This window comes from Artemia franciscana, chromosome 4 (genome assembly GCF_032884065.1).
Source record: "Artemia franciscana chromosome 4, ASM3288406v1, whole genome shotgun sequence".
In the NCBI taxonomy this organism is placed as follows: Eukaryota; Metazoa; Arthropoda; class Branchiopoda; order Anostraca; family Artemiidae; genus Artemia; species Artemia franciscana.
Window position 1 is genome coordinate 13,691,720 of NC_088866.1, and position 288,358 is coordinate 13,980,077.

The 288,358-nt window shown below is 35.3% G+C and overlaps 4 protein-coding genes across 4 annotated transcripts; 3 read left to right on the top strand and 1 right to left on the bottom strand.

Moving 5' to 3' along the window:
* The first annotated feature begins 17,883 nt into the window (after positions 1–17,883).
* LOC136026025 (uncharacterized) lies at positions 17,884–86,221 on the top strand. Its single transcript, XM_065702182.1, has 4 exons — positions 17,884–17,983; positions 37,553–37,718; positions 41,855–42,582; positions 83,850–86,221. Exons 2-4 carry the CDS (start codon positions 37,579–37,581, stop codon positions 84,806–84,808), a joined length of 1,827 nt encoding a protein of 608 aa, XP_065558254.1. The 5' UTR covers positions 17,884–17,983; positions 37,553–37,578; the 3' UTR covers positions 84,809–86,221.
* Positions 86,222–88,657: 2,436 nt separating this feature from the next.
* LOC136026026 (ribosome maturation protein SBDS-like) lies at positions 88,658–113,129 on the bottom strand. Its single transcript, XM_065702183.1, has 5 exons — positions 112,964–113,129; positions 98,656–98,876; positions 92,266–92,375; positions 90,869–91,030; positions 88,658–88,801 (listed from the first exon to the last, which is right to left on the bottom strand). Exons 1-5 carry the CDS (start codon positions 113,095–113,097, stop codon positions 88,673–88,675), a joined length of 756 nt encoding a protein of 251 aa, XP_065558255.1. The 5' UTR covers positions 113,098–113,129; the 3' UTR covers positions 88,658–88,672.
* A 5,441-nt stretch (positions 113,130–118,570) lies between these two features.
* On the top strand, positions 118,571–148,126 carry LOC136026027 (KRR1 small subunit processome component homolog). The gene is made up of 3 exons (XM_065702184.1): positions 118,571–118,678; positions 140,825–141,173; positions 147,449–148,126. The coding sequence occupies exons 2-3, from the start codon at positions 140,832–140,834 to the stop codon at positions 148,109–148,111; spliced, it is 1,005 nt and encodes a 334-aa protein (XP_065558256.1). The 5' UTR covers positions 118,571–118,678; positions 140,825–140,831; the 3' UTR covers positions 148,112–148,126.
* Positions 148,127–185,326: 37,200 nt separating this feature from the next.
* Positions 185,327–232,510, top strand: LOC136026028 (T-box transcription factor TBX1-like). The gene is made up of 8 exons (XM_065702185.1): positions 185,327–185,602; positions 193,464–193,737; positions 200,847–200,963; positions 204,029–204,185; positions 214,209–214,361; positions 215,320–215,387; positions 223,021–223,154; positions 231,420–232,510. The coding sequence occupies exons 1-8, from the start codon at positions 185,512–185,514 to the stop codon at positions 231,710–231,712; spliced, it is 1,287 nt and encodes a 428-aa protein (XP_065558257.1). The 5' UTR covers positions 185,327–185,511; the 3' UTR covers positions 231,713–232,510.
* The last annotated feature ends 55,848 nt before the right edge of the window (positions 232,511–288,358 follow it).

Below are 288,358 nucleotides of genomic sequence, written 5' to 3' on the forward strand. Positions count from 1 at the left end.
CAACCAAGTTTCATCCCAATCCCTCCAATCTAAGCGTTTTCCATCATTTTAGGTTTCCCCACCCCAAACTTCCCCCAATGTCACCAGATCCGGTCAGGATTTAAAATAAGAGGTTTGAGACACGATATCCTTCTAAATATCAAATTTCATGGAGATCCAATCACCCGTTCGTAAGTTAAAAATACCTCATTTTTTCTAATTTTTCAGAATTAACCCCCCCCCCCAAATACCCCGAAGATAGTGGATCCGTTCTGGTTATGTCAATCATTTATCTAGGACTCGTGTTTTTTTCCCACCAAGTTTCATCCCGATCCCTCCACTCTAAGTGTTTTCCAAGTTTTAGGTTTCCCCTCCCAACTCCCTCCCCAATGTCACCAGATCCGGTCCGGTTTAAAAGAAGAGCTCTTAGCCAGAATATCCTTCTAAATATTAAATTTCATTGAGATCCGATCACCCGTTCGTAAGTTAAAAATACCTCATTTTTTAATTTTTCAGAAATACCCCCCCCCCCAACTACCCCAAAGAGAGCGGATCCGTTCCGTTTATGTCAATCATCTATCTAGGACTTGTGTTTATTTTTCCCACCATGTTTCATCCCGATCCCTCCACTCTAAGTGTTTTCCAAGTTTTAGGTTTCCCCCTCCCAACTCCCTGCCCCCGTCAACAGATCCGGTCGGGATTTAAAATAAGAGCTCTAAGACACGATACCTTTCGAAACATCAAAATTCATTGAGATCCGATCACCCGTTCGTAAGTTGAAAATACCACATTTTTTCTAATTTTTAAGAATTACTCCCCCCCAACTACCCCGAAGAGAGCGAATCAGTTCCGATTATGTCAATCACGTATCTGGGACTTGCGCTTATTTTTCCCATCAAGTTTCATCCCGATCCCTCCACTCTAAGTGTTTTCCAAGATGTTAGGTTTCCCCCCTCCAACTCCCCCCAATGTCATCAGGTCCGGTCGAGATTTAAAATAAGAGCTCTGAGACACAATATCCTTCCAAACATCAAATTTCATTAAGATCCAATCACCCGCTCATAAGTTAAAAATACTTCATTTTTTCTATTGTCCGAATTAACCGGCCCCCCACTCCCCCCTCCAGATGTTCAAATCGGGAAAACGACTATTTCTAATTTAATTTGGTTCGGTCCCTGATACGCTTGCTAAATTTCATCGTCCTAGCTTACCTGGAAGTGCCTAAAGTAGCAAAACCGGGACTTTAGGTTTCCCCCCTCCAACTCCCCCCAATGTCATCAGATCTGGTCGGGATTTAAAATAAGAGCTCTGAGACACAATATCATTCTAAACATCAAATTTTATTAAGATCCAATCACCCACTCATAAGTTAAAAATACTTATTTTTTTCTATTTTTCGCGAATTAAACGGCACCCCCCCCCGCCCCGATGGTCAAATTGGGAAAACGACTATTTCCAATTTAATTTGGTCCGGTCCCTGATACGCTTGCCAAATTTCATCGTCCTAGCTTACCTGGAAGTGCCTAAAATAGCAAAACCGGGACCGACAGACCGACAGACAGACCGACAGAAAGACAGACCGACAGAATTGGCGATTGCTATATGTCACTTGGTTAATACCAAGTGCCATAAAAAAAAATAAAGTGCGACAGCTGAAAAAAGAGGGAAGTTTGCAGGGGAGTTGAACTGTCATAATTGGGAGCCCGTTCTTGAAAATGAAGGTGATGCGTCACAGGCTTTCGATACAATGAGTGCTATTGTCCATCTGATTTTTGATAAAGCATGCCCAGTTAGAACAGTGACGCTGAAAAAACAAGAACAACGTAAACCATGGATACATGAAAATATTTTAAATGAGATATAAAAAGCAAGAAATAAAGTGAACTATCTGAGAAGGAAAGCTAGGAAACTGTAGCAAAAATTACTTGAGATTCAAGGTAACATCAAAAGAACATGGGGAGTTATTAACGAGATTATGGGAAGTAAGAAAGATTCTGAACTTCATGCACTTCAAATTGATGGTTTGGAAATTACAGACAAACATGCAATTGCAGATCAGTTTGGTAAGTATTTTTCAAAGGTTTGGGACACTATACAGCAAGTAGGTAGAGTACCTAAAGATCAGTTCCAGAAGGAGGAAATTTGTGACAATCGAGGAGAGGGCCTGAATTTTCAGTTTGAACCATGTACTAATGACGAATTAGAAAAGGTGATCAAGTTAATCAAATCTAATTCAGCTGGCATTGACGGATTGAATCTTGTGCATTCAGTGCAGTTATGACTTACCTTCTACCCTGTTCGCTTCATATCATAAACGTCTCATTACCAACAGAAACATTCCCGGGAGCTTTAAAAGAAGCGAAAATAATCCCACTGCATAAAAGAGGTGTGAAGTCGAACATATAGAACTGGAGACCTATTTCAATCATTTCATTATACTCTAAAATAATAGAAAAAATTGTGCACCGTCGTTTGTATGATTTTTTGACATCGCTGAACAAAATGGATATCTCAAAATTTTGATTGGCTGTGTTTGGGAAAATAGTGGGCGTTGGAAGGGGTTAGTTGCCCTTCACTCACTTTCGACGATTGAAAAGCCCACTAGCCCTTTCAGTGTCCTATCGAATGAGCCTTTTCTGAAGTTGTTATGACAACTAATGGCCGTCTCAAAATTTCTATCAGATGCATTTTGGAGAAATATGAGGTTTGGGAGGTATCCACCCTCCCATCACTCTGAGTCTCAAAAAGGACACTAAAACTTCTGATTAGCGATTCAATGTGCCCCCTCCGAAGTTTATACGACCACCCTTTCTATATTATCCTTATATGCCTCCAGGGAATAACTTATAACCCTCGCCCTGAGGGATGTAGGGGGGTTGTCATCCTCAAACATACGATTTTTGGACCTTTCAACTATGTTGAACAAAATTACCATCTCAAAATTTTGATTGAATGTGTCTGGAGAAGTGGCGGGCGTAGTCGGAGGTGGAGGGGCTAGTTGCCCTCCAGTTTCCTTCGACTTTTCCTTTTCGACTTCGACTAAAAAGGATTCTAGTCGTTTCAATTTCCAATCAAATGAGCCTTTTTCGAAGTTTCTACGACCACTCCTTCGATGCGAACTACCCTATTCTAACGCCAAGAAACAATAACAAAATAAAATAATTAATATATTGTGCCCGCGTCGCACTTTACTTAAACAGTGCTGTTGCGCTGCCTATGATACTACCTATGTAAGGGAATTGGCTGAGATATCATAGTGGCTGAGATTTTGTAATGGACTAAAGGCATTTGGTGATTCAAGCACTTCTTAATTATCCATCTAAGAGTGACATTTTGGTCGAAGCATCTTCTACCCTTCCTAAAATCGCACTGTTCTTCTCTTAAGACTTTATCTACAGCACCTTATCATACTAAGTACAGTCATCTTATACAACTAGATACCTGTATCCTTATATACTACACGTATACGTGTATAATTTACGACTTTATACTATATACCTATACGTATTATACCTTTTCAAAATAGTCGTATTATAATTAAGAGCATATTAAGGAAAATTAAGATTCTGACAACAGAATATATTTTTGGGTGATAATCATCATGTTTTCTTAGATTTAGAGAAGGGTGGCATGACAAATCACGGAAATGCTGAATTAAAATGCAGTTCCAAGCTGCATACAACTGAGCTTGGTAGCCATTTTAAGGCTTGATTAATATTTTTGCACTTATTTTTCCTAAACTTATTAATAGTCGTTATATCTAGCGAAAAAAGTTGCATTTGTTTTCAAGTCTGTCTTTAATAAAGCATTGCATCTATAATTTTATATTTTTTTTATCAGTTTGGTAGATATAATAAAATGCTTACAACCTCTTATTTCTTCTGTAATTAAGAAATACCAATATTTGACTTAGCTAACTTTTATATAAAATTCACTTCTAACGAAAACGCTATATTCCTCCTTTTCAAGGACAAAGAGCCTCCTTCTTAAATGACTTATTTGGCCATTCAGGAACTTCTGAAATTTGGCATGTTTTGGTGCAGATTAGTGAAAGTAACTAATTGAAATGACATCAAGTCATTTCTAACCAGTTATCTTTGACAATTGATCGTTTGGCTTCTAAGAAAGTCACAGTCGTGTGGTTTTTATCTGTTTAGAAAAATGCAATGGGTACAACCATCCCATGTAACCTAATAACGTCGATCTAATAACGTCGATCGTCGATGTGGACTTTCAAAAAGGTGACAAAGCAATATCTGAAGAACAACCTAGATTATTAATTTAGACCTTTAAGGGTAAGTTCTGGGGGATTTTGGATTAGCCAGAAGGCTTTTACCCTTTAAAAAGGTAAGCCAAAAAAATAAAAGCCTGAAGGCTTTTATTTTTAATACCACTAACTGGACACTTTTATATAAAATTCACTTCTAACGAAAACGCTATATTCCTCCTTTTCAAGGACAAAGAGCCTCCTTCTTAAATGACTTATTTGGCCATTCAGGAACTTCTGAAATTTGGCATGTTTTGGTGCAGATTAGTGAAAGTAACTAATTGAAATGACATCAAGTCATTTCTAACCAGTTATCTTTGACAATTGATCGTTTGGCTATTTATCCAAAGTGCCTTTCATCAGTTGAGTGATTTTAGTGATTTGTTCCTTCGATCAGAACAAAATCTGAAAACCATCTGTTCTTTTTCTGAGCCGTTTAATCAGTTTAAAATCGGTTCAATACCCTATTAAAAACTTAAACACTGCCTTACCTATACATAACTTTATATATTTCCATCTTAAAAAAAGACCGAGAGAAGGCAGAGTAGTTACGTGGATACCACTCTCATCAAATTGATATTTTTAAATGGTGACGCTATTTTCTGACTTAGAAACATCGAAGTTATTTATTAGAATTTTTTTTAGATATTTTGCGAGAGATTGAGTTGTATTTTAAATAACTGCACACACATGGATAAAACACATTAACTGGACCCGTAGTCAACCTGCGTGTGTTCCCCAGCGAGAACCTCCGACAGGTACGAGACTCTATTTCGGCATTTGTGAAGGGACACACATGCACGGAAAGGTGTAGCATAAATGGCAGACAGTAACAACGGCAATCAAAGGGATAAAATTAACCCTTGACTGATTTTTTTTTTACTGATTTTTTTTTTAGTCTGTTTCTGGGTGCTTTTCTGGAAAATTTGTGGCGACCCTAATAAAAGAGACAGCAATAATTCATAACCTTGGGATGTATCATATGAAAGTTTATGTTAAGTTTCTTAATATATAACAGTTTCAATAGAATTTAACATTTATATAACATTTATATTACACTTATGTAGCATATATTACACTTAAAAATAATAAAATTTTCAGTTCAAGCGTTTTAAGAGGCCATCAGTAAGTAAAAATTCAAATTATCAATTAACTATACTCAGCTAGATTTATAAATGCTTGTAGCATAATATAATAAAAGTTTAGCATAAAGAGTGGAGTGTCGATGAGGAGACAGCGTTTGTCTTACACACAATAATTTCTGTTCGTTTGAAATCTTAATATTAATTGTTCTTTAATTTCAGTTGATAAGCTCATTTTTTATTAATTTCTGTTAGGTTTAAATAATATGACAAGGGTTATCTTGAGCGGGAAGGGCTACCCACCCCTCGAGACCAACTTTTCAAACTCAAATTTATCTTCTACAGAATGATTCTTCCCTACCAATGGGAAAGTCTCCCCATAAAAATCCATCCCGCCCCCGCCTGAAAAATGTCTGTATATTTCCCAAAATAAATACTATATGTAAACAATGGGCAAATTTCTTAATTTGCAGCCCTTACTCCGGGGTGTGTTGGGGGCCATTTTATTACCAAAGGTATAGATACTGTACCTTTCGACTATACTGAACAAAATGGCTATCTCAAAATTTTTATCAGACTTTAGGGACTTTTTTTGGTCGCTTAAAAAGGACACTGGAGATTTGAATATTTATTTGAATGAATTCATTCGAACTCTTTTTAAAATATACGGCTAAGGACTATGGATGTTGACTTACACATTCCTCCTTCTTCTGAAAAAATAGGAGTTCTCATACTTCATAGATATTGGCTTTAGGGTTCTCATACGTGTTGGACTTGATTTGATAAATGCCCATATTTTAATCAAAATTTCGCGATATGAATCTGAGGCAGATATTAATCCCCTCCATCAGCCCTATGTTTTGAATTTACGTTTCTTTTTACATTTATATGAAATACTTTGAGAATAATAATCATCTTCGAAAAATTGTACTCCTCCTATTGTTTCTCAGGAGAACCGTACGGGAGTCTAAACCATGAAAAAACTAATTAAGGGTCATCTTTTACGATTTTCAAGATTAGTTCTTAAAAAAGAACTCACTTATAGGGATGTTCTCCATGGAAGCCGGAAGGTGGTAAGAGGCAATGCTCCTCCCTTTAGAAAAAAGAAGACACCAACAACTACGAGTAAATGTAAAGAATAGAGATATTTCCAGTAAAATATCAGTGAAAAGACATCTCTTAATAGCACTTGCCCCCACCCCTTAGATTTTCTGGTTTCATTTACGATGCTACCTCACCCTCCCAGACTTTTGTACAGGTAAGTATTAAGCATCGGTGCTGTTTTTATTTTTATTTCTGTTTCTTCCTAACCTGTTTCTGTTTCCAAAAAGCGGAACAGAAAAGATAAACAGGACATCTGTTTTTGACGGAACTGTTTCTGTTGGTGTGGATGACCCTGGCAAGTTGGATGAAGAAAGTGTATGTGATTAGTGGGCTGAAACTACATCTAACTCTGGAGGCAGCACTAGAGACCTAGTTTTCATTTTATTTTATTTAGGTTGCTTTTGTAATTAATGCTTTTTCGGCTAAGAAGAAGCTCTAGTCGAACTACAAGACATCCTCCGGAAATAGAGAACCAGTAGCACAATATTAGCTTTAAAGCTGGTACAGAACAGAGCCAGAAGCTTGCAGCACTTTTATCTTAGATCTTAGAACAAAATACGTACAGTCGGGCAATCTGCAAAAAGGTGGGAAGGGCTTTATTGTACAAGCCAGTGGAAAAGGTGGCTCTAGTGATGTATCAGTGTTTGTATTCAAGGAATTTTAGACACCATAGATGCATCAGTAGCTGCAACCTAGTAAAGAGAAAATCTCGGCTTATACTACTACTACTACTTCCAACAACTGACCGCAACATTAAGTCGCCTGAGGACAACACAGGTACGCAAATTCCTCCTCCATTCAAATCTATTCAAAGCCTCCCTCTTTGCACCCTCCCTGGAAAGTTCCCATTTCCTTTGAATCTTTCTTTATGACATCCTCCCACCCCAACCAAAGACGAACTACTTTCCGTTTAGCCCTAGACGGTTGGCTTAAAAGGACAATCTTTGGCAATCTGTCATCCTTTATCCGCAGAACGTGCCCTAGCCATCTCAACTTTCTCTCAGTATAACCCTAGAAAGCGAGATTGAACCAAACATTTCGTACAGCATGCTGTTTGAAACACAAGTCGGTCAGCTGGGTACCCAGAACACTCCGTAGGCAATTTCTCTGTGAAAAATCTAGTAAAATTTCATCCGCTTTTCGGAGCACCCATACTCGGAGCCGTACGTGACCACTGTCATCCCTGTAGCTTCCAATATTATAACCTTGGTTTGCAGACCTATCTTCCTATTCTTCCAAACTCTTCTTAATTGTAAAAAAAAACACCCTGAGCCTTGGCTATTCTATTTTTAACATTTACTGCTCCCACTGTCCTTACTAATAATAATACCAAGATAAATGAAGATGCCTACCTGATCAATCTTTTCGTTACCCAACATAAGCTTTTCATCTCCACTTATTCCTAGACTTAGTAACTTAGTCTTCTTATTCATTAATTTTCAAACCTATTCTAGCACCCTGAACTCTCAGAACCTTTAAAATTTCATTCATTTTGTTGACACTTTCGTCTAAGACAGTTAAATCATCAGCATAATATAAGTCCAGGAGAATTTTTCCTCTCCATTTGATTCCGTGGTCTTCCAATGCCTTTCATGTGCACCTTAAGACGAAGTCCGTCAAAATGACCCGTATAAAGGGGGGTAGAACACAACCCTGCTTAACTCCTGATTTAACATGAAACAAGCTGCTAACCTCATTTACTACCTTAACCGCAGCAGTGTTATTTTCGTACACAGCGCTAATCACTTTAATGTATTTGTCTGGTATACAATACACGGATAAGACCTTCGCTAAAGTTATGCTGTCAACAGAATCGAACGCTTGCTCCTATTCTATAAAACTGAGGACCAAAGGTATTTGATAGCTCGGGCACTTCTCAGTTATCAAACAGTTCGTGGTAACGAATTGTAGTAAGGAGCAACCCGGCTCAATAGTAAACGAAACTCTAAAAAACGGAATTTTGACACTAAAAAAGGCCTTATACTCATACTAATAAATTATAATTATCCCACCGTTTTGAATTCAATTTATTCAATTCAATTTATTCAAATAAAACTAGAATATAACACCAATAACAATAAAGATCCTGGTAGCGAACTTGTTGAGGACCATAACCACAAAAAATTGAAAATGAAGAAGAGAGAAAAAAAAAGAAAAGAGAAAACATGGGTAACTAAAGTAAATTGAATAAGTAGTAAAGGAAATTCAACACACATTTCCTTTTTATCTGCTGAGTGATCTACAAAACTAAAAAAAAGGGAAGGGCCTCACAAGCGGAGTAGCCCTAATTCCCTCGGGTTCATACTCATCTAAACCTGACCCTAATAGTTGCGTTTACACTGCATTAAATAAAAGTTGTGACTCATTTTTTTAACTTGGTTTAATGGAAAAGCAGTATGGTCTAAAAATCAATTGTTTGCAGAAATTTATAGTTATATTAAAAATGTAGTGCAGGTTGTAAAATCACGAGATGAAATTAAGTGAAATAATACTTTTTATTCCTTATGACAATTGCTTCCAAATTATTAAAATAAGTAAAGCGATAATTTTCAGTGGCTTAATGTTTATATGCTACTTTTTGTAAGCAAAATGGGTTCAGTGACTTCTTTGAGAGAAATTTTCAAAATAGGATTTTCAGCTGTTAGAAACTAGATGCATATTTCAAGTAACCGTACGTAATTATAAATTAATAAAGCCAGCAGATGCGAATAAGACTTCACCGTTATATAAATAATACATTGACTGTTAAACAAATAAATACACTTATATGATCAACTCTCTGTTGGGTTTTCATGTAATCTTTGACAATTTTAGTTCAATGACACTTGGAAATGATTTATTGTCTCTTTAAACAAATGTATTTGGGCAAATTTGCACTTCTATTTTTCTTGCTCTTTATAAAACGAAGCAGGGGATAAAAACCTCAGAAACGTAATTGCATTTTGTGATGTGGTCGAGCTAGAAAAATATTTTTATGAATGAGAATTTTTGAATAATGAAATTTGAATAATAAATAACGAAAAGAATGAATAATTTATTTGAATAATGAATAATATTTTTTTAAATTTTGAATAATTAATAACGAAAAAATAATTTTTTTTATGATCATGACAAAATTCGATGCCGTTCTTGTAAATCAACGACAACTAGAAATTTTTTCAAGCTCGAATAACTGTCGTTTACTTGCAATCCGGTTCCGATTTGGCAAATCGGTGCCAAAAAAAGCTATGTGTGGCGGACCCTTTAAACAATTTCTCTGGGAAACACCTAGCAGATCTTCCTCAGTCTTCATAAAAACTAATAAAAACTACATAATTATAAATGTACATTAGCTGAAAACGGCATAAGCTTCCAAACTTATAATTTTGTTACAATGCTTAAAGAATAAATTTGCTCAGGTCCGCCACGTTGACAGCTTGTATCAAAAGGGACATAATATTTCGGAGACGGGAACAAAAAATTTGTGAAAACAACATAAACATACCAATAATACGTGAATTATAAGGCAATTGTTAGAAATTGAAAGATAAGTCGTGTTAAACACCGATATTTCGAGGGGATAATGACGTGTAACTTCGACATGCATTTTAATGGTACCTATAGGTGAGGTGAGGCTAAAAATAATTTTATTTCGCTGATGGGTTTGGCTCGGACAACCAAACTGGAAATGTTCCAATCATGTACTTGCCATGGGCGTAGGTAAGGGGGAGGGGCAGGGGTTATCTGCCCCCCAAGAACTTCAAAATTACGCTAGATATTAATGAGAACTTTTCGTGAGTTAGAATTTCATGAAATTTGATTGGATGTTCACTGGTAGATGGCTGAAAATCTTGAAATGAACAGAAATTTCCAAACACTGTTTCCGATATTGATATTCCATTGATATTCCAAAATTCCGAAATTGATATTCCATTTCGATATTCAATATTAATTTTTGGTCCGATATAAAGGCATATCAATTTTGATATTTAATTTCGTCTAACTTTAACCCTTTACTGGCAAGGAGAAAAAAAGTGACACTAACTGCAAGATGGGGTCTGCGAAACTCCAATTTTTGAAAATTTGAGAAAAATACAGTTGCAAATTTATCCCGATTTCGCTTACTAAATATTCAGATATGTCAGTTAGAAATGCTAAAACACAAACAACATTCCACTATTTGGATTTGGGGCAGAGGAACCTGGTATATTTCATAAATACATTTTTTTGGCACGAACTGAACGTGTATTTAGATTTTCTGTCCTTGCTTAGGGAGCAAATGACACAACAAACGTTTTGGTCGTTGGAACCTGAAGAAAATACATGGGGGACGTTCTCATCTCAAAATCATGTATCTTTCTTGATCAGATTACGCAGTGCTCGTTGGATTCTTTGCTCTGATTCTAATTTGCCGGTCGATGAAGGATCGTCCTAGCTCTATCAACATTTTTACTTCGGGTAAAGTCCTTTCTTGGGGTGTTGAGTGGCTCAGAATGACATTGGGATTGACTCACCTATTTCTATAACCGTATGCCACACCTCTTTGGACCATCTTCTCGTGCAACAGCTAGTCGGGTAAGTGGACCACTTTTGGTCTAGAGAGTCCGCTCCATTTTTTCTGCGTTGTAGGTCATGATGATCTTTGGTTTAGCGCTCTCATGTTCAATTGCTGCTGAAAAGTAGATTGACGAAGCAAGAATAACTGCTTTTTTTCTTTGGAACATACGACACGAGGTTCAGGTGGTCTCTAAATCCGAAGATGGACGAGTTGATTTCCCTTGTATGACTAGCAAGGAAAAAGTGTGGATCTCTCTTTCGTTCTTTTTTCTCGTGTTTACGTATGTCATTCTCAAGGGTCTGAGCATTTGAATGAGCTATATGGATGTGAAATAGTTGCCGGCTGTGATGATGGTGTTCCAACTCTTCAAGAAGTCAACAAGGGTAATTTTCACGTTGGAACTGAAGCATTGTGGATTCCAACTATTGGTGTTTAATCAAGTGTAGATAAAGACATTAGATAGATAAAATGTGTTCGACCTCTAAACATTAAACTTTGAATCAAAACTTCTTCGTTTTCGAACAAATTTACTTCTTGAATCTGCACCGTCCTCTAAATGCAACTAGCATTTCATCAATCGCCAAATACTCGCATGGTGAGAAATTTGCCTTGCAATTTGCGATGAGGAGATCAAAAACCTCTTTTATGTGAGATACAGATCCACCTCTGTCGTGATACATGTGAATATCATCGAACCGAAGACAGTTTTCCAGATACTAGAATTGCGTTAGCATCATCGTAGCGTGGAAAATGTCCCGGCCAGTTCTTTCAGGTGCAAAGAAACCTTCGCAATCTTCACTGCCCGACTTGAATACTCTAGAGAGATACAGAATGTCTAAAAAGGCTAGCATCTCTATAACCTCGACTGGTTTCAAGTACGCTTGCTTATCTACAATCCACAAGTTATAATGCAGGTGGTACTCGTCAGTCTTGTCTTGACATTGGTGTGAAGGATGATCTTCTCAAGGATCTCGGTTGTGATGAAAAGGTCCCATGCCTTTTCAGGGATTTATTAGGTCTTTGTGTCCTTTGAGACCTGAAAGGCGTATAAAAAGATTACAGGCTGTCGTGTCTGCTCTTTAAAACTTATCTGGCTTGTTCGTAGAAATGCTTTGGATTGTCATTACTTTCATAGGAAACCATATCCTAGCTATAAATGAAATCCAGCTCTGAAAGCCAATGAAAATTAGAATTACCCAACGAAACAAACTAAAAAGGGTCTAGTAAGAACGAAAATCTTTTCCTTCCGAACGTAGGACACTTACATAAATGAAGATAAAACAAACTGGTCTCTAAAAAGCTCGTAAAAACTAAAGTTGATCTTTTGGCTAAGCCACAATAAAGTTACACAAAGTGCAGGGTGGGGTCTGTCAGATACAGAACCCTGTATCTAAGTATCTGTAAGTGATTTCAAGATGTTATTTTACCGAGGTTTAGTACACAACTGCTCCGAAGAATACACGAGATATCAGCCTCTTAGCATAACCCAGTAGCACGTAATGGACAAAAAACTTACCACTGGTGCCTGAGAGACCCCACCCTGCCAGTTAAGGGTCAAACTCTTTTAAATTGAATTCTTAGGACACGAAACTCTTATCTAGCTGTAGTCATGTGACTTAGGATTTTGAAAATAAGTAGAGGGACTAACAAAAAGCAAGGGCTGCCTTTTTGACATAGTCGTTTTGAAAGATTGGAACAAAGTTTGGTGTAACCAGGACCGCCTTTTTGCCGTGTTCGTTTTGACAGATTGGCCTTAAGCTTGAAAAATAAAACAACAAGTCTTTTTTTAGCGAAAAGTAAGGAGCGAAATTAAAACTTAAAACGAACAGAAATTACTTCGTATATAAAAGGGGCTGCTTCCTCATCAACGCCCCGCTCTTTTCGCTAAAGTTCGACTCTTTCTCTTAACTCTATTTTTTAAAACAGTAAAAAACTTTAGCGTGAAGAGCGGGGCGTTGATGAGGAAGCAGCCCCTTTCATATACAAAGTAATTTCTGTTCGTTTTAAGTTTTGATATCGCTTCTTACTTTCCGTTAAAAAACTTGCTTTTTATTTAATTTCTGAACGTTTTTGAATCAATGCATGTTTTGATTTTGGCTCTCCACAGATGAATAATTAAAACGAAATTTGCATATTTATTTTTTTGGCTAAATGGCTTTCTCATAGTTTTGATCGAATGGTGTTGAGAAAAAGGAGCGGGGGAGGCGGCCTAGGTGCCCACCGATTTTTTGGCTAATTAAAAAGGCAACTAGAACATTTGATTTCTTACGAATGTTTTTATCAGTAAAAGATATATACATAACTTACCAATTAGCTTACGTAACGAACTTCTGTATTCTCATGTTTTTATTACGTATATGAGGGGGTTCACCTCCTCGTCAGTACCTCGCTTTTTACGCTAAAGCTTAAATTGTGTCCCAATTTCTTAGGAATGACCCCTGAATCACAAAAACCACAGAATAAATAGTTGAAACTACTAAAAATACTTTAGCGTAAAGAGCGAGGTATTAGGAGGAGGTGAGCCCGTCAAATGCGTAATAATTTCTGTTCGTTTTTTCATATTTATTTGTTCATTGTTTTTTTTAATAATGCTAGAAAATCCTGCGCTCCCTTCATGAAAATTTTCTTCCCCCATGATAAATTCCTCCAAGGAAAGTTCCCCCAAAATATCCCCCTCTTCTCACCCCCAACCTAAAAATCCCCCTAAAAACGTCTGTACACTTCCAAATAACCATTACTATATGTAAGCACTGGTCAAAGTTTGTAACTTGTAGCCCCTCCCACGGGAACTGTGGGGGAGTAAGTCGTCCCCAAAGACATAGTTATAAGGTTTTTCGACTACGGTTAATAAAACGGCTATCTTAGAATTTTGATCCGGTTACTTTGGAAAAATAATTTGCGTGGGAGGGGTCCTAGGTGCCCTCCGATTTTTTTGGTCACTTAAAAAGGGCACTAGAACATTTCATTTCCGTTAGAATGAGACCTCTCGCAAGATTCTAGGACCACTGGGTCGATACGATCACCCCTGGAAAAAAGAAAAAACAACAACAAACAAACAAACAAATAAACACGCATCCGTGATCTGGCTTCTGGCAAAAAATACTAAATTCCACATTTTGTAGATAGGAGCTTGAAACTTCTACAACAGGATTGTCTGATACGCTGAATCTGATGGTGTAATTTTCGTTAAGATTCTGTGACTTTTAGGGGCTGTTTCCCCTATTTTCTAAAATAAGGCAAATTTTTTCAGGCTCGTAACTTTTGATGGGTAAGACTAAACTTGATGAAACTTATATATTTAAAATCAGCATTAAAATTAGATTCTTTTGATGTAGCTATTCGTATAAAACTTCCATTTTTTAGAGTTTTGGTTACTATTGAGCCGGGTCGCTCCTTACTACAGTTCGTTACCACGGACTGTTTGATAACCAGGCATAAAAGATTAAAATGTTGACCAATCCATGTACACTTAAACAGACGGAACGCGTGTCGTGGTGCAAGCCACGGCGCGTGTATTGTTTTTTTCTTGCTGAAGCACTGAAAGTCACTGTGTAGCGAGTAAAATTGGGCAGGGGTGGGTTAAACCCAATAGCCTACCCCCCCCCTTGACATGGTCTTGAACAGGAGTTACGGAAAGTTAACTATTGTTCGAGGGCAAAACAGTTCGAATTGCTTTAGCCATAGAGGGTAAGACGCTTGAAGTTGATTGTAATCCAACTAAAGTCGAAGGTTCGAGCACACTCATTGGCATATGCTTATCGTATGTGGGGAATGGAGGAAATGGCCCAATCTCAGATCACAAAGTTTTTCTGTCAGAGATCCAATTAAGGCTGGAAGATCAAGAAATTCAGAAATGGTGGAACGACCTTAGCCAGTCCGAAAGCTTAAGCTCTTGCTATAAGGTGAAAAAAACTATGGTGAAGAGCTTTATTTTAAATTTGGATTCCGAAAGAATCCCTGAGGTCATGGATGCAAGTGCGAGCAAACTGTCTCCCTCTTTATAGTGTTTGGAAAAAACGGTGTTACCCGGAAATGCGGTATACTTACCCGATTTACGGTGATTTTGATGGCCTGGACCATTTTCTTTTCAGGTGTCAGGGGCTAAAAGAGTTTAAGAGGGAGCTTTCTTGGGCTGGGTGGTCGTGAGCTCCTTCTTGGAACTTTGAAGTCGATGTCGAAAGTAAATATAGTAGCAGCGGGAAATTTTGTCCGGAATGGTCTTATTATTCGTAAGTCGAGTGTTACATGATTTAGTTTGTTTGTTGTTGTATATATATCTATACGGCCTGAAAAATGGCTTTAACTACAGTCGTTCATTCATTCATATACAAGTGTGTGTGTGTAATTTGTATTGTTGTTTAATTTCCTTGCTTGTTTGTTATTTATTTATACTTTTGTGTGTATATGGCCCATGGACTTTTGAAATACACTTATCTATCTATCTATATATCTATGCTTATACTAACAGGCTTTGGAACATTAGGAGAAACTCCTTCTATAATCTTAGTATGAGCCAATGCTCGGAAGGTGTTCCTCGTCTGTCCATTATAACATCAATAATAGGTGAAGTATAAGGCAATTGTTAGAAATTGAAAGAGAACATGTGCTAAACACCGATACTTTGAGGGAAGATCGACGTATAAATTCAAAAGTATTAATTTTTTAATGCCATCTACAGGGGGAGATGAGGCTAAAAAATGATTTTGCTGGCAAGGTTACTTGGAAAACCAATGGAAGCGTTCCAATTGTGTACTTGCGAGCCTCATAGTTGCTATTAATTTTTTTTTCCATTTTGACTTTTTTCTCGTAATAAAAAAATGCTAACAAGTTTCTGACAGTTTTTTTTTATATTTTAGTTTACTGACAAAATGAAAAGTCACCCCTGGTCAGCGAAACTATGGACAGCGCCATTGAGGCGTATCAACAAAGAAGGAACGTTGAAACAATTGGAGAAAACATTGGTATAAAAAATATCTATGCTTCTTGCTTGCGTCGAATGCTCAATGTCGTTAACAAAAGAAGCTTCCTAAAGTGGCAAAAGCCTGGGTTCAAAAAGCCTAATGTTCAAAAGCCACTCTCTGTCAACTTCCAGACAAAAGTAAAACATAATAGGAAAATCTATGACTATGAATACAAGAAAAAACCGATGAACTGAAAAGTAGACATCAAAAGAAACTCAGAATTTCACTTATTCTTACGCTACTGAACACAACAATCCTGTTCCAGAAAGTTGGACAGAAAATAAAAAGTGTCGAAGGACTTTATTCTTGGATTCATTAAATGGAATCAAGATATTCTGCGAGGAAGCCTGAATCTACAAGTCAAAAAAGAGCCTCAGGCTTCAACAAAACTTGATTCAAGACGTCCTGTGATAAATTTCTTGATGTTTATTGAAGGTTTGGAGACAAAATATCTCTTGATCGTATCCAGAACGAGGTTGTCACAAGTGTACCTATGGCAATTCCACTGCCTAAGTCATAACACCAACTTCTAAAAAAAGAAGCTTGATCAGAATGAATCTGCAGAAATATATTAAACCGTAACTATTCTTATCTGCAAGCACATCTGAAGAAACTTTCCCTTGGGTTTTCGTTTTCTCACGAGTGAACTTTCGTCCTAGACAACGAACAATGTTCCCCCTAGTTGCACGAAACTTATGTATCAAAGCAGATGGGTCAACAGTAACTTATTTTTGAAAGCAGTGAAACATTATACACGAAAAACAAACTGGGTGAATAGACTTCCATCCGTCACCTGATGGACAACCACAACATCTGTCTCGAGGTCAAGGTGATATTACATTCCAAGAAAATCTTGTGACGCTTTTGGCATTCCCACCTTACTATACCCATAAACTGCAACCTCTTTGCATAGTGTTCTTTCTCTTTTGAGGGATAGTCTAAAGGGGTTCCTAAATGAGGTGCTATAGTTGCATCCCAATCACCGTGTTTCTATCTGCACAGAAAAGACACTCATCAGAGTAACGTTCCCAGGGAAGTTTAGTGCTTCAAACATATTTTCTGCTTTTTGAGCCATTGGGGTCCTTTTTTCTCGATTGATGCATTTTTCTAGAGGAAGCTCTTGCACCGTTTTGCCGACTCTTTCACTGCAATTTAGGACCAAGTCCAGTGGCGTAATTTTCGTCAAAATCCCGGGGGGGGGGTCAAAGCTGGGGCTAATTAGCCCAAATCAATTTAAAATGAGTGTGATTCATATATTACCATAAAGGCAAAGATATACAAAAGAAAACAAACCTGTTTCTCTGGATACTCTAATTATGCGTTAGACATTATATTTATTTTTGACAAAACTAAATCATATTTAGTTTTGACAAGGTTTTTTTGCAGAAATTAAATTGAAGGTAGCGGGCGCAAACTGAGGTCGAGGGGGGGGAAACCTGAGTCTGGAAGGTGCAGTTGTACCCCCCCCCTACCCCAAAGAAAATTTGACCCGTAATTTTTACCCGATTTCAAATTTTTTTTTTGTGCATTTGAATATTAAGAAAGTGGCGTTCATCAAAAATTAAATAGTTTTTTTTTACCTCAAGACCAAATCGTTATTAACAGGACTACATGAAAATACCTTTAAACAGCTATACTAAAAATAGAGAAGTTTATAAATATTGCATTTGCTTTATTTTACAGCACCAAGGTACATTGTTTAAGATTTTATTCTTTCAAAGACGTCAAAAGCCCTTTTCGTTGGGATTTTTGACACTTTTGTCAATAAAACTTTGATAGATACACAAGCCCAACAAAAGTTGGTTCTAAAATATAATAACGAAGAAATATTACCATATAATCTAGAATTTTACGTAGTTTTAAATTTACCATATAGCTTGAATACGGATTCTTGTCCTTGGTATATGTAATATAGCGCAACCCGGCTGGGTTGCACTGCCCGTTAGATATTTTGCAAACTCTAGACATTTTAGTTATAATTGTGTCTTAAATGAATTGACTTTTGGATTATATTATCGATTTTATTTTACGCCTACAGTGATTTATTCTTTTGGTGAGCAACTTTATCTAATTGTTCAGTTCTAGGTAAAGTTCTATTTCAGCGGTTTCTTGCTATCATGGAAAGTAGCGGAGCTAGGCGAATACAATTTCAGGAATGAATCCAGATTCTAAAATATATCTCGAGAAAGTATAAGCAAGCAACTATCTGAACCCTTTCCTTATTTCTAGCGCTTAGAAGACGACATAGACGGCAGGCATCCTATACCTATTTAGATTTTAACATAAACATTTTACTTCATCTTGGGTTTTCGGTCTATTTTCCAGTGGCTCTAGTTCTGAAAATACGATTCCAATTTTTTTTACCAGGATTTTAAGCCATATTAGGGTTTTCCCACTCTAAATTAAAAAAAGCTTTACATTTTTTTTTTAAACTGTAGAAATCAGGACTGAGCCAAGGTATGAGGCTGAGAGAGAGAGGGAGAGAGAAAGATGGGTTTATTAATATAAATAACATAACAAAACAAGCAAATGGCCCGAAGCAAAGCTTGTTTGGGCTTATAACCCCAATACACATACAAATAAAAACAATATGAAAAATAAAAAAAAAATAAAAAAGAAAAGACAAGGAAAAGAAAAAAGAAAAGAAAAGAAGAAGAAAAAAAATCAATTACCCTGCATTTCAATCGTAACGGAATTACACTTCAAAAGAGACAAAACAAAAAGAAACTAAAACCGCTTGACCAGTATCGCCAAAAACAAAACCAACATCTTTGCTCCACTTGAGGTCCACTCAACTATCAAAACCATAAATATTAAGGCAAAACAGCTTTAATTCCCGCCGAAATTCAAGAAAACTATCCATGTTTCTCAAAGTCGTAGGTAAACAATTCCATGCATGGGGTCCTAGATGCCGAATAGAAAATTGAGATCTACGGGTAATAGCAAGCGGACGACGAATTATATCGGACTGTCTCGTAAAATGGGTATGAATATCACTTCCTAATTCAAACATACTTTTAAAACATATTGGTAAACAATTTTGAAAATATTTATATATAAACAGGCTTCGATAAAAAGTAATAAGTCCTGCTAAAGGCAAGATTTTGCATTAAACACTTTTCTGAAAACACTTTTCGCGTGACTTTTTGAAGCAGTAGATCTTATTCTCAAAGTGTTAGTAATATTAACCAAGATGTTATAAAAAGTCATAAAAGGTCAGTACCCACTGGAGGGGGGAGCACTGGGGGTAGATACTTCAAAATTTCTTCCTGGGAGACTATTGAAGCTCTCGAGGTAAACGTATCACAGTTCATATTATTGGCTTACCAATAAAGTGAATATACCACTCGATGCCTTTTTTATGCTCTTTACGAATATAATGATCACTTCGGTTGCAAATTCAAATATAAGCACTTTTTGACCTAACCTAACTATAAATAATTTTGGCACTGAGAAAATGTTGTATTATTTTGTCGAAAACGACCGGTAACTCATACTCAAAAAGTGCTTAAATCTGAATTTGCGATAGAAGCGTTTATTATATTCGTAAAGAGAAGGTATCGAGCGGTATATTCACTTTATTGGTAAGTCAATAATATGAACTGTGATACATTTACCGCTCTCGATTTATTCCAGAAAGTTTCATTCACCTTCCTCACCTTCCTCAGCGAATGGCGCAATAGATTTTAGAAGCTATATTGCTAGGAGAGCGGATTTACCAAACTCCTGTGTTTAGTAGTTTCTGTTGGTTTTATGTTTGACTTGAGTGATACATTTTAATTTTTACTCCTGTTGGAATTTAATCTAACATCGATTATCATTGCCCATTACCTTTATGTTTATGTGATTTTTTTATTTTGATTTCTGGTCGTTTTAAGATACTTCAAAATCTCTTCCTGGGAGGCCATTAAAGCTCTCGATTCATTCCTGAAAGTTTCATTCACCTTCCTCATCTTCCTCAGCAAATGGCTCAATAGATTTTAGAAGCTGTATGGCTAGCAGAGCGGACTTACCAAACTCCTGTGTGCAGTAGTTTCTGTTGGTTTTATGTTTGACTTGAGTGATACATTTTAATTTTTACTCCTGTTGGAATTTAATCTAACATCGATTATCATTGCCCATTACCTTTATGTTTATGTGATTTTTTTATTTTGATTTCTGGTCGTTTTAAGATACTTCAAAGTCTCTTCCTGGGAGGCCATTAAAGCTCTCGATTCATTCCTGAAAGTTTCATTCACCTTCCTCATCTTCCTCAGCAAATGGCTCAATAGATTTTAGAAGCTGTATGGCTAGCAGAGCGGACTTACCAAACTCCTGTGTGCAGTAGTTTCTGTTGGTTTTATGTTTGACTTGAGTGATACATTTTAATTTTTACTCCTGTTGGAATTTAATCTAACATCGATTATCATTGCCCATTACCTTTATGTTTATGTGATTTTTTTATTTTGATTTCTGGTCGTTTTAAGATACTTCAAAATCTCTTCCTGGGAGGCCATTAAAGCTCTCGATTCATTCCTGAAAGTTTCATTCACCTTCCTCATCTTCCTCAGCAAATGGCTCAATAGATTTTAGAAGCTGTATGGCTAGCAGAGCGGACTTACCAAACTCCTGTGTGCAGTAGTTTCTGTTGGTTTTATGTTTCACTTGAGTGATACATTTTAATTTTTACTCCTGTTGGAATTTAATCTAACATCGATTATCATTGCCCATTACCTTTATGTTTATGTGATTTTTTTATTTTGATTCCTGGTCGTTTTAAGATACTTCAAAATCTCTTCCTGGGAGGCCATTGAAGCTCTCGATTGATTCCTGAAAGTTTCATTCACCTTCCTCAGCTTTCCAAGATAGGCTAGACAAAAGCCCCTCAACCAGAATTTTTTTAATTTTGTCGATGTTTGGAAAAATTCGCTAGCTAAAATTGAACATACGAATTGATGCAACTTTTAATGTAATTTTTAAATATACTAATCCTTACCTTTTTTGATTGTTTGTGGAAGTGGAACTAAAAGTAACATTCTTCTGCATGCTTCTTCTGAAGCAAACAGTAAGCACAGGAGTGTGACTTCCCATATAACTGTCTAGGGGTACGGGGCTGGGTGCCCCCTGAATCCATTACTGGTAGGCCTCACTCATGAAAATTCCATTCCGTAACAGATTCTTCTTTTGCATTTTATACAGCTGGGGTTCACAGGAAATAATTGCATTTTATGACCTCTTAATAACAGTCATAAAATTGACGGAATAATCTAGCAAATATTAGACGAAGAAGATTAGCAGTAACGATAGTATTAAAATGAAGTGAAATTGTAAAAATGCTTAAAGTTCATTATATCTATTTTCCGTTTAGTCACAAATCGAAAGGCAATTTGGTCTAAGAAATTATTTAGTAAAAACAAATTCATTAACTCATTAAAATTCATTAATCATTAATAAAATTCATTATATAAAATCTTTATTAATTTATTTCATTAATAAAATTCATTAACGGGTGTTTTTATGCTTGAAGACCTGCGACACATCGTTTGTAGTAATCTTCGCTATAAGATAAAGGAGCAAAAAGAAGAAAAAAAATTATCTAATGTATCTACAAAAGTCAGATCAGGTGAATTATGGAATATGTCTTTTGCAAACAAACTATTTCTGTAAAAATATAGAACTAGCATTTTAAAAAAGGAAAAAAAACGCAGCTGAAGTATTTATTTTTAATAATTAAAGTTTAGTATTTAAGATTACTTTTTTTTATAATTAACTAGGTAAGGCGCTTGTGCTTCTGGGGAGGGAGGGAAGAACCTGATAGTTAAGGTGATAATAAGTAATTGTGGAGAAGCGTATGGTTTTGAAGGTCTTGGAAGTGAAATGAGAGCCTTTCTGCGTGATAGTGATGAATCTTTATATTTATGGGTCTCAACGTCGAATGTGTGACAGAGTAGTCTTTTATTTTATTTTATTAGTCGGAGATAATGTCTATATTAGTTGAGGGTAATGTCTATATTAGTTGAGGGTAATGTCTATATTAGTCTGGGGTAATGTCTATATAAGTCAGGGGTAATGTCTTTATTAGTCGGGGGTAATGTCTATATTAGTCGGGGGTAATGTATATATTAGACAGGGTAATGTCTATATTAGTCGGAGGTAATGTCTATTAGTCGGGGGTAATGTCTATATAAGTGGGGGGTAATGTCTATATTAGTCGGGGGCTCAACGTAAAATGTGTGACAGAGCAGAGTCGTTTATGTTATTTTATTTCGTTTCCTTTTTAAAATAAAACCCGATTGAATTGAAAAAGAAAAATTCTCTCTGTATTAGCTTAGGCTGTATAGTTACATGTCTAACGATTGGAGTGGACTTAAACCTTTTGTTGATAATTTATGTACAGCATTTTCAAAGACAAAAATGCAATTAGGTTTGCGATTAATTGCGCAAATGAGCCATTTTATTTAGGCTGCAGTAGTCAGTGAGCTGAAGACTAATTCATTGAATTGCAGTTATTGTACGGAAAGGCAAATTAAAGTCAACATATGTTGTTTTGGTTTTGTCAAGTTAGATTTAATCAAAACGGTGGTATTGCTCTGTACAATATCAGTACAAGCGTAAATATATCTTTCTTCGGTACTTGTCGTTTACTGGAAACGCGCCTAAGAAGTGAAGTTAGGTTAATCCTAATGAATAACAAAAAAATGACGATAAAATAATATTTTAGATACAAAATTATGGAACCTAATCCAACCTAACGCAAACTAACCTAACCCCCACTCCCTATTCGAGAAAATTCTTCAAAAAAAGGCGAAGAGCCATGTTCAAATTTAAGACGAACAAAAATGGAGTTTTACAATATTTCAAACTCAAAATGGACATAAATTATTGAAAGTATAAATGAAACCCAAAACAAACAGAATTTAAACTGAATAATCACAACAAACTCAATTATCACATCAAAATCAACACATATTACCAGCCACGCACATAATATTTTTTTGCGGCCAATAGTAGAGGAACATATTTAATTTGATAATTTTAATAACAAATAATCATTAGGATGGTTAGGGGCAGGCACGTACGCAGAATTTTTTTTTCGGGGGGCCCAAAATCTTCGAAACAGCAGATATAAAGTAGCACTTTTTTATTTAGTAATGCAAAAAGCACGTATATCGGAAAATACAGATTAACTTTAATCTGTAGTATTGTATCGGATGGGGGGGAAGAAGACTGAAGCCTCAAAAGTGCGTTTTAGGCTCAGGTTACGTTTATAGCGATTTAGAACCAGTGATTAATCTATTATATCCCACTGAAAGGGAAATTTTAGGGTTAACAGTGCAATAAGGGTGCTGTGAGGGGTAGTTCTTCTATTGCAAAAACGTAGATTCTAATGAAGAATTATAGTTTTCAAAATTGATCCACTAAAAGCTGTACTGTATCCTGAAAAGGGGGGATAAATGCCCTAATACCAAGGATAATTCTATTTTGCTGTGGAAAGCAAACTCTCTTTACACCAAAAATAACAGTACAATTGCTAATTACTTCAAAGAGGGTAAAAAGTTAGACAGAAAATGGGTTAATAATTTGGCAGCGACTTGACCGGGTAATTGCATGCTGTAAAATCCACCAAAAAAGGCTTCACACATGTATCTAGATTCTAGATAAATATCCTACTTTTGCCAGAAATCCCATGAAACCATGGGGAAATTAAACATTTCACAAAATTTCGGGGGGGGGGGCCAAAGGCCCCCCCTTCTGCGTACGTGCCAGGTTAGGGGACTTGGGCTCTGAGGCTCCTCCCTCTCTTGCGTGCGTCCATGAATGCTACTATAAGTGAGTAGACAGAACCTGAAAAGAGCAGGCATTAAAAACGATGGTCAGGTCAAGCTTAAAAAACAGAGAAATTATCAAAAATAAGATTCTGATTACGACCACCTTAAACCCTCTAAGGCGAGAGCACTATTTTCACTTTACTAAAAACTCTCGAGCATATCGTTTTATACTCCTATCAATAACAGCAACGCGATAACAAAATAAATCCCAAAGCTAATCAAGTGCTACAAATACTGGCTGCTACAAATAAAAGTATGGCTATCGTTTTTTTTTCTCTTGCAGGGTTTATCTGACTCAGGAACTTATAACTGCAATTTTTAAACCAAATGATCTGGGCGTCACGAATCATTTAGTCTTTTATTCTGGGTTGATGAAAAATATTAAACATCTATTTTAAACTGAGCTGAGCAAAAACCGCGGAGAAAAATATTTTATGTCTTTCTCCTACTTTAATTCAAAATACATTAACTCTTTTTATTCTGGGCTGAGCAAAAAACTTGGTAACACATTTTATAGCCCTCTCCTCCCTTCCCTCAACCATAGGGCTGAAGTATCTTTGCCCTCCCTTTACCCAAAACTCCATGTTGGTCTTCAATCCCTCAAGCAATTTTCGAGATATTACAGAGATATTTTTTCACAAGTCATAACTTAAATTTGCCTCCCTCAGCGTTCCCTGAGAGCTTCAAATCGATCCCAGAGCATTTCCTAAATCATGTAAATAGTCTATTTTGATAACATGGTTACACATTGTGTTTTCTGATGTACCTTGCTACTGCACCGAAAATATATAACGCAGGTACTTAATTTGCAAAAAATTTAGGTAGATCGAAGACACAAAAATTTTGCTCCCCTTGTAATTCTAAACTCAAAACTCAAGGTCACCGAGCCCCTCCCAACACACTGATAGTTCCAAGATGATTTCATTAACCCTTCTTGAAGTATTGCTGATATACAATTCTGAGAACCGGCTGAGTAAAATTGGTATCTTTTGATTAACCACTGCTGTATCTCGCTAACTTAAAATGCCAAGTTCAATTGACCCCTTAACACTCCATTAATGTTACAAATTGATCCCCCAATCTGTTCTTTGACATTGCTGATTCGTCATTTTCATAAACTGGATACATATATTGTATTTAAATTTGCCTCACTACTCCATCGTGAATAGATTTTAAGTTCCTTGGGAAGATCAGAAATGCAAGCTTTTTACACCAATCATCTCCCCTTCCTTAAAAATTAAACTTGACGTTCTATTGTCCCTTTGATCAAATACTCTGTAAATTTCAACTTGATCTCCTCAGGCCGTACCTGATTTAGTCTTTTAATGTTCCTCCGCCATCTCATTTAAGTAGAATTCGAGGTCCAACTGGCCCCCTAAAGCATCCAAAAGTTTCAAATCGATCAACCAAGGCGCTCATGAGGTTTTCCAGGTACGCATAATGCCTTTAAGTTTACATTGCTATTTCACCGTGAATAGATTCTTGTGGCATAGAGGCTTATAATCTAAAAACTTATAAGTGGATTTAAAACAAATATATTTAGCCCCCATCCATTTTCCTTCCCCAAGCCACAATTACAGGTCAAACTTCTCCAAGACTCCTTTTGATCCCCCAAGTCGGCCCTAGATATTACAAATAAGCTATTTTGATAACCTGGCAACGCATAGTGTCTTTTGATGCACTTCGCTACTTAGTTCATAAACCCTAAACGCGATAAGGGGTTGGTAGCCAAAGAAACCTATTTAGGTGGTTCAGATACAACTTGTTTTTAGCCCGCACTTCCTAGTATAAAATTTGATGTTGTCTCCCCCTCCTGCAACACTCCCTGAAAGTATTGGTTTGATCCCCAGCTGTTCCTAAGATATAGCCGAGAATGTGTTTCGAAAATTTCGATGAACAAAAGGGTTTTTATTTATTCATGCCCGCGCGTTATTCCAGGACTATACCGTTGTGGAACTCTGGGAAATATCGCCCTTCCAAACAATCCCTGAGAGTTCCAAGCCGATCAGACAACCTTCTCAGTCTATACTTTTCAATTAACCCCTATATGGGAAAAACCAATACTTTACATAATTCCAGAGCCATTGTCTCTAGGGCTGCAGCGTCCACTTTCAATCTCCGACTGGACAAGCCTCCTCGCAAGTCTCTATGACCGTGTCTTTCATCTAAAATAAAAAAAACTAATTTTTTTTTATGAAAGTAAGGAGCAACATTAAAACTTAAAACGAACAGAAATTACTCCTTATATGAAATGGGTTGTCCCCTCGCAATCCCTCGCTCTTTGCGCTAAAGCTTTTAATTGTTTTAAAAAGTAGAATTGTGGCAAAAAGTCAAACTTTAGCGTAAAGAGCGAGGGATTGCGAGGGGACAACCCATTTCATATACGGAGTAATTTCTGTTCGTTTTAAGTTTTAATGTCGCTCCTTACTTTCAGCTAAAAAAAATTAGTTTTTTTTATTTAATTTCTGAACGTTTTTGAATTAATGCATGTTTGGTTTTGGCTCTCCGCACAAAAAATTATTAAAATGAAATTTGCATATTAATTCCTTTTTTGGCTAAATGGCTTTCTCTTAGTTTTGATCAGACGATTTTGAGAAATATGGGGTGAGGAAGGAGGCCTAGTTGCCCTGTAATTTTTCGGTTACTTAAAAAGGCAACTAGAATTTCTAATTTTAAAGAACGTTTTTATTAGTAAAAAATATGCGTAGCTTAGGAATTAACTAACTTTCATAACCTTATATTTTTATTATGTATACGAGGGGGTTTGTACCCTCGTTAATACCTCGCTCTTTACACTAAATCGTAAGTTTTGTCCCAATTCTTTAAGAATGACCCCTGAATCAGAAAGGCCGTAGAATAAATAGTTGAAATTACTAAAAATACTTTAGCATAAAGAGCAAGGTATTTATCTCCTCCTAAATACCTCGCTCTTTATGCTAAAGTATTTTTAGAACCACTCATATGCGTAATAATCTCTGTTCGTTTTAAGTTTCAATGCTACTTCTTCCTTTCATTTGAAAAAACGTTTTCATGTTTATTATGGCACTTGGTATTAACCAAGTGACATATAGCAGTCGCCAATTCTGTCGGTCTGTCTGTCTGTCTGTCGGTCTGTCGGTCTGTCTGTCCCGGTTTTGCTACTTTAGGCACTTCCAGGTAAGCTAGGACGATGAAATTTGGCGAGCGTATCAGGGACCGCACCAGATTAAATTAGAAATAGTCGTTTTCCCGATTTGACCATCTGGGGGGGGGAGTGGGGGCCCGGTTAATTCGCAAAAAAATAGAAAAAATGAAGTATTTTTAACTTATCAGCGGGTATTTGGATCTTAATGAAATTTGATGTTTGGAATGATATTGTGTCTTAGAGCTCTTATTTTAAATCCCGACCGGATCTGATGACATTGGGGGGAGTTGGAGGGGGAAAACCTAAAGTCCCGGTTTTGCTACTTTAGGCACTTCCAGGTAAGCTAGGACGATGAAATTTGGCAAGCGTATCAGGGACCGGACCAGATTAAATTAGAAATAGTCGTTTTCCCGATTTGACCATCTGGGGGGGGGAGAAGGGGCCGGTTAATTCGGAAAAATAGAAAAAATGAAGTATTTTTAACTTATGAGCGGGTGATTGGATCTTAATGAAATTTGATGTTTGGAATGATATTGTGTCTCAGAGCTCTTATTTTAAATCCCGACTGGGTCTGATGACATTGGGGGGAGTTGGAGGGGGGAAACCTAAAATCTTGGAAAACACTTAGAGTAGAGGGATCGGGATGAAACTTGATGGGAAAAATAAGCGCAAGTCCCAGATACATGATTGACATAATCGGAACTTATTTGCTCTCTTTGGGGTAGTTGGGAGGGGGGGGGGAGTAAGTCTTAAAAATTAGAAAAATGAGGTATTTTCAACTTACGAACGGGTGATCGGATCTCAATGAAATTTGACGTTTAGAAGGATATCGTGTCTTAGAGCTCTTATTTTAAATCCCGACCGGATCTGGTGATGGAGGCGGGGAGTTGGGAGGGGGAAACCTAAAACTTGGAAAACACTTAGAGTGGAGGGATCGGGATGAAACATGGTGGGAAAAATAAACACAAGTCCTAGATAGATGATTGACATAAACGGAACGGATCCGCTCTCTTTTGGGTAGTTGGGGGGGGGGGTTAATTCTGAAAAATTAGAAAAAATGAGGTATTTTTAACTTACGAACGGGTGATTGGATCTCCATGAAATTTGATTTTTAGAAGGATATCGTGGCTCAAAGCTCTTATTTTAAATCCTGACCGGATCTGGTGACATTGGGGGAAGTTTGGGGTGGGGAGACCTAAAATGATGGGAAACGCTTAGATTGGAGGGATTGGGATGAAACTTGGTTGGAAAAATAAGCAAAAGTCTTGCATACGTAATTTACATAATTGGAACGGATCCGCTCAATTGCGGGGGGGGGTAATTCTGAAAAATAAGAAAAATAACGTATTTTTAACTTACGAAGGAGTGATCGGATCTTCATGAAACTTCATATTTAGAAGGACCTCGTAACTCCGATATCTTATTTTAAATCTCAACCGGATCAAACGTAATTGGGGGGGGCAGTTGGGGGGACCGGAAATCTTAGAAAATACTTAAAGCGGTGAGATCAGGATGAAACTGGATGGGAAGAATAGGAACCTGTCTAAGATACGTGACTGACATAACTGGACCGGATCTGCTCTCTTTGGTGGAATTGGGAGGGGGGAGGTAATTTTGAAAATCATTGTTTCTTATAGTAATGCTAGAGAATCCTGCGCCCTTTTCATTGAATTTTTCTTCACCCATGACAGATTCCTCCAAGGAAAGATCCTCCAACATAGCCCCCTCTCCTCAGCCCCACCCCCAAACAAAATAAAATCCCCCTGAAAACGTCTGTACACTTCCCAATAACCATTACTATATGTAAACACTGGTCAAAGTTTGTAACTTGCAGCCCCTCCCCCAGGGATTGTGGGGGAGTAAGTCATCCCCAAAGACATAGTTATTATGGTTTTCGACTATGCTGAACAAAATGGCTATCTCAAAATTTTGATCCGTTGACTTTGGGAAAAAAAATGAGCGTGGGAGGGGGCCTAGATGCCATCCAATTTTTTTGGTCACTTAAAAAGGGCACTAGAACTTTTCATTTCCGTTAGAATGAGCCCTCTTGCGACATTCTAGGACCACTTGGTCGATACGATGACCCCTGGGAAAAAAAAACAAAAAAAAACAAACAAATAAACACGCACCCGTGATTTGTCTTCTGGCAAAAAATACAAAATTCCACATTTTTGTAGATACGAGCTTCAAACTTCTACAGTATGGTTCTCTGATACGCTGAATATGATGGTGTCATTTTCGTTAAGATCCTACGACTTTTAGGGGGTGTTTCCCCCTATTTTCCTAAATAAGGCAAATTTTCTCAGGCTCGTAACTTTTGATGGGTAAGACTAAACTTGATGAAACTTATATATTTAAAATCAGCATTAAAATGCGATTCTTTTGATGTAGCTATTGATATCAAAATTCAATTTTTTAGAGTTTTGGTTACTATTGAGCCGGGTCGCTCCTTACTGCAGTTCGTTACCACGAACTGTTTGATATTGCGTGACCTGGGAGCAAAATTGTCCTACGTTGTGAGAGGCTAATTTTTAGGGAGTTTCTACCAATTATTATAAATTCTTTCGCGCTTTTATAAGTTTTGTCCTAATCGACACGTCCTAAAGGTACTGGTACGACACTTCCCAAAGGGAAATTATCCTAGGATAGCTACATTATCCAATCCCGCCTATTTATTTTCAGTATTAAAAAAACTGATTTGATTTTACTAACTGGGCTAGGTTCTGAAAAGCACCGTTCTAAATCTTTAATCACATGTGGGATATATGCTTGTCTTCAATTTTTTGTCCCCCCCGCCGCGTAAATTTTGCAAAATACTGTTTTTGATATGTTCACTTAACAAGTTTTTTGTAATTTTCATTGAAATAATTGAAAAAAATTACCAACTCTAAATTTTGAAAGTAAATCCCCTCCCTGCATTTTCCAGAGTTGACACCATTGTCTCCAAACGACTTAAAATAGCCACAAAAAGGATGCTCGGTTCAAAGATTGGTTAGATAAAATAGGATGGTTATTACAATTGTAAATAAAAAACAAAAAAAAAAAAACTAAAAAACTAATATAGCGGCTAAAGCCGACCCTCAACTTTTAAGTCAATGCTTCAAAAAATCAGGGTTATTATTAGTTATTTTGTTTCGAGTGGCTTGGGTTTTTTCCCAACCCAATCGCTTGAATTTCTTTCGTGTAGCTTTTTCTATGTTATTTAATTGTTTGTTGTGTCATCTTCCGTATTTATTAAAAACCATATATATATAATCAAAAAGTCATCCGAACTCATTAACTTCTGTTTGACAGAAATATAAAAATTACTAGCCTAGCATAGAATATGTAAATTGCGTTTGATAGTTTGAAGGCCAATAATAGATAATATGAAGGCAGATATACAAATAGTCCTTGGGAAAACGCCTCAAAATTTGCTACATGTCACTGAACTTATCAGCAGATGTCTACCCTTTTTTATTCATCAAACATTTTCAGAGCCTTCATTGTTGCTTTATAGTTGGATGATTTTTTAAAATGTGTGAAAAGGACTTAATTGTTCAACTGTTTTATTGAAAACAAAATTACTGGAGTTATTTTGTTTACCAAGGTTAAACTTATACTTTATTTAGTATAATTTTGAGATACATCCAGATCTACTAATTTCTTTTTCGATCTACGACATATCTTGTCATAAAGCCAAATTGATTATACCTGAAGGTATCGTGTACCTTTAATTGATTTGTTTCCAACGGAGAAACAAGTTCTGAGTGGAACAAAAAAAAAATGCTATATTATTTGTCTTCCAGAATTTGTATTCAAAATACGGTACTTATCGGTTATGTAGTAAACACTCGGGAAATGAAGTTCGATTAATGCTAATGAAATCAAACTAAATATAATGAAAATATACTCGTTTAGAAACAAATTTGGGCTATATATTTGAACATTGGGGAGAAGGGGTTTAAAGCATAGCATATATTAAATTCTAATCTAACCAAAATACCAACTAAATACTTAAATAAGATATAGCTACAATTTATTTTCCAACCAAGCCAAAGCTAATTGTGTGGTATAAAGAAGTTGCTTGACCATTTTCTTGTGTCATTTTCGCATCATCCGCGACAGAAATTCTATAGTGTTTATTACATAACCAATAGGACCATAGGTCTCTTCTCCTCGTGATGAAGTGAATCTATTCAAAGATGATAGCCGATTAAAAATACGTTTTAACAATATACCATAGCACATCACACGCAGACATGTGCACAAGTTCTTGGTTTTTGGAAGGGATTAAATAAAAAAAAATAGTTTTTTAACTGAAAGTAAGGAGCGACATTAAAACTTAAAACGAACAGAAATTACTCCGTATATGAAATGGGTTGTCCCCTCCGCAGTCCCACGCTCTTTACGCTAAAGTTTGACTCTTTGCCACAATTCTACTTTTTAAAACAACTAAAACTTTAGCGTAAAGAGCGTGGGACTGCGGAGGGGACAACCCATTTCATATACGGAGTAATTTCTGTTCGTTTTAAGTTTTAATGTCGCTCCTTACTTTCAGTTAAAAAACTAGTTTTTTTTATTTAATTTCTGAACGTTTTTGAATTAATGCATGTTTGATTTTGGCTCTCCGCACATAAATTATTGAAATGAAATTAGTATATTAATTTTTTTTTGGCTAAATGGCTTTCTCTTAGTTTTGATCAGACTATTTTTAGAAATAAGGGGTGGGGAAGGAGGCCTAGCTGCCCTCCAATTTTTCGGTTACTTAAAAAGGCTACTATAACTTTTAATATTCAATGAACGTTTTTATTAGTAAAAAATATACGTAACTTAAGAATTAACTTACGTAACAAACTTTTATATTCTTATATTTTTATTATGTGTACGAGGGGGTTTGTACCCTCGTTAATACCTCGCTCTTTACACTAAATCGTAAGTTTTGTTCCAATTCTTTAAGAATGACCCCTGAATCAAATAGGCCGTTGAATAAATAGTTGAAATCACTAAAAATATTTTAGCATAAAGAGCGAGGTATTTATCTCCTCCTAAATACCTCGCTCTTTATGCAAAAGTATTTTTAGAGCCCTTCATATGCGTAATAATCTCTGTTTGTTTTAAATTTCAATGCTATTCCTTACTTTCATTTGAAAAAACGTTTTCATGTTTATTTTTTCATTGTTTTTTTTTTATAGTAATGCTAGAAAATCCTGCGCCCTTTTCATTGAATTTTTTTCAACCATGGCATATTTCTCCAAGGAAAGATCCTCCCACATAGCCCCCTCCCTCAACCCTACCCCCAAAACCAAAAAAATCCCCCTGAAAACGTCTGTACACTTCCCAATAACCATTATTATATGTAAACACTGGTTGAAGTTTGTAACTTGCAACCCCTCCCCCAGGGACTGTGGGGGAGTAAGTCATCCCCAAAAACATAGTTATTAAGATTTTCGACTATGCCAAACAAAATGGCTATCTCAAAATTTTGATCCGTTGACTTTGGGAAAAAAATGAGCGTGGGAGGGGCCCTCGATGCCCTCCAATTTTTTTGGTCACTTAAAAAGGGCACTAGAACTTTTCATTTCCGTTAGAATGAGCCCTCTTGCGACATTCTAGGACCACTTGGTCGATACGATGACCCCTGGGAAAAAAAAAAAAAAAAACAAAAAAACAAAAAAACAAAAAAACAAACAAATAAACACGCACCCTTGATTTGTCTTCTGGCAAAAAATGCAAAATTCCACATTTTTGTAGATAGGAGCTTGAAACTTCTACAGTAGGGTTCTCTGATACGCTGAATCTGATGGTGTCATTTTCGTTAAGATCCTACGACTTTTAGGGGGTGTTTCCCCCTATTTTCCTAAATAAGGCAAATTTTCTCAGGCTCGTAACTTTTGATGGCTAAGACTAAACTTGATGAAACTTATATATTTAAAATCAGCATTAAAATGCGATTCTTTTGATGTAGCTATTTATATCAAAATTCAATTTTTTAGAGTTTTGGTTACTATTGAGCCGGATCGCTCCTTACTACAGTTCGTTACCACGAACTGTTTGATGAAGCCGTAATAACAGCAAAAAAAAGAAGTTCTATCCATCATGCGTTCCATTCACATGTTTCTCCACTATGCCCATCCTAACCCTCACTTCACCACAGGTTTTAATCAAAGGGTTCTGCTCTCTGTCACATACATAGGAAGGACAGTCTCGATAGGGCTGCCTTAAAGTTCACTTTGGTTGTAAGCCCACATCCCTCTAATCTTACCCCTGTACCCTCTTCTTTAGAATTTTAACTAAGCAAATAAGGCAAAATATTCAGTTTTTTGTTATTTATTTTCATTTCGTTCAAGTTTTCATTCATTCATTTCATTTCATTCATTTCAAAAAGCAAGTTTTTTCGGCTGATAGTAAGTAGCGATATGAAAACCAAAACGAACTGAAATAATTTTGTATATGAGGGGGGGCTACCCCTTCCTCAACCCTTGCTCTTTACGCTAAAATCTTGAAGTTCTTTAGGAATACTTCTTATTCAAATTCAAGGATCCTTGTTTTTGAGCAGTCTTTCTGAAGCAATTATGACAAAAAGGCAAATTTATTGTAAAGAGCAAGGTATCGAGGAGGGGGCAACCTCCCTTATTATTACAAAATTTTCGGCTCGTTTTGAGTTTTAATATTGCTGTATACTTTCAGCTAAAAAAAAAAAACTGTTTTGTTAATCTGAGAATCAGGTCGTCGATCGCACAATTCATTGATCTAGTGTGCAGTATTCAAGTGTGCTTAAATTTTCTTTCATTTACTAGAAAATCAACATATTATTGATTTCTTTTGATCGCTGCAAAAAAAAAAATCCAGGAATACTAGTCTTCTGTGAGTGTTTGGGGCAGTGTAGGCTTTTCCGTTATTTCAAGGAGTTGACTTGCTACTTTCTCAATAAGTTTGGAATAAAATTTATGGCATAAGTTGATAATTTACATAAAATGTATTTATGTACCTTACTTGTATCAAGTTTCTCGTCAGCTGAGTGAATTTTGTTAAACGTCTAAAACGTTAGACACTACGTTATTTGATCCTATCTTATTAGTTTGTTCATATTATTAACTATTTTTTACTCTTCTTCCTGGTTAAAAGTGAGTGTAAATTTTAGTTTGTTCTGTTTTAGAAAGAGAGTGTAGCCTGACATCAAGTTTGACATCTGGCTGCTGACATATATATTTGTTTATCCTAAATAAAACTTTTATCATTACTACTGTTGTTATTATTAGACGAACGTTCAAATAACATTTGTTATTGGGAAGTCTAAAGACATTTCCCGGGGGCGGAGATGACTTTTCTACAGGGGGATTTGTCACGGGGATAATATTCTTTTGGAGTAAACTTTTGAGGGGGGAAGGTGAACTTTCAAGGGGAAATTTAAACCAGGGAATTTTCCAGAATTTTTATAGGAAATTCTTTTTATTTGTCTTACTTTCTCTTTGCCGACTCAAATTTATATGGAGATGTGAAATTTTCCAGGTGAAATTTTACTGAAAGAAGAGGGTTACGGGGGAGGAATTTTTATGGAGGGATTTTCGGTGGGGGGATTTTCAATGAAGAAGGAGCTTGTTTTCCCGCCAATATTCAGAGAACGATCGGAAATTAAATTAAAAAAGCTAGTCTTTTCAACTGAAAGTAAGGAGCAACATCAAAACTTAAAACGAACAGAAATTGTTACGTATATAAGGATATTGACCCCTTTTCAATGCCTCGCTCTTTACGCTAAAGTTTGGCCTCTCGTCCCAATCCTTTAAGGATTGGGACGAGAGGCTGAAACACAAGGGCTATTTAATTAGAGTAAGAAGCTTTTTAAAAAGAACTTTTAGACTTTAGCGTAAAGAGAGAGGTATTGAGGAAGGGGAAATCCCCCTTATATATGCAATAATTTTTGCTCGGTTAAAGTTTTAATATTTCTCCTTACTTTCAGTTGAAAAAATGTGTCCCGGGAGGTTTTCTGGCCCCTAGTCTAACTTCCCTTAACTGCCAAATTGCATTCTAAGTAAGTAGAACTTGTAACACCTCAACAAGTTCCATGTTCTAATATGAAAAAAGACTGAAATCTTGCCACCACTTTCTTCCAAAAATCATTATTACTTGTTTCTTGATATTCAGCAGTAGTTTGTTTTTCTCCCAATATGTTTAAGTTAATTACTCGCTTGTGGCACTATCAGAAAGCTAAATTAGTCTCGGATAGATGGAGACAAGGCGTAATATAGATTGAACCTTCAAGCTCTTATGTCTGTCCACGAAGATGTTTCCCCTGCCTCCATTAAATATTTACCAATCCTACACATTTTTGCAACCATCTCAGAAATAATCAACAGAAGGCAAGTTTTTTCACGCAGTTATTGATTCTAATTGTTTGCCTTTTTTATGCATTGACATAGCAGAACTGATGTGTCTCATTTTCGGTAGTTAGTTCCTTACAGCTCGTCACTTTTTCTTTCTTTATTCTTCTTCTTATGTTTAAAGAGTCTCAAAAAGAAAGAAAGATGGCATTCCTTGTCAAATTTCGTTTGTGATACTAAAAACCTAAATAATTTACAAAAGCAGTCGTGGAAAAACATGACTGCTTTAAGACACCTTCGCAATGAAATTTTACCAATACCTAGATTTAGCTAGTATCAATGCCATAATTTTTCGTAGGTTTTTTAGTCAATCAGAAAATTCTGCGAAAAATCTCATTGGCTCAAATTAGCGCTAGCTAAATCTTGATAATGGTAAATATTCATTGGTCATCAGCCGTTAGCGAAACGTATAGTAGGAATGACAACGGAAGCTCATTGCATGATATAATGTGGAAGTTATATCAGAGCAAATATTTGAGGGCATGTGATCTCATCATTTGCACAAGCTTCAACTAATCATGCTTTTATGAATATTTATGAACACAGATATATTGTTTGATAGTGATTTCGAAAAAAGTATAAAACAAAAAGAGTTCAATACACTTCGGATCCTTATTTCCGCCATAGTTTCATAAAATATCCTACATGTCAAATTTTATACTTATATTGCTATTATCAAAATTTATAAGAATGTTACTGGTTTGTCTCGTATTATACTGTATTTTTCTTTTTTTTCCGTTCCTTTTTTGACTTATTCTCTCCTATCATGTTGGCACAAGGACTGGAGTTTGCATCAAATCAGTGAATTTCAGTATTACTCCACACCCCAAATGGAATCTTTGTTGAACCAAATCTCACGGGAAATAGGATATATTCGTCACTTACCTATGCCTTTTCAAACTTTAGGATCAAATCATTCTCTGTAGAGAATTTGGAAGTGGGAGGCTTTCAAGTCTTGTCGTGAAATCAGCTTTTGTGTTTCAAAACCTCATGTCATTAGCCTAATTGCTAGGTGGGGGAGCGAACAGGTGAGATTCATTCAACCAATTCTGCCAGCAGTCATAGTTCCGTGTGTATGTTGTCGATTTGACCCTTGCATTGGAAGGGCAATTAGCATCAATCAGAAAGGCTTATGAGATCTCAATTAAGTAGAATACAAGTTAACTACCCGGGCTTTAACTGCGTCTTGAGTCCTTTCATTTACAATTCGCTTCCTGGTCCCTCCTTTACTGCAGTTTTGATACCTTTTTTTACTATTAAAAGTAGGAACATGGGCAAGAACCTGAGGGTCCGCACCTTCCCCTTTTAATTCCTAAAGTTTTCCAAGTTTTAAGGAACTTTATTTGGACTATGAAATAATGATACTGCTGCCCCTCCTCCCAGAAAAAAATTCTTCTGTATGTACCAGGCTAAAAGCAAGGGTCAGTTTAGGTTTTGAATTTTTTTCAATAAGGTGCGTCTTCTCATTACCTTTACGGAAGATCCATACCTGCAGACAATCGCCGAGGCCTGTTACAAAGAAAATTGAAATATTAACTCTGTGAACTGAGAGATTTGTACATTGCAGTCTTCCCTGTATCCATTTTCTTGCTTCTTTGTCCAAATAAAATATTTTTAAAGTTGTACAATTCCACGGAAAATATGAAACAAGGCATATGAACGTTTTTCCGTGAGCCATAGTTGCAAGAGCTGCTCCGCAACTGCAACTTATAGGCAACCGTTCTTACAGCCCTGCGAGGGGATCTTGGCATTGAATGTACAGTTTCTTCAACCAATCTAGATTTTAGATGTAGGATAAAGAGGATGGTGTTTGGTGTTTAATCAGATTAATGGAACATTAGTAACTAGTCAACTGAAAAATGTATGTTGAAAATGCCACTTGAGAATTTTCGAAGGGGTAGGGGCCAAGTTCTTCTGGGACTTCTGTTCCACTAGGATTTGAATGGAAGTATTTCTTACTTTCCTCTTTTAAAACATTTTTGTATCAAAAATATCGCCCTGTCTTCTTATCTCCTTTGGGATACCCGTGATGTATGGAATTATTCTATTCAATGGTTTTTAAAATACATAATTTTGAACAGTTCCATAATAAAAGGTTGCAGATCATACTTCCCACTCTTACTCATAAATACTTAATGCTACCTCCGTCTTTACGCCGTCTTATTCCCATCTCCGCCTTTATGCTCTGGTTAGTTACCTTTCCTTCATTGACGAGGAATTCTTAAATGTATTATGGTTCCCACCTTAGGGATGACCTAATATAGAAGGACGTCTATCCCCATAGGAAATTTAAAAACATTAAAAACATTTATATATTCTTTCTGTTTCAGGTGGATGAAAGGACTTCTAAGGTTGAATGACAAATTTAGGAATGGAAAATTCGCCGATGGCTCCCTATGATGATGATATTAAGAAAGCTTCTTTTTATGTTTGGTTTTTGGGGCACCGTGAATGCGGCGGAATACGTGGTGATGATGTGGTCATTCCAGCTTTAAGGTGATTTTTTTTAAGTTTTACAATTTACTTATTTTAATGAAGTTTAACATCATATTTTTCAAATGTCAGTGATTCATTAGGAATAATTTAGCCCTTAGTTTCGTGATTTGAACAATTGGAATACAATTTTTAAAAAATGCAAAATAAATGCACTATTCAAATATTCAGTAAACGAGAGTCAAAAATCATAAGAAAGACAAAATAATCCATCTAAAATGAAATCTAATGGTTTAAGATTCGCTGGAAATTAGTTGTCAAAGTTATAGTGAATGTCGAAGACCTAAGGGATCAATGTTTATTAATTTTTGCATAACAGGGATTTCCAATCTTTCTTTTGGAAATTTTTGCAAAACAACGAGGAGTTTGCTATTCGCCGTGTCAGTACTTGCTGGGTGTCACCTGAAATCTGGAACTTGGCCTTATTAGACTGAAACCTAATTCAAAGCACAAAATAGCCTTTTGATCTTGGAAGTAATTATCAAATTTTAAAAGTCAAAATAGATCCTAAAAACTAAAACAACAATAAATTGAGCCCCCTTTAATCATAGGATTCATCACATCCAAATACTTTAATTTGAATTATTTTGGTTCTGAATTTGAAGCTACGGCCAACTATATGTGCCATACATATTTACGCCACCAGAAACTCTTTTTATACAAAGTATATACAAAATCATAATATTTGAGAGACCCCTACCCCTCTTCCTACCCCTGTAAATGAGCCAGGAATCCGTGCCTATCTCACATAGGACTAAAACAAAAAGTGATCCAACTGAATCAAAGCTATGGAGAGCAATCTTTGTATCAGCAATGATGCAATCAACCTGGCAATTGTTTAAATTGTATTTATAACATCCGCGTTTATTTTAAAATTTATCCTGTTTTCAACAAAAGGCTGTTTTCAATCTTGTAATGGTCTAATTAAAGGATTTAGTTTCGCCTTCCATCTAGTGACTTGTGGTATATCTAATTGAATGTCTTTTGAAATTATAAGGAAATTTAACCTAAAAACAAGAATGAAAAGAATAAGAGCCCAGCCCAACGGATATGCTTACTCATTGTTTGATGAAAAGTGTGTATCCGGAAAAATCATTTTATTACAAAATATATTGCACAATTGCTTCTCTAATCCAATTTTATTATACTAACATACTATATATTTAAATTCATAGATGAATTCCCACACATAAAAAGATAGCAATCCCAGGAAAAACGACAAACTGAATTGCTAATAAAATTATCTCAATTGGAAAAACAAATAAAGATAAAAGTCTAGATTAAAGGGCTCCAAAGAAAAGAAGATCTTAATAACATAAAAGTAGCACCATTAGATTCCTTATTTTACGTACTTTTTAAAATTCATATTCGTGTTTCTGACAATTCGCACAGACCGCCCCAATGGTGGCCCCATATTTAGTTCTAATAATATATTTTTTATGGCACTTGGTATTAACCAAGTGACATATAGCAATCGCAAATTCTGTCGGTCTCTCTGTCTGTCGGTCCCGGTTTTGCTACTCTAGGCACTCCCAGGTAAGCTAGGAAGATGTAATCTATTGATTCTTAGAATTTTGTTAGAGCTCGTACCATATGAGCTCTTGGCTCTTAGCTCTTCTTGCCATATGAGCTCTTTTTATTGACAGGATACACTCCTAACTTACAGATTATTACTGTGAGCTGTCTGATCCAAGACTTTTAAATGAGAAGGGGTACTACTAACCCCTAATTCAACCATGTTTCTTTGAGTTAAGTTAAATAAACATTAAATAATGCTTTGAAAATGGTAATCGTCCCTGAAAAATTGTATTCTACAAATGCTTATTATGGGTTAAGGGGATTGAAGGTCTGAAATATAAACATTTAATTAATGAGTTATGATTTCCACGCTTTTCATGACAAACTTTTCGAACAATTTTTTTTTTATTGGGATGTTCTCATGGACGCTAGTAGGGGACAATGCCCTCGGGAAAACATCAAAACATTTAACGATGTATATAAAGCGGGAAAGAAGAAATGTTACCACTTATATCTTGGCGAGAACAAAGTTCCTCTTAGCCCTTACCCCTCTCCATTTTAGAGGTGTTTCTTGTTCATTTTAGAAGATGTGCAATCCTACATAATTGTGCATAATTTTATCAAACACCAAGTTCGATCCACTTAGTTAAATGAAGCTTCGAAATAAATGTTTATGTTAATCGATTATTTTGTATGAACTGCGCTATTCTTTAGGAACGAATGTGCCACCCTGCCACATTACTTCCTCTGAGAGAAGCTTTATACATTCTAATAATCCTAAATCAATTGACTATCTCAGAATTTTCAATTAGTAGCAACTTTGCTATCGTTGACATAGAATTGTGGTTTTGTCCCAGAAAATGGCAGAACAGACCCATCTGCTGGGCCACAATCTCTGGCCACTCTAAAAAGGGCCCTAGAACTTATAATTTCCATTCGAATGGGCCTTCTCCTGATTTTCTAGAACTATTAGTTTGGTGCGGTCACGAGTGGCGTTAATTCTCAAAGATGGGCGGTAGGGGCGAAATTCATTTTCCAATATCTATGGGTGAGGGGGGCAATCGGTCATTTTTTCAATTTGTTTAATGAAATTACAAAAAAGGCATTTTAAATGAAAATGGTTTCTCAAAATCAAGCAGGGGAAGGGGGGAAAATGTAGGGGAAGCTAAAAACCCCACTGCCTCCCCTCCAATCGACGCCACTTCTGTGAGGAAAACAAAACAACAAACTTCCTTGATCTTACTCATCTTAAAAATGCATAACTCTACATTTGTATAGAAGCTTGATACCACTTTCATTAAGATCGCTTGCCCTTTTCAGGGGGGAAGGTCCATTTAAAAAAAAACAGCAAATTTCTACAAACTCTTAGCTTTTGATGGGTAACTTTAAACTTGATGAAATATTTTATATTTGCAATCACAAAAAAGCTGGTTCTTTTGATCTGTATTTCATTATCAAATTTCCTTTTTCAAAGTTTCGGTTACTATTAGCCCGTGTAGTCTCTTTCTTACAGTTAGTTACCATGGATGATTTACTTCCTTCCTGATTCAGGTCGAGAATGCCACTCCTTTGGCACCTTTCAAAGAATTACAAAGACATTTTAGTCTTGCGTGTGACTTTTTATTTAATTATTTTCCTTTTTGTCTTTCCTCTATTACTATCAGTATTTCTTTGGGTCCAATAGGAACTCATTTCCATTCTAGAAAATATTCGGGCGGCTGAGCACTATCGGGCCCCTCTATATCTCTCTCCCTATTTATATATTTTCACATATATATATATATATATATATATATATATATATATATATATATATATATATATATATATATATATATATATATATATATATATATATATATACTAGCTGTTTCGCGCCACCCCAACACCTAGTTGGTGTGGGCGCTTCGCCACCCCCCAAGCCCCCCCCGCGCGCGTAAGTCGTTACGCGCCATATTAGTTACGTGCCATTGTAGTTGTGTCCCTGTGTCCCACCTGTGAATATAGACATATATATATATATATATATATATATATATATATATATATATATATATATATATATATATATATATATATATATATATATATCATTCTCTTTTTTGGTTTCTTATTGTTTGTGAGTTAGTGTTTAAATAGCAGGTGCATCATCCCTTTCCTTTACAGACTGCAGAACCCGTGGGAGGATCAATGCCTTGGGTCTGTCTATATATATATATATATATATATATATATATATATATATATATATATATATATATATATATATATGTATATATATATATATATATATATATATATATATATATATATATATATATATACATATATACATACATCTATATATATATATATATATATATATATATATATATATATAGATATATGTATATATATATATATATATATATATATATATATATATATATATATATATATATATATATATATATATATATATATATATATATATATATATATATATATATATATATATATATATATATATATATATATACATACATCTATATATATATATATATATATATATATATATATATATATATATTTTTATATATATATATATCTTATGCATAGTACTAAACCTTCTTTTAACATAGGACTCTCATCGAAAAGGAAAAACAGGATGAACCACCAAAAATCACGCTCCAAATTTCCTCCAGAGGACTTAAAGTCGTTCAAACTGTTCAGAAAATCAGTGGTCAGAAAACAGTTTATGAAGTTGTAAAACAAGCCATCCCACAAACGTCTCTCACATACGTATGTCAAGGTGATGGTGATAATAGTGATGTTGTCTCGTGCATTATTTTGTCCATAAATACAAGCACGAAATCTCCAGTGAACGTTCATGTTTTCCGCTGTGACTCCGAGGAAACAGCCACTTATCTCTATAGTCGCCTCGTGAGCATAACACAAAAACCAGAAAATAAACGAAAGATTGATGAGCTTGAGCAAAAATTGAAAAGCCAAGGATTAGTTAATGATAAATTTGGGAGCCGCGTGAGTTTGTGTGAAAAGAAAATTGGTACAATATCTAAGTTTCCAGAACGAGAAAGAGTTGCATTGTTGCATGATAGTCTTGCTGCTGAGCTGCGGGATAAGCTCAGGAGTGCTCAAAGAACACCGCAAATTATAACACCAAATAAGGATTATATTGAAAAAAAGAAGGCAAAGCGTCTCTCAGTGACTGAAGCTAGAGTGATAAAATCTATTGAGACTCGAGATGTTAGTAGTGGAAATTCGAGTGGTATTGGATCTGACGACGCTGCCAGTCCAGTTCTAGAACTCAAATCTCCAAGAAGCCTAAGTGCAGATTCAGTCCCTTCTGGTAAGATTCTCATTGTTTTATTTTTGTTGAAATTTATGGCTGAGGAGATTTATGCAGGGACATTAGCTTATAATCATTAAGTAACGTTCCTAGGAATTTAAACTGTCTTTCATGATTTCAACAGTACCTGCGACCAAGTACAAAGTGAACAATGTCCCATAATAACCGAAATTCTTAAGTCCTATTTTTTTAAATTACTCTAGCGAGGAAAATTCCCTGACTGACGTTGAATAGGCAACAGTAATCAGCGTTTATTCAGATTCAACAAAAAATAATTTTTGATTACGAAAGGAAATAAGGAAAACAACAATATTGCTAAGGTAGCACTGAAGTTCGTCCTTTTGTTCACTAGTTATAGCAGTTAAATGGAAGATGGTAGAAAAATGTTATGGACTCATTAGAATTAAATGATTAAATCTAAAAGGCTTTTTTTACGTTCTTCTCGATAGTGCCAGATTAAAGCGATACTCCCATCTGGGAAATAAGTGGACCTTCAAAAATGTAGAAAGGGGGAAAGAAAAATATTGCAAATTTAAATCCTGGTAAAAAGAAAACTTTCGGTATTGCTTGCCCCCAGGGCGCTATTGGGTTGAAACGCTCCGAACTTGGCCACTGAAATCGTCGGTGCCAAAAACTCTTTACATGGGATAGTCTTTCATTTCGAAAATAACAGAAAATTGTATTTTAACTTAAATAGTGCTGTTGTGTCTACTTTTTTTCAAGCTCTATTAGGCTGCTGGTGGATCATGCCTATGGCTGAGAGGTGTGAGAACGCCCCAGTTCCTGTCTATAAGCAGAAAGGCAGTTTTTAAGGATAAGTCCATACTAAATGTAATAAAAAGACAACAAAAGAAAATATTTTCGGATAAAATTCATGCAAAAGATCTGATATGGTCCAAAATTTTACATTATATGGTCCTTTCTATTTTAACAAAAAGAAAAATACTTTCTGACTAGAATCTGCCTTAAATGAAACTCTTCTTTTCGGAAAAGATGCGGTCTTATTTTTTAAAGAAAATTTTATCCATTTTAAGGAACTTTTCCTGTCAGGGTTGTTACGTACTTTATAAGTAACTAGAAGCTAGCAAAAGTAAAAAAAATCTTGTGAAATTAAAGAGCAAAATCGAAACCAAAGACGAAAAAATACCATCGGTTCTCAGCCTATGCAACGAAAAACTATAAAATTGTTGCAAATTAACTATACACATTTTTGTATAATAACGGAAAACCAGCTCTTTACTGACAGCACGAACCTCAAGCATACAAAAAAAGAACGCTATTCTTACACTTAAAAAGTTGTTAAATGCACTTGGGACTTAGGAACCGATTTATAGGGCTATTCAAAAGTCTCTCAGCAACCTTGATCTCGCAACTGATTGCGAGCATAGAATTAAATTTTTCAGAATTTTCCACAAATATTGAATAAATCAAAAGTTAATTTCGAAATGTCATCAGGCTGCCTATTAATGCATTTTCGTGATATTTTACATCAGGAGTAAATATGAAGGTGAAGACTACGAAAACACAGAATTGACCTCCAAGTTATTAGAGTTTCAAGTTATGAAGGGAATTCCAAGTGTTGATATGTGTTGGTGTGAAAACTTTTGAGGGAGCTCATTCGATTGAAGATTGAACAATCTAGAGGCCTTTTTAAGAGTCAAAAGTGATTAGAGGACAAACCGTACCCCTTCCTTGTCCTCCTTTGCTACCCATCCTCCATATTCTCCCAACCCCCTCTGATATCAAATTTTGAGACAACCATTTTTTTCAAAATGATTGAAAGATCCAATAAATACGGATATATCTGTAAACAAGCATCAATTGTTTACAGATATAGACTTTCTAGGATCATTTATTGGGTCGATAAGAATTTAACGTTTAGATGTGAGGAGAGGGGGAAAGAGCGCCAATAAATGAGCAAAAGAGCTTTGTTTCAGATTAGGAAATTACTGTGCAAATAATTGTTCTGAGAAACGTTCCCCTTCGCAAAAATGGCTCTTAATTTTTTTTTTCAGTCCGATCAAAACCTATACTCTTAGTCTACAGGCTAAGGTGGTAATAATGCAAAATAAGAAACGTTTGTCCCCTCCTACAAAACCGGGTCCGACAAAGGGCCAGAAGACAGTAAAAGAAACTTTTCCCTCGGCTACTTCGTATGGAAGTGGTGGCTGTAGAAACATGTAAAGGGGATCGTTCGGTTAGAAATTTGAAGTTCTAGTACCCTTTTTTAGGGCCAAAAGGGATTGGTGGGCAGCTAGCCTCCCTTACGCGCCCTTGTCTGTTGCTCCTCTCCCTGTAACACCCCATGCTCAATATTTTTAGATAGAGCACGATGAGGGATGCTATGTATCATCAGTTTTTAAACTATATACAGAATCTTCGGATTGCTTAGGGGATCGAGTTTCAATTTACGGAAGGCGGAGCAGGGTACGATTGGAACTTAAATTTTTATTTTGGCGATGGGGGGGGTGACACTGTGTGGATTTACATCATCAAAATAGCATATTTGCAATGTCCCGGGAATAGTTTGGGGGATGAAGTAGAAACTTTCCGGATGCAGTTCGGGAAAGGAAGGAGGGGCGGTGGGGGAAGGTGATTTAAAATTTATGCTAGGGGACGTGAAAGTAGCTAAACAAACTTTTCTTTGGTCTATCACAACGTTTCTGCTCTATAAGTTTCTATGGAAATCCAGACACTGTTTAGTAGCGAGTTTTCCAAGAGACACGTCGTGTTTCCAAGTTAACGAAATGAAAAAAAAGAATAGGGCATTAGACTTTACAGTCCCTACCAGTGGTGCTGATCTCCATTTCTTGGCCATTCAGCCAGGAAGTGCAAGGGGGGTTGGGGCCAACCATCCTGTGCTTTCGCACACCCTTCCTGAAGCCTCTGCTATAGCTTGGGAACGTTTCGGGAATGGAGTTGAAACTTTCAGGTACTATAGAAGAAGTTAGGGGGCTGGGGACTTAAATAATATCCTTGGAGGATAGGCTAGAAATGTTGTGTTTCTAATTTATCTAAAAGTTTCTGCATTATAAGACACTAGGAGAATTAGAATCTTTTTACGTATAAATAGCATGGTAAAGCAAAAGACAATTTGTAGTACGAGTTGTCAAAATAAGGTGTCTAAAATGTCTCTGGAAATTCTTGGGGTCTCAATTTGAGACTTTCAAAGAGTGTTAAGGAGGCAAGTGAATCTTAAGTTTTGGCTGAGGAGAGAGGGAAGAGGAGGGTGCCTAAAAATATTTGTTCTTATATCGACCTAAATTATTGGCACTATAAGTCTCCAAGGGTGCTATTGTAATCTACTCACGGTTAAGTAGCGAGGTAAATAAGAAGGTATTATGTCTTGCCAAGTGATCAAAACAGCGTATCTGCAGTATCCTGGGAACGATTTTGGGAATTAAATCGAAACTTTCAGGGAGTATTGGGGGAGAGGGAAAGTGATCATCGAGTCTTGAATCAGGGGTATAGGACATAAGGTAAAGGTTTAAATCTTTGGTCTCCAATCAGTTTTAAGTTTTTGGCTCTATGAGCTCCTGTTGGACTAGAATCTATTATTGGTGAACTACACAGACACAGACCCAAAATTTGACAAATGGGTAAAAAAAATCTTAATATTGTATCTGCTTTATCTCAGGAACAACATCGGTAATGGAGTTAAAATTTTAAGGTTGGCTGGGTGGGGCATCAATTAGACCTTGAATTTTGGCTTAAGGGGAGGGGTAAAGATAAACCGAAAGAAAGTATTTATTCATGGTGTCAAAATGCAATATACAATATTTTAGAAATGACAAGTTGGGATCGAGCTAAAACATTCCGAGCGTTGAGATAAAAAGGAGGGGGGTTTTATTTAGAGGAGGAGAATGTTGTGTCCAACATATGTGTGTTTGTAATCCACTTAAAAGTATTGGCAAGAAGAGCTCCAGTGGAACTTAGAATATAGTCATGGTGAAGCAGTGAGGTAAATAACAAACACAGGTGGCCTGCCCGAGCTATGAAAATAGCGTATCTGTGATTATTGGGGACAATTGAAGGATCGAGTTAAACCTTCAGGAAGTGGCTGTGGAGAGCAAATAGAACTCAAATTTGAGTTCAGACCCTTCACTTTCCTTTGAAAAGCTTCAATTTTTGGAAAACATTTTTGTATCATTTTCTTTAATTAACTTCATGCAAAAGACATTAGCCTATAATTTCAAAAATTAGAATCCAGTAGAAAAGACACTAGAGAAAACGGGACATTTACAATGATTTGACAAAACAAAACTAATTTACTGTTATTAATATCTACTTAAACTCTGGCTGATTTTGCAATTAATTATCCTGTTGGCACATATGTAAACACCGATTACAATAGCCATAATAATAATGAAAAAAAAATCCCCCCATAGGTCATTCTCCTCTGCCAGGGTACACTTCAGCTGCTATAGTGTCAAAAATGACAGATTATTTGAGAAGGTTGTTGCTATCAGCACTTTTTTTTTGAATGATATGTGTTTCTGCCGTTCCTAGACTGAACTGGTTGGAGTACGATTTACTGGCTTGAGACTAGAATCGTTGAAAACAATTTTAACGGAAACATTTCTTGCGTTAATAACATAAGACAAAAGTTAATTGACACTGTAAAGTCAAATATACATATAAGCTTATATGTATATGCATGAACATATACGCTAGCTTTACGCTTAGCTAGACACGATGCCAAGGGATAACCATTACTATTTACCAATCATAATTAATTTCTTCTTTGACACTTACTTTAATTGGTCCAGAGTGAAAATTAAATAAAAAAAACAAGTTTTTTAAATGAAAGTAAGGAGCGACATTAAAACTTAAAACGAACAGAAATTACTCCGTATATGAAAGGGGCTTTTCCTTCTCAACGCCCCGCTCTTTACGCTAAAGTTTGACTGTTTCGCTTAACTCTACATTTATAAACTTCAGCGTAAAGAGCGGGGCGTTGAGAAGGAAAAGCCCCTTTCATATACGGAGTAATTTCTGTTCGTTTTAAGTTTTAATGTCGCTCCTTACTTTCATTTAAAAGACTTGTTTTTTTTTATTTAATTTCTGAACGTTTTTGAATCAATGCATGTTTTGATTTTGGCTCTCCGCAGAGGAATAATTAAAACGAAATTTGTATATTTATTTATTTTTTTTGGCTAAATGGCTTTCTCATAATTTTGATCGAATGATTTTGAGAAAAAAGAGCGGGGGAGGAAGCCTAGTCGACCTCCGATTTTCGGTTAATTAAAAAGGCAACTAGAACTTTTAATTTTTTACGAATCTTTTTATAAGTAAAAGATATACGTAACTTATAAATTAGCTTCCGTAAAGAACTTTTGTATTCTCATGTTTTATTACATATATGAGGGGGTTCGCCCCCTCGTCAGTACCTCGCTCTTTACACTAAAGCTAAATTTTATCCTAATTCATTAAGAATGGCCCCTGAATCACAAAAGCCGCAGAATAAATAGTTGAAATTACTAAAAATACTTTAGCGTAAAGAGCGAGGTATTAGGAGGAGGTGTGCCTCTCATATGGGTAATAATTTCTGTTCGTTTTAAGTTTTAATGCTGCTGCTTACTTCCAGCTGAAAAAAAAACTTTTTCATATTTACTTTTTCATTGTTTTTTTAAGTAATGCTAGTAAATCCTGCACTCCCTTCATGGGAATTTTCTTCCCCCATGACAAAGTCCTCGATGGAAAGTTCCCCCAGCATATCCCCCTTTTCTCAACCCCTGCTCTCCAACCAAAAAATCCTCCTGAAAACGCCTGTACACTTCCCAATAACCATTACTATATGTAAGCACTGGTCAAAGTTTTGAACTTGTAACCCTCCCATGGGGACTGTGGGGGAGTAAGTCGTCCCCAAAGACATAGTTATAAGGTTTTTCGACTACGCTGAATAAAATGGCTATCTCAGAATTTTGATCCGTTGACTTTGGGAAAATAATTAGCGTGGGAGGGGGCCTAGGTGCCCTCCAATTTTTTTGGTCAGTTAAAAAGGACACTAGAACTTTACATTTCCGTTAGAATGAGCCCTCTCGCAACATTCTAGGACAACTGGGTCGATACGATCAGCCCTGGGAAAAAAAAAACAAACAAAAAAACAAACCAACACGCATCCGTGATCTGCCTTCTGGCAAAAAATATAAAATTCCACATTTTTGTAGATAGGAGCTTGAAACTTCTACAGTAGGGTTCTCTGATACGCTGAATCTGATGGTGTGATTTTCGTTAAGATTCTATGACCTTTAGGGGGTGTCTCCCCCTATTTTCTAAAATAACGCAAATTTTCTCAGGCTCGTAACTTTTGATGGGTAAGACTAAACTTAATGAAACTTATATATTTAAAATCCAATTTTTTTGGTCAGTTAAAAAGGACACTAGAACTTTACATTTCCGTTAGAATGAGCCCTCTCGCAACATTCTAGGACAACTGGGTCGATACGATCACCCCTGGAAAAAAAAAAAAAAAAAAAAAACAAACCAACACGCATCCGTGATCTGCCTTCTGGCAAAAAATATAAAATTCCACATTTTTGTAGATAGGAGCTTGAAACTTCTACAGTAGGGTTCTCTGATACGCTGAATCTGACGGTGTGATTTTCGTTAAGATTCTATGACCTTTAGGGGGTGTCTCCCCCTATTTTCTAAAATAACGCAAATTTTCTCAGGCTCGTAACTTTTGATGGGTAAGACTAAACTTAATGAAACTTATATATTTAAAATCAGAATTAAAATGCGATTCTTTGGATGTAGCTATTGGTACCAAAATTCCATTTTGTAGAGTTTTGGTTACTATTGAGCCGGGTCGCTCCTTACTTACAGTTCGTTACCACGAACTGTTTGGTGACCAATAATTGATGTCTAGCTAAGCAGAGGTGTTGAAAGGGCTTTAAGAAAAATGGTGTTTGAATGAAAAAAAGCAATTGAACTTTTACTATTAGATAATCTAACACAGGGATTTTTTTGGGGGGAGGGTTTACGCAAAAGAACCTTCAAAAAACCCATACAAAATGTTTATATCAATTTTTGTTATGTTTTTACGAGCCAGACAAACATTTCAGGGGATGGTCAAACCCCCTAGCCCCCTGGATACGGCCTTGCACCCATGCCTTTGCGAGGATTCCAAATTATACAAGTGAGTGCTCGCTACAGTATTTAATAGACTGTTAATTTAATCCTTGTGCATGTCCTATTAGAATATAACTTCTATTATTATACTGGTATTGGGTAATTTTAATTTCTTTATTCTTTAAGATATTAGCGTCGCAGAGCTGAGCTCACTTTGTAAGTTTCGTGTTTACTAGGGGACTCCTTAAAACTGAGAATTAATTCACCAAAATAATGAACCCAATGTTCATTACTGAATAATCGATGTTCTTAAAGCTAACTTTAGTGGCTCAAAACTAGAATCTACTTTAACGCATTATCCATATTGAAGTATACAGCTAAACAAATTAAATTCCGAGGTTTTTTTTTCATCCCACGATTTCTCCCATCTAATCACAACGAGTAGAGTCTCGTCTTGATTGACATCATTGGCCCTGCCAGGAATATGGCCGGCTTTGATTTGACAGCCGCAGTTTTTGGCATTTTTTTGGAAGTTTTTAAACGTTAAATCGGACCTTTTGCAAGACACCCCAAAAAGTGTGCGTGCGTACCACATGTAAGGGTACCTAATGAAACGACTTTAAGATACTGACATATTTTTATTGATGTTTAGAATAAGCTTAGAATAAAAAAAAAATAGATGCAGAGATAGATCTTTGAGCTTCTTTACAAGTCTTTATTTACATTTGAGCTGAGTGCATTTGAGCTATAAAAAAAACAACTAATCTTTAATATATTTGAAATTGTTATTGAAAGGACGAGAACAAGGAAAGGTTACTAAAATTTCTTTAATCATGACTCTTTAGATTTTCAAAAGGTGTTCGTGACCCCCTGTCTTATCTGCAATGTTTGAAAATAAAAATAAGGGATTCACGATATATATTATTTTCAGGCCAAGCAAAAGTGGTGTTAATTTTATTCAGTAGGCCTATTTATTTTCTTATATATGCTCACCATGTGTTATTATCTTTGGTTGAGTTTTGTCATGGCAAATCTCATGTCATCTTGCACATCCACATCATTTCTGGCTTTTGTCTAGATCTGCAGAAGAGATTAATACCCGCTTCTACAAAGGTAAGCAGAAGCATATGGCACTAATGTTCAAAAGAAATCATTGAAACAACTGGATACGAATGACGCTTGAAAACCAAAGCTAAAACAGCGATTATTCTTGAAATATGTATATCGCTCTCTGGCGAGTTATTTCGTTGCTCTTTGAATTCATCATGAATTTTGGCAACATCGAAAGACAGATGAAATAGCTTCGAACAAAAGCAGCTTCTTGTTCAGATAATTCCAGGAGATATTACTGAATTTCAGAGTAGGAGGCATGGAAGTAGCTACTAATTTCCTCCCTTATCCGAACTCCTCCTTTCTGATTCTTTACCGGTGGAGAGGTGTGCAAACTTGGTAAATTTTTCAAGGTTCACTATGCGTTTCCTCTTTAGAAATAAAAGCACAGATGTTATCTTTGAAGTAAGTCATGTAAGCTCCTTTACCTTAAAGATTTAAATTAAGCCTATTTACTTGATCTAATATGTCACATAGATGAGCCACGCTTTGGATCCAGGTTTCGTCAGTAAACTATTTCGTAAACTCATGCTTTTCTTCTGTGTGTAAGGACTGTTTGATTTCGTTTTCTATGCAAAAGACATGGCCAACAACATTTTGTTTTGATAGCCAGCAAGTCCCAGTGTAGAAACAAATAACTCCGTCGTCAAAGATTATAGTTGTAAGAACAGGTAAGTGATGATTGTTCATGAATGATTGTTCATGATGAATAATTCATGATTGTTACCAAAGAGTCCGATACTTCCTGAAAAAAATTGCAAGGGTCTTAAAGGTAGCAAGGGCGAATCGATAAGCAATGTAGGACATTTGCTTCGGTTACTGTACAACCTCTTTAATCTTGGTCTGAAAGTCCTATCTCGATCCAAGTAAGGCTTGCCATCCTTCGGTACATATTCACAAGTAAGTTGTCATTGTAAGCTATTATTTTCAAAGAAGAAACTTATCATCTCCTTGCCGTTTTTACATTTTGTACTTTTAGTTCTCTACAAATCTTAAATTCTTCTTTGATATCCACTAAGTACATATGTCTCATGAAAACGAGCCATTGAGAACAGGAACTAAGACAGGCAAGCTCGTCAAGTTAAAAGAAAAGATGCCTTTATTTCACACCCATGTACTGCCTGAAACGAATCTGTTGGATAAAGGTCTCTTTTGCGTTTTAATTTCACTTGCTTCTCCGCGAACTAATTTAATCGAATTTATTAAACAAGGTTTCATTAGGGTTCCCGCAATTTCCCGCAATTATGTGGGACTTTTTATTTTTGGTAACTTCCAAAGCCAGTTCACGTGATGCCTGAGCTACAGTTAGGTTTTGTTTTGAAGTGTCCCATTTTGTTTTGAGCCTCGTTTTGCTTGAAAATGTCCAAGTTTGTTTCAATATGTTCGTAATGCTTTGTTTCTAAGTAACATTTGAGATTTAAGGGTTTCGTTCTACGACCTATTCAAAATAGTTCGTATTTCAGAAAGTATACTTAGTAGACAAATTCTGACTTTCCATTGGACTCGCCATGTCAAGATCAGTTGAGGTCCATCTTTAATTCAAAATCGAATTTTGCTGTAAAAACTAGGTTTTAATAGAGAACAACTGTGTTATCTTGCATATACTAGGCAATTGTAGGCAGGGGCAAAACTTCGATTTTGAGTTAGGGGGGCATAAAAAAATATCAGTCGACAAATGCTGACACAGAAACTAATCTGAACTAAAACATAAACTAAATTCTAAGGTGCTACACACCGACAACTTGCAGCTTTGGGTGGGGGCCCCTCCCCCTTAGCTGCGCCCCTGATCGTAGGCATTGCATAGATAGCAAATTCTTTGTCAAATGTAGGTTATTCATTGTTGAAGCGTTCATAACGGTAACCTTTCATTATTTATTACAAAATCGTGACGTTATAGTTTGAAATGTTAAAAGACATGCTTGAAGATAAACGCGAAATCTGTGGAAAAAGTAACCAGCAACCTAAATTTACTCACGAAGACTCATTAAAATCATTAGCATATGCTAATAAGCATTTCATCATTTATGTATAGGTAGACAGGCAAGTGAATAGCAATAAAATTATTATATTGCCAAAAGCCTACGGGCTATGCGGCTCCCACAGTAAACATTCGCACGAGTTAAATTTTGCCGATTTAATGTAGACCGATCCGATGAAAGATCACGGAAGCAAAATATCTTGGGCCCAAACTGGGGCTGGGTACACTTTTTTTTTTAATCTGGGCCTTTCATTGAATCTATTGTAAACTTTTTTTCTTTCAGCCATTTATGCACCTTTTCTGAACTGAATAAAAAATTTAATAAATTCACAGCTGCACACGTGTGGTTTTGCCAAATTTCCTGTTTTTGCTGTTCTCGTGAAGTTGGAACTAATTCAGAACAGACGAGTTTGGCTAGTATAGTTTATGATGCCCTTGACGGGTATAAAACAAACCTTAGGGGTCTACTCACTACATGATAAAGTCTGAGTATACTAGAAACTGTGAACTAATTCTAGTATTTGTTTTCGATCACCGACGACAATGGATTTAAAATATAGGACTGTTACTAAAGACACGTATTCAAGGAAGGGAGAGGGTTCACTGAAATATCGGGACTCTTACGGATTTTTTAAACTTACTTATGTTTTCAGTAAAATACATGTTTTTTATGACTCCAATTCCCGGAGCGATTTATGAAATGCCGATTTTACGGTACATTTTGCTAGTCGTGGAATCCTAAAAAAGTATTTTCTTTATGAACATTATTTTCATCTTTTATTTTGTTTTGTGGTTCCAACAAACAAATCACATTTCAGAAATATTGGATCCTATAGATGCATAGAAATTTTTCCAATAAGAGCAGCAACCCGATGGGGGCAAGGGGTCACGTATTATGTTAGAACTTACCTTTCAACTATTTTTCTTGGAGGGTAGCAAGTTTCCTAGTTATAACTGTCTTCTTTGCCCTCCTTATTTTCTTCCATGGCTACAGGTTAATAAGTGACCCAAAACCGGCGAAGGAATTTTTTTTTGTTATTTCTTTTACCTATTTATTTCTTTTTGTTCTATTTTTTACCTATCTATAAATAGACAACAAACAACCAACGAAATTCTGTTGGAAAAAGAGAAGGTAAAAATATATGATTTTAGTGGTTTAGTAAGGTGCTTACTGAATTGTAGCTACAAACTGTATGCACAATGTACATATATGGATAGTTCGATGAAAGCAATTTTAATTAGAGCCCATTAGATCCTAGTATAGGCTAGTCTCATCGGTCAATTTAAAAATCCAAGTGTGCAAAGAACCGAAGAGACAGATTGATATTTAAACAGTACCCAAGGGAAGGGGTTTCAAAACTGTCATTTGTAAAAACTATCTTACTTTCATGGACTCAGTACAGTTCGAGAAATCTACGCGTGGAACGACTAAAATCACGTAAGACCAAATCTGGGGTTAAATAAGAGTGAAAACAGGTAAAATTGACTAGGTTTTTTTTAACTCTATTAACAAAGAATTAGGAGGGCATAGTCTCTTTCTTATTGATTGTATAGGCCTATGAAGAAGACAAGCTTCTATTTGCCTTTCTGTTTTGTTGAGTTCTGGAAAATACTTTGTTGCAATCCTCACCTTCTTTGCGATTAAATAAAAAAAACAAGTTTTTTCAACTGAAAGTAAGGAGTGACATCAAAACTTAAAACGCACAGAAATTACTTCGTATATGAAAGAGGCTGCTTCCTCATCTACGCCCCGCTCTTTACGCTAAAGTTTGACTCTTTCTCTCAATTCTTCTTTCTAAAACAGTAAAAAACTTTAGCGTAAAGAGCGGGGCGTTGATGAGGAAGCAGCCTCTTTCATATACGAAGTAATTTCTGTGCGTTTTAAGTTTTGATGTCACTCCTTACTTTCAGTTGAAAAAACTTGTTTTTTTTATTTAATTTCTGAACGTTTTTGAATCAATGCATGTTTTGATTTTGGCTCTCCAAAGGAATAATCAAAACGAAATTTGCATATTTTTTTTTTTGGCTCAATGGCTTTCTCATAATTTTGATCGAATCATTTTGAGAAAAAAGAGCGGGGGACGAAGCCTAGTTGCCCCCCGATTTTTTGGTTAATTAAAAAGGCAACTAGAACTTTTAATTATTTACGAATCTTTTTATTGGTAAAAGATTTACGTAACTTATAAATTAGCTTACGTAAAGAACTTTTGTATTCTCATGTTTTTATTACATATATGAGGGGATTCGCCCCATCGTCAGTACCTCGCTCTTTACACTAAAGCTTAAATTTTATCCCAATTCATTAAGAATGACCCCCTGAATCACAAAAGCCGTAGAATAAGTAGTTGAAATTACCGAAAATACTTTAGCGTAAAGAGCGAGGTATTAGAAGGAGGTGAGCCCCTCATATGGGTAATAATTTCTGTTTGTTTTAAGTTTTATTGCTGTTCCTTACTTCCAGCTGAAAAAGCTTTTTCACTTTTATTTTTTAATTGTTTTTTTTTAAAATAATGCTAGTAAATCCTGCTCTCCCTTCATGGAAATTTTCTTCTCACATTACAAATTCTCGAAGGAAAGTTCCCCCAGCATATCCCCCTCTTCTCAACCCCTCCCAAAAACCAAAAAAATCCTCCTGAAAACGCCTGTATACTTCCCAATTACTATATGTAAGCACAGGTCAAAGTTTGTAACTTGTTGCCCCTCCCACGGGGACTGTGGGGGAGTAAGTCGTCCCCAAAGACATAGTTATAAGGTTTTTCGACTACGCTGAATAAAATGGCTATCTCAGAATTTTGATCCGTTGACTTTGGGAAAATAATTAGCGTGGGAGGGGGCCTAGGTGCCCTCCAATTTTTTTAGTCAGTTAAAAAGGGCACTAGAACTTTTCATTTCCGTTAGAATGAGCCCTCTTGCAACATTCTAGGACAACTGGGTCGATACGATCACCCCTGGGGAAAAAAAAAACAAAAAAACAAAAAAACAAATAAACACGCATCCGTGATCTGCCTTCTGGCAAAAAATGCAAAATTCCACATTTTTGTAGATAGGAGCTCGAAACTTCTACAGTAGGGTTCTCTGATACGCTGAATCTGATGGTGTGATTTTCGTTAAGATTCTATGACTTTTAGGGGGCGTTTCCCCCTATTTTCTAAAATAACGCAAATTTTCTCAGGCTCGTAACTTTTGATGGGTAAGACTAAACTTGATGAAACTTATATGTTTAAAACCAGCATTAAAATGCGATTCTTTTGATGTAGCTATTGGTATCAAAATTCCATTTTTTAGAGTTTTGGTTACTATTGAGCCGGGTCGCTCCTTACTACAGTTCGTTACCACGAACTGTTTGATAAATTTGTCTCCGGAGAAACTCTCAAGGTCAGTCGCCTCAAGATAAAAGTTTCTCGAGAAACTTCAGGTAAACATGTGAACGTTATAGGGTGACTGTGAGGACAAAGCCTTCCCCTCGTTCAGGGTAATAATTGGTTGTTTTTAGTTTTGATTTCCCTATATACTTGTACATGAAAAATAATTGATTGGTGCTGTTCTTCCTGTTTTCCATGTCATGTAGTAGGCTATTCTGAATTGGCATTGCCAGTAGTTCACAAGACTTCGGCGTTTCTGGCTGCAGCAATTATGGTGTTGAAGTTTTATACTGTTGAAACCGGACACGATTTTCTAGGGGCCTTATACTTCTTTTCCACATACTCGGAAATTAATTTTTTCGGGTTATATAATCATATGAGGTTGGATTCAGGCAAAATATAATTTTTAAATAAGTAGTCAAGTGAGAAAATTTCATACTGAACAGTTTCTTCAAAAACATGTGTCTTGTTACAACCAGCTGAACTTCGTTCTTTATTATATTGCAGCTACGACTGTAATCATGATGGTGCAAATAAATTTAGAAAATTAACTTAAAACCAAGGCCATTATCAGTAGTTTTTTTTTCGAAAAGCTTGACTCTGAAAAGGAGTGGTAGTCAAGGCCAAATCCAGGGGATTAGGAGTTTGCCCTCCTCCCAAAATGTTTGTCCGACGAAGAAACATGAAAAAAAAATGAATATTAGCAAATTTCGATGTGTTTTTAAAGTTTTTAACCCCACGGCCCAAAAAAATATTTTTGCAGATTTTTTCTTCTAAAGAGATTTTTTCACAAAATACTTGCTACAAAAAAAAACAAAATTCTAACAACATCCCAAATACTTCTTATATAATGCAAAAATATCAAACATAATCCAAAATAATTGCAACAAAATAGAAACAATTCTTACAAAGTACAAAATTCTTTGCACAATTCTAAAATAGTTCCAACAGAATGAAAAATAGTTGGTGCAGAACAAAAATACTTACTACAAAACACAAAAATTCTAACAAATACTTCTTACAGAATACAAACAGTTCAAACATGATCGAAAATAATACATAAAAAAATATTATTACGAAATACAAAAATACTTGGCACAGTCCTAAATAGTTCTAATAGAATGAAAAATAATTGATTCAGAGCACAAAATACTTGCTACCAAACACAAAAATTCTAACAACATCCCAAACACTTCTTATTGAATACAAAAAGTTGAAACATAATCCAAAATAATTCTTACAAAACAAAAGTAATTCTTACAAAATACAAGAAGTTTTAACAAAATTCGAAATAGTTCTTAGGAAACAAAAATTATTCTTAAAAAATAAAATAAAATACTTAACAAAAATCAAAATACTTCTAAAAGAATAAAAATGTTATCTGCAAATACAAATACTTTTACAAAGCCATCCCCAGGTACCTACAGTACCTACTTTTATAAAATAAGAAGTATTTAGTGTTCTTCACTAACCATTTTCATTCTGTTAGAGCTATTTTAGAATTGTGTAAAGTATTTCTATATTTCGTAAGAATATTTTTTTTTGGGGTGGGGGTATTATTTTGGATTATGTTTCAACTTTTTGTGTTCTATAAGAAGTATATAGGGTGTTGTTAGAATGTTTGTGTTTTGTAGCAAGTATTTGGGTTATACAGCAACTATTTTTTATTCTGTTAGTAAAAAAGGGCAAATTTTAAAACTTAAACACCTTTCTCCAGGGTCTTAGGGGGTCATTTTATGACTAAAGACATAGTTATTGGGCATTTCAACTATGCTGATAAAAAGCTATCTCAAAAATTTGATCGGACGATTTTGGGAAAAAAGTAACATGGGAGGGGGTCTAGTTGCCTTCCATTTTTTGGTCATTTAAAAAGAGCACTAGAACTAGAATGAACCATCTCCCAACGTTATAGGCCCACTGGGTCGATACGATCACCCCTGTGAAAAAAAAACAAACAAATAAACACGCATCCGCGATCTTTCTTCTGGCAAAAATTAAAAAATTCCTCACGTTTGCAGACATGAGCTTGAAACCGTCACAGTAGGGTTCTTGATGTGTTTTTCATTAATATTCTATGACTTCTAAGGGTCTTTCCCCCTTTTTTCAAAAATCAGACAATTTTTCTCAGGCTCGTAGCTTTTGATGGGTAAGACTAAACTTAATGAAACTAATATATTTAGAATCCGCATAAAAAGCCAATTGTTTTGATATATCTATTGGTATCAAAATTCCGTTTTTTAGAGTTTCGGACACTATTGAGCCGGGTCGATCCTTACTTACAGTTCGTTACCATGAACGGTTTAATTATCCATCAAAATCGAAATAAAGATCATTGAAATATTAATAGTTTTTTTTTCTGTGCTACCAAAAGTATTGTCTTCATAAAACTTTACAGTTTCATGAAATATAATTAAACACATGGAAAAGGTTTTTCAACTAAAGTAAGGAGCAAGTTAAAAACTTCAAATAAACATAAGTTACTCTGTATATAAGGGGGACTGTCCCCTTCTCAACACTTTGTTCATTAAACAAAAGTCTTTTAGTGCTTTGAAAAATCTTAAAAAGCCAAACTTCACAGTAAAGAGTAGGGAGCTAAGGAGCAGACAGCCCCCTTCATGCAAAGAATATTCCGTTCAAATAGGTTCCAAATCTGTTCCTTGCTTTCAGTTAAAAAGCTCTTTTTTTATTTAATTTCTGATTGTTTTCCAAATCGTATCAAGGCCTAACCAAGATATAATTTGAGGTACCGGTCCTTTAAATCCCTGGTTAATTGCTTCTTAATTGTGTAAGTCAATAATTGTACGTCCATTAGTACCGTCCTACGTTTAAATTTGCAATTTCAATTTTGGATAAAATTTGAATATACTTAAAAATTGGCGATAAATAGTAATTTTGTTAAAAAGTCCTTGTTAATATTATTACTAGAGAATTTCGGTTAAATGAAAAGGAGTATTATTGTTTGTATGCATGGAAATTCTGTGAGACTTTTGATCTTCTACATAACTGAAGCCCCCACAATAGGATTTATTGAAGTGCATTGAAGTAATTCATATAAATAGAAAAAGACAAATATTACCATTTAAAATTGCTGAAAACTAAGTTCCTAGCAGTATTTGCCGCCCCGAAGAAATTTCCTGGCGGGGCTGATGATTGCCTGTCTTGCCTTTTCAACTTCGTGTTAGTAGATATGGGAATGTAACATTTTAGCTGTATAGAGAAACATTTTAATTAATTCCTACTCCCCCTACCTCTTTCAACGTGTATCTGAAGCCTCAGGAAGAGTAAGCAGTTTGTCCATTAAAATTTACTTTTGTAGGAATCTACCCTACCCCCACCTAAACAATGACTCACCCCCTTTATTATAGATGATACGCAATTACAGATCAAGAAACGTAGCCTAATTTCATTACAAATAAAGCGAATCAACTTGGTTGAATCCAGTACTGCCACCGTTTGGCATTACTTCTTTTGCAACTGGGAAGCCTAAAATATAGTTATTGATACTTTTAAATCAATTAGCTTCTCATAATTTTAAATTGATTGCAAATTCGTCCTATTCGGGGTAAAATCATAGTTTGGTGCCCTAAACCACCTAAACTGTCACCCAACCACCACTGCTATTTTGGCGTCTCCCTCATGGACAATTTTCTGCCGGCGCCCTTGGTACTGGCTGACATCATAAAAATCCTAACATTTGGAAGGTCAGTTATGGAGCCCCATCTCTCTCTCCCTGGCTGCACACTAGCGGTTCAATTAGTATTTTTTTTTATTATTATTATTCCCTTGTCTCTTTATAACTGATATTTAGCAACATTCACAGTTACAAACAATGCAAGTCCACATTGAATAGGATTTTTTCTATTTTCTTTTTCAATTTTTTCATCAATTGCAAAGCAAGTAAGCTAGCCTTCTATATTTCCAAAACCAAACGAGTGATTAAGCAAAGTGTTTATGAAATCTTCACTATGAGCGTTGAGTGTAGGCCTAAATCAATGTAATTTTGGAAACATACTGGCATGTTGGAAATGTTCAACAATGACTCTTATAACCATAAATCGTGGCACCTTACATGTCCCCCTTGCTTTTAGAAAGAATTTGTCATAGCGTCTTACTTATTAGTCCCATTGAGTCAGCCTAGTGTTATGGACTTCGAGTGGCTCGATAAATCCACACCTGGAACAACTGTCATTCAGGGTTGCCGCCCGGTGACAAAAAAAAATCACAAGATTTTAGTGATTTTCTAGTTGACGTAGGGATTTTCTTCAATAATCCAGTGATTTATGTGCAAAGTCAGTGATTTTTTTGTTTAGGCAATGTAAAAAATTGATAGAAATAGTGATAAATCACTGAGGGGTGGCAACCCTGCTATCACTGCGTAGGACAGAATAGTTTAACAGCAGAGACAACAGGTAAAACTAACCTTGGCTTTTAAAATGCCGGTCATTTTGATTTAGATTACAAAGCAGGCAGGTTTCCACACTTAGATCGTGCCTTAGCATCTGGCTGCAATTCAAGGGCAAGATTTATACGTCTCCTTTGTCAGTATCAGATATCTGTTTGGCATCCATTTTTGCTTTTTTATGATTATTGGTGCTTGTTATTATTTTCAAGTTGAAATTTTTTTTTTATAAAAGACAAACTTATTTACAGGCGTTATCTTAATCAAATTTAACTGTCCTGTAAATTTACTGCTAAAACGTAATACCCTATAATGTAAAATGTAAATAGTTTAATGCCAGTAGCAGTTTTAGGCTTCATAATCAGAGGGGGGGGGGGCAAGGAATACCATAAGAATTTAAAACTATAAAACAAAAGGATTTTCATGTCAGATATCAGGAAAACGGGGAGGGGTAGCTGTCCACCCTTCCACTGTCCACTCGATGTAATCTTAAAAAAAGAAGGTGATATTAGTTAAGGATTTCATGGACGATAATCAATATTTTTTCTTATCTCCATTTTTTTCATGCATGTGTATCTCTCCCCCCCCCGCCCCCTTAAAAGAAAATATGGAAAACTAGTATTGTTTAATGGCATATTAAAATGTAAATTATATCCACCAAAAACGTCTTTGTTTAGCTGTAAACTACTTACATTTGATGAAAAAAAAATTCGTTTTTAATGACTAAAAAGAAGCTTGTCTCAATCAGAAAAGTTACGATTTCTATTTTCAAAAATCTTGACTTAAAATTAATAGAATAGAAACTCAACTATCGATAATTAGGTATTTAGGCATTCGTGAAGCATAACAAGGCTCATCTGACATTGTGTGTTGCATTCTTACTATTTCCTTCAAAGACATAAAAAGAGAACCTGGAAAATTTCAAATTAGTCAAATTTTACATTCCCTTTTGCTCCATCAATATCAGTGATGCTTCTAGGGCGGTTTGCTGATACATAATTATAAGAAAAAAGTAGGAAACAGGGGGAGAGCCTTCTTGCCTTCTACCTCTCCCTCCAGGAGAGATTATGACTCTGACCATAATTTCATGTTTTTCATTAAAAATGGGAAACATTACCGTTGGTTGTGGTGTTGTTAAACTAATTTTTCCTTCCAAAATAAATTTCAAGTCTGAGTAGAGCATGTAAGTATGTAAAAATCGTTCTGTAAAACCTCACTGTTGAAAGATCGTTTAGCAAATCTTTCCAAGTTTTAATATCCCTACCATTGTGATTAAATCTCCCCACTGCCCAAGGCTACATACGAATGTTTGCCTATTTTGATAGTTGTATCATTTATTGTACTTCTTTCTCATTAACAAGTTTGTTAACAAAGCCCATTTGAAAAACTTTTACCAAATTTCTTTTGTATCCTGACCTGAGCATAGAACCCAGAATTAGGGGATGGCGGAGTGGAACGCAACTACGACGGTTGTCATTATAACATTTGGGAAATAGCTGACTTGGGATCCTAATTCTATATATTTCTGCTGTTATTTGATTTCAGCGTAATATCAAAATCTATATTTTGAATGGTCCATTATCACAAGGAAATCCTCAAATCAACTGGACAAGAAGAAATGGTGTCCAGTTATTGGGCTTCTTCTATCAGAAGTATTTAACCAAATTGATAGTCAATCCAATTAATAGATACTTTGTGACAGCAGAGCGGATTAAACCCTGTCTCCTCAGTGAAGGTCTCTGATTTTATACTGCCTATTGCAATGAAAGGGATTAGTAAAATTTGAAGCATAAATGATTTTTTCTTCTTCTGTTTGGAACGATTTTTCGCATCTCTTTCAAGACGATTCTTAATATTTTGAGCACAAATCCTTATAATTCATTAATCAGAGCGAGGATTTAGTTTGAAACTAGAAAAATTGATAAAAAATTGTCTATAGTGTTGCAAAGCTTTTGCAAGAAATTCTGCTTTTTATTCGAAACTTTATCGATTTAATGAGAATAATTCTTTTCTTCTTTTCTGTTTCATTATCTCTGTTTCTCTCAGGTTCGAGAAGATTGATGTCCATTTAAATATATGAAACACAAGTTTCGATCCGGCTTTTAAATCAAAGTTTTTGCTTTCCGATTCTTTTTTTACAATTGGCCGAAGATACAAGACTCCAATTGTCCCAAAAGGCACAAGAACGAAGTTTTACGACGTTGAAAAAATAGGCAATTTCATATAATATTCCTAAATTGATATTTATCATTTGTATTTTTTATTAATTTAAGAAAAAGTTTTCCAAAATAGTTTTTCAACAAAAGTAAAGTCTTATTAAAAACAAAGAGAAGCACAAATAATAATATGATAGTTCAAATTAAAAAAAAAATAAAAATTGTTACCAGTTAATAAATTAAACCAAAAAAACGTACAGAAACCAAAAAGAATAATCATATCAGAGGCAACGCTATAGCGTTGCCAATAGTAAAGGCCATACGGCTCCAATATTTTAATACTATAATTTTTTTCCCAGAGGCATTTCATATGGAAGGCGTCGTCGTATAAACTTCAAAAGGGGATCCTTCGATTGGAAATAAACAGTTCTAGTGCTCTTTTAAGAGTCAAAAGTGATTGGTCGGCAACTAATCCCCCTCCACGCCCTTGTTTCCCAAATGCATCCGATAAAAATTTTGAGATAGCCATTTTATTAAAAGTAGTGCAAAGATCATATAACAACAAGAGCTAAAAGCTCATATGGAACTTGTGACGAGGTCGGAAGAGCCAAGAGCCAAGAGCTCATATGGTATGAGCTATAGCAAAATTCTAAGAATCAATAGATTGCTTTAAAAGGAAAATCGGAGGCTTAATGCCGGTTGAGATTTGTCTTTCTAAAAATCAAAATTCATTAAGATCCGATCACCCCCTCGTAAGTTAAAAATACCTAAATTTTTCTAATTTTTCCTCTCCCTTCAGCCCCCAGATGGTCGAATCGGGGAAAACGATTTTATCAAGTCAATTTGTGCAGCTCCCTGACACGACTACAAATTTTCATCGTCCTAGCACGTCCAGAAGCACCAAACTCATCAAAGCACTGAACCCCACCCCCTAACTCCCCCAAAGAGAGTGGATCCTGTCCGGTTGCGTCAATCACGAATCTAAGACATTTATAAGCGTTTTCCAAGATTTTCAGTTTCCCCCTTCAACCCCCCCCCAATATAAACGGATCTGGTCGGGATTTGAAATAAGAGCTCTGAGATATGAGTTCCTTTTAAATATCAAATTTCATTAAGATCAGGTCACCCGTTCTTAAGTTAAAAATACCTCAATTTTTCTAATTTTTCTAAATTAACAACCCCCAGATCACCCAAAGAGAACGGATCCGTTCAGATTATGTCAATCACGTATCTATAACTTGTTCTTATTCTTCCCATTAAGTTTCATGACGATTTCTCCACTCAAAGCGTTTTCCAAGATTTCCGGTTTCCAAAATTTCCGGTTCCTCCCTCCAACTCCCCCAATGTCACTGGATCTGGTCGGGATTTAAAATGAGAGTTCTAAAGCACAAGATCCTTCTAAATATCAAATTTCATTAAGATCTGATCACCCGTTCTAAAGTTACAAATACCTCATTTTTCTATTTTTTCCGAATTACTCCCCCTCCCCAGCTCCACCAAAGAGAGCGGAAGCCGTCCGGTTATGTCAATCACGTATCTAGGACTTGTGATCATTTTCCCACCAAGTTTCATCCCGATCCCTCTGCTCTAAGCGTTTTCCAAGATTTTAGGTCCCCCTCAACTCCCCCCAATGTCACCGGATCCTGTCGGGATTTAAAATAAGAGCCCTGAGATACGACATCCTTCGAAACATCAAGTTTCAATAAGATCCGATCACTCCTTCATAAGTTGAAAATATCTCGTTTTTTCTAATTTTTCAGAATTAACCCTTCCCCTCCCCAACTCTCTCAAAAAAGCGGATCCGTTCCGGTTATGTCAATCACATATCTAGGACTTGTGCTTAATTTTCCCACCAAGTTTCATCCCGACCCCTCCACTCTAAGCGTTTTCCAAGATTTTAGGTTCCCCCACTCTAACTCCCCCCAGTGTCACCTGATCCGGTCAGGAGTTAAAATAAGAGCTCTGAGACACGTTTTCGTACCAAATTTCAGATTTCATTAAGATCCGATAACCCGTTCGTAAGTTAAAAATGCCTCCTTTTTTCTAATTTTTTCGATTGGTAGATACCAAGTGCCATAAAAACTCTGGTTTCGACACAACTCACCAGGGTCTGGGGACAGGCATTGTAAGTTATGCCATGGAGGCGAATGTGATCCTTATGAAAGGGATGCTCGTATAAACTTCAGAGAGAGCTCATTTGATTGGAAATTGAAAGCTTTGGTTATTTTTTAAGAGTCGAAAGAAATTGGAGGGCAACTAGCCCCTCCCCACACTCCCCCCGGATAAAATCTTGAGATAGCCATTTTGTTAAAAATAGTTCAAAGGTCAGATAAGAAAAGGGGTATTCAGAGAGGGCTCATTTAACTGGAAATTGAAAATTCTAGCTTACTATTTAAGAGTCAAAAGAGATTGGAGGGCAACAAGTCTTCCTCACACCCTTTTTCTCAAACCCATCCGATACAAATTTTGAGTTTTTTTTTAAAAAAATAGTTCAAAGGTCGGATAACAAAAACTCTTGCGTCAAAATAACCCCCGAGGGCCCTGGGGCCGACGTTGTAAGTCATGTCCATGGGGCATATATGGTTCTTACGAAAGGGATGCTCATATATACTTCAGAGAGGGCTCATGTGATTGGAAACTGAAAGTTCTAGTTCAATTTTGAAGAGTCAAAAGAGATCTGAGGGCCACTAGCGTCTCCAAGCTCTCCATTTTGTTTGAAATAGTTCAAAGGTCAGATAAGAAAAACTCTGGTGTCGAATCAACGCCCCAGGGCCCGGGACAGGCTTTGTAAGTTATGCTCTGGGGGCATGGGGGCATTATGCCCGTATAAACTTCGGAGAAGGCTCATTTGATTGGAAATTGAAAGTTCTAGTTCACTTTCAAGAGTCAAAAGAGATCCGAGGGCAACTAACCCCCCTAGCCCCTTTTCCCCGAAACCAATCCAATAGAAAATTTTGAGATAGGATTTATTAAAAATAGTTCAAATATCAAATAACAAAAACTCCACGGTCGACAAAACCACCCGGAGCCCGGGAGCAAGTGTTTTAAGTTATGACCGGAGGTGTAAAAGGCTTTATGTAAGGGGTGGTCGTATGAACTTCGAAGGCGGCTCATTTGTATAGAAATTGAAAATTCTAGTTCACTTTTTAAGAGTCAAAAGAGATCCGAGCGCAACTAGCCCCCCTAGCCTTTTTTCCCCAAATCCATCTGATACAAATTTTGAGATTGCCATTTTTTAGATAGTTCAAACATCAGATAAAAAAAACTCCGGGGTCAGCACAACCCCTTCTCCCTCCCCTAGCCTGGGGTTACGTGTTTTAAGGTGTGCCCTGGAGGCGTATGAGGTTTTTATGTAAGGGGTGGTCACATACCCTTCAAATGTGGCTCATTTGATTGGAAATTGAAAGTTCTATTTGCTTTTTTATGAGTCAAAATTGAAAGGAGGGGATCTGGCCTCCCCTAACATAAACCCCCTCTTTTCCCCAAAACGCTTCAAATGAAAATTTTGAGATAGCCATCAAACATAAAGATTTTCAGTCTTATGAAGACAGGCAATAAGGTGCAACATAGATATTACAGTCTTTTTCACCTTACAAGATGACTATTACATTCTTAGCCAACAGCTCAGTTTCAGCACTTTTGAGTCTTTGCACTTGTAGGCTTCCATCATATTTCCTGTTTCCTAGATTGTTCCAAATAGCTTTACGACATCAAGCATTCAATTCTACTCTGTGCTATCTGAAAAGAGAGTTGCTTTCTAACTATATATCTAAACTTGTATGATGCTTTAGTACTATTAAATAAAAAAAAAGTTTTTTAACTGAAAGTAAGGAGTGACATTAAAACTTAAAACGAACAGAAATTACTTCGTATATGAAAAGGGCTGCTTCCTCACCAACGCCCCGCTCTTTACGCTAAAGTTTGACTCTTTCTCTCAACTCTACTTTTTTAAAAAGTAAAAGAATTTAGCGGAAAGAGCGGGTTTTGATTTTGGCTCTCCGCAGAGGATGGCTTTCTCATAATTTTGATCGAATGATTTTGAAAAAATAGAGCGGGGGATGAAGCCTAGTTGCCCTCCAATTTTTTGGTTAATTAAGATAAAGGCAACTTGAACTTTCAATTTTTTACGGATCTTTTTATTAGTAAAAGATATACGTAACTTATAAATTAGCTTACGTAAAGAAGTTTTGTATTCTCATGTTTTTATTACATATATAAGGGGGTTCGCCCCCTCGTCAGTACCTCGCTTTTTACACTAAAGCTTAAATTTTGCCCCAATTCATTAAGAATGACCCCTGAATCACAAAAGCCGTAGAATAAATAGTTGAAATTACTAAAAATACTTTAGCGTAAAGAGCGGGGTATTAGGAGGAGGTGAGCCCCTCATATGGGTAATAATTTCTGTTCGTTTTAAGTTGTAATGCTGCTCCTTACTTCCAGCTGAAAAAAAACTTTTTCATATTTATTTTTTCATTGTTTTTTTTAAATAATGCTAGTAAATCCTGCGCTCCCTTCATGGAAATTTTCTTCCTCCATGACAAATTCCTCGATGGAAAGTTCCCCCAGCCTATCCCCCTATTCTCAACCCCTCCTCCCAACCAAAAAATCCTCCTGAAAACGCCTGTACACTATCCAATAACCATTACTGTATGTAAGCACTGGTCAAAGTTTGTAACTTGTAGCCCCTCCCACGGGGACTCTGGGGGAGTAAGTCGTCCCCAAAGACATAGTTATAAGGTTTTTCGACTACGCTGAATAAAATGGCTATCTCAGAATTTTGATCCGTTGACTTTGGGGAAATAATTAGCGTGAGAGGGGGCCATAAGTGCCCTCAATTTTTTTAGTCACTTAAAAAGGGCACTAGAACTTTTCATTTCCATTAGAATGAGCCCTCTCGCAACATTCTAAGACAACTGGGTCGATACGATCGCTCCTGGAAAAAAACAACAAAAAAACAAACAAATAAACACGCATCCGTGATCTGCTTTCTGGCAAAAAATATAAAATTCCACATTTTTGTAGATAGGAGCTTGAAACTTCTACAGTAGGGTTCTCTCATACGCTGAATCTGATGGTGTGATTTTCGTTAAGATTCCATGACTTTTAGGGAGGGTTCCCCTATTTTCTAAAATAACGCACATTTTCTCAGGCTCGTAACTTTTGATGGGTAAGACTAAACTTGATGAAACTTATGTATTTAAAATCAGCATTAAAATGCGATTCTTTTGATGTAGCTATTGGTACCAAAATTCCATTTTTTAGAGTTTTGGTTACTATTGAGCCGGGTCGCTCCTTACTACAGTTCGTTACCACGAACTGTTTGACTACTGCGCAATTGGCTGAAACAAAGTAAGCATGCTCAGCTCAATACAGCAGCCTATTCGAGTACTGACTCGCTTGCTACCATATGCAAGGTCAAATTGCTGATGGATTGAAGGCTCCCCTAGAAATACCTATTGGAGCAGTTCCCACAGTAGGCAGTAGCATCCGTGTCGTAAAGGTTATTGACTGTATTTAATATAAAAAAAGCAAGTTTTTTTTAACCGAAAGTAAGGAGCGACATTAAAACTTAAAACGAACAGAAATTCCTCTGTATATGAAAGAGGCTTTTCCTCCTCAACGCCCCGCTCTTTACGCTAAAGTTTGACTCTTTCTCTTAGCTCTACTTTTAGTAAAAACAGTAAAAAACTTTAACGTAAAGAGCGGGGCGTTGAGGAGGAAAAGCCCCTTTCATATACGGAGTAGTTTCTGTTCGTTTTAAGTTTTAATGTCGCTCCTTACTTTCAGTTTAAAAAACTTGCTTTTTTTATTTAATTTCTGAACGTCTTTGAATTAATGCATGTTTTGATTTTGCCTCTCCGAACATAAATAATTAAAACGAAATTTACACATTATGTTTTTTTGACTAAATGACTTTCTCATAGTTTTGATCGGAAGATTTTGAGAAAAGGAGCGGAGGAGGAGGCCCAGTTGCCCTCCAATTTTTGATTACTAGTTTCCCTCCAATCCATTAGTAGAAGATATGAAATGAATTAACTTACGTAGCGAACTTCTATATTCGTTTGTTTTTATTACAAACATGAGGGGATTCATCCCCTCGTCAATACCTCGCTCTTTACACTAAAACTTGAATTTTGTCCCAATTCCTTAAGAATGACCCCTGAATCACAAAGGCCGTAGAATAAACGGCTGAAATTACTAAAAATACTTTAGCGTAAAGAGAGAGATATCACGAGGAGGTGAACCCCTCATATGCGTAATAATTTTTGTTCGTTTTAAGTTTTAATGCTGCTCCTTACTTTCAGTTGAAAAAATTGTTCATATTTATTTGTTTATTGTTTTTTAAGTAATGTTAGAAAGTCCTGCCCCCCTTCATTGAAATTCTCTTCCCCCATGACAAATTCCTCCATGGAAAGATCTTTCCACGTAACCTCCCCCCTCAGCTTCCCCCCAAACCAAAAAGATTCCCCTGAAAACATCTGTACACTTCCCAATAGCCATTAGTATATGTAAACAACGGTCAAAGTTTGTAACTTGCAGCCCCTCCCAAGGGGACTGTGGGGAAGTAAGTCGTCCCCAAAGACATAGTTATCAGGTTTTTCGACTATGGTGAATAAAATGGCTATCTCAGAATTTTGATCCGGTGACTTTGGGGAAAAAATGAGCGTGGGAGGGGGCCTAGGTGCCCTCCAATTTTTTGATCACTTAAAAAGGGCACGAGAATTTTTAATTTCCGTTAAAATTAGCCCTCTCAAGACATCCTAGGACCACTTAGTCGATACGATCACCCCTGGGGAAAAAAAGCAAACAAAAAAACAAATAAACACGCATCCGTGATCTGTCTTCTGGCAAAAAATGCGAAATTCCACATTTTTGTAGATAGGAGTTTGAAACTTCAATGATAGGGTTCTCTGATACGCTGAATCTGGTAGTGTGATTTTTGTTAAGATTGTATTACTTTTAGGGGATGTTTTCCCCTATTTTCTAAAATAGGGCAAATTTTCTCAGGCTCGTAACTTTTGATGGGTAAGACTAAACTTGATGAAACTTATATATTTAAAATCAGCATTAAAATGCGATTCTTTTGATGCAACTATTGGTATCACAAATCCGTTTTTTAGAGTTTCGGTTACTATTGAGCCAGGTCGCTCCTTAATACAGTTCGTTACCACGAACTGTTTGAAAGAAACCCCGTCAAGATTAGTCGGAAAAACCACGCCTTGTAATTCGTTTAAGTTTGAAATCGCTAACTCGTCAAAGTTTGAAATCGCTTCCACGGGTCAGGCCAAGTAGGCCAAGTAGACGCCAAGAGAAGAAGAATCAGGGCCAAGTAGACATCATGCAAAGACAACAGAGCGCCACGAACAAATGGCCTTTTTAGCAAAATACAGAAAGTATTTTGTGTTCCAAATGCAGAAAAAAAGTATTTAAATATACAAAGCAAAATGTTTCTAAATACTAAATTTAATGAAAGTAGAATTAGTAAATATCAATCTAAAGATTTATTTGTATCAAGCAGAACCACTAAGGTGTAGTACTAACAAGAAAGCTGATCATATCTTAAAAACATTAGGAGGTTTCTTGCTCTCCACAAGGCGCGTGACTAAATCGCGTAATGGTTGCAATGTTAGCTGCAAGCGTTTCTCAATTTACTCTTATTTAGAAATAATTACTATTATCTGGATTTCATACAGTAATATTTTTTAGTCCAAAATAAATCTCTAAGCATTTTGAATCGGAGCCTGAAACCATTGAAATTCTATATTTATGGGTAATAAATCCCCCAAAAACTATAATTTTTTGCGATGTACCTTACTATTTCGTATAATTAGCACATTTTTGGTCTTTCTCGACCCCCTCCCCCCAACAAAAAACATTATGAACGTGATTCACTCAAAAGAAGCCTTGGGCCCTTGATAGGAGTGTCTGTCCCAGCTCTTGTTGTAAATATACTATTCCAGGTTCTAAAGCCATTTTTCAAATCAATATATCATATACTAATAGTCAGCTAAAACTATTTAATTTATACTGGAGTGTCTCTTCAAATTTCATGTGGCTCATAGTTTTCTTCCACGAATAAGCTGTACTTTATGAATAGCTGTGAACAGATGTGATATATGTTTATGGTTCAGTAATTTCAACTTGAAAAGAAGAAGTAACTGCTAGTTTTGGGAGATGTTCGATGTTGTAATCAAACTGTTTATATTTGGATTATAATGTATTTTCTCTCTAGTTTTAAGGAAAATGCACACTGTTAAACATCTGATTGGTGGGTCCAAAGATATTTAAAACGATCAATACCTCTAAACGTGTATTATCGAGAAAAATGCAGAAGGGAACACATTTTCAGATTTCTTTATTCCAGCACATTCAATAAAGCAGTTACTCAATTCTATTATTTGTTGATGGAGATCAAACTCGTCCGGTGTGGCGTACATGTGGGGATGGTGCTGGAATTTCAGAGAAACCTAACTTCGTTTCGAATGCTTTAATAGGGCAGCTAAAAAGCTAGGAAATTCAACTATGGTGGGAACAAGTTAAAAATCCTTTAGATTAAGCTATTACGAATGAATTTAGGCTTAACTCTTTCGTTTAAGCCTTGAAGTTAAACAGCCGCAGATTTGGTTCCCAATCTGGTCGAAATTTAGTCCTTCCTGGTATGTTAAAAAGTTTTTAATAAGAACAGACAAGTTTTGGAAACGAACGTAGATTTGCCCAATTGTAAAATAGGGATAGAGTTATCTATAAGAGGGCAGAGTTTTTGCGAGTTCCAGTGAGTTCCTTGACCAAGACAGAAATTGTTCGGAAATGTGGAGCTACAGCTTCCTAGATTTTGAGTTCGACAAATTGAGCAAGCAACTCGAACTTCTTATGAAACCATTGTCAAGCTAACCAAAACAAAACACTACACCTTACACAAATTTATGCAATTTATATGAAAATATTCCGGTTAGGTAGCTAAAAGCGAAGAATCGTCGTAATCCCATGGACCAAGAAGCATTATAATCCAATATCAACTTATCAGTCATTTTCCCGCTATGACAAAATTAATGGCCCCAGGCAACTTTTTCGGTCACTTTGTAAAGCCTCAACAGTATCCTCCTGGTTAACAGTCTCAGATAAAAAATTTCGGTTTTTCAATTCCCTGTTGGCAGGTCTTTCACTTTCCAGATAGGAAAAAGATTATATATTCGAAATTGAAAATTTATGTGCAAAACGGTATCTTAATCAATGTTGAATACTGGAAATCATTAATAGTTGATTCATCAAGATATTCTTTCGTTAATGACAGCCTTCCGTTTATATGTCTCTGCATGTTTTTTCTTGCTTTTTTTAGCTGAATAGAAGTCATCTATCCATATGGGCCTGTGTTTTCATGCTCTGTCTCGTGACCAGCGTCAACTGGACGAAGATATCCACCTCCTTGTTGAAAAATGGTTGTTTTCACGAGGACAAAAGGTGAACTTGAATTCAACTCCAGTCCTCGTGAAAATCGGTCCCATGTCGACCAAAGCTTTAAAAGACATTATTCTATTTAAGTGGACATAACCCGAGTTAAACCTATTTGTATACTGAAATTCAGGCATCAAAGCCTCTCAAAGTGGCCTCCTAGGCTGCCAAAGTCATCCGTTACTTCACTTATTAAGGATTAATAATAATCTCTGACGATTCGCTCAAGTCCCTTAGGGGAACTTGTCCCTTACGGGAAGATTTAACACAAGTCTTTTATCTCTCGAGCCTCAAAAAACGAAATTTTATAATTTGTCATTCGTAAGCATAATGATGTAGGCTATGGAAACTTGGTCCCTGGAACACACCATTGACAGCATTGTCCTAATCATGGTAGCCGCAGTAAATGCAACCTAGTCTAGTGACAGGCTTTTCCCGTGGAACAGTTCACAAAAATTAGCAATAACAATCCTAATACCATTTCAGAGTTTTAGAAGTTATTGTCAGCCGATCTCTAAAAATCAGTGTAATCACCTCTATCACAAATTCTGAGGACGTACTGTAGCTAAAACACGACAAAATTCCTAGATGTTTCAAATGACGCACTATTTCCAGTCCGCTATAGCATAGAGCCAATAACATTAAAAGTATTGTTTTTATGTAATTTAATTATTTTCTATGCAAAATAGATACTTAACGAAATATAGTCTTTTGAAAGATTGAGTATGGCAACCTTCCTTTGGACCAAAGAGGCTGGTTAAAATGCAAAACTGCCGCTTTCCAATATTTCAGTTCAGTTGTATCAAAGATATCTTAGGATTCAAAAGCCTGCTCTCTATAGTATGCTCTCAAAGGCTTTAGTTTTTTTGTAACCTAAAACTCATCTTTCCTTCAAAATGCAGTGAACTTTAAAATTTCGAGCAGTCCTTGGAAGATTTTTAATTGATAAGCACTCGATGAAATAATTTGAGAAGAAGGAACACCAGCTTCAAGCTGAATATTTGGTGGCCATTTGACCCTTGGAAGATTTTTAATTGATGAGCTCTCGACGAAATAAATTTGAGAGGAAGGAAAACCAACTTTAAGCTGAATAATTGGTGGCCATTTGATCCTTGGAAGATTTTTAATAGATAAGCTCTCGACGAAATAAATTTGAGAGGAAGGAACACCAACTTTAAGCTGAATAATTGGTGGCCATTTGATCCTTGGAAGATTTTTAATTGATAAGCTATCGACGAAATAAATTTGAGAGGAAGGAACACCAACTTTAAGCTGAATAATTGGTGGCCATTTGATCCTTGGAAGATTTTTATTTGATAAGCTCTCGACGAAATAAATTTGAGAGGAAGGAACACCAACTTTAAGCTGAATAATTGGTGGCCATTTGATCCTTGGAAGATTTTTAATTGATAAGCTATCGACGAAATAAATTTGAGAGGAAGGAACACCAACTTTAAGCTGAATAATTGGTGGCCATTTGATCCTTGGAAGATTTTTAATTGATAAGCTATCGACGAAATAAATTTGAGAGGAAGGAACACCAACTTTAAGCTGAATAATTGGTGGCCATTTGATCCTTGGAAGATTTTTAATTGATAAGCTATCGACGAAATAAATTTGAGAGGAAGGAACACCAACTTTAAGCTGAATAATTGGTGGCCATTTGATCCTTGGAAGATTTTTAATTGATAAGCTATCGACAAAATAAATTTGAGAGGAAGGAACACCAACTTTAAGCTGAATAATTGGTGGCCATTTGATCCTTGGAAGATTTTTAATTGATAAGCTATCGACGAAATAAATTTGAGAGGAAGGAACACCAACTTTAAGCTGAATAATTGGTGGCCATTTGATCCTTGGAAGATTTTTAATTGATAAGCTATCGACGAAATAAATTTGAGAGGAAGGAACACCAACTTTAAGCTGAATAATTGGTGGCCATTTGATCCTTGGAAGATTTTTATTTGATAAGCTCTCGACGAAATAAATTTGAGAGGAAGGAAAACCAACTTTAAGCTGAATAATTGGCGGCCATTTGATCCTTGGAAGATTTTTAATTGATAAGCTCTCGACGAAATAAATTTGAGAGGAAGGAACACCAACTTTAAGCTGAATATTTGGTGGCCATTTGATCCTTGGAAGATTTTTAATTGATAAGCTATCGACGAAATAAATTTGAGAGGAAGGAACACCAACTTTAAGCTGAATAATTGGTGGCCATTTGATCCTTGGAAGATTTTTAATTGATAAGCTATCGACGAAATAAATTTGAGAGGAAGGAACACCAACTTTAAGCTGAATAATTGGTGGCCATTTGATCCTTGGAAGATTTTTAATTGATAAGCTATCGACGAAATAAATTTGAGAGGAAGGAACACCAACTTTAAGCTGAATAATTGGTGGCCATTTGATCCTTGGAAGATTTTTAATTGATATACTATCGACGAAATAAATTTGAGAGGAAGGAACACCAACTTTAAGCTGAATAATTGGTGGCCATTTGATCCTTGGAAGATTTTTATTTGATAAGCTCTCGACGAAATAAATTTGAGAGGAAGGAAAACCAACTTTAAGCTGAATAATTGGTGGCCATTTGATCCTTGGAAGATTTTTAATTGATGAGCTCTCGACGAAATAAATTTGAGAGGAAGGAAAACCAACTTTAAGCTGAATATTTGGTGGCCATTTGATCCTTGGAAGATTTTTAATTGATAAGCTCTCGACGAAATAAATTTGAGAGGAAGAAACACCAACTTCAAGCTGAATAATTGGTGGCCATTTGATCCTTGGAAGATTTTTAATTGATAAGCTCTAGACGAAATAGATTTGAGAGGAAGGAACACCAACTTTAAACTGAATAATTGGTGGTCAATGCAGTAAAACTAAAAACAAACTTACGGGGATGCTAACTTTTATTACATAAACAGTTTCTTTTCAGTTTCTTATTTGGTACGAGGTGACGTTAGCAACTCTCATGAGGCTAAAAATTCTGCAAAATCAATGTAATGATTGGAAAAATTTCAAGAAAGAGGATTCTAACAGATATTTTGTTCCCTCGTAATCCCCAAATAAAATTCTGGGCTTTACTCATCTCTTAAAAATAAAATCCTGGGTACATCCTCGATGCCACTTAAACAGTAATGCAAGAAAGAGGATTTTAACAAATATTTTGTTCCCTCATAATCCCCACGTAAAATTCTGGGCTTTACTTATTCTTTAAAAATAAAATCCTGGGTACATCCTCGATGCCACTTAAAAAGTATTCGAATTTTCTTCCTTTTTTTTTAATGTACCTCCACATCATTAGGAAACATGATAACTCCTCGTGAAATGTCGAAGTAAGACTGGAAGTTGGGCATCAGAATGGATTTGACTGGAAGAAGGCTGAACCAAAGGCGGGATAAGACCAAAAAAACAATGTAAACTTTCGACTAATTCTATTCATCATCCTAGATTATTACATGTTGATTACAGTTTTTTCACCGTGATTTTGCGTAGATCGTCGTGGTGGCAATAAGTTGCCACGTTTCTGAAGAATATGGCCACGCGTCTGCTAACTCTGTTATCTTCACGTGCAACATTTGAGCATCTGCAGCCTAGCGGACGTCTTTACCGAAATATCTGCTCTATCTTGTTGTTTTATTCAGTTGCTGGGAACCACTCTAATTGAGTTTAGTTTCCTAGTCATTTTCTTCGCTTTTTGTTGTGTGGCATCTAAAAGCCAGTCTGGTCTTTTAGTAACTTTAAACAGTAATAAAAGTAAGAAACTTTGGTTACTGTTTGAAAAACGTTTCAAAATTACTGGCAAAATCACGCATCACGGATGCGTGTTTATTTGTTTGTTTTTTTGTTGTTTTTTTTCCAGGGGTGATCGTATCGACCCAGTGGTCCTAGAATCTTTTGAGAGGGCTCATTCAAACGGAAATGAGAAGTTCTAGTACCCTTTTTAAGTGACCAAAAAAATTGGAGGGCACCTAGGCCCCCTCCCACGCAAATTATTTTACTAAAGTCGCCGGATCAAAATTTTGAGATAGCCATTTTATTCAGCGTAGTCAAAAAACCTTATAACTATGTCTTTGGGGACGACTTACTCCCCCATAGTCCCCATGGGAGGGGCTACAAGTTACAAACTTTGACCAGTGCTTACATATAGTAATGGTTATTTGGAAGTGTACGTACGTTTTCAGGGAGATTTTTAGGTTGGGGGGGGGTGAGAAGAGGGGGATATGTTGGGGAAACCTTCCTTGGAGGAATTTGCCATGGAGGAAGAAAATTTCCATGAAGGGAGCGCAGGATTTTCTAGCATTATTTAAAAAAACAATGTAAAATTAAATATGAAAAAATTTTTTCGATTGAAAGCAAGGAGAAGCATTAAAACTTAAAACGAACAGAAATTATTACGCATATGATGGGCTCACCTCCTCCTAATACTTCGCTCTTTACGCTAAAGTATTTTTAGTAATTTCAACTATTTATTCTACGGCTTTTGTGATTCAGGGGTCATTCTTAAGAAATTGGGACAAAATTTAAGCTTTAGTGTAAAGAGCGAGGTACTGACGAGGGGGTAAACCCCCGCATATACGTAATAAAAACATGAGAATAAAGAAGTTCGTTACGTAAGCTAATTGGCAAGTTACGTATATCTTTTACTATAAAAACATTTGTAAAAAATCAAAAGTTCTAGTTGCCTTTTCAAGTAACCAAAAAATCGGAAGGCAACTAGGCCTCCTCCTCCGCTCCTTTTTTTCTAAAAACCATTCGATCAAAACTGTGAAAAAGCCATTTAGCCAAAAATATAAATATGCAAATTTCGTTTTGATTATTCATCTGTGGAGAGCCAAAATCAAAGCATGCATTGATTCAAAAACGTTCAGAAATTAAATAAAAAACAAGTTTTTTAACGGAAAGTAAGGAGCGACATTAAAACTCAAAATGAACAGAAATTACTTCGTATCTGAAAGGGGCTGCTTCCTCATCAACGCCCCGCTCTTTACGCTAAAGTTTTTTACTGTTTTAAAAAGTAGAGTTAAGAGAAAGAGTCAAACTTTAGCATAAAGAGCGGGGCGTTGATGAGGAAGCAGCCACTTTATATACGAAGTAATTTCTGTTCGTTTTAAGTTTTAATGTCACTCCTTACTTTCCGTTAAAACAAAACTTGTTTTTTTTTTTATTTAATTTAGTTGAAGAACGGTTCGCATGTGAACATTTTTCTTGTTGGGATATCTTCGAACGTGGCAGTAAGTAACTGAAATAGTAACTTGGATTGCTTGGATAATTGTAACTGAAATAAAACAAACTTGGATTACGCAATGTCCCAGTTTGTCATTGTTAGGCTTTCTTAATTTTTGTCCAAGTCAGCTTTTCTTGCCTTTAGCTCTGTGTTCAGTTATTATTATGCTTAACACCTGACAAAGATATTGAAACCAGTTACAAACAAAACCTGTTTGCATACGCATTCGCAAAATAAAACAAAAACTTGAAAATCCTTTACATAGTTTTTTTTTCAAGGGGCTTCGCAAAAGGTTATTTCATATACACCAAAGACGCACAGGCACTCAAGCAGCACAGAAGACACAATACCTGGGGTGTTGGTAGAGACGTTCACGGGGAAGGGGCACACGCCCTGGACATCGTGACTGGGGAGAGAGTGCTGCCACTGGAAGGTTACCCCTTTTGATCAAAATTTTCACTTTGATTCAGTTTTTTGCCCATATTTGAGTTAGGGTGGAAGTGCTGTAATTAATTTTTTTTCCCAGGCACCACCAAAAAGATTTACCGGGGGTTGGCAAAAAAATGTACCCTTATGACACACCTTTGCATTACTTAATCCATAGCTACGAAAGAGAACTACAATTTGTTTGTGCCATCTACGGCTCATAGTTTTAATCTGTTAGTCCCTGGGACTCGCGTTTATTTTCCCCTATTTGATCATTTTTGCAGGATGAAACTATAAATTGAAGGTCAGTGGTAAGTATGGTGACGGGAAAAGCAAAAGAATATGCAAAACAATCTTATTTCATATAATTGGTAAGGTCCGTAACACCCAGACAATTACTAATCAGAAAGCAATCACGCGATGCTATACAGCTTGTAGCCGAAGTGACTATTTCTCCAGAGTACTTTTGCAATCAGATCTATCAGTTTTTTAGATGCTCAAACAATAATTTAAGTTTTTTTTATGCCTGAAGCCTAAAGGCAAGCGAGTATCTATCATACAGATTGTATACAGTCATTAGGTTTCACTAAACGATGACGAATCCTTTACGTAATTTGGTAATTATACCCCTAGTTTTGCCTTGCGGTTTGGAGATTCAGTTGAAACTTCAATTATTTTCTTTTTTGGCGGGGGGGGGCATCTTTTTGGCTGTTGCAGCATAGATACTGAGAAAACAATTTTGATCAGACCAAGCACCAATATATTTGCCTGTTAGAAAAGTGAAAAAAGCGATATGTATCATGCTAGTCAAGAAAAATGATTACAAAAAAGGGGAGCTCCTTGCTTATACACACGTCAGGCAAACTTGAACCTGTTTTCACAGATAATTCCCATCTTAGTCATCGTATTTCATGAGAAATATAAAGTTTGAGGAACTTGCAGTTCAAACTATTTAAAGTGACATGACTGCAGAGATTGACAATAAGTAGTTGTAAACTGTTAGTTAAAGGCTGTGGTGTCATCAAAATTCTATTTCAGGACTAGCTAATGGGATGGTTTGGTGATCCTAATACCCATAAAAGAAATGTACACAAGAGCCTTAAAATGTATTTTCGACGGTTTGATGTGTCCTCCGCCACATCAATGCAGGTCGGTATATTCAAATAGGCCCCGGTCTAGGGGTGCACAATGCCAGGGAGGTGCAATAGCTTATCACTTAGTGATTTTTTCTTATTAAAAACTGAAATGGTGTGATATATCGTCAGTGCCAGGTGCACTCCGCCGCCATGCTGCCTATCCACAGAAAAGTGATTTTAGAACACCATAGGAATTCCGTGGCCACTTATAAACTGCCATATGTCTCCCAAGAGTGACAGTTGAGAGTTCGGTATCACTTTTCACTTTTATTACATTTTGCTCATCAATTGAGTTCTGTTCAGTGTTTCCACTATCCCCGAAAATCTCGCAAAAACGGAGCGGCAAAAACGTTTGGGCCTAGGAGCGCCAAAGCTTTAAATCCGGCCCTGATCAAATCTTGTAAATGAATTAAAGAAATGCCACGAATGATACAACTAGAAAAAGAATAACCCATTACGACTAACTAGAAATAAGCAGTTCACATTTATATTAAGGAACGAAGACTCTAAGGGTCATTCTTAAAGATATTAAATAAATTAAAAAAAAGTTTTTTTCAACTAAAAGTAAGAAGTAACATAAAAACTTAAAACGAACAGAAATTATTACGTATATGAGGGGATTGCTCCTCCTCAACACCTCACACTTTACGCTAAAGTTTTTTAGTACTTAAAAAAAGCTTCTTATTGGTCTAATTAAACGAACATAGTGTTTTAGGAGTCGTTCTTAAAGAATTGGGACATGATTCAATCTTTAGCGTAAAGACCGAAGCATTGAGAAGGAGAAATCCCCCTCATATACATAATTTCCGTTCGTTTTAAGTTTTTATGTTGCTCCTCACTTTCGGTTGAAAGAACTTGTTTTTTTTTTTTAATTCAATTTCTGATTATTTTTAAACGATTCCAGGAAATCTGGCTACAGTTCCACGAAAAAATCCCTCCTCCCCGTGGATTTATTCTCAAGACAATTCAATGCTGGTGAAATTTTAACCCGGACAATTACCCTTAACATCTCCGCGCGTAAAATTGAGTTGGAAATGAGAAAGAAAGACATAAGAAGAATTTCGTATAGGTCCCTCCCCATGGAAAATTATACACGTGGAAAATCCTATATTTAGAAAGTTTGCCCTCCCCCCGAAAAATGTATGCTACTTCCCAATAACAAACAGGTTATTTTACCTAAACAATGGGCAGATTTTGTAACTGAAAGACCTTTCCCCAGGGGCTTTGGAGGGGGGTGGGGGTTGTGATATCCCCAAAGGCATGAATAATTGACCTTTCAACTATGCTGAACTAAACGGTTAACTTAGAATTTCGACCGGACGATTTTGAGAAAAAAGGGGCGTGGGAATTCAGAGTTTTATTCACCAGTAAATACAAAATGGAAATACAATACTTTCATTCCCCCTCGAAAGGCTCCATGGCCAGGGATACAAGGGGGATACAACAATATACAATATAAGCAACAACAAAAAAAGAGAACAAAAACAGATGCCTGGCTGCCACTCAGTTTTGTTGGTCGCTGAAAAAGGGCACCAGGACTTTCAATTTCCGTTCAAACAAGCCCTGTCACAATATCCTAGGGCCACTGAGTCGCTACAATTACCCCTGGGAAAAAAAAACAAACAAAAAAACAAATAAACACACATCTGTGATCTTCCTTCTAGCAAAAAAATACAAAAGTGATACGTTGAATCTGACGGTGTGATTTTCATTAAGATTCTATGAATTTTATGGGGTTTCCTCCTTTTTTTGCAAAAATCAGGCAAATTTTCTCAGGCTAGTAGCCTTTCATGGGTAAGATTAAACTTATTAAAATTTTCGTATTTAAAATCAGTATAAAAACTTAATTATTTCAAATATCTATTGGTATCAAAATTCTGTTTTTTAGAGTTTCGGTTACTATGGAGCCGGGTCCCTCCTTACTTACAATTCGTTACCACGAACTGTTTGATAGAAAGCTGAATTAAGTCATTTCAAGATTAGAATGTGTTAACATTGTTTATTTGAGTCTTCTTTTCGGCCATTTTCTGAACGTTTTTCTTGGAAGGCTTTCTTTAGAGTGAAAATTATAACTAAGAAGAATGGTTGGTTGGGGCTTAGTCAACAAGTATACTATATTGGGGAAAATTTGAAGGAAAATTAAAAGGAAAAAATTAAAAACACTTTTCTTAGTTAACTTTATTGAAGCTATTTATGTGTTTGTACATTGTATCCTATTCAATGAAATAATAGCCCAATAGCTTAAGATAAGCCACGCGACTTTTACCACTTCAACTATTTATGTACCAAAGTGAAAATGTAATAGCATGGTTTAAAAAGCTAACACAACATAATAAGTTGTATTTAACTTTGAATTAAATTATCAAATAGTAATCGAAATTGTTGACTTAATTACTGAGAGGGGTTTCGAGCCTGTTTCACCCAAAGCCTCATGATTTTTTAGATCGTCCAATATTGTCCGTCCAATATTGTCCATATAAGTAACCTGTTTTTTGCTGTTTCTATAAATTTGCTTTTCCAGTGGAACAAATTATTTGCATACATTTTATGATCCTCAGATTATTGTCACATGTACTTTCTTCTTTTAAATTTTTAAAATAAAATAATTTTTATATTTTCACAATGAAAGTTTATTGATAAAAAGTTTCACCTCATTCTTCAACGCTTATCTAAATAATGGGAAGTGAATCACAAATCTGAATCACAATTGCTCATAAATTCAGTCCGCTACATAGGTAATTATTATCAAGAAACCACCACATCACTGAACCAAGAAACCAGAAAAATGAAATCTTGGACAATTTCTAGACATTTTTGTCTCACGCCTTTAATAGAAAATCTATCATTTAAAGAAAATGTCAATGCACCAATCGTATTTGGCGAGTGTTACAGTTGTAGTTTACCTTTCGTCCAAAAACCGCTGCCTTCCTGTCATTAACATCCTGCCTTTAAAAAATTAGATTTTAGTGAGCTGTATGTTTAGTATTGAGGTCAGGGTTTGTGCTCGTTTTTAACTTTAAAGTTGATTGTTGTTGATGACGCAATGCAATATATTTTACTGACAGTTCTATTTTGCACTGGATCTTTCTGAAATCTTTTAAATGTTTGATTATAATTTAAAATTCAAATGTATAGTGATAGAGTGGCTAGAGGTTACGACTCCCCCAATTTCTTGACTATAGCAACAATAATGACTTATCTACCCCCCTGTCCTATATCTCAGTCCTCGGGGTTTCCGATATTATTTGGGTACAACTGCCCTTTGTACGCATTGATTGTGCATCTACTAATTGTTGTTTATAAGCGTTAAATTCAAAATTTAAAATGGCCACACAAGATGTTACCAGAAAAGCTATGCAGGCCAAAAAGTATATCCTGACCTAAGATCGTCCTTAAAAAATTTAAAAAAAAAATTCAAGGCTTCTACCCAGTGGAAGATAATTCAATCCAGCCCCCTAAATCTTCTCTTTTCTGAATCATGCTGCAATTTAGTTTTGTAGGGTCAAAAACATACTTAATCGCTAACTCAGTATCGGATTGGGCATTCTTGTCGTTTTTTTTTTTGCCAGCTTTACAAGAGAAACTCGTATAAAACAGATTTAGCAAGTGGCAAAAAGACAGGACGAAACATTTGTAAGGTAGACTTAGATACAAACTTGTCCAAGTTGGATATAACCAGTATTGTTATAATTGTGTCTTTTGCTTTTCCTCCCTTACATGGTGATGTTTCTGCGACCCTTAAAACTAGACCGTTTCTTGTCTCTGATCATTCTACGTATTGCCTTCGTAATTATGACAATATTCGGATTCCATTCAGACTATCAGTCACATCAGATTTCAACCCCCCTCATTGCTTGTTAGTATACCTGAAATAATTTAACTGAGTTGGCTAAAAAGTGTCATTCATTTGGTGCCTTTCGAAAGATTTTAAAGCATTTTTGATCTCTGGTTAATTTATTTACATGTTTTGTTTCTTTTTTTCTTTAACGCCCACATACGATGTATGCCTCTTGCCCAATTTGGAATTGTGTACTGTTTTGTTTATTCGGCACGGCAATTTGCTGTGGTTTGGCTTTCGGCGAGTAGTCGGTGGTGGGCAGCTGATTGATATTTTCATTTTTAGTCTTTATGTGTTTTTATTCTTCTCCTTTTTACTTTTGTTTTTTATTAGTTTTTTTTCTACCTGCATTCCCTGCCAGAGCCTTACAGCGGGGGGGGGGGATTCATTGATATTTGATGCTGTATAATTTGTTATGTTAATAAAACTTATCTATCTTATATTTATTTGATATTTCTGCTTCATTGATGACTATCAAACGTTACATTTTGGTACATATTTTGCTCATATTTTGCATTATTGTTCTTGCTGTTCCATGTTAAGATTCGTAAGAATGATGCATTTCTCACTTTTAATCTACTCATATTGCTTTAGCCTATAGACAACTGACTTGTGAACACTTTTTTATGTTGTTTCAACTAACCTTTGCAGTCCCTTACTACAAAAAATCTTTGCAGTCCCTGCAATCTACAAAGTGAACTGTAAACTACCCATCAAGGATGAGGTCCATAGTGTAACTTTTATTACCCATACATATAAAATCAAGCGCTTACAAAGTTTAAACTAAAGAGAGCAACTAAAAACACTTGAAATTTGTATTTTGAATACCTTTATTCATTGACTGAGTCTCAGTTCAAGGGTTTACATGGAAGTCTTTTATAGATGGCGAAGAATTTACAAAATACTAAAAAGGCTATGGAAAAGTGCCAAGTTTAGATGAACATATTTCTGTAACTATTCTGCATTTCTTTAAAAAAATCTAAATTTAGAGCTTACAATTTTTGAGGAATATTTGTCAATATTTTACATAAAATAGCGTTGTGTGATTTTGTAGTGACAAACTGCATGTTTCTTTTCCTTTGATTTACTAACCTTCAATTTATTTTAGATGATGAAGACTGGCATGAACGACAAACTGCTCGCCAGACTCAGTTCCGACCTTACTCAAAAACTCATTTTGATCCAGTTAATGAGGTCTCAGCCAAAAGAGATCAACGCAGCATTTCACCGACTGCAGCACATGAGCGTTTCCAAGATGCAAAAAATAAATTTTTGATGCTTGAAAAGCAACAAAATCCCATTTCTGGACAGAGAACCCCGTCAAAATCAAGGCAAGAAGAATGCGCAAAGGAGCAAAAAGTACAGCGACGGAAAAGCTTTTACGATAGTCCGACGAAGACCGATGAAAATCGTAACCCGACTTTGAAAAGAGCGACTAGTAAATTGACTGATAACGAGCGAGTTGCTTCACATCTACCTAGAAGTTCTAGTTATCAAGAGACTAAAGGCCCACTTCGAAGACCCCGTTTTAATGAAGATTCTGATCCTTGGAATTCCCCAAATTCTATAAAAATAGAAATGGTTGAAAGAAAAGGAAAATACTCTCCTCAATTTTTGTTTCCAGATAAATCAAATGAAAATCTTGCATTACAAACGCGCAATTATGGAAGATCTTTCAACGATTTACGCTCACCCATCGACAGAGAAAACCAAAATTATAAATCTTGTCTTGATCTGAGGCAACTTCCTAAAGATAGAAGATCACTCGCTGCCCCAGAATATAAGAAATCGGATAAATCCAAACGTATGTCCTTAGCTGAAAAGATTGAAAAAGACACCATTGACAGGAAAAACACTCACAAATATGAACTGTCCAACGACAAAAGATTACCAGGATTGGACAGAGAAACTGCGAGAGCATTTGATTACGATTTTAGAGATGATGTTAGACCTATAGAGGGACGTTTCAAACCCACTGATCAAAAGGGTTCTCCATTTCATGATCACAGAAGGGATATGAATCAAAACCGTTTTGAGCGACATCGCCCGGTAAATCCTAGATTCTGATTAATAAGACAAGTGACTTAGGAACTCAATGGATGAATTGTTTAAGGGGAATCATGCAACTTTAATTGCCATTCAACGAGACCGATACGAGCATTGCTTGCGTGACGCTACTGTTCTGAAGGTCAAAGCAACGTTTTTCAGCATAGAAGCAAGAACTAAAACTTACTTTTGTTTAATATTTTCGACAGGAGGCTTTTAAAAGTTATTAAGTTAAAACAAAAATCCAAAATATTCGTAAGCAAAAACCTCCAAAAGGCACGATAATTTATGAAACTTTAACTTAATTCAAAGTATAACATATAACAAAGACGAAAACTGGACAAGTCCTTTTAGTAAAATTCAATTAAAAAGTATAAAATTTAGTTCAAATTAAAATGAAACTTAAATGCAATGATATGATTTACATTTTGTCTCCTTTGATTGAACGCTTGGTTCAATAGAAGAAAATATCTAATAGTTATAGTTTCAAGTTTGGGTAAATATTAGAAGGCTATATATACAATTCTGACAGACCATTCTTGCATATCAATGATAGTTCTGAATTGAGGGAGGGTATTATGTTTTTTCAGTTCAATAATATGATGAAACAAAGATTTCTAAGGATTCGATGTTTTGAATTTTCGTTTCTAAGATATAGGTCTTCGGCGCGCTACACGTGGCTTACGCGCTAATTGTTTCTCTTTAATTAATGAAGATAAGAAAAAGGGCCTGTAAAAACAACACTGTTAAAAAAAAAAATAGTGAAAAACGGCTTCTGGATGGTCCAATTTTTTTTTTACCTAAAAGCGACCAAAACAATAAATTAACCAGTGTAGTTTTATCTCGAATCAACTGGTAGATGTGGCCAATAATACCCTAGTTTGATTAGATTGGAGTCAACTGGATTTAATTTTAAGAGACACGAAGTCTAATTTTCTAATAAGAAGCAATTGATCAAGCAATATGGTGTTCAAAATTAGTTATTACCAACTTCCATAATAAGCTTTCTCAAAAATATATTTTAAATTAATTAATACAAATTTTCAATTAATTAATACAACTAATACAACTGTTACCCCTCTTCATTCAGGAAACAAATTGTCAAAAGTAGGATTTGAATCTTATCTTCATCTCGGTGAGATGAGACTTGCAGATATTATATATCCTTGGTAGAGCTTTAGAACGAAACCTGATCATCTTTCATCCTATTTATATCGTCATGAAAACATGTCACATATAAAAGATGGAACATTTGAAACTTTGTGATTTCTGTGCTTATAGTAAAAGTGATTTAAAAGCGGCTGTAATTTTGTGCTTTTTGCCAATTGAAACGGGGACGGGAACGGAAGCAAATTTCAGCAATTTTTCTCGCAATTCACCTTCTTTTGTGAAGTTTCTTTTTTAAAGGATATCGTAATAAAATTACAAAAGACAGTGTTTTTTTATTCAATAGCTGAATTAGTAAAAAAAAAGCCTGAAAAAAACGAAAGCTACCACAACCCTTTGAAGTTTGTGGGTTGCATGAAACGCGAAGGCTAAGAACGTTGGCCATCCCCAAGTTCAACAGAGTTAGCTTTAAATTAATTGCAAGCAATTATTAGCGATAAGTTGTCAATTAAGCGTAGTTGTTGTGCTTTATTCAAATTGGTTCGAACATCAAAATGAATTTCTTACAAAAAAAGAAAAAATGTATGCAGAAAGAAATTTTGAAATTAACCAACAGTATAGTTAGCTTATATTAGTAGAAAAATATTCGGAAAATTTTCTATATGTAAAGGATAAATTGCAGCTTATTGAGCTCTGAAGCAATAAGCAAAAACATTATTGCAATAGGTTTCAACAAGTTCTTATCAGCACAATTCAGTAATGACAATTAGCTATTGAACGTCGAAATTACAAAAAATCAATTTCAATAAGCATATTGAACTCAGGGTATATTTCATAGGTTTTTCAAATAATTAAAGCTGTGCTTGTGCCGCAAATTATTGGTTTACACTGCAGGCTTCTAAGTTTATTTATTTGGAGAAATACAGAAAAGGAATTAAATCATAGAATATAAGTCCAAAATCCTGAAAATATCATGAAATTATAAAACATTTAAAACCTTGTTTCATTGTACCACAATGCATGATTTAAGATAAATTTTCTGCATGTTTTACTTTTCGTATAAGACCAAGCTATAAAATTAAGAAAACATATAATCATTAACAAAACAAGAAATAGTCTATCCTGAGCGATTGTAGTTAGTGACACCACTGCGTAGCTTACCTTAGGATAAACTAAGCACAGATGGTCCTACTGACTGATACTTAAACAAACCCGCTAGTCATAGAAAAGCCGTTAAAAAAATTTAGAGGCAGTCTCAAAATAAATGCAAACAAATCGAGGCAGAAACTTTAATTGAGGAGATACAATGTGATCTATTTTTCTTTAATTTATCAATGGCTTATCCCTAAACTAAATTTTCCCGCCTTGCTTATTTGAAGTTAAAAGGCTAAAATATGTGAACAAAAACAAGAGTTTGCCTTGAAAATATTAGAGTTTACAAGGTTTAAACAGAGGCTTAATTTGCTATTGGACAGGAGGGGTAACTGCCTCCAAATCCCAGTTTGCCCCCGTTTAATTTTGGTTTCTTGAAAAATGTTGTAAAAACTCAGATAAGAATGCATAATTCAAGCATCCACAGAAACGAGTTAGTTTTCTTTAGTATATCTTTGTCTTTATGGTACTATATAGCTCATTTTTCAGATTTCACTGTCATTTTAGGTTGATTTGAGAAAACTGTCTTCGACTTGCCCCCCCCCCCAGAATTTTGACAAAATTATGCCACAGCGTCTAATCCAGATCTCCCAACCTCATACAGTTCTCCCAACCTCAGACCTAGGTCCTATTGGGCCCAAAGAATGGATTTGAGTTGGATAGCAGAATTCACTTTTGGTTCAGGCCTTATTCCACATTAAGCCCAGCCGTTGAGTCTTACACACTTTGAATTAATTAATTTTTATATTTTTCCATAGAGGATTAACTCTTTATGAATCCACATGAATATCCCCTAAATTTAAGGACTGATATAAAAAAGTCGGACACATTAGTTATCGAATAAAATAAAAAAAAGATTGTGTGTTTTTTATTCAATAACTGAATTAGCAAAAAAAAACTGAAAAAAAAAAAAAACAAAAGCTACCACAACCCTTTGAAGTTTCTTGGTTTCATGAAAAGCGAAAGCTAAGAACGTAGGCCATGTTCCATGGTCAACTCGTGTGGGACGAGAAGAGTTCTACAGGACGGTATGCTAGAGAGAATTGTAAACCTTTAAAAGTAAGTTATTTGCGTTTTTTAGGAGTAAGTGGGTCGTATCCTCTCAAGAAAAAGAAAAGAACAAAAAAAGAAAGAAAAAGAGTTCTGCACGAAAAAGCTCTTTTCTCAGATTAAGAGAGTTCCACAGGACGATATGCTAGAGAGAACTGTAAACCTTTAAATATAAAAAAAAAATATATAAAAATTCCTTTGGAATCAATAAAGAAATATTCCTTTTTCTTGATGCAAAACATCGATTAATGCATATGATTAAGATTTTCGCAGCGTTCAATTTAATTTGTAATTAAGCTTAATGCAACATTCTTAATGCTCACGAAAACACTCAATAATATTCCAACTTTGAAATATACTTCAAAACATTGTCCATGTTCGAAGGCATAGCCACCAGATACAGAAAAAATGTAGAGTTTTCTCACCAGATGATTGGCGCGTTAAATCATGACTCGAATTTACTTTTTGAACTTTCTCGCCCTTTTTTTATGACCGTAGTCAAGTTGCTTTGAAATTAACCAATTCAGCGCCCATTTTAGTGAATTCTAGAGAACAATCAAAAAATTATATAATTGTTTATTCAAGAATTTCTTCACCAACAGTCATTTCTTTAATATTTAAAATTTCCAAATTTCCATGTCCTCTTGATTCTTGTCTAACTAATTCCTCTAATTCTTTGAAATATCCAGGATCGATGAGAAACACCTACAGTAAAAATAGAGTAAGAATCCTGCCAGTTCAAACTAAAATGTTAATAAGCAAATACTAAAGGACGGTTTACTCAACATTTCCAGAAACACTTTCCTGCTCAGTGGCGCGTGTTGAAAACCATTGGAAAGTAAAAATAGGAAGTAGAAAGCCAAGACGGTCCCTGGAGCACAAAAACTGGAATCACGAAAAATACCACTATATAGCTTACCTGCACTTTGAAACAGGGACTGACCCTCTTGATTGTGCCAAAGAAATTTTTTAGCGTTTTCAAGTTGTGAGAACCTCAATGGAAAGTTATTCATGTCCATCATCGTCTATGGAAACATATGAAAAGTGATTCTTCTATTTCATTCCGAGTCACGAAAACCGCCCTTAAAACAAGTTAAAAGAGAGCTTGTCAAGAAAATAATTATGATCATCCAACGCCATCTACTTCATGTCTGAGACAAAGTCGTTTGCCGAAAACGAAAAATGGATGAGCATCAACAATTCAAATCGATTGTTAAAAGTCAAAAAACATTACGTGAATTTTTACGGCTTGATGCATAACGAAGTTAGGTAATTAACAACGATATTTTGTTGAGTTAATACTCCGTCATCTATTTGATGTGCCAGAAAAGAAAGAATTTTACTGGAAGATACAAAACGGTGAATAATCATTATTCAGCATTATTTCGATTAGTAATTACAATTAATTTTAATTAAGAGGCTTTGAATCGAAACAAAAATAATAGTGCCTTATGTACTTTATTTTTAGAAGCTCTCGAGTAGCTGCACAGCTCTCATGAGAGCATTAATAAATAAACATGCTACAACGCACTTGCTGGGATATTCTAGAAATAAATTATTTCTAATTATCTCTAAGAAATTAATTATCTCTCAAAATCAAGGAGTACGAAGTTACGCATTAAACAGAAATAACTAACAAGAACACAAAATCTCAAGCGTTTATCAAGTTTTGGAAAAAAGGGAACTGGAAAACATGATAGGTAGAGAGAATATTTCCAGGTCTGCACTCAAAGCTGTCCATTTTAATTTAAAATCTTTCCAGCGGCTCATTAATTTTAGATCGCGAGATTTCAATGAACCTGAAACAGATAACCCAGCATAAACTAGCAATTATTGAAACAACAAAAGTGAATTGATTAAAAATCCGCAAATGTAAAACGTTGATAATGAAATGAAGGATAAAACACTTACGGAAGGGCTTCTTCATTCAAGAACTAAAATATTACAACAATACAACTACTACTAACAAGGATAGACGCTATATGATGCGACCAAATGTGAGGCTATAAGAATAAATTCCAGAGCCAAGAAAATAGAGAGGTTAGAAACACATGGGTAAATGACCATCGCTTCAGCTAACATTCCGCACCCCTCTTTGCGTATCGAATTTTTCAAAAACGTTTTTACCCTCTTCCGGTACCATGAAGTACATCTTTGAATCCATATTGAATGCTTCAAATACTCCACAAGAATGAGCTACTTAGTCCAACAAGCTCTCTAAAAAAAAGCAGTTGAGAATAAACTCTATAAAACAACTTCCGTCGTTCCAAAGTTTAGCCGTTAAACCACCGATTTAAATTTAAACATCTGGAACAGTCGGAATTTACTCGTGAGTAGCTCAGGGTTTAAAGCCAAACCTAACTCAAATAACCATCATCTGTTCGACGATATCATAAAGCAACGAAACGGACAAGTTCACTCGTCTAGAAAAGAAGAGATACGATTCCAAAATTGTTAAATAAAATCCTTCATATTTTTCGAAAATCACTTCAGTAAACAAATTGGCTTCCCAAGTTTAAAAAAAAAATATTTACAGTTTGTGAGAAATGTTTACAGAGAGAGAAGTGAATAAAATCAGACTGGCGGACGAAAAAACGCAGGAATAATGTGACTCAGTCCGAATTTTTAGATAACTAGACACTGACAACGCAATTTCCCCAGGTTTTGGAGTCTAGTTGCAATATGGTCTTTGAATAAAACCTAGAATACATTGCAGATACAACCTAGAAGCAGATGGACGTAGAAACAACCTAGAATATTTAAAATACCTACTGCTGTTATTTTATCGTCATCATATTCCTCTGATTCCGTTACTGAAATTTGACTCAGCCGGTTCTTGATCAATTTACCGCCAGACGGCGTCACAACCCGTATTCTCATTTGCGCTCGTTGAATTGGCAGAACATCTTTCAATAGCTTTATCACTTCAAGTGCCTACAAAAGTGATTACTTATACTTACAGTTGCTTTAACCTGTGGCTATTAGATCTCAACTGAGTTATAGAACACAATAATAGGTGAAGCAACAATTTGGTTTCAATAGCAAAGTTTAGTTTTTCCATAAATAGCATCCCAAAAGGTTCATAATTGGTTGAATTTGTCCCCTTAATAGGCACAAAATTTGAATAAGAACTAAAAAAAAAGTTCTTGCATGAGAATTTCAATTATGAGGAAGTTTTATCACTGAATATGGAAAAATTGCAAATGGGAAATGCTCAATTATTATAGGCTACAAAAATCTTGTATTGCTTATTTCATTGCTAATTTTAGTCAGGATTTGAATAAAAAACTATCAATTGCTTTGAAGTTCTAAAATAATAATAGCATATAGACTGTGGCAAAACGTCTTAAAGAGCTACTGGTAAAAGTCTATAAAAGCGATCATCTTAGAAAAATGAATAATTTCACCAAATGAGGCTTGATTTATATATCTGAAATAAATCATTACACCGCACCCACTATTTGAGCCTAATTATTCATGTCTAGAAAACTTCATATTCTGTTTAGTACTCAAAATTCTATTAAAGGCAAAACAGTGAGAACAATTTTTGGCTAATATTACTTAACTATGAAACCATTTATAACTATTAACTACTACTATTAGGATGAGTAAAAGTCATTAAAAATAGCAAACATTATTAACATCGGTTATCAACAAAAAAACGATAGCAAAGAAGCGAATAAAAATCTTTCTCGAAAGCCGGTGCATTCGGAGAGAATTTAGGGCACACACAGGGAAGAAAGAGCCCAAAAGCGATTCAATTCTCCATTTTTCTCCGATACGACTTCAGCGTCAGAAAAATACGCCCTTATCATTCGTGATAATTTGGTCTTTTGTGTAGCCATAGTAACGGTGGATTTCACTTTTTGAGTAAAGAAACGCCTAGATTTTCAGAAATCCAAAGTCATTTTATGAGGTTTTTTTCGCTAGAAAATTTCTAAGTGAGATGCCCCCCTCCCAAAAGAAATTTTGAATAATTGCTCTCCATCTAAAAAAAACTTCTAAATACACCCAGGATAGGACAGCAGAATCATATGACTATTATGCCATGGATGTCATGCTATATTTGTTACATCTTTATTTTTTCTTGAATGGTTTTCTGTTTTCTAGCATATGATGATGTACCTGTCTTTCGAGCATTAATATTTGTTAGTATAAAACTATCTTACCTGCTGTTTGGCATTCCGGTTTGGTTTTAAAGAGTAACCAGTTTCCTTAATAGCTTTCTCAATTATTGAAATAGGGTAAGGTCGTTTTGTATCCGAATTTAGACATTTATCTGAAAAAGAGTGTAATGGAGTAAAAATCATTAACAAAAAGCCTAGATGAACAGAAATTAGACCTACGTTGCCTGGGCAACGTGAAGTGTTGCGGCAACCTTTGTCCGGCTTCGCCGATAAAAGTGTTGCGAGAGCAACACTTTGGTTTTGTTTCTTCGCTATCGGTTAAATTCTGAAGTTGTCAAAACTATCAAAGCATTCAAAACGGCATATTCAAAGCAGAACACAATCAGTAATCACATGATCAAGTTCTTCAGCGTTGAAAAAACAACAGCAAAAGAATATCGGAAGAAGGGACTAAATTGAGTTTGCAGCCAGTTGAACTTTATCCTTTTCAATCGTAGACATCGTGACCGATGGAAACTTGGAACATTATCTTATATAATCTAGTTGGTATTATAAAGCTATTCGTGACTTTTCAGGATCAAATACCATAGATGTGCACCAATTTGCACAAATTTTTAGCCTCTGATGAACCTCCTCTAGCAACCGATTCTTACTTACAAGTCCCTCTCCCGTGATATACATCCAAGTTCACCGGAAACAAATAATGGGTACACCAACTAGCAAAAGTTGCAAACCCCTTGTCGCTGAAGTCATTGTAGCCTAACAGCCGATTATTACTTACAACTCCCCTACATGTCTTACAATCGGGAACCAAGTTGTTCTTACCATCAATTACACCAGAAACAGATAATAGGTACACCAATCAGCAAAAGTTGCAAACCCCTCATTGCCAAAGATGATTATAAGCTAATAATCGACTGTTGCTTGGAAGTCCCCTACATATCTCACAATTGGTATCGGCCTATTTTTGGTTCAAGTGTGTACCTTACCACTGAAGTTGTCAACCCCTTGAAACTTTCAAACTGGTGTATGTCATGAAGGAATTTTTTTAACAAAAAATGGATGACATACACTTTGATCAGCTCATCAAGGTCTATCGATTGTCATTGAAAAAAAAATTCTATCTGTCTTAGTTCAAAAGTTGACTTTTTTGCCGGAGGCCAACTTTCTAACACCGCCACTTAGAAAGGAGCAAAGGATAAGCTCTAATTTCTTTAGCAATGAGAGAACTTTTAAAGTTTAAGAGGTATATCTGATACCATTTCTCTATTGCAATCCCAAGTAGAAAAAAAAGAATGGTAAAGTCAGCTGAAATCACGAACAGAAATGGCTAGAAACAATAGATGGCAGCACTTTCGGACCCGTGGGAAAATCGCACTTTTTTGTTTCTGTAAATTTTTCTATTTATCACTCAAAGAAGATATATTGGCTGTGGGGCCGGGGAACTACCGCATATATTTAACACTTATAGATTTTAGTCCATCTTCAATTTGAAACTGGTGCCTGCCTGCTTGCCTGCTAGAACGGAGCTTTCCACTCGAAAGCAGAAACATGGTTTGATGAAACGAAAACTTGGCTGCACAACTTCAGATACTCCTCTCTGACATAGGCTATATAACTCCACTTCACTTCGCACACCATAGGCTCTGGCTCGAGGACAAGCAAAAACCATCCTTTTTGGCCCCAGGCAAGAGTTCTACGGAGCTTTCCAAAATGTAATGTCATATTCATCAATCCGGCCTGAGGTCCACACTTTCCGTAAAAACCGCACAGGTTAGACCCTTACCAGTTTCCAGGAATAAGCTGAGATCGGCGGCATAGGAAAAAAAAAAAAAACAAAAAAAAACGGGACAAAACCAAAGTGTTGCTTTCGCAACACAATTAACAAAAAACAATATTGTTAATCCCGGAAACCATTGTAATATCCCTCAAAATTTTAGAGTAAACACTCAGTCAATATCTTTCAGAGGAAACAAGAGACAAATGCTACAGGAACTTTAGGGCTTTTCCCAATGGCGTAATTTCGTCAAGATCCAGGGGGGAGGGGTAAAGTTGGAGCTAATTTTCCCAAATCAAATGAAAATGACCGTAAAAACTGAAAAATGAGTCACATATTACCATAAAGGTAAAGATATATAAAGAAAACTGACGCAGGCTTATCTTAACTAAATTACAGCTGGGGGGCAAACTGAGGTCGGGTGGGACTTGGGTCTGGAGGGTGCAGTTGGCCCCCTCACCTGCCCCATAGAAAATTACGCCCCTGGTTTTTCCTATATCGTAGGAAAAACCAGGTTTTTTCTAGATCGCAGGAAAAACCAGTTCCTGAAAAAGGGAGCATTTAATTTTTTTTTCTACATTTTTTTTCTAATTCTCTTCATATTTCTCATCTCACAGTTCTTCCACGGGGAATCTATTCTTTTACATTGATTCCCTTTCCGAAAGCATCTGGAACATGCATTTTTACCCTCATTTATATGTTTCGCCAAAATAGAAAGTCGATTTTCACCCTCATCTGACTCAAAAACTCCACCCAAAAGATAGAGGAAAAAGCGAAAAAGATGCTTCCTATGCAAAAATTGACTTGTTTTTCAAGCCGAAGCATTTTTCTTATTGTTCAAGTCAAGGGACTGTAAGTTCCCTGGAAAGGGTTTTCTGTCAAGGCATTTTCAATGGTGTACCATCCAACACCTTTTTTAGGGGGTTTCAGGTTTTTTTTTTTTTTTTACCATCGACCGTGTTCGTCTTTTACTAGGTTGTAGCTACCGCTTCAACCACGATTGTTATTATGACGTCATTCATTATCTTGTATATGAAAATGTAGGTTTATTGTTTATTAGTCAACATTAGCTGAAAATGGACAAGCAATGTTGAGGGGAAAGTTGAAGTAAATCAAAGCTACACGAATATGCTTTTTTTCTTTTTTTTTTGTAAGAAATTGGATTTCATTTTAACTATTCTGTTTTGTTAATAACAAAAAGTGAGTAAATATAGCAAATTTCTTTAAAATGAGGCCTTAAACAGTTTTCTATGATGTTCCAGTGCCCTAGCAGCTAAGAGAAAACAGAAAAAGATGCTTCTCATGCAAAAAAAAAAAATCCTGTTGTTCAAGCCAACAGTTTTTCTTAAATGTTCAAGCCAAGGAACTATAAGCTGCCTGTATGCGGTTTTTAAGGCAATTCCAATGGTGTACCTTTTGTTTAAATTCGACACATTTTAGGGGTCTCAAGCTATTTGTTAGTTTAACTGTGGGCCGTGTCCTCTCTTACTGGGTTCCAGCTACCGTTGCAACAACCAATAGCATTCTAAGTACTTTCAATGTGCCACATAGCAATACTATAGGTTGAACAACTGGTAGTTTTTTAATTAACTATCATACGAAAAAACTGACTTGGAAAATACTAAAAAATGAAAAACAAATTTGCATTAGAAATACTTAAAATGCCTATAGTTGTTTATTCGTCTGGTGGAATTCATTAATGCCATTTTCCTGATTCTTTCACCTTCAGCCAAAGTCCTCGGAGTTAGTTTCAGTACCGATTGTGCAGTGTTCACACTCTAGAGCAAGTTCAGAAAGGCAACTGTGCACTTAGTCCTTTGAAATCAATTTATTGTAATACTCGGTGACTATTGGCTAGAGTTTATTCTTTGCTATAGCGCCAGGACTAAATTTTGGTGCAGGTATTTTGTGTACTGTTTAGACGAAATGACCTTTAAGGCCCTCCAGAAATAACAAAAATTGCAAACTATTTATCGACAGTTTTACAGTGGAAAAAGTAGGGAAGATTTCAACTTGAATATCCGTTTAGCACGAAGTTCTCAATGATCCTTATGAGGGCTAAACAACCTATATTTGGATCAAGCTTTTTTTTAGACAGGTTGCAGAATGTTAAGGGGCCTGGAAATGGACAAGTAAACTTGAATCTCTTTACTAACGGATAGTTTTCTGTCGTTCTCATGAAACCACCTTACAAAAAGTACATTTTTAATTTATATTGTTATGACAAATTTTTGCCTCTATTTTTTTTTTGCTTTTTTTCCACTTAATATAGAAGGAGTTGTCGTAGAAACTTCGAAAGGAGCATGATCAGTTGGAAATTGGAAGTTCTAGTGTCCTTTATAAGAGTGAAAGGTGATGGAGGGTAACCAGCCCCCTCCCATGCCCACCAATTACCCAAAAACATGCAATCGAAATTTCAAGGGAGCCATTTTATTCAGTATAGTCGAAAGATTCAGAAACTATGACTTTAGGGGTGTCACATCCCCCAAGCGCCCTTGGAGCAAGGCTGTAAGTTATGTACTTCGCCCATAGTTTATGTATAGTTTTCGCTATTCAGAAAGGTGGTAATGCTCGTTGACCTTTAGTGTCCAAAAAGACAAACGATATTCAGATGAACATGAGGGAAATACTGAACAAATTCAAAACATGTTATGTGCATACGGTTTGTCGAAAAGGCGAAATCATGAGGGATTGAGCATATTAGCCACTTTTTTAGTTTTTTAAGCTAATGGATTTTCCGTGTTGTTCAAGTCAACAGACTGTAAGTTTCCTTTGATGGGGGAAGGGGGGTTTCGGCTAAGGCGGTTCCAAGGGTGTAGTTTGTATTTCAATCTAACACCATTTTTACGGGTTTCAGGCTAATTTTTTTTACTATGGGGCGTATTATTACTAGGTTGTGAAACATTGTTGCAGAGGTAGCTGCAGTCTAACAAAAAACAATCACGTCCCATAGCAACCAAAAAATAGCCCACCCCTCCTAAAAATGGAGTCAGATCGAAACGAAAAATACACCGTTGGAACTGCCTTGGCCAAAAACACTATTTTTTTTATATTGAAGAACGAATTATAGCCCATAGTAACTGAATTATTAAAATAATTACAGTTTAAAACAAACTATAGCCCCTAGAAATTGTAATATTAAAAAATTACTTCATAAGAAGAAGCAAGGAAATAAGAAGAGAAAAGTAAGGGAAAAGAGAAAAGGTTTGTTCCCTATGGAAAAAAAACTCCATTCTGGCCCTCGTCAAAGAAAGAAACTTAGATACAAAGAAAGATATGAAAATCGAGCTGATTTTCTAATAAGCCTATATATCTATCTGCCAATACAATTAAAATTAAAATAATAATGTAAGGTCATTTTATCAAAGTACTGTCTAGAATCACTCATAATTCTTAAATTGGCTTATTGATGTTGGAAAATATATTCTCGTAATAGCGTATTTGCTCTTAGATGTAACAATCAAAAATCCTATTCCATTATATTTTCAGAAAAGTTTAGGACGTCCTATATTAATAACTGCCATGTTATATCCTTTCGTGCCAAAAAAAATGAATATAACACAGAAACTTAGTTAATTCTCAAAATGTCACACTAAACTTTATTCAACTAAAAAATATTTATATTTTCTAAATTTATCTATAAATCTATCAAATGTAAAAATATTTCAGTAATGAAGAAACAAAGAAATCAAAACAAAAGTTAAACGCATCAAAGGCTGAGACTGGCATCTTTCAGAGTGGAGAACCTAAAGGACAACATGATTTGTCATATACTTATAAAGGTGAGTTCATAAAGGTTGCCCCCAGATATAAGTACTTGGGGACTGTACTCGCGGCAAATGGGAACTGGACCAAACACATGATTTATCGTGTAAGGGCAACTGCACATGCTCTACTCTGGCAAAAACACATAATGGGAATACAGAATATGAACATGCATAAGTACCTCTTCTTGACTAAAGCTCTACCAGTTGCCCATTATGGTTGCGAGTTTTGGGGGTCACTGCAGTTTGGCAATTAGAGTCTCTAAAGTTTATGTATTTTCAAGAAGTTGTTGGATTGAATTATGATTTTAGGATTTTTTTTCTTAGAGGTGACCTGGGTTTACTGAATTTGCGTCATAAGAGGATTATACACATGATCAAGCTATGGTTACAGACATTACATTTACCAGATAATCGTCTAGCGAAGACGACATAGAATGGGATGTTGGAAACACCTAAAAAGGTAATATGGCCAAAGTGGGTAAAATTGCTGTTGGATAAAGCTAGTTTCTCCTGAGCATGGAATAAAGGCCACGGCCCTGATTGCAAATCTAATGGTTTCCTTAATATGTTTGATTTGTGCCTTCAGACCAGGAGATTCAGACTTAGCTTACTGGTGTTTAGGCAGGTGCCCTAAGATTTTAGAAGGAGGTTAAACTACTGTAAGGAGAGGATTTTTTACATCCTTCCAATAAGAATATGAAAGTGAAAGTGAATAAAAGACTATAAGAATTAGGGGAGGGGATTTGTTTTTCTTCAATTTCCTTAGTGAATAGAGCAAAACAGGTACTTTTTAAAATCTAAGTGAGAGGTCAATCAGCCCCTCCCTTCGCAGGATTGGCATCCTTTCAAGAACTTGTTCAAAATATAAATTTTATATTACAAATTTACCTGCAACAATAGTAGCAATTTCTTTCTTCAGGGACTCTAGATGGACTTGTCGTTCTTTGTCAGATATTTGAAGTTCTCCTTCTGCCAATATCTTCTTGCATATCTCAGCATGATCATCATGACCAAATGCAGTGACCAGATCTTCTTTTTTGGCCACCTGGCCTTTGGACACATTCAAAAATACTGTATGCGTTTGTAGCACTTCGTCGATGTCCTTCTCTCTGCATAATAGAAAGTTAAATACTGTTTAACAAAGTCACTGATGTAACCAGGGTGGGGAGGAGGGTATGAAAAACTGTATGTTATGTGGAATGCTTCCTAGCCTAAATATAAAGACTCCTAAATCTACAGAGTGAAGTCATGTCTGTGCACAGGGAGAGAAGGAAGGACATCGGGAGAATCTTTTTTCAATTGATGAATAACCTTGCTAAGGAATTTCCAGATAGATAGAAATTTGTTAATTGCATAACGGTCATTGAAACCTGCCATAGAAATATAATGAGCATCCTCAATGATACTGCGCATGATGCCACTGACTTAGATATAAAAGTAACCCCTTTTAAATCCATGATAATACCAATATATTACCTTAAATCCATACAACGGTTTCTTAATTCTATCCCCCATAGCTTCTGTGTCTTCCTTAAAATTACTTGGTATCACAATTTCTTCTAATTTAAGAGAATCCAATATCTTAAAAGTCATTTTGTGGGTCTCAGCATTGGCTGAACGCGTCAGAGATAAATTAGCTAAATAAGTTGACTGAGTGTCTCAAAGTTAAGAGCCTCGAGAGCCGTTTCGTTAAAATAATAATAAGGGATTTTAAATGTGTCAATAGTTCAATTATCTGCAAGAAATTTTACGGAGGGGGAGGGAGAATTCAGCGAGGATGGAAATATCCAGAAGGAGTTCAAAGGGGCTGTATTTTGTGGGAGATGAACTGAGAAATTTCCTGTAAGGGCAAGGGAATTTTATTTGGAGGGTGAGCCAGAGTTACCAGCATTATTTGGAAAATGGATCAGAAATTGAATTAAAAAAAAACAAGTTTTTTCAACTAAAGTAAGGAGCAACATTAAAACTCAAAACTAATAGAAATTATTCTGTATATGATAGGGTTACCTCCCTTCTCAATACCTTGCTCTTTACACTAAAGTTTGACTATTTGTCCCAATTTTTTAAGAATGACTTCTGGAACACAAGGGCTGTTTAATTACAATAAGAAGCTTTATTATAAGTGCTAAGAACCTTAGCATGAAGAGCAAGGTATTGAGGAGGTGAAAACTCCTTCATATGCAGAATAATTTCTGTTCGTTTTGAGTTTTAATGTTCCTCCTTACTTTCAGTTGAAAAAAAGTTTTTTTTTATTTTTATATAGTTTTTTATTTATCTACTCTATACCAAAGCAAGTGTACGAGTTGGAGAAAGTATTTTCTGCTGCAAAGCTTTCGAAATTTTCGAAATAATTTATTAAAAAGAGTAATTGTGCCTGCTTTTGCATCCCTTTGGAAACCTATTCGAGATAAGAGAATACTTAAAAAAAGTATTATGCAGAAAAGGGTCTAAGTTTCTTTGAAATTCAGAAGTTGAGAAATACTAGAACAGTAGTTTTTGGCATGAATTACCATCAATATGTGATCCTCTAATCATGCTTTTTTCTTTTAATTTCTCTCTCACAAACATTTGCTAGAAAATAATTAATCTTAAAAGGCTGTTTTAAGCTGCAAGGCAACAAAACATTTTTGAATTGGCAGTATGATGTGTCTTTTTCCTTTTCCTTCTTTTTCCTACATTTTTCTTCTTATATACTTGTGTTTAAAATGGGGGAAGGATGGGAAAGAAGCAAAGCATGGTCTGGAGGGGGGACACCGCTCCCTCTCAGAACAGCTATGAGCTCTGCTTAGGCTGATTTTCAGCTGACTGCATAAATTGATGACGACAATGATTTTATTATCGAAATGTCTCTAATCACTGTTAGGCATTTCCGGGGAGTTCGAGGAGCTACTGTATAGACCTGATCGCACATTTTAGAAAAAGAAACAGGAAATGGAAGAAAACAACCATAAAGAAAAAGGATGGTCATGAATGTGTGCACAGAAAGCTTTTCACCCCTTTATTAAAAAAACTGTTCTTTTTTGCATAAAAAGTCATGCAATAGTACTACACTTTCCCAAAAATGTTACTTTTAGAGATAAGTACTATCCATGACAAATGACAACCCTAAAGAAAAGTCAATGAGAGACTAAAAGCTAATATTTTCAGATTGGAGATCTATTTATTTTCTCGACTCAAAACAAAGAAATCTTTCTGAAACTGCAAGATGTCATTCTAAGGCATCTTAGCATATCTACTACTAGTGTGTTAGCAAATCAGCATTTTTGATCGCCACTTATTTCGCACAAAATCAGTAGGCCTGGCCTGTCAAAAATGCTAAAACGTACATGTTTTGAAGTGATAACCCTAAAACTTGAACAAATGGTACTATTATTATCTTTGCAATAATAAACACAAACTTATCACCTACACTATTTTTCTGTAAGCTTTAAATCTTAAAAAAAAACAGCTGTTCAAACAGTAGTTTACATTAACTAATACAGCAGTTTTCTGTTTTTACCAAAAACAGAACAGAAACAGGTCTACTGTTTTTGTTAAAACTGTTTTGTTTCATTTAAGTTCTGCTTATTTTTTTTCTGTTTCTTCCAAAGAATAGGACAGTGCCCATGCTTAGTTTTTTTAGTCACTCCTATCTGGCCGGGTATGCCAATTCGGAGCTTCTCCTCTAATACCATCATAACAATATTTTTGGTATCCCTCCCTGTTTGATGCAGTCCCCAGCAGTACTTGTGTGGGGTGGTCAGAAAAGTTTCCCCACCAGCACTTGGGAGGTCGTCCTCTGGGGTGATAGGCATTTATTCTTCCCTCAAAGGCTATTTTAGGCAGTTGGGCTGGGAACATACGATGAACGTGTCCTAACCATCAAAGCTGTTGGAGTTTGATGGTCTGCATGATGGTTTGAGGGTAATCCAAGGAGCATATCAGTTGTTCATTTGATACTCGGTCAAGGCAAATAATATCACTTATCTTTTTTTAGCGATTTAGTTTCATAAGCCGCCAGTTGGTTCTTGTCATCAGCTTTTAGAGTCCATGTCTCTGCTCCATACGTAACAACTGCAATCACTAAGGGGTGGAAGAGCCAAATCTTCAGTTTAAAGGGTAGGTATTTATTTTTTCCAAATAGAGCGCAGTGACTTGAAGCATGCAGAAGAAAGAGATAGGCATCGTTTGATGTCTTTTGAGGAGTCATCTGTGGATGTCAGCACACTTCCTAGGTAAGCAAATCGGTCGACCTATTCGATTTCTCGCCCCGATTAGTGACTTCGGTGAGGGGGGGACAAGCCTCTGCATGCCGCGTTACTTTCATCACCGTGGTCTTGCAGGCGTTTATCTTCAATCCAAAGCAACTAGCTGCTTCTTCGATAGCGTTTGCGCTGCCTTTTTCAGCTATTTTTTCATTCAGACAATTAATGTCATCACGTATGCAAGTAGGTCAAACAGGTATCCTCCCATGACTATTCCCATGTTATCAGGGACAAGTGCCAGCACACTGTATACGAAAAGGCAGAAAAGAGTGGGTGATAGAAGGTATCCTACACTTGCAGAGGTAGAATATTCCTCAGTTAGGCCTTTCACTAATTAGTTAGGCTTCTCACCTTCTCGTACATATTTTTTATAACATCAATAATATCAGAGGAAATTCTGTAGTGAACCAAAATATACCAGAGATCATCTTGCCGGATTAGGTGAAAGGCTTGCTTAAAGTCAATGAACAGTTGGTATAACTCTTTACTGAATTTCAGATATCGTTCCATGATTAGTTTAATGACAAATATGTTGTCTATAGTGGATCTGATTTGACAGAATCCAGCTTGATACTCACGTATGACATGTTTTGTCATGTTTCTTATGTGGTCTAAGAGTATTTTCGTCAGGATATTAGTGTGTTGGCAAGTAAGTGATATGGGTCTTTAGTTGTAGTAATGGCTTTTGGATCCCTTCAGTGCAGGGGAACTGTGACAGATGTTGACCAGAACTTGGGTAGTATTTTGTTTCCCAAACAGCTGTTACTATTTGATCTTACAGATCAATGATAATGTCAGATTCTACTCTGAGCAATTTTGCTTGTATACTGTCTATCTCGGGTGCTTTGTTAGAATTGAGGGATTTCACAGTGGTTTCCATTTCTGACCTTATGGGTGGTTCTTTATTTATTTATGCTGGAAACGTCTGAAGGACTTTAGGATCTGGATTTACTGTGGGATTTAGCTTATCCTGGAAATGCTCTTCCCAATGATCTAGGAATTAAGCGCAAGAGGTAATTTTTTTGCCTCTTTTTATCCAAGAGTTCCAGGCACTTTTTACCTTTATAATTTGCTAGCTCTTTAGCATGTTTGAACATAAGGTGCGAGTTACTTCTTTGGAAGTGTTCTTTGCACTGCTGACAATATTTGGTTATCATGTCTTTAAGTGCCTGGCGAATTTTCTTCTCGATTTGGCGTTTCAGTTGCTTGAACATATCCTTACTTTCTTGATGTTGTTTGTTGTTTCTCATGTCAACAATTTCCTGGGTAATCCATGGCCTGTCTCTGGCGGATTTACGGCCGAGAATGATCTTGACTGTCTCACATATAGCTCTGCTGCTTTGCAACACAAGCTGATCAACGTTGGCTGGGTAAATAGGACAGGTGTTTCTTGCATAATCTTCAAAAGTATTTCGTTTAGCTGCTCTCTAAACTTTTTTCTTGTCTTCTGGTCCTTCAAGGCTTCCACACAGAATCTTGGAAATTTTTGCTTTGATTTAAAAACAGCTTTAACCTTAGAAAAATTGATGACATAAGGAGGCTGTGATCATTGTCAAAACCTCCACTGGAGAGAGTCACTGTGTCTGTGAGCAAGAATTTCCACCAATTTGATACCAGTATGTAATTAACCATGTTGGCAGTCCTTCCATCAGGGGACCAACAAGTGACCTTCCTCTTTTACTGGTGTTAGAACATCGTGTTTGTCACAAAAAGGTTGTTGTCTCAGAAAAATTCAATGAGTCATTCACCTCCGCTGTTGATCTGCCTAATTCCGAATTTGCCCAAGATATTTTAGTTTCCACTGTTGTCGTTTCCCAAAATGGCATTGAAGTCTACAAGGACTACAGTGAAGTCTTTCTTTGAAATGGTGTTGACAAGACTTTCAAGCTGAGAGCAAACATCTTCTGACCCCTTATCCAGCCTTGACAAATCAGGAGCACAAACCTGCATTAGAGAGAGGTTGCTGAACTTGCTTTTCAGTTGGATCATCATCAATCTTTCCAAGACAGACGCCACTGACACTAGGGATTTTCTTGCTGTTTTTGCCAACACCTTGCCTATGCATTCCATCTTTTCTGCCAGAGAGTAGGAGGGTCACGTCTCCTATCTTTTCTTAGCTGTTACCTAGTAGGTGCGTCTTAGAGAGACCAATGATATCCCACTTGTATCAGTTTACTTTATGGAGGAGCATGTGTTTCTTTCCTGGTTTTGCGAGTGTCTGGAGGTTTTATGTTATGATTCTGGTTGTAAGTCTTGTGCATAAAACTGGTCTATCATCCATTTGTGACGGACTGGTTAAATATTCTCTAGATTTGTTTCCAACACTGTTGGCTGTTAATACATCAGTTGCCCTGAATGCAGTAATTTGTTCCTTGGTTTCCCCAAATGTGGTAGCTTGTTCATCAGTTTCCCTGGATGTGGTAATTTGTTTGTCAGTTTCCCCAGATGCGGTAGCCCTAATTCGTAATCTTATTAATGCCCAATCATAATCTATAAAGAGGAGAAGCTTCTTGACTTACTTTCAAAGCAATGGCAAGCCAGTCCTCTTTGCTTCTAGCAGGGACCATTGACACCCTTATGTGTGCCTTCCGCCCTTTCACAGTTGTCCTCCTAAAGAGGATCCTCCCATGATAGTATCCTGCAGAACCATTCAATTTAATCAATTACTGGGGGAAGAATTGCACCTGAAAGGACGTGTCCACACTCTGGTTGGCCCAGCTCAGTCTGCATCAGAGAGGCCTTCACCTCCTTCACCTGTAATTATGGCCGCCATGTGAGGGTACTCTGGTTTCAATTTATGGACACCAAGGGGCTAGGTTTCCCCTCGGTCCATGCCTCTGATCATTAGAGGTACTCTACATATCTGTAGGGCGTTCCCCTATCGTCTACCCGGGGATGCGCTGAGGGGCCTGGGGTAGGCCCCTACTGAGAATATACCTCAATAGTATACAGTTCAGAAAACCAGCTATTCTCTATTTTTTTTTTTTGAGCAATGACCTGAATTTCGACATAAAATAATACACTGGGGTGATTGTATTTGCAGGGAAAATTTTTCTAAGGAGTGTAGTTACTGGCATAATCTGAAAATGCCCACAAAAAATTTCCCTAGAGGATTTTAGCAAGGATAGAATTGTCTTGGGGGTGTTCTCCAGGTAGGTGGGGGGGGGGTGTTCTCCAGGTAGGTGGGGGGGGGTGTTTTATGAGGAAGAGTTTTACTTTGAGACATTTTTGGTGGGAGAGAAAATTTTCTATGGAGGGAAGCTTGATTTCCTATCATGTTTTGAAAACAACCAGAAATTACATTTAAAAAAACAAGTTTTTTTCAACTGAAAGTAAGGACCAACATTAAAAATTGAAACAAACAGAAAATACTTCATATATTAAGGAGGTTCCCTCCTCCTCAACACCTTGTTCTTTATATTAAAGTTTATATTTTATTCTGATTCTTTAGAAAAACTCCTGAAGCACAAGAGGCATTTAATTAACAAGACTTGACTTGATTTATAGACAAAATAAAAAACAATGCATACACTGATTCCTGTGCTGCTAACATTCCAAAGGCTCTAAATGGCCAATACAGGAATTTGAGAAATCAATCATTTGATAAAAATGTCACAAAATATTTGACAAAAATATCATCAAGCAGAAAATAATCTTTTTCTAACACCATTAAGCGGAAAAACAAACAAGCAATAAACAAACAAAACTAAACAATAAAAAACGTAAGTAATTTTTTCATTTAATCAATAAGATATTTTTAAGTACTTTTTTTAGAATAAGATTAGCGAAAACAATTATTCTATATATTTGGGCAATATACAAGTATTTCACATATGAAAGGAGATAAATCACTTCACAAGATTATCACATCAAGCAGGACACATACCTTATTCCCAAAACATTAAACACAAAAACTAAACAAACAACTTTAGCCTACTCAATAAGATATTTATTATTATTATTTTATTTTTTTTTTGAACGAACTTAGCGAAATTGATTCCTTTATATAGTTGGATAACATGCTCCAAAACTCAACACCAACATGTTGTAATGACAGTGAATCTCTATGGCTCTGGTGTATTTCTGATATGAGTAAATTATTTTCAGCTGAGGTTGTTGGGTATGAATGATATTCTGAAGCTGTTTGAAACCTATTAAGTTGTCTTAGGCCAAGTGGAGCTAAAGAATTAATACACAAGTAAACTAGACTTACAACTTAGAGCATAGATATTTTAAAAACGTTCAGAACTTATGCCAGGCAGAATGAATCATTTGTAGAGCCTGTATATGAAAACAGAGTTCTTACTGCCCAATTTTGTATTAATAGGATTTTAGACAATTAAATGAATTAGACCAAAGAGGGCATCCATACTAATATGGAGAAACGAGATTGTAATATAAAGTTTTAAGTGCTTCATGAGGAATAAAGTGCTTCAGTCTATTTAGAATACCTGTCCCTCAGGAAATTTTAATGAAACGTACCCTCACATGATCTTTCCATGTAATTATTTCATCAATAGTCATACCAAGATAACTTGAATTGCCTACCCTTTCAAACTTTAGCATGAAAAGCAAGATACTGAGGAGGGGGTAACCTCTCTTCCCTTTATTAGTCCTATTTAATATATAAGAAAATAAAGTCACAAATCAAATATTTCTTTAATTTGTATCTAATCTATGTCCAATAAATAAAAATGCCTAGGCTATTATTTAAAGACACGGCTATACCTTACATGATGATCCTGAACTAAGATCCTAAACATGAAATAAGCAGTGTGGTAATAAAAGAGTAGCTTTATTTGATTCCTGATTCAGCCTTGTTTAAAAATACAATTTTCACTTTCTTGGAAATATATGAATAGGCTGGTAATGCCTAAGGCTACATATTCCCTTTTTTAACTGCCTTTACTTTACAGAAAGAACCAATTGTATTAGCCAAGAATTGGGGCTACTGAGAAGGAGCCATGTTAAGAAAATAATTCTTGCTTTACAATATAAAAAAAAACCTGCTTTGGTTTTCAATACATTTTGAAAGCACTTCTTCATTACTTTATCCCTCTCATTCATGCCAAAATATATAGCCAAAATTATATATTTGTTGAGTATTATCTTGTTTCTTGATTTTGTCATCAAGGATTCAATTTATGAGTACACAGTGAAAACAAGAGTGACATCTGGAAAAATGAATAGGATATTAGGAGGCTGGGGGACAAGTATAGCGGAAGTTAAGGCTTTTACCTTAAAATTTATTTAGTTGGTCTAGCCTTGATCAATTTTCAAAATATGCATGATGCCAGCTTCAAAAAATTAACTAAGTCATGTTTGGACATTCAGGTTGAATTAAAACAGTTTATGCAATCAAACAATCAGAATATAATAAAAAACGTATCACATAATAGAATATTACATCCTTTGACTGTAAAAAAAAATGGTAGAAAAACAGCTAAAGGCACATAGGAAAGTGGGAAATTCAAAAACAAAAAGTTAATTTGTATTATCAACATATCGAAAAATAATTTTATTTATTACTTCTTTATGGATAAGTTTGCTGCATGGCCTTCAAATATTGCGTACACCATTTTATCTCATGGAATTCCTTCCAATCAGAAATTAAATAAAGAAAACAAACAATTTTTATCAACTGAAAGTAAGGAGCAAAACTAAAACTTAAAACAAACAGAAACTATTCTGTATATGAAAGGGACTGCCCTCTCCACAGCATCTTGCTCTTTACACTAAACTTTTCTATTACTTCAAAAAGTAGAATTGCTACATAAAGTTGATAACAACATATCTTTTTCAATGAAAAAGACTATGTCAATAAAAAATAGACAGAAATTAATATAAAAACATTTTAATTTAACTTCTGATATTTTTAAATAATACTGGGATATCTGGCTCTCTCTCCATGAAAAATTCCAGTACATGTGTGTTATACCCCACTCACTCAAGTTTACAATGGGTAAAACTCAAAAACAAACTGGTTTCTTTGTTACTTAGGAACAAATTTGGGCTATATATTTGCACATTAGGGGGGAGAAAATTATTCTGCATATTATGAAATAAGAATTGTTTTCTGACTTCAAACTGTCCAAACACTTTACCCCTCTCCCTCTATATATAACCCAAATTATATATTTCCTATCTATTCTGTCACTTGTCTTTGTCTTGTCTTGTGCTAAGCTGAAAAAAAACCTAACAAAGAAACCAGTTTGGTTTGAGTTTTACATGGCATAAACTTGAGTGAGGGGAGTTTAATACACAAGTACCAAAATTCCATCTCCCTACAGAAAATAAAGAAACAAATCATCAAATGTAATTCCAAAATCTGGAAAGCCTTATTTTCCATGGGGGAGGGGGGTATTTTCCAGGGAGTATTTTTGGGGTAATTTTTCTGCAGGGAAATATTTTCTACAGAGGGATATTTTATGGGGGGAGTATTTTCCATTGGATTTTCCACAGGGGAAGGAGGATATTTTCCAGGGAAAATATCCCACTTTCCACGTGGGGGTATTTTCCACAGGGGAGTATTTTGTGTGTGGGTATTTTCCTTGGGGGGATATTTTCCGGGGGAGGGGTATTTTCCTTGGGGGGATATTTTCCGGGAGAGGAGTATTTTCTGGGGGGGGTATTTTCCAGGGGATAAATGCTGGGGGTAAACAAGCCTAACTAGTTTAGGCTAATTGCCTAGCCTAAACTAGTGGTTCAGGAAGTTCTTCTCCACACACACCCCCCATAATTTACCCCCCAGACCCCTCCCATGGGAAAATTCCTCCTGGAAAAGAAATCCAGATTTTTTTCATAGAAAAATATTTCATACCTTTTTGTTTGTCTTTCTGACTCCATAGGTTTTATTACATGGTTTTTTTAAGAGACATGTATTCACATTTCATCAGGCAAGTCCAAACGCCCGAGGGATTGACAGAGGGGTTTCTGACATTGGCGGGCATTCTTCAAGGTTGTCTCTTGTCACCCCACCTCTTTAACCTATTCCTCAACACAGCGCTATCATTTGCCGAGACTGTTGACAGTGCAGAAATTGGGGGGAAGCTTATTGATAAATTGGCATACACAGATGACATTGAAAAATTCAACAGTCAAGAGCATCTACTCCAAGCTGACACCAACAAAGTAGTGTTGGCAACCAAGGCCTTTGGGATGGTCATTAACACAGCCAAAACCAAGGTTATGCGGGTGTCTGGAGACCCTACTTCAAGAAACGTGCAGCTAACAATAAAAGGAGAGCCAGTAGAAAATGTTGACTCCTTTGTCTACCTGACAGAAGTTAGGAGGCTAGGGAGCCTCCTAACTTCTGATAACGACTGCTCAAAATCGATCAAACGAAGACTTGGCCTGGCAGGCGCCAGCTTCAAGAACCTCTTGCCAATCTGGAAAAACAAGACCCTGTCAACTTCTCTGAAGGTGCGACTCTTCAACTCTCTCATAATCCCAATTGCTTCATACTTAAGCAAAACTTGGTCAATAAAGGATGATGATGAGCAAAGAATCTCTGCCTTTGAAACTAAATGCCTTAGACGCATTGCAGGGATCACCTACATTGACCAAGTCTTAAATGTAGACCTCCAAAAACTACTCTGTTTTCGAAAAACTACCCAAAAAACAAGACCTCCAAAAAACTACCATCACGGACCAGGTCAGAAGCCAGCAACTCCGCTGGCTTGGCCATATCCAGCAAATGTTGGCCAACCAGCTCCCAAAAATCACATTTGAAGGATGGTTTCACAGCATGCGCCCCAGAGGGCGACCTCGTTAGAGATGGACCAACAACTTCCTGACCAATAACCTCCCCCAGCTACTTCATCTAGCACCAGATAGATTGAACTACCGTCACCACATTCATCATTTGTTCAGAAGAGAAGAAGCCCCAATACAGACACAAAGGCCAGACAGGACTTAAGTCAAGTCAAGTCATAGGTTTTATTTTGAAGATTATTTGACTTTATACTCATTTTTGGCTTACTGGGGCTCTTTACATTTCTTTAAAATACTTGTTCTGTGTGTTTCCCATTAAAAAATACTATATGTAAGTAAGTAAATAAAAAGACAACAAGTTTTTCAACTGAAAGTAAGGAACAACATCAAACCTTAAAACAAACTGAAATTATTACATGTGTAAAAAGGGTTGCTCCCTACTCAAGACCTTGCTCTTTATGCTAAGTTTTTTTTTAGAATCTTAAAATAAAGCTTACTGTTCTAACTAAACGGCCATTGTGTTTTAGGAATCATTCTTAGAGAATTGGGAGCAAAATTCAAAACTTTAGCATAGATAGCAAGGAAGGCACAACTCCTTTCATGTACATAATAATTTCTGTTCATTTTAAGTTTTGATGTTGCTCCTTACTTTCAGTTGAAAGAAGTTGTTTTTTAAATTTAATTTCTGACCATTTTTAAATAGTACCAGGAAATCTGTTTCTCTCCATGAAACTTCTGGTACTTGTTTATTACACACCACTCACTCAAATTTACAATGTGTAGAAATTAAGAACAAACCAGTTTTTTTGTTACTTTAGCAACAAATTTGGGCTATATATTTGCACATTAGGGGGGTGAAGGTTGAAGTACAGCAGGTCTACATGCAAAATGTGTTAGGTACAATTATTCTGCATATTATGAAGTAAGAATTGTTTTCTGACTTCAACCTGTCAATATACTTTAACTCTCTCCCCCTTTATATGCAAATACACAGCCCAAATTGTATATTTCCTATCTATTCTGTCACTTGTCTTTGTCTTGTCTTGTGCTAAGCTGAAAGAAACAAACAAAGAAACTGGTTTGTTCTTAATTTTTACACAGTGTAAACTTGAGTGAGTGGCATACAATGCAAAGCCTTATTTTTCATGGGGGGGTATTTCCCACAGCAGGTATTTTCTGGGGGAGGGGAGTATTTTCCTTGGAAGGGTATTTTCTGCAGGGAGTTATTATCATTGGGGGGTATTTCCTGGGGGGTAAATGGCAGCCACTAACCTAACATAATTTAACAACATTTGTCTATTAATATCTTTTTGGCAGATGATAGTGATGGTGTTTACCTTTCATATAGGCCTATGGACTATTTGAAAATGGATAAATTTATTCAAATCTACATTTATTTGATAAAACTTTACTTTCATCACAAGCTGTCTAAACTGGAAACTATGCTACAATGCAGCATAGTTTCAATACTATAGCACTTAGAAATGCTGATTCTAAAAGCACATCCATTTCCAGTTGACCCTCCTCCTCCATGGGACAAACTAAAAATGTGTAAAGTGGGCAGGGTCTTGAAGCTGAGGGAAAAGTTGGGGCTGAACAATATGAATGAAATTATATTTTAAATACTAATCCTAGTCATCACTGGTAATTTCTGTATAGTAGGAAGTCAAAAGATAATTAAAAAACTCATGCTTCCATTAATGCTAATATCTAAGATGGTTTACTTTCACTTTTGAGTTTAAATTAGCCAGCTGTTTCTAAACAATTGCAATAGTAGCTGTTGTGACATTGGCCTGTTATAGAATTTGAACTGGCAAATCAGAGCAATTAGTCAAATATTGTAAAAGGTAGGCAGTGCAATGTCCAATTTTGCTTACCGGCAACATTACCTATATAGCCAAGTGTATTAGTCCTTGAGCCCTGCAGGGAGCAGGGCAAGGTCTGATTGGTTAAGCCTTGTTTGTTATGGTCATGATCTTTCATCATTGCAACCCTATTTTCCCCAGAAATTGTAGTTAGTCAATGGCAAGCTTCTGTGGTGTTAAAAGTTTGAAGGGAGGATATTTTAGTTTTTTGTAAGTTTTTTTTTTTTTTTTAATTACTGCATAGAGCTAGATTCTGATGATTGCATATTATTTTATGTCATTATTCATTCATATTGCCCAACCTCAACATTTCTCTCAGCTTAAAACCCTGCCCACTTTATACATTTTTAGTTTTGTTGAAGGAGGATTTTAGAAAGCTAAAAAATGGATGCACTTCTGTAATAATGACAAAGAAACAATATTCAATCATGAGAATCTTGCTATGTGAAGTAATATGCAGTTTCAAAAACCTTATAACAAAAGTAAGGCTTTACCATTTATTTTTCACAATTTTGTAAAAAAAAAAATCATACAACAGTGAAAGAAGTTATGATAAAGGTTCTCTAATTGAAAAATATTGAATATTAAACTGAAAATTTTGAATATTAAAGTAAGAATTATTGGTCAATGTTGGTATTACTGGAACATTTTTTTGAGGTCATGAAACTATTGTTGATAGATGCATTTTGACTTTTTGAACATCTTTTCTCTCTTGCAAAACTACCCCAAACTCACCATTATGGAGATATAATATATTTGCACACTAGGGGGGGGGGGGGTAAAGCATAGCATGTATTAAATACAGCAATGGTTAGTTTACATATTTAATATATGCTATGGTTTACCCCCACTCCCCTAATGTGCAAATATATAGCCCAAATTTGTTTCTAAACTATTATAGATTTGCAATTTCAAATATCTGGTCAACAAAACAGAAATGATTGAAATTCTATATGTATAAATACAATAATATTTGGACTGGAATAACTCCATAATGGTGAGTGCAGTAGTTTTGCAAGAGAGAAAAGATGTTCAAAAGTCAAAATGTATCTATTAACAATAGTTTCATGACCCCAAACAATTGTTCAGGTAATACCAACATTGACTGGATTTTTTTTTCTTAACATGTCTCCCTTTGTTGTAGACTGCTCATATATTTACATTGTCAATGCCCTCTAGAGATGGGAAGAGTGGAGGTAGGTAGCTATTTCAAAACATCTTTTCCAGACATACTTTAGTCTATAGATTCATCTCTGACAGTTTCATTTTCCTAAGCTGACTACTTTTTAAAGATACAAAAAGTTGCTTATCTCAAATTTTTCTGAGGCCCTTAAGCTAGGCTACCCATGGCTAGACAGCATGTCCTAAACTTACAATTTTTCTCTCCAAGAAACAACTTTATTTCTGTAACAAGCTATTTCAAAACGTTTTCCAGCCTTTTTCATCCTTACAACAGCTACATTTGTTAATCTAATTTGGTTTGTAGGAGTAAATATTTTTGAAGACATTTTGTGATATAACGTTCTTTAATTTTAAACTTCTTTTCATAATATGCCATCTATTCATTATTTGGATTTCACTCCTACTATAGAAGTTTTTCTTGTTAATCAAATGTTTTGTCAACTATGCTGATCAAAAATATTGTAAGAACAGATTTTTTGTTATGAACAATTGTGAATCAACAATGACTTTCGTGAGAATATAGATTTTTATTTTTGTTGGAAATAAATGGCAATATTTTTGGTAGACTCAAGGCAGTTTATATTACTGATCTACGAATAAGGTGAACTTGCTTTTTTCGAATATAATAATCACTTTATTCGAAAGTTCAATTTTAAGCCCATCGCAGGTCCTCAAAGATGATACCTTCTTCGTCATATGCAGAATAATTGTAGTTAGCACACTTCAATTGTAGCTCCACTATACTCCTCCCCCCCTTCTCATGTGTAAATATACAGCTCAAATTAAATGTTTCCGGTTTTTTTCTTGCTCTGAATTTCATAACGGTTGAGTTCACTTTACGGGTTAAACAAATATTTGGTTAACAACAGTATATAAATGGTATCTAAAAAAAGAGAAAAGGATATCACGTTTGAGGATCCGTAATGGGCTTAAATGTAAGGTGTTTACTATATTCGGAAATTGTACAAAAAAGACAACGAACGGTATGTTCACTTTGTTTGTAGCCAGCAATATAAACTGGTCCAATTTCACCATAGTTTTAAACCCATTTAATACTTTCTATTTATACAACTTTTAACTGTCTGATCGAATTTTGAAACATGCAATAAAATAAAAAATATAAAAAATTCTGTGCCTTTTGGAGAGAAAAGGGGCGTGTAATTTAGGTCGGAGATCAAGCTAAGAACAAATATAACAACCTTTATGACAAATTAAGTCTTTTTTCTTCTGAAACTATAATGACAAAAATACTTTCCACCATGATATTCATCCTTATATTTGCCTGCTTAACCTTGAACAACAAGTTTGATAAAAAGCGATTTTAGTTGTGTGTACTTCCATCCATAATGTTGATCAATAAGATCTCTTTGGTCACAAGAGCCAAGTTCTTGATCAGTAATGTCAGTTAATAACAAATTCTTGAAGTATTATGTTACCAAAAAAGGCCTCAGATCTTTATTCTGCTCTAAGGTTCTGAAAGATCTAACTTTATTCGCTTCTGTTGTCAGCTCATGACTTAAGCTCAGTCATTTTCCCTTTACTGCACCAGTAGAGAAGTATCACAAAGTAAGATTTTCAATTGATTTCAGGAGAAATGCTCGGAGCAAATATTTTTTTTTTATACTCCTTGTCCTCTTACATTTTTATTGATACCTGGCTTAAATTAAAGCTTCTGTTGCATTGGACTAAATCTAATCACCTGTTGTCACGTTTTTTGCTCCAAATTAGAGTCGTTTTAAATTTGAAACACTGACTTCTAAAGCCTATTTGACATGTTTCAATTTTGTTCATGTCAGACAAGGCCTGCATGATAGAGGTACGGATCACACTGTTGAGCTATGTCTTATGGTATGTTTTAGCATTGTTCAAGGGTCAAAAGGAACCACTCTACAACGCCATTCAAAGCTGGTAAGGTGAGAACATCATGTACAATACTAATATGCTAGGGAACTTCTGTATGATATTTAGTAGAAGCTATATGATGCCATAATTCAAAGAAATCTTTCACATTTGAAAGATCAAAAGTAATAAACTTCACCATTCTTCCGCTATGGCTCTTTTGCCCCACAATAGTGCCTTATATCTCTGAAGACCATTTTGTGGAACACCATTTACACTTATTTCCATTGTTTTCGTAGGGTTAAGGATTTCACTAAACTGAAGATGTTTGTCTCCAAGCAATAACCGTTGCTCATTTGCTTTAAAATTTCTGCATGTAACTTACGGGCTTATTCACATATCAGGTTCATTTCATTTTATGCCTCTGAACTTGAATCTGAATGTGAAATTTTAAGAGACTCCAAGACCCAATAAAAGTCTTCAACTGGAGGGTAATAACTTACTTTTCCAGGGTCTAGTTTCACAGGTGAGGGTGATGTAACGCAACTAGCACTCTTGGAACTAATGGTCCATTTTATTTAAAGTAATTCTACCTATAATTTCAGTTTTTACAACCACTGATGTTCACTTTGTAGCTGAAGATTAAAATTTGTGGACAGTTCTAGTTCATGGAGCTGAAACTTAGGTTGAATTTAAAAAAAGTTGTTTTTTTAGGGCTTGAAAAATCTTGTCACTAATGTGAATGAGATTTTTCACTACTCAATGAAAATGGCTGCTCTGCTCATCCCAACTGTGCAATAGTTGCTTAACCCACACCAGAAGAGATAGGCAACATGTTTAGAAGAGAAATAGATCATTCAGGACTGGAGTATTGGTAAATGATGCAATTCAAAGTCAGAGCACCTTTAGAACTCTTGCTGAACTGATTATATATAACGCAACGCAGATATTTAACTTCCTTTGAAAATTGTTTGTAAGCATGAGATGCAACCAAACGAATTGAATGGCGGTTGTACTTGACACACATCACAGATGGATGTTGTTCTTTGATTCTACTCCAAACTGATTCATCAAACCTAAACATAGTATTATAAATTTCCACTTAGAATCCAATCCAGTTTTTTGAACGTATGTTTTTATTTTAAAAAAACTTTGCAAAAAAGGTGAAGGATTTCTGGTTTACTGTCGCAAAGATCAACTGTAGCTAAGGCTTCTATTTCTATTTTGAACTCCTTACTGCAGGACAAAACTGTAATAGTAAATTAATTTCTCATAGTTACAACAGTTACTACACCAATATTTAGACAAAAAGAAGTCGATCTCTAATAATCGCTCTAAATTTCATTGTAGTTTTTACTTGCCGAGCGTGATTAAGTTCTAAAACAGACTTGAGTGGCAAAAAAAGACGAAGGAGTTCCTATAAATTACGAAAGAAGGATGTTTTTGACAATCAAAGCAATAAATAAGGCTCTTAGACTTGTCTTTTTTTATCCTTGATATCGGCATGATCAATATTTCCGAAAAGCTTATCTAAGGTTTTAATTTTCTTTTACTTCATTTATACTTTGCATGTCTTCAAAATTTGGAATTAATCCAGCACAAGGACAGGCTTTGAGCATTAGCGACACAAAACTTCTTAATCGAAAGATTTGTTTTCAAGTAAATTTTCTAAGGGGGATTTTCGCAGCCAGGATCGCCTGAAGTTGCCTGTGCCTTCTTTCTTGGGAAGGGTCTTTTTTCTCCTCCCCTTCTTTTTCATCGGCCTTCGCCACTAAAATTTTCAATGACAGTTTCAGAAGATGACAACCTGTTTGGGACGACAATAGTCTCAGCAGTCAGACCTAATAAGTAAATCAAACTAATTATCTTACACCAAAGTATTTTAATGCGATGGACTTTATTCAAAAAAGACAAATCTTCAGTGTCTCTTCAACGGTCTTCACAAATATTTGCAAATGCTACAATAGTATGATTATTTAAGGCTTCACAGGTTCAAATGTTAGAAAATCTCAAGAAACACTGAAAACTGGTATACCTAGCGTTAAAAGAATAGGGCACATGTTTGACATCTATATAAGTGGCCATAATAGAATATAAATATTCTATGCTTGCTAAATATAGCAGTACATAGCTAAATATCCTAGCTAACCATGACAACTCAATTTGTCCAAACTTTTTTTTATATATAAGGTTGGCTAAAGTTAGACCTTAAAATTTTTTCATTTGAACTGGCAGACCCTTTGGAAACAAGTGGTAATTTGTTTAATTTCTATAACAGAACAGTCTTTCGATTCTGCTAGCTCTAAAATTCTTTTGGTACAAAAAAGAAGATCTAGCAAAATTAAAAATTAGTCTATAATTTTTTTACTGAAATTTTGAAAAAATCTGGAGTCTAAAGCGATTTTTTTCTAGCAAGAGGATTGAAAATCCGAAGACCATCCATTGGCTAAAACATGGACAAGTGCAGAGTTATGACATGCAGGGCTTTTTTACAGTGTACCACCATAGCACAAGTAGGGTAAACGTAGAATTCTTTGGTGAAATCTATAAAAATATACGGCTTTAGTTGCGTAATTCTCTGAATACAAATTTTGGTCCAAAGAGTTTACAAAATAAAAAAGCTGTATTTTATATCTCTATGTTAATGCCCGAAGCAGCAAGCGAGGAAATTTAAAATGATGGAGGAAAGATCTTCTGCAAAGCTTTTTGATGAGTTTTCTTATAAGGCTTTTTCACTCTGGGTGACACCGTGCCACTATTGGGTTCAAAAAGGCAACTTTTTGAAAAAAAGAACACTTTTTGGCATTTTTTTCAAAATCAATACCATAAGAATTTATTTTCAGTTTTTTCTTAACTGCAACTGCTTTTAATTTGTGCTTTATGCTTTTCAGGTTCGTTTTCATCTTAGGGATTTTTGTTTCGTATCCGCACTACTTTCTTTTTCAAAAGCACGAAAATTCGAACGCTCAAGAGAGTTTAGAAAAGTTTTTTTTTGATAAAAAACTGAAGCAAGCATATAACTGCTGGTAAGTAAAAGCTTAAGGTTTGTTATGACCTGTAGTCTACAGGAGTATGCAGAGGTGCGGCCTGGATAGTAGTTAGTAGCAAACTATCTGATCCTGATCTTATTAGCTGCTGCTAAATAATTTTTTGGACAAGGGTGAACCTCAGTTGATTTCTTCAATTATGACACTGGGCATTTGGTAAATATGCAGTTTAGGTTCACATGCATTTGAAAGGGTAGACCCTGTCCCATATGGGTACAGTCTAACCCATTAGAAAATTTTCTGGTAACTGTCAGGAACATGTAATACTGCCATAGACTGAGCACCACATCCAGTGTACCAAGTACTAACTAACGAAATGTGCTTTTTGCCTAAAGTGATGAAAGGATGCAAGAACAGCAGTGAAAAATGTTTCGCTTTACATGTTGTAACCTGTACAACTAATCTTAGTTGTACTCTAACTTTTCTTTACGTTCCTGTAACAACGTAAACGCAGCACAAATGATTCAGAATCTTCTGCAGCTCCTGAAATAAGACTGCGCTTTCGAATTTTTTGCCGAAAATGACGAAAATGAAAACTGTCGTCCAAAAAGCAGAAAGGCCGGCTCTGGTGCCAGAAAACGCCATAATAAAAACAGAGCTTTACTGAGTTTTCGAAAGAAGAATAACTAGTACAACCGAAGGTTCGAGAGAATCTGAGAAATCTTACTGAATTCTTTTTCTTCTTTGTGTATTAGGCGATTTGAGGTTTTACATGGGAGTTTACTTATTTGAAGAACCGCTTTGCTTTTACTTGAAAAAGAAGAACATAAATTTGGCCCTAGAGTTGCGAGAAAACCATTTAAAGCCTTTTTTAAATTTTTTAACCATTTAAACTTTTAAAGTATATTGGCTATTTTTCTAGGACACTAAAAGTGTCCCTTTTTCGCTGAATTTGACACTTTAGTCCTAAAAACTTTGGCAACCCTGTTCGAAGCAACTATGCTAATTTTGAATTCTGATTGGGACATGGCTTTTTGAAGAACAATTTCAGCTTAGTTTTTAAAATAGTGGAGAAAGACAGGTATGATTACTTTCATTTTTAAGAAAAGCTAAGATAATGCAAAATTGAACCAGGTTATTATGGTAAATTTTTAGTTGGCTATATAATTTGGCTGGGATAAAAGTGAAAACATCATTTGATGCCTTTTTTATGCTTTTTCAATATTCAATAATTTCTTCCTGGGCTAATGTCATCTTGAACCCTTAAAAGGGTCCTGAAGGTATTTTATTGAAATTTGAAAGAGCATAATAAAATCATCAAATGATGTTTTGGTAAAATTTGGTAAATTTGTTTTGGTAAAATGTTGTTTTGTCAAAATTTCAGTAGGTACAGACCTGTCATGTAGGCAAATTTCAGGGCCCTCTAGAGGGAGAATGAGTGCAGCTGAGTACTTTAAAATACCTTCTCAGGATATACTTTAGCCTTTAGACCCATCCCCAAAAGTTTCATTTTCCTAACCTAACCCCTTTCCATGATAGCCAAAAGTCACTAAGCTAGAATTTTACCTGTAAATATATACCCTGAATTGGAATAGCCTGTAGCCTACCCTGAATTTTTAACAGCAAAGTTTTGAATTGCAAAATTCAGTGCTATTTTTGTCAATGGTATTTAAACAGTGGTTAGACATAAGAATAGCTTAGGGATGTCTCAGACAATGTTAGGCCCTGAGCTAGGTTTCTTGGTTAGAATTCCATAACAAAACCACTGAGGAAAATGCAAGAGACTCACCAAAGAGTTCTCCTGGGTATGAGAGAGTCCGAATAGGATCTAGGGTCCTTTGTTGGAAGTCAGGAACTTCCAAAATATGTGTTTCCAAAGAAATTAAAAAATCAGTAACAAAGTGTCCAAAACATGACAGGCCTACCTACAACAAGAGTTGAACCCATGACCTTCTTCATGATAGCAGTCTTAGTTGACTTTGAATCAGATTCTAACCTGCTTGCAAGTATCTTACTTGTCAAATTCTAAGATGGATAGATTTCCCAGATAGAGTCATTAAGTTCCTGTTCAGTTATCTTCAACTACCATGGGGGTCCATATTCAGGCCCCTCTCTTCTTATTAGTTTTAAGTGAGCTTCAGTTCAGCAGTGATTCAACAACCAAGCTTGAATCTGCAGATGACTTAGTTCTTTGGTTAACTGGTAGAGATGTAAATATTATGGTCAATAATATTAATCTACCATTAGAGGAGTTAGCAGCCTTTTCTGCTGCATTTTCTCTACCTATCTCCAAGTCTAACATAAATACCATTGTATTCAACAACAAAATGTCCATCATACCACTAAAATTATTCTTCAACAATTTGGAAATAAATTCTACTGTAGTACCTAGATTTCTAGGAGTATACCTGGATCCAAGACTGGCTTGGCAAAATCAAATTAATTATGTAAAGTATATGAGGTTACTCATCCTTAAGAACCTGGTGAGGTCAAAGTGGGCTAATTCCCAAGATATACTCTTTGATTTCTATGGCACTTGGTATTAACCAAGTGACATATAGCAGTCACCAATTCTGGCGGTCTGTTGGTCCTGGTTTTGCTACTTTAGGCACTTCCAGGTAAGCTAGGACAATGAAATTTGGCAAGCATGTCAGGGACCAGACCAGATTAAATTAGAAATAGTCGTTTTCCCGATTTGACCATCTGGGAGGAGGGGGAGTAGGGGCTGGTTAATTTGGAAAAAAATAGAAAAAATGAAGTATTTTTAACTTATGAGCGGGTGATTGGATCTTAATGAAATTTGATGTTTGGAATGATATTGTGTTTCAGAGCTCTTATTTTAAATCCCAACTGGGTCTGATGACATTGGGGGGAGTTGGAGGGTGGAACCTAAAATCTTGGAAAACACTTAGAGTGGCGAGATCGGGATGAAACTTGATGGGAACAATAAGCGCAAGTCCCAGATACATGATTGACATAATCGGAACTGATTTGCTCTCTTTGGGGTAGTTCGGGGGGGGGTTAATTCTGAAAAATTAGAAAAAATGAGGTATTTTTAACTTACAAACGGGTGATTGGATCTCCATGAAATTTGATTTTTAGAAGGATATCATGTCTCAAAGCTCTTATTTTAAATCCTGACTGGATCTGGTGACATTGGGGGAAGTTTGGGGTGGGGAAACCTAAAATGATGAGAAACGCTTAGATTGGAGGGATTGGGATGAAACTTGGTTGGAAAAATAAGCAGAAGTCTTGCATACATGATTTACATAATTGGAACGGATCCGCTCAATTGCATGGGGGGGGTAATTCTGAAAAATAAGAAAAATGACGTATTTTTAACTTACGAAGGAGTGATCAGATCTTCATGAAACTTCATATTTAGAAGGACCTCGTAACTCCGATATCTTATTTTAAATCTCAACCGGATCAAGCATAATTGGGGGGGGGGGCAGTTGGGGGGACCAGAAATCTTAAAAAATACTTAAAACAGTGAGATCAGGATGAAACTGGATGAGAAGAATAGAAACCTGTCTAAGATACGTGACTGACATAAATGGACCGGATCTGCTCCCTTTGGTGGAATTGGGGGGGGGGGGGTAATTTTGAAAATTGAGGTATTTGTAACTTACAAAAGGGTGACCAGATCTTAATGAAATTTGATATTTAGAAGGATCTTGTGCTTTAAAGTTCTAATTTCAAATTCCGACCAGATCCTGTGACATTTGGGGGAGTTGGAGGGGGAACTGGAATTCTTGGAAAACATGAAAATTGGAGTATTTATATCTTACGAATAGATGATCGGATCATAATGAAATTTGATTTTTAGAAGGAATTCATGTCTCAGAGCTCTTATTTCAAATCCCGACCAGATCTTTTTACATTGTAGGGATTTGGAGGGGGAAATCTTGGAAAAACACTTGGAGTGTAGGAATTGGGATGAAGCTTGGTGGATAGAATAAACAAATGTCCTTGATACGTGATTGACAGAATCGTACTGGATTTGCTCTCTTTGGGGGAGTTGGGGGGAGGGGTTCAGTGATTTGTCGAGTTTGGTGCTTCTGGATGTGCTAGGGCGATGAAAATTGGTAGGCATGTCAGGGAGCTGCACAATTTGACTTGATAAAGTCGTTTTCCCAGATTCGACCATCTTGGGGGCAAAAGGGAGAGGAAAAATTAGGTATTTATAACTTACGAGTGGGTGATCGGGTCTTAATGAATTTTGATATTTAGAAGGACTTTGTGACTCAGAGCTCTTATTTTAAATCTTGACCGGCATTAAGCCTCTTATTTTCCTTTTTAAATCAATCTATTGATTCATAGAATTTAGTTAGAGCTCATACCATATGATCTCTTGGCTCTTAGCTCTTCTTGCCTTGTCACAAGTGCCATATGAGCTCTTAGCTCTTGTTATAAGATATTTATTTGTTGAAAGATTGAGTATACCATTGAATGATGTGGAGAATATAGTAAAACTAATCTTGCCAAATTAGAAACAATCCAGAATATGGATAGCTAAATTGCTCTAGGACTTCATGCTCAGTGCCCCTGTATCAAAATAAAACACTTAACCAGTCTTCTCTCTATTATAGAAAGACAGAATATGCTGATTACCAAATAGTACAGCAAGATACAAGTTATAGGTTGTAATCATGATATTTTAAAGCTCACTTTGCCAAAGATGGTATCTCACTTAGTTTGACACCTATAGGGTCATGGAAAATATTTAACAAGCTTGTCCCATCTTGGAAACTTGACTCACTTTGTTTCAGTTGTTATCTTGTCCCCCCAGGATTGCAAATGGCATCTCCAAGGGTTTTACTGGAATTAATTCCCTTGCAAAAGACAAATTACCTGCCAATCCAAATTCAGGCACTTTTTCAGGAGAAATGATCACTTTGTATCCCAATTCTCTCCAAATTTGCACTGATGGCTTGGTTAAAGGCAGCAAATTAGACTCTGGGTATGTTATACCAAGTCATAGACTGAATATAAAAACCAGACTTCCTGATAGTACTTCCATCCTCATGGAAGAGCTATTGGCAATTAAAAGAGGCTTTTAAGGCTGTCAATATTAATCCACCAGCTTCCAAAAGAGTAGTATTGCTCTCAGACTCTAAAGTTGCCCTTCAGCTCATTGATAACACCCATTGGAGTCTCATGGATACAGACCTGAAGAAAATCAGAGATCAATTAATAAGTTTCCAAAATAGCATTATCAAAGTCAAGTTCTGGCATATCCCCAGCCACCAAGTCAATGAGCTGAAGGTGCCCTTCAGCTCATTGATAATACCCATTGGAGTGCCATGGATACAGACCTGAACAAAACCAGAGATCAATTAATCAGTTTAGTATTATCAAAGTCAAGTTCCAGCATATCCCCAGCCCCCCAAGGTAGCAGACCAGCTAGCTAGCAGCTTCTTGTATAATCCAATTAGGCCTAATTTGGAGGCCCAGATATTCAGAGACATACTCAGAAGAAGAGTTCCTTTAAATCAAAATGCCCATTCCATCCTATTTTCATCAAGGGCAGATAACAGTCTTTATTCTGTAATCAAAAGCAACTCTTTGATCCTGAGAAAAGAGGAGTTTATTTGGTATAAACAAGCTAATCCATATTGCAGACTTTGCAACTCTATTTCAGAGTGCATTAACCACCTGCTTTTTGAATGTTATCCAGCCAGAAGTAATCAACATTAGGAGAATCTTCAGTAAGGCAAACCTCCAGCCAGACATCAACATGTTTTTGCTCTCAAGTCTACCTGCTAACACTGAAAGACATTTATATAAAAGTGTGTTGATTTCCTAAGACATAATAATATCTGAAAGTAGACCACACACATGGTAGAAGTCCAGAAGGCTTGTCATTCCAAGAAGAAGAAGGAAAAACAAAATCATTTCCAAACCTGTTACTGCCATTCTCTTCACACTTCTATGCAGCAAAAATTACAAGCTGTTGTAAAATATGTGAGATAAAAGTAAAATATGTAAATTACATAACATAGGTGAATTACCAATTTTATGGGGGTTGTAAAATTATGATAAAATGCCCAAATTTACCAGTTTCAACACTAGGAGGAACATTTAAAAATTGCAAGGGGTAGGGGACTGGTTGTCCTCCAATTTCTCTTAAACACTCTCCTCAATATACCCTGAAAATTTCAACTGAATACCCTAAGCAATTCCTTAGATATTACTGATATGCCCTTTTGACTACTAACATGCACACAGTATGTTTTATTTATGTCCTGGAACCCCTGAGCACCTACTGAACTGATTAAACAAACACAACTTAGAAACAATAGGGAGATGTTTCTAAGACAGTGGAATTCAATTCAGGGGATATTTCAGCCCTATGTCCAAGGGCTGTTTTCAGCACAACACCTGAATATATATATATATATATATATATATATATATATATATATATATATATATATATATATATATATATATATATATATATATATATATATATATATATATGTATATATATATATATATATATATATAAACTTATTAAAATGTGAAAATCAAGACTAAATTGGTTTAAAAAAAAAACTGTTTAAAACAGCCATAGCATCCTTACTTCAACAAAGTTCAACCAGGACTGATAAATAAAATGAGTTTGAATCATAGTGTGGGTGCTATTGACTGAACTGGTTATGTATAATGCAACATATATACTCCCTTGATTCAAAAAATGGCTGGCAGCTCTAACTGCTTTTTAACACCCCCCTAAACATATCCAGAAAATTGTAACTTAATACCCTCAGCCATCTTTTAGATATTAGATATCCTCATAAATTGGATACACATAGTGTGGTATGATTTAGCTAAGTATACCTCTCAACATTCTCTAAAAAAAAACCTTAGCAGTTTTGGATAGACCCAAAATCAAAATTTTCCCTTTTCCTAATTATAAATACTGTATGTAAACAATGACTAAATTGCATATTTTAGATCCTTGCCATGGCATTGTGGGGGGCATGGCATCCCTAGAGGCATAGCTATTAGACTTTTGGACTAGTTTGAACAAAGTGACAATTTCAAAGTTTTGATCTGTTCTGATTGGAAAGGGCACCAAAAAAAGCAAGGAGGTGAGGGGACTGGTTGCTCTCCCACAATATCATTCCAAAGTACCTTAAGTTTAACTTAATATTTTTAGCCATTCCTAATATACTGTTAATATTCTCTTTTGACAACCAGCAAGCACATGGTGGGTTTTGATTGTGTTTGGAATCCCTCTCAACATTTCCTTAAAGTTTCACTTTTGTATCCTAAGCCTTTTTGAAGGCCTAGGATAAAAATACTCTTTCTCAACAGAAGGGGTACTTAAAGGATAAGGAGGAGAGGCATTGGCCATCAACATCTATTCAAACATGCCTTAAAAGTTTTAACCTAATTACCTCAGCTGATCCTTAAATACTGATATTTCCATTTGACAACCAGCAAGTCATTAACAGGTTTTGATTGTGCTTTGCATCCCTCTCAAATGTTGTTGGTGGTAGTGTCATCTTCATAGAAAACTGGTTCTATAGTGTATCAATGATTGAACAACATGAGCAGGAGGTCTTTTTTCATGCAAGTCAAACAGTTCATGGTAATGAACTGTAGTAAGGAGCGACCCGGCTCAATAGTAACCAAAACTCTAAAAAATTGAATTTTGATATCAATAGCTACATCAAAAGAATCGCATTTTAATGCTGATTTTAAATATATAAGTTTCATCAAGTTTAGTCTTACCCATCAAAAGTTACGAGCCTGAGGAAATTTGCCTTATTTAAGAAAATAGGGAGAAACACCCCCTAAAAGTCGTAGGATCTCAACGAAAATGACACCATCAGATTCAGCGTATCAGAGAACCCTACTATAGAAGTTTCAAGCTCCTATCTACAAAAATGTGGAATTTTGTATTTTTTGCCAGAAGACAAATCACGGTTGCGTGTTTATTTATTTTTTTTTTTTTTTCCCAGGGGTCATCGTATCGACCAAGTGGTCCTAGAATGTCGCAAGAGGGCTCATTCTAACGGAAATGAAAAGTTCTAGTGCCCTTTTTAAGTGACCAAAAAATTGGAGGGCATCTAGGCCCCCTCCCACGCTCATTTTTTCCCAAAGTCAACGGATAAAAATTTTGAGATAGCCATTTTGTTCAGCGTAGTCGAAAACCTTAATAACTATGTCTTTGGGGATGACTTACTCCCCCACAATCCCTGGGGGAGGGGCTGCAAGTTACAAACTTTGACCAGTGTTTCAAACAGTTTGTGGTAACGAACTGTAGTAAGGAGCGATCCGGCTCAATAGTAACCAAAACTCTAAAAAATTGAATTTTGATATCAATAGCTACATCAAAAGAATCGCATTTTAATTCTGATTTTAAATATATAAGTTTCATCAAGTTTAGTCTTACCCATCAAAAGTTACGAGCCTGAGAAAATTTGCCTTATTTAGGAAAATAGGGGGAAATACCCCCTAAAAGTCTTAGTATCTTAACGAAAATGACACCATCAGATTCAGCGTATCAGAGAACCATACTGTAGAAGTTTCAAGCTCCTATCTACAAAAATGTGGAATTTTGTATTTTTTGCCAGAAGACAAATCACGGATGCGTGTTTATTTGTTTGTTTTTTTTTTTTTTTTTTTTTTTTTCTTTTCCCCAGAGGTCATCGTATCGACCAAGTGGTCCTAGAATGTCGCAAGAGGTCTCATTCTAACGGAAATGAAAAGTTCTAGTGCCCTTTTTAAGTGACCAAAAAAATTGGAGGGCATCTAGGCCCCCTCCCGCGCTCATTTTTTTCCCAAAGTCAACGGATCAAAATTTTGAGATAGCCATTTTGTTCAGCATAGTCGAAAACCATAATGACTATGTCTTTGGGGATGACTTACTCCCCCACAGTCCCTGGGGGAGGGGCTGCAAGTTACAAACTTCGACCAGTGTTTACATATAATAATGGTTATTGGGAAGTGTACAGACGTTTTCAGGGGGATTTTTTTGGTTTTAGGGGTAGGGTTGAGGGGGGGGGGGCTATGTGGGAGGATCTTTCCTTGGAGAAATATGTCATGGGGGAAGAAAAATTCAATGAAAAGGGCGCAGGGCGCAGGACGAATCTGGTCACGTTAGAAATTACGTCAAATTCAGAGCTTAATATACAATGCTGGGTGTTCGGAGCCTCTCTATTATGGAGTATAATTTGAAAATAACACAACTATACGAGCGATAAAATATATATACCACAACCATAACTCAACTAACGAAAGAACTGCTAAGAGATAACACAACTATAAAGCGAAAACAGGTGAAAACTAACGGGAAAATAAACGAACTAAGAGGTGGAAGGGGCCCAGAGAAAAAATATAATCCTTTTCCAATTTTGAGCCTAACTTCCGCAAAGGAGTAATAATGTCAGAAGCCCCGAAATACCGAATTATTTTCTTTCAAACAGTTCGTGGTAACGAACTGTAGTAAGGAGCGACCCGGCTCAATAGTAAACGAAACTCTAAAAAACGGAATTTTGATGCTAAAATATACATCAAAAGAATCAGATTTTCATGCTGATTATAAATATATAAATTTCATCAAATTTAGTCTTTGTCATCAAAAGTTACGAGCCTGAAAAATATAAGTTCCTTATTTTAGAAAATAGGGGAAAATACCCCCTAAAAGTCACGAAATTCACACCATCGCATTCGGCGTATCAGAGAACCCTAGAGCAAAATTTTCAAGCTCCTATCTACAAAAATGTGGAATTTCGTATTTTTTGCCAGAAGACAAATCACGGTTGCGTGTTTATTTTTTTTTTTCCCCAGGGGTCATCGTATCGACCAAGCGGTCCTAGAATATCGCAAGCGGGCTCATTCTAACGGAAATGAAAAGTTCTAGTTCCCTTTTTAAGGGAGGATCTTTCCTTGGAGAAATATGTCATGAGGGAACAGAAATTCAATGAAAAGGGCGCAGAATTTTCTAAAATTACTATAAAAAAAAACAATGAAAAAATAAACATGGAAAAGTTTTGTCAATTGAAAGTAAAGAGTAGCATTGAAACTTAAAACGAACAGAGATTATTACGCATATGAGGGGTTCTAAAAATACTTTAGCATAAAGAGTGAGGTATTTAGGAGGAGATAAATACTTCACTCTTTATGCTATAGTATTTTTAGTAATTTCAACTATTTATTCTACGGCCTTTCTGATTCAGGGGTCATTCTTAAAGAATTGGGACAAAACTTACGATTTAGTGTAAAGAACGAGGTATTAACGAGGGTACAAACCCCCTCATATACATAATAAAAATTAAAGAATATAAAAGTTTGTTACGTAAGTTAATTCTTAAGTTACGTATATTTTTTACTAATAAAAAAATTCGTTAAAAATTAAAATTTATAGTTGCCTTTTTATGTAACCGAAAAAAATTGCATGGCAACTAGGCCTCCTTCCCCATCCCTTATTTCTCAAAATCGTCTGATCAAAACTAAGAGAAAGCCATTTAGCCAAAAAAGGAATTAATATGCAAATTTCATTTTAATAATTTATGTGTGGAGAGCCAAAATCAAACATGCATTAATTCAAAAACGTTCAGAAATTACATAAAAAAAACTAGTTTTTTTAATTGAAAGTAAGGAGCGACATTAAAACTAAAAACGAGCAGAAATTACTCCGTATATGAAATGGGTTGTCCCCTCCGCAATCCCTCGCTCTTTACGCTAAAGTTTGACTCTTTGTCACAATTCTGCTTTTTAAAACAATTAAAAGCTGTAGCGTAAAGAGCGAGGGATTGCGGAGGGGACAACCCATTTCATATACGGAGTAATTTCTGCTCGTTTTAAGTTTTAATGTCGCTCCTTACTTTCAATTAAAAAAACTAGTTTTTTTTATGTAATACATATAGTAATGGTTATTGGGAAGTGTACAGACGTTTTCAGGGGGATTTTATTTTGTTTGGGGGTGGGGCTGAGGAGAGGGGGCTATGTTGGAGGATCTTTCCTTGGAGGAATCTGTCATGGGGGAAGAAAAATTCAATGAAAAGGGCGCAGGATTCTCTAGCATTACTATAAGAAAACAATGAAAAATAAACATGAAAACGTTTTTTCAAATGAAAGGAAGAAGTAGCATTGAAACTTAAAACGAACAGAGATAATTACGCATATGAGGGGTTCTAAAAATACTTTAGCATAAAGAGCGAGGTATTTAGGAGGAGATAAATACCTTGCTCTTTATGCTAAAGTATTTTTAGTAATTTCAACTATTTATTCTACGGCCTTTCTGATTCTGGGTTCATTCTTAAAGAATTGGGACAAAACTTACGATTTAGTGTAAAGAGCGAGGTATTAACGAGGGTACAAACCCCCTCGTATACATAATAAAAATATAAGGTTATGAAAGTTTGTTACGTAAGTTAATTCTTAAGTTACGTATATTTTTTACTAATAAAAACGTTCGTTAAAAATTAAAAGTTCTAGTTGCCTTTTTAGGTAACCGAAAAATTGGAGGGCAACTAGGCCTCCTTCTCCACCCCTTATTTCTCAAAATCGTCTGATCAAAACTAAGAGAAAGCCATTTAGCCAAAATAAGAATTAATATACAAATTTCATTTTAATAATTTATGTGCGGAGAGCCAAAACCAAACATGCATTAATTCAAAAACGTTCAGAAATTAAATAAAAAAACTAGGTTTTTTAGCTGAAAGTAAGGAGCGACATTAAAACTTAAAACGAACAGAAATTACTCCGTATATGAAATGAGTTGTCCCCTCCGCAATCCCTCGCTCTTTACGCTGAAGTTTGACTCTTTGCCACAATTCTACTTTTTAAAACAATTAAAAGCTTTAGCGTAAAGAGCGAGGGATTGCGGAGGGGACAACCCATTTCATATACGGAGTAATTTCTGTTCGTTTTAAGTTTTAATGTCGCTCCTTACTTTCAGCTAAAAAAATTAGTTTTTTTTTATTTAATACCATACTAAGATCCAGAAGATTCAACCATGAAGATCCAGGATTGAACATACACACTTTTCCCAATAAACAAGAGCTAAGAGCTCATATTGCACTTGTGACAAGGTTGGGAGAGCCAAGAACTCATATGGTATGAGCTCTAGCAAAATTATAAGAATCAATAGATTACTTTAAAAGGAAAATCACAGGCTTAATGCTGGTCAGAACTTAAAATAGGAGCTCTGAGTCACAAGGTCCTTCTAAATATCAAAATTCATTAAGATCCAATCACTCATTCATAAGATACCTCGATTTTCACATTTTCCAAGAATTCCGATTTCCCCCTCCAACTCCCATCAATGTCACCTGATCTGGTCAGGATTTAAAACGAGAGTTCTAAAGCACAAGATCCTTCTAGATATCAAATTTCATTAAGATCTGATCACCTGTTTGTAAGTTACAAATACCTCATTTTTTCTAATTTTTCAGAATTACCCCCCCCTCCCAACTCCACCAAAGAGAATGGATCCATTCCAGTTATGTTAGTCACCTATCTTGGACTTGTGCTTATTCTTTCCACCAAGTTTCACCCTGATCCCTCCACTCTAAGCACTTTCCAAGATTTTAGGCCCCCCTCAATTCCCCCCAATGCCACCAGGTCCAGTCGGGATTTGAAATAAGAGCTCTGAGACACAATATCCTTTCAAACTTCAAATTTTATTAAGATCCAATCACTCCTTTGTAAGTTAAAAATACCTCATTTTTTCTAACTTTTCAGAATTAACCCTCCCCCCCAACTCCCCCAAACAGAGCAGATCCGTTCCAGTTATGTCAATCATGTATCTAGGACTTCTGCTTATTTTTCCCACCAAGTTTCATCCCAATCTCTCCACTCTAAGCACTTTCCAAGATTTTAGGTTTCCCCCCTCCAACTCCCCTCAATGTCACCGGATCTGGTCAGGGTTTAAAATAAGAGCTCTGAGACACAATATCCTTCCAAAAATCACATTTCATTAAGATCCCATTAACTGTTTGCAAGTTAAAAATACTTCATTTTTAATATTTTTCTGAATTAATCATCCCCCCACTCCCCCAGATGGTCAAATCGGGAAAACTACTATTTCTAATTTAATCTGTTCCGGTCCCTGATACGCATGCCAAATTTCATCGTCCTAGCTTACCTGGAAGTGCCTAAAGTAGCAAAACCAGGACAGACTGACAGTATTTGCGATTGCTATATGTCACTTGGTTAATACCAAGTGCCATAAAAATAGTATACCTTATGGTTACAATTAGCAACTTGCATGACTTCCACCCTTTGTACCAGGGGCTGTGGGAGGTTTCGTAAACCCAAAGGCACAGTTAAGTTACCTTGGGGTATTTGAACAAAGTGGCTATCTGAGAATCTGATCAACTTAAAAGTGAGATATAGCTAAGGAGTGATATAGGCTATGCTATAGTTTGAATCAGAATTACATCCTGAATCCAGCTATAATGGGCTATTCATTTGTGTCAAGACTGAACTTCACCTCTTCCCCCCTAATGGGAAAATATACACCCTGATTATTATATATGTACTAAATTCTCATTATGTCATTTTTTTTCTTCAAACTGAGGCAAAATTCTAGTCAAGCTACTTTTTTCTAACTTGGAAAGTGGCTATGTTAAGAGAATAAAACTTTCAGTAATGAATCCAAGGCCAAAAACATAAACTGTGGAGATATTGCCAGGCTAAAATGTTAACCCTTTTCTGATTTCTATGTATTAAATATTTTTCTACTTGACAGGTCTATAACCTTCTTATTGGAATATTGTCAAAACAACACTTTAACTTAATTTTCAGTTTCTTTTTTCCTGGTTTTAGTTTTGTAAATGAAATTCCTGCTATTTGAGTAGAATTTTAAGCCATATCAAAGTTTTTTTTTTAATTTAGAAAATGTGTTTCTATATCTTTGAAACTTCATAAATTGGGATTGAACAAAGTTCTGAAGCTGAAAATACTTTTCTTGTACTTTCTTTAAGCAGAAGATCTATTTTGCAAGGTTTCACTTTTATAAAATAAAGGTTTTTTAAGGTCAGTGCTCTCTAGAGGGAGAAGGAGTAGAAGTAGGTACTTTAAAATACCTTCCTGGGACATAGTTTAGTTTATGGATCTATCCCTTAAAGTCCTATTGGTAAATATTGTGCAGTTCATATTATTGACAGATAAATAAAGTGAATGCACCACTCAATACCTTTTTTTTAATCCTGTTTCTGATTATAAATATTACTTTTTTTTGCAAATGAACTTTTCCCCCACCCCTATATATACCAATTCAGTGTATATATTTGCACATTAGGAAGGTTGGGGGTAAAGTTTGAACTTACCTCCATGGTCAAAATTGCACCCTGAATCCAAATTTAACATTCATTTGCATCAAAAATGAACTATAATTTAGCTAATAATGAACTATGGTAGAAAGGGGATTTCCCAAGGGTTTGGAAACAAGCTACCATTAAGCTAATTAGGAAAAAAGGTTAACCTCAAGAAAAACCCTTGAGCCCTTAAAGGGACCCTGAAAGCATTTTATATGAATTATGAAAGAGAATAAAAAAATCATCTAATGGTGTTTTCACTTTCATCCTAGCTAAATTATATGGCTCACTGCAAATTTACTATGAACTTTACCACCCACCCCCTGACTTGCAAATATATGCCCTGAATTGTTGACAGCAAAGTTTTGAATTGCAAAATTCAGTGCTATTTTTGTCAACAGCATTTGAAGAATACGCAGTTAATTGAAGCAGTAGGAAAATGGTTTATATTGGAGTTGCCCAATAAATGAGGTTTGAATTGTTATAAAAAAGTATTTTGGAATACTTATTACAACAACTTATTAATAAACTAGTGATATGTTTGTAACCACTTTCAATACCTTTGGTGTCCCTTTAAGGGCTCAAGATGCAATTGAGTAAATGAGATGGAAAGATGTAAAATAAGGTTTGAATTATTATGCTTGAATACTTATTCCAACAACATATTTATGAACCAGTAATATGTTTTAAGCACTTTTCAATACCTTTACTAATATTAATAACTTCTTTGTATGGATACAAAAATAAAATACCAGCCACTTTTCAACAAACTTTTTCAGCAGTCTTTCCAGCCACTTTTGTAAACCTTATCAAGCTTCAGCACCAAACGCCTTCTTGGTTTCAATATCTGAAAGATCATCCAAATTGGAAAAAATCAACACACATATAGTTATTTTTTTTCTAAATTCTCCGCCATGGAGAGATCCATTGGACCTTATCGCTCTGAAGTGCGAATTAAGGTAACTAAGGTAATGGAAAATTGAGGCCCCTGAGTGTCATCTTCAAGTACTCCATAAGGATAAATCTTATTATTCTGATCTGTATGTTTTTTAGCTTTGAATGTGGAATAGACACAAGAATATAACTTTAACCCAAAGCATCATTCAGGAAAACATAGATGATGTTTGCCTGTTTTCTAAAGCATTTGGACTGCCCATTTCTGTTCCAAAAACAAAGAAAATAGTTTTTTATAACCAACAAACAACCCTCCAACCACATGTGATGATGTCAAGAATAACAATATCAAAACAACCCTTCGTCCCAATGCAACTTGCAGGATCTAAATGGGGATCTTCACCAAAATTGATTATTGATTTTTATAAACTGTATAATCGATCTAAAATGGAATATGGCATTCAATTTCTTGCAAGTGTCCCAGTAAATTTGTTTAAAACCCCTGAGACACTCCAAAATTCCACCATAAGAGTTGCATTGGGGCTCCATAAACATACTGCTGTAGATAAGCTAAAAGAATTCTCTGGATTACCTGCTCTGAAAAACGGAGCTACTATGCAGAGAAACCACTTCTTTACAGAAATACAATATTATGGTTATAAACATGCAGTCTTTCCAGCCACTTTTGTAAACCTTATCAAGCTTCAGTACCAAATGTCTTCTTGGTGTCAATATCTGAAAGATCATCCAAATTGGAAAAAATCAACACGCATATAGTTATTTTCTTCCAAATTCTCCACCATGGGAAATGGAGGCCCCTGAGTGTCATCTCCAAGTGCTCCCTAAGAATAAATCTTATTATTCTGATCAGTATGTTTTTCAGCTTTTTGCCAATTAAATTTTCTCACCATTTCCTGAACATACTCAAGTTTACAAAGACGGCTTAGTAAATGGATCAAATGCAGAACCAGGGGTTTGCATTCCTTATATTTTCTTGAATATATAATTAATTCTCCCATCCAATTCTTCCACTTCAATTTTGTCAGCAGACCTATTAGCCATTCAAAAAGCACTAGAAGTTATTGTCAATCTCAGACCTACTTCAAAAAGAGTGTTAATTCTCACAGATTCAAGTTCTACCACCCAACTAATCGAAAAAAGGAATTATGAGGCTGCTGACTCGGATTTAAAATCAATTAGATATTCCCTTCTGAGCTTTATGAATGCTGACTCTTCAGTTTGTTTCCACCATATTCCCAGGGATAAAGGACTGACCCACAATATGACAGCTGATAGGATAACTAATAAAGGAAAAAAATGCTTGCCCCCGTCCAGACTCAAAACTTGGAATCTTCAAGACATTGTAAAACACTGAGGAAAAAGAAAGTGCAATCCATTCTGGAATTCCCTATTTCAATCAAAGGATGATTCAGTGCAGTATTACAGGTTAAAATCTGAATACCTGTTGCTAAATTCTCTTCAATTCCAATGGAATCTGCATCAGTGCATCAGAATCTACACCAATGGAATCTACCCTCCCCTCCAATATATCTTATTGGAGTGTTATGTACTGGCACCACACACCACAAAGATCAAGATAAGCTGCCAGAAAATGAGTGTTCCAGAATCATTTGATTCCATCAATAATTTACAACTACATCATAACACTGAAAGACCAATCTCTAATTTGATAATTTAAATCATGAAGAGGACAACGGAACATTGATAGTATTCTGTAGTGGAGAAGAGACCAAGAATGAGTAGGAAGAGCTGTATGGGTACCGGCTGACCTATTGGCCTTAAATTTCTGGGAACAGGCAGCACAGGAACTTGCACTTCCCACAACCTGTTATCAAAATAGTGGCTTACAATTGACATAGCTAGTGGAGTGTATTTTTATTTTTAGGTGTTGTTTTATGAAGACATAGAATCATTGCTAACCATTTCTGCAAGGACTGCTGAAGAAAAAGAAGGATTGAAGATACTAATTCGAAATCAAAGGGGTAAGAGAACTGCATGGTAGTTCATATACCCTCATACAGATTCTGGAACTGGAAAATATTGGCAACTTGGCAACAGCAACAACAACAAAGAAAATTCGAAACCAGTAAACGTTGATATCTCAAGGGAATTAAAATTATATATCACCAGTTAAAAAATAAACAAACACATAAACAGAATAAAACACCAAAGTAAGTAACTATAATATAACACTTTAGGGTCTATTAATAAGGAAAATAGCCAACTAGGTTTGTGAAAATCTCTTTGACTCACAATTTGAGGCCACAATCCACAAATTAAATTTCACAACAACACATGGGTTTGTTGACCATCGGTGTTTTGCCACATATAAGATATGGCAAGAATTCTCTGCTTAAACAGCGTTGACATGCATGTCTAGCTAGAATCCTGTGTATATAGATGTGTCTGGCCAGAAATCAATGTCTAGAAATCTACCATTCCCAAGAAGAATTCAGTGCATTGCTAAAACCACAGATTTCATTTTCAAATAGATTACAGTTGTCATTTCTAGCCAATCAAGAGAGCTTATGTGGGTAAAACTTTCAAAATTGTAATCCCTGTTTTTACTGTCACAAGATATGGATAAAACAAGCTAAATAATTGCCTTAGCGTGCTTCACTATGACATCTAGTGCTGCAATTTTTTTTTCTAAAATGAAAAAAATAATTAATGAGAAAACAAATATTAAATTTCAGTTTAAAAATGTAACATAGATGATGAAAATAGTGGAACTTGACACATTCTGATTAGCTCTGATTAAAAAAAAATCCTAGACTTTGCGTTCTAGAGTCTAGAACTGGATGCTTAGCTGTAATTTGTCTAACCAAGCACCAAATTTTAATTGTGAACAGTAGTCGTCTAGACATTGCTGTCTGGCCAGCCACATGTCTAGACAATGTAGAGGGTCAAAGCAGAATCAATAACCTCATTTTATTTTAAATTTCACATCCCAGAGAAATCTTCTGTTCATGCTGTTTTCCCCAGGAGCTGGTGTTTACCTCCTCCAGAAAACACCCCCATGGAGAATCCCCCCCGTTTTCCTTCTGTATAATTCCAGATCTTCACTAGTAGAGAAGTCGAAATTTCTACTCTCCTGTTTAAGTCAGAGGCAACTGTATAGCATTGTCTATATTAATAACCCATTTATTCAAAGCATTAATATTTGATCATATATTTTTTCCCAGAGGTACTTCATGTGGAAGGGGTCGTCAAATAAATTTTGGAGGGGGCTCAGTCAATTGGATACCAAAAGTTCCAGTGCCCTTTTCTAAGATTTAGCCTGTTTTTAAATCAATTGCTACCAAATGTGTTTTCAATGACTACAGTGTTTTTAATAAATTCTTATTCTAGTTTAATGGCTGTTGTGTTTCAGCTGTTGTTTTGAAAGAGCCTTCAGATAAATACAGAATTAGTTCTAAGGGAGGGACAAGGGGAGGTTGGAGGTAGGAATTGATATATAATCATCTGGGCCATATCTTGGACCATGTTATATCCTGATGCATAGTTATTGGCCTTTTCAAATATGATGAACAAAATGGCTATCTCAAAATTTATTTGGACGACTTCGGGGGAAAAGGAGTGGGGTAGGGGGCCTATTTGCCCTCCAGTCTTTTTGGTCACTTCAAAAGAGTACTAGAACTTCTAATTTCCATTTGAATGAGCCCTCTCACGATATTCCAGGACGACTAGGTTAATACAGTCACCCCTGGAAAATAACACAAAAACGAATTAACATGCATCCGTGATCTCTCTTCTGGCAAAAAATAGAAAATTCCACATTTTTACAGATAGAAGCTTGAAAGCTCTTCAGTAGGGTTCTCTAATATGCTCAATGTGATGGTGTAATTTTTATTAAGATTCTGTTGCTTTTGCGGGGGAGGGGCTGGTGGGTGTATCTTCCTTTTTTCTAAAAAAGGCAAATTTTCTCAGTCTTGTAACCGTTGATGGGTAATACTAAACTTAATGAAACTTGTATATTTGAAATCAGCATGAAAATATGATTCTTTTGATATATGTATATTGGTATCAAAGTTCTTTTTTTTAGATTTTTGGTTACTTTTGAGCTGGGTTGCTCCTTACTTACAGTCCGTTACCACGAACTGTTTGATAAACGTTAATGAGAAATTGGACTGAAGGGGAATTACTAGAGAAAAGGACTTTAAAGTATTCAGAAAAGTTAATTTTTGCTTTAATATATTTTTGGCTTCCTCTATGTTACATAGAAAAAAAAAGTTTAGACAAAGATTAAATATTGTGGAACTGTCATTCCTTTATTCGCGTGATCTTTATGCTAAAGCTATACTTTGCTAATAGTCCGGTAAATTTCAATGGCATTTTGAAATCACAGTACGGAGAACATCTTTTTGGGGGTATAATCCCCTTATCATCTATACAATAGTTAATGTTTATTTTAAGTTTCATCCGTGTTAAGTTAAGTTTCATTACATTACTGTGATTAAGGTAGAAATCGAGGTTAGTTACTGGTTTTTTATTAAGTCAGGGGTTAATCAGGATTATGTTCTGTCCCCTTTTATATGAATTGTGTAAATGGAATTTCTCCTAAGAAGCACAGCAAAGGCAATGGGAGAGCATGGCTTATGCTGATGACTTTAAGCATCCTTGATGGAAGTGCTAATAAAATATAGACAAGAACCAAGAGCTCGTATGGCACTTGTGACGATGCTAGAACCTGAAATTAGAATCGGTACTAGAGTTATCGAATTCATCGTCCTAGCACGTCGAGAAGCACCGAACTCGCCAAAGCACTAGAAATCCCTCCAATTTCCCCAAAGAGATCGGATCCGGTCCGGTTATGTCAATCACGTATGAAGAACTTGTGTTTATTCTTCCCATCAATTTTCATCCTGATCTCTCCACTCCAAAATTTTCGATTTCGAAGATTTCCGTTTCCCCCATCCACTCCCTATGTCCCGAATTGAAAATAGAACATCTGGGGCATAAGATCTTTCTATATGTCAAGTTTCATGAAGATCCAATCATCCATTCGTAAGATAAACATGCCTCCATTTTCATGATTTCCGTTCCCTCCAGCCCCCTCCCAGATGGTCGAAACGGGGAAACGACTGTTATCAAGTCAAATTGTGCAGGTCCCTGACACGCCTACCAATTTTCATCGTCCTAGCACGTCCAGAAGCACCGGACTCGCCAAAACACTGGAAATCTCTCCCCCCAACTCCCCCAAAGAGAGCGAATCTGTTCTGGTTATGTCAATCACGTATCTAGGACTTGTGCTGATTTTTCCCACTAAGTTTCATTCCGATCTCTCCACTCTAAGTATTTTTCATGATTTCAGGTTTCCCCTTCTAACTCCCCCCAATGTCACCGGATTCGGTCGGTATTTAAAATAAGAGCCCTGAGACACGATACCCTTCTAAAATCAAATTTCATTACGAACCGATTACCCGTTTGTACGTTAAAAATACCTCGTTTTTTCTAATCTTTCCAAATTAACCTTCCCCCCACTCCCCCTCAGATGGTCAAATCGGAGAAACGCCTATTTCTAAATTAATCTGGTCAGGTTCCTGGTACGCCTACTAAATTTCATCATCCTAGCTTATCTGGAAGTGCCCAAACTAGCAAAACCGGACCGACAGACTGACAGACATACCAACAGAAAGACTGAAATTGCGATCGCTATATATCACTTTGTAAATACGAAGTGCCATAAAAACTTTTAGATTTTGGAAGTTGAGGGTGCAAGAATAGGTTTGAAATTTTACGTTAAGAAGACTAAGTTGTTAGGGCTAGGAATAAATGGAGATGAAAAGGTGATGTTGGGTAACAAGAAGATTGATCAAGTGAACAGCTTCACTTACCTAGGTAAAATTATTAGTAAAGATGGTGGGTTCAGTGATGATGTTAAAATTAGAATAGCCAAAACCCAAGGTGTTTTTCACAGTTGGAAAAAGTTTGGAAGAATATGAAAATAAGTATGCGAACCAAGATTAGAATATTGGAAGTTACAGTGATGACAGTGGTTAAGTGTGCTTCTAAAGTTTACGCGTTCTGTCAAACGGAAAAAGATATGCTCAAATGTTTTCCAGAGAAATTGCCTATGGATTCTTTTGGGTACCTGACTTGCTGACAGTATTTCGAACTGTAGGCTGTACGAAAAGTGTGGTTCAACCTCGCTTTTTAGTTCTATAATAAGAAAAAGGTTGAGAATGCTAGGGCACATTGTGTGGATGAAGGATGACAGATTGCTTAAAATCATTCTTGTTGGCCAACCATCTAGGGTCAAGCAAAAAGTAAGATATCCCTGGTAGTGGTTGGATAAAGTCGTAAAGAAAGATTTAAAGGAATGAGAACTTTTTTAGAGAGTATAAAAAGGGAGTCTGAGCAGATTGGGATCAAGGAGAAGCGTGTGTAGCTGTGCAGGCCTCAGGTGGCTTGGTGCTGTAGTGATTTGTTAGTAGTATTAATTCGAAATAGGGGCACTTATTCATAAAAAATCTTCAGGGGTAAGGATTTTCTCATATTTGTTTATTTTAATCAAGATCAAAAAGGGCTATTTTCAAAATCTATGGGGATTTTGAAATCTCCCTAGATTTCTGTAAATTTGAATCCCCATAGTATTTCTGTAAATTAAAACAAAAACGATATTTTCCAAATTTGTAAGAGGCGAAATATAAGGAAAGCAACATTTTTAGTCTTCTTATTTTCAAACATGCAACTACTGAGATTGTAGATTCTATATCACCATCTCTTTTAGTTTGTAGTACTGACCTGTCCTATCTGATAGATCCTGATTATGTTCTTCTACTTAGTTGATCTAAGGTAGTTTTAAAAGACAACCTTAATCAGCTCCAGAGTGACTGTATATCAATTGGACTACCTGTTAACATTGATAATTGTGAGTTTTAACTTATGGATACATTGCTAAATGCATTTTTTGCCCTTGGAAATCATTTCGTCCCCAAAGTGTCAGAGCTCAAATATCTTGGTATAATGATCTTGAATTCTGTATGCTACTCCCAGAAGTCCTGTGACTTGATTTATTACTGTTTATTAATTGCTTGTTATCTACCTTGACCAATGTGTTTTCAGTGAAAGACACTCAACAAAATGAAAACGTACTAACATAAGTATGCCTAATTTATACTGCTCTTATCTGAATACTATAGGAATTTCCAACTCAATTTTTAAGTCACCACTGTCAAGGTTGCTGAAAATTTGTGTTTTCTACGATAAAGTAAATCTAATATGAGTAATTTTTTCATTACCTTTTACTTGAGTGTCTACAAATATTTCTGTGTAATTTTTTACTTTGTTTTTACTTCTTCTTTTTTTTTGCACTCCACTATGATCTTTTCCATGTATTGAGCTATTTAGTAATATTATTCTGTACACTGTTGATTTTATTATCTGCTAATATTATCTTTATGGTTTTTTCCTGTTTAAAAAGAGTCTAACAAGGACGGCTGTTGCATAGACGGAAATTTGGCCTTAAATTTCTTTTTGATTTTTTATATAATTTTATTCATATATTGACTTTTATAGATTATACTTATTCTGTGATTAGCAGCAGCAGTAATGTAAATGTAGCTTGGTATTTAATTGTTTTTCACATTGCTTAAAGGCTCTTTTAAATTGTGGCGTCAATTTGGGAGGAGGGCATGTTGTCCCATCCATATTTTCGGCCCCTATATTCCCTAGATTGGGGAAAAAATACATTTACTTTTTTGAAATTACCCAATGCATTTTTTGGTAATTTCATTGAAAAAACCTACTAATTTGCCCCAACCTCTAGATTAAAAAAAACCTTTGCCTCCCCCCTTAAATTTTTGTGAATGAGCGCCACTAGAAACCTATGTAAAAAACACAGACATTTCTTATTTTAAGGCTATAATATTTCCGTTAGATGGGATATTGTCCATGAAGGCAAGCATGTTTTAATCACCGCTATGCTGGTTAATTTCAATGTATTCCATATATTAGATGGTATTTTCTTTCAATAAACCCGCTCAAACTATAAATGCAGATTTAACAAAGTTATATATATTTTTTAGGAGAACAATGACAGACAATTCCAGTGAAGGTTTAGGCAACAAGAGTGCATGGAGCATGAAACTCCCAGATTTTAAGAAGGAAGACAACCCTAATGGCCTAATTGAAGAAAGCTCTTTTGCCACCCTCTTTCCCAAATATAGAGAGAAATATCTACGAGAATGCTGGCCACTTGTTCAAAAAGTAGTTGGAGAGCATGAACTGAAAGCAGAATTAGATGTAATAGAAGGTTCTATGACTGTTACTACTACAAGAAAGACATGGGACCCATACATTATTCTGAAAGCTCGGGACATGATAAAGCTTTTAGCAAGGAGCGTTCCTTTTGAGCAAGCAATCAAAGTTCTGCAGGTTTGTAGTTTGTTCAATATTATTGTACTATTCGTTGACACTTTGGTGTGCTTTAAAGATGAAAAACAAAATGCTAAAAAAAATCTCAAATGCTATAGTGATCGATTTATTCAATTGAAAATTTAAAATAACAATTAAAACGAATTGATTTTTTTTATGCTTTTGTCTGTATCAATTCAAAAGGTAGAATTGAATTGTTGCAAAAACACTACTAAACATTTTTGCACTTTATTAATCATTTTAGAGATTGTGAACTGAGGTTATTGTTTGTGTAGGGTTATTTCAGTCTAATCATTCTATAACAATGAAACTAATATCTTACAGTAACAGTTACATATATCAGACGTATGGTCTAAATTTTTCCTTTCTTTTTTTTCCATTTAACACCTGTGGCATGATGTCATTATGTACTGACGGTGCTGACATCTATAAATCATAATATAAGTTTTACTTTTCACGCCATCCACGGTTATAACCTATGGTCATGTCATCATTTATCATCCTGTTTAGAAAATGTAGAATGTGTTCGTGAAAAAAATATTTTATTTTAATTTTTTTTTTATTACAAAAGGCATTAGGTTTTGCAAACACCTTTAAACAACTCCATGATGTTCCAGTATCCACCTAGTTGTGAAGAAAATAACGAATAAAAAGATGCTTTTGATGCAAAATGTTGTGGTTGTAGCCGCTCTCCTTATTTTTCAAGCCAATTGATTTTCCTTGTTGCTTAAACCAAGGAATTGTAAGTTGCCTTGGTATGTTTTCCGGCTAAAGAGTTCCAACGTTGTACTTTTTGATTCTATCAGACACCATTTTTAGGGGGTTTTCGGTTTTTTTGTTACTATGGGACGTGTTCGTCTCTTACTAGGTTGCAGCTACCACTGCCATTTTTAGGGGGGTTTTTGGTCATTTTTTTGTTACTATGGGACGTGTTTGTCTCTTACTAGGCTGCAGCTTCCACTGCGACCTCGGTTTAATTCGAATATATAGTTGCGCCGTAAAACCATATGAAATAAAAGATAGATAAAGCACAAAGAGAGAATTCACAATACAAAATACATAGAGCATGGCCAATATGAGGGGGTCCATACAGCTTGAACCGTATTGTCACCTTTGCTGAGCATAATAAGTACAAGATAATTCACGTTTCTTTGGATTTTGAGGCATGGTTTTCCCTTGAAAATTCTTATCTGTTGTATTTAGAGATGTGCTGCTCATACTAAAATGATTTTTCTTCGTTTTTAAGATAGGGATTTGTAATCCAGCTACTCAAGGTTTTAGACCACGAACACTCGATTAGCTATGGTAGACTAGCCTTATCTGGGCTAAAACTGATGTTTTATAGCTCAAAATGGCAGAAAAACGCACTGCAGTGCCATCTATTTTGATTCTTGGAAAAGGCGCTAGATGTTTTTATTTCTCCTTAGTGACCTCTCTCCTGATATTATGTGGTCACTACTTTGACATAATCATCCTTGAAAAGATGGGGATGAATCAGCCCTGATGTAAAAACCTGTTGTTGAAGATGAGAAGTTTTAAACCTCTAGTTCAGGGTTTTTCGACAATCTTCATTTTCATTTGGTGTTATTTTCATGGCCTAGCCTCCTTATACTCTGAACAGTGGAGGGCCTAGCCTCGAGTGTTTACTGTGATGGTCGTTGAACCAGGTGAAAGTTATCACATTTGTATTCGTTCATATAAGTATCTCTTTGTTTAAACAACTATCATAGTACTAAAAAGGGAGCGCTAAATGATTTTGCTTATACGATTACAGTGAAACTACTAAAAATTGTCACTTGTTCAATCCACTAGCAAAATAAGGCACAAAGGCGTTTGCAAATCTGTTACTTCGGCACTTGGCGGGCTGTAGTTTGTTCTGATGCCTGGTAAGTCTGGTGCTGCAGAAGATGAGAGAGTATTTGTGCTTTTCTTTTGCTCATAGCTATTTTTCTGAATTTATTAGTAAATCTTGTCTTCAATTGAACAAATTGAGCTCACTTCGTGAGTTCAAGAACACAAGGGCATTTTTAACACCATATCTACGTTTTTTTATGAACTTGTCTTGATAACACCACCATAAAGTGTCATATGATCCCAAAAAGGGAACAATGTTATTTGTGAAGTGGAATGGCTGACAAGCATGACCAGTGCCATTGCAATATCCACGGTCGAATATTTTTGATCGAATGTTTACAATGATCCTCTCGACCACTCATCCTCCCAGTCCCTTTAGTACATGAAAGAATAAATGATTTCTTAAAACTACACAGTGAAAAAGAAAAACCCACTGAAATTCCAAGCTCATTTGTGAATGATAAATGTATTCACCTATACCCCTGAAAAAAATTATTACTGGATATCAAACAGTTCGTGGTCACGAACTTTAGGTAAATACCGACCCGGCTCAATAGTAATTGAAACTCTAAAATACAGAATTTCAATACCAGTAGATATATAAAAAGAATCGACGAATTATGTGATTTCGAATATATAAGTTTCATAAAGTTTAGTTTTACTCATTAAAGGCTACGAGCGTGAGAAAATTTTCCTGATTCTTAAAAAGGGGAAACGCCCCCCTTAAAGTCATATAATCTAAAAAAATTGCACCATCAGATTCAGCATATCAGAAAACCCTACTGTAGATGTTTCAAGCTCTCATCTTGAATTTTTTTTTTCAAGGGTGATCGTATAGACCCAGTGGTCTTAGGATATCATGAGACGGCTCATTTGAATGGAAATCAAAAGTTCTAGTGCCCTGTCGAAGTTACCAAAAAGTTTGGAGGGCAACTAGGCCCCCTCTCCCGCCCATTTTTCCCTTAAATCTTCTGATCAAAATTAGAGATAGCCATTTTGTTTATAATATTTGAAAGGCCCAATAAATATGCCTTTGAATATACTCCCCCCCCCATAGCCCCAGGGGAAATGTCTTTAAGTTGTAAAAGTCGCCCATTGTTTACGCAAAGTATATATATATATATATATATATATATATATATATATATATATATATCTATATTTATAAAAATAAGTTGTCTGTCTGTCTGTCTGTGGATCAGGTGACGTCATGTTTCTGTGTCGACTGACGTCATGAAATTAGTTGTCGTCATTTTTGCTATGACGGTGACGTCATTAATGGTATTTAAGACATTTGTTCACGGAAAAATGTTTAATTGTAAAATGACTGAAGAACCTACAATGGCAACAGCCGAGGAAGCTGCTCAAAGAGTTAATGCCAAAAAACTTGCTGCTGATAGAGAAAGTAAGAAAAGAAAGCGTTCCGAGGAATCACAAGAACAGCAAGAAAACAGGCTTGCGGCTAAAGAACGCAAAACCGCGCAGTTAGATGAAAATCCACCTGGACAGCGAGAGTCAAAACATATCAAAACTGAAAATGATAGCGATGATGATTGGGTTTGGGATTTTGACTTGGATAAGGTCATCAATGCCTACCAGATTTAAGTTAAAAAAACAAAGGTTCGTCGATATGTACTTCATAGTGACGCTGAAAAATAAAGAAGAAAAAGAAAACTGAAAAAAGAAAAAAGGTAAAAAACTATAAAAAAACTAAAAAGAAAAAACACTCAAAGAGAAATTACAGACCGGGACACAAATGACGACCGAGACAGAGGGAATATAAGTGACGACCGGGAACCTCAAAGAGAAATTACAGACTGGGACACCCGGACACAAATCACGACCGGGACACAGGGAATATTTATGACGACCGGGACACAGGGACACAACTACAACGGGGACGCCGGGGGCACAGGCGGGATATATAAATGACGACCGGGACACAGGGATTGTTCGAATAGAAATTACAGACCGGGACACCGGGACACAAATGACGACCGGGACACAGGGAATATAAATGACGACCGGGACACTCAAAGAGAAATTACAAACTGGGACACCGGGACACAAATGACGACCGGGACACAGGGAATATAAATGACGACCGGGACACAGGGACACATCATTAGAATAATGAGGTATAGATCTGAATACGGATTGTTTTTCCCATGGACAATTATATGTTGCATGTTCAAGAGTCAGTAAACCTGACAATCTATTTATATGCACAGACAATGGGACAGCGAAGAATGTTGTATATTCGCATGTTTTACGTAGTTAAAAACATATATTTATATCTATCTCTATTCACAGGTGGGACACAGGGACACAACTACAATGGCGCGTAACTAATATGGCGCGTAACGACTTACGCGCGCGGGGGGCTTGGGGGGGGGCGCGAAGCGCCCCACCAACTAGGTGTTGGGGTGGCGCGAAGCGCCACCCAAACAGCTAGTATATATATATATATATATATATATATATATATATATATATATATATATATATACACGCAGGATATGTCTTAAATAATCAAATTTTTATCTGCGCCTCCTCAAAAATAAAGTTAATAATATGCGCCTCGATTCTTATCTATGTGACAAAGATGCATATAAATCGTGAAAAACTTTCAGGGAGGTTGCACGTAAAGCTTAAATTTATTACCCCGTTTAAATAAAAACTGACACTGTCATTTTTTTGTAACACTGCCCAAATTTGACAAAGATTTTTTGGGGAGTTGATGTTGTCTATTCTAAAAAACAAACAAAAATTGTATTCTCGCAGCTTATGAAAAATTAACACGTCACTGAAAACACCAAAGAGTAAATGATTTTGTAGAATTGAAATATAAATTGAATTCTCTTGGTTTGGTACGACTTTAAGATTATTTTTTTTGTAGACAAATCGTAAGTGAAGATGTCTGGACATTGTTCGGATTATGTACTAACCTCAGAATTTCCTAGTGAATATAATTAGGGCTTTTTTAGTTTATATCATGGTTTATTATTTCTTGATTTTGAATAACAGTCAAGTGCATTTGCACAGTTAAATTTTTATCATAGTAGCTACTGTCAATTCGATTTGTGAGACCAAGGAGCTGCCTTTGAAAATTGTCTGCCATTTTTCTTCTTCTTTTTTCTTCTTTTTTATGCTGTTTAATTCTCTTCCTCTTTTTTTCTTCTTTTTCATGCTGTTTAATGACTTCTCAGTCACGATTTTTTTTTTGCCTTAATTTTTCTAAGAATTTAAATTGAATATTAAAAGTTTGCTGGTGAAAGATCATTGACAGTCTTATAAACTAGTCTTCCATTTTCTGTAGGATACTCAGGGTAGCTTTCTGTTCCTAAAACAGTATCTTTTTTTGCGTTGATTTCTTTTTTTTAGTAAAGCACTAGTTTTTCGAAGTTCAATGTGCAAAAAAAAGCAACAGTAGTTGGTATTTTAGGTCATAGATATATGCTGCATTAGCCTCACAACAAAATCTTTTGTTCCTTTGAAACTTTATTTTCAAAGGAACAAAACTAGCTCCATTTGGAATTCATATTTTTCAGTTAGTTAAATATGAAAACCTAGAAACAAATATTAAAATGTAATAAAGAGTAAAATAAATTTTATTAGGATTATTTCACAATAGTATCATTGGAACCCATACAGCCAATTTGATTTTTTAAGTAAAATGTTTTCCAAGTTTTTGAGGAAGAATCTTGCTCCTCTTACCCCTTGGGGTAAGAGGAATTGGGGTCATTTGCCGGGGTATTCGCCGAGGTATTTACCGAAAGTTTGTTTCGGGGAAGGGGAAGCAACTCCAAACAAATTTAAGATACATAAAATGTAAAAAGTAAGTGGACAACTAGTTTAAAACTTTGAAAGTAGAATAGTCAAAAAGTAATTATTCTCGTCGCTAAATCAATAGAGCTGGAAACACTGGCTTTGATCTTAGATTTATTTAACACTGGCTTTAATCTTGGGGTAAGAGGAACAAGGAACAAAATCCACGTAGTTCGTCCACGTAGAAGCTTCGCTTGATTTGAATATGATCAATGGTTGATTCGTCATAGTTGCGGATTTGGTGTTTTACTATAAGTTCATAATTTAACTCTGATTTGTTTTGACTATAGTGTTGTTAATGTGCAAAACTTGAATTTCGGCAGGAATCTCTTGAAATAAACAATGCTGAACAAGTATCTGATGCATTTCTTGTCAATATGGACATTTTAGGAATTGCTTTACCCTGGAGTGGGAAGTTTCTCCTGTCTGCACAAATATTGGTATAAAAAAAACCTTCAGGGAAAATACTCTGATATACCTGGATCTTTGTTCGCCAATGTTCCCAGGGATATTGACAGAGCATCACTTAGCTGTTTGTTCTGTTTTTGTTTGTCTTTTTTTGTTATAATTGTTTGATACTTATTTATTTATAGGACGATATTGCTTGTGAGATAATTAGAATTGGTGGCTTAGTCAGGAATAAAGAGCGATTCACCAAACGGCGGCAGCGATTGATCGGTCCAAACGGTACGACTTTAAAGGCCATTGAATTATTAACCAACTGTTACATTGTTGTTCAGGGTAATACAGTGAGTGCTGTCGGCCCTTACAAGGGGCTACAGCATGCTCGTAATATTGTCATAGATACAATGAATAATATTCATCCTATATATAATATAAAGAAGATGATGATAAAAAGGGAATTGGCTAAGGATGAGGCATTGAAAAATGAGAACTGGGAACGATTCCTGCCGAAGTTTGAATCCAAAACTCTGAGTAAACGTAAACAGCCTCTTAAGAAGAAACAGAAGAAAGAATATACTCCATTTCCGCCGTCGCAGCCGCAGAGTAAAATTGACAAAGAGTTGGAAACTGGTGAATATTTCCTTAAAGAGGAAGAGAGGAAGGCAAAAAGAAAGCAAGAAAAGAGTAAAAAGCAGCAGGAAATGGACTTGGTTAGAGAAGAAAAGAGGAATAAGTCGTTCATACCTCCTGTAGAGCCAGAGAAGAAGAAGCAGACGGTTGACAATTCTGTGGATATCAACAAATTAAAAAAGAAAGTTAATAATATGAAAAAGAAAGTGAAAAGTAAATAAAGTTCAATTCTTTTATTTCTTTCTTTCTTTTAGTTCTTTCCTTTGCACTAATTGAAGTTCTATCTTGATCTTTTTGAGATAGCAGATATTCTGAACGTTTTGGTTTGACATTAGTCGTAGTTGCCAAAATTCCAATTTTTGGAAGAGGGTCCAAATGTTTTCTAAAGGAAGGGTAGTAACAGTTTCATGTGACCTTTTTTCTTTCTTCCAAAATTTGACACTGCATGTCTAGGGTGATTATCGATGATATCCTTTCTTTTGTACTATGGCTATCAACATTATTTCAATATTTGTGAATTTGACTCTGTATATAATGTTGAATCTTGTATATTTGACTCCTATTATTTTAATATGGGTGAATTTGACTCCTCGGTCTTGCAAAATCAAACACCGTCTGCAAGAATACAAGCTTTGAAAGTAATCGCAGTTTGAAGTTACAATTGGAAGCAAATAAGATGAAGCTAATACCCAAAGGGGGCATTGATAGAAAACTAAGAATCGGTGCCAAGGCCCCGTTAAGTGTTGCAGCAATCTTGACCAAAGAATTACGGTTGCAATGCAACACAAGTAACAATTCTCTTCGGTTTCGAAACTTCTAAAGACGCAATAAATATTTCGCCACGTATCTTTTCAATTAAAATTTCTCTTCTTGAAAGGTTCTGAAAACACACACATGATACTTTAGTTTTTGTCGAAAATTGCATCTTAATTTAATATTTCTTTTCTGGTATTTTCATTGGATAATCGAAAAAATGCTGCAAATCTCTGATTCCAAAATCCTAAAAAACGAAAAAAAAAACGCCAAACTCAATTGTGGCACAATTAATAGTTCTTATCGATTTGGGTGACGATAATTTAGCCCCTCCTTAACAGAGTTTTGACCACGGGTACCTGAGACCATAAATGTATGGGTCTATTGAACCCTTCCTTCCTTCCTTATGCTTTGGTCGAAGGACTTCACTTGTCCGTTACGACCTCTTCTTCCTGTTGGCGAACGGGCCTCCAAAGATGTTTTCATCATGTGATGACGCTAATCTCCTAGGATTAAGACTCAAATCCCTTTCGGCTTTCTCTCTCTCTACGGTTGGCGTCTACGTCCCCTTTTTTGTCAGAGAAGTTTCACCAGTTTTCCTAGTAATTAGCCAGATGAAAATAGATTTTGACCTTCCACAGAGGTTGAGTTAGCTAAACATTACAAGTAGGGCACAACTAAAAGCCCAAGTTTACTTCCCACTAAGTTTTGTTTGAATCTTTCTTTCCCTTCTGGTAGTAGGGCTATGACAAGAATTTAGGGACCAGTCTTCCGCTGCAGAGGTCGGATGGATCCTCAACTCAGAAATGGTATAACTACGAAAGAGTTACTTCTAACTTAGTTTTGTTGAGATCCAGCGTTTTTGGTAGATAAGTTTTTCGAAGAAAAGGTTTTACAAATAGGATATTTTTTAAAAGTAAAGAGTAACACTAAAATCTAAAATGAAAAGTATATAACTTGAAACAAACAGAAATTACTAGACATAAGTACTCAAGTTGAACTAAAAATTAAAGGTTGGAATGTCATTTGTCCTTTATTGAAACGGTTGTGTTTTCCGAACGTTTTTTTTTTTTTTTTTTTTTTGTCATAAAATCAACAACAACAAAAATAATAGTAACTAAGGTTTACAAATACAAGCCAAACAGAATATGCTTACCAGAATATTTTGCTGCCAAAACTTTGGTAACAGTTATTGTTACTGGGATTTTGGTAAAAATTTATAAGGGTTCCTGCAAAGACTAGTACAGGCACTCACCACGAAGTTAGAGCTAAGATCAAGTCCGAATAAGGCTATATATTTGCCTTTTAAAGTTGGCAAGAAGGAATTTTCTGTTGTTGGACACTTCCCATGGCAAAATCCTTGGTATGAATGATTGTCTGGGTTTACTTTGTTCGACAGTTGAAAAAAGAAGATAATTTACGGTACTTGTATGATATACCCCCTACCTAAGGATCTTCTAATATGTTTCTCCTGCGCTCAATCCTAATGAAATATACCAAAGTAATATAAAAATTTAATACTTTAGAAACAAATTTGGGTTATGTATTTGCACATTAGAGAGGGTGAGGGGAAAGTGTAGTGGGTCTGCATCGACTGCATGTCTAATGTGTTAAGTACAATTATTCTGCATATTTTGTAGTAAGAATTGTTTTCTAATTTCTCATTGTCCAAATTCTTTACCCCCACCCCTTAATGTGCAAATATATAACCCAAATTATATATTATCCATTCTGTCAGTTCTCTTTGTCTTGTGTCACGCTAAGCTGAAAGTAACTATCGAAAAAACTGGTTGTATAATGCGTCAATGAACGAACAACTTCACTGGTAGGGTGTTTATCATACTAGTACCGAATTTACTGTTTTTCCACCAATTATTGTGTGCATACCCCAGTACTTTTGTTTCATCTTCTTAAGATAATGGTCGTAAAACCTGTTGCTCAAACATCAAATTTTTGTTTTTTCTTTAGCTAAATCCGCTATCCTGCAAGTCATTTTGGAAAAATGGGTCTTATTCCCAACTGTCTTCAAAGGTAAAAGTAAATGATTTTTGCTTTTTTCATTCGACTGGTGTTGATTCCTTTCGATGCAAATTGCACGCTACCTATTTTGTAACAGTTAATTCAGTCGCCATCTATCTCGTAAGCTGTGTCCCGCTTTATGATGAGTTCATACCTAAACAAAAGGTTTATGATTGGGAATGTTCCTAAGCTCTGACAATGGGCGTGATTGAATTAATCCTGTTTTTATTTATTTTTCGTGTGATAAGCGGGGTATTCTGAATGATTTGGTTTAATGTTCGTTAAGAGATTTCATTAGCTGAAATAATCGACAAAGCGGAAAGATGTAGTAATATTTGAAATATCATTTGTATTTCATTTTTTTGTAGGAGGGGAGTAAAAACGTCTCTTTTTACTAATTTTAAAGGTATTTTGTACTTGGCATACATAATTCAAGTCGTTAAAACGGTTCCCATTAAAATTTGAAACCTTTTTTTCCTTAATTGTAAAAACACGTGATGTGGGTTTTTTATTTGGGCATACTTTTATATAAAAAAAACAATCTTATCTTATGTGAGGATAGTTGTGAGCGTAATTCATTCGTTTCATTATTGACAGAATAAAGAATGCAGTAAAGAACAATCGTGATTTGATTATGGGCTTTCTCAAGTTTGGTTTTCGATCGCTATGGCCTCGGAATTGCTAAAAACCCTGGCATGTGATTAAAAATACTTGAACATCACAGTTCAACGCTGTGAGACGACTACGCTTAGTCCCATAGTGAATCCTGGGTATTTTACATTAGCAATGGACACTTGCCAGACTAATTATTTTGGCGAGGGTAGCTACTTATAATTTAAAATTTTCCCTAGTTTCACCTCTTTTACGAGTTTTGAAGACATCCCAGGATACTAAAACGTAAATAAATATATGGGCTACTGAGTATATTTCTTTGCGGCAATTTCATATAATTATCTTTCCCAATATCCCGAGCTCATGAATGAAATCTCAAAAATTATGGGGAAATTTCAAGAAGTGACCAGACATGATGCATGTGTTGAAAGAAATGGAAGTGTTTTTTTTTTTTTTTTTTTTTTTTTTTTTTTCTTAAGCCATATACGGTTTTACTGTTTATTCCTAATAGAAATTATCGTGTAAAAAAGAATAATAAATAAATAAAACTTCGCCGTGACTAAGAAAAATGTCCTGTTCTTGTCGTTTCAATGTTCCATACGTCATTAGAAGGTTGGGATGGTTGCATCGTTGATCATAATTTTGAACTTCGTGTTGGAATGATAAGTGCATAATGATAAACACACAAGCTGTGACTGAACAGTGGGAATGTTTTAATTGTCTTTCGGTTCAATTTGGCGTTAAATGATGCTGATTTCTGATTTGTTTAGATAGTCTCATAAACTGTATTGAAAACTTGACAAAGAATAGTAAGAGGAAAAAAATTCGGATGATCTCCGAAAGGGGTAGGGGCAACAACGTTCTTATGGCGCCCCTGACAGTAGTACGCGCTAATAAGGGCCTGCTATTACTAATTATAGTGTAGGACCACACAGAAGGGTATTTAAAGAATAAACAGACGATATTGGTTTTATTGAAAGCCAGTCATGGTCCTCATTGGTTTTATTGAAAGCCAGTCATGGTCCTCAAAATCATTCCCAGGAGGGTCCATCTAACTAAAAATATTAAATGCTGACCATGGTGCAAGAGAATACCCATCAGGAGTAATACGAAATAGAAGAAAGAAGTTCTCTTGGTAGTATAGGTTCTGAAGCTCGAGTGCTGCCGATAGCTCGTGTGTTGTGGATAACCTTCCCTGTGTTTTGAGAGATGAGTGTTCCCTGTCCAAACTGGTATGAAGCTCGTGTGTGGGCTCTCAGGATAAGGAAAAACAATGGTGAACATTTAGATCCCATCAAGGAAGGATAATGTACAGGATAAAAAGGGATAGGTAATTTCTATCACAGAATACCTCACCCCATTGGAGGTACCAATATCTCGGCAGTTATATGATATTTTTCTTCATGTGGGGAAGCAATGGGTTTTATGGCCTGAGAATCAAATCAGTTTTGTGAGTCTGCCAAAAATGATAAAAATAACAGTAATGATCTGCGAAAAGAAAGAATTTGATGATCCTGTAGTAAAATTAGGAGAGGATTGGATATATTACTGAATGCAAAAATAAGTAGCAGAAGATGTTAAGGAGGGAAATGAAAAAAGCTCGTCCTGCTAGTTTTCCTGCTCTTACTATTTGATTCAGGCCCTGCCCATATTGTGTATTTGTTCGCTTGTTTTTTTTTCTTTGTTTTTTACGTCACTTTTGAAGAAAGAGATATCTGTATTAATTTTTTTGTTTCTTGAGTTTTACCTGTTTTTATCTTTTTAACATGTTATAGCCAACCTTAGTTTAAATAATGGTTAATGAATGGATTTTAATTCTGATATTTTAAATTTCGGTATTCTTTTGCTGGTCTTTTAGTTTCTGTTTCCTTTTTTGTTTGGCCTGCTTTTATTTATTGACCTCGAAATTTGGATTCGGCCTTTCAAGGCTCTGATAAAAAAAGTTTGGGCACTTATTTGTTATAGCGACCCCACTCAAAAATTAAGCTGTGCAAAACTCGAGGATAAACTGGTTTCATCTGTCTGTATTAAGAAACAATTAGCTTACGTTCAGTGGAAAACAGATGGCGGGTGATAAAATACACTAGACTTATATGATATGGGCTACATATTTGGGATGGGTGTAAAGTATTTGGACGTCGCGAAGTTAGAAAGCAATTCTTACTTCATAATATGCAGAACAGTTGTAATTAACACATTTTGCATTCAGACTACATACTTTACCCCCCTCCCTATTGTGCAAATATATAGCTCAAATTTGTTTCTAAAGTATTAGTTTTTCATCAGGTTTTGGTATATTTCTTTGGGATTAACCTAACTTCACTTCTTGAGTGGGGTCGCTATAGTACATGAGCACCAAAACTTTAATTAAACCACTGTATAAAAAAGGTGACAAGAGTGAGTGTCGTAATTATCGAGGCATTAGTCTGGTCTCTGTTGGTAGCAAATTACTTAGTAATATGATACTTTTTAGACTGAGAGATGCTGTAGACAAAGTTTTAAGGGAAGAACAGTGCGGTTTTAAAAAAGGTAGAGGATGTGTCGACCGAGTTTTCACTCTTAGGCTAATAATTGAGAAGTTGAGAAGTCCCTTCGTTGTCAAACACCTTTGGTCCTCAGTTTTATCGATTATGAGCAAGCTTTCGATTCTGTTGATAGAAGAGCGTTAGCAAAGGTCTTATCCTTATATGGTATACCAGAAAAATACATTAAAGTGATTTGTTCTATGTACGAGAATAATACTGCTGCGGTTAAGGTAGGAAATCAGGTTAGCAACTGGTTCTGTATTAAATCAGGAGTTAAGCAGGTTTCTGTTCTATCCCTCTTTACATGGATCATTTTGATGGACTTCGTCTTAAGGAGCACAGGAAAGGCAATTGGAGACCATGGAATCAAATGGGGAGGAAAAACGCTCCTGGACTTAGATTAGATTATGCTGATTATTTAAGCATATTAGATAAAGTGTGAGCAAAATGAGTGAATTTCTAGAGGTTTTGCGAGTTCAGGGTGCTAGGAATAAGTGAAGATGAAAAGGTAACGTTGGGTAACGAAAAGATTGATCAGTTTGGCAGCTTCACTTACCTTGGTAGTATTATTAGTAAAGACGGTGGGAGCAGTGAAGATGTTAAAAGTAGAATAGCTAAGGCTCAGTGTGTTTTTTCACAGTTAAACAAAGTTTGGAAGAATATGAAGATAAGTCTGCAAATCAAGACTAGAATATTGGAAGCTGCAGTGATGACAGTGGTCGAATATGGCTCTGAAGCATGGGTGTTCCATAAAGCAGACGAAAATCTACTAGATGTTTTCCAGAGAAATTGCCTACGGACTGTTCTGGGTACCCGGCTGACTAACCGCATTTCAAATAGTAGGTTTTACGAAAAATGTGGTTCAATCCCGCTTTCGAAGGCTATAATAAAAGAAAGGTTGAGATGGCCATGTTCTGCAGATGAAGGATGAAATATTGCCAAAGATCTTCCTTTTTAGCCAACCGTCTGGGGCTACACGGAAAGCAGGTCGTTCTCGTTTGGGTTGGTAGGATGTCATAAATAAAGATTTAAAGGGAATGAGAACTTTCTGGGAGGGTGTAAAGAGGGAGGCCTTGAATAGATTAGGTTGGAGGAGGAGCTTGCGTAGCAGTGTTGGCCTCAAACGGCTTGGTGCTGCGGTGAGCTATTAGTAGTAGTAGTAGTAGTAGTATTTCCAATTGATTGGCAGCACGAAACTCAACATGATGTATAATTAGTGTTGTATAAGATGCGTCTTGAATTTTAAATTGTTGTTTAACTAATTATTCTTTCTGATAAAAAATATTGTAGATAAACTAAACATAGTTAGTACTTGTTTTTGTCAAGGTTGTTATATAGGACTATCCTTGGGTGGTAATTAAATAAAAAAAACAAGTTTTTTCAACTGAAAGTAAGGAGTGACATCAAAACTTAAAACGCACAGAAATCACTTCGTATATGAAAGAGGCTGCTTCCTCATCAACGCCCCGCTCTTTACGCTAAAGTTTGACTCTTTCTCTCAATTCTTCTTTCTAAAACAGTAAAAAACTTTAGCGTAAAGAGCGGGGCGTTGATGAGGAAGCAGCCTCTTTCATATATCAAGTAATTTCTGTGCGTTTTAAGTTTTAATGTCACTCCTTACTTTCAGTTGAAAAAACTTGTTTTTTTTATTTAATTTCTGAACGTTTTTGAATCAATGCATGTTTTGATTTTGGCTCTCCGCAGAGGAATAATCAAAACGAAATTTGTATATTTTTTTTTTTTTTTGGCTCAATGGCTTTCTCATAACTTTGATCGAATGATTTTGAGAAAAAAAGAGCGGGGGACGAAGCCTAGTTGCCCCCCGATTTTTTGGTTAATTAAAAAGGCAACTAGAACTTTTAATTATTTACGAATCTTTTTATTGGTAAAAGATTTACGTAACTTATAAATTAGCTTACGTAAAGAACTTTTGTATTCTCATGTTTTTATTACATATATGAGGGGATTCGCCCCATCGTCAGTACCTCGCTCTTTACACTAAAGCTTAAATTTTATCCCAATTCATTAAGAATGACCCCCTGAATCACAAAAGCCGTAGAATAAGTAGTTGAAATTACCGAAAATACTTTAGCGTAAAGAGCGAGGTATTAGAAGGAGGTGAGCCCCTCATATGGGTAATAATTTCTGTTTGTTTTAAGTTTTATTGCTGTTCCTTACTTCCAGCTGAAAAAGCTTTTTCACTTTTATTTTTTAATTGTTTTTTTTAAATAATGCTAGTAAATCCTGCTCTCCCTTCATGGAAATTTTCTTCTCCCATTACAAATTCTCGAAGGAAAGTTCCCCCAGCATATCCCCCTCTTCTCAACCCCTCCCCCAAACCAAAAAAATCCTCCTGAAAACGCCTGTATACTTCCCAATAACCATTACTATATGTAAGCACAGGTCAAAGTTTGTAACTTGTTGCCCCTCCCACGGGGACTGTGGGGGAGTAAGTCGTCCCCAAAGACATAGTTATAAGGTTTTTCGACTACGCTGAATAAAATGGCTATCTCAGAATTTTGATCCGTTGACTTTGGGAAAATAATTAGCGTTGGAGGGGGCCTAGGTGCCCTCCAATTTTTTTGGTCACTTAAAAAGGGCACTAGAACTTTTCATTTCCGTTAGAATGAGCCCTCTTGCAACATTCTAGGACAACTGGGTCGATACGATCACCCCTGGAAAAAAAAAAAAAAAAAAACAAAAAAAAACAAATAAACACGCATCCGTGATCTGCCTTCTGGCAAAAAATGCAAAATTCCACATTTTTGTAGATAGGAGCTCGAAACCTCTACAGTAGGGTTCTCTGATACGCTGAATCTGATGGTGTGATTTTCGTTAAGATTCTATGACTTTTAGGGGGCGTTTCCCCCTATTTTCTAAAATAACGCAAATTTTCTCAGGCTCGTAACTTTTGATGGGTAAGACTAAACTTGATGAAACTTATATATTTAAAACCAGCATTAAAATGCGATTCTTTTGATGTAGCTATTGGTATCAAAATTCCATTTTTTAGAGTTTTGGTTACTATTGAGCCGGGTCGCTCCTTACTACAGTTCGTTACCACGAACTGTTTGATTAGTTTTCTTTCCAAAAAAGGAAAAGTTCTTCAATCAGTTTATGCTTGATTTTTTGGTTAAGTGCTTGCGAATCTGTTTTAGCTTTCGTGCAGAAGAAATAAAATGTTTGATTGCAATTTAAATTTTAGGTAATATTTGAATGTTCTGTAAAAATGTTAAATTAGCTGTTTTTTTGCAATTATTAATCAAGTCTCTTTACTGTAATATTCGGGCTCTACAAAATCCACACAGCATGCATATTTTTTGTCTTCTACGGGGGAAGATCTTCAGGGTCTTGTGACATTCTGGAATAAAGACACATCTTAATCCACTATTTTATTAGGATTTTTTTGTGTCCAATCAAATGCTTGACGAAATTTGTTGCCTCAGCTCGGTTCCTAAATCGTTTTGCATTTTTTTTGTCCTTTGGAGTCTTCTTGACTCAGGGACACCGGGCATGTTACAGTTTTCAAGGTGATCGAGAAAAAAAGCCTTTGGGCCTCATATTTAAGGGGTGTTTACCACCAACATACAGGTATGTCCGTAAATAAGGGACCCCTTGGTCGACGACTAACAGTTGCAGTAGTGATTCCTATTTTATTGTTTTGATGGATGAGCTATGGACAATGCGTGTTATTTAGGGTTCTCGCCCCTGGGGCTGTGTAGGTCATGTCATCTTCATAAGCACATTTACTGGACATTTTGACTACTGTAGAGAAACTGGCTAGCTGAAAATTTTGACGTGATGCCATGGGAGCAGTTACATGGGGAAAAAACGGCAGCGGTACAGAAGGGGACTGGTGCCTCTCCAATAGTTTTGATCCTTAAAAAGTGCCCTTGAACTTTCAATATATGATCGAATGTGCTACCTCCCAAGTTTTTAAGACCACCCCTTCCATCTGAATTGCCTGGGAAAAAATTACAGGAGCCACATCACTCAATACTATCTCCTCTAGCCCATAAACTCCATTTTTTTTTCTAGTTGCATAGAATAGCCTGAATATTCTAAAAATTTTTGACATGCCCGAGAAATGAATACCTGAAAGCTGATTCGGCATCCAAGGTAAACATACCCTCCTTTTTTATTACAAAAGCTATCTGTGAGGGCTGGGCAATACACATTATTAGGGCCATTGTCTCTGGGAGTAAGTGGGTAATGTCATCCCCAAAAGCATATTGAATGGACATCTTGACGATTCTAGGCGAACTAGCCGGATGAAAATTCTGATATCAATCCATGGGGGGGGGGTATAGGAGGAGGCAAAACATACCAGCAGTGCAGGAGGGGTCTTGTTGTCCTTCGATTACTTTTGACCCCTAAAAATGACACTAAAACTTTCAATACATGATCAAATGAGCCACCTCCCAAGCTCTTACGGCAACCCCATTCCATTTGAAGTTTTCCATTTTCCAGAAAATAAAAATACACAAGAGTCACATCGTACCCTACTATCTCATCTTGCTCGTAAACTGTGACAGTATTTCAAGTTATCTCGAATAGTCCAAGTTTCTCTAACTTTTTGATATAACGTTTCCACTTATTCTCGGTTTATTGTGATACAAGTCATAAAAATATGCGATAAAATATTCTGATTAGTAAAAAATAGTTTTAGTAAAAAATGAGTAAAAAAGCCAAAAAAATATTAATTAGTAAATCAGTATAAAAAAAAAAAAATATAAACTTTCAAAAAAATAGTATTCCCCTTTTAGCCTTGTGCTCAGTGACTCCTCCCCTCATTGCACGCATAGGCTACTTCAGTTACAATAGAGGGCCTTCTTGTTCTCACCTGCAATCTTGATATTTCTAACAGTATCCTCCTATATGTCCCATAACCTTAAAATAGGTTTTGCTATTTGTGTGTTTATCTTTTACTTTTTTTAATTTTTTACCTTCGCCGGCTTTAGTGTTGTATTTCATATAATGTAATTTTTTAGAAGTTTCAAGAAAACATAATATTATTGGAAGGAAAAATCTCCTGGTTTTACTGATTGTAATTACAATCTAAAAATAATATTTGATTTTGAAAAAAAAAGAAGAAAAGAATCTCTATCCACAATACCCATTCGCGATCAGTCCGTGTTCAATGCTGAAAAGCTGGAGTGTTGACTGTGAATTTTTCTTTTCATTTGTAATTCAGATTGTTAAGAAAAAAGGTTTTGATAACTTAAAAAATCATTGACTGAGAAACTTATTCTCTCTCCTTATAATAAGGACACCGAAAGCCATATGTTGAGCATTCCACATAGAGCTCATTAGCCACAAAACGAGATAACACGTTGAAGATGTCTCAGGCAACTAATTTTGATAAGAGAAGTATTCGTTTCGGAATGCCACCCGTGAAAAAGACAATTTCTTGGTCTTTCAGCATCCTAATGAGCCGTTCTCAACAAGATCCCGCATCTGGGAATAGAATTAACTTTTCTACAACTTGTTAGCAGTCAAGGTCAGAAAACAATCAAAAAAGATTTGATATTATTTTCGGAATTTATTTGCTTTTGTGGGCTAGCTAAATTTTTTGATATTAGTCATATTAGTCAGCCATTTTATAATTTTTAGTCAGCCATCATATTGACGCTATAGAGCCCTTGATATCTATTATGTTTGATGTATTCCATAAAATGGTATTTAGCTGAAACTGAAAAGATTCAAAATTCATAGGTAAATAAATTTATTCAACAGTAAACACAATATTAATTTAAACCATAAGTCAAAAAAACACATCTTATTTTTCCGGAAAAGTACCTTACTGCGTTAACCACGCATTACCTGCCAAATACCTAGCCAGTGTGAAATGCCATGCGCAATAAATAATAACAACATACAGTTCTAATTTGGCCCAAATACATCTGCCTCACGGGAGGACTAAAAAACACAAACAAAAAACAGATAAATTACTAAGAAGTAAAAACAATTTTACTATTTCTTTGAAGGCATCAAACGAATGATACCTTTTTTTAGCTGACTTAGGCAAAGTATTCTAGGAAATACAAAAGGTTGATCTTGAAGTCCGATCTTGCTAATGGAGTAAATTGAATTGGACTGTTGCCAGAATTAGCCTACCTGTCGCGTAGCAGTCTTACATACACACGCAAACTATTCAAACCCATAAATTTCTCATTATGGCGAGTAGTTGAAATACGAAATAGCCATCGATTTCATCTACATCGTGACGCTACATCGTTGACGCTATAATACCTACTGACCTAGGTGAGGGGGTAAAACATTGCCATGTTTTAAACCTAGTCTTAAGGGACCAAAATATTCTAAAGGGTAAGTTCACTATGGCTTTCACTTGGCGATAAGGAGTAATCAGTATATTTATGAAGAGTTCTGGTGGTCCTCTTTTGATTAGTGTATCCTTTAATGAGTAATGTGTACTTGGTCAAATTCTATTTTCGATTCCGAGAAACCTGCATATTAACTAGTCTGACCTTTTAATTGCGTCTTTACCAAAACTTCCATTAATAAAATTTCCATATATATTTGTATAGCTTCGTTTATTTTTGTAACGAGATTTGTCTTGGGCTTTAGTGACACATGAATTAATAAGAAAAATCGTAAAAATGAAAAAGAAATTTGTTAGACACCTAGGGTAAAACTACCTGTCCAAGAAGGGTATGAAGAGCTGGTATGTACACTACTGGAGAGAAATTTAAAAAAAATCTAATCTAAGAGAACCACCAGTTTAATTTGGGATATTTAATTCTAAAATAGAGGGGTAGGAAAGGGGAGGAGGAAGAATCTCCTCGAAAAGTAGTCGGTTACATAATTTAAACTTTAGGCTGACTTTAAATATCATACTAATTTTCTTTTGACAATATACCAGTTTCGTTTGATCTAGGGCACAGGTGGTAACCGTTGTATTTGATTTTTAATTTTTTGGCCAACTGTAACTGACACTACAGAGGTTTTCCTCAAATTAAATGCACGGACATATTTAGGATGAAGATCGAATTAACCTTGATTTTTGGCTAATTTTTAAGTACTTGAAAAAAAGCCGAAAATTCTTCAATCAAATAAATATTATGCTTTAAATTAAGACTCAAGAAAGGCATAGATAGATAGATAGATACTTTATTTCGTGATTAAACCAAAAACAGGCATTTCACAGAAACAAACATAAAAAAACACTACAAAAAGAAAAAAAAAAGAGAAAAAGAGTACACACTATCTAAAGCAAAACATAAACACTAACTAAAAGTCAAGTCTTTTCGTGCGGGATAAAAATCTGTTTACAATAGTCCGAACTCTATTATTTCTAATTATCAGCGATAAAGGAAACGGCACACTTATTTCATATTCACTTAATTCGAACTCCATTACTATACGTGCTCTACAATAAACAGGGCAATCAAACAGAAGATGACTACATGTTTCCATTAGACCGCACAAGCACAATGGAGAGTCAGCTTTCCCGATCCTATTTAAAAAATGAAGCAAAGAGATAATAAACGGTGCATACAGTAAACTGTTTCTTATCTTGCTTACGTTCTTAGCAAACTTAAGTTGAAAAATGAATCGCAATCCTCGTTCTTTAAGACTATTGCTCTTGAAGATGAGTCCCTCTTCCCTCCTACTTGACAATGAGTGGACCTTCAACCTAGTATTTATCGAAAATATTGAATTAAAATCTTTTACGAACTGACATATTCAGTTCGTTCACAGAAACAAATAGGCACCTAAAGCTTCATTTATCGTAAAACAAGCTGTTGTTTTTTCCGGTACTTATCGGTTATATAATAAACACTATTGATCGTGGATGATGCGAACATGACACAAGAAACTGGTCAAGCAATTTCTTTATACCACACAATTAGCTTTGGCTTGGTTGGAAAATAAATTGTAGCTACATCTTATTTAAGTATTTAGTTGGTATTTTGGTTTGGTTAGATTAGTATAGTATATGCTATGCTTCACCCCCCTCTAATTTTCAAATATATAGCCCAAATTTGTTTTTAAACCCTTACAAATGTCTCTGTTAATACTTTAATCATTACTTTTTATGCATTATAAGGGTAACATGATATGCACATAAAATTTTAATTTGAAAAAATCGTTAAGTTTAAAGTTGCACCAATAGCTCAAAACCCGAGAAAATTAGCCGGGTTTTTGAAAAAGGATGAACAACATCCACTTCGTAAATAGTGTGATCTTGATTTAAATTTACACCATCAAATTTCGCATAATACAGAACCATATTACCTAGGTTTCTCACTTTTATAAAAAAGAAGCAAAATTCTGTATGTTTTTCAAGAAGCATGATCACGGATGCGTGTTTATGTGTTGTTGATTGTTTTTGTTTTTTTTTACCATGGGTGATCGCATGACTCTAGAATATCATAATTTGAAATTGAAACAGAAATTGAGTAAAAATTTGAATAGAACATCTAACAGAAATTGTATTTTCCAGTACCCTTTTTAAGTTGCAAAAGAGACTGTTCCATGGCAAAATGGCGTTGGCTGCCATTTTATAGCATAAATTAACAATTTAAGCCTAATGACGACCAAAACACTATCGAGTAAAGATTTTGAAATTGCCAATTGATTTAAAATTATCAAAAAACTGTATATTGAGCTTCTCAGCTTGAGAAGTCGTAAATCCGAACGGTGGCGCATTTGTTTCTAAAAGAGGGTCGCAGTCCAAAACAAACGTTTAATATAGACAACCATTTTATAGCTTTATTTAACTGAGTTAATTCATCTGAGGCATCTTGGGGCTCATTTGAATGGATGGAGGGGTGGGTAATTGAAATTTCGGAAAGTTAATTTTTATGCATAGATTTATTAACTTCATGTTAGCGTTCGAATATAATATAAAAAGGGGCTTGTAATTTATTCTCCAATCTCCTTTCATTCCGAGGGATATTTTTTTTTTACAAGGCCTATAATATTTGGACTTTGGGTTGACTTCATCTTTCTTTTGCCACCGAGTTTTTAGGAGGAGTATAATAGCTTCCTGTGCCTGGTAAATAGGCCTTAATACAGGAGACACCAATTTACGAAAGTGTAGGGGTGGGGGGGATTTGTTGTTACTTTTTTAAATGAAGATACAAGAAACGAAATATGTTTCAAAATCTCGTTAGACCTCTGTAAACCATAGATACGCACTGAGAGATAAGAAGAGATTATCCCCAAGACCAGTCTTAAGGACCAGAAGATTTTAAGCGTAACATAAAATATTACATTTATATACTTGTTTGCGCAAAAGGGGGAGAGGTGAGAGCAGATGCTGTTTTGGGGGAGGGACAAAGGGAACACTTACCCTGGGTACAGAAGTTTTAGGGGTGCATAATAACAAATAAACAGTCTTACGATTATAATGTGATCTTTAAATTTTGTTTTTATTAGTGTAAAATAGAGGAGCAGTTAATCAATGAAAATAATTAATGAAATATTAACTAATTAATAGAATACGTCAAAATATAAAAATAATTATATAATAATAATTAAATTCACAAAATCATAATAATTTAATAATTTAAATAATAAATTAAGAATACTTAAAAAAAAATTGTAGTTTAATTATGTCCCGGGTAATCAAGATATTGCACCGGGCGCAAGAGAAGCCAGAACCACCACTGGGTAGGAGAATGGTTCTCATGAGCATTACCAAGAAGAGTTCCTAGTATGGGGGTGGGGTAGTACTACAAGCAGCTTTGTTTTTACCAAAATTTAAATGGGGCTATTTCGCATTCTTCTATTTTTGTACTTTTTTTTAATATATTCTTGTTTTCAATAGGAAGGGGTAGGAGTACTACTCTCTGTACGCTGCTGCTTCTGTCCATAGAGGTCATTTCTAAAAAGATTTTTCGAATTGATCCTCTTGAAAATCGCTATAATCATGACCACAAAATTCTTTTCGATATCTCAGACCATTCTCCCCCCCCCCGTTCTGCCAAGAAACATTGAATGATGTGCACTTTCTTACAGATTATTTCTCATTTCTGATCGATTGTTATACGAATATTAAACATAAATGTAAAATATGATGGTTGAAAGAAGGAGTAGTCCCCTCTCTCACACTTAAGAGAGTCTTGAATCTATCAGTTTTTTAGCAGCAAACAGCAAATGAAGATCAACTGTTGATAGAAACCGAAGCTGTGAAAAACGATGTTTAGGAGTCAAAAGCGATTGGAGGGTGACCAGTCCCCCCGCGCCCATCATTTCCCAAATCTCATTCAATCCAAATTTTGAAACCGAAGCTGTGAAAAATGATGTTTAGGAGTCAAAAGCGATTGGAGGGTGACCAGCCCCCCACGCCCATCATTTCCCAAATCTCATTCAATCCAAATTTTGAGACAACTATTTTGTTCAGCATAGTTGAAAGGTCCAGTAATTATGTGTTTGGGGATGTATATCCTCCGCAGACCTCAGGGTAAGAGCTGTTAGTTAGGCAATTCGTCCACTGTTTACACCTGACTGAAAAAAAAAGTTACGTGGAAAAAAAAGAAGCTGTGAAAAACGATGTTTTGGACAAAATATACGCAACAGGAAATTTCCCTATTTGTGCTGGTTCTTAATATACAATATTTATCAATTTTAACGAAATTCATTAAAACCCATTAGCAAATAATAATTCTACAATTTTAGAAACAGAAATCCAACTACCTGGAAAGGGGTGCAACCTTATTAAAATTATACAATGAAATTCAACATGTGCAATAACCCTAACGCCACTATTCACAAAATATGAAACTTCTTATTTCAAACAGTTTGCCGACCTAATAGTACTTCGGCCTAATAGTAACCGAAAATATGAAAAAAGAATTTCTATAACAATCCATCTGAGGAATAAGGTTTTTGTGCCGATTTCAAATACTATATACGTGATTCATTGAGTTTATATTGCCCATCAAAAACTTTGAGTCTTTGAAACTTTGCCTGATTGTCGAAAAAGGGGTGAAACACCCCCAAAAGGTTAAGCTATCTTAATGAAAATCACACTATCAAATTTAGCATATCAGAAAACACTACTACAAAGGTTCCAAGGTCCTATCTACAAAAATGCAGATTTTTGGTGCAAGAAAGATCGCATCGAACCAATGGTCCTAGAAGATCGGGAGAGGGCTCATTCCAACGGAAAATAAAATTTATAATGCCTTTTGTCATTGGTCAAAAGGTTTTGCCACTGGAAAGTGGTGTTTTCTGCCATTTTGTGGCACATTGCTACGATTGTGAAAATTCTAAGCTGCTACCGATTGAAAATTTTGAGATATCTAATCGATTTAATTAAATAAAAAACAAGTTTTTTAACTGAAAGTAAGGCGCGATTAAAAAACTTAAAACGAACGGAAATTACTCCGTATATGAAAGGGGCTGTTCCCTCCTCAACACCCCGCTCTTTACGCTAAAGTTTTTACTGTTTTAAAAAGTAGAGTTGAGAGAAAGAGTCAAACTTTGTCGTAAAGAGCGGCACGCTGAGGAAAGGACAGCCCCTGTGGGCTGTCCCCTCTGCAGTTGTAAGTTATAGCCTGGGGGCATATAAGGTATCTATAGAAAAGGATGATCTTGTAAACTCCTTCCTCTACAAGTTGAAATAGGATTTGCACGAAAAAACTTAATTTAGAAAGTTTAATTTAGAATTAATTTTGATGTTTATCTATATACGGATGTAGCCCTTTTTTTTACAAAGCTGAATGCATTTAAGGACATGTAGAAAGTATTTGCCTCGATCTATGTTTAATTATCTCTGATTTTTTAGTAAGGGGCATCAGAAGTTTGATATAGAGCTTTTAGACAAGGCTAGCCCCTCATATGAACCCCTCATATGCTTAATAATCTCTGTTCGTTTTAAGTTTTAATGCTACTCCTTACTTTCAATTGAAAAAACTTTTTCATGTTTATTTTTTCGTTTTTTTTTTAATAGTAATGCTAGAAAATCCTGCGCCCTTTTCATTGAGTTTCTCTTCCCCCATGACATATTCCTCCAAGGAAAGATACTCCCACATAACCCCCTCCCCTCAATCCATTCCCCCAAACCAAAAGAATCCCTCTGAAAACGTTTGTACACTTCCCAATAACCATTACTGTATGTAAACACTGGTCAAAGTTTGTAACTTGCAGCCCCTCCCCCAGGGACTGTGGTGGAGTAAGACATCCCCAAAGACATAGTTATAATGGTTTTCGACTATGCGGAACAAAATGGCTATCTCAAAATTTTGATCCTTTGACTTTGGGAAAAAATGAGCGTGGGAGGGGGCCTAGGTACCCTCCAATTTTTTTGGTCACTTAAAAAGGGCACAGAACTTTACATTTCCATTATAATGAGCCCTCTTGCGACATTCTAGGACCAATTGGTCGATACGATGACCCCTGGGAAAAAGAAAAAAAACAAAAAAAAAAAACAAATAAACACGCACCCGTGATCTGTCTTCTGGCAAAAAATACGAAATTCCACATTTTTGTAGATAGGAGCTTGAAATTTTTGCCATAGGGTTCTCTTATACGTTGAATGCGATGGTGTGATTTTCGTTAAGATTCTATGACTTTTAGCGGGTGTTTCCCCCTATTTTCCAAAATAAGGTAAATTTTCTCAGGCTTGTAACTTTTGAAGACAAAGATTAAATTTGATGAAACTTATATATTTAAAATCAGCATGAAAATCTGATTCTTTTGATGTATCTTTTAACATCAAAATTCTGATTTTTAGAGTTTCGTTGACTATTGAGCCGGGTCGCTCCTTACTACAGTTCGTTACCACGAACTGTTTGAAAACCGTTTATTGAGACTTCCAGTTGCAGAGGAAGTACTGCGTGGCGACGGCGCATTCATTCCCGAAAAATCATGTAGTCCACACAAGGTGAGTGACTTATATAGATATTCATCCTAATGCTTAAATTAACTAGGTTGGTTGGTTCAGTTGATTCTTCATGAAATTATGTTTCTATTGTGTGTTTCAGTGTCAACAATTATGAAAGAAGGGAGACGGGTCAATATGTAGTGGGGGGGGGTTTAATACCTAATCTTCTGGTTCCCCGTGAACCTTCAGATAAATGTTGAGGGGATATGTGGAATTAGGAATTAATCTCTCATCTCCCTTCATTTAGACTAAGCATGAATAAGGGTGCTGTGGGGTGATGCCTCCCTTCTTGTTTCAGAAAGATGTTTCTGAAATTTATTTTAAAGCTTCGTCTAGTTTAATTGATTTGCTCCATATTTCATAAATATAGTTATATGCCGTGATGTGTAAGTTCGTATCAGCTATTATGAAGGAGGGGCTATGGATCATTTTGTAGGTGGAGGAGGGGAAAGACACCTCAAAAAGTGCCTTTTAATGCCCAAATATCCCAACTCCAAGGGAACCTTCAGATAATATAGAATACGTTTTGGGGAAGGGGGGATTGATATCTAGACCCTCTTATTCCAGAAAAAAATTTTGATTTTGGTCTACGCTTAGGTGCTAACGAGGGGCGAGGGTAATATTCCCTCCAATTCAGACAATCTTTTTCAATATAGCATAAATATAACATTCACATAACTAACTACTCAGAGTTGGGAAAGGTGAAACAGGGCATCTTGAGTCTCGCTAGGAAATCTCTTGAGGGAAGGGGTACAGGCAAAAACTATCAGAAGCTTTGTTTTAAGTGATCTGAAATGGTAATATTTCCATTTTCCTATTTGTATACAATATTGCAATGGAAAGTGATCAGAGGGCAACTGGCACCCTTACGCCCTCTTTTCCCTAAATGTATCCAGTCGACATTTTGAGATAACCATTTTGTTCAAAATAATCTAGAGATCATATAACAATGCTCCGAGGTTTGATACAAAATCCCAGGGCCTGGGACCAAGGGTTGTAAGCTATGCCCCGGGGGCATATAAGGTTTTTATGGAAGAGGTGGCCATTTAAAATTTATAGGACGCACGTTTGATTGAAAAATAAAAGTTCTAGTTCAATTTTTAAGAGATTTAAAAGTGATCAGAAGTAAACAAACCCCTCCCCACGCCCGTTGTTTTTATGCATCCAATCGAATTTTTTGCATAGGAATTTTATTAAAGATAGTCAAAAAAAAATGATAAAACAATGCCTCCAGGGTTGACAGAACCCCCAACGCCTGGGGGCAAATGTTGTAATTTATGCCCCAGGGGCATATAAGCTTTTTATCAAAATTGATAGTTCTAGTACCCTTTTTAGGAGTCAAAAGCGATTTGAGGGTGACCAGGCCCCCCACGCCCATCATTTCCCAAATTTCATTCAATACAAATTTTGAGACAACTATTTTGTTCAGCATAGTTTAAAGGTCCAGTAATTATGTCTTTGGGGATGTAAATCCTCCGCAGACCTCAGGGTAAGAGCTGTTAGTTAGGCAATTCGTCCACTGTTTACACCTGACTGAAAAAAAAAAGTTAAGCGGGAAAAAAAAGAAGGTTACGTGGGATGATCTATTCATGGGGGAAATTCTAATGGGGGAAGGGAATTTTCCATGAAGGGGGTCCGAATTTTCCAGCATTATTTAAAAAAATATCAGAAATTAAATAAAAAAACAAGCCTTTCAGCTAAAAGTAAGGTGCAACAGTAAAACTTAAAACGAACAGAAATTATTACGTATATGAGGGGGTTAACCACTCGTCAATACCTCGCTCTTTATTCTATTTTTTTTTACTACTTTCATAAGAGCTTTTTTTAAGTGATCTGAAATGATAATATTTCCATTTTCCTATTTGTATACAATATTTCAATGGAAAGTGATCAAAGGGCAACTGGCACCCTTACGCCCTCTTTTCCCTAAAGTATCCAGTCGACATTTTGAGATAGCCATTTTGTCCAAAATAGTCTAGAGATCATATAACAATGCTCCGAGGTTTGATACAAAATCCCAGGGCCTGGGACCAAGGGTTGTAAGCTATGCCCCGGGGGCATATAAGGTTTTTATGGAAGGGGTGGCCATTTAAAATTTATAGGAAGCTCGTTTGATTGAAAAATAAAAGTTCTTGTTCAATTTTTAAGAGATAAAAGTGATCAGAAGTAAACAAACCCCCTCCCCCACGCTCGTTTTTTAATGCATCCATCGAAATTTTGGCATAGGCATTTTATTAAAGATAGTCAAAAAATGATAAAACAATACCTCCAGGGTTGACAGAACCCCCAGTGCCTGGGGGCAAGGGTTGTAATTTATGCCCCAGGGGCATATAAGCTTTGTTATGAAATTTGTAGTTCTAGCACCCTGTTTAGGAGTCAAAAGCGATTGGAGGGTGACCAGTCCCCCCGCGCTCATCATTTCCCAAATCTCATTCAATCCAAATTTTGAGACAACTATTTTGTTCAGCATAGTTGAAAGGTCCAGTAATTATGTGTTTTGGGATGTATATCCTCCGCAGACCTCAGGGTAAGAGCTGTTAGTTAGGCAATTCGTCCACTGTTTACACCTGACTTAAAAAAAAAAGTTACGTGGGAAAAAAAAGAAGGTTACGTGGGATGATCTATTCATGGAGGAAATTCTAATGGGGGAAGGGAATTTTCCATGAAGGGGGTGCCGAAATTTCCAGCACTATTTAAAAAATGATCAGAAATTAAATTAAAAAAAACAAGCCTTTCAGCTAAAAGTAAGGAGCAACAGTAAAACTTAAAACGAACAGAAATTATTACGTATATGAGGGGGCTAACCACTCGTCAATACCTCGCTCTTTATGATAATTGTTTTTTACTACTTTCATAAGAGCTTTTTTTTCTAATTCAACCCTTTGTGATTCAGGGGTCATTCTTAAAGAACTGGAACAAAATCCGAACTTTAACGTAAAGAGCGAAGCATTGATGAGGGGGTGAACCCCCTCATATACGTATTAATTTCTGTTCGTCTTAAGTTTTAATGTTGCTCCTTACTTTCAGTTTAAAAAACATGTTTTTTTTTATTCAATTTGTAGATAGGAGCTTGAAACTTCTACCGTAGGGTTTTCTAAGGTGCTGAATCTAATGACGTGACTTTCATTATGATCACTCACCTTTTTGGGGCGTTTTCTTCGTTTTTCTAAAATCGAGCAAACTTCCTCAGGCTTGTGGTGTTGAACATTAAACTCAACGACCTTTATAAATTCAGCATCATCACAAAACTAAATCTTTCGATGTATTAATTGTCATCAAAATTCCTTTTTTTTTACTTTTGGTTACTATTTTCCCAAGTCAGTCGTTACTTAAGTTAGCTACCTTGTACTATTTGAACCTCTACGATATAGTTTTTGGAATATAGGTAAAATCCCCGTAGTTACTTCAAATCTTCCTTCTTTTTATTTATCTTAATTTCCCTTTGGCTGCTCAATTTTTCTAGTGGGGAGAATTTTCCAAGGAGGAATTGTTTTGGGAATAGATTTTCTGCAGGGGGAATTTTACAGAGAGGATCCTGGGGGAGGGAAATTCCCGTTGGGTGATTTACCGTTGTGCTAATCTTCGGAGAGGATTTGTTTGGGGGGGGGGGTTTCTTGGAGAGGTGAGAAATCTCTGGTGGGGATACGCCGGACCCCATGTTTTTCATTATAGAAATGCATAATTTCAAAAAGCTATTACAAACTGGTTTTGTATTTTGAGAAACTATCTCTTACATAAAATAATTTAGTTTGAAACATATATTTATAGTTAAGAACATTATAAAAATCCTGTATCCCCCCCCCCAAAAAAAAGGTTTTCGTCCCCGCGGGCCAAAGAAAGTATCCCATGGAATATATTTTCCTCGTTACAGGAACGAGACTGCTGTCCTGCTCACTCCTCCATTTCACACCCTTCAAGATAATATACCATGTGCTAAAAAACGAAGCTGATAGAAATATACACAACAATTGCTTTAAATTTCGAATTCCATAGTTTTGCTTTGAATCTTAAATATTTCACCCAGAAGAAAAGTTAAAGAACAACAACTGTTAGCTAGTTTTTTCGGTTAATAATGCTCCCTTCAAACTCTCTGTGGATATTCACTTTAAGCTACTATTTCATATTTAAGACGATTTATTAAAAAAAAAAGTATACACTGTCAACAATGATGATATACCTGCCACTAGAACAAAAATGAATTATTCATATATAGGAAGGTTGAAAATTTTTATTACTCTTCAAAGAAAGATAATAGAAAAGTAAAGGCGATGGTGCCATTAAGGAAAGCGTGCAATTGACCTGAATGGCAGTTATTTGCTTTAAATTTTGTTGTAATGGCTCTTGATTTCCTCAATCCTATAGCTAGTCAAATTGTCAATTATTTCATAAGAAATTATTTTTGATGTAAGTTTAGTGTTTTTGCTGTTAAAATGATTCTTAGTGGTGGCCCAGAGACGTTTGGTTTGAAATGAGTCACTGTGGTAAATAAAAATTTCTCTTTTTTGTTTCTATTTTTTTGCAGCGCTAAAACGAACCATAGAAATGATCAACGATTCATGGACTTTACTGGGTTAGCTTACAACTGGACACGTCACTTAATATACTTCCCTGTCGGAATATGTTTCAAGTTACACTCGTAAAATTGTCATCATATATTTGTATCAGTCACTGAGGGGGCGAATAAATTTGTCCAGTTTGACAATCCGGAAACAGATTCTACTCAAATAGCAACAAACATTTGTATTAGAAAGAGGAATTAATAGTTTTAGAAAGGTTACACGCTAAGGAAGTTTATCCACAGGGGTAAAGTAATTAATCTTTTTCTGGGGATGTTGTTTGTTTGGAATCCAAATATCTTGGGAATACTTATTGGATAGCCGTGATCAAAAGGGTATCATTAGAGGGTGCAGGATCCCTCCTTATGTTTGATACTGGGTCGAAACAGTTTCATTACACCCCCCCCAGAAAAAATGAAATTTCACTTTTTTAATGAATTGAATTAAGACACGTATTAATGTCCCCCCTTGTATCAGTAGTTTACAGAATAAAAAATTATGTTTCAAGAAAATCTGTGAAAATCAAAGAATATGTATTAATGAGCTTTAAGCATGGAGCGACTCGGCCAAATCATGATTTGGCCAAGACGCTCCAATATTTTATTCAATTTTTTTGAATAAAAATTAATATATAAATAAATTGTTTTATGTGCACATTACAAATATGTAAAATTTAGTAAGTTTAACGCTACCCTACCAGCCTTGACAATTTTCCTGATTTTCGAAAAAGGGGAAACACCCCAAAAGTCAAGTGACCTTAATTAATCCCACACCATTAGATTCATTATATTAGAGAACCCTCCTTTACAGGTTTCTATATCCTATTTACACAAATGTGGAATTATATATTGTTGTTACCAGATGAAAGATCACGGATGCGTGTTTATTTGTGTTTGTTTTCCTGGGGTGATCGGGTCGAACCGATAGTCCTAGATGAAGTCTTGTTCAAACACAAATTAAAAAAAAATATATAGTGTCCCTTATAAGTGACCCAAAAGATTTGAGAGCAACTAGTCCCCTCCCAAACCCCTTTCTCCCCAAATACATTTGATAAAAATCTTCAGTTTGCTATTTGGTTCACCATAGTTGAAAGGTTCAATAGCTATACCTCTGGGCAGGGGCAAATTTCCAGTATTTTATTGGGGAATGGGCAAGAGGGATCTATATCCGCATAGTCAAGGGTATGGCATATATAATAATTAGCCTTCCACTCCCCGAAACGACTCCCCTGCCTCTGAGGATGACATGGCCCCCGACAATCCCTGGAAAAAGGGTTGTAAGTTATGCAATGATACCCATTATTTACATATAGTATTTGTTCTTGGTAAAAGTACAGAAAGTTTTTGGGAGGAATTTTCTGCAGGAGGAATTTTTTGGGGGACAGAGAATTTTCTGAGGTCAATTTCCAACTGAGGGATACTTACCGGCCTAATTTGGAAAATGATCACAAATAAAATAAAAAAACAAAGTTTTTTCAACTGGAAGTAAAGAGGAACATTAAAACTTGAAGCGAACAGAAATTAGTCCTTACACAAGTGTTGTTGCCCCTCCTCAATCCCCTGCTCCTTGCACCAAAGTTTAATTCTTTGTCCAAATTCTTTAATATAAACTGCTGAAGCACAAGGACGGTTTAATTGGAATAAGACAAATTTTAAAGAACTAATAAACTATTGTGTACAGAGCAAGGGACTATACACCTCTCAAAAAAGAATCAAGGATTCATTCAAATTTTCAACGCAAACGAATTTTTGATCTATTAAACAAAAGCCATACAGGGACAAACTTCTGCAGATAGTTATTCATTGTAGTCAAAAAGATGTACCGGAATATGTTTGAAAGGGTGAGAATCAAGGTGGGTCTTTGTTTTTTACATAGCATGTAGTGATGATGACGAGGAATTAATTCATCTTCTAGGTTTTTATAAGGAGTAAAAAGGATTGAGGGAGGATATTTTACGAGGGTGATTTGAAAGGGAAGAATCGGTGGATGCTACATTAAGTGATAGGATTTTTTTGGGGATAAAGTAGTTGGGCCTGCTAGTGGGTTTCAGTCTGACGCAGAGAGACCATTGTCTTTAGTTTATATATTTAATTTGTGATTAAAGATGTGACTTTCTTTTAAAGTTATGCCAGCCATAGTCCATAAAGACTTTTAGGGTTAGTAAAGCATCATATCGTATTATATATTGGACCATGAAATAGCAATTAAAAGTAATGCAATGTTTTCAGCTTAAATGCTACTCACCAGATTGGCACCAACGCCGTATTGAATTGCCACCTATTCCTGAAAATGTCTCACTGTTGTAGTGATAATTTATTATAACAAGAAAATGATTTAGTAATTTTCATCGATTTATCTTTTCCAGGCGCTTGTACTAAAAAACTGTCTTCCCACTAGCAAAATACCATCCATCTTTCATCTATCCTAAAATTTTTCTAAGAGTGCCAGTCTCTGACGTTATTGTGCGTTTTAAGACTTTTAAAATTTATGACTTGGATAGGAGCAACGCAACAGAGATTATGTCGGTAATGGGGTGTTATGACATGCCTTGACGGGCTATGACATTTAAACATTGACTTAGGTCATTCATTAAGACCTATTTTCAGGAGAATGTCTATGAGACCTGCCAGCTGAATTGATTGTGAAAATAACAATAATTATTCGAGAAGTAGCCCACGATTTGATTTTAATTAGTCGGTAATTAGGATATACTGGGAGTAAATTCAGAAACAGGTGAGTTTAAAGCCAACTCGCGTTTTATTCCTAGAACCGTATATGTATACTTAGGAATAAGATTAAACTATTTGTTTCAATCGCATCTCTGCGACCTCGTGCGAAATTTAGATTTAATCGTATATATATATATATATATATATATATATATATATATATATATATATATATATATATATATATATATATATATATAGCCCATAGGATTTGGTTGAGGGGGGGGACCCTGCCCCTAGGGGTGCATAACAGAAACTGGGGCACCCTCGCCCGGGGCCATAAATACAGGTAGATGAGGAATAGGGCCCCTCAAAAGTACACTCAATAGGTCCCACCAGCGTGTCCACATGTGGTATGAGTTACAAACCTTCTCTCAGGAATGGGTTAAATTGCATGGTGACGCAGAACACCATCGTGAGTGGATCCTCTATAGGAGGACAACTGCGGCAGGGTGTAAGATCGAGATCTATGGACAACGGCATCTGCAAAGGGCCGCCTTCACCCTTTCGGGTACCTGCAAGACTGACGACCTTTCGGTCAACTTTTTCCACTTGAGGAGTGGCGCCCCTCAAGGAAATTATAGCCTAGTAAACGACACAGCATTTGCACAGGATTCTGATTAATGGATAATTCTTGGTCTGTTTTGATGGGTGTTTTTGGGCTGAAAAACCTTTTCTTATCTAATTTATCTATTATGGATAATCTCCCCGTAGTAGCATAATATTTGAAGGCACGAATATATAATGAGTCGGAGGTAATAGGCTTGGGACTGTCTGTGCAATATTTCGACTCTTATTGATTGGAGAGCATCGCCAAGTGCTGAAAACCATGTTGTGACAAAATGGGCCCAGGATTGCACAAAGCCTCCAATCATACTGGAGGTCTCAGTGACTTCTTGTTGTTCGGTTCTAAACCGGCTTAAGCGCTTCGGTGTAGACTTGGGAAGATATGTTGGTTCCTCGTCCTGCACTGGTATCTGGGATCATTGCTTTTCCAGAGGCCAAAATAATTTCAATGATTTAAAGAACATGAAAATTAGAACTTAAAATGTTACGACGTTAAAAAATGACTATCGTATCGACATTTTGACTAAGGAATTCAGACGGTTTGGACTGGATTTACTAGAAGTTTCAGAAACTCATATTCCAGGGGTAGTAAGCATGAAATTAGGTGACATAAAATTTGTTTCCTCAGGCAGGAAGGATGGGGCACATAGGCAGGGAGTAAGGCTCATGATGAATAAGGAAGCTACTAAGTCTTGTTTTGGCTGGGAAGGTATTAATAATAGAATATTAATTGCTCATTTTATGACTAAAAAGTTCAGGGTATCAGTTCTAGTAGTATATACCCCTGTAGAACCGACCGACGGAGATACTAGTGACCCGGATGAATTTTACTTACAGTTACAGAAGCAAAGAGACAGGGAACCAGGTAAAAATATGATGATTTTACTAGGAGATTTTAGCGCCAAACTTCGTAGAAATAGGGATAGATGGTATCTTAGCCTAGATAAATTTGGTGTAGAAAAGAAAACAGTAATGGCTATAGACTTTTGCAATTTTGTAGGTATAACAACCTAGTTATAAACAATGTGGTGTTTGGTCATAAAATGGCCCATAAGTTGACATGGTATACTTGTGATGGTAAGACTGCAAACCTTATTGATTATGTTATTGTAAACCAAAGACTAGCAGGATTAATAGGAGATATTGGGGTATATAGGAGTGCTGCTATTGATGTTAAAAGTAAAGATCACCATCTAGTAGTGTCTAGGATTAATTTAAAGCTGAAATTTCGGAAGGATAACTACCTCCCGGGAAGTTATGATGTTGGTAGACTCCAGGATGAAATGAGAGAAACTCTCCAGGAACAGTTGAATGCTAAACTGGAGAGTTTAAATTATGACAGTGTGGAAGATGGATGGAATAATTTTAGAAAAATAATTTGTGAAATTGATGATGGTGTCTCAGGGAAGAAAATTGAGATTGCAGCTTGAGACTTTAGTGAAAAAGTTTTATGTTTAATAGAGAGTAGAAGGGGTTTGTACAAGAATTATCGGAGTGATAGATCACGTGAAAACAAAAGGAATGTAAATAAAGTGGAGAAAGCATTAAAATACGAACTAAGGAGGTGTGAAGTGGAGGCCACGGATAAAATTGTCAAGGGTCTGGAAAATGCAGCTAGACGGCATAATAGTAAAATATTATGCTGGCATGGTCATAAATTGAGAGGGAGTAGTCAATCCGGACTTGTCTCAGTTAAAGATAGGAATGGAGCCACAATTAGTGATAAAGAAAGAGTTAAAGAGAGATGGGCAGAACATTTTGAAAATGTGCTAAACCGAGATGCAGTTGCAGGAAAAGATATAAAGGAAAATAAAAGAGTTTATGATTCCTTGGATGTGAAGATACATAAGCAAGATACATGATGTATCACAAACAAATATTCAGCATGCAACAAGTTTCACGAACTAAAATCAATAGGGGTCATTTTTCACGAAAAAAAAAAAATCATGATACATTAAGTTTTACGAAGAAAAAAACTCGACATACAAGTTTCACAAAAAAATCAAGTTATAACTAGTTTCATAAAAAAAAGAAAAATTGAACTGTTTGTTAAGTTAAATTTATTAATAATGCTTTAGGTGTGATAATACACGCCAGAGGGCGCCATATGCCAGCCTATTGTGTGCCAGGCTTGCGTCAATTCCTAGGAGTCATCAGAAGAAACATTATTGGGATTCGTCGTTAAATTTAAGCGATTGATTCTAGTGTAAAAGGATATTTTTGAAGGAAAGGGCCCGGAAAATTCCATATGTGTGATAATGGTTGCCAGAGTGTGCCTTTTGTCAGCCATTGAGTTTCAGAGGCTGATAATTGCCATGGAACATCGTAATCTAGCAATGCAATGGCAAGTTTCAGTTGTTCAAGTAAAAACAATGGTAATTTTTTACATTTGTTACATTTTAACTGAGGAAATTTACATTTTGTGGAAGAAAAGGTTGAAAACCCTTAGGTGAGATAATGTGCGCCAGAGAGTGTCATCGAACTGGTAGATTGTCTCACGCTTGCTTCAATTGGCAAGAGTTATCAGAAGAAACATTATTTTGAACTTTCATTAAATTTAAACGATCGATTGTAGTGTAAACGATATTTTACAGGAAAATGTCCTAAAAATGCAATTTGTGTGATAATGGTTGCCAGAGGTTGCCATGTGTCAGCTATTGAGTGTCACAGACTAGGAATATCCATAGAACATCGCAATCTAACAATAAAATGGCAAGTTTTCGCTGTTAAAGTAAAAACAATTGTCATTTTTAGTCAATAAAGTTATTTTTTTGTGGAAAAAATTAGGTTGAAAAACCCTTAAGTTTGATATTATGTGCCAGAGGGTGTCATCAGGCTGGTAGATTGGGCCACGCTGGCCTCGATTTCCAGGAATCATCAGAAGAAACGTTATTGGGGTTTTTTGATTAAGTTTAAAAGATCGATTCTATTGTAAAAGGATATTTTTAATACTTGCATTAATACCTGCCAGAGGGTGCCAAGTGTCAACCACTGAGTGATACGGGCTGGGAATCACCATCGAACATCCCAATCTAACAATTAAATGGCAAGTTTCCGCTGTTCAAATATAAACAATGGCCGTTATTAGTTTATTAAGTTATTTTTGTGAGAAAAAAGATTTCAAAACCCTTAGGTGTAGTATTGTGCGCTAGAGGGTGTAATCGGGCTGGTAGCTTGTGCCAGACACACCTCAAGTGGAAGAATTTATCAGAAGAAATGTTATTCGTTTTTTTTAATTAACTTTACGATTCTAGTGTAAACGGATATTGTTGGATGAAAATGACCAAAACTTCCATATGCGTAATAATGGTTGCCAGAGGGCTAATCATTATGTGGCGTGGTGGTATGGATTGACCTGGTGTATCACGCTGAGGGTGGCTTCCGAAAACACGATAAAGTGGATTTAAGGCTTATTTTAACACGGAAATACCTGAAAAATGTCTTAGGAATCACGAGGGATGCCAAAGGGTGTCGTGTACCCTCCTTAGTTTGCCACGGCGGTGTGAATTACCCTGGACTAAAACTTTGAGGGTAGCTTGCGAAAACATGATCCGACGGACTAAAGCATATTTTTATCATACAAATATCCGAAAAACGCCTTTGGAATGATGAAGGGTGCCAGAGCCTGCCGTGTGTCATCCATAGTTTGCGACGGTGACGGGGATTGCCTTGGACTAATACAATCTACAGCTTAAAGTTAAGGTAGGGATGATAAAAGAATTTGTTTTGTGGAAGGGGGACTGAAATATAACACTGAGTCAATGAAACAATACATTTTCATTAAGGCCTCTCAAAAATATATCTTAATATGGCTTAAATTTATCTCTAATAACAACCCCCTGGAATTGCTTGCTAGAGTGGGCCAGCCACGTACTGTCACGGTGGCGTGAATACGCATAGTCTTGGCTCAAAGAAACTTAGTATTTACGTTAAAACCTCTCAAAAATAACCTAAAGCCAAAATGTGTCTCTTTTTTCTTGCAGGTGCATCTAATAGAGCAATAGAAACGATGTATTTTCATTGACCTCTCAGAAATGTCTCTTAATATGGCCTAAGTTTAACTCTAATAACAACACTCTCCCTGGAATTTTTTGCTAGGGTTCCCGCCTTTCTTTAATTCCTGGTTCTCTTTGCTTATGTTTCATCCTTTATAAGCTTTTTCACGTTTTATATTTCCACTTGTTAAGTTTTAACTGCTTTTCTGTGATTTCATTATTTTATAATGTGTGTGACAATTTTATTTCATCTCTGATAGCACATTAATGTTCCGATAGAGCAAAAGACTCTTTTACAAAAAATATGCTAAGAAAACCCCCTTCTTATCTGATGATACCATGTAAAGAATTACGTAACCAGCAGGTGTACCTCAAATGTAACGAATTTCTAGTTATCAATTTTCTTCCCTGGACGTCAGGTATTGCAGTCACAGGAAAACCCGCAATCCATTTAATCATTCTAGTTAGCGAGACAGGAGACTCTTCTCACGCGCAATAGATTATAAAGTAGAAATTATTTACCGAATAATAATTTTAGGAAGGATTTCATAGTCCAGATGTCTTGGGCTCCATTCCGCTGAGAGGAAATCCCTTTCCATTCATAAAGGGGAATTTTTTTTAGATTACAAAGGTTCCTTGAAAAAATATATATTAAAAGAAAATGAAATATCTTAATTATATAACAACAAATAAGTGCATTTTCACTAAGTAACACCCCATGTGTGTGTACGTGTGTCTTAGAAAAAAAACGTCTTGAAATGTCTTGAAAAACGTCTTGAAAGATGTCTCGGAAAAAGTTTTGAAACGTCTTGGAAAACGCCTTGAAGAAAAATGTCTTAAAAAACCGTCTTGGAATGTCTTGAAATGTCTTAAAGAAAAATGTCTTAGAAACACCTTGAAATGTCTTGAAAAAACGATGTGTAGAAAAATGTCTTTAAAAACGTTTTGAAATATCTTGAAACGTCTTAAAAAACGGTTTGAAGGAAAATTTCTTAAAAAACTCTTGACATGTCTTGAAGAAAACATTTCTTATTACGTAACATACAGTTGTATTATACTCTTTTATATACGGAATACTTTCTGTTAGTTTTAAGTTTTAATGTCGCTCCTTACTTTCAGTTAAAAAAAAAAAAACTTTTTTTGGTTTAATTTGTGAACGTTTTTGAATTAACGCAGGTTTTGATTATATATATATATATATATATATATTGTTTTCTTGCTTAATCCAAATAAATTCATTTTAATCATCCTTAGGGTCAAATTATTCTTCTAATTTTGAATTAACCAGAAAGCAAAGTTTCTTAGAATAAAAGTGAAGAGCGACATTGAAAGTTTAAACATATTAAAATCATTGCCCGTGTAAAGGAAGGGTGTCCCCTCCTTATCCCAACAGACAATATCATACTTAATTTTTGTAGTGCTATCCTGAAAGCGTTTATGAGTGTAAGAATATGGTTAATGGACAATTGACAGAGTTTATTTATAAATTGCGTTTGAAACATTTGAACTGAATTTTCTTTTTTTTTTCAAAGGAAATGCATATTAACAAACTCTTCTTTCTTTAAGATTTTGGCAAATACTTTTTACATCCCTTTTCGATTGCCATTGTACTTGAGCACCTGTTCTTGCAACATTGAGGACAAAACGTCAATCTTTAGCAGAAAGTCATTGAGGCCAATTAGGAGGTAGCCTCCCTCACATATATAGTATTTGGACAGTGCGAAGTCAGAAAATAATTCTTACTTCACCATATCAGAACAATTTTAGCTAACACATTATGCATTGCAGAGCCGCTATTCTTTACCCCCACTCACCTAATGTGCAAATATATAGCCCAAATTGGCTCCTATAGTAATATATTTTTATCTTGCTTACGTATATTTTATTAGGATTACCATAATTTCACTTCTTGAGATGCGGGGGGTATATTCTACAAGTAGCTTAATCTGCCCAGGGTAATCCCAAGTAAGAGGCTACTGCTCTGTCAAACCCGATTCTTTAAATCAAAGTAACTTTGGCAGAAAAGTACTTAAAGAGAAATTTTTATTTGGCTTATTTTCTTTTCGATCTTGAAATAACGCAAAACATTTCATATGAAACAGTTCGTGGTAATGAACTGTAGTAAGGAGCGACCCGGCTCAATAGTAACCAAAACTCTAAAAAATGGAATTTTGTTACCAATAGCAACATCAAAAGAATCACATTTTAATGCTGATTTCAAATATATAACTTTCATCAAGTTTAGTCTTACCCATCAAAAGTTACGAACCTGAGAAAATGTGCCTTATTTTAGAAAATAGGGGAAAACACCCCCTAAAAGTCATAGAATCTTAACGAAAATTACACCATCAGATTCAGCGTAGCAGAAAACCCTATTGTAGGAGTTTCAAGCTCCTATCTACAAAAATGTATAATTTTGTATTTTTTTGCCAGAAGGCAGATCACGGATGCGTGTTTATTTGTTTGTTTGTATTTTTTTTTCCCAGGGGTGATGGTATTGACCCAGTTGTCCTAGAATGTTGCGAGAGGGCTCATTCTAACGGAAATGAAAAGTTCTAGTGCCCTTTTTAAGTGACCCAAAAAATTGGAGGGCACCTAAGCGCCCTCCCACGCTAATTATTTTCCCAAAGTCAACGGATGAAAATTCTGAGATAGCCATTTTATTCAGCATAGTCGAAAAACCTTACAACTATGTCTTTGGGGATGACTTACTCCCCCACAGTCCCCGTGGGAGGGGCTACAAGTTACAAACTTTGACCAGTGCTTACATATAGTAATGGTTATTGGAAAGTGTATATGCGTTTTCAGGAGGATTGTTTGGTTGGGGGGAGGGGTTGAAAAGAGGGGGATGTGCTGGGGGAGGTTTCCATCGAGGAATTTGTCATGGGGGAAGAAAATTTCCATGAAGGGAGCGCAGGATTCACTAGCATTACTTAGAAAAAACAATGGAAAAATAAATATGAAAAAGTTTTTTTCAGCTGGAAGTAAGGAGCACCATTAAAACTTAAAACGAACAGAAATTATAACCCATATGAGGGGCTCACCTCCTCCTAATACCTCGCTCTTTACGCTAAAGTATTTTTAGTAATGTCAACTATTTATTCTACGGCTTTTGTGATTCAGGGGTCATTCTTAATGAATTGGGACAAAATTATATCTTTTACTAATAAAAAGATTCGTAAAAATTTAAAAGTTCTAGTTGCCTTTTTAATTAACCAAAAAATTGGAGGGCAACTAGGGTTCCTCCCCCGCTCTTTTTTTTATCAAAATCATTTGATCAAAATTATGAGAAAGCCATTTAGCCAAAAAAAAAATGTGCAAAATTCGTTTTAATTATTCCTCTGCGGAGAGCCAAAAATCAAAACATGCATTGATTCAAAAAAGTTCATAAATTAAATTAAAAAAAACAAGTCTTTTCAACTGAAAGTAAGGAGCTACATTAAACTTAAAACGAACAGAAATTACTGTTTTTATTTAATTTCTACTGTTTTTATTTATTTTTTTGTTATTTAATTTCTGAACGTTTTTGAATCAATGCATGTTTTGATTTTGGCTCTTCGCAGAGGAATAATGAAAACGAAATTTGCATTTTTTTTTGCCTTTTGGCAAAAAATACAAAATTACACATTTTTGTAGATAAGAGCTTGAAACTTCTACAATAGGGTTCTCTGCTACGCTGAATCTGATGGTGTAATTTTCGTTAAGATTCTATGACTTTTATGGGGTGTTTTCCCCTATTTTCTAAAATAAGGCACATTTTCTCAGGTTCGTAACTTTTGAAGGGTAAGACAAAACTTGATGAAACTTATATATTTGAAATCAGCATCTGACTTTGCACTGTCCAAATACTATATATGTGAAGGAGGCTACCTCCTAATTAGCCTCAATGACTTTCTGCTAAAGATTGACGTTTCTCCTCAATGTTGCAAGAACAGCTGCTCAAGTACAATGGCAATCGGAAAGGGATGTAAAAAGTATTTGCCAAAATCTTAAAGAAAGCAGAGTTTTTTAATATGCATTTCCTTTTAAAAAAAAAAGAAAATTCAGTTCAAATGTTTCAAACGCAATTTATAAATAAACTCTGTCAATTGTCCATTAACCACATTCTTACACTCATAAACGCTTTCAGGATAGCACTACAAAAATTAAGCATGATATTGACTGTTGGGATAAGGAGGGGACACCCTTCCTTTACACGGGCAATGATTTTAATATGCTTAAACTTTCAATGTCGCTCTTCACTTTTATTCTAAGAAACTTTGCTTTCTGGTTAATTCAAAATTAGAAGAATAATTTGACCCTAAGGATGATTAAATTGAATTTATTTGGATTAAGCAAGAAAACAATATATATATATATATATATATATATATATATATATATATATATATATATATATATATATATATATATATATATATTTATATAATCAAAACCTGCGTTAATTCAAAAATGTTCAGAAATTAAACTAAAAAAAAGTTTTTTTTAACTGAAAGTAAGGAGCGATATTAAAACTTAAAACTAACAGAAAGTATTCCGTATATGAAAGAGGCTGTCCCCTCCGCAACGCCCCGCTCTTTACGCTAAAGTTTTTTTTTCTTTTAAGTAGAGCTATGAGAAAGAGTCAAAATTTAGCGTAAAGAGAGGACGTTGTAGAGGGGACAGCCCCTTTCATATACGGAGGAATGTCTGTTCATTTTAAGTTTTAATGCCACTCCTTACTTTCAGTTAAAGAACTTTTTTTTTAATATTATTTCTGAACATTTTTGAATTAATGCAGGTTTTGATTTGGTGTCACCGTACATAAATAATTAAAACGAAATCTATATAGTAATTTTACTTTTTTGGGCTAAATGGCTTTCTCAAAGTTTTGATCGGACGATATTAGAAAAAGAGCGGGGGAGGGGGCAGAGTTGCCCTCTAATTTTTTTGGTTACTTAAAAAGGCAACTAGAACTTATAATTTTATTTACGAACGTTTTTATTAGTAATAGATATACGTAACTTACAAATTAACTCAAGTAACGAACTTCTATATTCGTAAATTTTATTAAGCATATGAGGGGTTCACCTCCTCTTCAATACCTCGTTCTTTACATTAACGTTTGAATTGTGTTCTAATTCTTTAAGAATGAATCACAAAGGCCGTCTAATTAAAATAAACAGCTCTTTTGGAATTCCTAAAAATACTTAAGCGCAAAGAGCCTGGTATTGAAGAGGGGACAAAGCCCATCATATCCGTAATAATTTCTGTTCGATTTAAGATATAATGTTGTTCCTTACTTTCAGTTGAAAAACTTTTAGTTAAATTTCATATTGTTTTTTGAATACTGTTTGAAAATCCAGTTCATAAAAATTTTCTTCCCCCATGATCAATTCCTCCATGGAAAGATCCTCTCACGTAACCCATTCCCTACAGGTTCTCAGTAGGGCTCTCTGATTCTCTGTATCTGATGGTGTGATTTCTATGAAGATTCTATGACTTTTAGGGGTTGTTTCCCCCTTTTTTGAAAATAAGGCAAATTTTCTCAAGCTCTTTACTTTTGATGGGTAACACTAAACTTGATGAAACTTGTGTTTCACAATTATGTAGAAATTTTGGTGTTCTTATGCGTGATGACAGTTCTGCCGTACTTTGGAAGTTTTATTAAGATGTGAGTTTTATTTATTGGTTTTGTCTTTTGTTCCTTTTTTTCTATTTTGTTTGTGTTGTTCTGTATTTTTTTTCTTTTTTTTCTGTTGAAGGCTCCCGGATGTCGAGGTGAAATATTCGGAATTTTTTAATTAATTACTGTTTTGTTGTTGCTTTGGTTTTTAGTACTTTGTAGTACGCCTGTCACTGCTTTATTGAAATTAAACCCGTTTTCGTCTTTCTTGAACTCTTTCTAAAAAAAAAACACACTGAGAGCAAAATCTGAAAAAAAAGAAAAAAAAGTTTTTAAGGCCTCTTAAAAAACAACAGGCAAAGGCAACTATGTCAAATCTACAAACGCACCCGGTCTACCGTTTCCTTAGGAGAAATAAATCTATCGATAGGGAGGAAATAAATTATAGTCAGATGCGTAAGTTTGGACTTTATTTTTGTCTCTGCTATTTCATCTTCGCCTAGGAGCATCTGAATTTGGCATTTAAACGTTTTGGCTTTTCGCTTTTTAAAAATCTCTAAGAGTATTCCTGGATAAAAATGTCTTGATAATATATGATGCATCTAACTCAATACAACTAAATCTGCTAAAAAAAGCTTTGATCAATTCGGATATTTTTTTTAAACAGTATTTTTCTTATTGTCAATTACTTTAAGTAGGTTTTTCCTTATATTTAAGTAATTGTTAATCCCATATTAAGACGACAAAAGTTAATTAATTTTTCAACCGCTGTCAGGGCTCTTTCTGTATTTTTAACCTTAATGGAAGCCTCCGTTTGTTTTTCTAAGGTAAGATAGTGCTCCTGGAAATTCCAGTTGCCTTCCAGATCATTTATATCATTCGTCAAATTGTCTGGAAAACATACACTGAATTGCTCCGCCCATAAACAGAAAGCTAAATTCCGATTGGTTGCAAACCAGATTTTAGAAAGAAATTCCGTGGAGAAATCTCTTAGCCTAGAAATTATTGGCTAAAAATTTATCAAGTCTTAATAAAATTTGGGAACTAATTGCTTTTTTAATAAAAAACATATACTTTCTTAATGTTTAACTTAATTTTGTGGAGAGTAATTGGTCCATCTTTCTCTGAAGATTTTGGCATAATTTTTAGAAAAAAATTCTAAGGGTTTCTGGCAAGCAATTATTTTTGGAAGGTAATTTGGAATCATCCTCTCATCGCCAAAATTAGTTCAGTCATCCTCGCCTGATCGGTGAGTGACAACATTTAATTTCAACAAGTTCTAATCTAAGTGCGAAACACGGTTGAACCTTGAAATCATAAAAGAGTTCGATGTCATTTTGATGACAAGTGTTGGAAACGAAGAAATTCATTTATTTTTGTTGAAATTAAAAGAAGTGATAGAAAATGTCCGCAGTACAGTCGAATGAATGCTGGAGTAGTTGTTGGAGTGTTGATAACTTGAACGGATATTCTGGAACAGTTAAAGCTGTTGAAGGTAAGTAGGTGACATACGAAAAAACAAGAATGCTGTTGTTATAGTTCTTTTTTCTTCTCTGCATGTAAAATTTTGCCTTTCAAATAAAAGTCTAAAGAAGAACAAGTTCATTTATTTAGACAGTGAAAACGCTTACAAAACTCTGGATGTTTTGATAATATGTGCAGCGATCGTCATCAGCAGAAATATTATAGCAATTAAAATTAAGACTAACATCTTTCTACAGAACAAAATAATTAACTTCCAGTTCATTCACTAGATTTGTCTGAGACAGTTCAATAACAGGGTTCATCCAAAGTCTAAAGTCGTAAATTTTCTTCTTTAATATTGCCTGAATGTAGAAGAATTTAAACAAAATGAAAAAATACCTAATTTAAGGTATTACATCGAATAGCCCAGCTATAGCCCTTCTCCCTTTAGTAGTGTATAGGTACATTTTCAGCTCTGAAGTATAATCTGATAGGTTAAAAAATGTATATATATTTTTTTTTATTAAAAAAAATGTTCGTAGGTGAAGTAGATATAGGTACAATATATGTAATATTGTAATATTGTAATCCTTTGTGTTCATTTTTTTTTATGGGAAACAAAGTCCAAAGCTAAGTCCGAAACTCTAAAATCTTGTATCAAATCAGTTGGTAGTAACGAACTGTAAGTAAAAAGTGACCCTTCCCAATAAAAATAAAATTTGATAGCAATAGATAAATTAAAAGACTTGAATTCTTATGCAAATTCCAAATATATATACAATTTATTAAGTTTACTGTTGCTTATCAATAGTTACGAGCGTGAGAAAAATTTCCTTATTTTCATGAAAGAGGGGAAACACTGCCAAAAAGTCAACTGATATTAATGAAAATCACATCATCGAATTCAGTATATTAGTAAAGAATCCTGCTGTAGAAGTTTCAAGTTCCAATATACGGAAATGTGGAATTTTGTATTTTTGCTAGAAGAAAGATAACGTAAGTGCCTTTGTTTGTTTTTTCCCAGGGAGATAGTATCTAACCGATGGCCTTAAAAGATCGGGGGATGTCTCGTTTGAATTGAAGCTGAAATTTCTGGTGCATTTAAGCTACCAAAAAGATTGGTTTGCAAAAAGCCCCCCTCCCACCCCTTTTTCCCAAAACACATCTGATAAAATTTCGAGATAACCATTTGACTCAAAATTGTTGAAGGTCCTATAATTGTACCGGTTGGTGTGACGCACCCACTCCCCTCAGCCCCCGAGGAAAAGGTGTAAGTTAACCCATTTTCCCATTGTTTATATACAGTATTTGCTGCTAGGAAAAATACTGAAATCATCTGGAGGCAATTTTCTACAGAGAAAGATTTTTCACAGGGAGAATTTTCTATGGGGAAGAAAAAATCCAGGGGGAATTTACAAGAGGAAATTTTACACGGGGGTAGGGGATTGACTGGCATGATTTGAAAAATAGTCAGAAATAAAATAAAAGAAAACAGGTTTTTTCAAGTTTTGTCATGCTATATTAAAATGCCATTAAGCAGAACATTTTGTAGTGCTTAATATGAATCTTGACTTGATTAGGTCCAAACTTATATCAAGCGAAAATCTTCAGATACCCGATTGTTGTAGACCTATCGAAAAGTCATTTAAATAGACTCCTAGTTTATATATATATATATAATATATATATATATATATATATATATATATATATATATATATATATATATATATATATATATATATATATTTATATATATATATATATATATCTACACACACACACACATATATATATATATATATATATATATATATATATATATATGGAAAATACCCCCTGACAATACACCCCAAAACTACCCAACGGAAAATCTCCCCGCAGGTAAATTCACCATGAATATTCCATATATAGAATAGGACATGTTTGAGGTTGAAAAGTAATTAATTCATTGCATTGATGGAAAATAAATTTAGTTTGAAGTTCAAGTTGATCCGTAGCATTTCCTCTCAAACTGTCATAGCATCCAAGAATCGCGTCATCACCTGCAAAATTCATATCTCATTAAAAAAAAATACTTTCCCGTGTTCTTTTTAAATGCCAATTCTTAATCCTTCTTTCGGGTGATTTTTTATAATAATTAAATAAAAAAAAACAAGCTTTTTTTAAATGAAAGTAAGGAGCAACATTAAAACTTAAAACGAACAGAAGTTACTCCGTATATGAAAGGGGCTTTTCCTCCTCAACGCCTCGCTCTTTACGCTAAAGTTTGACTCTTTCTCTTAACTCTATTTTTAAAACAGTAAGAAACTTTAGCGTAAAGAGCGGGGCGTTGAGGAGGAAAAGCCCCTTTCATATATGGAGTAATTTCTGTTCGTTTTAAGTTTTAGTGTTGCTCCTTACTTTCATTTAAAATAACTTGTTTTTCTTATTTAATTTCTGGATGTTTTTGAATTATTGCATGTTTTGATTTTCGATCTCCGCACATAAATAATTAAAACGAAATTTACATACTAATTAATTGCAATTAATCGGAAGATTTTGAGAAAAAAGGAGTGAGGGAGGAGGCCTAGTTGCCCTCCAATTTTTTGATTACTTAAAAAAGCAGCCACAACTTTTAATTTTTTAAAAACGTTTTCATTGGTAAAAAATATACGTTACTTACGAATTAATTTACGGAACGAACTTCTATATTCGTATATTATTGCGTGTATAAGGGGTTTCAACCCTCGTCGATGCCTCGCTCTTTACCCTGAAGCTTAAATTTTGTCCCAATTCTTTAAGAATGAGCTCTGATTCACAAAGACCGTAGAATAAATAGTTGAAATTACCAAAAATACTTTAGCGTAAAGAGTGAGGTATAACGAGGAGGTAAGCCCCTCATATGCGTAATATTTTTTGTTCGTTTTAAGTTTTAAGGCTGTTCCTTACTTTGAGTAGAAAAAACTTTTCATATTTATTTTTTCATTGTTTTTTTCAAATAATGCTAGAAAATCCTGCGCCCCCTTCATTGAAATTCTCTTCCCCCATGACAAGTTTCTCCATGGAAATATCCTCCCACGTAACCCCCTTTCCCTCTCAAATCTCACCCCTAAACATAAAAAATCCCCCTGAAAATGTCTGTACACTTCCCAGTAACCATTACTATATGTAAACACAGGTCAAAGTTTGTAACTTGCAGCCCCTCCCACGGGGACTGTGGGGGAGTAAGTCGTCCCTAAAGACATGGTTATTAGATTTTTCGACTATGGTGAATAAAATGGCTATCTCGGAATTTTGATCCGGTGACTTTTGGGAAAAAAGAGCGTGGGAGGGGGCCTAGGTGCCCTCCACTATTTTGGTCACTTAAAAAGGGCACGAGAACTTTTAATTTACTTTAGAAAGAGCCCTCTCGCGAAATTCTAGGACCATTCAGTCGATACGATCACCCCTGCGAAAAAAAAAACAACAAAAAACAAATAAACACGCATCCGTGATCTGTCTTCTGGCAAAAAATGCGAAATTCCACATTTTTGTAGATAGGAGCTTGAAACTTCCACAATAAGGTTCTCTGATACGCTGAATCTGATGGTGTGATTTTCGTTAAGATTCTATGACTTTTAGGGGTTGTTTCCCTCTTTTTTCTAAAATAAGGCAAATTTTCTCATGCTCGTAACTTTTGATGGGTAAGACTAAACTGGATTAAACTTATATAATTAAAATCATCATTAAAATTCGATTCTTTTGATGTAGTTATTGATTGTATGATTTTATGATTTTAGATTGTAGGATTTTAGGGGGTGTCTCCTCCTATCAGATTGTATGATTTTAGGGTGTGTCTCCCCCTATTTTCTAAAATGAGGCAAATTTTCTCAGGCTCGTAGCTTTTGATGGGTATAACTGATCTTGATGAAACTTATATATTTAAAATCAGCATTAAAATGCGATTCTTTTGATGTAACTATTGGTATCAAAATCCCAAAATCCGAGTTTCGGCTACTATTGAGCCGGGTCGCTCCTTACTACAGTTCGTTACCACGAACTGTTTGATTTAGGTTGTATCTTTATGTATTTTGTCGGTCTTGGGCCGTATTTTTTCAAAGAAGTCAACTGAATAGAGTATAAATGGCCGTCTCTTTCTTTTCTTTCCAATCGCACTAATTATTTAATCATCTTAGTCATAGTAAATGAAATATCAACGATTATATTCGGTATAGAACCAATCCGCACATTCAATGTACGGAGTGTTGAAAGAGAAATAAAAGTTTCTTGAATCTTCAGAGTCCTCTGATACTTAAAGGACTAAGAAAAGAATCTCCCGTTTTATCGGGGTGGTTTCAGTAAAACACTGATAAAAATTCTATTTCTAATTGTTTTTCAAATCATGCACAGGCTTAACTAAGATATGATGTGGGCTGCCAGCCCAATAAACGCGTGATTTATTGCTGTTAAAGTGTATGTACCAATAATTGTAAATTGGTTGTAGCTTGCCGTTTCTCCTGTTTTCTGCTTGAAAATTCAAATATTGGGTTGTAAGTAAAATTTTGGACAAGATTTAATCATTTAGTCCGGTTTTTGATGAACAGTAATTTTGTTGAACAAGTTCTTTGTAATAATCTTACTAAAGAAATTTGGGTGGATAGAGACGGGTATTATTCTTCATGTGGATGGAAGCCCTACATGACTTGCTCTTCGGCGTGGATGAAGCCATCATGACCTCCACAGTAGTGTTCTCTGATGTTTAAATACATTGTATTCGCATGTTTAAATACATTCAAACGTTCTGTATAGGGAAAGAGGAAAATCGACATTTAAAATCGTTGAAAACAGAGCTTCTAGTAGTATTTGTTATCATCCCTCCCCATTCTCCAAGAACCGAGAAAGTCTATTTGAACTTTTATTTATATTGACGTATCTACCGGAGGAGAGGGGGAAAGGAAAGGCAGTGCATTATGGGCCTTTTCGGGAAATTCTTGGAGAATCGGCTGGGGGGGGGGTAACAAATACTACCAGAAGCTCTGTTTTCACTGATCTTAAATGGTGATTTTCCTCTTTTCCTATACAAAACGTTTTAAAGTATTTAAACACACGAATACAATGCATTTACGCTAAAGTTTTTTTTAGAGCTTTTAAAAGAAAAGTTCTTTATGATTCAGGAGTCTTTCTTAAAAAATTGGGACAAAATTCAAACTTTAGCGTAAAGAGCGAGGTATTGACGAGGGGGTGAACCCTCTGATATACGTAACAATTTCAATTCGTAAGTTTTAATGTTGCTCCTTACTTTCAGTTGAAAAAACTCGTTTTTATTTAATTTCTGATGTTTTTTTAAATAATGCTCGGAAATCCGGCGCCCCGTTTGGAAAAATAATGCTCGGAAATCCGGCGTCTCAAAATTTTGATCGGGTGACTAAGGGAAAAAATGAGCGTGGGAAGGGGCCTAGTTGCCCTCCAGCTTTTTTGGTCATTTAAAAAGGGTACTATAACTTTTAATTTCCATCCGAATGAGCCCTCTCATGAGAGCCACTGGGTTGACACAATCACCCCTGGGAATAAAAAAATGAATACAATTATAAAACGCATCCGTGATCTTTCTTCTGGCAAAAAATACAAAATTCGACATTTTTGCAGATAAGAGCTTGGAACCTCAACAGTACTGTTCTCTGATACGCTGAATCTGATGGTGTTTTTTTTTCATTGAGATTCTATTACTTTTAGGAGGCGTTTTCACTTTTTTTTTCAAAAATAAGGCAAATATTCTCAGGGTCGTAACTTTTGATTGGTAAGACCAAACTTGATGAAACTTAGATATTTGAAATCAGCTTAAAAATCTAATTCTTTTAAAGCGTCTATTGGTATCAAAATCCCGTTTTTTCTAGTTTCGGTTACTATCGAGCCGGGTTGCTCCTTACTTACAGTTCGTTACCACCAACTGTTTGATACTATCTGTCAGCAATTGACAAATCGTAGATCTTACAGTCCTTTCCCCAAGGGACGTGAGGTGTCTTGTGATCCCCCGAGGTATAATTGTTGAACTTTTTAGTTATGACGAAACAAATGGCTATATCACAATTTGATTTGGATGTCGTTGGGGAAAAACAGGAGAAGGGGGCTAGTTTGCCCTCCATTCTGTTTGGTAACTAAAAAAGGCACTTAAAATTTTTTTGTCGATTTGCAGTCTTCCGATCTTCTAGGACCTTCCGTTTGATATGATCGTCCCTGAAAAAAGAAAAAAAAAAAAAAAATGGAACAACACGCTTCTATGATCTTCATATGACTACGAATACCACATAGCCTTTCCATCATAAAAACAACCAGCTTGGGACTGTTTAAATTTTTCAATTCCAGTTTTAAAGATCTCATTTTATTGTAAGTTTTATTTACTTTATCGAGCGAATCGAAATTAGAATATTGGAAGCTACAGTGACGACAGTGGTTAACTATGCTTCTGAAGCATCAGCGCTGCAAAAAACGGATGAAGATTTGCTAGAAGTTTCCCAGAGATATTGCTTAAGGTTTGTTTTAGGTACCCGACTGACTGACCGTATCTTAAACAGTAAGCTGTACGAAAAATGTGGTTCAATCCCGATTTCTGGGGCTAAATTCTAGGGCTAGAATTAAAGATTGTCGAAGATTGTCCTTTTCGGCCAACCTCCTAGGGCTAAACAAAAAGCAGGTTGCCCTCGGTTGGGGCGCGAGAATGTTGTAGGGGAAGCCTTTAAGGAAATGGAAATTTCCTAAGGAAATGGAAACTTCCAGTTAGCTCGTAAAGATCTGATGTTTCAATCCACAATATTCTACTCTCTAAACTTGATCATTTTGGTATAAGGGTTTAGTGTGTTTTTTTTTTTTGGTTTGAGTTTTAACCGTTCGACAAAATAATATCTGTTGATTTTTTTTTCGTTCGCCCTCAAAAATCGAGCATGGTGCCCCTCAAGGGTCAATTTGAGGACCTATTCTACTTCGAACACATGTCAATGACCAAACATTCGTGTCTAAAAAAATGAAAAGCCCTTACATTGTTGGTGTCTCTGTCATCATACATTTTTCATATCCACAACTGTAGTTTGCCTTCTTTGGATTCTCTTGAAGAGGCACATGGGGACAAAATTCATTTTTCAGGGGGGAGCAAGTTTTGTCAAAGAAAATCCCATAAAATGTGCTTTTAAAATTTGCTAGGGGGCAAATTTTGCTCAAAAAATCGCTTAATTGAAGAATCGATTACTAAAAACTTATTCTAAGCAGGGTAGCTTGGAAACCTTCTTCTAAATTTATCCAACCAACAAATTATTTTTCGGCACCCAACTAAACAGCTGAACCTATAAATAAGTTTGGTCCCAAACTCTCTATGAAGCAGTATTTTTCGGTTATAACCAAGAATAAGCTACGCCTGTATATGCATGTAAACAGGAACGTATTCCGAAGTAAATGGTTATTTATTTTGGGCAAGGTATCAATTTAAGTGAAAAGTAACATTAGAGGACTTATATGAATAATACAAGAAAATTGTAGGACTGGGGGTTTGACTAAAAATTTGGAGAGCATGGCCTGAAGCCATCAGTTTGCATACGTACTTTATGCTGCAATTACATAGCAAATAAACGGTTTTCCAAAATAAAAAGGAATAGATATAACATAGTATATATCGTGGATTCACACCGTTGTGTAACAAAATCAGTGGCAAGTGGGACTGCCACTCGTAGAGTACAGCCAAATGTCTAGTTGAATAGCTAGAAAATCTTCTGCACATATGACAACCCATTGAGATGCACACACGAGTGTTTAATGACGGACTTCTTAAAGGGAATGACAAAAATGATTTTTTTTAGTATAATCACTTTTATGCAATAAGAAAAAGACTTACATGTATGTTTTTTGGAACCAGTTAAAAGAAAGCGATATTTTATTTCTTCCAGCTTCTTTGGAGAAGACATCTGCAGCACGGCATTTGACCTCTGTTGATCTGCAAGACTCATCTTACGGGCAATGCAACCAACCTCCTCCATTAACACCACCTTCTTCAACCTTGTCTCCGCAGTCAAGTAATTCTGAGAATGAAGATAATGAACCAGGAGAGAAGAAACCTCTACATTCAAAATTATGCGGTGTGACTGCTTCCTTAGAACTCAAACAACTATGGGATGAATTTAACGAATTAGGCACAGAAATGATTGTTACAAAAGCGGGAAGGTAAGCTACCCTAAAGTAGGTAGATAGTGCTTTGTTTTCTTATCAGCATTTTTTGCTAATTCGTTTACTTTTTGCTATATTGTCAAATAACTCAACTTTCTAAATATTGCTAGTTGACGAGTTGTTCGATTTCCTTCAAGTAGAGGATATTTCTTTCATCTGGGTTTATTCTACTCTGTCCTCAGAGTAAGACAACGTGCTATAATACACGCCGTGTCATCCTTGTTGTTCCTAGTTGAACAGTTTCCACTTGTGGTTTTGAGCTAGTCAAAAATACCCCCAAACAGAGGAGTATGCCTTGTCCAAGTAATCCTTTCTTTTTTAATGCAAAGTATAAAAAGGACATTCGACGGCAATATGTATCGATCTTAGATATCGATTGGTCACAGTGCACAAAAGACACCCTCTATGTAATCACCTGTACTTATGTTATCAGTCTTCAATTTGTCAGTGCTGGAAGAATTTAGGCGATGGGCTTTCCATTATCTTGGAATGTAGTTGATCCAGGTCAATTTAATTTTCAGGAACAGCTCTAGAGCCAAAATTTGGCCCTGGAGAGTTGAATTAACGATTTAATTAACGACCTCTTCCCCTTGCCCCTCCAAAGAGCCCTTATATATATTGGACTTAAAACATTGTTTTATCAAACAGTTCGTGGTAACGAACTGTAGTAAGGAGTGACCCGGCTCAATAGTAAACGAAACTTTAAAAAACGGAATTTTGAGGATATATCACAGGAATTGAATTTTTATGCTGATTCTAAATATATAAGTTTAATCAAATTTAGTCTTTGTCATCAAAAGTTAGGAGCCTGAGAAAATTTGCCTTATTTTGAAAAATAGGGGGAAACACCCCCTAAAAGTCATAGAATCTTAACGAAAATCACACCATCGCATTCGGCGTATCAGAGAACCCTACAGAAAAAATTTCAAGCTCCTATCTACAAAAATGTGGAATTTCGTATTTTTTGCCAGAAGGCAGATCACGGATGCGTGTTTGTTTGTTTGTTTGTATTTTTTTCCCAGGGGTGATCGTATTGACCTAGTTGTCCTAGAATGTTGCGAGAGGGCTCATTCTAACGGAAATGAAACGTTATAGTGCCCTTTTTAAGTGACCAAAAAATTGGAGGGCACCTAGGCCCCCTCCCATCCTCATTTTTCCCAAAGTCAACGAATCGAAATTTTGATATGACCATTTTGTTCCGCATAGTCGAAAACCATAAGAACTATGTCTTTAGGAATGACTTGTTCCCTCACAATCCCTGGGGGAGGGGCTGCAAGTTACAAATTTTGACCAGTATTTACATATAGTAATGGTTATTGGGAAGTGTACAGACGTTTTCAAGGGATTTTTTTGGTTTGGGGGGTGGCGTTGAAGGGAGGGGGCTATGTGGGAGGATCTTTCCTTGGAGAAATATGTCATGGGGGAAGACAAATTCAATGAAAAGGGGTTCACACATATGAGGGGTTCTAAAAATACTTTAGAATAAAGAGCGAGGTATTTAGGAGGAGATAAATACCTAGCTCTTTATGCTAAAGTATTTTTAGTAATTTCAACTATTTATTCTACGGCCTTTCTGATTCAGGGTTCATTCTTAAGTAATTGGGACAAAACTTACGATTTAGTGTAAAGAGCGAGGTATTAACGAGGGTACAAACCCCCTCATATACATAATAAAAATATAAGAATATAAAACTTTGTTATGTAAGTTAATTCTTAAGTTGCGTATATTTTTTACTAATAAAACCGTTCGTTAAAAATTAAAAGTTCTAGTTGCCTTTTTAAGTAACCGAAAAAATGGAAGGCAACTAGGCCTCCTTCCCCACCCATTATTTCTCAAAATTGTCTGATCAAAACTAAGAGAAAGCCATTTAGCCAAAAAAAGAGTTAATATACAAATTTCATTTTAATAATTTATGTGTGGAGAGCCAAAATCAAACATGCATTAATTCAAAAACGTTCAGAAATTAAATAAAAAAAACTAGGTTTTTAACTGAAAGTAAGAAGCGACATTAAAACTTAAAACGAACAGAAATTACTCCGTATATGAAATGGGTTGTCCCCTCCGCAATCCCTCGCTCTTTACGCTAAAGTTTGACTCTTTGCCACGATTTTATTTTTTAAACAATTAAAAGCTTTAGCGTAAAGAGAGAGGGATTGCGGAGGGGACAACCCATTTTATATATGGAGTAATTTCTGTTCGTTTTAAGTTTTAATATCGCTCCTTACTTTCTGTTAAAAAAACCTAGTTTTTTTATTTAATAAAAGTGAAAGATCTACCGCGCAAAACGAACCGAGGGAAAGCATTTTGAGCCTTGTACCTGTCAAATCTTGTTTAATAAGGTCCTAAAGATTTTGTAAAAATGTGTCTTGCTAAAAAAGAAAAACAAATCTAATTGGGTTTACAATCTTACTTAAATCATAAAAATTATGTTTTCATAATATAGAATCAAAATAAAAGTATACTCAGACCAAAATGAAAGACATAAGTGTATTTTCAATAATATTTTGACTATTATTTTACATATTATTGGTGTTTAAACCATATTCATGCCTACGTTCAGCTGATGTCCAAAATGACTCGTAAATCAGTAGTTTGATCATTAGAACATGGTCTTGATGCAAGGGGTTGAATATTAATGCACCGTCAGTGAAAAATGGGAAAAAAAACAATACTTCATAATAGCTTTTAGTAATGAGGGTAGTTCCCAATTAAAGCGCAAGCAATCGAAATAAAGTATGTCAACCAGAGTCGTACCCAGGAATTTTTCTTGGTGGGGGGAGGGGGTAAAAAGAAATAAAAAAACATACCAAAATTTGTTTATATTCATCTTTTACGTTTTTACGAGTTGGAAAAACATTTCAGGGGGGTGAACATTCAGGGGATGAGCCTTGTATCTTGTCAAATCTTGTTCAATAAGATCCTAAAGATTTTGTAAATTTGCGTCTTGGTAAAAAAAAGAAGCAAATCTAATTGGGTTTACAATCTTACTCAGATCATAACAATTATATTTTCACAATATAGAATCAAATAAAAGTATACTCATACCAAAATTAAAAACATAAGTGTTTTTTCTCAACAATAATTTGACGTACAATACTTCACGTTTTATTGGTGTTTAAACCATATTTATGGCTACGTTCAGCTGATGTCCAAAATGACTTGTAAATCAGTGGTTTGATTATTAGAACATGATCTTGATACAAGGGATTAAATATTAATGCACCGTCAGTGAAAAATAAAAAAAAATACTTCATAAAAGCTTTTAGTAATGGACTTAGTTCCCAATTAAAGCGCAAGCAATCAAAATAAAATATGTCAACCAGAGTCGTACCCAGGATTTTTTTTGTGGGGGGGGGGAATTAAAAACCACATCAAAGATTAGTTTATATCCTTCTTTTACTTTTTTACGAGTTGGACAAACATTTCAGGGGAGTGAACATTCAGGGGATGAGCCTTGTACCTTGTCAAATCTTGTTTAATAAGGCTCTAAAGATTTTGTAAAAATGTGTCTTGGTAAAAAAAAAAAAGCAAATCTAATTGGGTTTAAAATCTTACTCAAATCATAACAATTATATTTTCACAATATAGAATCAAATAAAAGTATAATCAGACCAAAATTAAAGACATAAGTGTTTTTTCTCAATAATAATTTGACGTACAATATTTTACGTTTTATTGGTGTTTAAACCATATTTATGGCTACGTTCAGCTGATGTCCAAAATGACTTGTAAATCAGTGGTTTGATTATTAGAACATGATCTTGATACAAGGGATTAAATATTAATGCACCGTCAGTGAAAAATGGGGAAAAATAAAAAAAAAATACTTCATAAAAGCTTTTAGTAATGGACTTAGTTCCCAATTAAAGCGCAAGCAATCAAAATAAAATATGTCAACCAGAGTCGTACCCAGGATTTTTTTTGTGTGTGGGGGGGGGGAATTAAAAACCACATCAAAGATTAGGTTATATCCTTCTTTTACTTTTTTACGAGTTGGACAAACATTTCAGGGGAGTGAACATTCAGGGGATGAGCCTTGTACCTTGTCAAATCTTGTTTAATAAGGCTCTAAAGATTTTGTAAAAATGTGTCTTGGTAAAAAAAAAAACAAATCTAATTGGATTTAAAATCTTACTCAAATCATAACAATTGTATTTTCACAATATAGAATCAAAATAAAAATGTACTCTGACCAAAATGAAAGACATAAGTGTTTTTTACCAAAGTAAAAGACATAGGTTGCACTCACTCTTCTAAGCTTTACAATTATAGAAGTAGTGGAGATGCGAGTTCGAAAATAACTTATCAGAGCATAATTAAAGCTCCGGACCCAGCCCCAAAGGTTCTGCTTCCCAAACTTAACTACTTACTTAGATAGCAAAAAAGCTCATCAAATAGATTTTTTTCCCGTCGGAGGCTGTCACAAGACATATAAGGGGAGAAACCCCAACAGGTTTTCGAAATTCGGGCCTTAAGTACCCAGCTTGGTGCCACTTTGGATCTAAATGCGGGATAGCAGCTTGCTATTTTTTGTGTCATAATAGTATATAATATCATAATATTTATATAAGGTCATCAGCCATCGATACTTTCTAGCAAAAATAAATGTGTATGTCTTATAACTTCGTATTATTGGTTGTTTTTGTCGGGTTATTCAGGTAATACATTAACAGAGACATGTATCCTATTTTATTTTATATATACTATTGACTTTTATTTTCCTAGCGTACCAGCTTTAGCAAGAACTGATCCAACTGGTATCATGCATATATGAATAGATGTAAGGCATATATGCATGCATATATGTCAGGTCAGCTAGTTTACCTTATTGATTTTCCTAAACATCGAAATCAGCAATTGATATTCCGTTTTAAGACACCTTTAAATTTCTTGGGGGTTGAAATTAGCATATTTCTACCGTGACTTCAGATCCAAAGAGGTCTAACCCAGGGACGGAAGAACCGACTTCAGTTTTACCGGTCCAACGAAGGCTGTGCTTGGTCCTCTTTCAAAAAAAGCTGCAAAGATATTTTTGCATTTCAAGTTCACATGTAACCTTGCTTATAGGAAGAATTCGCAGCAGTACTGGTAACATGACAGTAGTTATGATAATCATATTTTTTCCCCTTATCAAACTTTTTAAATTTTCGGTATTATTTCAGCTCCAGCATTTAGTAGTGAGCAAGTACAGCGAAAGTGTTAGTAAAAAAGACATTAATCTTATTTCTTGGTGTTATTAAATAAAAAAAACTAGTTTTTTAAACTGAAAGTAAGGAGCGATATTAAAACTTAAAACGGACAGAAATTACTCCGTATATGAAATGGGTTGTCTCCTCCGCAATCCCTTGCTCTTTACGCTAAAGTTTGATTCTTTGCCACAATTCTATTTTTTAAAACAATTGAATACTTTAGCGTAAAGAGCGAGGGATTGCGGAGGGGACAACCCATTTCATATACGGAATAATTTAAGATTAAATGACTTTTAGGGGGTGTTTTCCCCTATTTTCCAAAATAAGACAAATTTTCTCAGGGTCGTAACTTTTGATGACAAAGATTAAATTTGACGAAACTTATATATCTAGAATCAGCATAAAAATTTGATTCTTTTGATGTATCTTTTAGCATCAAAATTCCGTTTTTTAGAGTTTCGCTTACTATTGAGCCGGGTCGCTCCTTACTACAGTTCGTTACCACGAACTGTTTGAAAAGAAAATAATTCGGTATTTCGGGGCTTCTGACATTATTACTCCTTTGCGGAAGTTAGGTTCAAAATTGGAAAAGGATTATATTTTTTCTTCCCGTTAGTTTTCACCTGTTTTCGCTTTATAGTTGTGTTATCTCTTAGCAGTTCTTTCGTTAGTTGAGTTATGGTTGTGGTATATATGTCTTATCGCTCGTATAGTTGTGTTATTTTCAAATTATACTCCATAATAGAGAGGCTCCGAACACCCAGCATTGTATATTAAGCTCTGAATTTGACGTTTTTTTCTAACGTGACCAGATTCGTCCTGCGCCCTGCGCCCTTTTCATTGAATTTTTCTTCCCCCATGACATATTTCTCCAAGGAAAGATCCTCCCACATAGCCCCCTCCCCTCAAACCTACCCCCAAAACCAAAAAAATCCCCCTGAAAATGTCTGTACACTTCCCAATAACCATTATTATATGTAAACACTGGTCGAACTTTGTAACTTGCAGCTCCTCCCCCAGGGACTGTGGGGGAGTAAGTCATCCCCAAAGACATAGTTATTATAGTTTTTGACTATGCTGAACAAAATATTTATCTCAAAATTTTGATCCGTTGACTTTGGGAAAAAAATGAGCGTGGGAGGGGGCCTAGATGCCCTCCAATTTTTTTGGTCACTTAAAAAGGACACTAGAACTTTTCATTTCCGTTAGAATGAGCCCTCTTGTGACATTCTAGGACCACTTGGTCGATACGATGACCCCTGGAAAAAAAATAAATAAAAAAAATAAACAAACAAATAAACACGCACCCGTGATTTGTCTTCTGGCAAAAAATATAAAATTCCACATTTTTGTAGATAGGAGCTTGAAACTTCTACAGTAAGGTTCTCTGATACGCTGAATCTGATGGTGTAATTTTCGTTAAGATCCTACGACTTTTAGGGGGTGTTTCCTCCTATTTTCCTAAATAAGGCAAATTTTCTCAGGCTCGTAACTTTTGATGGGTAAAACTAAACTTGATGAAACTTATATATTTAAAATCAGCATTAAAATGCCATTCTTTTGATGTAGCTATTGATATCAAAATTCAGTTTTTTAGAGTTTTGGTTACTATTGAGCCGGATCGCTCCTTACTACAGTTCGTTACCACGAACTGTTTGATCAATTTGCAGTACAGAGTCGTCTGTAGGCACGTACACTGGAATTAGATTTTTGGAGACGATTTTAACTCGAAATTTAAAGTGTATGTTTTCAGAAACTTTAAAACTGAATCAAAGGGAAAAAATTGCAGATAATGGCGAATATTTAAATGCTTCAAAATTTTGCGGGAGAGGGCTGAGGCTCAAAGGTCCTTCCTCTCTGTGTACGACTCTGGTTGTCCATCTGATCAACTCTTTAGATATTTCTTCTTTTATCAGGCGGATGTTTCCAACCATGCAAGCCAGACTTTTTGGATTAGATCCAAATTCAGACTACATGCTGGTAGTTGATTTCGTTCCAGTTGACGACAAGCGATACAGATATGCTTTTCACAGGTATGCTTTCTTGTTCTCCTATAAAATAACCCTATCAAATTGTATAGAGCTGGTCAAGAATGAGCCTTTTTATTCCCAAAGTATCACGGCTATTGAATTCCATTAAATGGCCAAAAAAATACATAGTTACGTTTAAGTCTCAACACTTTGGGATGAGTTACTCGGGATTAATACACAATTTCCTCTTCCCCTTCAATATTCGTTACGAAATTCCTAGGGGTCTTTTGTGAATGCCTAGGGTTCTGGAGTGCCGTGATAAGGAAACTAGACGCAGAGAAAATTTATGAACATAAAATAATCTGCTTACTTTTTGAAATTTTAAAGCTGGAGTCAAGGAATTGTAGACCTTTAACTCGCGTTTAAATTTCAATAAACTAATGTAAACTTAATATAGCTTGTCGCTTAGTTTCTTACTTCTGTTATGGAGCGCACGAAAAGTGACAAAAATTCTACCTTGTTGTAGCACAATTCTAAGAAATTCTAAAAAATTAAAGAAAAAATTCTAGCTTCTACCTTGTTGTAGCACAGTGGACTGATGCTCTGCTTGGCAATGCGGAGCACACGGGTTCGATCCCCGCCGCAACAAGGTTGGGTGACAAGCTTGCTACTTGTCCCCGTAAAAAAAACCTAGCAACTGAAACGCCGATTCGATGCGATCTTTATTTTTTATCCTTTTTCATCTAGTACTTGGGTTTGACTTCAAGTAATTTTGAAGATAAATTCTGAAACATAGTCATAGTTTCATGGTCGTGCTATTCAGCGGTAGATTCTTAAACATGGCCATAGTTCTTCCCAAACAGAGAAAGGCGACATAAAGAAAGTATACGATAAAGCTATTTTTACAAGGGGCTAAATTTTCTTAAACTGAAAAATAAAGGATAGATAACATAAAAGATGGGAACAATGTAAATATCCTAATTCATTTTTGAGGGGAGGAGAGGAACAAAGATGGAGTCTCAATTACATATAAGTGTCTGAACTAACCTCGTGGGGTCAGTTACAGCAAACGAAAGATCTTTGACGGCAAGCAAGACAATTTTTGCACAAACAAATTGTAAAAGGAACAATACTTCACCTGCTTTGGGTCTAACTAACCTGTACTTAGATAGTTCTACATAAAAAAAGAAAAAAAGAATGCTTTTATATACGACCAAGATCTTGATTATATGAACGTTTTGCCTTCTAGCGATCGTGGCTCAGAGACTACTGATCAAATTCGCTTAGGCCAGTTAGAATTTTCTTATTATTTTCCCCAACAATTTCTTATTACAAAACTCACAAAATCTGGTATATTTCAATTTAGTTATGTATATGTACTTCATTTTTTTTTGTGTTATAAGTTATGTTACCATGTCTAAATCCAAATTGCAAAGTGCGGACACTGAGAATTTTGATAATAATAAAACCCCAGTTTTTACAAAACTGTGCCACTTTACTCCTATTTTACTTGCTTTAATTGGCTTGCTCGCTTTCTATTTCCTTTCTTTTATTCTGAACAAAATGTAGAATAAATTCTTCGCGAAAATAGAAACAAAAACAAGCCTTTTCTAAATTCACTTAAAAAGCAATGTTACAACAGCCAATGAGTAAAAGTAACTCTGAACAGGATGCGGAATGCTCTCCCTTAACTTCCCACTCGTAAAACGTTTAAGCAATTGCTAATTCTTTGCTGAAAGCAACACAATTTCAATATTTTAGTCGAGAACAGGAAAATGCGTCCATTTTTTAAAATTAATAAGTGTTTGTAGGTGTCGTTTTCGTATCTGCTGCATTGTAGCAACTTTCAGCCAAGATCTAGGAGTCAGGTGATAGCTACAAGTGGGGAGTTTAGAGGGGTAACAGTTCATCCTGTTTATTGCTACTTTTGCTCGTTCAAAGCCTTCAAGACTTTAAATGAGGAAGGCTTTGATTGCATTTGAAAAGAGAGTTTTTTTATGTCTATTATATTTTTTCTATTTTAATATGGTTTTGATGAACAATTATCGTTTACGAAGGCCAACTTTCCAAGCTAAATTATTACGTATGGCTTAGTGAAGCCTGTTTACGGTCTCAAAATCTTTTTCTTTTAATCAAAATTTTAATATTAGGAAAAACAATTTGAAATGTTGTACAACGATATGAAAGGAATTTTCTGTTTTATCGCATTAAGGGCCAAAGGCTTGCTCATTTTGTTGGGGGAGTTGGAAGGATGTTGGGGCTCAGAAACTAGCCAAAAAATACTCTTGTCTCTGATCAGTTTTACTTACAGCCTTAAGCCCATTGGCTAAGTTGAGCCTGGTGCACGAAAAAACTATTTGAGGCCTCATCCTTCCACTCAAGAAACTGGGTCCTTTTATAACAATTTTGTATTGATTGGTTATCGTAGAATTTTTACTTGACTAAATCTTGGCCTGCTGTGAGCCTGGACAACTTATAGTTATACAAATTTCAACGATGCATATGAATATTAGATTAGCAGGTGAGATAAGAACACCTAATCCTGCTAACGATTAAGTACATCTTGGGCCTTATTGGGCCAGAACTGTTGTTTTTCATCAAAATTGGGGGGAAACGGCTCTTAAAAGCAACATTATCAATGCCGGTCTATTTAAATTGTGTGATCGTTAATATTACTGTGCCATGAGTCCATAGTGGTCTCTCTACGGCCTTACAGTAGCCTACTAGAGCCGGCGAGGAAAAGAAAAATGGAGGAAAACAGTAATACCCAAGCAAAAATGTAGTCTAGGGTACTGTAAAGGTCCAATTAAGGGTTTTTAACAAGGACGGCTTCAATGATGTACTTTTTTAAATTTTACGTCATGTTTGAGGATTTTGGGCTCTTTTTTAGAATTCCTGAAAATCTGTTTTCACAATCTCGTGGTACTACTCAGCTGAATCTTGATGAATGTGGCCTTTCTTTAATCGACGTCAATAATGGAAAATTTTTGATATCGAACTATTTCTTTTAAATATATTTTTTTTTGTTTTCGGTAACTATTAGCCGAGGTTTGTTCTTGACAAGGTTGTAGACACCACTTTAACCATTTTAAATGTACCAAAGTATTCACGTTATATTTCTTCCACAGTTCTAGCTGGGTTGTTGCCGGACGAGCTGACCCTGTATCCCCGCCTCGTATACATGTTCACCCTGAATCTCCTGCAAAAGGCTCTCAGTGGATGAAACAAGTAATATCTTTCGACAAACTGAAGTTGACGAATAACCAAATGGATGATAATGGACACGTAAGCTATATTTTTTATTTAACCTACATATTCGCAGCGTAAAGTCAAATATAAATCCCTATATGAATAAGTTTTAAGTTACACATACCATATTCGAATTTTCGTTTTTCTGCAGGAATTATTGACAGCCGCAAAACTGTCAAATTTATTTTTGATTTAGTTGTCTCGGCAGCACGACTGCATTCTCGATTCCCGAATGCAGTTATTTACCTTCAGTTGAAACGCAATAGTTGCTATCATTTCTTTTTTGTATTAAATAAAAAAAACAAGTTTTTTTAACTGAAAGTAAGGAGCGACATTAAAACTTAAAACGAACAGAAATTACTTCGTATATGAAAGAGGCTGCTTCCTCATCAACGCCCCGCTCTTTACGCTAAAGTTTGACTCTTTCTCTCAATTCTTCTTTTTAAAACAGTAAAAAACTTTAGCGTAAAGAGCGGGGCGTTGATGAGGAAGCAGCCTCTTTCATATACGAAGTAATTTCTGTTCGTTTTAAGTTTTAATGTCGCTCCTTACTTTCAGTTAAAAAAACTTGTTTTTTTTATTTAATTTCTGAACGTTTTTGAATCAATGCATGTTTTGATTTTGGCTCTCCGCAGAGGAATAATCAAAACGAAATTTGCATATTTTTTTTTTGGCTCAATGGCTTTCTCATAATTTTGATCGAATGATTTTGAGAAAAAAAGAGCGGGGGACGAAGCCTAGTTGCCCCCCGATTTTTTGGTTAATTAAAAAGGCAACTAGAATTTTTAATTTTTTACGAATCTTTTTATTGGTAAAAGATTTACGTAACTTATAAATTAGCTTACGTAAAGAACTTTTGTATTCTCATGTTTTTATTACATATATGAGGGGATTCGCCCCATCGTCAGTACCTCGCTCTTTACACTAAAGCTTAAATTTTATCCCAATTCATTAAGAATGACCCCCTGAATCACAAAAGCCATAGAATAAGTAGTTGAAATTACTGAAAATACTTTAGCGTAAAGAGCGAGGTATTAGAAGGAGGTGAGCCCCTCATATGGGTAATAATTTCTGTTTGTTTTAAGTTTTATTGCTGTTCCTTACTTCCAGCTGAAAAAGCTTTTTCACTTTTATTTTTAATTATTTTTTTTTAAATAATGCTAGTAAATCCTGCTCTCCCTTCATGGAAATTTTCTTCTCCCATTACAAATTCTCGAAGGAAAGTTCCCCCAGCATATCCCCTTCTTCTCAACCCCTCCCCCAAACCAAAAAAATCCTCCTGAAAACGCCTGTATACTTCCCAATAACCATTACTATATGTAAGCAAAGGTCAAAGTTTGTAACTTGTTGCCCCTCCCACGGGGACTGTGGGGGAGTAAGTCGTCCCCAAAGACATAGTTATAAGGTTTTTCGACTACGCTGAATAAAATGGCTATCTCAGAATTTTGATCCGTTGACTTTGGGAAAATAATTAGCGTGGGAGGGGGCCTAGGTGCCCCCCAATTTTTTTGGTCACTTAAAAAGGGCACTAGAACTTTTCATTTCCGTTAGGATGAGCCCTCTTGCAACATTCTAGGACAACTGGGTCGATACGATCACCCCTGGGAAAAAAAAAAAAAAACAAACAAAAAAACAAAAAAACAAATAAACACGCATCCGTGATCTGCCTTCTGGCAAAAAATGCAAAATTCCACATTTTTGTAGATAGGAGCTCGAAACTTCTACAGTAGGGTTCTCTGATACGCTAAATCTGATGGTGTGATTTTCGTTAAGATTCTATGACTTTTAGGGGGCGTTTCCCCCTATTTTCTAAAATAACGCAAATTTTCTCAGGCTCGTAACTTTTGATGGGTAAGACTAAACTTGATGAAACTTATATATTTAAAACCAGGATTAAAATTCGATTCTTTTGATGTAGCTATTGGTATCAAAATTCCATTTTTTAGAGTTTTGGTTACTATTGAGCCGGGTCGCTCCTTACTACAGTTCGTTACCACGAACTGTTTGAAATGCGTAATTTTTAATCGCTATTGGTCAATGTCTGTATTTTTGCAGTGAATATATTTTGGCTGTTGGATGTTTAAGGATTATTGGATATTTCATGATATAGCGGGGCTTTTATATACCCTAAAACTTACTATACCCAGAGGCAGCATAGTGCTACCCAACTTAATGAAAAAGCCGAAAAGAAGTAAAAATTCCAGATACAGTATGCAAGCAGCAACAAAAAAAGCAAAGAGTGCTTTAGGATTTTACTAGAAAATACTTTTGTGCTCATTGATTTTTTATGTGACAAACTTGAGTTTCAAATCTTCCTAGCCCCCTCCCCCGATGTCTTGGATGCGGGTGAAAAGACCATTTGTCAAGCGAAACTTATTTGTTAGGTGACAAATGGTTTTTGCTCGTCATTTTTGTCCTATGCGTGCATGATTTCATGCCTTCAGGCTACTGCTTTTATTTGTTCATTCTGTCCCCTAAGCCACTAACCATTTACGCCTTCTGGCCCATGAGACCTTGCGTGCACTCCCTCTTTCAAATATCAACAAGTATGCATTATTCAATTGATAAAAAAATCTCAAAAACTTAAAAAAATATGATTTACTTTATCAAATGTTCTTTTGTTAACACAACTGGGTCCTGACTTGAGAGCAGAGTTTGGGTGGCTTCTCCTTTCGTAATTTATGGGATAAATTATCGGAGAAGTGCCATAATATTAAACTTTATGAACTTGTGAGTGACATTTCCCTCAATGTTTAAAATTTTCTTAGAATAAGCATCTTTAACGCTTCCGTTGCCAAAAAAGTTCCCTGAAAAACTCAATTATTTTCTAGCACAAGACTTAATTACTTTTCCCGTGTTTTTCTCCCATAGGGGTCTTGCCTACATGGAACTTTTTCGCATCATTTTGAAACCTGAAGCTCAGATTCAAATTTCCCGCGTCACTTATGATTAATCGTCTGCGGTCTTCAAGATGCCACTAAAGTGGGGGTTGAAGAATGGCCATATGTGCCATTAAAATATATAGCCGCCTGCCCCATGTCAATGATATTGTCTCCTTTCTCATTGTGTTGTGATCAATTATGCTCTTTTAAACATAAAATTAAATAAAAAAACAAGTTTTTTTACTGAAAGTAAGGAGTGATATTAAAGCTCAAAACGAACATAAATTACCCCGTATATGAAAGGGGCTCTTCCCTCTTCAACGCCCTGCTCTTTGCATTAAAGTTAGACTCTTTCTCTCAACTCTACTTTTTAAAACAGTATAAACATTAGCGTAAAGAGAAGGGCGTTGAAGAAGGAACAGCCCCTTTCATATACGGGGTAATTTCTGTTCATTTTAAGGTTTAATGTCGCTCCTTACTTTCAGTTTAAAAAACCTGTTTTTTATATTTAATTTCTGAACGTTTTTTAGTTAATCTATGTTTTGATTTCGGCTCTCCGCAATAATTAAAGCGAACTTTGTATATTTATTTATTTGGCTAAATGGCTTTCCCATAGTTTTAATTGAACGATTATGAGAAAAAAGGAGGGGGAGGAGGCCCAGTTGCCCTCCAATTTTTTGGGTATTTAAAAAGACAACTAGAACTTGTAGGTTTTTACGAACGTTTTCATTAGTAAAAAATATACGTAACTTACGAATTAGCTTACGTAACAAACTTCTATATTCGTATGTTTTTATAACGTATATGAGAGGGTTCGCCCACTCGTCAATACCTTGCTCTTTACACTAAAGCTTAAATTTTGTCCCCTGAATCACAAAGGCCGTAGAATAAATAGTTGAAATTACTAAAAATACTTTAGTATAAAGAGTGAGGTATTAGGAGGAGGTGAACCCCTTATATGCGTAATATTTTCTGTTCGTTTTAAGTTTTAATGTTACTCCTTACTTTCAGTTGAAAAAAATTTCATATTTATTTTTTCATTGTTTTTTTTTAATAATGTTTGAAAATGCTGCACCCCCTTCATTGAAATCTTCTTCCCCCATGACAAATCCCTCCATGGAAAATTTCCCACACATAACCCCTCTACTCAACCCCTCCTCCCAACCAAAAAATCCCCCTGAAAACGTCTGTAAACTTCCCAATAACCATTACTACATGCAAGCACTGGTCAAAGTTTGTACCTTGCAGCCCCTCCCACGGGGACTGTGGAGGAGTAAATCGTCCCCAAAGAAATAGTTGTAAGGTTTCTCAACTATGCTGATTAAAATGGCTATCTCGGAATTTTGATCCGACGACTTTGGGCAAAAAATGAGCGTGGGAGGGGGCCTAGGTGCCCTCCAATTTTTTCGGTAACTTGAACAGGGCACTAGTACTTTTCATTTCCGTTCGAATGAGCCCTCTTGCAAAATTCTAGGACCAATGGGTCAATACGATCACCCCTGGGAAAAAAAAACACGCATCCGTGATTTGTCTTATGGCAAAAAATACAAAATTCCACATTTTTGTAGATAGGAGCTTGGAACTTGTACAGAAGGGTTCTCTGATACGCTGAATCTGATGGTGTGATTTTCGTTAAGATTCTATGGCTGTTAGTGGATGTTTCCCCTATTTTCTAGAACAGGGCAGATTTTCTCAGGCTAACTTTGATGGGTAAGACTAACTTGATGAAACTTATATATGTAAAATCAGCATTAAAATGCAATTCTTTTGAAGTAACTATTGGTATCAAAATTTCGTTTTTTAGAGTTTCGGTTACTATTGAACCGGGTCGCTCCTTACTACAGTTCGTAACCACGAACTGTTTGATACAGTTTTTAGAGGTAAACCTTTCGTTCGTTTATGAGACGGGAATGTATTTTCTGCATAAAAATAGAATAAATCAATAAAAAATTTAATCAGAAACCAGCGTTTTAACACTGCCTAATAGAAAAAAAACTTTTTCCAAATGAAAGTAAAGAGGTTTAAACCTAAACTGAACACCAATCTGCCTATTTATCTGAGAAGCTCCTGTCCCTGTAACCCCTTACTCTTTATATTAGAGTTTTACGTGTAATTTGTTGAGAGCACCTTTAGTATCTGCAGCTATTCTCAGCCCCCGTTTTTTACGCTAACCTTCAACTTTTGCATAACGATGATTCAAAGATGGTAGTCACTCTTACCCTAAAAAATAACTTCACTAAATAAATTTGTTTGTGGGTGACCGGAAGCACCAAATATGGTTTTTCAGATCTTATTTTTTTAGCCAATCTTAAAAATAAGGTCATTCAGAAAAATCCCTCTTACTTTTATGCCGGCAGCATCAATAATCAAATGTTGTATTTCGTCCTCTAAGTATTTTTTGTAAAACGTGGGGACTTTTACCTTTTAGTTATCTGTATACAAGGGTGTATCCGGGATTTTTTTCGAGGAGGAGCATTTGTTCTGGGGGGGATTACAAAAAAACTTGAAAAACACAACACAAATTTCTTTATATACATTTTTGGTACATTTTTATGACTTAGACACTTTTTCTGGGTTTTGTCAAATTCTGCAAAGGATACGGCCTTTTCCGTATAGTGCTGCTTTTTGCTGCATTTTCCTCCAAAAATGCATATTTTCCTCCAAAAGAAAGGAGGTTCGGGGAAATCTCGTTCCGTCCCATATTCCATTTGTTTCTATGTTTGAAATTAAAATAAAAAGACCAAAGGCATTTTTTTTGCGTATTTAACTCCCGTTTTTTGGAGTTTTAGGTTCTACGGATAGAGTTATTCTTTCGCCTGCTGTTCGTTGGTCTGAACGGCTTGATATTTAAAGCTTTTTTTAAATAAAATGTTGCTATATAGGCCTATACTGTGAAAGGTTAATAGGTAAATGTTCTTAAATTTACTCGATTTTGTCATTAGCTGGCAAACACCGGCGGAAGTTCCCACGCTTTCTGCATTATATGAAAACATTTTCTAAATATGATAGCTCAATTCCTTTTTGAACTAAATTTATGGAAAGTCCGTTTACTATATCACTCTCTAAATCACTAGTAAAATTGTTTTTTATAAGACATGTTAATTCTTATTAAGCCTCCCCCCTATGCTCCTGTGAATAAGGTGAAAGTAGGCAAATGGGTGATTCATTGCCTACTTTCACCTCAAATTGGTAATTTAATTTAATTTAATAATTGGTAATTTAATTGGTAATTTAATAATTTCACCTTAAATTGGTAATTAAATTGGTAATTTAATAATTTCACCTTAAATTGGTAATTAAATTGGTAATTTAAACTATGAGTTTTATTTTCGCGAAATATTTTGTGCCTCGAATAGTGTCGGCAAGATTTTGATTGTAATGTTATTGTACTCCATCGACAAACTGTCATCTGCCAGAAGTTGGCATCTACATTTTTCTTCAATTTTTGAGAAAATCGCATAGTAGTGAATTTTTAATTTTTGGAACGGAGAAATAGATGGGGATGCAACATTTCTTCAATAGGATTCCCAAAGCCCGCTTTCTCCTCGTCTTTGCTACTCCATTTTATATTGGACATTGATGTTTTGTGATTCTAAAATGTCCGTACTAAATTTAGACTATATAAAACCTCTGAAATCTATTTGTACCTTTGCAGATACTAAGCTGTATCTCAGAATGTAAAGCAGATTAAAAAAAAAACCGAGTGTGTCATTAAACTCGCATTGTCATGGTTGCAGCGGTAGCTGTAACCTATTAAAGAACGAACAGAAGCCCATAGTAACCAAAAGTTAAAAAACACGTTAAAAAAAACTACCTAGTGAAAAAAATTGCTATCTGACCCTGATTCAGGAATGGTAACTATTATTTCGGCTCGTCTTAAAAGTAAAAGTTTATTGCATAAAGAAATTTATGGTGATTTCGACAAAAAGCCTGACACCTTCTAAATGACATCAGATCAAAATGTAAAATTTACCATTGGAATCAGCATGGTCGAAAACCTGTTAAAGGGAAATTAATGTCTCCGTTCTTGAACAACAAGGAATATCTCTTTTTTGTATCGGTGGCACTGATATGTCTCCCGTTTTCAACTGAAACTAAGGGGGAAGTTTTCAACTGAAACTAAGGAGTGAAATTGAAACTTAAAATGAACATACATAATTCTGTATAAACAAAACAGATCACGGCAGCGTTGTTTCTACATTGAATTTTAATTAAAACGAACAAAGATTAATTAAAAAACAAAGTTTTTCCTAGGGAAGTAAAGAGTGAAATTAAAACTTAAAACGGACACAAATTATTACTTCACAGCCTATCAAATATATATCAATAAAACTAGTACAACTAAACCAACTAATTATGTTTCCCTATGTATCTGGGATTATAGAAAACTAGCGCTTTACTGAAAACACCAAATAATGCTGGAGTTATGGTACAGTAAAAGCAAACCAATTAGGGCAATTTTTACAGAATAAAATATTATCAATCCCTTTTAAGATAAAGCAACAATCCATTTTAGGATTGTTGTTTTATTTTATTTTTTCGTTTAATTTGGTATCACTTCTGCATAATGGCTCAGTTCAATGACTGGCTCTCGTTTTGCTTCTGAAAAGGATATGTCATGAATAGTTTGTAGACAAGTTCGACGTAAAGCCATCTTGACAGTATTAGGACTATACAGTAGCTTTGGAATTTGTAGCATAGCTTGAAATTCACTGTTGTATAGAGAGAAATAACCAGATTTTCAGAGCTCATATCATGTCTTATTTGTTCTTCATTTCAAGTAATACTAAAGCACACTTCTTACAATTAAAGATTGTATATTACTCACTATTGGTATTATAGCTGGCGAGACCAAAATGCTACCTGATAAAATCAATCCAGTATTTCTATATGCTGTTCAATTACTTTGTCGTTCTCAAAAAAAATATATATATAATAATAATTTTACGCTTATGATTTTAAGATAATTTTAATTATATACTTACACAATTGGTGTAAGACTGTGAAAAGCTTTGAAGATTAGTTTATTGTTGTCAGGCTACATAGGCTACTCACTTTTGACTCTCAAGTCAATATTCCTGTATTTTACACTTGACTTTTGTGTTTTTAGTAAAGTCCTTGTTTTCTATAATCCTAGAAACATAGGGAAGCGTAATTAGTTGGTTTATTTGTACTAGTTTTATTGACATATATTAGACAGGCTGTGAAGTAATATTGTTTGTCCGGTAAGTTCCAACATAGCTATTTACTTCCCTCGGAAAAGCTTTGTTTTTTTTTTAACTAATCAAGATTAGGACGGGTCCATCTTAACTCAAAATTGAATTTGTATGTCGATAGTTGGCTTTGATGAAGGACAGTCGCTGTGGAGTTAAATCTCTGTCTTTGATCTGTGGTAAGGCGGATACACCTATCAGCCATTCTACTCTGACAACATATAAGATTTTTCCGTCCCTCTTTTCCTTCATTATCTCTTAACCAGATAATTTGAAATGTTTCGTTTCTTTGAAATGCGTTTGTGTTTGGAAAAACAGATTACATTTTACAATCTTTTATGTTTTTTGTGTAATTAATTAAAAAAAAGTTTTTTAAGGAAAAGTAAAGGTCATACTAAACTTAAGGTCGGCAAATACAAATACCTGTTAAAATTCAAACTAGAAACGACAAGAAATTAGTATTAAAGAATCAATGAAACACAAAATAAACAGAAATTAAATAAACAATAATAGCACAAAACATACAACAAGTACAAATATAAATGAATAAATTACAAGAAATTATTATTAAAGAATAAATGAAACCCAAAAGAACAGAAAATAAATAAACAATCATAACAAACAAACATACAATAGGTACTAATATAAATGAATAAATAAATCTTAAAACGATCAAAACTTAAAATGATATGCAAATCAAGCTTGAAACGAACAAAATCACTACAAACAAGAGTTTGGGTTTTGACTTCTTCTCTTACTGTAAAAGTCTAAAACCTACTGCATCATTCAATCGGACAGATTTCAAAAAGTCGATCAGACAGATTTGAGGAAAAGAGGGTTGACGGGGGAGGGGGCTATTTGCAGTTGGATCACGTTTGACTCTTAAAAAGGGAATTAAAATATTTAACTTCTAAGTATTTGAGTCCTCTCCATAGTCTATACGATTACTTTTTCCATAAGAACTTTATATGCCCCCAGGGATTAAGTTACAGCCCTTCCCCCAGGATCTAGGGGGAGGGTTACAGTGCCCCCAAAGTTTTTGTTATTTGATTGTTGGACTATTTCAAACAAACTGGCAATCTCAAAATTTTGATCGGATGCATTTGCGGAAAAGAGGGTGTGTGTGGGGGGGGGGGGGGTAGAAGCCACCCGATCCCTTTTGACTTATAAAAAGGTAACTAGAACTATCAACTTTCAATCAAATGAGTCATTTCTGAAATTTATATGACCTCCCCTTACATAAAAACCTTATTTGCCCTCGGGGCATAACTCAAAACAAATGCCCCCGATCCCTGGCGGGTTGTGTCGACCCCAAAGTTTTTATCATATGATATTTGAACTATTTTCTAACAAAATCGTACCCCAATTTTTTTTTGTTTTATTTGGGGAAAAAATTGTATGGAAGGCTAGTTACCCTTTGATCTCTTTGGACCCTTATAAAGTAAATTAGAACTTTCAATTTCCAGTCAAATGAGCCCTCTCTGAATTTAATGCGAGCATCCCTTATATAAGAATATGTGTAACCCCTGAGGTCTAAATATGTCGACAACAAATAACAAAGTATGCACTATTTAAACCAAAGGAGGATCTAGAGCAAAATCTTGGGCTCCAAGTCAATGTGACTTGGGTGCCAATAATTGACCAAATTGATAAGTTTGGAATGAGGGTGCCAGAAAAAATCTTGGGAAAGGGGCCCAGAGTCTCTTCGCCCCCTCCCAGGATTTGCCAGTGATTTAAGCATCATTAACTCGTAAATGGTGTGAGCTTTCCTTTTAAATGTGCTTTATAAATAATTTAGAAATAGAACTCTTGGCGGCTTTCTTGAAGAAGAGAGCCGCCATACTTAGTCCTCACAGTTTCATAGTCATTGAAAAAGACTTCATTGACTTTCAGACACAATACGTAGATATCTTCTTTAACATTTCAGTAACATTTTTCTTTTATAGAAACGCTCTTCTTTTCAGATAATCTTGAATTCAATGCATCGATATCAGCCAAGAGTTCATGTGGTTTATGTGAATCCGAGACACGAAGATGCGACAAAAACCGAGAACTTTCGAACCTTCATTTTTCCTGAAACCAGATTTACTGCTGTTACAGCCTACCAGAATCACAGGGCAAGATATTTATTTTTTAACTATTTATAATTGTTCTGTATTTACATTTGACTGCAAGCCAGTTTAATTGTTCATCAGAATTGGAAGAAAAAATAAACCCTCATGATAAACCTGAGACACTGTTGGACTGATCAGTTAGCGCAAAAAATTGTGTTAGTTTAGTTTGTTTCCATCAAATCCTTACATCAGCCAGAAAAACCATTAGTGCAAGGGCGTTACTAAATGCCCTTAAAAAAAGCATTAGTGTAAGGGCACTGCGAGAAACTTTCTCAGGAAGCATACTCAAAATGTATGTAAATTTTCCAAGGGGCTAAGTTTGAAAAAAATTATTCAAACTGAATATTGTCAAATTTCACCCATTCCTCAGAATTCTCAGCAAAAGGTTTTTTCTTGATCTAAAAGTTGTTTGTATGTTATTTTTAACTCTTCTTTAAGCAACCATTTATAGACACTTTTTTCTCTTAATTTTTGAACTCGATGTTTTTTAAGTATAGTTACTCAAAATCTTGCAGAAGACAGAGGATATACAAACTTTAGCTACAGACTTTAAACATTTATTTTGAATTCTTTTATAAGAAAAAACTTCAAAATTAGCTTTGTTCAAGGGACTTCTTGACTGCATAATTTCTGGTCTATGTGCTCATTTTCAAAATCTGTTTTGGTTTCAATTTACTTCTTTTATATTTCGGTTAAATTCCATGCCAAAACAAGAATCTAGTTATCTAGTTAGCCATCGATATTACTAATTTTTAATTAGTATGAGAACAATTAAATTTTTTGTACAATTTAATACCCTGGTGTAGAATCCTGGACCATAGAAATATACACACATCCACAAAAGTTCTGTTCCAATAAGTTTGCTATTACTTCATTTATCTTATTCCATACGAACAATGGGCAGGCTCCTATAAAACTTAAACTGTGTCATATATATGATTTCTTCTTTTTCTTTTTTTAGATAACACAGCTTAAGATTGCAAGTAACCCATTTGCAAAAGGATTTCGTGACTGTGATACTGACGAGTGGTAAGAAATATCTTGTCTCTTTTTTTACTCTCCTTCTGAAAAAAAATAGAAAAATAACAGACAGCAAACAGAGTTTTTTTTTAAACAAACAGATAATACCAAACAATGTTTAAACAAATATCTTCGTCGACAACCAAACCAAAAAAAAAAAAAAAGAAAAAAAAAGTATTTATACCAACGTTCATGAATGCGTCAAGACCATTCATTACTGAAGCATTGATATGAAAATGTGAATTCTAGAATAAACAAAAAAGTCTGTGAGGAATAGCAATATTTTGTTTTAAATTTAAGCGTCGTTTTTCCTTTCAGTTGCAAAATAAACAAAAAGTACAGTTTCTATTCATATTTTTAGATTTTAAAAATATTATAATTTGGTCTTCCTTCAATTTCAGTTCAGATTTGACCTCCACCCAAGGGGACTGCCAGTCCGTCAGCCTCCGTAGTTTTGTGCTACATTTGAATTTTGTCACAACATTGTGTTTTAGAGTTGTCTCTAAAACAGACATCATTTGTAACTAAGAGAGGAGTTGTCAGCTTTCAGCGCCCTTATTGCCCGCTTAATAGAAATGTATTCCTGAAAGTGAAGGGAGGTAAGGTGGACCCCCCTCCCATCCATATTTATCTGAAAGATATCCCGTGAAAAGTTTGGAAATTTGGACCTTGATCCCCCCTTTCTTGCGGCCTCAAGTAGTTCGTTCTCTCTCTCAGGACAGCATCCAATTAACTCCCCAATTCCGAACGGTATGCCCGGAAATATGCAGAACCGTAGAAGTGATGCTATAATAGATACTGCGGAAAGTTAATTAGCATAACTGGTTACTATCACTACTACAGGGCCGATAACTAGAGCATTCACCTACATCATGACCAGCCGCCCAGGCAGGTATCCGACACCTTTGGGTGAATGACATTCATATTCCTATTAGAACGTGATTAACGAATATTTCATATTCACTGAATGAAAGGATAGACCAGTTATTCTAAAAGTTAATATTCAAATCATGACAATTATATGAATATGTGTTTTGTCTTTTTTTAAAATATTGCTTAGTATTGGGGGTATGCATAAAGTCAAAATTAAAAAGTTGTATATATTTTAAGAAATGATATGACAGCCCTACAACCTCCAAGGGTCCCAATGCCCCTCCCTCAAACTCCCCCACCACCTACTTAGAATTTTTTAGCCGGCTCATAGGGGATATATTAGAATATGAGACGGATTAACAGAGTGTTTACCTAAGTTACAAATACACAGTCAAACAGACAAACACGAAAAGCCGGACACAGAGAGATCAAGAGAGAGAGAAGTAAACAGGCACTCCAACACACAGGCATAGTGAGAGAGAGAGATAAAACCACCTACAAACATACAGATTCTGACACACGAACAGACAAAAAAGACACTGGGACAAGCCAAAATCAACTCGTACACACAGGCATAGGGAGAGAGAGATAAGTAAATAGTCGATCAGACACACAGGCATAGTGAGAGGGAGAGAGACAAATATACCTCAAACACATAGAGTCAGACGCACAAACACACAAATTCAGACACAGAAACATGAAAACACCCGCTCAGATACACATGCATAGTGAGAGAGACAAGCAAACAGCTAGTCAATTTCTACGTACACCCGGGTATCTTCAACAAACCGACAATCCTCACCCTTTTTTCAAATAACTTTATTCAAGTTAGGCTCATTTAGATTCAGCTAGCGTGGCAGACACTATACCTCTCTCACTTGTCTCTTTCATTGTGCCTGTGTTTCTGAGCAGATGTTTTCTTATCCAAGTGTTTGTCTTTGTCTGTTTGTATGTCTGAATTGTGTGTTTGCATATTTTTGTCTCTCTGATTCTCTGTGCCTGTGTCTCTGGGCGGGTGTTTGCTTGTCCCAGTGTCTGTCTTTCTCTGTTTGTATGTCTGAATCTGTATGTTAGTTTGTGTATTGTCTCCCTCACTCTCTCTGCATGTGTGTCTGGGCGGGTGTCCGCTTGTCCTAGTGCCTGTCTTTGTCTCTTGTGTATGTCTAAATCTGTATGTTTGTATGTGTTCTTCTCTCTTTTTTTATTCTCTGTGCCTGTGTGTCTGGGCAGGTGTTTGCTTGCCCCAGTGTTTGTCTTTGTCTGTTTATATATCTAAACAAGTGTATTTGTACGTGATTTCATCTCTCTCACGTTCTATGCCTGTGTGTCTGGGCGGGTGTTTCCTTGTCCCAGTGTCTGTCTTTTTTCTATTTGTAGGTTTGAATCTGTGTTATTGTATGTGTTTTCGTCTCTCTCACTCTCTATGCCGGTGTGTCTGGGCGGGCATTTGCTTGTCCCAGTGTCAGTCTTTGTCTGATTATATATCCGAATATTTGTGTTTGTAGTTGTTTTTTTCTCTCTCACTTTCTGTACCTGCGTGTCTGGGTGGGTGTTTTCTTGTCCCAGTGTCTATCTTTTTGTATTTGTGTCTGATTGGGTGTTTACATGTTTCCGTGTCTATATTTGGGTGTTTGTGTGTCTGACTCTGTGTGTTTGTAGGTGTTTTTGTCTCTCTCTCTCTCTCTCTCTCTCTCTCTCTTTCTCTCTCTCTCTCTCTCTCTCTCTCTCTCTCTCTCTCTCTCTCTCTCTCTCTCTCACCATGCCCATATGTCTGAGCGGCTGTTTGTTTGTCTCTCTCGCTATACCTGTGTGTCTGAGCGGGTGTTTGCATGTTTCATGTCTGTCTTTGTGTGTCTGACTCTTTGTGTTTGTATCATTTCTCTCTCTCTCTCTCTCTCTCTCTCTCTCTCTCTCTCTCTCTCTCTCTCTCTCTCACTCACTATGCCTATGTTTCTCAGTGGGTGTTTGCTTGTCCCAGTGTCTGTCTTTGTCTGTTTGTATGTCCGAATCTGTGTGTTTGTATGTGTTTTGTCTCTCTCACTCTCTGTGCATGTGTTTCTGGGTGGGTGTCGGCTTGTCCTAGTGTCTGTCTTTGTCTGTTTGTGTGTCTGAATCTGTTTGTTTGTATGTGTTTTTCTCTCTCTCACTCTCTGTGCCTGTGTGTCTGGGTGGGTGTTTACTTGTCCCGGTTTCTGTCTTTTTCTATTTGTATGTCTGAATCTGTGTGTTTGTATGTGTTTTTGTCTCTCTCACTCTCTCTGCCTGAGTGTCTTGGCGGGTGTTTGTTTGTCACAATGTCCGTCTTTTTTGTCTCTTTCTCTCACTATGCCTGTGTGTCCAAGCGGCTGTTTGCCTGTCTCTCCCACTATGCTTGTATGTCTTAGCGGGTGTTTGCTTGTTTCCGTGCCTTCCTATGCCAGTGTTTCCGAGACCTTGTTTCCATGTGTCTCTCACTATGCCTCTGTATTTGAGCGGGGTTTTGCATGTTTCCATGTCTGTCTGTGACATGGTGTGTTTGTGTGGCTGACTCTATGTTTTCGTAGATGTTTTGTGTCTGACTCTGTGTGGTTTTGTGTCTGACTCTGTGTGTTTGTAAGTGTTTTTGTCCATCTGAGACAAAAGTCAGTGTCAGTATCTGTGTTTGTCTGTTTGCATGTCTTAATCTGTACGTCTGTAGCTGTTTTTTCTCTACCTCTCTCAGACACACATACACTGTGTTTTTGTAACACACAGTCTGTCTGACTCTGTGTGTTTGTAAGTGCTTTTGTCCATCTGAGACAAAAATCAGTGTCAGTTTCTGTGTTTGTCTGTTTGTATGTCCTAATCTCTGCGTCCGTAGATGTTTTTTTCTCTTTCTCTCTTTCTCTCTCAGACACACACACACTATGCCTGTTTGTCGGAGGGGCTGTCTGCCTGTCTCCCTCACTATGCTTATGTGTCTGAGCGAGTGTTTGAATATTTCCGTGTCTGTCTTTGTATGTCTGACTCTCTGTATTTGTATGTCTTTTTGTTTCTCTATCTCACTATGTCTGTGTGTCTTAGCGGCTTTTCGCATGTTTCCGTGTCTGTCTTTGTTCGTTTGTATATCTGACTCTGTGTGTTTGCGGATGTTTCTTTTACTCTCTCTCTCTCTCTCTCTCTCTCTCCCTCTCTCTCTCTCTCTCTCTCTCTCTCTCTCACTATGTCAGTGTGCCTGAGAGGGTTTTCCCATGTCTCTCTTACCCGTGTGTCTCAAGCCCGTGTGTCTGAGCGGGTCTTTGCATGTTTCCATGACTTTCTTTGTGTTTTAACGTGTCTGACTCTGTGTGTTAGTGGATGTTTTGTCTTTTTCACTCACTATGCCTGAGTGTCTGAGTGACAATTTGCTCGTCTCTCTTACTGCGGGTGTTTGCTTGTCTCTTTCTCTGTGTGCTTGCCTTTGTGTATTTGTGTGTCTGACCGAGTGTTTGTAACTTTGGTAAAAGCTCTGTTAACCTGTCTCAGATAAAAATACAGCCCCTATGAGTCCGCTAGTAGTTGCTAGTAGGACTCTAGTAGGAACGTAAGTAGGAGCCCGCTATTAGGAATGTTTCTGAAAATTTCTTTTCTTACATCTCCGACTTCTTAATAAATACTCTAAACATCTGAGTTGCCAGCGTACCCTAAAGATAATTGAAGCATAAAATAGTAATGCATATTTTTTTTTTTGAAATAAATACATGTAGAATATCATCGTTAAAATAAAAAAATGATTTGAATTCTTTTCATAAAATACTTCATTATGTTTTCTATTAACATAGCACTAATTCAAAAATTCCAAGTCCAAAAAATTTTGGGTCCAAAAAATTTTAAGAAGGGAGGGGGACAAAAGTTTGCAGGAGAGGTAATGGAGCCCTTGGAGGTTATAGGGCTGTCATATCATTGTTTAAGATATATGCGACTTTGTTAATTTTGACTTTGTGCATACCCCAATGCTAAGCGATATTTTCAAAAAAGACAGAAAAAAATTTATTCATATAATTGTCATGACTTAAATATAAACTATTATAATAACTGGTCACTCCTTTTATTCAGTGAAGATCGAATATTTGCTAATCATATCTTGACAGAAATATGTATGTCAGTCGCCCAAAAGCGTCGGATACCCATCTGGGCGGCTAGTCATGTATATAGGTCAATTCTCTAGTTATCGGCCTTGTAGTAGTATAGTAAATGGTTATGCTAATGAACTTACCGCAGTATCTATTGTAGCATCACTACTCAACGTCTCTCTGCTAGTATTAAATGTATAGTTTCAAATAAAAATACCCTATTAAATGTATCACATCTCAGATTCAAATGAACAACCAGATCACGAAGCTCTGATGGTAATATATTTTAGAATGACCAATTTCATTGATGTCATTGATCTAAATGTTATTTTTAATATACTTCTAAATGTTATTTGCAATTTTTGTAATTTATGTTTTATAATGAATGATTCAATTTCTCTTGTATTATTATTTTGTTTATGTACCAAAATAAGAAGAAAAATCAATAGATTTCGTTTGTTGTTAAAATGTTTAATTTTTTTTTATTGTGGGTGCTCAGCATTATGAAAAAACAGAAATTACTAAACATATATCAAAAGTGTGAGTAACACTGGCTTATGAAAGTAGGAGATTGTATAAAAAGATTTTTGACAATGCTGATTGGATGGAATTTGAACACCAAGAGACGGAATTGGAATACCAAAAGATAAATCAAAAGAGTCAGCTTATCATGCTAATTTTAAATATATAAGTTTCATTAACTGAAAGCAGCATTAGCAGCATTAACTGCTACGAGACTAAAAAATTCGCCTGAATTTCGAAAAAGGGGAAATCACCCCTTAAAAGTTTTGGCCTCTTAATGAGTATCACACCATCAGCTTCAGTGTATCAGAGAACCCTATTGTAGAGGTTTCAAGGTCCTATCAGCAAAAATACGGAATTTCCTATTTTCTGCCAGAAGAAATACCACGGATTTGTGCTTATTTGTTTGTTGTTTGTTTTTTTTCTTGTTGTTTTTTTCCCAGGGGTGATTGTATCAACCTAGTGATCCTGCAATACCGTGACGGGGTCATTTGAACAAAAATTAAAAGTTCTAGTGCCCTCTTTAAGTGACCAAAAGGACTGGAAGGCAAATAGGCCCTTTCTCGCGCCCCTTTTATCCTCAGAATCGTCTGACCTAAACTTTGAGATAGACATTCTGTTCATCGTAGTTGAAAGGTTCAATAACTGCACCTTTGCATGTAACATGACCCCTCCCACGACTTCAGGGTTAAAATCTTTAAGTTATAAAATTTGCACACTGTTTACTTATAGTATTTGTTATTGAGAAGCTTGCATTCATTTTTCCACGGGGGAATTTTCCATTGAGAGGGAAGTTTCCAGAGGATAGTCTTGTCAGGAGAAATTATACAGTGCAGGAATTTACAAGAATTTCTATATAAAATTCTTTTTATATGTCTTGCTTTCTCTTTTCCATCTCAATTTTACGCATAGAGTTCTTAGGGTAATTGTCGTGGGAAATTTTCACCGGGATTGAATTGTCTAGAGCCCCCTTCATATGCGTAATAATATCTGTTCGTTTCAAGTTTTAATGTTGGTCCTTACTTTCAGTTAAAAAAACTTGTCTTTTTATTCAATTATTTAGAAGGACACTAGAACTATGAATTATCATTTGAATGTGAACTCTCGCAAAATCTTAACACCAATATTTTGAAACCTCTTAAAACACCAATATTTAAATCTTAACACCAATATTTCCTGGTGTCAGTGGTTAGCCATTCTTTAGAATGAGGCAGTTTTGTGTCTTGACATCTCCGAGGGAGACGGAGTCACAAGTGTCTGAGTTTCAAAAAAGGAAAAAGGTAAATCTGATATTTTAATCCTCCACAGAAGATTATTATAAAAAAAATAACAAAAATAACATTCGCAAAAATATTCTACTCTTACAAAAAAAAATCTCTAATCCTGGTCCGCTCTCCTGAAGAACAATTCTAGGTTTCAGATTGTTCAGGCTACCAAGCCTCTGTTGCAGGACTGTTCATAAAATGGGTGGTTAGAACACGCCCCTGGTGCCACCTGGCTGAAGGATACCCCGGCCAAGTTTTTTTCAAATGTATCTACGTTAGTCATACGCCAGTTTACCAAAAATTTACCAGGGGGGTTCGAGGTTAATTTCCCCCGAATGCCACCAAACCTAGAAATAGTTATAACTAGTAGCACTTATGCATTTACATTAATAAAAAAAAGTAAAAGAAAAGAATTTAAGGGAAACACATGGCTCTTTACCAAGTCAGTGCTATGGCGCTGACTACAGCTTAATTGGAAAAGTAGATTTATGCAAAAGTAGTATATTTGGTATAATTTTTTTTAGTCCAATTCTTAAAGAATCATAAAAGGCTGGCTATTTTCAGCATAGAATTTACGATAGTGAAGCTCTTATTGGAACTTTGAATATGTTGAGATATTCTTTTTTTTCGGCAAATTTGTTTTGCCTGGTATTTCCAGACTCTTTCTTGTGTGTCTTAAAGAAAAGGCCTTTACTCGTAAACGCGTTATCTTTGAATTCTTTAGGAAAGCTTTCAATAAAGTAGGCTATTACCGGCTCGTAAATACGGTTTCTGTAAAAAAAAGACATTCTTTAGACTATATTATTTTTTGAAGCTGTCTCAAGCATTTTATGATATCTTTAAAAAAAGACATTCTCAAGTTTTAAATTGGTTTTCAATACAGGTGATTTGATTTCCCACTAATTTTTCCAGTTCTGTAGACGTTATGAACAGCATGTCTGGGAACAACAATCAATCGATTGGAAGTGGAAGTTTAAAAGTGACACAGAAACCTGTTGCTTCAACACCAAAGGTTTCGCCATATCCCACACAGAATCACAAAAAAGGTAACGTTTGTTCATATAATTAGATTTAGGACGTATTCCCAAATGAAGTTTAGGTTAACTAGAATTTCCCCGTTAAAAAAACTTCAATTATGAAAATAGAACCATCAACTATCTAACAAGTTTGTTGGAAGCTGCTGAAAATTCCAATCTTGTCCATGGAAGCAGACCAGCTGCTTCTATCGGGGAACGAGAAAATTAGATTATATGCTCCCTATATTTTTGCTCTTTCTACCTAGATTAAAAAAAAAAAAAATTCTTTTTTGGTGTGTTCTATAAATAAATTTAAAAAAGCTAAACATTTGCCTCCGTCTAGATTTAGAAAACATTATTTTTCTCTTCAAGTCTTTGTGAATTGACACCACCAAACCACCAATGCAAATAAATGACTAGTAATATTACCCCATGATTTTAAGATTATGTAAGACTAGCGCTGTACCGAAAAAAAAAGCAGTATAAGTTTTTTCTGTAAAATAAAAACTGAAGTACTTTAACATGGTTTTAAGAGTATGTGGCTTAAAAGCCAGCTCAGTGATCAGCCAGCTAAAGTGAACTCAGTGTTTTCAGTAAAGCACTGGTTCTGGATCATGCTCGAAACATAAGGAAAAATCCTCCGTCAGTTTGTTGGCACTGGTTTTATTTATGCATATTGCAAAGACTGAGAAGCAATAATTTTTTTCATTTCAACTTCGTTTATTACTTTTATAAGAAAATGATATTTCCAAAATAATTCTAAAGAGTTGTTTGAAGATAGCCAAATGATGCCCAGATTAGCCAGATTTGTTGACGCTGTAAAATTAATCATCTCATCACCCGTGTGAGATTTTAGTGTTCTGTTGTCTTAAAATCCTGGGAAATAAAGACCGCAAAAAAGTCTGGAAAGTGTTTTAGAATTAACAACTAATCAAGTGGCGTTTTTGTCTGAGGATGTGTTTACAAGATGTCTGGACTAAAGGGAAATTTATGGCCACCAATTTTTCCTCTTTTAGATAGATTTCAGCAACTTGAGATTTTCTTGTTATCAGATGGGAAATATTTCCTAGTATATATACTTAAACCTTTCAACCATAAATAAACAGTCGTGTTTATATTTTTTAGTCGATAAGAAACAAATATAAATGGGCAATGGATAATTTGTTACCTTTCTTCTAATAGTTTCGAAAAATAGCGAATATTTTTTTCACGAATCCTTTAATATTTCTGACAAATTTCTTAAAATTATTTAACTGAATCAGCAATGAAATGAAACTCAATAATTTTACTATTCCATTTTATAGCCTAGCCATAGTTGACCGATTCCTGTTCATTTTTTTTCTTTACTAGAGTTCAACTATAGACATGCTATTTATACTTCATATGTTTAAATGTACTTGAGTTATATTTTAGTTTTGTATATACCAAAAACCTTTTTTCAATTCAATCTTTGTTGCTTTCCCTCGTTCTTTTCTATTAAAAAAAGCTTTTTTCAGTTAAAATGAAGCATCTGGAAAACATACATTGAATTTTACTATAGCAGGATTTATTAATACTATTTTATTTATTGGCGCTATTAAGTAACGCTTATTAATGGGATATATTAACGCTATTTTATAACGGCGTTTGTAAACACTATTTCATTCTTTTAGTTCTTTGATTTATGTTTATACTTATACATAATCGGATCGAACCAACGCCGATTATTGAGGTCATGTTCTATTCGCAATTTTTACATGAAGAACAAAGGCCAAAAAGATACAGAAAGGTCAAAGTGTCCTTAAGTTTAGAAAACCAAAATGTTATTTCTGATAAACAAACTCTTTTTCGAATCATTGCCCTCCTGGCTGGGAATTTTTTCGGGCACCCCCCCGCTTCTCGCAAAACTTTCTTTGGGTGACCAAGATAAAGGGGTGCGTACTAAGTGGACTAAAGATTTGAAATTAATAAAAATAGAAATAGAGAACATCAAGCTTTCCACTAAGAGAGATAATTATTTGGTTATGCACCATACTGTAAAAAAAAATACTTTACCCTCCTTCGTTACCTCTCGTCTGTCCAAACCAAATACATTCGCTGTAATGACAAGCTTTTAATGTTAGTAGTTTGAAGATACAAAAAATGTGGTAGTTTTTTAATATTAGGAGTTTGAAGATACAAAAAAATGTGGTAGTTTTTTAATATTAGTAGTTTGACGATACATAAAATGTGGTAGTTTTTTAATATTAGTAGTTTGACGATACATAAAATGTGGGACATATCGCTGCTCTGTATTGGTCATTGATCTATCTATACAATGGGACAAGAACATTTGATGCTATCTTCTAAAAAAAAAATTTGTTTCACCTAAGAATTGTTTTTTACTTTTGATTTACTTTTGATAGGCTCTTCTTAGTTCTAACACGTTAATTTATATATAAACTTATCCAAAACTTAAATTAATAATTTTTGCACTTCTCATACATTTACATCCTATTATAAAATCCCCTAAAAAAAACAACAATGTAGTGAAAACCACCCCGCTTCGCCAAAAAGTTAAACCCAAAAAAACAAAACAAACACCCAAAAAAGGTAATGATATTAATTTCTGCGCCTCAGTACCATAGAAAGACTCGAAAACAAATTTTTGACGGTAAAAATAAGTAAATATTTGGCTTTTCAGCCCCGTTGAGACAGCACAATCCTGAAATATCATTTCGACAGCCTAGAGAAGTTAGGATTTAAAATTTCTCCTCCTTGTTATTACAAAATGAAGATTTTCGCCTCCCAGTTGGCTTTTGTGGTAATAAGCACAGATTCCCTTGATTAGCCTAAATTTGATTAAATAATGTTTGTGGTATGAGACAATAGTAAAATATAACAGAGACCACACAAAGTGACTAAATATTATATTTCTATTACATTATAATTATATTATATTATATTAAATAATTTATATTATAATTGTATATCTATATCAAAAAGTCAGCGGAGCTTCAGGTCTATTTCTTGAGTCTAAAATATTACTACTATGATCATACATTGTTATGCTCCCTTGAACTTGTGGATTAGTCTATATTATAAATAGCTTTTGAACCAATATCCTAGTTTAATGTAAAGTAACCTACACATAATTACGACTCATTTCAAAAATGAAACTGAACAGGCTCTTATGAGACGACGGCCTTACTATAGAAAGACACTCGATCACAGATGTTTATTGCGCTGTCTTATGCCACACTTCATATGACTAATGTCCAGGTTATCCTATCCTTTTTATCTTAACAATTCCTCCTGTCAGCTGTAACAAATAAGTTCCAACCTTCAACCGTCAATTAAACGCCTGAACTCGTAGCTGTCACATTTGTCATATTCCCTGGCGTACTTGTGTGACATTGTTTGCGACGTTGGGGTGGAAATTCAGTTCATAGTTCAAATCCCTGCTACATGGGAGGTATAAGGTGTTCTTTTTTTGTTATTTCCGAAATTTTTTTGCAAGATTCTTTCGTCGCAACATAAACTGTCTCTTCCGATATTTAATACGAATCTTGGAATTTTTAGTACTAACATTCTTGGGAATGTTGTTTGGTTTAGGGAAAATTTCTGGATGATAGTTGTTGTTTTTCCATGGGTAAAACACTTCCGTCTTTCGGTAGGACTTTCAAATCCCAAAAAAAAGTCTTTTATTTTCTAAGATCTTGTGTTCTGTTCCAATAAAGTAAACATGACTATATACATCGAGAATTGGGGTTTTTAACGATTATCACGATGGTGATGATCATCTACTTTAGTTATCTGCTCTGTTGCAGTCAAACGAGTACTCGGAAACATATAAAATGGATCGCACAAGGTAATTAAATAAATTGAAGAGGATTGTGTGTATTACCTTGATTTAAAATAAATAGTTAACAATTATAGTAACTAAGAAGTCCTGATTACTAGCTATATTAAATAACTTCGAAAACCACACTGCCTTTCCATGATGAGAATATAACAGTTCAAAATAGGGATGAAACCTTTTAATTGACAGTGAAACAAATATAAAAATTGTTTAACTGGATATTTCGGACACATATACAGTGTCCATCATCAGCAGTAAACTGAATATATGTAAATTTATATATATTTATACATGAATATAGGTATATGTATATGTGTCCGAAATATCCAGTTAAAACAATTTGTATTTGTTTCACTGTCAAATAAAAGGTTTCCTCCCTATTTTGAAGTGTTATATTTTAGTTATATTAAGTTCTAATAAGAAATGAAAGGTTATGGAATTCAAATCCTTACAGGTTGCCTAGCTTTGTATAGCTACTATACCTTCTGTAGTGTCATTCGATAGCTCCCTGGAAAAAGTATTTGAAAAATTCGCCCAATTTTCAGAAGGGGGTTAAACATCCAAAAAAGAGGCTGGACTAAAAAAAAAACTGCCATTAAATTTCCCGTATTCGATTATCATTCTGAAGCGTTTTATGTACTAAACGACACAATTGTCAACAATTGTATTCTACCCAAGGCCACACCTGAATAACTGCTTGTTTTTGTCTTTTTTTTCATGGGGAAAGACAGACATAATGGGTGGTCATAGAAAATTGACCAAAGGCTTATTTAAAGAAATATTGAGTTATAGTAACGCTTGAAGCCCTTTATGATGGCAATCGAAACTCTACAATGCTGCACTGGTATCGAACAAATTTCAACATCAAAAAAATTACAGTGCTACGATACATACACATACATACATACATACATACATACATAAATACATACATACATACATACATACATACATACATACATACATACATACATACATACATACACCATAAAAAGGCATTGAGGACTAAAGAATCCGTTTTATATGAGTTCCAAGCATTTCGTCCCTCAGCTTAAAGATGGATAGCCTATTCTTATCAATTCCTTACCACTAACGTAAGACAAGTAGACGTGTCTAAAAAACCCCTACGTCGGAATTTCTAGTCCCTTAGTCTCTTAAATTAGGGAGATTTAACCCATTCTCTATGGATCATTTTCCAATAGTATACATAGTCAACTATTTAAATAAGTATATAAATAATATAATAATTTAGTATATAGTATAATAATTAATATAATTAAATAATAATAAATTAATATAATAAATTAAATAATATAATAAATTTTTATTATGATAAATATAATATAATAAATTAATAAATTATAATAAATAATAAATTAATATAAATTAAATAATCTATATATATAAAAATAAGTTGTCTGTCTGTGGATGTGTGGATGGATGTGTGGATGGATGTGTCAGGTGACGTCACCTGAAAAAACTGGATCAGGTGACGTCAAAACTGAAAAAACTAAAAAAGGCAAAAACTACAAAAAAAACTAAAAACTAATAAAAAAAATAAAAAAGCTAAAAAACTAAAAAAACTAAAAAAAGGCAAAAACTACAAAAAAAAACTAAAAAACTAAAAAAAAAAACTGAAAAAACTAAAAAAAGGCAAAAACTACAAAAAAAAACTAAAAACTAATAAAAAAAGTAAAAAAGCTAAAAAACTAAAAAAACTAAAAAAAACTAAAAAAAGGTAAAAAACTAAAAAAAATAAAAAATAAAAAAAAACTAAAAAAAAGGAAAAAACTGAAAAATAAGCTAAAATAAAGGTAAAAACCAATAAAAAACTAAAAAGAAAAAAAGGAAAAAACTAAAAAAAATTTTCATCTAAAAAACTAAAAAAAACTAAAAAAGGTAAAAACTAAAAGAACTAAAAAAGAAAAAAATAAATGACGAAACTCAAAGAGAAAGCGACCAGGACAAAAGGAATGTTCGATTAGCAATCAACAAAGCACCGGGAAGCACCGGGACACAGGGAGTATGAATGACGACCAGGACATAAGTAAAAAAAAAAATTAACAAAACTAAAAAGAAGTTAAAAACTACAAAAAAACTAAAAAGAAAAAAAAACTAAAAACTAATAAAAAAACTAAAAAATCTAAAAATCTAAATAAACTAAAAAAGAAAAAAAAAGGAAAAAAATAAAGGAGAAAAACAAAACTAAAAAAGGAATGTATATACAGACCGGTACACCGGGATACAAATGACGACCGGGACACAGGGAATATAAATGACGACCGGGACACAGGGACACAACTACAACGGGGACACCGGGGGAAACAGGGGGATGTAAATGACGACCGGGACACCGGGACAGGGAATGGTCGATTAGCAATCACCATCAACAAAGCTCAAGGGCAATCATTAGAATCATGAGGTATAGATCTGAATACAGATTGTTTTCCCATGGACCATTATATGTTGCATGTTCAAGAGTCGGTAAACCTGACAATCTATTTATATGCAAAGACAATGGGACAGCAAAGAATGTTGTATATTCGCAAGTTTTACGTAGTTAAAACCATATATATATATATATATATATATATATATATATATATATATATATATATATATATATATATATATATATATATATCTATCTATATTCACAGGTGGGACATAGGGACACAACTACAATGGCGCGTAACTATTATGGCGCGTAACGACTTACGCGCGCGGGGGGGCTTGGGGGGGGCGCGAAGCGCCCCCACCAACTAGGTGTTGGGGTGGCGCGAAGCGCCACCCCAACAGCTAGTAATATAATAATTTAGTATATAAATAAGTATATTTAGTCAACATGGATTCTTTATTCAAGTATTTGGCTTGAAATCACAGTGCTTAAGAATAAGCTTTATCATAAAGAGCAGGAACAAAGCAGCTGCCCAACCCGCGAAGACGCCAAAAACATAAATTAAAAGATATATTTCAGACTTAGTTATACGTTTTCATTACTTTTTTTGGTATTTATTAATTATCCCGACCACACTCAAGAAGTGAAATTAGGTTAATCATAATAAAATATACCTAAAAAAGCTGCCCAGAATGCATTATATTAATTACCTAATCCAACCAACTCTATATATTCAATATTTAATTAAAATATACCTGTTTAGTATTTTGTTATCTCATTGAGACTAAGCTAATTATCTCTGAATGCAGGCAGAGAAACCAGTTTTGGTCAGATCAATAACTTGAGTGTGGTCGGGATAACTAACAAGGACCCTTTTTTTTATTGAAGAAAGTATATTTGTTTTAATCAATTCCTGGTTTATGGGAAACATCTCTAAAGTAAAATTTTTCTTTTTTAAGTTTAACCTTAAAATGAAGAATTATTAATATTATTGTTTTGTATATCTAAAGCATACTACCTGTGGTACATCGTTTTAATTAGAATAAATATAGTTTTTCCGATGCTATAGCCTAAGGAGCCGCTGATATTATTTCCCGGCACGAAGATTATTGGAAGAATTTTATTTTGTGAGGGTTCGACCAATTTTTTTCTAAAAGAGGAGTCAAAACCCAAGTTGACATGGCGGGAAACTTAGTAAAGAACACAATTTTTAGATAATTTAAAATTCATTTTAATCAACTGTAGCTCCATATTAACTAAAGCTGCTCCTTCGTACTCAAATCAATATTTTGTTCTTCTTGTACTTTTCTGTGTGTTTTCCTATCTATTTTATCCACCTAATACTTGGTGACGGTTGAACTTCTTAGTCAAGTTTTTACTTTAGTCATGCATATCATGTTGTTTTTTTTGTAGGTTGGTTGATTTTTCCTTACAAAATGAAGAAACAAAAAAGAAATACTTCTTTGTTTGAATGTTGAAGTAATGAGCAAGGTTTAAACTTAGAGCATACAAAACTTACCGAAGGGGAAGAGCAATATACAGTGAACCTGATAACTTCAATTGCAACAGTGCATTTCACTGAAAACATAGAAAATCATGCAGACCTTCAAGCTTGAATGTCCAATCCAAAGATAGCAGCCTAGGTCTTTAATCATATCTTAGGAAATTAATAATCTTAGAAAATTAAAATTAATAATTAATTAATGTGCCCCCATTGAAGTATTTCTTGACAACTATTCGTTAAATCTAATATACCTTAATCCCTTTTTTCGTATTTTTTCATTTCTAGAAAAGTAGTTGCGTCAAAAACTAATTCAAATCTTAAATTCTCAAAAGTTTTTCCAATAATTACTATTTTATGCTCTTTCTAGGCTTCCATGCGTTTGTGAGTTTTTCGGGGGGAGTGAGGTTTTTTCGATCTTAAAAAACAGCGAACTGACGAAAAGTTTCGTCATTTTAGAGGATGCTTTATATATATTCTCTTTGAGAAATGTAAAAGTACTGATAGTAATTTGTTTTCATTGTTAGTAACCTTGGCTTTACATGTTAATAAACATCATCTTTGTAACTTTTTCAGACGATATCCCCTCTCAGTCTCCAACAGCAAGTGTAGTCCTGACAAATATAGACGCAAGAACACAAATGTTAACTAGTAATGCATCTCTCAACGTAGTTGGACAGTATCCTGGAGAGTTTGGCCAATATAGTCCCGTTTACACTGGCTATACGTCAAAGACCCGGTCATCACCATACCCAACCCGGCCAGCAATGCATATGTATCCACCTAGCTACCCCCACAATTTTGTCACGCCAAATGCTAATTTTTATAACCGCAATATGAGCAATCCATATGACTACTCTTCTAGATAGTTTAACTAGCTTTAATCATCTCTTCCAATGTTTTGGGCTTTCTCTTTCGTTGTTTTTTGTATTCACGTTGTAAAGGAGTTATTTGCTTTTATTTATCATTCTCTATCGTTATAGAAATACCACAGCGAGCAAAGATATCAACCTCGTCAAATAAGCAGAAAAACATTATAGAATACTGGTACTATAATTTTGGTTAATAACTTGTCACTAGCGGTCAAAGATCCCTAGAAATCTAACTTGGTGAAAATGATACCCATATGCTTATTTTATTTTACTTTTTGATATTTATGTTTACAAACTCAGAAATCCGTTTTTACAAACTGTGGCCGAAATTACAAGTTATCCGTTAAGCGAATTCTCTGAATGCCATGTTATGTTTTGAGATGCTCAAATTGCAAGTTCAGCCTCAGATTTTTATTAGCGGCTTCAAAATCCTTAAATACAAATTTAAGTGAAACATGTAGCTGTTGTGTTTTTTTCTTAGACTCCTATTTTACAATACTAATCTTGAAATATAAGACCCAAGAAATACTTTGATATGAACATTGAAAAATTTTTATTTTAATTTCATGAAATTTATAGTGTCACCTCAAAATGTAGAGCTGTATTACGTTCGTTTACCAATAAGACAAGCCGTTATACCAATTAAGATGGATTTTATACATACTTAATAAAAGTAAAAGTGCATAATATATTTTTGTGAGCTAGTCTCTTATTATGTCCAGTGCCTTATAAAAACGTCCTTGGACGGTTTACTTGTTCTTCGATTTTTTAATAAATTAAACAACGAAATTTTGGGCTCTTATATTACAAGAGGTTTTGCCATAGATTTCAATCTAAGATAAGAACTGGTGAAATGACCACCAGAGGTCAAAATTAAAATCAAGTTGTAGAGCTTTGCAAAACAACTACAACAACGTCTAATATTTCGCTGAACCAAAATCTCTTCTTTGCTTTTAGCAGTTGGTTCAAGGTGTTTATGGTTATTGATAAGGCGACATTACCCAATAAAGACCAAAACTCTAAAAACAGAATTTGCATAGCATCAAAAGAGTTTGAAAAATTTCAGCTGTTAATAACAGTAATTTCAAATGAGTGAAATCCTCAAGTTCAAACATCTAAGGTTATGAGCGAAAGAAAACTTGTTTATCTTAGAAAAAAGGGGTGAAAACACAAAAAGAGCGGATGAAAAGGGATTGGACGTGCTGCCACCAAGTCACTTCTTCAGTTCACTTAAAAAATGATAGTCACTCAGCGTAGTTTCACGACTAAATGTTCAGTGTTCAAAACGTCTTATTTTAATTACTGATGAAGCTGGAGCAGTGTGAGGACGGCCGCTGTCATAAATGAGAACAATTCGGAAGTCAGCATGTCTCGTTTTTTGCTTCAAGTAACACTCCGTAGGCGACACAAAGTTCCACAGTAAAAATATGCAGCAATTTTTATTCTCGGCTGCAAAAACTCCAAAAGCAACATACGTTTTGGTCTTTATAAACAGTTGTCATAAACATGTGGTTGTTATCCATTTGTTTGAATATATTGAGTTTGTTTTGGAAATATGTGCGCATCGATTGTTGTGAGTTACTTATATAAAGCATATAAAAACTACCTTTTAAACGAGCCCGTGAACATATCTCTGTGATATTTTGGTGCCCCATTAGCGGTGACGAAAATAACAGGATGAATTAAAAAAGGAGATGCATCACTGCTTCCCATCCAAAAGAGTAATTGTTCTTGTTGCTCAATGGCGTAAAAAAAATTAAAGGGGGGATCATATAACTAAAATGCAATATGTGCAAGCTATTAATCATAGGGCTTCAACTACTACTTCTGTCGCAACTACTAGTACGGCCATGAAAATTTCAAGAAGTACATGAACAAATATGTTATCAAAAGGATAAGGATATATCAGCAATGTCATAGCAATGACTAATTGTATTAAGTTAGAACTTCGAGGACATGATGAGAGGGATGTTAAACTAACCTAAAGATACTATTACACTATTACAACACAATTACAACTACTAATACAACTATGCCTAAGAGTACGAAGGTGATATTTTCAAGACATTTTTTGTGGGGTACTTGGTACCCCACAAAAAGGACTTTTCGTAGCAAATACTTGCTACAAAGTAAGTATTTCTTATAATACGTATTTCTTATAGTAGTGATTTTTCGGTTGATTTAGTGCAGTGGTTCTCAACCTTTTTTTACCCATGGACCCCTTTCCCGTTCTTTTTATCTTGGTGGACCCCTTCATAGCTATTGGACATAAGAACAGTTTTCTATTCTTCACTAATATAAATTTTAGGGTTTTAATTATCAAAGAAATAGTATACGATTAAGCTTTATTTTTAAATGAAAACTAATTTAATACAAATAAAATGTTCTACTATAATAATAATAATAAGTATTATTAATATTTTTATTATTACTATTATTGTGACAATAACTACAATATTACAATGTTTCTTCCATGGGAAAGCAACACAAGCTCACGGAGAGTAGAGCTCCTCAGGCAGTTTAATTCACTCCAACATTATGTAAACTGGATAAAAACTAGTTGAAATTAAGTGTGTAATTAAAAAAAAGGAAAAGGCATGTTTATTCAATGAGATCCCTGTGGTTGATTCTTCTCGGCGAGTTTATTTATATTTGGTTCTATTGATGTTAATGATACTCGAAGATCACCCCTTTTCATAATGTCAAGTCTACTGCGATCTTTTGATAACATTTAAGAAAGACGACTAAATCCCGCTTCAATAAGAGAAAATGCAGGAAAAGCAATAACGTAGTTAATGCCAGAGCAAAGGGTACTTTGTAGCAACATCATGATATTGTACTTCGTGATCTTTGAATTTTGCATGCATTATTTCATCACTTTGTATTTCGTTGAGGGGCTCTTGCAAAGATATGTCTATTTCGGCAACATTATCTTCGAAAGGAATTGAAACCCAAATCGGTACAACCATCCCGAGTAGGTCGCCAACCCGAGTTTGCATATCTTCATGTATATTTTCCAAATATTCACCATATAATGCAAGATCTACATCTTGCAAATCACTGTTAATACAGGCCAAACAAGGAACCTGTTCAAATGCACGACGCCTGATATTATTCTTATACAGCTGTAGTTTCCTTAAAAAAGCAGCAATAGTACTTTTACTAGATATCAGATCAGAATTGTTTTCTTGGAGCTGTTTATTAAGTGAATTGAAATTTTTCAAATATATCTGGTAAGTAAAACACATCACATTTATTTGAAAGCAGTTTTGCTCCAAGTTGTGTGTCAGCAAAAAAGGAAACAATAGAATCCCAAAGTGCAATGAAACGCTTAAGACAATTCCCCTTTGATAGCCATCTCACCTCTGTATGTAATTAAATAAATAAAAAAAGTTTTTTAACTGAAAGTAAGGAGCGACATTAAAACTTAAAACGAACAGAAATTACTTCGTATATGAAAGGGGTTACTTCCTCATCAACGCCCCGCTCTTTACGCTAAAGTTTGACTCTTTCTCTCAACTCTTCTTTTTAAAACAGTAAAAACCTTTAGCGTAAAGAGCGGGGCGTTGATGAGGAAGAGGTCCCTTCCATATACGAAGTAATTTCTGTTCGTTTTAAGTTTTAATGTCGCTCCTTACTTTCAGTTAAAAAAACTTGTTTTTTTATTTAATTTCTGAATGTTTTTGAATCAATGTATATTTTGATTTTGACTCTCCGCAGAGGAAAAATTAAAACGAAATTTGCATTTTTTATTTTTCGGCTAAATGGCTTTCTCATAATTTTGATCGAATGATTTTGAGAAAAAAAGAACGGGGGAGGAAGCCTAGTTGCCCTCCGATTTTTTGGTTAATTCAAAAGGCAACTAGAACTTTTACATTTTTTACGAATCTTTTTATTAGTAAAAGATATACATAACTTATAAATTAGCTTATGTAAAGAACTTTTATATTCTCATGTTTTCATTACATATATGAAGGGGTGTTCCCCCTCGTCAGTACCTCGCTCTTTACACTAAAGCTTAAATTTTGTCCCAATTCATTAAGAATGACTCCTGAATCACAAAAGCCGTAGAATAAATAGTTGAAATTACAAAAAAATAATTTAGCGTAAAGATCGAGGTATTAGGAGGAGGTGAGCCCCTCACATGGGTAATCATTTTTGTTCGTTTTAAGTTTTAATGCTGCTCCTTACTTCCAGCTGATGAAAACTTTTTCATATTTATTTTTTCATTGTCCTTTTTTTTAAATGATGCTAGTAAATTCTGGGCTCCCTTCGTGGAAATTCTTTTCCCCCATGACAAATTCCTCGATGGAAAGTTCCCCCAGCACATCACCCTCTTCTCAACCCCTCCCCCCAACCAAAAAATCCTCCTGAAATCGCCTGTACACTTTCCAATAACCATTACTGTATGTAAGCCCTGGTCAAAGTTTGTAACTTGTAGCCCCTCCCACGGAGACTGTGGGAGAGTAAGTCGTCCCCAAAGACATAGTTATAAGGTTTTTCGACTACGCTGAATAAAATGGCTGTCTCAGAATTTTGATCCGTTGACTTTGGGAAAATAATCAGCGTGGGTGGGGGCCTAAGTGCCCTCCATTGTTTTTGGTCACTTAAAAAGGGCACTAGAACTTTTTATTTCCGTTAGAATGAGCCCTCTCGCAACATTCTAGGACAACTGGGTCGATACGATTACCCCTGAAAAAAAAACAAACAAATAAATAAACACGCATCCGTGATCTGCCTTCTGGCAAAAAAAATACAAAATTCCACATTTTTGTTGATAGGAGCTTTAAACTTCTGCAGTAGGGTTCGCTGATGCGCTGAATCTGATGGTGTGGTTTTCGTGAAGATTCTATGACTTTTAGGGGGTGTTTTTGGCTGGAAGAAAGGAGCAGCATTAAAACCTAAAACGAACAGAAATTACTACGTATATAAGGGGGTTTGTCTCCTCCACAATACCTTGCTCTTTCCGCTAAAGTATTTTTAGTAATTTCAACTATTTATTCTACGACCTTTGGGATTCAGGGGTCATTCTTAAAGAATTGGGACAAAATTCAAGATCTAATGTAAAGAGCGAGGTATTGACGAGGGGATGAACCCCCTCATATACTTAATAAAAAAAAAAACAAATATAGAAGTCCCTATTTTCTAAAATAACGTAAATTTTCTCAGGCTCGTAACTTTTGATAGGTAGGACTAAACTTGATGAAACTTATATATTTAAAATCAGCATCAGTTCGTTACCACGAACTGTTTGATACAATCCGCCCAAACTTTTCTCAATTTTGCTTACAGAATTCACGAAAAAGGTGGTCTCGGAGAGAATTTGATTTAATATGGTTAACTACTTTTATTACAACAGTAAGGGCATCATGCAGATTTGCACTCATTTTCTTTGCAACTAAGTGTTGACGGTGTATCAGGCAGTGAACACAATATAAAGTGAACAGTAAATAACAGTAGAAATTAAATTTTCAAAAATAAAGAGTGTTCTGAGTTGGTTTTTTTTCATGGACCCCCAAAATATCATTGTGGACCCCCAATTTGTTGTGTTTTGCCTGTGGACCCCCGAAAATGTTACATGGACACCTAGGGGTCCATGTGGACCCCGGTTGAGAACCACTGATTTAGTGGTTTTCTTGATTAACGTAGCGATTCATGTGCCATTTTAGAGGTTTTTCTGTTTAGACAATACAAAAAATCACTAGAAATAGTGACAAATCACTAAGGGTGGCAACCCTTAGTGTAAACCCAGTCTGTGGACCCAGTCTTAATGTAGACCTTTGTGTGCTACCCCAGTCTGTAGATTTCTAAACCTAACAAAAAAGTATGCGTTACGAGTTATTTTTTTATCCTTATGCCCGTTGCCTAACAGGTTCTTCTGCTACTTTTCATTTATGTCTTGCTTTGCTATAATTTATGCGATAAACTAGTTATCTAGATATCTGCACCAATGCATGGAATGTAAACTAAACATATATTCAAGATGAAATTAAAAGAAAGAAGACACAATGCAGCATTTTAGACCCACAAGTTAGTCTAAAGCACGAATGGTGTGGAAGAGGGAAATCTGGACAGTATAAACCCCGCGCGATATATAGATCTGTTACATCAGGTCAAATAGAATTGATAGTTTAGTTTGCCACATTTTATGCTAATCACATTTACAGTGCTGTATCAGGTACGAATCCTTTTACATCACTGTGTTGACGACAGTATTTTATGGAGCTGTCGTAATACCGCAATGTCGTAAGACCGTAAGAATGCTTCTATATTCTTTAATTAGACAAAAAAAAAACAAGTTTTTTAACTGCAAGTAAAGAGCGACATTAAAACTTAAAACGAACAGAAATTAATCCGCATATGAAAGAGGTTGTCCCCTCCTCAACGCCTCGCTCTTTACGCTAAATTTTGACTCTTTTTCACAACTCTACTTTAAAAAAAAATAAAAGATTCTAGCGTAAAGAGCGAGGCGTTGAAGAGGGGACAACCCCTTTCATATACGGATTAATTTTTGTTCGTTTTAATTTTTAATGTCTCTCCTTACTTGCGGTTAAAAAAACTTATTTTTTTTTGTTTAATTCCTCAACATTTTTCAAATAATGCATGTTTTGATTCTGGCTCACCGCAAATGAATAATTAAAACAAAATTTGCATATTAACTTTTTTTGGCTAAATGGCTTTCGCATAGTTTTGATCGGACGATTTTGATAAAAAAGAGGTGGGGGAGGAAGCCTAGCTGCTTCCCAGTATTTGGTTACTTAAAAAGGCAATTAGAACTTTTTGTTTTTTTTTCACAAATGTTTTTATTAGTAATAAATATACGTAACTTACAAATTAACTTACGTAACGAACTTTTATATTTGTTTTTTTCATTAAGTATATGAGGGGGTCCATCTCCTCGTCAGTATTTCGCTCTTTACATTAGATCTTGAATTTTGTCCCAATTCTTTAAGAATGGCCCCTGAATCCCAAAGGTCGTAGAATAAATAGTTGAAATTACTAAAAATACTTTAGCGGAAAGAGCAAGGTATTGTGGAGGAGACGAACCCCCTTATATACGTAGTAATTTCTGTTCTTTTTAGGTTTTAATGTTCCTCCTTTCTTCTAGCCAAAAACACTTTTTTTATTTATTTTATCATTGTTTTTTAAGCAATGCTAGGAAATCCTGCGGTCCCTTCATGGAAATTCACTTCCTTCATGACAAATTCCTCCATAGAAAGATCCTCCCAAGCAACTCCCTCCTCCTGACCCCCCCCCCTTCAACGCGAAAAGTTCCCCTGAAAACGTCTGTACATTTCCCAATAGCCAATGCTATATGTAAACAATTGTCAAAGCTTGTAACTTGCAGCCCCTCCTCCGGGGACTGTGGGGGATTAAGTCTTCACGAAAGACATAATTGTTAGGTTTTTCGACTATGTTGAACAAAATGGCTATCTCAAAATAATGACCCGGTGACTTTGGGGAAAAATGAGCGTGGGAGGGGGCCTAGGTGCCCTCCAATTTTTTAATCACTTAAAAAGGGCAATGGAACTTTTGATTTCTGTTAGAATGAGTTCTCTTGCGACATTCTAGAACCATTCGGTCGATACGATCACCCCTGGGAAAAAAACAAACAAACACGCATCCATGATCTTTCTTCTGGCAAAAAATATAAAATTCCACATTTTTGTAGATAGGAGATTGAAACTTCTACAGTAGGGTTCTTTGATAAGATTCGTTAAGATTTTATGACTTTTATGGCATGTTTCCCCCTATTTTCTAAAATAAGGCAAATTTTTTCAGGCTCGCAACTTTTGATGGGTAAGACTAAGTTTTGTGAAACTTACATATTTAGAATTAGCATAAAAATGCAATTCTTTTGATGTACTATTGGTATCAAAGATCTATTAATTAGAGTTTCGGTTATTATTGCTCCGGGTCGCTCCTTACGACAGTTCGTTACCACAAATGTTTGATACAGATTTTCTGGAGATAATCAAAAATAGAAAGTCAAAAATTTGGATTTGGAAGATTAGTGAAGAAATGCTAAGGGCTTACCTCATTTTAAGGGCAATGGGTGGATTTTAACTCCCTAAGGACGCTTTCTATTTCCCAATAGCTTACATTAATGGCATGTCTTCCATGATTCCATCGTCTTGAAGAATTCAGACCTCTTCCAATGAGCAACCCCACCGAAAAAAAAAACCTTTCCAACGTTTTTGTTAGAGAAATAACTAGTCTTGGTGATTATTTATTTTACTGTATGAAAGAATTATCAATTTTACTGTATAAACAAGTGAAATTCCGGTGAAAACAGTATTCTAGCAAGTAAACCTACTAAGAAATTGTTTTACATATGACTGGATACAGCCAGACTCTACCCTATAAGCATCAAGGGTAAGGTAAAATGTATCCTGAATTTTATTAAAAAGATTTATAATCAAAGATTTAAAGATTTTTTAGGGAGATATATAGCAGGAAAATTGTAGGAACAATTTTTTTTTCCATTTTTTGAAGTTACCCCAAAGTATCCTAAAGCACCCTAAAGTTATCCTAAAGTATGTACATGAGTGTATAACTGAATAAAGTCTGACAGACGAAGGGGCTATATTTCCTTTGATACTGATGGGAAAGAAAGCCAGTGAAAATGTATGAAAAATCCAATAAAAAATTATTAATAAAACTTCAAAAAAGTTACAACTCTAGAAATATGTTTGGCTAAAAACGTATGAGAAATCAATTAAAAAATTATTAATAAAACTTCAAAAAAGTTACAAATCTAGGAATGACTACTTAAAAACTTATGTTCATTCTCCTCTGAATGTTTAGTGACGCCCACAGGTTAGATATACAATACAGTTATGAAAACTCTATTTATTTTTGGGACACGGTGCGCGGTAGTGGTGCTAGCGGCTGGAGACAGGAAACTGGCAGTCTGAATCTGAAAGATCGGAGAAATTGGACGAACAAAACAAAATTGTGCTCCCGCCTATGCTGTTGTAGTACGATCTAGGAGGCGCTAAGTTCAGAGATCTGTACCAAAAGCTTCTCATGGGCAAGATAGGAGTTTTCATAACTGTATTGTATATCTAAGCTGTGGTGACGCCCCTAGATGTTTATGGTGACGCTACTACCTAGGTGACGCTACTACATGTTTATAAATTTGAAACAAAAATAAATGGAGCTTTGTAACTAACAGACTTTCCAGTCCGCTCTCCGCAAGAGAAAAACCCTTGAACCATTTCCCATATTTTAGCGGCCTCTCTGAATATTTAAACCCCCTCATATTTTCATTCAAAACTCCTTTTATTTCTCACACTTTTTGTTGTCTTAAAAAAAAAATCATAGAAAGACAAAAAGCCAAATGTTTTGCTTAACGACAAGATCTAGTGCACCTAATTTCAAGAATGTCTGCATTTATGATTCTCTTAATGATAGAGTCCCCAACGCAATTGTATACAGGGCTGAAAAGTGTTTACATTCCCAAGGGTCTACTGGTTGGCAAAGATTAAATCTTTAAACAGAACATCTTGGCGTTCACCATCATTCATAGAAACTATTTGCTTATTTTATTTTCCAAGGAGCGTATCTGGATAACTAATGGAAGGGTTCAACCCCGACACGAGATTGAGTCAAGTCACTGAGGATGTTAAAATCAAACATGTTATTTCGTTTGCGTCATTTGTTTTTTCTATTTTTCTATTTAGGAAGGAGTTATTTAGGAAGGACTATTCGAGGGTACAACGGGGACTGTTTCCCTGGCCTTCCGCTATCTGTCTTTTGCACATCTAAACAGGAATTAGGAACCTGAATAAAACTTAAAAGCCGTATATGAAAAGTACCAGACTGTGACGAGTCAAAAATACACTAGTACTTAACATTAATACAGTTGTTGACTAAAACACACGAAATTCCTTATATTCGATATACTATTTGTATAATGAACAAACGGGCAAGACATCTTTATTTTACGTGTCTTGTACCAAGACACGTAATGAACGCAATAATAATTTTTTTATATATAGAAAAAAACTTCACGACAGCATACAGTTAAATAAATATAGTCTACCCATTTATATTAATACAGCTGGTGACTATGCTTCTTGTTTTAGTTCCTAAACGAGAAAGTTAAGAATAAAACACACGAAAATATTCTACATTATAATCGATATGTTACTTTTATAATAAACAAACGGATAGACGTACCAATATTTCGGTATTAAAAATCTTGTACCGAGAGGTGTAATGGACACTAATAGTTTTTTTAGACAAAAAAAAAAAAATTCACAACAACATACAGTGAAATAACTCGTAGTCTACCCAATAGCGTCATAGAATCACTACCTAACAGTGTACATCCCATTCATTTGAATCTTTATTACGTGACCAAATCATAATAGATGACGGGATAAAGTCAGTTAAAATCAGTTTGGGTTTTTTATTCTGAATGACAAAAAGCTAAAAAAAATTGTCCCAGGAGCAACCATCAGAGTCTCTGGAAAAAGCCGAGGGATTTAATCAAATTTCCATTTCTAATCCGCTAATATTCCAAAGACATAGTTTCAAGAGAGGCTCAGGAGGGCATAACCTAGCCATTAGTTTGGAAAAAATTAAAAATAGTTTTGAAAAATTTAATTTGAGATTTTGGAAAAGAAAGATTATCTTATTAGCCACCTCTACAAGTTAACCTTTCTTCAAAAAATTTCCCTCTCTTGTCCATTATATTCACTAAAAGAGAAGGAGCTGGGAGTACAAGCCCGACGGAGCGGAGCTCACGATAGTGAAAATGTATATCGTAAGGAGTGCAACAGCGAATTTTAATAAACAAATATGTGATGGAAAAAAGTTTTCTGAGACAGTTTTTTAAGGTAATTCTTTAGGATGTAACGATTAAGAAACTAATGTTTTATATTTTATTTTCAAGGGTTTCCTTTTCATGTTGGCCTCATGCGGCTGGGTAGTAATAGTAGCAGCAGTAGTATTTAGTCCAGACTGGATACATTATTCCTGTTGTAGTAGTCGGGAGAGGGACGGTGCGCCAAAACCTCTCATGAACGTGGTGCATTTCTGAAGTATCTTATAATTTCATATAAAACTCATATTTCGCTATTATGAGTTGTCAACACAAGATAGATTCCTGGATATATTCTTTTTGGTAATTTCAAATACTTATTTTTTCCGACTGTCTTTCAACACACTTGAAGAGAAATATGCCATTTCAAAACCTCAATCCTTTGAGAAATTAAACAAAAAAACAAGTTTTTTTAACTGAAAGTAAGGAGCAACATTAAAGCTTAAAACGAACAGAAATTACTCTGTGTATGAAAGGAGCTGTTCCCTCTGCAACGCCCCACTCTTAACCCTAGAGTTTGACTATTTCTCTCAATTCTAGCTTATAAAACAGTAAATAGCTTTAGCGTAAAAAGCGGGGTGCTGAGAAGGGAGCGGCCCCTTTCACATACAGAGTAAAATTTGTACGTTTGAAGTTTTAATGTTGTTCCTTACTTTTAGTTAAAAAAACTTGTTTTTTTTGTTTAATTCCTGAACGTTTTTGAATTACTACATGTTTGATTTTGGCTCTCCGCACGTGAATAACTAAAACGAAATTTGTATATATTTTTTTTTTTTTTTTGCTAAATGGCTTTCTCTTAGTTTTGATTGGAAGATTTTGAGAAAAGGGGGTGGGGGAGGAGGCCTAGTTGCCCTTCAATGTTTTGGTTACTTAAAAAGGCAACTAGAACTTTCAATTTTAACGAACGTTTATATTAGTAAAAAATATACGTAACTTACGATTTAACTTACGTAACGAACTTCTATCTATCTATATATATTAAAATAAGTTGTCTGTCTGTCTGTCTGTCGAGTGATGTCATTATAAGGATTGAGCTGTATGTAAACTGAAAAATAAAAAAAAAACTAAAAAAAGGAAAAAAAACTGAAAAATAAAGGAGAAAAAGAAAACAAAAAAAATCTATATATATAAAAATAAGTTGTTTGTCTGTATGTCCGCATATGCCGTCTAAATTATTTCATCATATACCAATTCAAAAACGAATGTATACAAGCTGAAGTAGCTGAGTTGGTAGAGCGTTATGTTTCAGGTTTTAGATCCGAGAGCTTCCAGGTTCGAACCTTGAATACAAAAGAAGAAAAAAAACTAAAAAAGGTAAAAACTACAAAAAAAAACTAAAAAGAAACTACTAAAAAACTAAAATAGCTAAAAAACTAAAAAAAGGTAAAAAATTAAAAAAGAAAAAAAACTAAAAAAAAAATTAAAAAAGGTAAAAACTACAAACAAAACTAAAAAGAAAAAAAAACTAAAAACTAATAAAAAGAGGGGGGATATATAAATGATGAAGGGGACACAGGGAATGTTTGATTAGCAATCACCATCAACAAAGCTCAAGGGCAATCATTAGAATAATGAGGTATAGATCTGAATACGGATTGTTTTTCCCATGGGCAATTATATGTTGCATGTTCAAGAGTCGGTAAACCTGATAATCTATTTATATGTAGGTGGGACACAGGGACACAACTACAATGGCGCGTAACTAATATGGCACGTAACGACTTACGCGCGCGGGGGGCTTGGGGGGGCGTGAAGTGCCCCCACCAACTAGGTGTTGGGGTGGCACGAAGTGCCACCCCAACAACCAGTATTCGTATATTTTTATTATGTATATTTGGTGATTTGCCCCCTCTTTAATACCTCGCTCTTTACGCTAAAGCTAAATTTTGTCCCAATTCTTTAAGAATGACCCTTGAGTCACAAAGACCATAGAATAAATAGTTGAAATTACTAAAAATACTTTAGCATAATGAGCGAGGTATTTAAGAGTAGATGGATCCCTCATATAAGTAATAATATCTTTTCGTTTTAATTTTTAATGCTGCTCCTTACTTTCAGTTGAAAGCTTTTTAAAAATTATTTTTGCATTATTTTTTAAATGCTAGAAAATCCTATGCCCCCTTCATGGAATTTCTCTTCCCCATGACAAATTCCTCCGAGGGAAGATAATCTCATGTAGCCCCCACCCCTTACTCCCATCCCCCCAACCAAAAAATCTCCCTGAAAACGTCTGTACTCTTCCCAATAACCATTAATGTATGTAAATACTGGTCAAAGTTTGTAATTTGCAGGCCCTCCCCCGGGGAGTGTGGAGGAGTCAGTCAGTCCCACGGACATAGCTATTATGTTTTTCGACAATGAGCGAGGGTGGGGGCCTCGGTACCCTCCAATTTTTTTGGTCACTTAAAAAGGGCACTAGAACTTTTAATTTCCGTTAGAGTGAGCCCTCTCGCGACATTATAGGACCACTGGGTCGACACGATCACCCCTGGAAAAAAAAAAACAAAAACAAATAAACACACATCCGCGATCTGCCTTCTGGCAAAAAATACAAAATTCCACGTTTTTGTAGATAGGAGCTTGAAACTTTTAATTTCCATTATAATGAGTCCCTTCATGAAATTCTAGGACAACTTTGTCGATGCGATCAGCCATGGGGAAAAAAAACAAAACAAAAACAAACAAATAAACACGCGCCCGTGATCGGTCTACTGGCAAAAAATAGGAAGTTCTACGTTTTCGTCGATAAGAGCTTGAAACTTCTACTGTGTGGTTCTCTGATACGCTGAATGCGATGTTGTGATTTTTGTTAAGATTCTGTGACTTTTAGGGGTTATATCCTCCTATTTTCCAAAATAAGGCAAATTTTCTCAGGCTCGTAACTTTTGATAAGTAAGAATAAATTTAATCAAACTTATATATTTAAAATAAGCATAAAAATCCAATTCTTTTGATGCATCTTTTAGCGTCGAAGTTCCGTTTTTTAGAGTTTTTACTATTGAGTGGGCCGCACTATTGTGCTATTGTAGAGAATAACTCCACCTCACTTTCAGTTCTAATATCCCTCTTTATTTTAATGTATCGCCATTTAAAATTTTGCCTCTTTATTTACCATTTGAAATTTTATTTCTACTACCGTATCACTACAGAAAACTTATTTGCACACTCAACCACTAGTGGACAACACAGCTGAGTAATCTCCTCTTTCTCCCTACTTGTTTAGAGCTTCGCTCTTCACTCTCTCCCCTGAATTTGTATACTTATTTTAAATTTCTTATAATAGATCTTTCCACCCAATCGAAAGTAAAAATGAAAAAAAAGCAAAGAAAAAAAAAGAAGAAAACTATCCATTACTAAAACTCCAATTCAAATCTATGTTGCTTACTTGGCTGAAAAATTCCTTAGGGGATGTTGTTGAAGCGCTATGCACCCTCAAGATTACTTGACAGGTCTGTTCCCGGTCAAAATTCTTGATAGGGAACTCATGAGAGGTCCACCCTGAGACTACTATGAGACCCAACAGATAGAATTTTCCCTCCGAGGATAGGGACGGACAATGAAGCTCATGGCAGAATGAAGACTGCTAACCACCTCACACCATTGGAACATATCCTGCCTTTGATTTTTTGGGGGATAATTGCTGAATCTTATCATGGGTGGTAGGGTGGGTGGGAGAGGAAGGGTGAGCTGGGAGCTATTGGAGGGATGAGAAGATAAGGATGGGAAGGGGATAAGGTGAAGCTGGGAGGTAGGGTAAGAAAGGGGAGAGTTGAGTATTGAAGAGTGATGGAGACTAGATTTGTTTTTATTATTTTTATTTTATATTTTTATTTATCAATTATTATTTTTTTAAATTCATTTCTTTTTTGTTTGTATATAGGTTATAGTTTATTTATTTTTGGTTTATTTATGATAGAATTAATTAAATACCAAAGTTTTTTTTTACATAGTTGAGTTAACAGGTAAGTAGTTATGTGGACTTTCGTGCGACCGCAAACCCTCATAGGTTTTCTCCAGCGCGAAAGTGTTGTTTAGTCTATTTGTGTCTGTGAATATAAAAACAACTTAAACTTACACTAATGTTTAATATTTACATGAAAATACCTCGAGAATAAAATGGCATATTTAGTTTGGTTAGTTTTACATAAAACATTAGGTTTATCCAAAATATGAGAAGACGACCGACTCCTCAGTTTAATTTTTTTAAATTGCACTACATAGATTCTCAAAATGTCTAATCCGCGGTAAAAAATAGTTGTTACCATATTGTGGGAACAATCACCTCCTCAACATCCATATTGAGGATCTGGTGGCTAGCTGATTCCACTACCTAATGTCCCTTCACGGAAAAGTCTCCCTGAAAAATTCCACCTCCCCATGAACAGTTTTTCCCCGCTGACAATTCCCCCCACACGTAAAACTGAGCAGCCAAAGGAAAAGTTTGACAAAAAAAGTTCTAAAACATTCTACATGTATTCCAAAATATAATTAGAATATATGGTGTAGAATGTCTTATAGTATTTATTTTATACTTGAAATAAATGTCTGTGAATTATATTTATATTTAAAAGTCGATGGGTTGAGGATAACGAGTTAAAAAGACGAGGTTATGTAAAGCTCAATCCGCCTTGCACCCCTCTTATCACTGATATTTAGGGATTTTCGAGAAAAAAAATATACTGTTTAGTCCATTTTGAAAACAAGTTCTTAATTCTTTTTTAATTTTCTTAGACTTTTAAGTCTACGCTAGGACTAAGAATCTTCACTCTTCTCCAAGGCGAAAATCTGCAAAGTTCAAGAATCGAATCTATGTTACACCAGCCTCTTCCAAGTGTTAATATCGCTGCGCTATCAAGTTTTGCATTACAGTATTTGTTTTATAGTTACTGCTGCGCCCAGTCACCCGTTTATGTTGTTTTGTTTATGCACATGGGAGTGTACGAGATGGAAGAATTCTGTTATTGTACTATTGATCTGTCATTGGAAGTGCATAGGTTATCATGAATATCTGAAATTGGCGAGGTGAATGTCTGAAATACCTTTTTTTCTCATTGGATTTAGTCAGCGTTGCCAGTCAACTCTTTCAGTTTTATGCAAGGTTTGATGGTAACTGGTTAGGCTAGGTTGCGCTAGGTTGCGCTAGATTCGATTAGGTTTTGAACCCGTTTCTAAAATCTGTAACCTGATTTAACCGAACCTAACTCAACCTAACCTAACTTTCACTTCTACCATTAAAGCTTGCATAAGACTGTAAAAGCTGATTCGCAAAGTTAATTGAATCTAAGCAGAGAAAAAGGAATTTTGGACATACACCAGTGAATGTCAAAATTAACCAGATTTCGATTCACAGTAACATATATATTAATAAAATTCCAAGTAATTTAACATCCAAAAGGAGTACAAAAACAGCTCCCGAATTCAACAATTTTATGCGACAAAAGTAGAAAAATACAAGTTGGTGAGTTTAGGAAAACGGACTAATTAACTACTAAATAATAATAAAAAAAGCCCTTTAAAGGAGCTGTAGACAGAAAATCTTTCATATGTATGCCTATTGGACAGGTTCCTGATCGCAAGGGGTGAACTCGTATCATGTACTATAGACATCTGTGCCAGAACAAGTCCACCGGAAAATTATTACTCGCACTTCTCAGTCCAAGCCACTATCTCTGAGCACTCTCGTCGTAGGTCAGCCCGGCTACAGTTGTCACTAATTTCATATTTCAGCATTATTTTATCTGACCTTTACGTCACGCTTTTATGATAACTGAACCAAAAAAAAAAACAGCTAAGAGAAATAAAAGAAACAAAAATTTGAAAATGGATATTATAAAAGATTCTATATTTCAAAAGTTGAATTTAAAATCGTCATTTGTCACATCTAAATTTTGCATAAGCTCTTCTTTTGTAGGTTTATTTATAATACGAGTCGTATTATAGATTTTTCCAAGGATTGTTTTGAACCTAATTCCATCCTTGGACACATGTTTCGGGTGTTGACCAAAGAATGGTTGAAGAACTGTTTCCTTCCTGTTTATCGGATCCAAGAATGCCCTATAAATTACAAATTGTCTTGATTTTCGGCTGTTTTTTAGTCCCTCTCTGTTAGTTACATTAATAAGCTTTGGATGTCCAGTAGTAGACGAGTGTAGTTTTCCTTGTTGGGGAATTTCATTTGATTTATCACGAGCAGGGACTTGAATACGGAGAGGATCTTCTAGTTGAATTAAAAGAGGTTTTTGCACTAGTTGCATTTTAAACAGTTGAGGTGGGTATCGAGAAAATGGATGTGGAAGGGGTGTGGCTGCAAATTCGGATCGACCTCCTCTTTGAACTCCAAAGGGCTGCTTCTTTGACTGCTTCATGTATGACTGTGACAGGATTGGCCAATAGAAAGACTGATTTGAGCTAGCTGTTAATCCTTGGCTAAATTTAGATTGACTTTCAACTGGATTTAACTGAGCGTTCAAAATTATCGCGAAGATAACCTGCAAAAAATAATGCTCTTTGTCACAGACTGACTGACAGAGATGGCAGTGAATGTTCTTGCATACAGTTACAAGAAGAAAAAGTCAAATACTGCTGCAATTTTGCAGGTATAACAATCTAGTTATAACCATTACGGTAATTGGTTATAAAATAGCCCATAATTTAAAATGGTAGCCACATGGTGGTAAGAAGGTCGACCTTACTAATTATTTAATTAGAAATCGAAGAGTGACAGGACCGATAGAATACCCTAAAATATATAGAAAAACAAGTATTAATGTTAAAAGTAATGACCACCATCTAGTAGCTTAGAGTCTAGCATTCAAAGCTGAAATTTAGGAAGTACCTCTTTTCAAGGAAGTTATTACATTGGTATTCCCAGGATGGGAATTGGAAAGGAACTTTCCAGGAACCGTTAAATATGCAATGAGAGTTCAAATTTGACAATGTAAAAGATGGATGAAATAATCTTGGGAGAATACTTTGCAAAGTAGGACAAATTGTCTTAGGGTGGATAGTAAAAGCAACCAGAGGCGTTGGCAATGCAATTTTAGCTTGGTGAGAAAGAGGAGGGGCTTGTACATGACGTTTTTGATTGACTGATAATGTGAAAATAAGAGCAAAGAAGCAGAAAGTAAAGTAAGAGTAAGTATGAATTAAGGAGTTACAAAATAGAGGACATGAAGAAAATTGCCTAAGATCTAAAAAACTAAACGAAAACGCATGATAGTAAAATAATGTGTTGGCATGTTAGGAAATTGAGGGAAGTAGTCAGTCTCGATTTGTTCCAGTTAAAGATAAGAAAGGGAACTCAATTTGTGATAGGGAAAGGGTTAAAGACAAATAAACAGAACATCTTGAGACTGTGTTAAGCAGTGATAAAACTGTTGGAAAGGAAATAGCAAAGAATGACTTTTGGACAATTTGTAAGTGATGGAAAATTTATTTTGTGAAGATGAGTTAAAGGAAGTAGGCTATTAAAAGGATTTAAAAAAAGTCCTCAGGTGTAGGTAGTCCGGAAAATGAGTATTTGAAATATAGAAGTTGCAGATAAATTACTTATCTATATATATAAAAATAAGTCTTTTGTTTGTGTGCCTGTCGACTGACGTCATGTTTGTGTGTCGACTGACGTCATGTTTGTCGACTGACGTCATTATAAGGACTGAGCTGTATGTCGTCATGAAGTTGTTTGTCGACTGACGTCATGTTTGTCAACTGATGAAATACAGACCGGGACACCAGGACACAGGGAATATAAATGACGACCGGGACACTCAAAGAGAAATTAAATGACGACGGGGACACAGGGAATGTTCGATTAGCGAACACCATCAACAGAGCTCAAGGGCAATCATTAGAATAATGAGGTATAGATCTGAATACGGATTGTTTTTCCCATGGATAATTACAGCGAAGAATGTTGCATATACGCAAGTTTTACGTAGTTAAAAACATATATATATATATCTACTAGCTGTTGGGGTGGCGCTTCGCGCCACCCCAACACCTAGTTGGTGGGGGCGCTTCGCGCCCCCCCCCAAGCCCCCCCGCGCGCGTAAGTCGTTACGCGCCATATTAGTTACGCGCCATTGTAGTTGTGTCCCTATGTCCCACCTGTGAATATAGATATATATATATATATATATATATATATATATATATATATATATATATATATATATATATATATATATATATATATATATATATATATATATCTATATATATAAAAATAAGTTGTCTGTGTGTGGATCTGTGGATGGATCAGGTGACGTCATGTTTCGGCTGACGTCATGAAATTAGTTGCCATCATTTTTGTTATGACGATGCTTAGTATATTGTAAAACACATTAATTTGGTTAATAATATACCATTTAAAACACCAAAATGAACATGCTGGAGTAGTCACTCGGTGAGAGAGGGTGTCAGAACGGAGAATGAAGGTCCCAGGTTCAAATCCTGGTTAGGCTAAAAAAGGTAAAAAACTAAAAACTAAACAAAAAACTGAAAAAACTAAAAAAAGGCAAAAACTACAAAAAAACTAAAAACTAATAAAAAAAAATAAAAAAGCTAAAAAACTAAAAAAACTAAAAAAAGGTAAAAAAATAAAAAAACTAAAAACTAAAAAAAAACTAAAAAAAAGGAAAAAACTGAAAAATAGAAGAGAAAAAGAAAACTAATAAAATTAAGAATAAAAATAAAAAAAAATAAAAAGATAAAAACTAAAAAAAAAGTAAAAAGAAAAAACGAAAAAAAACTAAAAAAGCTACAAAAAAAGGTAAAAACCAATAAAAAACTAAAAAGAAAAAAAGGAAAAAAACTAAAAAAAAATTTCATCTAAAAAACTAAAAAAAACTAAAAAAAGGTAAGAACTAAAAAAGAAAAAAATAAATGACGACACTCAAAGAGAAAGCGACCGGGACAAAAGGAATGTTCGATTAGCAATCAACAAAGCACCGGGACACAGGGAGTATAAATGACGACCAGGACATAAGTAAAAAAAAAAACTAAAAAAACTAAAAAGAAGGTAAAAACTACGAAAAAACTAAAAAGAAAAAAAAAACAAAAACTAATAAAAAAACTAAAAATCTAAAAATCTAAATAAACTAAAAAAGAAAAAAAATAAAAAAGGAAAAAAATAAAGGAGAAAAACAAAACTAAAAAACGAATGTATATACAGACCGGGACACCGGGATACAAATGACGACCGGGACACAGGGAATATAAATGACCATACATAAGCCATAATGACCAGGACATAAGTAAAAAATATAAATGACGACCGGGACACAGGGACACAACTACAACGGGGACGCCGGGGGGCACAGGGGGATATAAATGACGATCAGGACACCGGGACAGGGAATGGTCGATTAGCAATCACCATCAACAAAGCTCAAGGGCAATCATTAGAATCATGAGGTATAGATCTGAATACGGATTGTTTTCCCATGGACCATTATATGTTGCATGTTCAAGAGTCGGTAAACCTGACAATCTATTTATATGCACAGATATATATATATCTATCTATATTCACAGGTGGGACATAGGGACACAACTACAATGGCGCGTAACTAATATGGCGCGTAACGACTTACGCGCGCGGGGGGGCTTGGGGGGGCGCGAAGCGCCCCCACCAACTAGGTATTGGGGTGGCGCGAAGCGCCACCCCAACAGCTAGTATATATATATATATATATATATATATATATATATATATATATATATATATATATATATATATATATATATATATATATATATGTTTTTAACTACGTAAAACTTGCGAATATACAACATTCTTTGCTGTCCCATTGTCTGTGCATATAAATAGATTGTCAGGTTTACCGACTCTTGAACATGCAACATATAATGGTCCATGGGAAAACAATCCGTATTCAGATCTATACCTCATGATTCTAATGATTGCCCTTGAGCTTTGTTGATGGTGATTGCTAATCGACCATTCCCTGAGTCGCCATCGTCATTTATATATCCCCCTGTGCACCCCGGCGTCCCCTTTGTAGTTATGTCCCTGTGTCCCGGTCGTCATTTATATTCCCTGTGTCCCGGTCGTCATTTGTGTCCCGGTGTTCCAGTCTGTGATTTCTCTTTGAGTGTCCCGGGCGTCATTTATATTCCTTGTGTCCCGGTGTCCCGGTCGTCATTTATATCCCCCTGTGCCCCCCGGCGTCCCCATTGTAGTTGTGTCCCTGTGTCCCGGTCGTCATTTATATTCCCTGTGTCCCGGTCGTCATTTGTATCCCGGTGTCCCGGTCTGTATATACATTCGTTTTTTAGTTTTGTTTTTCTCCTTTATTTTTTTCCTTTTTTCTTTTTTTTCTTTTTTAGTTTATTTAGATTTTTAGATTTTTTAGTTTTTTTATTAGTTTTTAGTTTTTTTGTAGTTTTTACCATTTTTTTTAGTTTTTTTAGTTTTTTTTTACTTATGTCCTGGTCGTCATTTATACTCCCTGTGTCCCGGTCGTCATTTGTGTCTCGGTGCTTTGTTGATTGCTAATTTATATTATATTTATATTTATATTTTTTATATTTATTAATATTTTTTTAGTTTTCTTTTTCTCTTATTTTTCAGTTTTTTCCTTTTTTTTAGTTTTTTCTTTTTTAGTTTTTAGTTTTTTTTTGTTTTTTACCTTTTTTTAGTTTTTTTAGTTTTTTTAGTTTTTTAGCTTTTTTAGTTTTTTTTATTAGTTTTTAGTATTTTTTTAGTTTTTGCCTTTTTTTAGTTTTTTCAGTTTTTTTTTAGTTTTTAGTTTTTTACCTTTTTTTAGTTTTTTTTAGTTTTTTAGCTTTTTTAGTTTTTTTTCTTTTTAGTTTTTTTTGTAGTTTTTACCTTTTTTAGTTTTTTTTCTTCTTTTGTATTAGTGTGAAATAATTCAGACGTCATATGCGGACAAACACGACGTCAGTCGACAGACAGACAGACAGACATAACCCACAAACAACTTATTTTTATATATATTTATTCATATTTTTTTAGTTTTCTTTTTCTCTTTTATTTTTCAGTTTTTTCCTTTTTTTAGTTTTTTTCTTTTTTAGTTTTTAGTTTTTTTTTAGTTTTTTACCTTTTTTTAGTTTTTTTAGTTTTTTAGCTTTTTTAGTTTTTTTTATTAGTTTTTATTTTTTTTGTAGTTTTTACCTTTTTTTATTTTTTTCAGTTTTTTTTTAGTTATTAGATTTTTACCTTTTTTTAGTTTTTTTTTAAGTTTTTTGGCTTTTTTAGTTTTTTTTTCTTTTTAGTTTTTTTTGTAGTTTTTACCTTTTTTAGTTTTTTTCTTCTTTTGTATTAGTGTGAAATAATTCAGACGTCATATGCGAACAAACATGACGTCACCTGATCCACAGATCCACACACAGACAACTTATTTTTATATATATAGATCTATATTCACAGGTGGGACACAGGGACACAACTACAATGGTGCGTAACTAATATGGCGCGTAACAACTTACGCGCGGGGGGGCTTGGGGGGCGCGAAGCGCCCCCACCAACTAGGTGTTGGGGTGGCACTAAGCGCCACCCCAACAGCTAGTTAGAGATAAATTACTGAAGATTATGAACATGGGTATTAAGAAAGGAGAAGTCCATTTTTTGGTTACAAGAAAACTTTCATTAAATCTCGTCATTAGGAAAGTGATAAAAGTAAGTGCAGTAATTATAGAGGCATTAGCTTTTCTGCTGGAAACAAATTACTTAGCATGCTGATAATTATTAGCCAAATTCATGTAGATAAAGTTTTAAGAGAATAATAGTGTGATTTTAGGATGGAAAGAATTAAATTGAATTTTCAAACAGTTCGTGGTAACGAACTGTAAGTAGGAAACGACCCGGTTCAATAGTAACCAAAACTCTAGAAAACGGAATTTTGATACCAATAGTTATATCAAAAGAATTGTATTTTAATGCTGATTTATATTAAATAAATCAGCTTTTTTTATTTTTTTCAGTTTTTTTTTAGTTATTAGATTTTTACCTTTTTTTAGTTTTTTTAGTTTTTTAGCTTTTTTAGTTTTTTTTTCTTTTTAGTTTTTTTTGTAGTTTTTACCTTTTTTAGTTTTTTTCTTCTTTTGTATTAGTGTGAAATAATTCAGACGTCATATGCGAACAAAGATGACGTCACCTGATCCACAGATCCACACACAGACAACTTATTTTTATATATAGATCTATATTCACAGGTAGGACACAGGGACACAACTACAATGGCGCGTAACTAACATGGCGCGTAACAACTTACGCGCGGGGGGGCTTGGGGGGCGTGAAGCGCCCCCACCAACTAGGTGTTGGGGTGGCACTAAGCGCCACCCCAACAGTTAGTTAGAGATAAATTACTGAAGATTATGAACCTGGGTATTAAGAAAGGAGAAGTCCATTTTTTGGTTACAAGAAAACTTTCATTAAATCTCGTCATAAGGAAAGTGATAAAAGTAAGTGCAGTAATTATAGAGGCATTAGCTTTTCTGCTGGAAACAAATTACTTAGCATGCCTATAATTATTAGCCAAATTCATGTAGATGAAGTTTTAAGAGAATAATAGTGTGATTTTAGGATGGAAAGAATTAAATTGAATTTTCAAACAGTTCGTGGTAACGAACTGTAAGTAGGAAACGACCCGGTTCAATAGTAACCAAAACTCTAGAAAACGGAATTTTGATACCAATAGTTATATCAAAAGAATTGTATTTTAATGCTGATTTATATTAAGTTTCGTCAAGTTTAGTCTTACCCATCAAAAGTTATTTTAGAAAATAGGGGGAAACACCCACTAAAAGTCATAGAATCTTAAGGAAAATCACACCGTCAGATTCAGCGTATCAGAAAATTCTACTGCAGAGGTTTCCAGCTCCTATCTTAAAATGCGGAATTTTGTATTGTTCTTTTTTAAGCCAGAGGAAAGATTACAGATATGCATTAGATTTTTTTTTCCCCAGGGGTAATCGTATCGACCCAGTGGTCATAGAATATTGCGAGACGGCCAATTGAAACGAAAATTAAAATTTTTAATAGCCTTTTTGAACGACCAAAGAAATTGGAGGGCGACTATGCCTCCTCCCACGCTCATTTTTTTCAAAGTTACCCGTTCAAACTTTTGAGATAGCCATTTTGTTCAGCGTCGCAAAATCTAATTACTATTTCTTAGCGGAGTATCTTTGAGGAGTTTCTTTGAGGACACTCCTTGGGAAAGGAGTGTTGTGAACTCTGGTTGTTGTTTACATATAGTATTGATTATTGAAAGGATTATTGATTATTGGAAGTAATTAAACGTTTTGAGGAGGGATTTCTTCTGATGGGGGAGGGGGTCGGGGGGAGAAGGTTACTTGGGAGGATCTTTCTATGGTGGAATTTTCACGGGGGAAGAGAATTTTCCATGAAGGCGGTGCCGGAGTTCCCAGAATTATTGAAAAAATGGTCAGAAATTAAACAAACAAACAAGTTTTTTCAACTGAAAGTAAGGAGCAACATTAAAACTTTAAACGAACATAAATTATTGCGTATATGGGGGGGTCACCTTCTCGTTAATACCACGCTTCTTATACTAAAGTCTTTTTAGTATTTTCACAAGAGCTATTTATTCTATTTAAACCCTTTGTGATTCAGGGGTCATTCTTAAAGAATTGGAACAAAATTCAAACTTTAGCGTAAAGAACGAGGTATTGACGAAAGGGAAAACCCCCTCATATATGTTATAAAAATATACAAATATAGTAGTTCGTTACGTAAGTTAATAGGTAAGTTAGGCATGTTTATTAGTACTAAAAACGTTCGTAAGTAAAATTAAAAGTTCTAGTGCCCTTTTTAAGTAACCAAAAAATTGGAAGGCAACTAGGCCCCCTTTCTCGCCCCTTTTCTAAAAATAGTCCGATCAAAATTTTGAGAAATACACCTAGCCAAAAATAAGTAAAACTAATATGCAAAATTTGTTTTCATTATTAATATATGGAGACCCAAAATCAAAGCCTAAATTTATTCAAAAACCTTCAAAAATTAAACAAAAAACGAGTTTTTTAACTGAATTCAAGGAGCGAAACTAAAATTTATAACGAACAGAAATTTATTCCTTATATGGAAGGGACTGTCCTCTCCTCAACACCTCGCTCTTTACGCTAAACCTTGACTCTTTATCACAGCTCTACTTTTTTAATCAATAAAATACTTTAGCATAAAGATCGAGGCGTTGAGGAGACACCCCTTTCATATACGGAATAATTTCTGTTCGTTTTAAGTTTTATTGTCGCTCTTTACTTTCACTTAAAAACTTGTGTTTTGTATTTAATCATTCTTAGATTGAAATGAGAAGTCTTCAGTTTTATAGATTATGAACGTGCAGGTGATACAGCTGATAAAAGAGTTTTAATGAAAATCTTGTCCTTGTATGATACACCAGATAATCACATGAATTGATTAGGGCTTTGAACGAGAACAACATTGCTGCTGCTAGTGAAGCTGAAAGTTAATACCTGGTTTGCTGTCAAATCAGGAGTTAAGCAGAATTGTGCCCTATAACCATTCTACGGATTATTTTCATTGATTTTAACCTAAGGAAAACAAGAAAGGCTATGGAGCCATAAAATTAAATTGGAAGGTAAAGCTCTTCTACATTTAGACTATGCAAAGGATTGAAGTGTCTTAGATAAAATTTTTAGCAAAATGAATGAATTTCTGAGGTTTTAAGGATTCACGATACAACAAAAGGTCTGAAAATTAATTTGAAGAAAACTAAGTCGTGTCGGCTAAGGGTAAATGCAGCTGAAAAGGTGATGTTGCGTCACTAGAAGATAAATCTAGTAGATAGCTTCACTTAATTAAGTGGTTACTAGTGGTAAGAAGTGGTAAGGTAGTGTTATTAGGAAAGACGCAAGAAGCAGGGAATTCGTAAAAAGCAGAACTGCAAAGGCCCAGGTTTTTCTTTCGCAGTTGACTAAGGTTTTGAAGAATGAGAACATAAGTCTACCACCAAGATTAAAATATTGGGAGCTACAGTAGTGACATTGTTCAAGTAGGTCTCTGAAACACGGACACTTCAAGAGGAAGAGGAAGTTTTTTTTATATTTTCCAGAGACATTGTCCGTGGATAGCATCCCTCTGTCTGACCGTGTATCGAACAACAAGCAGCAGAAAAAACTGTGGTTCTGTACCACTTTCTGGAACTATAATGAAAGAATGGTTGAGATCATGAGAGATTGGTATGTCTCTGAGACACGGACACTTCGAGAGGCAGAGGAAGGTTTTTTTTTAAATATTATCCAGAGACACTGTCCGTGGATAGCATCCTTTAGTCTGACCATCCATCAAACAACAAGCATCCGAAAAACTGTGGCTCTGTACCACTTTCTAGAACTATAGTGAAAGAATGGTTGAGATCATTAGGACATGTCTTACGAATGAAGGATGAAAGATGGTTCTTTATGAATGAAGTGGGAAAAAATCATAAGAAAGGACTTAAATGAAATGGGAGGGGTAGAGAGCTTTTAATAGATTTGGAGGGAGAATGAATGTACGCAGCTCTGTTGGCCTCAAGTAGCTTGGTGCTATACGGAGTTATTAGTAGTAGTAGTAGCAACTAGTAGCAGATGACCGTGAATTTTCATTTTAATATTTTCAACTCACATAACAGCCAAGAAAAAACTTCTTTCATTGCTTTTTTGGGTACCATATCAACTATTTTTCCCAGTTTACAAGTAAATTACATTTTTGGCGAATGGACTAAAAAATGGTAGAAAAAATTCAATTCTAAAAAAGAGAAAAAAATAAATGTGAACTTTGGAAGTAGTGATGTCTTTTTTTTTTTTTTTAGACGCAACTTTAGTTATAATAAAGTGATATCGTGATAAGGTGATATAGTCAAAATATCTATAATAACGAAATAAGGTGATACTGACAGCTGAGTTGAAGTATATTTAGTTTATCCCTGTTAGAGCCTGCCATAGAGTTCTCCTTTTCTGCTTTAACGTTCGGTGTTCAGTAAGAATAAAGAACTGGTCAAAGTTAAAAAAAAGTCCTGTCAGAGGAGGGTCATAAAAGTGAGGAGGGTCTTACAGTCCCCCTCCTGAGGGAGGGCTGTAAAATTACAATCCACCTCTTGAGCAACAAGGAAGATCACTTTTTCTAATAAAATCTTTAAATAGAATGGGTTACTTTTGTTTGATTAGTTTAGCCTTTTTTAGATAAAAATGGAGACAAAACCAGGGGATCATAAGGAAAATTATAAGAATCAGGATATTTCTGGGAGTTTGAAAGCACGAATTTCTCCCTTCCAGCCTGGTTTTAAGTAGCCAAAAATTAATAACTGGATCATAGATGAAAATAACAAAGGCTGTAAAGCTCCTGGAAAATGGTCTTAAAACGCTTCTTTTTTCTACATCAGAAAAAGACCGATTTAATTTAATAGTAGTATTAAAAATCTGAAGATAAAGAACTAGGGTTTTGTAAGGGATCATGGACACTTTAATTGATTTTTACTACTTATACTGAAGCAAAAACTATTTTTAGCAATTTATTTGGCTAACACACGAAGTCTAGCAACACACCAATTAAAAGTTTGATACGACAAAAAAAATAATGAATAAAAATAAATAGGCTAGAAGAATAAAAGAATGAAAAGTTTAGACCTAGTTTAGCGAGCTCGGATACCTAGTTTAGAATCTAGTTTAGCCCCTCCATAAGTCTAGTGCAAAACGTATTTGTAAACGGGATTGTAAATGGTCAAAATTGAAGCGAAAAATAGTAAAGCATAAAACAAGCAGAAAGAAGAATTTAGTACCGTGTCACTATTTGATGCAAAATAATGTCGGGAAGCCAAATTATACATGCAAATGAAAAATAAATCGGGAGTTTATAATGCACTGGCATTTTAAGGGTTAGGTATTAATCGAGAAAACACATTTCTCTGAATAAGGCCAAGAAACACAAATTCACCATCTAAGGGCTTTTAAACATTCAAAATTTGATTCATACCAATGATCTAACTATCGATTGTCTTCTCATGTCCATTTCTATTCAGTGTTTGTTAGTTATTATTATTTTTTTTTTTTTTTTTTTTTTTTTGGTTTACTTGAGAGAGATTAATTACTGGAGTTTTGTAATTTGATTTTAGGCAAACTATTTATCAGATTTAGTGCGTCCAGAAACCTTTCATCATGGAATTTCGTCTTCTTCAACCTTCATCTGAGGGCAATATAGAAACTGAGGGCTGATATGCCAGTTGGAATTGGGAAGCAAGTTTTGTTTTATTAATTTATGGGACTATGAAGTAATAATTATTACTTAGATAATTTATATTTAGCCAAACAATTAGTTTATACTGTCTCAAAATCAAAAAGGAAGGGCCTATATTGTCCTTAGTTGAAGGGCATTCGAGATATTAGGGTCTGAAGGACGCTTATTTCTTCTTTAGCCTTTCGTTAAACCCTTGGAAATGTTTTATGGTTCCCCCAGCAATGTGTCTTGAGAGCCTTGTCTTAGAAATTAACACTGGGATGAGGGGTGAAATACAAGACAGCGAAGGGATGAAAATTTTGGAGAAAATACTATATCGACTTTATCGTCAGAATAAACGAATTGGACTAATATATAAACACACAGAATGTTGGTGAAAGCTAGGAAATACAATATTAAAAATACAGACCGTATTAAAAATATGCTGATATTGTGGGAGATAATCACATAAAACTAGAGATGTTATGATCTTCTGTAAGAGGGGAGGGATTGGACATAGCATTATTAAGGGAATGTAGATATTTGCCCGAAGTTTCAACAAAAATTTTACTGTCACTATTATAATACAAATATACCAGTAAGAAAACGGAGAAAATCCTCATTTTGATAGCTCAATCCGATAGAACAAAGAATACTGAGACTCGAATTAAAGTAGAATTCTCACATATTTCTCAATGATTGCAGAAATTCATCAGGTTATGAAGTATAATCTTAATTACAATGCGAGATGCATGGCTGGGAATCCATCACACAGTACTTTCACTATTATCAATGACCTAGTCACAATTTCAAGAAGCTTAGATTCATAAGTATGTATTTTTGTTGATAGTGATCAAAATATTCTATGTGTACTGATATATTAAGGGTAGGAGTGAAGAAAAGGAAAGTTTTCTTCTCTGATGCCCGGTGAATTACCCAAAAATGTTTATATTTTTATTTAATTTTAACTAAAATAATTTTTTCTGTAGTCAGACACCACAAAGAGTTTTTTTCATTGAATGAGTTATTTTTATCTGTCATAAAAAAGGAAAAGCCTGTGGAACAAAGTGAATAGTCTCTTTTTGAAAATTAAATAAGAAACAAGTTTTTTTTATTTTTTTTTACTTTGAAATTTTAAAGAAAAGACAGTGAAATTTTACTTCCGTTCGTCTGCAAGTTAATATTTTTTTTCGGGCAGGAGGGGAGTCAAAAGAATTTTTTCGGGGGGGGGGGGGTACAAGAAAACACTTCAAAACATATAAAAAAATTGTTTTGTATTCATTTTTGTTACGTTTTTACGATTCAGACAAACATTGGGGAGGAGGTGTCAAACCCCCCTCCCAAACAAAGTGAATTGTCTCTGTTTGAAAAAAGGATAAAATTATTTAATTTTTACTTAAAAATAAAGAGTGAAAAATAAACTAAGAAAGAGCAGAATCCACCCTTAATTGGAGACAGTACTTACCCTCCCACTCTTTACGTTAAATTAGGCTTCACTGAAAAGAATAATATTTCCAACTATGTTCGTTTTCCAATTCGTTTAGGGTCTTAAACAACAAATAATTAACAACCAATGCTTTAAAACCTAAACTTTGATGACAATCTACTACACCCTAGTGTAGACATTAGAAAGAACAATGTATCTCCAATCTATTTATTTTTTGGTCACTTCGTATGGAATGCATGGAATACATAAATAAAATTATAGGAAACAACTTGAAGAATTTGGGATAGGGCCTGACCAGCCTTGACTTCTAACCTTAGCACACAAAAGCAAACTATTGACAAAATAGTGTAAGAATTATCTTTGTAATAGCTTTCACAGTGGCGTCAAATCACGAGAACTTAATGGGATGGGGGGCAAATGTGGTTTTCAAGATCTGAGGAGTATTTGACATGTTTTTGATTAAAAATGCTAAACGAAGACATTGTTCAACGACCCCCATTCCTAAGCAAAAACCAAAAAAAAACAACAAAAAAACAATAGGTAGTTTTCAAGATCTATGCGGGAGCAAAAATCTAGAGAGGCGCAGACCCCCTGACCCCATACCCAAATTGACGTCACTAAACTAGTATGAGGGCAACCCTTTTCGGTTGAACCGAATGCACTAAACATTAAGTGTTCGCATAACTTATCAAGTTGACAGTTTAAATTGGATCAAAACGTTTAAATAAATTACTACACAAATGGTAAAGTACGATACTAAATTTGTAATATGAGGATCAAAATACTAATATTTTATAGAAAACGAACATTTATAGAAGCGAAAAACTAGCGAATTTGCGGTATTCAATGTAGCGTAATAAACCCTTATCATTCAAGGTAGTTTCTGCTCTTTTTATTTTCACTCTTTTTAGCTTTACATGTTGTTTTAAAACTTCGTTTTCAGATGATAGCTCTCGTACGTTCACTGTGGCTGTGCAACGCATGATCCCTTTTAATCAAATGTCTTTCTGGTTCCATCTCTGCTGACATGAAAACTGGTGAAACAATTATCTTAACAGGAGTTCACGACCTTATGTGCAACCTTTTTAGGTTCTAAAATGAATCTTGATGCTTAGGTCAAAACAAACACTTAAACTCGGATCGGATGGAGTTCACCCGTGGGAAAATCAATTAGATCTGTTTCAATGCTTTTGTCATTGGTACAATTTCTAGAAAGTGTCCATTCTTACAAACACTTCTTGACTGGGTTTGAATACATTTTGTACTGGGTTTCTAAGGGGCTCATTCCCAATTAAAATTATAATTCAATAAGGAGAGGCATGCGAAGAAAGACAAAGAGAGAGAGAGGGGGGATGGGGAAGAGAGAAATACTTTCTACTCGGATACTGCCAAATTTAAATCTGCAACCTAAATTCAACCCCTATGTTGCTTGCTTCGCCTTGGGTACTGACTCTTTGGAAATAATAGTTCACCAACTTTATCTCTAATCGGTCTATCTCTTATAGATACAGATAGATAGATAGATAGATAGAGAGAGAGAGACAGATATATATATATATATATATATATATATATATATATATATATATATATATATATATATATATATATATATATATATATATATATATATATATATATATATATATATATATATATATATATATATATAGAGAGAGAGAGAGAGAGAGAGAGAGAGAGAGAGGTATGTCAAAAATTTTGGAAGATTTTCGGAGTTTTTTTTTATTGGATAAGGGTATCTGATAAATCACTCCCAGATTTTTTTATTAGCGTGAGCAAGTGAAATTGTCCTTATGTTAAAGTTTTCCGATACTTTTGCATTAACTGTATACATTCCATCTTTCTTCTAGCATGCTGACTATATGATATGTATTACAAAAGTCCATTAATTCTTTCAATGGAATTGTTTGTAGAAATTTCTTTAAAAGGAGTTTCCACCATTCTATGATTAAGAATTATGGATAAGATTATTGTCCTAACACCGATATGTTAGTGGCACCAATAATGTTGGTGACCCTTAAAACTACTTTGACTTAAACTAGTGACAAGGTCTTTAACTGGGACGTAGCTTTTTTGGGCACCGATTTCAGCAGCTTAGTGGGCAAACGATAATGGTACAAAAACAACGCCCTTTGCGCGAGATTTTCAAACCTAAACATTATGGACACAATTGGTCAACTGCGGTTCATCAATAGTTACATGATTGATGGCAACTTATTATTTAGCATTAATTTTATTTTCATTAATTTTTTGTTTTAATTTTTATTTCATCAAAAAATTTATTAAATTTTAAATTAATTTATTATTAAACAATGACATGATTTTATTACAAATATTCAATTATTATTATTATTATCATTTAGTTCCAGAGGTGCCATTTGGGGGGGGGGGTCAGGGGCCCAAGCTTCCACCGCTAAGAGACCTTTGCCGGCCATAATAATCCATTATGTCCAACATAATCCATTCTGTCCAATTGATTTGAAATTACTGCACGCCAATTAACCAAAGAGCGTAATTACTTGACGACCCTTGGGGTAATTACGCTATTTGCTATTAATTATTGTAAACTTTGAAGATAGGTAATATTTAGGAAATGAAAGTAGGAAAATAAAATTTTCGAATTCTGTCAAATGCCCATTTCCTAGATGATTACGCGACACGAGGGCCCAAGATGGAGTTTATGCCCACCCCAAGATTTGGTCCAAATGGCGCCTCTGTTTAGTTCTTCTGATTTAATTGCTGAAGAGAAGGAAAAGATTGAAGATTTCTTTTTTTTAATGATCATGATGAAATTCGGTGTTGCTTTGTATATTGGCACTGAAAATTTTTCCAGCTCAAATGTCAAATCGCTGTCTTTTACTTTGGTGCCGATTTGGTAAATCGGCGCCAAAAAAAGCTACGTATGCCGTAGCTTTAAAATATATTTATATTTTTATTATTAATATTTAAATATTAAAAAAAAATACAAACTCTGGAAATGAAGTCTATTAACTTTCTTCTGGAGACAAGTAAATGAAAATCTTCAGAGAAGCTGGATTTCATGTTCAATGTCAAATGCGAAGCCTCAATCTTCACCTGGTTACATTACGAGATCTATGATTGGGGAATGTAACATGATACAAAATGCACGCTTCGGAAGTCGACGGACCGCATTGGAACTTAACGGCAAACGTTTCAATTTACGACCTGAGATTTGAGATTTTTGACACTCAATGTGAGGTCTTAAAACACCTGGAATGTTTTCATATTACAAATATGAAAATTTATTGCGAAGGTATGATGTGGTTGGGGATCAAATAATCGTGTTGTGCTTAGTTTATAATATTTCTGTATTTATTTCAGATTTTGAATTTCTTTTCATCATATATTTTGAAATATTAAGGGTATCTAACACATTTAAGATTCAACAATAGCTAAAGTGGCTTGGCAAAATTCATTAAAATTAATTAAACTATAGTAGTCAGTTTTTGAATAAAAAAAATCATATTTTTTCTCTTAAATAAATAAGCGTTTCATTTATTGAAACGCTTATTGAAAATAAATAAAGTGTTTCATCATTGATTTACACTGCGATTGTAATTTCTAAGTCGAAGGATTGATAATTATTTCACATGTTTGTAACCGATTTTGAAAAACTCGTGAAAATGTTGAATTAAAAGTGTGTTTAAGTCTTTTAAATTGTTTATAAGTGATCTAAAGCCTTTAAAAAATGGAGATTTATTGTATAGAAAGTACATACAGTATTATTCCTGATTTCTCTTCTAAAAACAGACAACATTTTAAATTTCATCGTGTATCTATTTTTAATAAAAAATGGTTTCGGAAGAGTACAAACTCCGTTTTGATTCAGATTTAAGAAATGGTTCTCAAGGTACTATTAACCTAAGTCCTTAATTATCTTATCCGTATTTGTTGCTCATTCATTTATTTACCAATGTTTTTATTACTTATTTATTTTATTTATAATAAGTATTTATTTATATATTATTCATGTTTTATTATTCCTCCTTTAATTGCTCATTAACCTTGTTTTAAGATTTTGTATACTCCTGCAACATCATATTGATCAGAAGGCTTTATTTAATTAATTTCGAACCTAGGGGCGTGTGATAACAACTTTTTGAAATAGTTAAAACTGTGTTTTCATGTATTTTGCTCAAGTAAAAGTTAGCCACATGATGTCACAACCAGCTACCAATGAATACAAGCCTTTATGTGGTAAGGCCACCCCCTTCCAAAAATCGTGGATGCGCCCTTGTTAAATTTCTAATTATTAGTATTGTTTATTTAACGGCAAATACATTTTATAGCCAGCTTGTCTTGATCAGAAGGCACGTACGATGTGTGACTGAGCTTTCACCCCAGAATAGGCGTACACAAGGCTAAATTTCTATGAGGGTACCTGTTATAGGCCTGCTATTACAGCTCACCTCTCAGCTGTAGGTGAAGGCTATCAGTGGGCCTAAAATTTTCCTTAGGGAAGGTGGCAGCCTTCACCGTGCGCGCCTTTCGTGGGAAAAAAACAATTTTTTTTGAAAAAAAAAACAATTTTCGTGGGGCATCAATATTAGGTATAGATTACCTCGTATATTCTGCAAGATCTCGTGATGAAAAAAGAAAATAATCCATTTGCCCCTTAACTTCGATAAAAAACAGGGAGAAATGGAGGTATTATGACCTCCCAGCTATCTAGACGGAAAACACAGTATTTTCAGTAATTTTTTTCAAACACTTTGTTTAATTTGTATAGATATGTGTGATTTGCGTCTTAAACTCAGCTATCTGTCAAAATAATTTCCCCATTTTCAGGCGTATACATGGTAATGACTAAAGCCCTCTTTTGCTCACTAACGAGAAAAGGTGTGTTATAATCAATGAAACGGTAACTATGCCTTGAAAAGTAAAGTTTAGACTATTAGTCATGTTGTTTATAACAACATGGAGGAAAACAACCATGTTTTCCTTTTTTGTTTTCTAAATGTGCTTCCGAATAATTAAAGATGTATGCATTAGAAAATTATTATCCGTATATTTTAATTAATTTATTGAATTAATTTAATTAATTATTTTAATAATTTTCCTATCTCAAAAAATAATTTTGAACCTTGATTTATTAATGCGAAAAAGTTTCGTATACATACGTTTGTTCACTAATTTGAGCCTCATATTTGCATTTAACTTAACCCAATTTGTGTCGAAATAAATCAGTAAAGGGTTAGAATTTTTAGGTAATTAAATTTAAAAAACAAGTTTCTTTTAAGCTGCAAGTAAGGAGCGATATTAAAACTTAAAACGAACAGAAATTATTCTGTATATGAAAGGGGTTGTTCCCTCCTCAACGCCCCGCTCTTTACGCTAAATTTTAACTCTTTCTCACTACTCAACTTTTTAAAACAATAAAAAAGTTTAGCGTAAAGAGCGAGGCGTTGAGGAGGGAGCAACCCCTTTCATATACGGAATAATTTTTGTTCGTTTTAAGTTTTAATGTCGCTCCTTACTTGCAGTTAAAAAAAAACTTGTTTTTTTTTATTTAATTTCTGAACGTTTTTAAATTAATGCATGTTTTGATTTTGGCCCACGCCATATGAATAATTAAAATAAAATTTGCATATTCATTTTTTTTGTCTAAATGGCTTTCTCATATTTTTGTGTGGACGATTTTGACAAAAATAGGGGTGGGGGAGGAGGCCTAGTTGTCCTCCAATTTTTGTTAACTTATAAAAGTAACTAGAACTTTTTAGTTTTTTTTCTTACGAACGTTTCTGTTAGTAATAAATATACGTAAATTACGAAATAACTTACATAACAAACTTCTATACTTGTGCATTTTTATTACATATATGGGGGGGTTGCCCCCTCGTTAATACCTCGCTCTTTGCACTAAAGCTTAGATTTTGTCCCATTTCTCTAATAATTTCCCCAGAATCACAAAGGCCGTAGAATAAATAGTTGAAATTACTAAAAGTACTTTAGCGGAGAGAATGAGGTATTTAGTATGCGTAATAATTTCTGTTCGTTTTAAGTTTTTAATGCTGCTCCTTACTCTCGGTTGAAAAACTTTTTCATATTTTTTTTTTCATTGTTTTTTTTTTTTTAAATAATGCTAGAAAATCCTGCGCCCCATCATGGAATTTCTCTTCCCCCATGACAAATTCCCCGAAGTAAAGATCCTTCAACGTAGTTCCCTCTCCTCAACCGCCCCCCTCAATAAAAAAGAATCCCCCTGAAAATGTCTGTACACTTCCCATTAACCATTACTGTATGTAACACTGGTCAAAGTTTGTAACTTGCAGCCCCTCCCCCGGGAACTATGGGGGAGTAAGTCGTCCCCAAAGACATCTCATTATGTTTTTTGACTATGCTGAACGAAATGGCTATCTCAAAATTTTAATCCGTTGACTTTGGAAAAAATGAGCGTGGGAGGGGGTCTAGGTGCCCTCCAGTTTTTAGTCACTTAAGAAGAGAACTAAAACTTTTCATTTCCATTAGAATGAGCCCTCTTGCGACATCCTAGGACCACTGGGTCAACACGATCACCCCTGGGAAAAAACAAACAAACAAACAAATAAACACACACCCGTGATCAGTCTTCAGGCAAAAAAGTGAAGTTCCACAATTTTGTTGATAGGAGCTGGAAATTTTTACTGTGGGAAACTCTGATACGCTGAATGCGATGGTCTGATTTTTGTTAAGATTCTATGAATTTTAAGGGATGTTTCCCCTATTTTCCAAAATAAGGTAAATTTTCTCAGGCTCGTATCTTTTGATGAGTACGGCTAAATTTAATGAAACTTATAAATTTGAAATCAACATAAAAATACAATTTTTTTTATGTATCTATTAGTATCAACATTTCGTTTTTTAGACTTTCGTTTACTATTGAGCCGGGTCGCTCCTTACGACTTAGATTTTGTCCCAATTCCTTAAGAATGACCTCTGAATCACGAAGGCCGTACAATAAATAGTTGAATTTACTAAAAATACTTTAGCGTAAAGAGTGAGATATAACGAGGAGATAAACCCCTTATATGCGTAATAATTTTGTTCGTTTTAAGTTTTAATTTTCACATTTAATTTTAATTTCATATTTATTTTTTCATTGTTTTTTCAAATAATGCTAGAAAATCCTGCGCCCCCTTCATTGAAATTCTCTTCCCCCAGGAGAAGTTTCTCCATGGAAATATCCTCCCACGTAACCCCCATCAAATCTCCCCCCTAAATAAAAAAATCCCCCTGAAAATGTCTGTACACTTCCCAGTAACCATTGCTGTATGTAAACACAGGTCAAAGTTTGTAACTTGGAGCCCCTCCCACGGGGACCGCGGGGGAGTAAGTCGTCCCTAAAAACATAGTTATTAGGTTTTTTGACTATGGTGAATAAAATGGCTATCTCAGAATTTTAATCTGGTGTCATTTGGGAAAAAATGAGCGTGGGAGGGGGCCTAGGTGCCCTCCAGTTCTTTTGGTCACTTAAAAAGGGCACTAAAACTTTTAATTTCCGTTAGAATGAGCCCTCTCGCGACATTCTAGGACCACTCAGTCGATGCGATCACCCCTGGGAAAAAAAACAACAACAAAACAAACAAAAAACAAACAAATAAACACGCATCCGTGATCTGTCTTCTTGCAAAAAATGCGAAATTCCACATTTCTGTAGATAGGAGCTTGAAACTTCTACAATAAGGTTCTCTGATACGTTGAATCTGATGGTGTGATTTTCTTTAAGATTGTATGACTTTTAGGGGGTGTTTTCCCTCTATTTTCTAAAATGAGGCAAATTTTCTCAGGCTCGTAACTTTTGATGGGTAGAGATAATCTTGATGAAACTTATATATTTAAAATCAGCATTTAAATGCGATTCTTTTGATGTAACTATTGGTATCAAAATTCCGTTTTTAGAGTTTCGGTAACTATTGAGCCGTGTCGCTCCTTACTACAGTTCGTTACCACGAACTGTTTAATTTTGCGATTTAGATCACAGAAACCGATATTCTAACTAGAAAGTAAACAGTAAAAAATTTTATACTCGAGAAATCTGATTAAATACGAGAAAACGCCCATAGAGATTAATAATCCGGAAAAAACATTTGATCATCTTCAATTAAAAAACGAAAAGAAAAAGAATGAAAAGTTGAAAAAGAAAATTAACTGGATTCCAAAAGTTTTATTAGTGGTGAATATCTATATATATAAAAATAAGTTGTCTGTGGGTTATGTCTGTCGAGTGACGTCATGTTTGTGTGTCGACTGACGTCATGTTTGTCGACTGACGAAATTACAGACCGGGACATCGGGACAAAAATGACGACCGGGACATAGGGAATATAAATGACGACCGGGACACTCAAAGAAAAAGCGACCGGGACACAAGGAATGTTCGATTAGCAATCACCATCAACAAAGCACCGGGACACAACTGACGACCGGGACACAGGGAATAAAAATGACGACCGGGACACTCAAAGAGAAATTACAAACCGGGACACCGGAACACAAATGACGACCGGGACACAGGGAATATAAATGACGACCGCGACACTCAAACAGAAATTACAGACTGGGACACCGGGACATAAATGACGACCGGGACACAGGGAATATAAATGACGACCGGGACACAGGGACACAACTACAACGGGGACGCCGGGGCACAGGGGGATATATAAATGACGACGGGGACACAGGGAATGTTCGATTAGCAATCACCATCAACAAAGCTCAAGGGCAATCATTAGAATAATGAGGTATAGATCTGAATACAGATTGTTTTTCCCATGGACAATTATATGTTGCATGTTCAAGAGTCGGTAAACCTGACAATCTATTTATATGTACAGACACTGGGACAGCCAAGAATGTTGTATATTCGCAAGTTTTACGTAGTTAAATATATATATATAATTAAGTTATTTAATTAACTGTTATTAACTGTTGGATTTAAGTTATAATTAAAGCTTACACATGTATGCATAGGGTTAGTGACGTATCCATAATTTTTCTTGGGGGAGGGGGAGGTTAAATTTTTATTGTTTTTTACTGTCTAATAAAAGGATTTATCCCTATTTGATGTATTATTCTAATATTATTATTATATTTCTTATTAATATGTTATAATATATCTTGTATAATTATTATATTATTATATATCGAAGCAATTATTATTATATTTTCATGTAAAAGCAGTGTGGTCTTCAGTATTACCTAGGGCTAACCAGATATATACAGACTAGCATTTATGGGTGTCGGTCTTTGATATGTTTTGACTCTCGCTTTCCAGGCGGATTTTCATCTAACTGCGCGGTTTTGCGTTCTTGCTGTTCTTTTGCTCTTACAGCCGCAAGCCTGTTTTCTTGCTGTTCTTGTGATTCCTCGGCACGCTTTCTTTTCTTACTTTCTCTATCAGCTGCAAGCCTGTTTTCTTGCTGTTCTTGTGATTCCTCGTTACGCTTTCTTTTCTTACTTTCTCTATCAGCAGCAAGTTTTTTGGCATAGACTCTTTGAGCAGCTTCCTCGGCTGTTGCCATTGTAGGTTCTTCAGTCATTTTACAATTAAACACTTTTCCGTGAACGCATGTCTTAAATACCATTAATGACGTCACCGTCATAGCAAAAATGACGACAACTAATTTCATGACGTCAGTCAAAACACAAACATGACGTCACCTGATCCACAGACAGACAGACAACTTATTTTTATATATATATATATATATATATATATATATATATATATATATATATATATATATATATATATATATATATATATATATATATATATATATATACTACCCCAACACCTAGTTGGTGGGGCGCTTCGCGCCCCCCCCCAAGCACCCCCGCGCGCGTAAGTCGTTACGCGCCATATTAGTTACGCGCCATTGTAGCTGTGTCCCTGTGTCCCACCTGTGAATAGAGATAGATATAAATATATATTTTTAACTACGTAAAACATGGGAATATACAACATTCTTCGCTGTCCCATTGTCTGTGCATATAAATAGCATTTATATTTCCTGTGTCCCGGTCGTCATTTGTGTCCTGGTGTCCCAGTTTGTATTTTCTCTTTGAGTGTCCCGGTCGTCATTTATATTCCCTGTTTCCCAGTGTCCCGGTCGTCATTTGTGTCCCGGTCTGTAATTTCTATTCAAACAATCCCTGTATCTCAGTCGTCAATTATATATCCCGCCTGTGCCCCCGGCGTCCCCGTTGTAAGGACACAACTACATGAAATACTTCAGACGTCGTATGCGGACAGACAGACAGACAGACAGACAGACATAACCCACAAACAACTTATTTTTTATATATATATATATATATATATATATATATATATATATATATATATATATATATATATATATATATATATATATATATATACTAGCTGTTGGGGTGGCGCTTCGCGCCACCCCAACACCTAGTTGGAGGGGCGCTTCGCGCCCCCCCAAGCCCCCCCGCGCGCGTAAGTCGTTACGCGCCATATTAGTTACGCGCCATTGTAGTTGTGTCCCTATGTCCCACCTGTGAATAGAGATAAATATAAATATATGTTTTTAACTACGTAAAACATGCGAATATACAACATTCTTCGCTGTCCCATTGTCTCTGCATATAAATAGATTGTCAGGTTTACTGACTCTTGAACATGCAACATATAATTGTCCATGGGAAAAACAATCCGTATTCAGATCTATACCTCATTATTCTAATGATGTGTCCCTGTGTCCCGGTCGTCATTTATATTCCCTTTGTCCCGGTCGTCATTTGTGTCCCGGTGTCCCAGTTTGTAATTTCTCTTTGAGTGTCCCGGTCGTCATTTATATTCCCTGTGTCCCCGTGTCCCGGTCGTCATTTGTGTCCCGGTCTGTAATTTCTATTCGAACAATCCCTTTGTCCCGGTCGTTATTTATATATCCCGCCTGTGCCCCCGGCGTCCCCGTTGTAGTTGTGTCCCTGTGTCCCGGTCGTCATGGTCGTCACTTATATTCCCTCTGTCTCGGTCGTCATTTGTGTCCCGGTCTGTAATTTCTCTTTGAGTGTTTTTTCTTTTTAGTTTTTTTTTAGTTTTTTACCTTTTTTCTTTTTTCAGTTTTCTTTTTCTTCTTTATTTTTCAGCGTCACTATGAAGTACATATCGACGAACCTTTGTTTTTTTAACTTAAATTTGGTAGGCATTGATGACCTTATCCAAGTCAAAATCCCAAACCCAATCATCATCGCTATCATTTTCAGTTTTGATATGTTTTGACTCTCGCTGTCCAGGTGGATTTTCATCTAACTGCGCGGTTTTGCGTTCTTTAGCCGCAAGCCTGTTTTCTTGCTGTTCTTGTGATTCCTCGGAACGCTTTCTTTTCTTACTTTCTCTATCAGCAGCAAGTTTTTTGGCATAAACTCTTTGAGCAGCTTCCTCGGCTGTTGCCATTGTAGGTTCTTCAGTCATTTTACAATTAAACATTTTTCCGTGAACAAATGTCTTAAATACCGTTAATGACGTCACCGTCAAAGCAAAAATGACGACAACTAATTTCATGACGTCAGTCAACACAGAAATATGACGTCGCCTGATCCACAGACAGACACACAGACAGACAACTTATTTTTATATATATAGATAGATATAGATAGATATAGATATAGATATATAGATAGAAGATATATAGATATATATATAGATAGATATATATATAGATATATATATATATATATATATATATATATATATATATATATATATATATATATATATATATATATATATATATATATCTATATATATAAAAATAAGTTGTCTGTCTGTCTGTGGATCTGTGGATCAGGTGACGTCATGTTTCGGCTGACGTCATGAAAATAGTTGCCGTCATTTTTGTTATGACGATGCTTAGTATATTGTAAAACACATTAATTTGGTTAATAATATACCATTTAAAACACCAAAATGAACATGCTGGAGTAGTCAATCGGTGAGAGAGGGTGTCAGAACGGAGAATGAAGGTCCCAGGTTCAAATCCTGGTTAGGCTAAAAAAGGTAAAAAACTAAAAACTAAAAAAAAACTGAAAAAACTAAAAAAAGGCAAAAACTACAAAAAAAAACTAAAAACTAATAAAAAAATAAAAAAGCCGAAAAACTAAAAAAACTAAAGAAACTAAAAAAAGGAAAAAACTTAAAAAACTAAAAACTAAAAAAACTAAAAAAAGGAAAAATGAAAAATAGAAAAGAAAAAGAATACTAATAAAATTAAAAATAAAAAAAAAATAAAAAAGATAAAAAGCTAAAAAAAGGTAAAAACCAATAAAAACTAAAAAGAAAAAAAGGTAAAAAACTAAAAAAAAAATCATCTAAAAAACTAAAAAAAACTAAAAAACGTAAAAACTAAAAGAACTAAAAAAGTAAAAAAAAACAAAAAAAAGGAAAAAACTGAAAAATAAGCGGGATATAAAACAGGGGGATATAAATGACGACCGGGACACCGGGACATAAGGAATATAAATGAATAAGAAAATACAACTCATGTTTCCAAATGACGTCGTTTGGAGCCCAAATTGAAAATCCAGATCAAATTATGTCTATTCTCAGACGAGAATCATAAATTTTTACAATTGTACTTCATCAGTGATAGAAATTCTGAATTGAATGCACGTTGCGAAATTTCTCCCAACATTGAAAGGACAATCGTTTCCCAATTACAACATCTTTTCCACGAAAATAATAATTTAGTGCGTCTGTTCAAAACAGCCATCGATTTGATGCCAACTTATACGCATAAAATTGTTATTTCCGCTGACAAAACGCCTGCTGGCCAACATGTGCGTAGATACAATGCTCCAACTATCGACGAAGTGGCCATCGTTATGGTCGGTGATCAGTTTTTACCTCGAGATATTATTCTCAGGGTTTCCACCACACGTGCTACAACTAAAAATAGGCCAACCAATAATACTTTTAAGAAATATAAACCCACCAAAGCTTTGCTATGGCACTCGACCTGCCGTAAAAAAAACAATGGAAAACCTAATAGAGGCCACAATCTTGACAGGGCCTTTTGAGGGTGAGGCTGTTCTTATTCCTCGCATTCCCAAGATTCCAACGGATCTGCCTTTTCAATTTAAAAGATTGCAATTCCCAATTCGATTAGCATTTGCAATCACCATTAACAAAGCTCAAGGTCAATCATTAGAAAAATGTGGTATAGATCTTAATACTGATTGTTTTTCCCATTGACAATTGTACGTTGCATGTTCGAGGGTCGGTAAACCTGACAATCTATTTATATGCAGCGACAATTGGACAGCGAAGAATGTTGTATATTCGCAAGTTTTACGCAGTTAATTTGTATTTTATCTATCTATCTATCTATATAAAACGAGTTGTATGTATGCATGTTTGTTTGTTTGTAAAAAGAGCGTTTGCATATGATGTCATTATTAGTACATACGGCTTTGTATATGCAGAGACAATGGGAAAGCCAAGAATGTTGTATATTCGCAATTTTTACGTAGTTTAACTCCTGCAGACGAAATGAATGCTTGCCTAAAAAATTCTAATTTATAGGCACACGTAAAAATATTAAAATTAACTACAAATATGCGTGTCCGATTGCAAAACGATGACTCTGGTCAAACAGTAGACTCAATTTCAGGACGTATACAACTACCTGCTGATTTCTGTAATTTAGTGACGTCCAAAAATGAATTGATTGAAAAAGTATTTCCGAATATTCTAAAAAATTATAAAAATAATAAATGGCTAAGTGAAAGAGCGATTCTCGCACCCAAAAATATAGACGTCCACGAAATCAACAATATTGTTTTGAACAAGATTCGAGACCAGGCAGTCCTTTACAAGTCAGTCGACACAGTTTTGGAACCAAATGAAGCGGTTAATTATCCATCTGAATTTTTAAATTCCATAGATCCTTCAGGGTTTCCACCACACGTGCTACAACTAAAAATAGGCGTACCAATAATACTTTTAAGAAATATCAACCCACCAAAGCTTTGCAATGGCACGCGACTTGCCGTAAAAAAAAAAACAATGGAAAACCTAATAGAGGCCACAATCTTGACAGGGCCTTATGAGGGTGAGGCTGTTCTTATTCCTCGCATTCCCATGATTCCAACGGATCTGCTTTTTCAATTTAAAAGATTGCAATTCCCAATTCGATTAGTATTTGCAATCACCATTAACAAAGCTCAAGGTCAATCATTAGAAAAATGTGGTATAGATCTTAATCCTGATTGTTTTTCCCATGGACAATTGTACGTTGCATGTTCGAGGGTCGGTAAACCTGACAATGTATTTATATGCAGCGACAATTGGACAGCAAAGAATGTTGTTTATTCGCAAGTTTTACGCAGTTAATTTGTACTGTATCTATCTATATAAAAACGAGTTATGTGGATGCATGTTTGTTTGTTTGTAAAAAGAGCGTTTGTATATGACGTCATTATTAGTACATACGGCTTTGCATATGCACAGACAATGGGAAAGCCAAGAATGTTGTTTATTCGCAATTTTTGCGTAGTTTGAAACACATATATAAATCTATCTATATTCACAGGTGGGACACAGGGACACAACTACAATGGCGCATAACTAATATGGCGCGTAACGACTTACGCGCGCGGGGGGGCTTGGGGGGGCGCGAAGCCCCCCCCCATATATATATATATCTATATTCACAGGTGGGACACAGGCACACAACTACAAGGGAGCGTAACTAATATGGCGCGTAACGACTTACGCGCGCGGGGGGGCTTGGGGGGCGCGAAGCTCCCCCACCAACTAGGTGTTGGGTTGTCGCGAAGCGCCACCCCAACAGCTAGTAATGAATATATTTCACTTTCTTATGCTCTAAGGATAAAAGTGAAGCTACCAGTGGGTTCAGCAGCATATTTTACCCATTTCAAGACTTTCTTTGACTATGAAAACCCCATTTGACAATTTACGACGTCATACCATGTTTTGCCGACGTTCTAGTGATCAAATTTTTGCCTCCAGTTCAAGGATTGTTCAGTGGGATCGAAAGTACATATACATCAATTTTCATCATTAATTGAAAAAATAAGATTCCAGTGCTTAGCCCTTCTACTAAAGGGCATCGTGCAAAACAATTTGATAGCTATTATGATTTGGTAATTGGTTGTGGAGCGCCCCGAAATTAAATCTGTCAAGTATAGGCTTCTCAATTTTTTTTTCTTTTTGAAAGGGTAAAATTTTTAAATGTTCAAATTTGTTTGGCTATAGGCCCTGTTTTGAAATTCAACTTCGGATGCTTCATATAGTCTTGACGAAACGAAAAATTATAAAAAAGTTTAAAATCTTTATAAAAATCTTTACCAACTTAAAAACAGGGATCGGCTTTAACGAAGGTCTAGATTAAAAAGAAATAAGCACAGTAAAATTGCAGTCATGAAAGATTTTCATATCTGCTTTATAGTTTCCTCTTTTTCCCAATGGGAACAGTTGTTTTCGACTTTTATGAAACTAAGTTATCCTTAGAAAAACAATTTCCAAGGAAGTAAATATCCGGGAAATTACGGGGAATAAAGTAAATTTATGAGGTGATGCTTGATTTATTAAAATGATTTCAAAATGTTGCTAAATACAAGAAAATCTAATTGCTGCAGTGAAAAACATATTAAAAGAATTTAAATTCAGCAGTTGTCTTATGACAATCGTGAATGCTAAATGACAGTGATGGCTCAAAAATGTTATGCAACAAGACATGCCCCTTCAAAAAAAGATAAGAAAATTGAAAAAACATTTTGTGTTTCATTCTATCAAAATCAATTTGTGAATTGCTAGTCACCATAGGACTTCAGAAATTGGCGAAAATCAGAAGCTCTGTAGGGCCGTTAAAGTACAAACATAAACCCACTTTGTAGATTTCACGTTGCTTTGGTTAAGCTTCACAGCTTTGGTTGAGGATGAAACTTGTGACTAGCAGAATAATAGTTTATGCAGTAGCACAAATTAGAAGAGTGATGTGTCTCTCATGTTTTTTTCCCTCGGCCCCCACCACAGCAAATGATCTTAGAAAGTTGAAAGAGATTTCACTAAATAAAAAAATGCTGGGATATAGTCCCTTTTTAAGTGGAAAGTCAGATTGAAGGAAGGGTAGTCTCCAAGTCATTACTCAGTATTAAGTATACCCAACCTCGCCATATAATCTAGACAATCTAAAAACGTTATGGGAGGGCTAATTTGCAATAAAATGCTGAAATAAATGCGTTAAAGCAAAATTTTTAGCGATTTTTGATTAACTCACTAATGACATAGCTAATAAAAGCACTTATCTTTAGAATTAGAATTTCATCCTAAATTTAAATATAACATTCATTTGTACCGGCAATGAATTTTGCTCCATCCCTCTAATGTGACAATATATACGAAACCCTTAATTGTATAGATAATATATATTTTTCAACTATTTTATAGTTAAGAACGGAACTTAGCCCATAGTAAGCGAAATTAAGGTTGCACCTCTAGCTTTTCACACAGATGAAAAAGCCATAGGCTTTTTCTTCTATGTAATTATCTTCAAACAAAATGTACGATAAACTGTAGGAAAGAGCAAGTTCTAAATCATTATAGAAAATTGTCCCAACGTGAAAATAAAGCAGCCATAGAGAAAGTAAGGATTATGGCATTTCCCTCTCTCTTGCGAAAATTTCCCTTTGTAAATATAAACTCCAGAAAATTAACTTCCCATGGAAAAATCTCTTCTCGCTGCAGAGAATCCCCCCCCCCCCAAAAAAAAAAAATGTCCGTATACTTCCCAATAATAAATACTACTGTAATGTAAACAAAGGGCAAATTACATAGCTGTAGATCGAGACTAATGTCTATAAATCGAAAAAAAATTCGTTTCGTTAAAAAAAAAATATCATTTCGTTTAAACTTTTGTCTATAAGGTTCAAACTTGCTTGGGGTTGAGAATCAACAATTTCTTTTTATTATTATTAGAAGAATCGTCTGGCTTTTATCTTGCATATTCAAACCCGGCACCAAAAGAGCCGTTCAGAGCCGAATCGAATAGTTCTGGCCGTTCAGTGACCGTGCCTATTATTCGGGGGTTCTCTGGTTCAATCCCGCATGGTGCAAGGGAACTGCAAGAGATTGAGGTTGACTAGTTAATTTTTCTAATTAGATTTTAATGTATAGTACTAATGTAGTTAAAAATTCAGGGTGATCAGCTCGCTGCTATTTAAAACGAACACATAACAATTCAGATTTGTTACTCTACATTAAATTTTACAGTTTATTCATTATATTTTCCCTCATTATAGATGTTACTATCCTTGTATTCATTTCAGAGCCACTCCATATAGAAAGTTTGGCCGGATAATACTTCGGTGGGGGTTCATAAGGCTTAAGGATTGAAAGTTTTATCGCCATTTTGAAAACTCCGTAAAAGCAACCCTGGAGGAAAATGGTAGAGAAAGGGGATCTTCAAAACGTAAAATTGCACAAAACTAACAATCAGTTTTTTCATCAGTTGATGTGCCTCAACATTTTGGGGAGACCTCAGGCATAGAACCGGAGCGGTTTCTTTTCTGTTAAGTTTCTTTAATTTTTGCTCGATTTCTGTAAATAGGCAATTAGGAATTAAATTATCAATTATAATTTTAGAAACGACTCCTAACAAAACTAACTATTAAAAAAAAGTTCCATCTATACTAGCTTGAGAACATTGTCCTATTGTTTACAATCCTTGAAAATAAACAAAGCTTTGAACCAACAGGACAACATGAAGAGATGAGAGATAGCAAATTACAGCTCTTGCACAACATAAAATTTTAAAGTCATATTAACAAATAACCTTGTGCTTGTGTAGCGGATGTAGCCGTGCCTTCTAATCAGGGGTTCTTTGGTTCAATCCCGCACGGTGCAAGGAATGCAATGTGAGATAATAAGATGATTTCAAATTTTTTTAATTAGTTTTAATGTATATAATTAATGTAGCTAAAAATTCAGGGTGATCAGCTCGCTGCTATTTTAAACGAACACATAACAATTCAGATTTGTTACTCTACATTAAATTTTACAGTTTATTCATTATATTTTCCTTGATTATAGATTTTTCCTTTTTATAAAACATTGTATCAATGAGAAAATTAAGTAGCCATATAGAAAGTAAGAACTATGGCATTTCCTCTCTCTCTTGTAAAAATTTCCCCTGGAAAATTCCCTTGCAGAAAATTTAATTCGCTTGTAAAATTCTCCCTTCACTGCAGATAATGCCCCTCTCCCACCAAACAAATAAATGTCTGTATTATTCTCAATAATAAATATTACTGCAAATGTAAACAAAAGGCAAATTGCAATGCATACAGCCTCCTTTCCCCGAGGACCATGGAGAGGTTATATCATCCCTGAAAGCAAAGTAATTGGGCTTTCCAACTATGCTAAACAAAATAAATGTCTCAAAATTTTTAATCGGATGTATTTGGGGGGAAAAGGGGCGTTGGAAAGGGCCTAGTTGCCCTCTAATCTTTTTGATCAGTTTGAAAGAGTGCTAGAACTTTTCATTTCCGCTTGAATAAGCCTTCTCCCGATCTTATAGGAAAATTGGTTTGATAAAATCATCCTTAAAAAAAGGATCCTTAATCTTTCTTCTGGCAAGAATTTCACATTTCTTTAGATAAGATCTTAAAATCTCTACAAAATGATTCTTTTTCTATTTTTTATTTAATCTATTTCATTTCCTCTCTCTCTTGCGAAAATTCCCCCTCGAAAATTCCCCCTCGAAAATTCATCCTCCATAAAATTTAATTCCCATGGAAAATTTTCACCCGATGCAGAGAACCCCCTCCCCCCTAAAAAAAATAAATCCGTATACTTCCCAATAACAAATAATACTGCAAATGTAAATAAAGGGCAAATTGCATAGCTTACACCTCTTTCCCTGAGGGCCAAGGAGGGGGGGTTGAGGTTATGTGATCTCTGAAAGCAAAGTTATTGGGTTGTCCAACTATGCTGAACAAAACACATATCACAAAATTTTTGATCAGATATCTTTGGGGAGAAAGGGGCGTGAAGAGAGACTAATTGCCCTCAAGTCTTTTCAATCAGTTTAAAAGAGCACTAGAACTTTTAATTTCCACTTGAAAAAGCCTTCTTCTGATCTTATAGGAAAATTAGTTTGATAAAATCATCCCGAAGGAAAAAAGCATCCCTGATTTTTCTTCTGGGCAAACTTGAGAAATTTCACATTTCTTTAGATAAGACTTTGAATATCTACAGTGTGATTCCTTGATATGTTGAATCTTATTATTGAATTTTCATTAAGATCACTTGACTTTTTGTTGGCCTTTCCTCCCTTGTTCCAAAATCAGCAAAATTTTATGAGGCTTTAGCTTTTAATGTGCAGAATTAGAATGAGGGCGCGAAAATGGGGTGGCGCGAAGCGCCACCCCAACACCTAGTGCAAGATAAAAGCCAGACGTTATATGTCTGGCATTATATGTATTGCTTATGTATGGCATTCTACTGAGTGAATCAATTTTTAACTGACTGAATACTATTGAAACCCTGAAAGTGCTTTTCTTAAAAAGAGGGATGTGTCTTTATTTTTTCATGAGGGGATCGTGCTGAACCAAAGGAGTTAAGATAGATTAAATAGAAATGGATAAATGGGACATAATGATAAACGGGACATAAATGACGACCGGGACACAGGGAATATAAATGACGACCGGGACACAGGGACACAACTACAACGGGGACGCCGGGGCACAGGGGGATATATAAATGACGACGGGGACACAGGGAATGTTCGATTAGCAATCACCATCAACAAAGCTCAAGGGCAATCATTAGAATAATGAGGTATAGATCTGAATACAGATTGTTTTTCCCATGGACAATTATATGTTGCATGTTCAAGAGTCGGTAAACCTGACAATCTATTTATATGTACAGACACTGGGACAGCCAAGAATGTTGTATATTCGCTAGTTTTACGTAGTTAAATATATATATATAATTAAGTTATTTAATTAACTGTTATTAACTGTTGGATTTAAGTTATAATTAAAGCTTACACATGTATGCATAGGGTTAGTGACGTATCCATAATTTTTCTTGGGGGAGGGGGAGGTTAAATTTTTATTGTTTTTTACTGTCTAATGAAAGGATTTATCCCTATTTCATGTATTATTCTAATATTATTATTATATTTCTTATTAATATGTTATAATATATCTTGTATAATTATTATATTATTATATATCGAAGCAATTATTATTATATTTTCATGTAAAAGCAGTGTGGTCTTCAGTATTACCTAGGGCTAACCAGATATATACAGACTAGCATTTATGGGTGTCGGTCTTTGATATGTTTTGACTCTCGCTTTCCAGGCGGATTTTCATCTAACTGCGCGGTTTTGCGTTCTTGCTGTTCTTTTGCTCTTACAGCCGCAAGCCTGTTTTCTTGCTGTTCTTGTGATTCCTCGGCACGCTTTCTTTTCTTACTTTCTCTATCAGCTGCAAGCCTGTTTTCTTGCTGTTCTTGTGATTCCTCGTTACGCTTTCTTTTCTTACTTTCTCTATCAGCAGCAAGTTTTTTGGCATAGACTCTTTGAGCAGCTTCCTCGGCTGTTGCCATTGTAGGTTCTTCAGTCATTTTACAATTAAACACTTTTCCGTGAACGCATGTCTTAAATACCATTAATGACGTCACCGTCATAGCAAAAATGACGACAACTAATTTCATGACGTCAGTCAAAACAGAAACATGACGTCACCTGATCCACAGACAGACAGACAACTTATTTTTATATATATATATATATATATATATATATATATATATATATATATATATATATATATACTACCCCAACACCTAGTTGGTGGGGCGCTTCGCGCCCCCCCCCAAGCACCCCCGCGCGCGTAAGTCGTTACGCGCCATATTAGTTACGCGCCATTGTAGCTGTGTCCCTGTGTCCCACCTGTGAATAGAGATAGATATAAATATATATTTTTAACTACGTAAAACATGCGAATATACAACATTCTTCGCTGTCCCATTGTCTGTGCATATAAATAGCATTTATATTTCCTGTGTCCCGGTCGTCATTTGTGTCCTGGTGTCCCAGTTTGTATTTTCTCTTTGAGTGTCCCGGTCGTCATTTATATTCCCTGTTTCCCAGTGTCCCGGTCGTCATTTGTGTCCCGGTCTGTAATTTTTATTCAAACAATCCCTGTATCTCAGTCGTCAATTATATATCCCGCCTGTGCCCCCGCCGTCCCCGTTGTAAGGACACAACTACATGAAATAATTCAGACGTCGTATGCGGACAGACAGACAGACAGACAGACAGACATAACCCACAAACAACTTATTTTTATATATATATATATATATATATATATATATATATATATATATATATATATATATATATATATATATATATATATATATATATATATATATATATATATATATATATATATATATATATATATATATATATATATATATATACATATATATACTAGCTGTTGGGGTGGCGCTTCGCGCCACCCCAACACCTAGTTGGAGGGGCGCTTCGCGCCCCCCAACTGATGTGTCCCTGTGTCCCGGTCGTCATTTATATTCCCTTTGTCCCGGTCGTCATTTGTGTCCCGGTGTCCCAGTTTGTAATTTCTCTTTGAGTGTCCCGGTCGTCATTTATATTCCCTGTGTCCCGGTGTCCCGGTCGTCATTTGTGTCCCGGTCTGTAATTTCTATTCGAACAATCCCTGTGTCCCGGTCGTCATTTATATATCCCGCCTGTGCCCCCGGCGTCCCCGTTGTAGTTGTGTCCCTGTGTCCCGGTCGTCATGGTCGTCACTTATATTCCCTCTGTCTCGGTCGTCATTTGTGTCCCGGTCTGTAATTTCTCTTTGAGTGTTTTTTCTTTTTAGTTATTTTTTAGTTTTTTACCTTTTTTCTTTTTTCAGTTTTCTTTTTCTTCTTTATTTTTCAGCGTCACTATGAAGTACATATCGACGAACCTTTGTTTTTTTAACCTAAATCTGGTAGGCATTGATGACCTTATCCAAGTCAAAATCCCAAACCCAATCATCATCGCTATCATTTTCAGTTTTGATATGTTTTGACTCTCGCTGTCCAGGTGGATTTTCATCTAACTGCGCGGTTTTGCGTTCTTTAGCCGCAAGCCTGTTTTCTTGCTGTTCTTGTGATTCCTCGGAACGCTTTCTTTTCTTACTTTCTCTATCAGCAGCAAGTTTTTTGGCATAAACTCTTTGAGCAGCTTCCTCGGCTGTTGCCATTGTAGGTTCTTCAGTCATTTTACAATTAAACATTTTTCCGTGAACAAATGTCTTAAATACCGTTAATGACGTCACCGTCAAAGCAAAAATGACGACAACTAATTTCATGACGTCAGTCAACACAGAAATATGACGTCGCCTGATCCACAGACAGACACACAGACAGACAACTTATTTTTATATATATAGATAGATATAGATAGATATAGATATAGATATATAGATAGAAGATATATAGATATATATATATAGATATATATATATATATATATATATATATATATATATATATATATATATATATATATATATATATATCTATATATATAAAAATAAGTTGTCTGTCTGTCTGTGGATCTGTGGATCAGGTGACGTCATATTTCGGCTGACGTCATGAAATTAGTTGCCGTCATTTTTGTTATGACGATGCTTAGTATATTGTAAAACACATTAATTTGGTTAATAATATACCATTTAAAACACCAAAATGAACATGCTGGAGTAGTCACTCGGTGAGAGAGGGTGTCAGAACGGAGAATGAAGGTCCCAGGTTCAAATCCTGGTTAGGCTAAAAAAGGTAAAAAACTAAAAACTAAAAAAAAACTGAAAAAACTAAAAAAAGGCAAAAACTACAAAAAAAAACTAAAAACTAATAAAAAAATAAAAAAGCCGAAAAACTAAAAAAACTAAAGAAACTAAAAAAAGGAAAAAACTTAAAAAACTAAAAACTAAAAAAACTAAAAAAAAGGAAAAATGAAAAATAGAAGAGAAAAAGAATACTAATAAAATTAAAAATAAAAAAAAATAAAAAAGATAAAAAGCTAAAAAAAGGTAAAAACCAATAAAAACTAAAAAGAAAAAAAGGTAAAAAACTAAAAAAAAAATCATCTAAAAAACTAAAAAAAACTAAAAAACGTAAAAACTAAAAGAACTAAAAAAGTAAAAAAAAACAAAAAAAAGGAAAAAACTGAAAAATAAGCGGGATATAAAACAGGGGGATATAAATGACGACCAGGACACCGGGACATAAGGAATATAAATGAATAAGAAAATACAACTCATGTTTCCAAATGACGTCGTTTGGAGCCCAAATTGAAAATCCAGATCAATTTATGTCTATTCTCAGACGAGAATCATAAATTTTTACAATTGTACTTCATCAGTGATAGAAATTCTGAATTGAATGCACGTTGCGAAATTTCTCCCAACATTGAAAGGACAATCGTTTCCCAATTACAACATCTTTTCCACGAAAATAATAATTTAGTGCGTCTGTTCAAAACAGCCATCGATTTGATGCCTACTTATACGCATAAAATTGTTATTTCCGCTGACAAAACGCCTGCTGGCCAACATGTGCGTAGATACAATGCTCCAACTATCGACGAAGTGGCCATCGTTATGATCGGTGATCAGTTTTTACCTCGAGATATTATTCTCAGGGTTTCCACCACACGTGCTACAACTAAAAATAGGCCAACCAATAATACTTTTAAGAAATATAAACCCACCAAAGCTTTGCTATGGCACTCGACCTGCCGTAAAAAAAAACAATGGAAAACCTAATAGAGGCCACAATCTTGACAGGGCCTTTTGAGGGTGAGGCTGTTCTTATTCCTCGCATTCCCAAGATTCCAACGGATCTGCCTTTTCAATTTAAAAGATTGCAATTCCCAATTCGATTAGCATTTGCAATCACCATTAACAAAGCTCAAGGTCAATCATTAGAAAAATGTGGTATAGATCTTAATACTGATTGTTTTTCCCATTGACAATTGTACGTTGCATGTTCGAGGGTCGGTAAACCTGACAATCTATTTATATGCAGCGACAATTGGACAGCGAAGAATGTTGTATATTCGCAAGTTTTACGCAGTTAATTTGTATTTTATCTATCTATCTATCTATATAAAACGAGTTGTATGTATGCATGTTTGTTTGTTTGTAAAAAGAGCGTTTGCATATGATGTCATTATTAGTACATACGGCTTTGTATATGCAGAGACAATGGGAAAGCCAAGAATGTTGTATATTCGCAATTTTTACGTAGTTTAACTCCTGCAGACGAAATTAATGCTTGCCTAAAAAATTCTAATTTATAGGCACACGTAAAAATATTAAAATTAACTACAAATATGCGTGTCCGATTGCAAAACGATGACTCTGGTCAAACAGTAGACTCAATTTCAGGACGTATACAACTACCTGCTGATTTCTGTAATTTAGTGACGTCCAAAAATGAATTGATTGAAAAAGTATTTCCGAATATTCTAAAAAATTATAAAAATAATAAATGGCTAAGTGAAAGAGCGATTCTCGCACCCAAAAATATAGACGTCCACGAAATCAAACATATTGTTTTGAACAAGATTCGAGACCAGGCAGTCCTTTACAAGTCAGTCGACACAGTTTTGGAACCAAATGAAGCGGTTAATTATCCATCTGAATTTTTAAATTCCATAGATCCTTCAGGGTTTCCACCACACGTGCTACAACTAAAAATAGGCGTACCAATAATACTTTTAAGAAATATCAACCCACCAAAGCTTTGCAATGGCACGCGACTTGCCGTAAAAAAAAAAAACAATGGAAAACCTAATAGAGGCCACAATCTTGACAGGGCCTTATGAGGGTGAGGCTGTTCTTATTCCTCGCATTCCCATGATTCCAACGGATCTGCTTTTTCAATTTAAAAGATTGCAATTCCCAATTCGATTAGTATTTGCAATCACCATTAACAAAGCTCAAGGTCAATCATTAGAAAAATGTGGTATAGATATTAATCCTGATTGTTTTTCCCATGGACAATTGTACGTTGCATGTTCGAGGGTCGGTAAACCTGACAATGTATTTATATGCAGCGACAATTGGACAGCGAAGAATGTTGTTTATTCGCAAGTTTTACGCAGTTAATTTGTACTGTATCTATCTATATAAAAACGAGTTATGTGGATGCATGTTTGTTTGTTTGTAAAAAGAGCGTTTGTATATGACGTCATTATTAGTACATACGGCTTTGCATATGCACAGACAATGGGAAAGCCAAGAATGTTGTTTATTCGCAATTTTTGCGTAGTTTGAAACACATATATAAATCTATCTATATTCACAGGTGGGACACAGGGACACAACTACAATGGCGCATAACTAATATGGCGCGTAACGACTTACGCGCGCGGGGGGGCTTGGGGGGGCGCGAAGCCCCCCCCCCCCATATATATATATATCTATATTCACAGGTGGGACACAGGCACACAACTACAAGGGAGCGTAACTAATATGGCGCGTAACGACTTACGCGCGCGGGGGGGCTTGGGGGGCGCGAAGCTCCCCCACCAACTAGGTGTTGGGTTGTCGCGAAGCGCCACCCCAACAGCTAGTAATGAATATATTTCACTTTCTTATGCTCTAAGGATAAAAGTGAAGCTACCAGTGGGTTCAGCAGCATATTTTACCCATTTCAAGACTTTCTTTGACTATGAAAACCCCATTTGACAATTTACGACGTCATACCATGTTTTGCCGACGTTCTAGTGATCAAATTTTTGCCTCCAGTTCAAGGATTGTTCAGTGGGATCGAAAGTACACATACATCAATTTTCATCATTAATTGAAAAAATAAGATTCCAGTGCTTAGCCCTTCTACTAAAGGGCATCGTGCAAAACAATTTGATAGCTATTATGATTTGGTAATTGGTTGTGGAGCGCCCCGAAATTAAATCTGTCAAGTATAGGCTTCTCAATTTTTTTTTTCTTTTTGAAAGGGTAAAATTTTTAAATGTTCAAATTTGTTTGGCTATAGGCCCTGTTTTGAAATTCAACTTCGGATGCTTCATATAGTCTTGACGAAACGAAAAATTATAAAAAAGTTTAAAATCTTTATAAAAATCTTTACCAACTTAAAAACAGGGATCGGCTTTAACGAAGGTCTAGATTAAAAAGAAATAAGCACAGTAAAATTGCAGTCATGAAAGATTTTCATATCTGCTTTATAGTTTCCTCTTTTTCCCAATGGGAACAGTTGTTTTCGACTTTTATGAAACTAAGTTATCCTTAGAAAAACAATTTCCAAGGAAGTAAATATCCGGGAAATTACGGGGAATAAAGTAAATTTATGAGGTGATGCTTGATTTATTAAAATGATTTCAAAATGTTGCTAAATACAAGAAAATCTAATTGCTGCAGTGAAAAACATATTAAAAGAATTTAAATTCAGCAGTTGTCTTATGACAATCGTGAATGCTAAATGACAGTGATGGCTCAAAAATGTTATGCAACAAGACATGCCCCTTCAAAAAAAGATAAGAAAATTGAAAAAACATTTTGTGTTTCATTCTATCAAAATCAATTTGTGAATTGCTAGTCACCACAGGACTTCAGAAATTGGCGAAAATCAGAAGCTCTGTAGGGCCGTTAAAGTACAAACATAAACCCACTTTGTAGATTTCACGTTGCTTTGGTTAAGCTTCACAGCTTTGGTTGAGGATGAAACTTGTGACTAGCAGAATAATAGTTTATGCAGTAGCACAAATTAGAAGAGTGATGTGTCTCTCATGTTTTTTTCCCTCGGCCCCCACCACAGCAAATGATCTTAGAAAGCTGAAAGAGATTTCACTAAATAAAAAAATGCTGGGATATAGTCCCTTTTTAAGTGGAAAGTCAGATTGAAGGAAGGGTAGTCTCCAAGTCATTACTCAGTATTAAGTATACCCAACCTCGCCATATAATCTAGACAATCTAAAAACCTTATGGGAGGGCTAATTTGCAATAAAATGCTGAAATAAATGCGTTAAAGCAAAATTTTTTGCGATTTTTGATTAACTCACTAATGACATAGCT

What these genes read in the sequence shown, in the direction of transcription:
- LOC136026025 (XM_065702182.1), top strand. Translation starts at nt 37,579, where the DNA reads ATGACAAATTTAGGAATGGAAAATTCGCCGATGGCTCCCTATGATGAT. An exon ending in GTGGTCATTCCAGCTTTAAG is followed by an intron (nt 37,719 to 41,854) that starts GTGATTTTTTTT and finishes CTTTTAACATAG; the next exon opens with GACTCTCATCGAAAAGGAAA. An exon ending in TGCAGATTCAGTCCCTTCTG is followed by an intron (nt 42,583 to 83,849) that starts GTAAGATTCTCA and finishes AATTTATTTTAG; the next exon opens with ATGATGAAGACTGGCATGAA.
- LOC136026026 (XM_065702183.1), bottom strand. Translation starts at nt 113,097, where the DNA reads ATGTCTTCAAAAATATTTACTCCTACAAACCAAATTAGATTAACAAAT. An exon ending in AATTGCTACTATTGTTGCAG is followed by an intron (nt 92,376 to 98,655) that starts GTAAATTTGTAA and finishes ACTCTTTTTCAG; the next exon opens with ATAAATGTCTAAATTCGGAT. An exon ending in ATGACGATAAAATAACAGCA is followed by an intron (nt 88,802 to 90,868) that starts GTAGGTATTTTA and finishes TTTTTACTGTAG; the next exon opens with GTGTTTCTCATCGATCCTGG.
- LOC136026027 (XM_065702184.1), top strand. Translation starts at nt 140,832, where the DNA reads ATGACAGACAATTCCAGTGAAGGTTTAGGCAACAAGAGTGCATGGAGC. An exon ending in AAGCAATCAAAGTTCTGCAG is followed by an intron (nt 141,174 to 147,448) that starts GTTTGTAGTTTG and finishes ATTTATTTATAG; the next exon opens with GACGATATTGCTTGTGAGAT.
- LOC136026028 (XM_065702185.1), top strand. Translation starts at nt 185,512, where the DNA reads ATGTCCGCAGTACAGTCGAATGAATGCTGGAGTAGTTGTTGGAGTGTT. An exon ending in TACAGATATGCTTTTCACAG is followed by an intron (nt 200,964 to 204,028) that starts GTATGCTTTCTT and finishes TTTCTTCCACAG; the next exon opens with TTCTAGCTGGGTTGTTGCCG. An exon ending in GACTGTGATACTGACGAGTG is followed by an intron (nt 215,388 to 223,020) that starts GTAAGAAATATC and finishes TAATTTTTCCAG; the next exon opens with TTCTGTAGACGTTATGAACA.